Here is a 256771-nt window from a genome sequence, read left to right on the forward strand (position 1 = left end):
TCTGATGAGGAGAGCTACATGTCAGCTAGGGACCCTTTCTGTCTCTGGAGAGCAACAGGCACTTCCATGGTGCAGTTCATTTCTTCAGATGGACACTTCATCCTCAGGAGGAGATGAATCACATCCTTGAAGCACCTCTGTACCTTTTCCTCTCTGGTGACCCTACAGGGAGCTTGGGATGGCATCTCTCTGGCAGAACTACTTGAATGAAACACAAATAATGGTGCCAAAAGCTCAGGAGACCAGGTGCAGCGTAAAACTTGATGCTTAGATGTCCTCAGGTGATTTCACAGCCCCTTCTGGACTTGCTTTCTCTGTTTCTGGGACTGGCACCACAGCAGAGCCATAGGTATGGTGCAGCCTGACATGGGGTTGGCATAGGTGGTCGGGGTCAGCCCACAGTCTCAATGACCTTGGAAAGTGCCTTTGGTTCCTTGCTCTATGTGAGGGGCAATCCGAGGGGATGCCCCTTGGCAGTGCTCAGTGTCAAGTCATAGGAGAAATCAGCCACAGCTACCCAGCAAGCACTTGCACCACAGCTGTGCCCAGCACAACACCCAGCACCAGCTCCTGCCTTTCAACATGAAGAGGGCTTCAATAAAAAAATGAAGAGAGACTTACCAGAGAGCCTCTGAGCATGGAGGATATGTTCATTACCATCGTTCCGATTCAAGCCTCTGACGATTTTGAATATGGTCACATTATTCATTCACTCTAAACAGAAGAAATGAGCACTCTGGCTTCTGTTTTCATATACTTAAGCTACGTTCAACAGAGAAGAAGCCTCAAGTGGTTTTTGTTGAGGGACCCAGGTAAGGTTAGTTAAACTGGCAACTGGATCTTTTTTCTTATGGAAATATGAAAGGCAGGGTTTAGAAACTGCTTATTCAGGACGCTGTTGCAACTGCAGACAATGGCAGAAGATGCTCCCTGAAGTACGCTGTTGGACGTAGGATTTTTAGAACAGTTGGTGTATTCACAGCGGGGACCTTGCACTGTTCTTCCAATAGTCTTGTCCAGTTTCACACCACAACTCTTACGGCTGTGTCAAAACAGGCAAATTTCCTCTGAAAGCTAGCAAGCAGCTAAAGGAAGCCACTGCAGATAATGCCATGGGTTTTCTATACTACAACAGAAACAACAGGAAAAAGCTCATATCTAGCCTGCATTTGAGAGGTTTTCCCACCCCCAGAAGTCCCTCCCCACAACGGACTCATTCAGAACCACTCAGGGAACTTGGTCCTGCCCCGACTGCAGCTGGAGCCTGACAAAAATAATGGAGAACTCAGGCAAAAATCCTTCCCTGAGTCATGTATCTGATTCAAGGCAAGGTCGCAGTGTGCTGGGAGAGAGCCTGGGGTGAACATGCATGGATGAGCGACAGTGCCTGATGCCCAGGCTGAGTTATGACAGTAGCGAGAAGGTGACATGAAGTGAACCGCAGCACATGCACTCCAGCCCTTTGCCATGGGCAAATGCACTCTCACAGACATAGCCCAGAGGATGTAACCACACCGGTATGGAGGGGTAAAGCTCAACTGCCAATTAAAATCTCAGTGAAGTCTCATTTAGCATCCACATTGCTCATACACATGTATGGGCAGCCTGAACTTTGCCCAGCCATGGAGCAGGCTGGAGGGAAAGACGAAAAGACACATCAGTACAGGCAGGGTGGCCACAGCATCTAAATCAAGCAGGTCACGTATGGATTGTAACACCTCAGCTCCATGCACAACCCACACAGTCTCCAAGTGTCTTCAAAGCATTGGACCAACCTGGACTTTTCCTCAGTGATGCTGGACCTCCGGCCACTCGTGCTCTCCCAGGCACAGTTCAGGGTCTGGCACCCTGCATAGCAGTTAGGGTGGAGACACTGATCCAGTTTTGGGGGTAAGTGGATTTAGTAGTACAGATACAAGCTGTGCTGTGCCTGCTGACCTCAGGGCCAGGTAACGGTCTCTGGTCTGTTTTGTTATAGAGACAGCCTCTGGGTCTAAAACGTACCTGATCATTTTTCCGTGTACGTTCTGCTAACAGGATCTAGAGTAGAGTCTCCTACTATGCATTAAATCGGGAAATTACTATCATTAAAATTCAGTTTTATAGTCGTCTGGCAGTCACCAATTTCATCTTCAAGTGCACACTGAAAGTGTGTCTACGTGACTGTCAGCCCTTTGTGGGTCTCACAGAAATACCAAGTACACCTTTAAAATGTCTAGCTGGGGTCCTACAAACAGAGTTGCCATGGCAGCACGGAGATCTGGCCCGGCAGGACATCTTTGCTTGCCTTCCCAAAGGTGACAAACCATTCCGAGCATCTAATGGATACTTCTCTCAAACAAACTGGGTTTGCCCCACTCTCTTCAAGCATCAACCTGAGACCTAGAATCACTAGTCGTGTAAGAAAAGGGGTAAGCCCGTGGTGTGAGAGGCCTGTTGGGATCAGAGACCTGTGTAAGCCTGATGTAAAATCAGAGCAAGCCCCCAGCAATGAGGACACAGCCGTGCTGCTGCCGGTGGCTGGAGCAGCTCTCAGCACAGCGATGCTGCAGTTCTCCTCTTGCCTTCTGCAGACGGCTGTCATGTTAGCAATTACTGCTATTGAAACTACCTGGGTTTATTGTCCTTCCTTACTTTCCCTCTGACAGGAGAAATTACTGCACTTGGAAAGTAAACAGCTTTTGTTGCAGTTCTCCTGAACAGCAGTGCTGCTCTAAAACGTTTAGAAAAAACACACACAATGCAGGAAAATAAACAAAACTGAACACCAGTTGTTAGTATTTTCATCATGCCGTTCGGGTGCCTAATGTTTGACTGGAATTACAAAGACAGCTGGGAGCGTCTGCCCTCCAGGACCTCTGGCCTCAGTTCTTCAAAGACTTCAGGACGTGCTTTCATCTGCACAGAGCAGTTGTGCAGAGGGGCTGTTTGATGTGCATAAAGGTTTGTGCCTAAGTATTTGTCGGGCTGGAGCCTGACCTGACGAGCACAGAAAATTGGAGAAAACTAGTAAGAGTAGCAGAGGAGTTCAGTTTTGATTGGACAAAATCGAAGCTGAGGCCCTCAGCAACATCAAAAGCCATTTATGACCAGTAACTTCTGTTCCTATGAGAGAGGAATGCAGGAGCTCTTCTTAAATGCTCAGAGTAATTGAGTCCTGTCAAGACCTGATGATCCAGAGGGATGCAAAAATCCCCAGCTCCATCAAGTTGCTCACACTATATGTGTCCAGCTGTGCAATGATGAATACAGGGAAGGAACAAGGGAATCCCTCCTGATTTATGCCCTGAAGCTTGACCCATAATTTAAAAACTCTGGGAATCCTACATCTTTATATTCAACCTCACCCAGAGCTTTATTTTGAGCCAGATGGCTCCAGGGCTGAGCGCAGAAGCCTCCTGTTGACCTACAGCATTTCTGTCTGCAGAGTATCCAGTCTGGATTTGAGGAATCCTCTTGCCCTGTGTAAACAAGTCCAACGCATATCCCCAGCCTGCCTAAATCTGAAGTTCAACCACTTGACTCTCTTGCTTCTTCTCAATACTGACATACTGACTCCTCTCTGAATGTATCCTAGGTATTTATTTATAGGTCATAAGGAATTCTCCCATTCATCTTCTCTTTCACAGGCTACAAGAGTTGTTGCACCTTCTTCCATATTTTCTTTCTCATTTTCTCGTGGTGAGTGTTACTCCATCAGCCTTTTTATCTTCTTTTTGTGCTTCAGCTCACACCCTACCTCTGACGGAGTGAGCTCCCACCAGGATGAGCCAGGAGCAACCCTGCGCTGGGTGAGGAGCTCCCTCTGGGCCAGGCTCCCCCACCCTCTGATTCCCATGAGCAACTCTTTGCTCTCAGTGGGGACTGTGCATGTCAACTGCACAATAAAATGGGAGGCCATGTAAGCTGCAGCTGTTTTCCAAGTGCCATGTTTTTTCCTTTAAGAAATTCCCTCTTTCCTTAAAAAGGAGGGGTAAGGAACAGAAAGGTGTCTGGGTCATATTTTCTTTGTTCTTGGTCTTTTCCCCCTCCTTTTAATTGGGACACATCAGTAATTTTGAAGCCCTCAGTGAAATGGTCCTGTTAACAGCTTGTGTGCTTGCATCAGGGAAACTCACTGCCAATGACGAGGACAACCATCACTTAAGGAGTCAAAGTGACACGGCATTTACTGGAAAAACAACAACATAACAAAAAGCTCCTACAGGTCTTCTACAGACCCAACCACCGCCCCCAGCCAAGGCTAGCTGCCTTCCAGCAGCCCAAAGCAGAAGGGCGCTGTGGGACGGCCTGACTGCCTCTGTCCCCCACAGGCTGGCCAGGGCCAGAGGCAGCACTTGCCAAGGAGCCGGTCACTGCTTCCCAGATCAGGATTTTTCAGAATTACTCTGTTACTGTTTTTCTGGTAAACCAGTTGTCTTTGAAATTGAGGGAGGAAAGAAACAGTCAGGGTTTTTTTCTCTTATCTCTGGTTGTTGGGGGGTTTTTTTGGTGTGCCGGGAAATGACTGAAATGCAGAGTTAGTAAAAGCAAAAGAGGGAGAGGCGATAAACCAACCCAGCACAGGTTCTTGTGCATCCAGCAGCAGCAAGGGAGGCTTTGCAGCAGTGGCTCTTCCCTGGCTGTGGCCACTTGGAGATCAGACTTTGACTCATCTGCCATTACCACTGTCTCCTGGTTTTGTCCAGGCTCTCGCAGGCAGATGCCTTGGCGAGACTGGCAGGACACTCTAAAAGCCCATGTTCCTGAGGCTGCCTGTTTTGTTTGGTTAAAGTGTGGGTGGCAGCACTGTGAACCATTGCTCTCCTTCACAGGGGAGCAGGAGGGGAGTTTGGGCTGAATTTAGTATTAGGGGGAAGAGGGTATGTTTCACAGTCACCCTTTGTGTCCTGACAAGATCTTACACGTTGCAGAAATTGTTATTTCTGCAGAAGGTGGGATGTCTGATGGGAGACAAGAGAGAGTCGTTGCCCGATAATGGGGCAGCAAGTCCAGCAGCAAGTCCAGCAGCTCCAACATTTTTCACCACTTGGGTTATTATACCATTTTGGAAATGCCAAACAGAGCACTATGGAACAGACTAAATTCTGATAATCAAGAAAAAAACCTCAGCAAACATGAAAGTGGCTTTGTTGTGATATTCTTGGATGGCTACAGCTCTGAGAGGCAACCACTGACGGTTTCTATTTATAGCAACAACAGCTCCAGTGTCACCTAATGGGGACTGAGAATTTGGGTCATGATAAGGGGGAGCTCTTGCAAAAAGAGCAAAAAGAGCTTTTCTAGACATGACTCTGCTCCGTGCGGTGCCATGCATTGAGCATCAGCAGGTAGGAGAGGAAAAGGCAGCACTGGCGCACCCGGGTAAACACTGCCTTTCCCACCCTGAAGCATCAGGACTCAGTAGTCAAAACTCCCAGAGGGACATTTCCTCCGTTGCACGATGAGGCCTGGTCATGCATCACACAGGCAGAATTAACATGGCTCAGCCAGGAAAGTTTGCAGTAGGATTTGCAGGCAGACCGCTGCTTGCCTAGCCTAATGAAGAAGGACAGGACGGCTGACACGGACAGCACGCTCCTGCACTCCCTGTGGTGGAAGAAACCTTTTTTTGAACACTTTGTTCCTAGGGGAAAGCTATTTAGCTACTGCCTAAGCAACTGTCGGTTCACACTATCAAGCATGGAGGGCGAAAATGTGCATTTTACAAGGGTAATGGGTGGGAGCGTGCCAGCTCAGAGACTGTTACCACTGGGTGATGGGTTGCCCTTTCTCTGCTGGTCTCCAGCCAGCCTATAGCTGTGCTATATGCACCTCACGTTAGGAAAATGCATAGAGCTGCAGTGCCAGAGGAGAGACAAGGCAGGCCTGGGACGGGCAGGAGGCAGTGGGGTGGCGATACGGAGGGTGCCCGTGATGCAAACCAGGGCTTCGGGCAGCTGCCAGCAGGAAGCCGGCAACCGAGGCAATTTATAGAAGAGGAGTACACGCTGCCCTTGATTTAGCAGCTTACTTTGTACTGTCAGATGGAAGCAGAGAATTATTATGATATTTGCCCCAGAGACATTTTCAGAAGCTGAGTAAGTAGAGAAAAGGTGTAAGCTCCAAATTTGTTGAGAGACAAGAAATGTTAAAAATGAATGGATGATTTTCAGAGTGGAAATAGGTTAGTAAAACAGGCCGTTCATCTGACCAGTGTCAATCTGGGAAAAGCTGTAGACAACTATGTGCTAATTTGGCTAAGAATAGAAATACATAGAATTTAAATGCAGCTGTAACGTGCCACTGAAGCTACAGTGGTGCCTCTACTGTGGCCATCACTGTGGTTACAAAAGAAAAAAAAAGTTTTGAGTCTTAGGAGATATTTTGTAGTATACATATAATACCTATCCGCTTTTTCTGCCTTTTCTCCTTCAGCCCTTACACTTATATCAGATCTTATAAATACTGAAGAGCCCCATAAATACAACCTCTTTTATCTAGTATATATTCAAACTTGGCAGTGCAGATAAAGATCATGCTTTGGCTTTATCAGATCTGTACAGCCAGCGGCATTACCCCCTCCTGCGCCAGGCAGAGCAAACGGGGCTCTCCTCCACGCGTGCTGCCCAGGCACTGCCCAGCATAGTCCCAGGAAAACCCAGACCCCCAGATTTCTCTCAGACCTGAGGTGGCTCCAGTGTTTGCTCCTGGTAATCCCTGCAGGCGTTTTGGAGAGGGCCCCCAAATGCCACCTGCACCCTTCTGTCATCCCCATCCCCAAGGGCCGGACGGGAAAGGTGTCTGTATGTCAGGAATTGGACCAAACAGCAAAATGTCGCAGGAAAATACACTGTAAAAAAGCCAAATTGCTACTTTTAGCCTTTCATTTTAAAAACTGGCCAAAATTCACTCTGTGACAGTGCCGGGCCAAGGGGTAACCTGTCTTCAAAATTAAGGGGCAGCAGCTAGGTTAGATGCCCCGACCCACCTTTTCATCCGAGGTACCAGGACAACAGGTGTCTGCCACGAAAACACAACAAAACTCCACGATTTGCCTGGAAAAGCTACAGGTTTTGGCCGCAGGGCTGTGACTCCTTGGAGCATCACCCAAGTCCCCGTAATTCTTCCCCAGCAGAAGGAGCAGTCCCTCATTGGCGTGCAGGGGAAGAAAAGCAGCGTCCTCTGGAACATGGATCAACACTGCCAAATTAACATGCTCAACAAACATGCCACAAACCTCAAAACTCACAAAGTTGTTTTGAAAAGCACATGATTTAAAAAAAATGAACATTTTCTTATTATTTTTCTGTTTACTCAGTCTCTAGACTGCTGGTCCCTGAGGTCAGCTCTGCAGCCAAAAGGCTACAAATTTTTTCCAAAAATGACAGCCAAGCTTGCCAAGGAATTGTTTAGTCACACAGATTGAGACTTTCAGAAAAAAATACCAAAGATCACAAGACTCCTGATAATTTTCTGGACTTGGCATCACACATGATTTGTCATGTAAGCCTGCAGAGAAAGATGGTTTCAAAATCCTTAGAAATGCTCTCTGGTTTTATGGAAACTGCTGAAGAACTGAGTACTGGATTTCCCTTTTTAACTTTTTCTTTCTCAATTTTTTTTTGTGTGTGTGTGGATTAGTGTGGAACCTGAAGTACTTAAAGTATTTATATACTTAGCATTTCAGAATTTGACTATGTCAGGGAGCATTCAGAAAGAGGCAGTTTTCTGTCTAGCCAGCCAGATTCAGCTGGGAAACTTTGACTCCTGTCTTCAGTATACTCCCTAGTTCAGATTCTCAAATAACTTGAGAGTGGAGTAAATACTAAATTGGCTTCTCTTATTATGCAACTGGACAGATAGAAAATGGAAATAAACACATAGTACAGGAAAAATGAGTTTGTAAAACAGGTAAAAAGAGTTTTCTCAAATTTTCTCATTTTTAATCCCACACACAGTTCTGTTAACCTGCTTAAAGAAATAATAAAACTACATAGCTTACCACCAGTGGGTTAACAGTTGCCTTAATAAGAAATGGGAGGCAGCAAAAATTTGTATTATTTTGCATTTTGTCTGTTTGCGCTGTCAGTGAGATAGTGGAGAGGAGTAGCTAGAAATCAGACTTAAATAATCTCTTCTCCGAAGTCTGGGCATGTACGAATATATGGTACCAGGCATTAAAAGTGATCCAACATAGGCATTTTTAAAGCTGTGGAGTTTATGCGTCTGCCATCACAAGGCCTTTCACGCTGGTGAGTGCTGCAAAGGAGGCAAAAGGCACAAACAGCCCAATGCCCTTATGTGCCCTGACATCTAAATCTGGAACTGGTGCCGCAGCCTGTAACTTCAATAAAATCATGATCACACGAGGTCTCTCCCCTCCTGCCTCCCCCCAGTTTAATAAATAAACTTTTTGCAGCATTTGCTAAGCTACAGACAAATATGCTTTTCAGAAACATGACTGTGAAAGCTGCAGTTCCTCTTCCACTCACCAGTACGTGTGTAAGGACACTTGATTAATTTGCCTAGCCTTAGCAATAAAATGGAATTCTGATTTTATCATCATACTCTAGCTTGCCAATCTCTTTCACTAGAAGAAATGAAAAGCTCCACAATACCTGTCCTCCCAACAGCACATGCCACTTCCTCAAGGTTAAATAGCTTACAATTGCCCTGCTGTCTTTGCTACTTGCATGTAATTATATTTTCTGTGTAAGTCTGTGTGTCGCTCATCTCACAGCAATTCATAAGGACATACTCTGGTGGCATACTCTTGTGCCAGCCTTTGGAAATAGTCTGTTTTCTGTGAGATTAAGTTCTTCCCTCCTAATTAAAAGAATTGCTCAAATTTGGCAAAATTAATTGAATATACTATTAGCTAATTTATTTTTAGTTAGACCTAAGGGAAAATCCAATTTTAGACTATGAAGTTCTACAGCACGTCTCCATCTTCTCCCTTCCCCTCAAGAAACTATTTCTGAAGAGCCAAATCCTCCCAACATTTCCTGCCTCCAATACACCGCTACCACTGCAGGCTGACTGGAAAACTGCAGACGACCAGTCTACAAACGAAGCTGATCACGAGGACCTGAAGTCTGGGTGGAGGCAACTCTGGTCAACCACAGCTCCCTCCACTAGCTTGTATTTTGTAGAAATCCAGGCAGTACCCCCTTACTGTAGCTGCAGTATCTGCCCCCACTGATGCCCATATGTGTATTTAAAACAATTGCCTGATGGTTTAATTGAATACTTGCTTAGGAGAAATGTCTTTGAGGGTAAACATTTCCTTGGAGACTGGAGGATATTACATTTCTCCAGACTGATGCTTGGTAGCGATCCACCTAAATGGCTTTTAGACGCCCTGGTATTTCTCAGTTGAAGCTCTCCTGATGGTGCACTGACAGTTTCCCCAGTCGGAGCTTTTGTCTATGAAGAAAGTGAGCAGTATTGAAGCGCTACCTGCAAGGCTCTGCTGGGAGAGCAGTAATGAGCACTGCGCATGGACTGCGTACATGCATTCCGAAACTGCCCCAGAAATGAACCCTGCTAAAAGGTTAAAGACCAAAACAGCTCCATTTTACCAGCCAGCAGCTGACAAACAGGGGCATGATTCTCCCCTTGTACAGAAGATGAAGGTGAAATAGAGTTCTGTAACAGCACTCACCTGAGAGGCACCTGGCCCCCAGGGCCAGAGCAGTACGTGCACACTGACTTTAGTACCACCCTGGCAGGAGCACACTCCTTCCCAAACGCAGGACGTTTTATACAGCAGCAGCCAAAAGGGCAATGCTTCCCTCCTGAACGTGAGTGATTTCAGACATTCAGGCATATGGAGACCTGAGTCACGGGGATGTGGAGATAAGGAATAAACTTCAACTTGAGAGGCTCCTTCTCCCACCTGAATTTACCTTGGATTATCAGCAATGCAGCTGCTTCTGCTGTTCGTCCTCTTGTTGGATTCAGTGCATGCAGAGGGAAGGAAGGAGGTTTCAGTGTCACGGTTTTCATGCACAGCTGAAAACTAGCTGTTAGCAGTAAAAGATGCATTTCAAAAGGAAGCTAACTGTACCAGAGATAAAAGATTGCCGTGTGTATACATATACAGAGCACTACTATGGATGTGTTGCACAGTATATCTAACCTGTTAGTAGCTATCATTCAGGTGAACAAAGAGGAGAAAATAAAAAAAAAGAAAAAAAGAAAAAAGAAGGAAAAGAAGAAATGAGGATGCTATCGCAAATGTACACAATAATTACACCGGCTGGTTGCTGGGTCCCCCTCTACAGCCTCAAGGCCAAATTCACTGCCTATCCAGAGGCACAAAGTGCCAATGGCTATCAGGAGGGTTGCCCTTCTGCTATGTGAAGTTTCTCTGTCCAGATTAAAAATCTTGTGTTCAATAGCCTGTGTGAAAACTGGATGCTGCTGCTCTTATTTGGCCATCCTCAGCACCTGGCTTTCAGACCATGTTTGCATTTCCCTTGCTGTAGGGCAAACCAGACCCTCCTGTTACCCTCAGCATAAAAGCAAGGGACCTCAGGGCTGTCCAAACCCCCCTGGGGTCAGTGAGAGCAACCTAGGTCCCCCAAAGGTGGCACCAGCAGCCCCTTCCACCTGCAACCGGTCCCTCTGCACACTGAGGCTGTGCAGAGGGAAGCCAGAGCCCGGCCCCAGGATGTCACCATCTACCCTTGACATCCTTACAAGGAGACTGCTTAGAGAAGCGCTTGAAAATGTTCCTTCAAGAGGCCAGACTCATCTCTGAGAGGCAGCATTGGTGCTGGGTGTCCATCACCTGGGCGGGGGTACCTGTGGTGCCAGCAGCTGGATGCCCAGGCAGGGAGAGGGCTGGGGGACTGTGCTTCAGTGGAACTGATCCCCCAAAGCACTGCAGGGCAAGGTTTGCAGCATGGGCCGTTGCAGGCACGGCCTTTGCAAACCAGCTCCCCACAGCTGGGTCTCCGGCATGCAGATGAGTATGGCAGGTCACTGCCCCGAAGCCTGAGCACAAAATTCCTCAAAGACTTAGTGATGCCCTCAGCAATGCTGCACAGCTCTTAAGTGTCTGGTAATTGGGGAGAGATGGTGTGCAGCTAAACGCTCCACTGATGTCTGTGGGGCAGCAGTGATCCACGGGAGTTGCTGCTGAACCATTCCTCTGTCCCTGCCGTGGGGTGTTATCTGTGTGTCCTCAGTGACAACAGGCTCCTGCCTGCTGGTGCTTGGCTCCTCCACCAGGAAGGCTCAGAGCTGTAATTTGTCAGACCAGATGCAGCTGTCTGTAGGTCTTCATTTGCAAACAAGGCAGATGTCTGCTCCAAATGCACATCTAGGATATCCACCCTCCCTTTGTTCTCGGTGGAAAATAAGTACTTTTTGGGTGCGATTCATCTCCTTAGAAAGCAGGGGTCTAAGCAGGCCAGATGTCTCGCGTGCAAGAAGCACCTAGTTCGGTCCCTCAGCTGGAAGAGGAGCATGGGGTGCCCAGGGCAGCAGCAGGCACCAGCAGTGTGCAGTCCCACGCAAGCAGTGTAGGCGTTCCCCAGTACCCCTCCCAGCTCCCAGGGACACCCACCTTGGAACCACATGGAGACCCACTTTGAGGGCGGTGCGACTTTCCCTCCTGTGAGCAGCCTCATGAAGGCCAGATCAGAACAGCCATTTGAAATGTCATGGTTTTGAGTGTGCAAATCCTATGCTGCTCTCTGGCTTTTTCCCAAATGCGGGGATATTTGGGCTGTGGTCCTAGTGGAGTGCTAGAAGTTAAACACACCCAAAGCAGTAGCACCTAATCCAGAGACAAAGTCTAACAATGGGATAATTTATTTTCTTGGGTTTATACCTCCTTAGTCACAAATTTGCTTTTTGCTGCTGTTTCTTATCCTGTTGTAGAATTTTAGTCCAACAGTGACCATCAAGATCTTAGACAGCAATGGGAAAAATTAGTCAACTGGCCACTTGCCACTTCATTAAAATTGCTGATAACCCTTTGTTACAGAGAATTACAGATTTTCCTAGAAGACTGAGATCATATTCTGCAAGGGTGACATCCAAGGCTTCACCTGTTTTGTAGCATAAGAAAAAGCCAGAGGAAAAGTTTAATTGTTCCATTAGAGACCAGCAAATCTTGTCTAACAGCTTCTCATTGATTTCTGGTAAGTGAAAATGTCTACCAAACTGTCCACCAAATACAGTTACATGCCCTTTTATTTTGAGACTATCAGTCACCCATTTTAACTCTTACTGATAGATGGCTGATTAGATATATTAGCATAAAGATTTTTTTCCAACCCATACACAACATTATTTCATGTCAGTCAACTCTATAGGCTTCTTAACCTATACTCTCCAAGAAAGACTAGAGAACAGAAAGTAGAGGCTCTGCACAGATACTGCCACTTACACAACTTAAATTTCATTAAATAGAAGGTGGGAAAATGCATTTGCTTAGATTACTTATGCAAAGTACTAGGAGCAGGGAAATATGTAGCTGAATGCGATCAAGACTTGATGTAAAGATGAGCCTGACAGTCTAGAGTCCTTCCTCTTTAGCTGGTTGTAGGACAGGCTCTCTCCACATCAGGGAGGTTGAAGAAGTGAGGTATTTCAAGTGTTAGAGAAAGTTTAGCTTGCTAGTAGTGAAGCAGAGGGCCAGTAGGCATAGTGGTATCATTGGTCTCTGTGTTTATGTTTTCTGATTACTGCGGTACAAGCTTCACTCAACTCCTGCCCAGCTCCTCTCCCAGGCTCATAATGCTCAACAGTAAGCAGGCTTTCTATTTTATTACACTTTTCAGGGTGAACAACTCGATCTAAAAAACAAGCACAGAGAATCCTGATTGTAGAAACAAAATGTGTATTTTTATGATAAACTCAGTGGGTATAGTAATTACATGCATCACCTCTTTATGCATCTCTCTCTCCTGGCAGTTCTTCATCAAATACGATGTCTGCCTGGGTGAGATGCTGTCTCTTCTCTACTGCAAAGGGATGCATCTCTCACCATCTGAGTTCTCGTTTTCCCTGCATGCCCAGAAGATCTCGCATGGCATGGAGAATAGCCAGACATCTGTGCTATGTGCAGGGTAGCAAGTGTCCTCTGCTTTCTCCCGTAAGAACGATAAGGCTTTCTCTGGATGTGCTCAGAAAGAACAAACCTCTTGCTCCTCTATCAGATGTTCTCCCTTATGGAAAATGCAAGCCCCAGGAAATAGTTACGGCTCTAAATCATTCCAGACAGGGCCTGGCCACAGCCAGATTTTCAAAGCCCTGTTAAAAATAGGTTTTCACTCCCCAATTTCATTTTCTATCCAATTTTCTTTCAGTACTGCACCACACCCACACTATTTCTCCTTAAACTGAAATGCTTCCCACCACTGCTTCCTTTCAACACCCCTCACAAGGCTTGTCATTTACTGTACATCTGCATTTTGCAAGCCACAGCCAGCAACCAAAAGGACTGAGCCCTTCGTGTTTTGCTTAGCACTGGAGGGGAAAAAAGCAACGTGTCAAAAGGAGGCCCCAGCAGCTGACAAGCCACCCAAAAATGGGTGCCAGGCTGAAGGAGGGGTGTGGGAATACTCTAGTGGGTCTGTAGTACTTAAGCACAGAAGAGGCTGGGGCAGCCTGACACACGAAGGCTATTTAGGGCTCAGAGCCTTTCTTGAGGTAAACGTTCCTCTGCAATCACCAAACAGAGAGGACAGCTTCCATAGTCAAGTCAGTATTGCAATGAGTGAAGATGATGAGTTGGGCTTCGGTGGGTCTTATAAAAGCCTCAAGTTCATCTCTACTCGGTACTTTCATAAGGTATCAAAGTACCGTGTGAAAATGTATACAGCAGAGTTTGTGGATGATAGAAAATTGAGGAGTGATTTAGAGGAGAGACTGAAAATGCAGCATGAGCTAGATAAATTGCAGAAATAGAGTACAACCAAACCGAGCTTTAACAAGACAAATGTGAAATGCTTCCTATCTAAGGGAAACATCAGATGAATAAACACAGAAAGTAGAGACGTTGCTTGCACAGCCCAGCCCAGCCTAGAAGGAGAGCAGATCCTGGGCTGTACAGGAGGCACTGGCACAAGGGCAAGGGCATCCCAAGCAGAAGCATTGCTCGCGCGTAAAACAAGAGGGGGCTTTTCCTGAGCTCGACTGCCACAGGTGGGTCTTGGTGTGAACACAGCATTCATCTGGGGGCATCCTTCTGTCAGAACTGACAAGAAAAATGTTGGAGGAAGTTCAAAGAGAAAAATGAAAAAAAGACAAAAAGTTTAAAAAATCTGACAATTGAAGAAGGTAAAACTGAGCATGTTCAAGCAGCGTTAGGAAAATGTCCAAAGAGGTCAGTGGGGTGTAGAAGAGTATTCCTACAATTGCACAGACCACTGCCCTATCCACTTATCGAGGACAAAATAACAAACAGGGGACAAGAAGAGAAAACAAGGATAAAATTGTATGTATTTTTAAGAAAATTTGCAGAATTGCCATCATTGGTGGAGGTGGATGGGACATGCTGTGCAGTGCGGGCAGGTCTGCGCTCCCGGCTGAAGCTAGCGCAGGCAGACTGCAGCCGCGCCAGTTACATACAGCAGTGCAGCCCTGCCGGCTCCTGCAGCCGCGGGGTGCCGGTGCCCTGGCTGGGGCTAGCTGGGCACTCGAAGGCCCCTTTCCCTTCTATCCACAGGAGCTTTGCCCCATCGCCTCTCCAATAATGCTTCCGACATATCATTCACTGTAATTATTTTAACAAGGATTTTCAACTCAGCTGTCCTCAGTGGGATTTGCTTACTTGTAACTACAGACACTTTAAAATGTTACTCATCTTGCTTACAGAGGCTTTAATTCTTCCTTGGTTTATATCACGGGTATTATGCTGAAAATAATATGAATTCTCTTTGAGTGGAGATTGAAAGCAACACATCAGCCAGCACAGAGAGATGCAGAGGGACCTTCCCACGAGGTGCCACCTTCAGTGGGCCCCCTCTGCCCCGCATCAGGGCTGAACGCTGTCTCTTGCAGAAACAGCAGGCTGCTGTTTGGAAATGCCAAGGAGAAATTTGTAACCCTTTCTCCTAACTTCAGGGCTTAATTTTTTTACCAAATGTTGTAATGGGGATTTTATGAAAGTGGTTTTTTAATTATTCAGGGGGAAGGTTATGCTATGCGGTAGCCTCCTCCCACAGCTCCCTTCTGCAGAGGTTGGGGAGCGGGAAGCCCCTCAGAGCCCCTCAGTGCTCTGCAGCTCCCTGAAGCTTCTGGGCTTGCGTGACAAAAGCAGACGGCTTCATTCATTGGAAAGCAAGAGGTCTGCGAGGAAACAACTGATGGGCTCAGTGAGCAAGGACACAGGAGGACTAGATTGTACATGGCTTCGGCTGCCAAATTTTATATTTGCGTCTGTGTAGCGAGGGTCATGCTGCTGTTATCTTTCATCAGGCCCTTTGCTATTTAGTTTTTACATTTAGACAGCACCTTCCATATTAGAAGCCGCATGTGCGTGCATGCATGTGTAGGTCGTCTCACTTGGAGGCAGAGGATACTGCGGCGAGGTGTGACAGATGCCTGTACGTGCACATTGTAAATGTCTGGCTATACCAATGCACAAAAGCCCCTTCACCTGTACAGCGATAATGAGAGGACTGCACACACAGTGTAGCGGCAGGAGGTGTCCCAGAATCCCAATAGATTCACTCCAACATCTGTACAATAATAGATTTTTCTTTTCCTTTTTAAAAAAAAATTTGTTCGGTTTGAAAAGAAGAAAACAAGCAAAACCACAGGGCACTGTAAACTGTGCAGAAGGGCAATGATCTGAAGTTGTAGAAATCATTGCAGCACTGTGTTAGGATGCTGGGAATTCAAAATGTTCAACAATAAAAAGAGAGCTTGCATTCAAAGGTGACATTCAAAGCAATTCGAATGGCATAATAAAGCACTATGTAATTAGGTACACAGTTCGTATCAAAGGTCCTCTTATTAAAGAGCCGCTGAGTGTGCCATGCAAAAGGCTTTAAAATAGACATTTCTAGTTAAACAAGGTCTCGTTTCTAACCTATCTTCCTTTTCAACTTGTTCCTGCAGCCAGGGAGGTCATATCATAAGGCTAAATTTATGACGACATAACTGTTTCCATGGTAGCAAACTATTGTCATAAACACTGAGCTTTATGATTTCACAGCTGGATTAAGAAAAAAAGAGAAGCAGGCTGGAGAGGGAGGAAGTTTTTTATTCCAATGAGAGTTAGGGGAATACAGAAGATCGCAGGCAAAGAAAATTGCTTTTTGCGTAAATGTTCTTTTTTAAGTTTACCCCAGTGTGAAAGTCCCTTTTAAGGGATATAATTTGGGTAACGATCCCTCTCCTATTTAAATGCTCATAAGGCTAATGAGCAAGCTTGTCTATTTTTGGAACACTTGAGCAGTAAGGCTGGATGTTTTGCAGCAGGAAGCCAACTCTATTGAAATGTGTTTTCTTTGCATTCCTGCAAGTTCCTGACCCCTTCCTCCGTGAATTTCTGTAACTTCACCAGATAGAAAGCAATTTACAGGTGAGGCTAGCTTATTTATAACAGTGCATAGACCCTACCAGTCACCATTCACCTCCTCATTACTTGGATTATGGTTTCTCTTTATCAATTATGTTGAAACATCTGTGACTACTGAATGGAAATACCTGACAAGACGGACAGACTGAAATACAATCGTGTTTTTAGGAAGAGTTGTTTTCCTGACATCGTCATTTATGTCCTTAAACTAAATTAGTATTGGTAATTATCAACAGCCCTTGAATATGAAAATGCAGTCAGGGAAATTTGATTGTGGGAGGTCAGAGGTGCCCTGTGCTGCCGTATCACCGGAAGATGTGGTATACCATCACACCTTGGATGATGGGACTCACTCTGTCAGGGGCAAATCCTGGGCTGGCTTAGTGGGCATGAAAGCCCAAGGGCTACATGCCCATCGCTGTGGCCCCAGCCCTCTATCCCAGCCCTTCTATGGCTAAAAGAGAGGCCTGGAGAGGTCCCTGCTGCCCATCACTTGCCACTGGCAAGCTCCTCTCCAAGCACCATCCAGTTCTGCTTGCAGGGGAGATAAGGATGGGGTGGCTGTAGGTCTTCTGGGTGATCCAGGGAGAGGGGTAAAGATCCGGCTCTCTGGGAGCCCTCAGTGGTCCATGGAGGGAGACCTCAGGGCCACCTCTCTGATCTCCCCAAGTCACCCTACCCCTCTGCTCCGGCAGGTAACTAGCCTGTGTGAGAGCCCTCCCTTCAGGCAGCTACAGTGGGACAGGACAACCTCCATCCTCGCTGACTGGGAAGGTGGTGTCAAGAAGAAGCGTCACACGATGAAACGCACAATATTGCTACAGGAATACAAGTGGTGAAATGTCCTGTGTTGGCGTCCATCAAAGACAGAGCTCAGAGGTAGAGAAGGATTATTACTGTGTCTCCTAGTGATTCCCCTGGAATTTCTACAGCAGAAACAAATTAAACGTAACTCATCTTACAAGTAATTAGCACATTTCATTTCAAGAAATCCCAGCTGACGTTACCTACTAGGCACTAGATTAGTATGTCCTGCACTAAAATGTGCCTGAGATTTAGCTTTCTAACAAAGATTTATTCATGTGCAGGTAATCTACCTTGTCAAAACACAAAATAGCAGTGCAGGCAGTGCTACAGGCTGCAAAATTTCTCCCTGAGCCACACCAAAATGAAAATGCTTTAGAGCACAAGGGCTGGGCAGCCACAGATCCTACACTCTGCTGTTGCTCTCCGATCGACTACCTAAGTCTCAAGGGAGCATTTTTTATTTTCTTTGAAAGAAGTCCAAAATAAACTGAAAGGTCACTTTGTACGGCTACTTCCTTCCCAGGAGATGGAAAATGGCCTTGCTCTGTAAGCTGGAAATGCCAGGCCTGGATACTAAGAGATGTACACTAGAGGTCACTGCCATAATAAAGGAAAGAGCTAGCTAGCAGGTAAGGCAGGGTTTATTCTCCACCTTGTTATAAGGTGACTCATAATGAAAAGCAACAGCTAACTGAATTATACTGTACTTCATCAAATATAAAGAATCACTGAATAAGGACTATTCAGCTATAGATGAAAACTGAGAGATCTTCAAATGTTTGGCAAAAGGGATAAAGACAGAGGTGAGGGACCCTTTATTTTGAAACACCAGTTCACTTTCATCAGTTTCAATTGGTTTATTTAGAACTGGAAAATTATGTCAGCCTGTGGGATTTCTGTCACACTGGTCCTCTTGCCTTTTTTTTTTTGTTTTTTTTTTTTCTTTTTTCCATTTTTTTCTCTGCAGTGGATACTACTGGGTTGGCTCGTCTTGACCAAAAGCCTAATGCTACCTTCAGCTCCCACATCCAAGTCCTGCTAAACAGTGCCAGTAATAAATGGACACAGGGCACTTGAATACAAATCAGAGATGCAAACCAGTAAGCAATTAGTTGAGGATTACAGGTGGGATGCTGATGAAATATCTGCCTGTAGAGAGATTGTCACTGCTAACCATGTGCCAGTCAATTTATCCTGAGGCTTCCTAAGTCTCCAAGCACGCTTGCCTTTTTGTATCTGTTTCTGTATACTCTTAATTAGTGTCTGGGACTGTTTATTTAACGAGGCATCCAACACTCTGGCATGCTAACTTCTCTCTCTCGCATGTTGTTGCCGAGCAGACATGATCAGCCTGAATTTTCAGTCTGTCTTTTCTAAGCTTGTGTCATAATGTTATGATGCTATTTAAATGTCTTCTTCCCAACTCTGGTAAATTATTAATTTCATTCAGGATTGAGCCATGTAACCTGTCCAGAGCCTGCTTGCTGATGATTCATGACATGTTTCCTGTTTTGTTTCCTCTATAGGAACCATGGTTCCTGATGATTTTGCACATCTTCATGTGGCACATCCTGTCCAGGGAATTTCTTATCGGGGTGGTCAACAATACATTTTGTCAGCTGTTTCTCCTTATTCAGTCTTAGTTCCAGTATTTCACGTCCCTCTAGCGTTATTTTATCCCATTCATTTCATTTGCACAGTTTTGTTCTTTTCTTGTGTCAAATGGCACATCAACGAGGAACATGACAAGGGAAGGTATTTTCATGGTGGGCAGCCATGATACCAGATCAGCTCATCTCACAGTCCCGGCCCATCTCCATGGTAACTTCTTGTATATTCTCTCATGTTTCATCTTGGTCAGATGTCACACGCAAAGAGATGAACCTATCGCCACTACAGAAACTATCTAAGGTCTAATCAGTTTCTGCACAGATCACCCCAACCCTCTACAGCTTTCTGCCAAAACATTCTCCATGACACCCAGCTTTATATATTTCTTTCTTAGCTAACATCTTTCTTATCCCTAAGTAGTCTTCCTTTTTTGCCTCTTTTCCACAGCTTGGGATAGCCAAAGAATGTCTCTTCATCTCCAGTGGTAACACTGTTCAAATATCTGCACATTATTTTTTTCCTTCTGACATTTGATTTGTTTTTAGGCCTTTTAGGCTTTACATCTGCACCTGAAACTTACGGTCAGCTTTTTAAAGGTACTTCATATTACAGTTTCAGGTCCAGTTCATCTTTTGCCTGAGTCTGTTATTTCTCCTATGCCTTTTCCAGCATAATTGTTTCCCAGGTTTCCTACCGCTACATGAGTATCCATTTCCAATTTGTATACCCCAGAAACTATAGAGCTGGACTGTTTCCAACATTAATCTCATTGCTATGAACCTCCCCTTGTCCAAGAAAAAATAATTTGAAAAAAATTATCACTTTTTATTTCAGTCTAATAATTTTCATTTAAAGTAGGATTTTCTATATAAAGCATACAGTGTGCTAGGGCAAATTTGGGGAAGAAGCAATCTGGAACCATGAGTAATGGGAGTGTTTTCTGTGTAGTATAACATTGCTTTCTGCCAAAATGTCTCTGGTCATGCCCATTACCTTCCTGACACTTCTTTGTAATTGAAAATAACCTTGCTGTGATATTGTTGAAATGCAGAGAGGCTAGAAAGAAAAGCAGAAGACCAATTTTTTTCCAGACTTTGCACAGAGTAAACAAACTGTAATGTGCTGGTCATTTGGAGGAATTCCTGTCATAGCATAGTTCCCCCAGTATTGCACAATAATTGCAAAGGTTTTCTAGCAAATACATAAATGCTTCCTGCCCTGCCTTGTATCTTCTGTGAAAGGAGGTCCCCACAGCAACCCCATCAGCAGCCCAGCGTTGCCCTCTCCGATGTTCCCTCAAACACCCCTCTGCCGCACTGCCTACCCCACGCCTCACGACGGTGAGCCAGCTGGTCTGCTCGGGCCAGCATGCTGCATCCTCCCCTCCTTGTCATCGACTCTCGGGCACCCTGCTGGGACCTAATCCTGCAGCATCTCTCTAGGCCTCCCTGCAATACAAATAAGTAATAAGCAAGGGGGTTGCCTCAGAGCTGCTGGCCAGGCGGTGCTTCTAGGTCAACGGTTTCCTCTCTTGGAGCCGTGAACTTGGAAGCACTCGTGCCAGTGATGCTGCCACTTGAGACCACAGAAGAAGAAGGTCATGAGGAGAAAAGTTTGAAAATCAGTGCTTCAGACTGTAATTTTTTCTCAAAAGAGACTTTCTTTCAAATGTCTTTATAAATTACTGCTCACACTGACCTTTCCAATGTGTCAAGAAATAGTGGAGACAGCATTAAGGCTGGCTGTATTTTGATGCTGTTACATGCAATAAATCCAGAAGCTGACTCCATTTCTAATCTGGGCTGCCATACGTGCTCCAAATCTACACACGCTCTTCGTTCTTCCTCCTGGGATCTAAACTTGTGTGCACACGTTTTGTTCAGCTTATGCCCCTACTCCTGTTCTTTATTTGAAGGCACTTGAGACCCTGAGACCTGAAGCAAATTTTGCACACGAGCATCATCATACCGTTCTCTGGAAAGCTTTTTCGTAACGTGCACGTGGCACCTGGGGAGGGCAAAGCATTTGTCAGAAGACCATAATAGGAATGTTTCTCAAGTTTAATCATAAAACAAAAGCAGACTAAGTAGTGTGGTACCTTCATTCATTTTTCTAATTCATACAAATTCATCCTGTAAAGGAATGGTTTGGAAGACTCTGGTAAGCCTAGAAGCCAGATAGATACATTTCAACTCCACATTTTATATAATACTTTTGTTGGGGACCTATCTCCCATTTGCATTTACAGAAATTTTAAGCTTGTGTATAAAGAGAAGAATAAATGAGTCATAACATGAGTTGTTTCATCACAAATTTACCTGGATTGCATGAAGATACGTGGGTACAAATACGAGCAATAATTTTAATGTCAGATTAAAAAGTTTCTGAAACAGGAGTGGAGGAAGGACAACCCCCTAGTTAGCTTTAAGATGGAGCTGGGATGAGATTTGTGGCACAGCTTGCTGCAAGCACAGGGACCTGACCTTAGCGACCCGCAAGGTCCTTTCCGGGCCGGGATTTCCACATCTGCTTTATCCAAGTTCCCCAGCAGATAAGTCTGATCACGCTGCACTTCTCCCCAAGCGAGGTCATGCCCTCACACGGTATTTATATGGATGAAGGTTTTCATTGTTTTCAAGTGATGTCAAGGAGTAGGATCACAACTGTACACATGAAATTTCATCATGTCACTTGGCTGAACGTTCCTTGGGGCTGGGATGGAGGTGTACGATGAATTTTTGGATGCTAGATGAATCATTATTAACATTTAGCATGATGTACTGCTGAGTTGTGGAGATTTGTGTGCAGGACTGCATTGTTTGAATGGTTTTGGCTTTGTTTTTTTCCCGGGGAGACTTTTGAGAATGTTAAAGGCCTGGCACCAGCCTCCTTATAACCCTCTCCTTGTTGTTTTCCAAGGATGATTTTGAAAAGTTCTTGGAGACTAATACCAGACTACACAGACAGACCCAGAAACCACAGAGCTAATTTTCAGTCATTTGGGACATTCTCAGGCTTTTGGGACAGGAAGCTCTAAAGCACTTTTGCATCCCCCATAATCTAAGGCTCTTTAGGGGACCGATCTGTCTCCATGCTATAAAAATAGCCAAGAGGTTCATGTGGCCCCAGAGTGCTGCCCCTTTGAGCAATACGTGCTGGCCACCATCCTAACAAGACATCTTCACTGGAAACAGCAAGCATGGCTAGCGTGGAGCCCTTGGAAAGATCTGAGATGACTAGAGAGGTCCTTTGAGCAGTAAATTTTCTCAGAGGGAATTTTACAAACCATTTTGAAATCTCTTTATATTCTCTGACTGGTAGTTAGCACAGGCTTAGGCTGTGGAGGCTCCCGAGCCTCTGAGACTGCAAAGGGAAGGTTCCCCCACCATTAGCGAAGGATCGGAGTTATGCAGGCTGCCATTCAGCCAAGCCATGCAGATGCCCCATGTTACAAAGGAAACAGCATGCATCCTCATAAAGACTTTAGTTTGGCTCCCACCTGCTACTCCTCCTTTCCCATCCCATTTTTCCTTGACTGAAATAGAAGTGTATTGATTGTAAGCATATTGCTGTCCTTTGCGTGTGGAAAAACATGTCAAAAAAATAGCAAGCTATCTGCAACGGGTAATATTAACAAAGCCTCTCTGCCTCCGAAGATCACGGAGAATTTTGTTAATTTATTTGCAAGATGTTTTGACTGGAATAAGGATCCTGTAATTAGCTTCTACTTCTGCATTGCCCATGCCTTTATGTGCTCTTAGTAGAAAACAAAGGAAAACATAAATACGCAAAGGTACTCAATTTCAAAGACGACATGTAAGGGACTCTTCTGCTCACAGGTGATGTGATGCAAACAGAGGTGGTTTTTTTTTTCTAAGGCTTTTGGTGCCCAGATCACTTTCCACAGACATGGGGCATTTCATAAACGGCAACTCCGTGGCCACAGGGATGTAGGATTTATGGAAACAGCACAAGGCGACCCGTGCCATCTTATCCCCCATGCCCGTGTAACACAGCATGCATGAAACAGAACCATCAACTCCTTCTCAGTGGATGACTATTCTTGACCTACCACCATGCCACACAGGCAGGACGTTGCCTCACCCCCCGGCCGTGGCCAGACACCCATGCTGCAGAGGAGCTCCACTGTGCCCCAGCTTGCTTCAGAAGACCCTTAGTACCATGGTATACATGTGCCTCCCCCACTGCTATGCTGCCTGCTTTCATGGGCTCTGTCACGGCACTGCAACACCGTGACACCACTGGCACCAATAATTGGAGTTAATCTTTAAAAAAGTTGGGGAGGGGAAGACTTGATAAACAAATCTTTATTATAAAGCACTTAAGATTGTAAATGCATTTCGCAGAAGTCCAGCTGACACTAAAGCCTGGTGTCACGCATCAGATATAAAAAGTCACCTCTTGTAGGAAAAGAAGGGCTCTGATAATTATTAGAGTATGACCAAGAAGTTTGCAGTGGCAAGGGCAGGGGGAGCACACCCCCCACCTCAAGCCTGGGAATAAGCATGACACAAGCAAAGGAAATGACATTACATGGCCGGAGTGAGCCCTCTGCCCTGCCAGGCAGTATGGACAGGGAAGAAGAGCCCGATGGCACAGTCCCGGGACTCCCTGCTGGCAGCAGGCTGCATGCATTGGCAGGGGATGTGTTCCCTGCCCACAAGTATATATTACAAGTATTAGGGGCAACAAGGGAGTACCAAGTGCCCTAGTAAGTGCAGAGGAAAAAGAAAAGCAAAATTTAATGGGTCACCCAAGTTTCCCAACAGGATGGTAGCAGCTAACCCAATATCTCCAAAGCCTGTGTGTAATCTAACAATATCAATGTTCTCTCTATAGGTGATTTATATACAGCTGGATGACTGGTTAATCAAGTCATTTGAGAGATACGCAGGGTAGAAGGTATGACATGTTGGTCACTAATCTGAAATACTTGTACTTTAGCTGAGCTGTTGAGGGCAAAGTCTTGAGAAGTTTGTTAATGATGAAAACCATTACCCATCACCATTGACCCCTGTGTGAATCTGCATTTGTGTGAAGTCTGAATCAAGACAATTTTTTGTATCAGAAGAAATAAATTTATTTACTACTGCTTTCACACAGCACAGTGCAAGAAATGTTACGTACAGACTTTAAATGGTGTGGTGGATTGACCCTGGCTGGACACCAGATGCCCACCAAGCCACCCTTTCACTCCCCCTCCACAGCTGGACAGGGGAGAGAAAATATAACAAAAGGCTCGTGGGTCAAGATAAGGACAATTACTGTCACGGGCAAAACAGACTCAACTTGGGGAAATTAGTTTAATTTATTACCAATCAAATCAGAGTAAGGTAATGAGAAAATAAATCTTAAAACACCTTCCCCCCACCCCTCCCTTCTTCCTGGGCTTAACTTTACTCCCGATTTCTCTACCTCCTTCCCTACAGTGGCGCAGGGGGACAGGGAATGGGGGTTGCAGTCAGTTCCTCACACGTTGTCTCTGCCACTCCTTCCTCCTCAGGGGAGGACTCCTCATACTCTTCCCCTGCTCCAGCGTGGGGTCCCTCACTCAGCAGACAGTCCTCCATGAACTTCTCCAACATGGGTCCTTCCCACAGGCTGCAGTTCTTCACGAATTGCTCCAGCGTGGGTCCCTTCCACGGGATGCAGTTGTTCAGGAACACACTGCTTCAGCGTGGGTCCCCCACAAGGTCACAAGTCCTGCCAGAAAACCTGCTCCAGCCTGAGTTCCTCTCTCTCTGTGGGTCCACAGGTCCTGCCAGGAGCCTGCTAGAGTGTGGGCTTCCCACAGGGTCACAGCCTCCTTCGGGCATCCAGCTGCTCCAGCATGGAGTCCTCCATGGGTTGCAGGTGGATATCTGCTCCACCGTGGACCTCCATGGGCTGCAAGGGGACAGCCTGCCTCACCATGGTCTTCACCACGGGCTGCAGGGGAATCTCTGCTCCGGCATACGGAGCACCTCCTCCCCCTCCTTCTTCACTGACCTTGGTGTCTGCAGGGTTGTTCCTCTCACATATTCTCACTCCTCTCTTTGGCTGCAGTTGGGCAGGGTTTTTTTTCCCCTTCTTAAATATGTTATCCCAGAGGCGCTACCACGGTCACTGATGGGCTCGGCCTTGGCCAGCAGCGGGTCTGTCTTGGAGACGGCTGGCATTGGCTCTATTGGACACAGGGGAAGCTTCTAGCAGCTTCTCACAGAAGCCACCCCTGTAGCCCCCCTGCTACCAAAACTTTGCCACACAAACCCAATACAAATGGGAAGAACTGTAGAGAAATGAACTCAATGGAAGGAGATAATGAGGCTGATCCTTACAGCATCTGAAGGAGATAAACAGTCTGCAATCTCAAATCAAACTCATTTTCTAAAATGTTTTGGGTAAAAAGGCAAAGAAATACACCACAAAGCACAGGTCTCTCATGGCAAGTCCAGAGAAGCAGAGAGCTTGAGCTACTTTATTCAGTTGTTTCTAAGAAAAACACCTCTGCACAAAACCTTTTCCTCAGCAGCTGCAGACTGAGTATTACTGTACCCATTGCTGCTATTCAGATTGGACAAGGAGTTACCAGATGACCATTTTCCAGTTTGGTTTGAAAGATGTCATCTCAAAAGAATATTCTTTGTCCTAACAAGCAGCTGTGCAAGAAAAACTCCAGAAAAATGTCTATGCCAAAATAGAGGAACAGAGGGGAGTCAGATCATCAGCGCTGGCAAAATTAGAAAGAAGCACAAGGAAAACTATTAATACTACCCTCAAGAAATAAGAAGTGTAACATAAAACTGGGGCACAAAAAACAGCACAAGTACAGATGCAGCATAGGGACATCTATGGCAGAAGGAGGCATCAGACACAATCCAGATAAAACAAAGTACTTAAAAACATCATTTCCCTTTCCACAAAGTATTGGAAAAACATAATAAGGTTGGTCATCTATACAGATTATAACAAGCTAATCAGAAATAACAGTGGCTCAGGAGAGAAGAGAAAGGAATGAGGACTGGCTCTAGGGTGGACACTGGGGCAAGAGATTGCAATACGTAAAGGACACTATCACTTTCAAAGAAAAGCTGAAATATTGCCATGCAACCATATTCCCAGAAGAGGTTGCTCAAGTGGCAACTGGAGCACCAATATTATTAGAAAGCACTTGAGTTGGACAAGGATCAAAAGAGGCAAAACCATGCTCAGACAGGGTCAAAAAAAAACCCCAAACATTTGCCACTGCTGCAGGTTATCAGTGTGTTTGGCTGAAGCACACTACACACCTAGCATGAATGTTGCATATTGCTAATCTGTGTGCAATCAAAATCAAAGTGAAGATTTTAAAGGTGCAAGTGCAGGATTGTAAAGATCAATTTGAAAATGCAGCGTATACCCAGACAAGAAATTTCTATAGCAAATATTATTTTGAAGTGGACAAAGTGCAAAAGAGGAATATAACCTGAAGAACTTGATGCAATTGATACTAACATGTCCACCAGTGGTTACAGTATTTGCTCAGAAAATGCTTGTATTTCTTTCATCTTTCCCCATTTAGTTTTAGCCCAAAAAAAGTAGCCCTTAGCTAACCAGGAGCATCTATTCTGAAACTACAAGTAGTGTACCATTTACTACCAGTTAAGGAACGTGGCCTTTAGGAAATCAAATATAGCAATAAGAGAAACAAATTAATCTTTTTAAAGATGCAGGAAAGTCAGGATACCCTACTTTTGCTCTGAGAATCTTTAAGTAAAAATAGACTCTGAAGAGTAGTAATAATATTATAAAAGAAAAATTAGAGCACCAGAGAAAATGAGCCCAGAGATTTCCAAAAAAGACTCATCAAACACAGACAAGTGTGCTTCCATGCCAGAACCTCCCTGGTCTCACAGTCATGCACAAACAGAGGAAATAGCAGTAATAGTTGTGCACAGACAGACCTGCTATGAATTGAAGATGATTCATGATGTCCCATAAAGAGCCTAACAGCAACAGGCATGGGATCTGCTTGAACTCAGCAAGAAGCACCTACCTTCTGACACAGAGTACCTACTAAGTCAATGCAAATGAGCAGCATGGGACTTATCATCCCAAGACCATACTTTATTCTATTGAGTATCATACTTACGACGAACTTCTTTTGGACAACAGACTGCAATGTGAGTCTGAGGAATTCTGAAGGCTAGAGACTTATTTTTTAATTTTTGATATAGTTTTGGCTCAAAAGGAACAGTAACAAGACGGATCAAAGGATACCCCCAGAGCTGTGCAGGTTGGGTGCCCATGGAGAATACCCACCCACAAACAAAACTGTAGGGCCTGGGGATTGTTCTTAGTAGAGAAGGGTGACACTGAAGGCACTGCCTGACATGCTGCCATTGAGGGAGGAGACCACTAAATGTTCTTCTAACAGGCCTCACATCCTTGGAGAAAACCAGACGCAGAGCTAGAGCCAAGAAGCACAGCCAGCAGGAGATACTACTTGCAAAGACAACAGTACTACTTTGACCAAACACAAAAAAAGATTCAAGCTCAGAGGCTAAAAGGGTCATCTGACGCAATGCTCTTCCTTGACAAGAATGTCAGTGATTGCATTCCCAACCTTCTGCTATGTAAAGGAAGGAAGAACTCACATGATTTAAAAAAAGGATTTGTTCTCCTTTCAGAAGCGCACAAACTTACCGCCTCATGGCTGCTCTGCACGTCTGTGTGCTGGGCTGTAGAGAGCAAAGTGACTTAGGAAACCACATTCATAAAATTTTATTTAATTTACCCTACCCAGTGTGGAAGAGGGACCTAGCCAGTTCCTCACTGCTTATGCAATCTTCCCCACTGAACACTACCTCACAGGTCATACACCTCCTTTCCAAACATAATATTTCCTGATAATAAAACTTAGGAAAACATATTGAAAGGTCAAAATAACAGTAACAAGTTATAAAACTCTTATACTTATTCAAGGTCTCTATTTCCAATAATCTTTCTTTAATTTTCCACTTTCAATATTTGCATAAACTTTTGCAAACTTTATTAGGCTGACATTTTGAGATTGGGTGGAGTGTTAACGTGTTAATCCTTGCATGCATTTAAACACCCAAATGAGACTGTGTAACTAAAATATTTTATGCCTCTAGGGCTCGGTCTCTCCACTTTCTTATGAGCAGTTTCCCATAACCTAATCCTGAGTGCCCTAGCAGAAGCTCACTTTATGGTCGAGCTGTTCCATCAGCATCAGTACGTATTTAGCCTCAGCACAGGGAGGTTAAGCTGAGGGCTGGTCCAGATGATGGAGAGCTGAGTGGAGCAAGCTGTCTCTCCCTCCCAACATGAAGGCTTCCTTCTGATGGAAACCAGATCACGAAGAGCAAAAAGGGAATTACCAGTGTCCAGGCATTGTCTTGGCTGGGTTGGGAAGCTCTCCCATGTCCCACCGTCAAACACAATTTAAAATACCTTCTCATGGACCAGCTTCTAGGATTTAATCCACAGACACTCACAGAAGCTGTATCAAAGGAAATTTCCAATGCATTATTCTGAAAAACGTGCCTTTAAGCAATTTACACAAAAGCATACGAGAGGCTGAGGTAGATCTAGAAACGGAATGTGGGTCTTCTAAAGACAGGCATATAAACCACCAGACTTCAATTTTTCAGCATCACTCACTCTTCTGGGACTCACAGCATGGGCACATAGTTGAGTCTGAATCCAGAAGCAGTGGCTTTAGGAGTTGCTGCCGATCTGCTGGGATACTACACCTGCTGCATGCAATGTTCACAGGGCACATTCACTTCTCAGGCTGTTTATCATCTGTTTCCACACCGTTTATCACCACCCCTCCGTCCCTGGCTACCACCTGCCACTGCAATGCAAGCGGAGTGGGATGTACACAGGCACACGTCTTCCAGCGCTCAGCCCCCTGGATTAGCTCCCGCCATCCCCTGCAGCAGTTCAGGCTTCATCGCTGGACGCTGTATCAAGACAGGTCAGGATGGCCCCAGAGGTCTCTGCCTTGACCCAGCTGTGGGGCCAATTGCTCCCAACACAGGGGTGATAGCACAGGGCTCGGGTGAGAGTGTAGGAAGGAAATGGAAGTAAAATCTTATATTTCCATATGGTTTTGCTATGCAAACATTTGGGGCAAGGGGGCAGGTTAAGCCCTCAGACTTGCCCAAAGGCAGAGTAAAACTGTCTTAGGTTAATCCGCCCTTGCTGAAGCTTAATACAGCAATGTTACCTTGTGGTGGGGAAGGCTATGAGCAGCACATCAACAGCTCAGCTGACAGGCAGGTATAAAATTAATTTGCCCTAACATGATTACGTGCTGTCTGTTTCTTCACTCTCGAACAATGAGCTACTTATTTCTTATGGTATCACGTGAAATTATGGTGTTTTAATTGAAACCTAAAAGCTCTGAGTCCTTGATGGATCCTGAGGCTTCTATGACAACAAAATCAGTTAATGAATCAGATACGAGTGAAAAATTTCAAATACGAAAGCTTCTGCTACAATTTGTCAGCTCGTATCTGGCTCTCTTACCCCAGTTAAAACTCTCCTTAACTCCTGCGAGGAATGCGAAGCCCTACAGCATTTTTGCTGCAGTCTCCAAATTTGTGCGGCTACTGTAAATCAAAAGCGCTGGTGGATAAGAAGTAAGAACTCTTCATTTGCCCAGCACTAAAGCAGCTGATGTACATGGCTACACCTGAGCTACAAGTGGAGTTGTACAGATGGTTTGGATGTGGCTCCTGCATCTTCGATAAAATAATTAATACTTTCAATTACGCACATTCAGGAAGCAAGCTAAGTAACTTCAGCATTCTTCTTTTGAATACAGGCTTAACCACAATGATGTTACTACAGGAAACTTTCGCACCTTTGCAAATGGAACGTTACTTTTATCTACACAAATAAAGCGAGTCATAGTTTCCCTTGCGCATCCGCTACGCTTTATCTGCTCTCCATAGCACTTCGATACACGAAACGCAACACCTTATTTTCGTCAAAGAGAAGCAAGCAAGTCTGGGTTTAGGCATTATTGCGGGCATCCGTGTTGCACCACGGCGCTGGAGGAAAATGGCCGGGCCAAGGCCAGAGGAGGAGGACTGGCTGGGGCAGTGGGGAGGCCGGCAGGCACCAGGGGGAGCTCCCAGCACGGCAGCCCGCCTCACCCGCACCGGCAGCACCCCCAGCTACCCCGCAACTGCCCAGCTCTCAGAAACTTTCCCCCCCCCGTCATATGAGCACGTACAGGATCCTGTCATCCGTCTTTAGAAAGAAGGGAGCCAGGTCGGGAGGAGATGGAGCCTAACAGACAGCTCCCCAGCGCCGCCGCAGGGTCTGCGGCCTGCGCCTCGCCTCAGCCGCTACACGAGCGGCGCGGTTGCGGTCAACGAGCTGCACGTTTCAGGCTTGATGAATGGAAGAACTGGTGCTCTGGAGACTACCTGAATCATATTGTCCACGTTCAGCTGTAATCTGTGTAATTTCTTTATCACAGGGCATAATGCATTAAAGCTCGTGCTGCTGCAAGGAGCACTACTCTGTGGGCTGCATTCTGGTTTTCCTCTGCTGTCGGGAAACAGTGCTGGCCGGGCTGTCCCTCCTTGTGCAGCTGATGCAGTCCGCGGGCATTCACGTCTTGGCTACCTTTCTTCTTTCCCTTTGGTGCAGCAGGGCTCAAGGGTGCTGAGAGATGATAACTCCTGCTTGGTTACTCACCCTTGTGCCCTGAAAGCATGGTCCAGCCTGGAAAAAAGCACAGGGAGCATTTGGAAAATGCTTCTCTCCTCTGCAGCCCCACAGAGTGTTTGACGCCTCCTCGCCTTGCCTTTCCTTTAGGGGATTTTGGTTCCTCCTCCAGAATGTTGCTCCAGAAGGAGAAGGACCACGCAGACGGGGAGCTGTGTTGTGTGACATACCCGGCTCGGCTGCTGCTACCTGCTTTGGCTATGGAGGCAAGAAGTGTCTCTACATCTAAACTGAACATTAAGCTGCCACTCCTGAGCATATTGCCAGAAAATGCTGGGTCTAGCTGTTAGCCTCACCAGGCCCAGAATAGCTGTGCTCTGTGTGTGCCCCAGATCTTCACCGCCCGTGTGGATATTCCTTTTTAATTCTGTCACAGCCCTCGCTTGTGCTGCCCAACTTACAGCGAATTTCTTAGTCACTTCCTTATCTACCAGACATAATGTGACACTGGTCGCTGTGCCTTTCCGCGTAACGGGGTCCTGTTTTCGACTCTCCGGCTACACCTCCACCAGTAAACTAAGCAATGCTGTGTCATGGCTCCTCTCCCGGGGTTTTTCCATGCTGTCAAACTGTCAGTGGGGTTAAGTAGCACGATTCAGACCCATGTCCCACAGTACTCTCCCAGACGGTGCCCAGAACCGGTCTAGGGTTATCACTGGGCAGGGGCCATCCCTAACAGACAGAGCGGGTGCAGTTACCCTGATCTGGAGGGTGAAACAGCCTCAGGGACAAAAAACAGATCCTAGCCCTTTTTATGGATGGGGTTAAGGACTAGAGAGCCAAACTTCTCCTTTCTCTGTAGAGTTATTGCCTTCTGACCTTCAGTGAATATTCGTCTCAGGGTGGGCTTCACCTCACCAGCCTTTGGCTGTTTAAGTCTAAACTGCAATCATTCATTAGTCTCCCTCCTTAGTAAAGGGACAGAAACAGGAACCTCTAATGGGCAACCTAAAATAGATGGGGTGAGTCACCAACAGGAGACATCTGTTACTATCCACTAATTAAAGATGGAGCCAAGAGGACTAACTCGGACAACTATGTTCACCCAGCTAAACTTGGGTGACATGAATCTTGCTTTATGTGTTTTTGTCCCTAATTAACTTACTGAGTCCTAGGACAAGGCAGTGCAATATGCATGCCGTCAGTCAAACCAGTACACTACTGATGCAAATGAGCTAAAGCAGAGTTTCCTATGCATTTTCTGAATGATTATTTGTGCAGAATTAATGTTCTGAAAATTTGCTTTCCAGAGGGATATATGTCATGCCATACAATCTGCGATGTGCTGGATTCTGGATTCACATCATAAATGGATTTCAGATGTATTTTTGGCCAACATGTTTGTTCCCTGAGTTATACCACATGGCTGAAGAAGAATATACACTTCTGTCCAGTTCATCGGATCCCACAGCTCAAGCAGAAATGGATCAGTAGTAGTGACTCTATCCAGCACATATAAGAATAAGGTAGCAGCAACATCACTTTATACCCACTGGTGGTGGCATTTGTGACAGCATGGAATAAATGAGAAGCTGGAAAGTGGCTCTGCCTGAGTCCTGTTCCTTTCCGCTGTTCGACATCTTCCATTGTTGCAGCAGGGATGAGGAAGGAGGGTCAGAAGAATGCATATTTCCTTCTCCACAGGCCATAAAATATTGGTATGTCAAGTCTCTTTGCAGTAGCCAATAAAAACTCATTTTCCTCTTGCCTCCATGTGCTCATGAGTGTGTGAATAAATATAAGCTGACATGGGATTTGCATGTGTGCAATAGCGTGAGGTACCATTTTACTTTGCACTGCCAAGCTTTTGGCATGACCGCATGTCTCATGAGGAAAGGAACGGTTCGCAAGCCATGCAAGTCTTCCTAAAACGCACATCATAAAACCTGTGGTGTGCTCCAAGTCGCTGTGCACGCTGTTTGTTCCACTTACTCCCTTCCAGCGTTAGTCTTCGCCTTTGAAATTCCTCTGATTTTCCCCCTCTCATTGAAGCACATTAGTTACTATGGAAACTGATCTGTGGGTACCGAACTTAGTGACGTCCACAAGGAAGGGATGCTTCCCGCGAACCTAAATATCAACTGGATGGTTATACATCAATGCTGCATATGGCTTAGATTTTGTAAAAACCCAGAGGAAGCCACTGAGGGAGAAGAGGTAGCAGCTGAGGTTATGATGAAAGAAACCCCGAATCCAGCCACTGGTATGTTCTGCAGTCCCATGACCACCCCAGTGACAGCCCTGTGACTCACAGGGAGAGAAACCAGAGCCGGGCTGTGCTGAACCACAGGACTGTGGATCCCTCCCAGGAGCAGCTCCGTACCAAGAGAATCGCACAAGGTTACTACAGCTTTCACGGTGAGCTTTAACGATGCTTACCAGAAAACTGTTAGCAAAAGTTAAAACTAAGTAAAGGAAAAAAATACCACATAGAGCACACCAAAAATGACCATGAATTAGCTATTTCACAGAGGGCCTTTCTCATAAGACAGAAATTCATCTGTTGCAGAAAATCCTTTATGAAGATGCACTTGGCTGGGTGGTACTTTGCTGTGTCACTATGAGGAGGAAAACCTCTTAGAGGGATCGAGTCCACCTGAAAACAACCATGACAAAGGTAGCCCTGCTCTTGATTAGGCAGCACCCAGCAGAGGAGTAAGACCAGATAGCAGCAGGAACCAGCTCCTTTGCTGGTGTCAGCCTGCACAGTTCCCTGCAGTTACTGGAAGTCACCAGTCCCACCTGGCCACGTGGGGATGCATCTCAGTCTCATTGCTCATTAAATGTTGTTTTCCATTCTCATTAAATAAACTTACTAAGTACCAGGTCCCTCGGCGTGGGCAGGAGGCTCAGCAGAGGGGTATGGGGCAGACAACCCCTCTCTGCCCAGGGCAGAGGGGGACCTGCAGGGCAGGAGGGAGGGAGGGAGGTGGCATCACAGGCAGCAGGGCAGAAAGCAGGGACAGGGGACCAGACGTAGCACAGTCTCAGCCTAGATTTTTGGATTCCCAGCCCTTGTTTTTGATAAAAGTGTGAATCTCTTTCTGGAATAGAGGCACACGTGCTGAGTTGGGGCGTCATGGTGCAACCAAAGGCACATGTTTTGGAGCAGCAGCTGTTCACGTAGGGTTTTTTTCCAGCTGTGTTTCCAGGAGAGTGGGAAACGTCTCCAAGCATCACAGAAGAGAGCTTTGCATCATGTAGCAGACCTCACGAAAAGAGGCAGGGATGCACCAGGGGAGGCAGGCAGGCAAACAGGGACAGAGCCGCTGGCAGGATGGGAGCCCAGGGTTCAACCACGCAGCGGTGCCTGACAAGCAAAAACCAGAAGCGTGTGTTTGATGAGATGCGGGCGGCATTTTTCATCATTGCAAAGCCTGTGTCCAGAAACCCATCCTGTTCCTGACCTAGCACCGCAGTGTTAAAAGAGTCTCTCCCAGTGTGTACCAGCACAAGTCACTGCCAGGGCAAATGCTGCCAAATGAGTTTCCTATTGGAGAGGGCTAAAATCCTCAGACTCAAAGGGCTGTTTGACTTGTTTTGGGTTGGGTTGAGTTGGGGTTTTTCTTTAATACCAAAGGCCTGTGGTGTTTTGGTTCACCTACAAACCAGGCCAGCTGGCTACCTTAGGGTACCAACAATCCCACTTCTTTACCTGGATGCATAAGAAGAGGATGGGGGGGTGCAGGCTCCCTCCTTGCCCTTTGCCAGCTCACGCCACAGCCCTGAGTGGGGACCACTCAGGCTGCCCTTCCTTCCTTTGAGTAGCCCAAGCAGAAAAAGGCTGTAGAAGATTCAGAGACCAATGGCTTAGAATGACATCTGATCCAATTGCAAGCTCCTCTTTAAAGTTTTGATTTTTTTGAAAAAAAGTTCAGTCCTGTTTGGAGGTTGGTCCCGTTGCACCAGTAGCAGACCTAATATGGGCAGTAAGGTAAAGATGTACAGATTGTATTTTTTACGACAGTAAGTGGGACTATCCTCAAAGACAACTGAGTAATTTAACACCTTGCACTGTGCTGTCACATTTTCATTTAGCAACTACGTGAAAAGTCATCATGTCCCATTTTTAGATGGCCACCTCCCTGTTCACACCGATCTTTATAACAAGCATGCAAATGCCCATCTATATTTAAAGTGGGCTCTTCGTGGAACCCTAGAAATTTCAGCGAGACAGAGATTGGAGCCTGAATATGGGCAAGCACATAAAGTCCCAACTTTTGCACAGTTTGCCTAAGCTTTCAGGACCCGCTCTCCGTCGCGAGGCTCCCCCTCGGCACTGTCCCCGTCTTCCCCTTCCCTGCTCTCTCAGAGGATTAGTGGTACACAGGCTACCCTGGAGAGTGGGTGGTTTTAATACACTCCCCTTTCATTACCCAGTGCGTCCATTGTAGGGATTTTCCAGGGTGCTTTTTTAGATCCACCTGTTGTTTGTTCAGCCAGCCCCACAGAAACATATAAACCTGTTTTACTTGAAAAGGGAAAGCAGGCTAACCTATCTACGCAATTAGATTGAGCTGTCTGTCTGCTCTCAGCCAAGAAAAAGATGCCAGCTGGGTTGAAGGAACAATTTACCTGACTGACATCTGAAGAGGAACAGAGTGAATCCTCTAAATGAAACTTTCTTTGCAGCCACAGGGCAAAAATTCTATCCTGTTCCCACGGTTTTGGCTGTTCCCCTCTGAGTTTGTATAAGGAATGGTGTCTCCGATCTGTTCTTACTTGAAACAAATTGGCTGGCCTATCCCTAACCAAAACCAGTGTTTAAAATGTGGCAGAGGAGCAGCTGTCCAAAAATTAACAACAAGCTGATGACCCAGACGTGGAACATAACTGCCAAAAACTCAAGCTCAAAAATACATGTATTCAAAATGAACATTACATAAATATTGCTAGATACCAATAAGGAAGCTACAGAAATAGACTGGAAAATTGTACTGATGGTTTTGTAGGAATATTATGTGCTACATACACTTAAAAAAAAAAAAAAAAAAAAAAAGAGAAGTGAAGTGAAGTAATAGCAAAAATTGAACTTGATGGGAAATCAACTGGCTGGAATCCATGCTGGTCAGAAAGAGAATGGTCACATGTTATAATGAGTTGTGCAGAGCAATAATTGAGTGAAGAAATGGAAAGAAAATTGAATGGCAACATCTCCCTATCTTTCCTAATAAGTAGGTGTCTCAAAATTTAGTGACACTTTTGAAATGGTAAAAAGTAGCTTCAGAGCAATCAGCAGAAGAGGTGACCCCCCAGAGCTGCAGAGTCCCAGACGGAGTGGAAAAAACAATGCCGAATCTGATGGCTAACATATTCTGTCCCTATACAAGGGACGCCACAGGAAAAGGCAGTGGAAAGTCCAGAGCCAAGACTTGCAATAAGGTCAAAAATGAAAGCCAAGACAGAAAAAAGATGAACAGAAGGGCAGCACCATCCTCTGATCATCTGCGTCAACCAGCAAGACCTCTCCCGTATTTGCATTCGTTTTTGCATACTGATGTGAGCTCTAGACTTGGAGCCGAGGGACTGAATTTTTATTAGACGCAGGCTGTCAAGGCTTAGAGGATGGTAGCGTAGCAAGGTTTGAACAACTCTGGTCTAGTTAAGCAGGACTGCCACTGCTCTCTATAAATACACTGGGTGGGGGTAAGCGTCAGGGGGAGAGGAGAGCTATTTCAGCTAAGAGAGATTTCACAAGAAGAACAAATGGCTGTAAAGCAGCCGGGGACATGTGCAGGCAAAGCCTCGGCCTCGGCCTGCAGAGGGGACATCCCCGGGCATGGGCTGGCTTCACTCCGGTCTGCTGGGAGCAGCAGGCAGGCTGGCACGTGCTGCCATGCAGAGGATGGGCGTGAGGAATGATTCGAAGCCCATGGGCTTTGATGAGGTGTTTTTGGGAGGCTGTGCGCTCCCAGGAGGATGAGGACTGAGGGCAGCATCCATGAGGGATGGCTGCACATTCAGTAAAGCTTTCCCAAAGACCTTGACTGAAAAACCCAGATTTCAAACTAGGGGATGGATTGTGTCCATGAGGAAGCTGCCAGCAGCACTGACTTTGAAATAAATAACAAAAATAAAATAAGTACTAAAAAATACTCAGGGAAGTACTACAGCATACTTCTTCCCTTCTGGTGTTCAGAAACACTCAGTACACAGCTGGACAAACTTTTTCCACTTGAACAGTGTATTATCCAACTTGAATATTCTCTGAAAGGCTCTGGGGCATTGCTCTGGGGTGCAGGGGGACGAAGGAAAGCTCCACCGTGAAGGATGGCAAAGAAGGTTATAAACTGGGCATATGACAGGGGAGGAGATCCTAATGCATCGGTAGCCCAGGGCTCTGCCACCAGCCCTGGAGGAGGCAGGATGGGGCCGACATGCTGCCCTGATGGGGGCCCATGCACCCCCTCTGCTCCACTGGCTTGTCCCCGGCGCACAGGGGGTGCTGGGCACGGGCACAGCCAGCCCGTCACGCTCCCAGCCCCGCTGCTGGACCACAGCAGGAGGGCGAAGGGGCAGCCACGGACCCGCAGCCCTCATGCGGGGCAGTCACCCACCGAGCATCTGTCTGCGGCACAAGTTTTCCTCTCGCCAGGAAAGTACTTTTAGCAATTAGCCAGACTGTTACCATTACATTTAAAAGACTACTGTCAGCTTACAGATGGCTCTTTTCTTTTTTTCCTTTTTTTTTTCCCAGAACTTGAAGTAAATAGAAATGTTTTGAAAGGTTGGGGGTGGGGGGGGTCTATTCCAGTAAAAACAGCTGGGTTTAGGCAAATAAATATTATGTTACTGTGTAATAGCCACAGCACAAGCAAAGCAGCACTAGGAACCTAACAGCAAAATTACCCAAATTAAAAACTGTGTTTCAGTCCCTAAGCTGAGAAACAAGCGCAGAATGTAAAGGGAGATTTTTTAAACTCATCTCAAATGTAATAATTTCAGGTATTGCTGGTAGCGCTAGTAAAAAAGTATGTGTTTAAAGTATAAATTTTCAATACTGAAAGCAAGAACATAGATTCCAGGGTATAAAATTTTCCAAAAATGAAACTCTTCCTTTCCAAAACTGAAAGATTACAGAAGAAATCTGATAAAGATCAGACTTCTGGGGTTTGCACAGGCCTAGTTTGAAGTATGCGTACAGAGGAGGAAAGCGATTCTTCTGAAAGAAATAGTGATCTCTAAATTGAATCCTTTTGTTGGTTTCCACCCAAATTCACTTCATTCTTAGTTATCAAGATCACATCAGAAAGCTGGCCTTCGGCTTGCAATCATGGCTTAGCAGCAGTATCATTGCATGGTGTAAAATAAAGCTTTCACCAGACCTATACCATCTTCCATTGCAATTACAGAGGTTCACAATAAATTAATATAAAGGGTTAATCTTATTCTGACTGCAGGATTCTAGCACTGTAGGATTTGGGAACCCCCTCAGAGGGGTGATTTGAAGACTTTCAGTGCTGGAGTCGTTTGAACAAGCAAAGAAATGTTCAATGTTGTGGATTTGTCTACATCTAGTATCCATCTGCCTTCCTGACAAGCCCATCAATGGCATCATTCATAAAATATGTAGTTTTATTATACCTGTCTGCAAATTGGCTCATCTAAACAGTCCATTTCAGCTGTTAGTTTGCAGCATGGTACACAGCAAAATACTCTTCTTCAGCTACGTAAACTAGAGCAAACCCTGAGTTTATCAGCCTCCCCGACCAACTTCCTACATCCCATATCAAAGCCCTTCAGTTCTCTGGTGATGCTTTCAAATAAACTTAAGAGTCTTTCCTAAACATGGGATTTATACAACCGGTCACACTGGGATCTCATTTGTAGGAGAAAACATGCTGTATGAGGGATGGCAAAGAGGGAAGGACTAAACAGCTTGCCAACTGGGGGTATGAGATGATACGACTCAGACGATGCTGCTGGGCTAGAGGAAAGCTTGATAAGTACCAGCCCAGCTCACCCAGGACAACCCATCTGTGTGAGCCAGGCATACCATACAGCTGGCTGGGAGGAGAGTTTTGCTGCAACTCACAGCAGAAACCAGCTGTTCCCCTAAAATATTGGTGATTACAAGAATCCCTTCTCAACATGCTGTCTTTTGGAGCTCTGTCTACCAGAGTTTTGTGGAAAAGCCTCAGGGCCACCGAGCGTTTTTCCTTCTCATCTGCAGCAGGTTCCTTGCTGCAGTTCATGCAGAATCAGCCTTGGCCAGGGTGATCTGAAAAGCTCATCTAAGCTGTCGGCTTCCCATGCTTCCTAACCTGCCGCTCTCCCCTCACCCCTCAGGACAGTGATGTTTATTATCACAGCCGATTTTGATGGCGGTGCAGGGATTTGTTTTCTTTCCTTTTAGTCAGCGTGTTGCAGGGGGTCCTGCTGGGAGCAACAAACATCCTCATCCATTCGCAGGGATCAAAACCCACCCTGACGTGATATTTTGGGAGTGGAAACAATCAGCTTCAAAGGAAGACTGACCAGAAAAACAGTTTCCGAGCAGTGCTGCTGATTCCGAAGCTGTAGAGAGCAGTTTAGCAGCGTTAATATGATCCCAAGAAAACAGCTTAATAAGCCACCCAAAGGGAAAAGAAGCCCCCACAGCCCTCGCATGTGCCTCACGGTGCAGAGCTTGGCATTGATATGCCTCCTGCCTCCATGTCTGAACCAATTCAGGCTCATCAACAATCCTGAGGGGATTTTTAGATCTGCAACCAGCACACCTTCAAGGACCACCTTGCCTCCACCAGCCGTGGGGCAGAGCCACCGTGCATGCACCATGGGGCTGTGTCACACGTGAGCTCCTCATCCCCCTGTAGCTGCCTTGCCCGTGCAGCCAGGGGTGCGCTGGGCTGTCACGTCCACCCATGTTGAGAAACAAAACACTGCCGTGGCACGGACATGGGCCCACTGCTGCACCCGCCTGGCACAGCCCAGGGTTGGTGCCACCCGGCATGCTCCCAGGGGAGCACAGGTGCCAGGGAGCATGTCCCCAGCATAGTTTGGGGGATAGTTTGTCCCCAAACATAGTTTGGCTACCTTATTTTGGACAGGATGGGAATTTACCCACATAAGTGTGAACTGCCCCCTGCAACCTGGCCCCAACGTCATGAACGCTGCCTTGTTTTCCTCGTTTGTAAGTATATCCAAACAGCATTTTTGAGGTCAATTTTTGCCTTCTAGTCATTTCTTCAAAACTTGTACAAAGAGGTATGGAGTTACAGCAGTAAATAATTTTAGAAGTATATTATTTTATCATAATTTTAAGATTCTTTTGTCACTCTTATAGGAGAATGGCAGCCCTTTAATTGAATAGGAGGGAGGTATTCACATCCCTGAACATGGAGTATTGGACCTCTCCCTGTGGCAGCTCCTGCCACGTGGTCTAAAATTCCTGTTTTCCTTTCCCCAAGCTTGCAGAAAACGAAAGCACTTGTTTAGGGGGGAGCCTGTCTAGAATGACGCTGTTTTGAAAAGCAGTCCCATGGAGAAGAGCGAGGAAGAAAACACAGCTTAGGTAGGAGAGGTGGAAGGCTAAAAGGTAGAGTCTAATCTTTCACAAGAGAGTATGAATATGAAAAGATGTAGATAGCCCTAGAAGAAACTTAGAAGCTTCTTTCAGCTTCATCACAGGAGGCCTCCTTCTAGCTCATCTCCTGCCCTTCTGCCCATGAGCAACCAGCAGTCCAAGTATAAATCTCAGGTGTGGCTGCATGGGGAATACACTGCCCATTTTTTATCACCACCAAGTCTGCATTTGTTGTATGCAAACCTAGAGAGGGAGTAAAAGGCAGGGGAAGTCACACCTGCACCCGTGTGTGACAGAGTGGAATGGCAAGATGAGCAACTCAAGGGAGAGACGTGACTCCACTGAGGTCACCAGGGCTCCTGGCTGCTCCTGTCGGCTCTGGCTTCGAACCTGGGAGCACCATGGACGATCTGGGCATATGTAAAAATAGGGTGTGGAAGTGACCTTATCTTGTTAGCTGCTTTCCTGTTTTACATTTGCTGCCGGGCTGCTTTAAACCACAACCCAGGGGCTGGGTAGGATTAGCGCAGAGCTGTTATGCCAACTCACTCCTGCCTCCCTGACAGGGGAATCCCCTGTAGCACCCAAGTGCTGCCAAGGCATCATCACGGGGCTTAGCACAGAGCTCATGTTGATGCCGTCTCACTGTAGACTGTACTGTGTTGTTATTCTTGCGCTTTTCTGCCTAAGTCACAACTGCAATGACTTTCCACCCCCAGGTTAAGTCACCACCGAATCCGAACCAGGATTTCCATGACGTCGTGCACACCTATTTCTGGCCATATTTTGCTTTGTTTGCCTTAGTTAGTCCAGGCAAGAGATGTGAAACTGACCAGTGAGTAAATCTGCCCTAACACTTGCTATCAGCTGGCAGAGGCCCAGGCAAACTCCGGGCGTGGAGGGAACGTGCCCAGATGCGTCACTGCCAAACTGCCCGATGCTGGAGAAATATCCCTTGACGTACCGGGTTTTTTTAACTTCTCTCCACAGATCAAAAGCCCTGTAGCCAAACTAATGTTGTTTGCCTCAAAACCGTTTCCGTCAGAGGAAAAGAAGAGAGTACCTGCTTGGGGACGTCTGCTGTACACAGCCACTTCAGGCAGAACAAAGGGAACTGCAAATAGAGGAGCCTGCATGCTGAGAGGGGCAGCTGGAGTAACAAGCCACGTCTTTCCCAAGCCATTTTTGCCTTTCTCTCCTTTCAGCAGGCTGCCTTGGTCTCAACTGTCCATGCAACCCTGCAGAGAGGAGAGAGGAAAGCTGGGGTTTTACACCATTTGGTACTAACCCTGGGAGGGATCCCCGGCCACCTCCCTCTCTCATCATCAACTAAAGAGCCTTATCAGATTTACGCTGAATTTTTATGGGCTCTCGCTGCCAGTGCCACAACTACAGTGATCTTTTCTGTTTAAGGGTGCCGCAGGATTCACACAAGGCTGCTAAAGCCTGGCTGCCCACACAGTTAGCGGGGAAAAGCAACCAAAGACCACCAAAGACCACCCCAAGAAGGCCATGGGCAACGTGAAACATGAGCTGGTGGAAAACAGCAGGACAGGGACCGGTAGCATTGAGTAGTTCTGCTTTTCTTGGGTGTGATCCAGCTACAGCATGGGCCTGGGTTGATTCCCCTGAGGAAGGAGGGATCTCCCTGAGGAGGGGTTTCTAAAAGAAGCTCGGTTTCTGCAGCCAGTTACTACACAAAACTTGGCAACTTTAGCACAAAGCCTTTTGAAGGCTTTTTTTTCCCCTCCTCTCTGCTCCTGCCACCACATGCACATCATGCCCGGGACCCCAGAGAGGAATCAGGGCAGGAAAACAGTTTGACTAGGAAATCTTTCCAATGTCAACATCCTCCATCCTGGGGCCTTGCTTTCCGGGAAAAGATGGACTTTGTGTACACAGGTTTGTGTGGACTGGGCTTAAAGGCAAAGAGCCCTCTTGTGAGTTAAAAACAAAAAGTTAAAAGGTATTCTACAGACTAAACAGATAGGGCTCCCTAAGTACTCTAGTGATGTATTTAGCAACATTTAGCAACATATTTATTTAGACTGAGCAAAGCCTTGGGCATTTCAATGCGCAGGAAAGCCCTGGGGCCATGGGATCCCGCACCAGACTGCATCTCCATCAACACTGTGGACTGCTGCTCCAGTCCTCAGAGAAAGCTGTGGTAAGTGATCTAGGGCCACACAAGCTATTCAGACTCCCAAGACCTAGGCTAGGGTACCTATGGCTACACAGATCTCTAAGGCTTTTATGTCCTCACCCTTAATTTCTACTGGAGCAGCAGAAAGCTGCCTTAATCAGCTGCCATGACTTCTCCATGTAGCCAGTCCAGCTAGGGCAGATAAGAAACTGAAGCAATGCCTTAAGGCTGAAAGTCAAACTGGTAGTGGCTGGTCCCGAAGAGCAACCAAGCAGGATCTGCTGAACTGCACCACTTAGTTGAACCAGTGGTTAGGAATTGCCACAGCATCACTGTCTCTCTACCGTGCCCTGTCCCTCCTCAGTCCCAAGGCTGATGAAGGGTAACCCCTGAAGCAAAGTTACCCAAACTATGCTTCCCTTAGGGACACATATCCCCGCCCAAAAGAAAATCCATAAAACAGGGACATTCACGACTGCCATGTTAAAATATTGCCATTTCACTAGAAATATTATTAATTCTGAAAGGCAGGAAGGCGTGAGCATTTTGAGAGTGCGCAACACCAAGAAGCAGGTTACTTCACAAGGCGGAGATGTGTATTATTTTGAAGGAACCTCTGTCCATGACTAAAAATAAACCTATGCCGTTTCCCTATTTGAACTTCCTGTAGATCTTCAAAGAATACAGAGACCCAACCAACTCATTCTTTTGAAGGAAACATTTGAGATCATTAGCAACTTGCCTGCTGGGAGGTTCTCAGATCCAGATGTCTTTGTGGTAAATTTGCACAGAGCATTTGGTATCCTATTTATGCCCTCATTTACAAACCATGTGCAACTCGTAAAGTCAGCACTGCACTAAGAGAGACATGACTGGTGGTAGCTCTGCTTACAAAAGACAGGGATTGGATTAAAATGAGGTTTCATTGTTAAGTGAAAAGTTAACTTCCAGACACAGTTCTTAATTTAAAACATCTGAAAAATTAACATTCTCATTTGGGCATTTTTCCAGGTCAGATGGTAGCGCCTGGATGTTCTCTGGACAAACTACCTCACCCACAGTAAGTGGCTAAATGTTTGGCTCGCTTCTCTAATGTATGTAAGTGAAGAATGATGTTGTTTTTATTAATCACCCCAGAATTAGTTCAGTATCCCACATCATAGGTTTTTGTTCCACTGCTGCTTCTGGCTTGCTAAAACCAGAGCACTTGTGTCACACTCTCTGACACTCCCCACACACTTTGGCAGTTTCAGACTTGGATGACTCCAGTTGCTTTCGTTTTGGATAATTTCTTGAATCCCTTCATCACTTGTCAAATCTACATCTTAAATAGGCTATCGGTCTGGGATTTTTTTTCTAAGACAAGTTAAAATCTCTTAACTTCTTTATATTCCGTGAATCCAAACAGATTGAAAACACAGAGGGACTACCTGCACAGTGCTTCCTGCAGTGGGTCCCCACTCCTTTGGTTTGGTTTCCAGGCTTTCCTTATTACATCTTCAAATAGCACCTCTGTTCATGGTTATTGTAAGCTCGAGCAGTCCTTCGAAGGAAGTGACTTGCACCTCAGCTCGGTGGAAACTTGGACTTACAAGACTGATGAAGTTTACATGGGCTCCAATGGACTCCAGTAAGACATGCAGAAGAATTGTCACTAAAACATATAAAATAATCTTACTATTCTATTTGGTGCTGATAATGCCTCTGCTGGAGAATATCAACCAGTTTTGGGCACCAAACTTCAAAAAAGATGTAGAGTAATTGGGCAGAAACAAAACTGTGAGGGTGTAGGAAACATGACCTACTAGGAAAGGTTGAAGTTGGTAAGTCTAGCAAAAAAAAAAAACTAAGGAGAGACATTAAGAGCCTTTAAGGACAAGAGAGATGAAAAAAAAGGGAGAAAATAAATTATTCATATGTTCTTTGGAGACAGGATAAGAGTAATGCATTTTGATTGCACCAGGAGAGACTGAGGGTTGGTGCTAGAGACAGCTTCCTCTAGTGATAAGGACAGTAAACAGTGGAAAAGTTTGCCTAGGGAGGTTGTGGAATATCCATCACTCTTGGTTTCTAAGAGCAAATATGGCAGATGTGAGTTGGGAATCATTCTGGTATAGCTGGACCTGCCTTTGGGCAAGGACTGTGGACAAGTTTATTCCTCAAGGCACCTTCCAGAGCTATTTATTTAATACTTGGTAATAGCATTCCTCATAGATAGAGAGAAGTAAATATTGAATACTACAAACAAAACTATCTCAAGAAAAGAAGAGTGGAAAAAAAGGCCTTGGACATTGTCAAGTTTGGGGGAGCTAAAAGTGTGCTTTAGCCTTCAAAGAGTTGTCTGCTCTGCTTTCATTTTGTATAAAGTTAATATAAATGATCGCTTTGTAGGCAGCATTAAGAAGCCTGTTGACTTCGGAGAGGTCGCTTAAGGGGCATAAGTTGAGTGAGTGCTGGAGTCGTTTCAGATACCTCATTGAGTTTCTCGTACCTGTCCCGGTCATGTGCATCATGAGAGGAAGTGCACATATTGCCTAGTTGAGTAAAGGGTTGTGCTATAAAATGGTCAGAATCTTTTTTGAAGAGATTCAAAGCTTAACATAAAAGTTAAAAACAAAACAAAACAAAACAAAAACCAGGCACACAAAAATCCCAGCTCCAGTAAGCTGAACGAAAGTTTAAGTACCACATACAGAAAGGAAGAGAGAATTAAGCTGGACATAAATGTTCATGCTAAAAATATTACAGATGTGATCACAGTTCAGGTCATGGAGTCTTAATTTATCATGTCTCATGCTATGCACAGGGATTTCAGAGTATCTGGGTGGGGGAAGAAGTTGCTGGGATATCCCCCTTCCCATGGAAGAAACAAGAAGAGTGTCTGTCTTGCAAGGCCAACAGGACCATCTTTCAGAATTCCAGTTAACTCCCTTTACTTCTTAAATCATCCAGCATTTTTCTATAAGCCTCCTAAATCTTCTTCACTCTTATTTCAGTAAAATCCAATACCACATCCACCATTTTAAGGTGCCTTCCCCAGTAGCAACTCATTAACAGATTTTCCAAGTTCTGACTTCAGTGGCACAAAGGACTTAATGAACTGTTGAGGTTCAAAGCAGAATACCGATGAGGGGAGAACTGAGGTCTAAAACAGCAAAAGCATAAGATGACATCTTTCTAAGGGCTTCACAGCCTTTATTTCTGTGAATATTCTCATCTGCGCTAGTATAAACTGGGAGCAACTCCACTAAATATAGCAAGTGCACGTCAGTGTAGCCCCACTGTGACGTCATGATCGGTCCTGAAAGCGTTCTCATCAATTGTCACTTAGATGCTACCTTTTTTGAAAGCCTTTAGCAATAAGTGAGAAGAAAACAACTTAAATAAAGGCACTCCACAGTTCTACTCACTGCAAAATGACACTTTCTAAAAAGAGAATACCTATCTCTTTTCATTTATTAAGTGGATACAAATGCATACATCAAAGTCAAAATACTTAGAACAATAAAGCATTTCCAAGATGAATTTTGCTGGTTTGGGGATACTATATGAAAAGTGGCTGAGTAGATGAAAAAATGGCATTTGGGACATTATGGGTACACTGGAGATAAAGTAGCAAAGACTTGCTTAAAATGACATGCAGGCTGTTTTAACAGTCAAGATTTTCAAGCCATGGGAAGTGGACTTGTAATAGCAACTAATGCTTCCTTTTCCAACATACTCAAATCTGTCACAAATAGCAAAGTCCATTCAGAAACAAACAAAAAGTCTTGGAGAAATCCACCTGTATTTTGGTACTAGTGTAAGCCTTAAACTCAGGTCTGATTATTTGGAATGGTTTGTGCTTCTTTAAATAACTTTAGATTAGGAAACTTATCTTTTCATCAGGCTTTGTGGACCACTTAAGTCTCTCATAAACCACATGAACTTAGTAATATTTTTTTTCCAACTGGAAAGCTGGACAGGCCTGAGTTTCCAACAAGTGTAGTTTTAAGTTCTTAGTTTTTTTTTTCTTGAATCAGAAAACTAGGTTTTGAGTCCATTCAGTACAAAGCAAAAGCGTAATCATCAAACATATCTAATCCACAGCCTAAATCTGCCGAGTTTGCATAACAAAAAAAGGGGGGAGGGAAGGGGGAAAAAAAATAAAAAGAAAGAGAATGGCTTCATAGCTAAATGACAGCAGTAGCTGAAGATGAATGAAGAAAAGTGAATGCTTTGTGAATGAAGTGTGGAATAATTTATGGGGCTTGAATGCCTTTGAATGCTTTTACCATTGATATATGAATACTTTTGATCGAGGAAAACACCCTTGGTGAAGAATAAAGAAATGACTAGATTTCAGTACTCCAAAACTGCATATGAAAAATCCATGCTGCATAACAATAAAAATCACAGATTCTTATAAATGAGTACAATTAGTCATAGTTATATAAATGTAAGTATACATTCAGTTTGCATGTACATATTAAAGGGAAATATGTTAAAAGAGAAAACTGATTTTCAGAATAAGGCATGACATACTGAGCAAAATTACAGCACAAATAGGGAATTTCCTTCACAGGAGAAAACCTGAATGCCATTGCAATAGAGGACCCTGGAGCTGCCAGCACGGACTGTATTGGAGTGAGGGCTCACCACAGAGCATATTTCTCCTTCTCGGTCACCAGCGAGGGTGATAACACCAACGTCCCATTCTCTAGCAGCAGCTCCACTTATGCAGAAGTGCAGATGGCTGGTTCCATATACGCTAACTATTGGAGTCAAACACAGTAATTTACTTTTTTTTTTTTCGCTTCATTTGGCCCAGTGAAGCAATTCCAACAGCCTGCTGCACAGTTCAGGTGGCCAGGCCAGCTCACTCATGTTTTTAACACTGAACAGAGGCTGTTTAGGTGAATGAAAAGAGGTATCTATAATGCAAGAGACTTCTTGTTCCCCTACTTCTTTTATTAGTTATCTGTCAGGTATCCTGGAGTCTGCTGAATTTATAGAATCATAGAATGCTTTGGGTTGGAAGGGACCTTTAAAGGTCATCTAGTCCATCCCCCCTGCAATGAGCAGGGACATCTACAACTAGATCAGGTTGCTCAGAGCCCCGTCCAGCCTGGCCTTAAATGTTCCCAGGGATGGGGCATCTGCCACCTCTCTGGGCAACCTGTTCCAGTGTTTCACCACCCTCATTGCAAAAAATTTCTTCCTTATACCCTGTCTGAATCTACCATCTTTTAGTTTAAAACCATTACCCCTTGTCCTATCGCAACAGGCCCTGATAAAAAAGTTTGTCCCCATCTTTCTTATAAGCTCCCTTGTTTGGGGGCTATTTAGGCCTAACTTGGACCTAAGCCTCATATTACTGTTCTAGGACATGGGCTGGTCAAGCTCCTCACAGCTACTTCCACCACTCACTTTATTCTTATGTGAATTTTTAAATATAAAAGGTGAATGTTGCAGTTACTAGATATGTGATACATCCTCCGATGGTATTTATTGGGCATTTTTTAGCATCTCGCCTGGCTTTTGACTGACCAAACACTCTTGAGAACTATTTCTAGCATTTCATTTGTACCTTCATACAGCTACTATTCGAAAAAAAAAAAAAATACCCTTGTTACAACATGTTCACTTCCTTCCTTGCAACTTTGAAACTGCTCCATAATTGTCTTGGCACAGATTATATCACTGTCAATAACTGATCCTTAGGTTGGAGATCTATTATAACTCAAAAGCTGGAAAATGAAAACATTAGATATGCAACGTAGTACTAGCTACTGCATTTGCTGACTGCAGTTCCAAGACAACTTTGCTCTTTGGTGTACAAGTTGGTGTAACTGCTAGGAAAGCTAGCTGGGTTTGTAATTCTGCAAAGGCCGCTCTGCACGTGCAGTGTGAGTATATCTGGAGTAAGCCCAGCGAGCACGCTGGAGGCAGGGCTACCGCAGGAATAGCAGCTGGCTCTGGAGGCATGACAGGAGCTGGTGGAGGAACAGTAGGTACCTCCTGTGCTCCTTCCCCACACAGGAAGAAAGGCTTCAGGTTTGAGCCCACTGTGAAATGGCAGCAAAGAGGGAGGGAGCTGTTCTTTCAAATTGGGATATATATAGCATGAATAAGCAAGACGCTATTGAAATGCTGTTTTTCTAGGTCTGTCCAGGCATGGCATCTCCTGCAGACACCCTTTCATCTCAGGCCACAAGCTCATAATCCTTTCCAGTCAGTAAAAGGCAAGAGGGACCTTTCATGCTTTCTGTAAGGAGGCAGGAGAAGGAGCAGCTCTGCCTCTCCTTATTGCCCAGGGTGTGAGACACAGCAGGGTCAGACGTGCTGCTTATTCTCAGATCTTTACAATGAGCAGCCTAGCAGACCTCCACGAAGAACTGCCTCCATCTAGCAAGGTTATCCCAGCACATACATGTTACCACAGCTGCTGACTTCCAAACTGATATAAGGAGAACAGAAGTTAAATTCTATTAAGGGTATGGACAAAATAACAGTTATAGGCAAGTTTTAGTTTTTACCTAGGCCAGGCCTCCAATCTTAGTCTCTGCCTTTCTTTTCCACGACAGTCTTGCATTTAGCAGCTCTAGTTGCTTTTACAGGTAGATCTACTCCAAAGAGCATAGCATTAACATGTCTGAACCTGCCAGATGCCAAAAGTCTTGCTCCAAATTGCTGGTGCATGGCACAAGGCATACAAAGCACCTAGCAGAAATCTTCGTCTGTGTTCCCAAAGCAGCACAGCTTCACCAAAGTAGAAAATTTGTTCAAACAAAGCAGCACGATGATATGGCTTTCCCGTTCCAGAAGAGCTCGTGTGATGCTAACTGGGGGAGCTCTGCAGCCTGCTGCACTGCACAGTGTCAAGTGGCAATGCCCTTCGTTTCCTAGTGTCATTAACACTGATTAGATCTTGAGTCTCTGCACTTAAAAAAGATGCAGGACACGACACAAGTACTGTGCCAGTAACTGCTCCCAAGAATAGCCCAGATCAGAGCAAGGGGAAGAAGCCGTAGATTGCTGGTTTTCTAGGCATTTGGGGATTGCTTATAGAGTGTTTCCCAGCTCTAGTTTTTTCAGTGATAGCATTTAGCAATGCGCATTTTGCAGAGAAAACCATCCACAGAGATTCAGGAGAAGACTGTAAGTGAGTAAAGTGCATACCACACGTGGTGTGATATAAAATACTGGTTTTACCTAACCGGTCCTCTTTCTTAACATCCATAAGACATGTTCATAGTGAAGTCCCTTGTTTTTTTTCACTCTGCCGAACCTAAGGATTCCCTTTGTCCTACAGGAATCGCCTCATTGGGCAATTAACATGGCTTTTTGCTTTTTTGTAAGGCTGGGAATCTGGCCCATTTCACTCCAAGCATCAGTGAGGTGTTGAAACACAAACCTCTGAAAATTAGATTGCTTTGTCAAAAAATCAGCTTTCACTTAAAATATTTCAAAACCAAGAGGTGTCAAAGTAAATTCTGCACGCCTCAAAGCAGAACAAAGTAACAGGCCCCAAAGAGAAAGGGGAGACTCCTGGCTTGAGATTTAAATTTTCCTTAAATTTAAATAACAAAAGTATTTTTCAAAGTATGACTCTCTTGGGCACTGTCATGTTATGTCGCCAAATAATTCATTAAAGAATGTTAGCTCCACTGCTGCTGTTTGAAGTGTCAGAGGTTTCTTTGCCTGAAACGGCCTGTTATTCCTAAAGATGGAGGGAAGAAGAGGGTTCTCTTTGTATTTTGCTTTCAGAGCACAATGGATTAAAAACAAAAAAATCCTTAATAATGAGATAACGGTGAGGGAACTCATTCTAAAGGATTGTAGAGCTCCGTAATACTATGTCGCCATCCATAGTAGGGCAAGGCTCTGCTCCCTCCCTGTGCACAAATTGCTTGATTGCACTCACTGCCACAGTTTGTTTCCTAATATTCAGCATGACATTTCCTGTTTCTAGCCTTGGGCTGAAATGGGTTTGATCCAGCCTGCCCTGAAATTAATGGAAAGACTGCTGTTTACTTCAGTGTCCCCTTTTTCCTCTTGCTGCAGCCCGTTGGCTGCTCCAATAATTTCTCTCACTTTCATTTTGGCTGGCCTTCAAGTCCTTCGAAAACATCATGCCTCTTGTTCTATACACAAGCACAGACAGAAAGAGGGAGAGACAAGATAATAAGCTGTTCGGCTCCAATCTTTTTGCCATGAGTGCTGGCCAAGGGGCACAGAGCAGTTCATGTGGCAGTGGTGCAGGGAACGAAGCGGGCCCCCCTTTTCAGGCAGCCCTCGGCAGGCGCTCCAGCCTTCCCCAGCTACTCTCACTCCACTGCAGTTGCCAGTACCAGCGTAGCCAAGAGCTACACTGCAGCTCTCTGCATTTACCAAACACTACGAGTCGAGTTTTCGAGGTCCCTAGATGCGATCCCACACCCAGTCCTGGTATAATGCCCCCTACTTGGGTGATTTTCCCTGTAACATTTCATTTTGTCCCAAAAAATGAGAAAGAGTGTGAATACTGCTCCTTGTTTACATTATAGTACTTATCCTACTATCTACAGAGATAATATCTCTTTGGGTGACCAGCTTGCTCGGCTGCCAACCCCCTGGGTTTGTGAGGTATTGTAAAAAGTCAGATGTACACTTTCCAGGTGCTCGATACTGAAATACGTAGCAGGTTTTTCTCCCACTGACAGTCAACAGTCTTGCATTTCTGGTGCTCTGGTGTTCAGTCGTTATGGGCTGATACTTTTTTGTCTGGCTTTATCAGTTTAACATAAGTTCTCAGAGGACTGTAGCTTGCCCACAGTGGCAGGCTTTGGCCCATAGGTGTTTCCCTTTTGTCCTATTTCTTGCTCTTACTACCACTGCTGTTTGCCAGAGCTAAGTACCAAAGGTATATATTCATCTTGACAGCAAGCATTTTTACAACTGTTGTTAACACTTTCTGCAGGGAATGCTTCTCCATTAGGAGTGGTTTGACGTATGTTTTCTTTTTAGCAGCTTTCTTTAATAGGGCTGCAGCAATTTCAAGCAGCGATTAAGCTTTGTCATTGTAACATGATAGTGACGTAGAACTCCTCTTTCAAGGTAAATCAGCTGAACAGAGTGGTCCAAGTCAGGGCCATTATCTGAAAGCACAAGGCTGAGGGTACCAGGCCTGCTGAAATGATTCCTGCTGTAGTCAGTGCAGTGTCTGACAGTCGTCTGCCTCCCAGCAGCCTGAAAGACAGACCACAATGTGTGCGCAGACAGGGAGGGATGAGCAGCCAAGGCAATTTCAGGGCCTCAGTTAGGTCAGCTCTGTTAGGCAGTAGTGGAAAGCGTCTGCGGTGTGGATAGGAGGGGATGAGCAAGCTTTAACTTTTGTCTGATGTACCTGTAAATATCTGTGTCTACACCGTTGAATAAGGGAGGGCCAGGGACTGATCCTTGGACCCAGTTTCCAAGTGGAACAGACTAGATCATGTCCACCCATCTGCGGGGTAGTCATCTACACAGAAGACTGTCCTGAAGAAAGCCGAGTTTGAGTCATCCAAGAGAAGCCAGGAGTGACAACTAAACAGTGCGGACAACGTGCTACCAATGCTCAAGTTCATTCCCACACTCTCCCTTATTTAGAGCACAGACAAACCAAATGTTATGTACATTTCGTCAGCTTTGGGTTGGTTTTGCACATTCCCATATGAACCCCAACTGTTTACCAGGTCTTTGATATCCCTGGTCATGCCTGCCAAACAGTGACATCTCCAGGTTTCTGGAGACACACTTCAGTTTCAGAAGGCACTCTGAGGAAGCTTCTGTGATCTGAGCGCTGCGAGCCAACTGCCTTTAACTGTGATGCTATCTCGTATGCTCAGACTGCCTCGATAATTCAAGTACTCTGTGCATGTGGGTGGGAGTTCTCCTTTGGCATGTGCCCAGCTCTACAAAATGATAGATATGAGCACTTGTTTCATATGGTTTGTTCTCAGATTCCTTTCAGATGCTTCCTTGACAATGGTAAATAATTGGCTTGATTGCTTTCTGTGCCTTTCTGTATCTGTTTTTCCAGCAATTTGAGGATCTCATATTTTGGTTCATTTGCTGTACTTTCATGGCCAGGAAATGAAGTCAGCTATGTATATCTAATTCACTCCTTTTGTTGTGTACCTCAAAACTGTAGCATGGCAGTTTCAGCATCATGGAGAGTCACTAGCAATAACTCCTTTAAAATGCTCTCTAGTGATTTAGTGTCATTTTCTACTTCAGTTGCTTTACATCCTGAAACTTAATAATGAAACGATTCACAGTGAACATGATTGCTAGACATTTCTTCTTGGTTTGGGTGTCTCTTGGTTCAGTGGTGATAATGAACTCAGTCCAAAAGCTACCAGCTGTCTTTGCTGTAGGAACTGGTACTCCAAACTACAACTCACTAACATCACATCGTGTGGTTGCCTTTTCAGTCATATTGCCATATTTTGGGACAGGATAAATGATCACCTGTTCCCTGGTGGTATGTAATGGTTATATGTGGTAACCATGTCTATGCTATCTTTTTTCCTTTTTTCAGAAGTCAGCAGCTGTCTGATGGTGGGAAAACAGTAGAAATAATGTCAGCTAGTTTAAAAACCTAGTATTAAAGCCCTTTAATAATTATCTTTAGATGCAACTGTGTTGCTTTTACCTTTTTGGCACACAGTCCATGGGAGATCAGCAAATGCCTGTGAATGACATGGCAGAAAAGTGCATTTTACTGTGTTTTCAGTCAAATTTTAATCCACTTCCTGAACTCTCTCAAAACAGGTTGTGGCCACGATCAGCAGTAGCTGCCGCCATGCAGTTTCCTTGTTGGTGCAACAGAAGGTTGTGAGATACGTGCTGCTCCCCATAGATCCAACTAATCCCACTCCTATTGTTGACAGGCATTACTCACGTCTTCTGCAGATGGGATCCTAAATGCCATTCCCAACTTTCTGCATCTAGATGAGGTCCATGATCTTGCAGAGGAGCCATTTGACTTGCCTGAGTGCTCTTGCCATTACCACTGTTTGCCATGAAGCACTGGGAATCATTCTGCTTCTCCAAAGTTGACAATCCTCCTCCAGAAAGGTATTTAGTCATGATCTCCAGTTGTCTGCAAGTGTGCAGCTTGTCTGGCTATGGTGCTTGCCTAGCTTTTCCTCATCCAGTCATAGCACGGGGAAAGTGGAAGCACTCTCATGGAAGTGCTTCAAGGACACCCAAAAGGCACTTTTGGGTAAAGGTACTTTAATTACCAGCCAACTCTTCTAAGCTCTCAAACGAAGGAAGCACTGAAGTGAAGCAAAGCATAGGCATCTGAAAAGAAAGAGCATCCTGTTGGGTAGGAAAAGTGTGCAAGAGAAGGGTGCAGCAGAACACTCACGCACAGAGAGTCATCATGATCCATGTAACGCAAGATGCTTATCCTGCCCGAGTTGGTACAGTCATCCACGTGGTGACACCCATGACAGCCCTGTTGACCACGCCCTAAAGGGACTCAGAATAATGATGGCAGCTTGAATTTTATACCATCCTACCACCATTACAGTACTCTAGCTGGGTCTGGTTGGCAGAGTTCATTTCTCAAACAATGCTGTGGAAGTCTTTATCGCTTCACATATTTACTACCGCCCTAATGCTTGTTTTGCATTTGATTTCCTGAGGGGTTTTTTGTTTATATCGCGGGGTTTGATTTGGGGCAGGGTTTTTTGATGCCATCTTGTATTTGCATCATGAGGTTGTCTGAGGTTTACAGCTGCATTTCTTTTTCCACACCTTTGCACTGCGTTAATATTATGTGCCTGCAAAATCTCACTCTTAGTCTCACTTCCTGCCTCCTCGACAATGTTATTTTATATTTTTTCTTTTATCAGTACATTTGATCTCAATGACTTCTCTTTCAATGATTATTGTATTCAAAGCCTTTATGCAGGGCACCCTTTATTACCCCTCAGATTATTCATGCTTCCCTTTTAATTTTGGCTACTTTCTTACCTCTATGCATTTTGGTTTTGCATTCATATGGGTACACTGTCACGTTTTCTCTCTTCTACTTAGTGGATTAACAATTCTAGGTCTGGTCCATTTTAAATCTTGCATTTACATAGGAAACTGCACCTTACCCTTACATACAGCTCCAGTTTTTGGAGACTTGTTGAGGAATCTTCTTTTAAGTCATTAAAATTCTTATATTCAAGTCCTTTGAGATTTGATAGTCACATGAATCTTGAACAGTTCAGCCAGATGATCATCTGTTCCAGTCTTTTGCTTGCATGCACTGAGCAGATACTCTTTTTGGGTGGAAACAGTCTTAGAGAGTTTTTAGATCTTCACTTGGGTGCTCACCATCTTAGTCCTGATGCATCTGTTCAGCCCACAGCTGTGTGTCTGTCACAGAGAGCAGTGTGGCTGCATTTATTTTGTTTCTCCTTCTGCCTGGCTTCACTACATCCTATATCTGTCTTCCACTGAAAGCGAGGGAATGTCCAAATGATGTGCATGGTCTGTCTGCATACAGGCAGCTATGGTACGGTGCCATGATTATTGTTTTTTCTTTAGTTGAAGGATCCAGAATTCATCCTTAATGATGGATGCAATTACAGTTCCCAAGGAAAACAGGCTCCCAGTTAGAAATTAAGCCGATGAAGGCACATGTTCACTTTGACATTGTTAACAAAATAGGCAATTCAAAATACTACAAGAGGTGAGAACAGGGCAAAACGAGGGCGGTGGCACTCAAACCTGCAGCTCCACAACAGCAGCCCATGGTGCTGCCAACGTGACGACAGCCAAGGTGATGGCTGCTTCGTGGGAGATTCGCACTGAATCACATCCGTTTGCAGGTGCCAGCAGACACAGCGTGGGCAAAGAGGACAATGAGCACACTGCTGGCTTGCATGTGTTTTCCTTGGAGATAACAGCAGCAGCAGAGGCTCCGATTAATAAGCTGAAAGCAAATGCTAATCTTATTAATCCTTGCTTGGAATCCAGTCCACAAGTCAGAATGTTGTTAGAAATAGGGTTAGTATCAGTAAAGGAGTACTTCAAGGCCCTAGGTATGTGACGGGGATGAATGCATGGGGCACTAGAGTGAAGACAGCCTCTATGAGCATGAGTAGAAAGGGGCAGATTTGGGAAAGAAGGTGAGTAAGAAGATCTATCAGAAATTGGAACCCAGCCCCAAACTGTAGGACCACCCACCAGCACTCCACTGTCAGCAGATAGCTGGAAACTCGCGGGTAAGGTGTGCACTTTGTACCTTCCTAATCACTGTCCCAGACAGACGATGACAGCCCACTGCTTCTGGGTGGTAACTCTGCAGCCTCCAGGAGGAGGAGGGCAGGCAGCCAGATGACTCTCCCAACCCTCTAATAAGCTCATTAGCATATGTCTTTGCTAACGATACATATGGAATGAGACTACTCCCATATGACAGATCTCTGGGTTATTTTACCATTAAAAAAAAAAAAAAACAACAAACCCTGGGAAATCACATCCAGAAATAGATTAAAAGAACATGAGAAGTGGAAGGTCAAGCGTTCAACAGTTGGGTAGCGCCAGAACTGGGACGGTTTACATAACCTTGCTGAGCTTCCCTGAGTGGATGCAGTAGTTAGTCACAGGATCATGGGTCTTCTTTTCCAGAGAATCCTGACTCATTTGGTGATGTAATGGCCAAAAGAATTGATGAGAAAAATAGAAATATTGCTCTCCTCACATTCAGGAGGTGGCACTCTGCGGAAATCCAGCCCCACAATGGAAAGAGAATTATTAATTTTCTTCATGAGCTTCTGCAGTACAGCCTGCCCAGAATATCTTTAATTATTTACAAATAGCAATTAATCTTCACGCTGCAGAAGTAAGAAGACATTGTTATCCCCATTTTATATGTTGGGAAGCACTAAAATCAAAGTTTTCCCGTGGGTAATCTGAAGTATCCTTATAGAGTAAGTTATTCCTTAGCACCCGCTTACATTTTAGACCTGAAGACTGCTTTGTTAGTTCTGTTACACAGTGTAACATTAGGGATACAAACAGTGACAGGCAACAAATAGTTTACTTCTATTTTTTTGGCATTTAGGGATAATTCTTTGGAAAGTGTATGCTTCTGGGAATCACAAAGCCCTATGTAGCCCTGTTTTTTTGGAAGACGGAGTGTACGTCTGCAATTTATTAATGCATCTGCTACAGGGTTGGTCTCTATAAGTAAATTAAGAAAGTGATATTTAAGAATAAACTCAAGCTTTTTGCTCCAGGTTTATTCCACCATAGGAAGCCAGCTTTCCCAGCATTCCTCTGATGCTCACCAGAGGGCTAGTGCTGACAGCAGAAGGAGGACATTGATGCATCTTTAAGTGTATTAACGGTTCTTCATCTCTACAAAATTATGTAATGTCATATACACACTGCCTCGTGTATCTTCGAAAAGATACTGTCCCCAAAAAAGAATTAATATATTCCTTGGCTGGATTATAGATGCACTGCTGTTTCCAGTGTCCTTCTTCTGCAGGCTCCTCACTGTCATTTGAAAAATATTTTTACTGTACGTCAATACATTTTACCGACTTTCACAGAGAGTTTAAAATGTTTATTTGAGTAAGTAAAATAAGAGTAAGAAATTTTTTTTCTGACTTTAGTAAGATGCAACTTTTAATAATTCTGGAAGTTATGAAAAGATGGATTTAATATTTTTATGTTATTTCTGGATTTCCTCAGGTAGCCCCATGTGTGTTTTTTTTCCCCATGTCCACGTGTATCCACAGAGAGTGCAAACACATCCGGAACTTGTAAACACCGACACTTAACTTTTAGAAAACGCATGATCCCATTTGGAGATGTTATTCTTACAGTTTAGCACCTGCGTTGCTGCTTTGTGAAAACCTCTGTGCAGTGTCTGAGGAAACACCTCTTCCAATTTGTGTTTTAGGGACATTGGAAGACAAGAAGAAAAACAGGCTGGTATGAACGTAAACACTGGAGATTAGGCCCTCTACAGCAATAAGGAAGGGCTCTTCTGTTTATTCTTTAAAGACATAATTGTGATCGAGTTTCCTCTGTCTACCTGCTCCCACAAACGGTGTCTCTATTATACAAAATGCAAAGCGCTCTTCTCCTATCCCTGCCAATACCCTTCCTTCAGCTTCTGCGTATTAGCGTGATTAGTGCTGACGAGCAGGATGAAGTGCTCAGCTCAAACCCTTCCCGCCTGCTTCCAGGCTGCTGTTCCCACCTCGAAAACGGTCTCCCCAGGGAGGCAGACCTGCCACCTCAGCATCCCCTGGCAGCAATCACCAGTGAGTCAGCAGGACCCATTTAGCACTCCCCAGCCGAAGCATCTCCTGAAAACACAGTGGGATGTTTCAGGCAAATACTGTCAGACTCTTAAAATACTGTAGGCAAGTTCAGATCCTTTTTTTCCCCACTACTCTGTAATTATTATTATAATATGCTATACATGACAGGCTATAGCTGGTAAAATACACACAGCCAAAACCAAAACGAATAGAAGCGTCACCAAGTTAGCAATGCAGAAAGGGAGGAAGCGTAAGAGAGGGTATAAAAGGGTGAAGCCGATTAGTGACCTGTTAGTCTGTGATTAGTGTGCTGGTTTGAGTGAAGAATCTGTACATGACATTTGGTTATCCTTCTGAAAGGTAGTCTCAATCAAAGAGTTTGTGATAAAAAAAGGCACTGTAAAGCTTACCACTTTTGGGATCGTTTAAAATACAAGTTTCTTAGGTTCTCACTTTTACAAATTACGACTCGGAAGAATCCAGCAAGTAATGCTGATGGGTTTTTCTGAGAGGCAGCCTAGCTTTACCAGCAGTGGTTTGAAACAACCAAGAAAACTGATGTCCTGCCCTGTTCTACAAAAGAGCTGCCTCTACATCTCCTTGCTATTACAAACTTCAGCATGTTTTGCTTCTCAAAATATTACCTTTCAGTACAAACTGTGGCTATTATTTATTCAGCATACACTCACGAGATCGGTCACTGATTTCTTGCCTGCTGAGAAGTCCGACAGGCACTCATGTGTCATTTTGTGACTGTTGCACTGCATGCCCAGATGCTAAACTATTAATACAAATAAAACCTAATCAGGCTTCGTAATTTTCGTATTGCTCAACTGCAAAAATGGCATGGCTTTTTGCAACTCTATAGGAAGACAGGAGCAGGGAATAGGAAGGAAAGGGAAAAATCTTCACACTACATCATTTAGCACATGTGACTGACTGCAGAATTGAAGTTTGACAGTATTTTTCATGTTTTCCATGAAAACAGCTGATGCTGTTTCGGTGGACATTATTTCAAGATTTTAATGATAAGTGTGTTAAGGTGAGGTTGGAGAAAGAAGGAGAAAGTAGTTTGGCATGGCCACATAGATGAAGGTGGGAGAAAACAGCGTTATGGACTTAAGGCTAAAATAGAAAAGTCGAGGGAGTAAGAGGAGAATGTAAAGAGCTGCTCCTGTATTATCTAGGGAAATTTAATTATTTCTTCTGTTTAGCTGGGAGGATGCCTGTCAGATTTTCTGGGTGATTCCTGAAGGCAGATATCAATACGGTCAGACCACGGTGGTGAGTGCCAAAGATCAAGACTTGTGCAAGGAGGAGATGCTGTGGGCATCCACGGGCACAACTCCCACAGAGGCAACACTCCAGCACGTCTAACCTCTCCCACGGTGGCCGCAGGAACTCACAGCAGCTCTGCTGGTCTTCATGATCCTAAAGAAAGTACAGCTCCCCTAAAGGGGAAACCCAAGGCTTCTTCCTATGCTTCCCATGCACTTGGTTTCTGACTCCACACCTCGCTCCCCTTCAGCTGTACTAGCTCAGAGCGTCAGACTTGCTACGGCATGCTGCCAAGCCAGTTTATCTGCCCAGGCTTAGAGCGGCTTTGTGGCTGATGTGTGTGATATTGTTTTGGTCTGCTTTCATTGATTAGTTGGTTATTTTCTGGTTTGGCTCAAAAAAGAGTGGCGGGTTGTTTTTTGTTTGGTTGTTTTTTTTTCCTTTGTGCCATTCTGGTTTCAATTCATGGCAAGAGCATTCAAAGTTTTGGACAAGGATTCTTTATTCCCAGTTTCTTGATTATAAAATTAAGTGCTTTTATTTCCCATAGCTTTTGCAGGAAGAACATCTGGTTCTTTGATTAATTTCCAAGACGCCTAAGATCCCCAAGAATATAAACCTCTATTGACTTGTGGGAAGGTAAGATTATGCATAAGCCCATAAAAAAGGCAAACTTTTTGCACCGTTTGCAGTGCTGATATAGTCTCCAAGCTGGAAGTCTGTAACTCTGCTCTGGCTCCAGACTGCGCTGGGCCAGCTGAGGCTGCTCTCGGGCCAGCAGCTCTGTTCTGCCTGAGCCAGTGCCTGCCGCTGGCCCAATGGCTGCAGCCTGAGCTCCTCAAAGTCCATAGGATCAAGATCCCATCCAGTGTTTCTGGAAAGGCAGAACCAGATCTCTCCACTGAGCTGCTGTTATCACCCGACAGGATGAAAAGCAAAAATTGGTTTTTCAATTGATCTATACATTTCTACTCTTGTGTTGTTTGTACCTTCTATATGGTAAAATATTTTTTTTTAAATCAATCTGCATGAAAAGACCAGGAGAGAAACTAAAAATGAGCTACCTAGGAGCCTGAAAATTTTGTTTGTTTTTACATCTATAATCAGGTTTTAAATAAGAAGTGACACGAGTGACATTTTCTTTTGCAATTCCCATTCTCTCCAAATTCTTTATATGAATTAGTGGAGCAAACTCTGTTGGGTCCTGAAATGTAATGATCAAGAGTCACCTACACACAACCTACACGGTCACCTAGACAGAGAAATGAAACACTTTTTTCTTGTAAACACATGGCTGTAGACATTCTGATGGGAAACAAGGTTACATTTGAACCTGTGAAGCTGTAATTTCATCAGGAAATCAAATCATCAGGATGAAATGATTCTCTGGTTAAATACCGGCAGCCAAAAATGAAATCCGGGGAGGAGAAGGGAGAGAGAAATGTAAACCTTATTTATTGAAAACTTGTCTTATAGTTCTCTTTGGTTTTCGTCAACATGTTTTATTAAGTTTCTCTCCCTCTGCATCTGTATTTTACATCCGTCTCCTGTTCTTGTTGGAGCCTAAACTGCAATTTCTTCAGTGCTAAGGCAGAAGAGCTTTCCAAGCCTAGGAGACGAGTGACAGCAAGATGCACCAATCTGTCAACACAGGAGCACAGGTCACAGGCAGGGTTGTGTTGGAGCAGGGACCTGAAGCTGGAGCATGTGGTGCTTTCAGTGGGCGTCAGAGGTGGACGCGAACACCTTGAGAAACGCCAGGAGGAGTTACGGCGTTCCTGAGGACCTGAAGGGAACAAAGCGTACAGAGACCTTTCCCGATCACCTGCCTGTGGAGCAAGGTGCGCCGTGACTGGGGGACAGCAAAGCCCGCGCGTCTTTGGGCACGGTGCAAGGCCGAGGCCCCAGCAAAGGCGCCCAGCTGTGCTGCGGGGATGGAAGGTGGCCATGCTGGGGCTGGCACTCCTCCCAACACGGCCGGCTGAAATACTCTGCGATTAAATGCAAAAAGTGGAATAAAACCATAACTCTGGAAAACCTCCGCGGATTTCATTACCGCCGTTGCCTTATAACCCAGTATTGCCAATTTCAAGAATTAGGGGGGAAAAAAATCATAATAATAAAACAAGACGCTGGCTTTTACAAAGAGGCGTAATCTGCTTAAGGTTGTTCTCCCATTCATCGGGGATGTTGAGACGTTCAGCTCCCGCCTCCCCGAGGCGCCCCGCCGGAGCGCACGCAGCGGGGCCCGGGGCGCGGAGCAACGGGAACCGCGCCGGCGGTGGCGGCTGCCGGCCGCGACCCCCGCCAGGGGCCGGCCACCCCTCCCTCCTTCTCCCTACACTTCGCCCCCGGCTCCTCTCCCCGGCCAGCCCGGGGCGGCCTCCGGCACGGCCCCGCCGGGCACCCGCGGGCCGCCCGAAACGGCTGCCGCTACCCGGGGGCGGCGGCCGGGCGCTGCCCTCCCCGCGGCCGCGGCCACCGGGCGCTGAAGGGGCCGCCTCGCCCGCCCCGCCCCCCCCGCCGCCCGCCAATCAGAGCGGCGGCGGCTGCCAGCCGCGCCTCGCCATAGGCCGGCGGCGCTGCCAGTCTGGGGCCGCCCCCGCGGCGGGGCGCGGCGGGCGGGGGGGAGGTGGCTGCCGGCTCCGTGCGGGCGGGCGGGCGAACGAGCGGGGCCGGGCGGCGGCGGCGGCGGCGGCGCTGCTGCGGTTGCGCCATCTGTCAGGAGCCCCGGTGGGAGGGGAGCGCCCGAGCCGCGCTCGCCCGGGCGGAGCGGAGCGAAGGCGAGGCAGCAGCAGCAGCAGCAGCAGCAGCAGCAGCGCGGGGAGCCCGTGCGAGCTCATCCCTGCCCAGGCTTCGGCTCCCCCGCCGCACGAAGCCGCCGCCTCCGCGCCCGGCCGGGGCTCGGCGCAGCGCGTCTGCCCGCGGGGAGAGGCAGCGGCGCCCGGAGCAGCGCCCCTCGCTGCGGGCGGGCGGGGGCAGCGGGCGGAGGAGCGGAGCGAGGAGGATGTGAGAGCGGCGGCGCCGCCCCGGCCCCGCGCTGAGCCGAGCCGCGCCGAGCCGCGCCGCGCCGCCTCAGGTAACGGAGGGGCCGCAGCCCGCCGCGCCGCCGCCGCCCGGGGGAGCGGGGGCGGGGGGGGACGGGCGGACGGATGGATGCTGCGGCGCGTTTGTCTCCTTTGTGCGCCCGAGCGGTGAGGGGGTGCGGGGGCTGCCGGGGAGGGGAGGCGGCCGCGCCGCTGCGGGTGTCTCCCACGCACCCCCGCCGGCAGCCGCCGGCCGCGGCCCGGGGCGCGGGGAGGGCCGGGGGCAGCGCCGGTGCCCGGCGGTGCGGGGCCGGGGGTCGCCCCTGGCCGCGTCCCCCCCGCCCCGCGGCAGCCGGCCGGGGCGAGGGGAGGGGGCGCAGCACAGGGCTGTATTTGTTGCCGCCGAACTGCGAAAAAGGGGAGGAGGGAAATAAATAAAAAGAGCTTCTCTCCCTCTGAAATAAATCGTATAGGTTTTGCGCGTCTGTAACAAAGGCCTCTTTCAGGGAAGAAAGAAGGGACGCACAAAATGCCCAAGGGTGGTAGGATGTGAAAAGAGGCTTGTTTCTTGTCTTTCCCCTAGAGCCTCTCTGTTCCTCCCCAGATGAGGCCGCTGATCCGGTGCCAGTTCCTTTCCAGCCACATTTCAGATTAGCGAGATACCAAACGCCACACCATGGGTGCCAGCGTTTTGCTGCGTCTGCAGAGCTACGGTGTACGTGTCGCCCGACCTCCTTAATAACGCTCAGTTTGGTTTCTGCTTCCTCGGGAACTCGCCTTGTTTCTTCTCCGTGTGGATTTTGCGTGTGCGTGAGTGCTAGGAGAGGGCCGGGGAGGGAAGGGGGTCACTTTGTGAAAACAAGACCATGATGTCTTGGTCTGTTCAGCAGTGACAGGGAGGGCAGGGCTGAGTCGGTCAGTGCTGGAGGAGAAGGTTTAGGCTGAGTGGAAAGCAACCCTCTGCAGTTGTCCATCAATCATTCTGATACGCTCTGATTCTTAAAATGCTAAATAACAAGTGGGAACGGACCGAGCTTTAGAAATGCATGCACAGTACTGGGAACGCCTTTGAGACCTTGTCATTTTCCTCCTTGTATACAACCTCCTTAACTCCCACATCCTTCCTTCCACCATCCCTGCAGCTGTAACACTTTCCAGTATCTCCTCCCCACACACCCATCTTTTTTTTTTTTTTTTTTTTGATATCTTTTTAACTAGCTTAGAACAATTGCAGGTGAAGATCTGTTTGTTTATGTGCTGGTGGAGGAAGTGTTTTCATTAGGGTTGACTCGTCTGATCTCCCATGAGGAGGAACAGTAAGCTAAAGGGACACTGTCAACTTGAAATCCGGAGAATGTGCATGATGAATGGAGAGCTGTGTCCAATATTACACCCACCGTCGAGCTCCCTGCTGGAGATCTGTGGTTTTTATAAGCCTGTCTTCTGACTGTGTGGGTTTGTCATGCAGTGAAGGAGTAAAAACACACTTCAAACAAAGTTCTGTTAAGTGAACAAAGGAGGCCAGAAGAAAAATACCAGAGTGGGAAGGGTAGGGAAGGCAGCATCTCCAACTTCTCAGTCACATCCATTGAAGCCACTGCTTGATCCAGTGGGAAACTGGAGGGCAGAGAAGTTCATTGTTCAAATTAAATGTTTACTTAGTATCCATAAAGTGGAAAGGTTGTTACTTTCCCCGCAGTGGTACAAGAGTTTTCAGCACCTTGATGTATATGCTCAGAAAACTGGTAGCGCTTGATGGATGTCAGTAGATCTGTTACTTTTCACAATTTTTAAAGAACAACTTTGAGAAGGGAATCTTGGAAAAATAACAATGGGTTCCTTCCTGAGGCTTTTTTTTACCCCACGAAGCTGTGATTTTGATGAAAAAGAGAAAGGAAGATGACCTAATTAATGCCTTCAACGTTTGTATTTCATTGGTAGTAAGCTGCAGATTTCTCTTAGTTTGTTGAAATGTTCAGATGTTTCTTAGAAGTGCCTGTAAGACTGCTTCTTCTCCACCTCTAACAAATTACTGCCTCATTTGCGTGGCTCCTCTTTGGCAAAAATAAGTATTTCCAATATGAGGTTGTCTAATGGTAGGCCACTGGCTGTGGTGTTTTGTGGTTTATGCTTCAGGCATGTTGTTTCAGAAATATCGTGTTGCCTGCTGGTGGAAGATGTAGTGGCGTGATATACCAGTTAAGGATAAAACCCTGAACAGGCTTCTCTAGAAATTGTTTTGATGTTGAATAAATACATGTCTTCAGTGAAGGATAAACAACTTTGGCGTGTGGGCATGGCAGTTGATGTAAGGCAGAAGTGATGAAGGTGCTACAGAGAAATTGCTTATTAATCATTTTCATTTTAAGTATCTTTAAAAGTTAGGGCCCACTGACAAATTTCTATTTCATTTGAGTAAGATAAAGCATTGCTGACGAGCTAGATATTTTTGAGGTACTGTACTAGATTTCACAATAACTTTATACGAAATGCCTGAATAGTGTCATCTGAAATGCATGGGTGCAGCCTGACACGGAGAGGACCTCTGTGGCCACTGGCCCTATGGCTTAGCCCAATTAACCCAAATATACTAATCCGGACATGGTATGGTCTGCACTGGATTTACGGCGTAATAAAATTGTGGCTAGACTAGTGAAAACTGTCCGGTGCCTTTGCAATGATTTAACACTGTAATATGATACATCTACAGTATCATATATTTAGTTGTGTTAAAGAAGGCTTGGAGTTGTTGCCCACCTTATGTCCGATTACTTTTATTTAACCAGCACCTTCACTTTGCTGTCTTGCTGCATTATAGTGTTTTTACTTCAGGGAGAGAAAGAGTTGCACGCATGTGTTTTCCCTTCCTCCTTCTCCTCTCTGGGACCCACATTAATATTTGATTCAAACTTGTTTTGTAAAGTTCTGCTTAAGTCAGATTGGGCACTACTTTGAATGTTTAATAACGATGTTTGTTTGTGTCACGGACAGCGCTTTGTAATTTGCTTTATGGGCAGGTCTGCTGCTGGCAGTGTGTGTTGTCAAAGTGACCTTCCTTGGAGAGGGAGAAAACCAGTAACTCCTGGCCCTTTCCCACCCTGCAGCTCCCACAGAAGTGTCTTCACAAGTGATTTTGACCCATTACTCCAAAAACAGGACTCGAACTGACAAATTTAATTCACCCGAGCAGTCTCATTGAAATCTAGCAATTAAGGACTCCTTTGCTGACAAAAGGCCTACAGATCTGTATCGTGCAAGTCAGCAATTTACTTAGGGCGAAACCCACAAAAGGGTTTGCATGCTTCAGCGTGGAGCATCCTGAGGCCTCGCTACCGGGGCGGTTGCAACCCCTGCGGATCTCGCACCCCTGAGCGAGGGATGTGCCTGCTTGCTGCACCGTGCTGAACACATTGGGCACCTCGGAGCCGCACTCCCCACTGCCGATGTGCCTGGGGAAATGCTGCCTGGGCCACCCAGTACAAACTGCCTCAGAAAGAGGTGAAACTCCAGTGGTGCATCTGCCTGCCTGATGGGATGTCTTACCTGGCATCACAGTGGCTTGCTCTTATCGTCTAAAAACCCCAAGCTGCTCTCAATAAGATAGTAATTTAAAAAAGAAACAGCAACTTACATTTTGTATTTCAATAGGTGACAAACTCACAGGTGTAGAAGAATTGGGATTTTTGCATCCTCTCACGCGTTTTGCCCTTAGTGCCTGACTTTCTTCTAGACTGCAAAATGACGAATCCAGATGAAAGGTGAAAGGTTTAAGCTGTTTCGGTACATCCGAGACGCGTCCGATGCTCCTTAAGGAGTGCGTGGGCCTCCTTAGCGTGGTGCTGTGGGGCAGTCTCGCTTCTTAACGTGCCCAAGCACTGGTTTGGTTTCAGGCAGGTAATCCGCCTCTCGGTTTGAGAGTGGTCAAGTTAAACCTGTTGGCGGGGGATGTCCTTGAGCCCTGAAACTAGAAACAGGCTTGACCTTATGGGAATCTGCAGCCAAGGAGAAGCGCCCTGTTCTCCTTACCACTGGCTGCAGGAAAACAATGACATTTTGTAAAGGATTTTCAGAACTTTCCTTCACTTGGAACGGGAACAAAACTGAACAATATCAGCACTTTTTCTGGGGGAAGTGAAAAATAAAATTACTTCAAGTCAATCAAAACATGTCGCTTCATCTTACTTCTGACTGTTTTGAATGGTAACTTGCTATGAAAGCAAGGATTTCAACTCAAAATATTGGCACCTGTTTGGAACAAAATGGAACCTTTGACATTTTGACTTTTTACTGAAGTATAACATCAGCAACAGTTTTATGGAGCTTTTAGATATGGCTAGAACTAAATTTTCTTGCAGAAAATGACTGTTGGATTTTTCCTGACTAGCTCTACTCCTTGTATACCATGAATTTGAATGAACGTTTTTCATCTGAAGAAGCCATCAAAAAGCTAGCCTGGCAATATCAACTGATTTGAATTAGATGGCCTGAGTGAAATCGTTTTTTCAGCAGGCGAGAGGACAGCAAATGAATTTTAAACTTGCTGTCCTTCCCAAAATGCAGCTCCTTTTTTGTATCAAAGGCATCCCAACTTCAATGGATCTGTAGATCTTGTTTGTGACAAGGTGACATGGGGAGAGGTTATCCCATGTTTTCCAGCTCAGCTCCTCCTGACTCAGGGAAGTCTTGCGCCTCTGAAAGTTGTTTGTTCCACACTATAATTTTCTAGAGTATCTGTGAGTAATAAGTCCTACTTGATTAAGCCGGTAACCTGCATTCTTAGAGCAAGTTAGCTGATGTTCTTCACATTGAGACATGGTTTAATATGATGAACTATACAAGGCATCTGCAATGTGAGAATGTTTTGATAGGAACAGAAAAAGTCGCCCCTCTACGCTTATTTATTTTATCTTATTTTGGTGGGTTTTTTAGGAGGCAGCAATGACTGGATGCCTTTTATAGCCTAGGGAAGTTCTTTGTCCCATCCTGCTTTAGGTACCCTGTGGCTACAACCAGAAAGGAGGGATGTTGAGAAGCAGCTGTCGAGTGATGCGCTCAGTGCTTTGAAGTACGAAGCAGCCCAGCCAGAGCTCCTCAAAGGAGCCAGAGCTACTTTTAATAGTATCAGATCCTGTACTGTGAGAGCAATTACTGGTCTGTCCCCAAAACGCGTGGCCCCATGGTTGGTGGCACTATCAGCAGCCATCCCTGAATGAAGGCTCTACCTCTCATAGTACACTTTGCTCACAGCTCTTGGGGTGGCCTGGGGAGGAGCTTCCTCACCTCCTCGATGCTGCCTTGCAACAGCTCTGGGAGCTCTAAAAGACAGATAAACATCTAAAACCCTGGCTGTGTAAGGGCTGTAACAATTTATTTTAACCTGAAATGGAGACCTTACATGTCAGGCAAAATGTACCATCAGTACTGAAGCTTCCAGAAATGCTTGAAAAATGTTGTTTTATTCACCACTTAAACTTGCAAATAACTCTTGTTTTAGCAATTTTTTGGAGGAGGAAGGAAGAAACCTCAAATGATTGGCTTGACTTGGATGAAATATCTTCTCTGTTGAAATTGTCCTTTTCCTCTTGGCTCCAGTTTTCCCATGTTAACAGATTTGACTGAAACAGTTTTGGAGCCTTTTTGGTATAGTCCAGGATGAAAATATTATTGCCAGATAATTTTTATCTTGTCAGGCCTCAGTTTTCTGTATGAAGCTATACAGACAAGTTAAACAGGATATGAGAATGAAGATTAATATTCAGGTTTTTTTTAAGAAAAACGTTTCTGTTCCATGAGAGTTCTCTAATCACCATATCTGGTGGTTCCTAGCATCCTTTTTCTTTAGAATTTCTATTATTTTACTTGTGGGTTTTTTTAAACAAATGAACTTTAACATTCGTCTGAAGGCTTTTTATTGTATTAATAAAGACCTTCCAACCTCCCTTGTTTTAGCATAACCTGTGTGTGAAAGAGCACTTTGTGTAACGTTGATCTTTGACTTGCAGCTGTACCACTTACAAAAGAGGCAGCTCTGAAGGTTTTCCTGGCATGGCTTTGGAATATCATGCAGTTCCTATCTTGGCTTCTGATATCAGTGTACAGATAATTGTTGATTTTTTTTTTTTCTTTTACAAATATGTTGTTTTCCCTTTTGTGCCTGACCTTTAAACTGGAGAATTGCTCTGAAGTTGATGCTCTTGCCCAAAATAATTGGGAAGACTTGTTGCTGGTTAGTTCAGAAGTTGTCCAAGCCAGAAGCCATGACAGCGTGCTGCGTCGCAGCATCGTGCTGGGAGATGAAAGTGCTGGGCACCTAGCTGGGGCTGAGATTAGCAGCGACGTTGGTGAATGACCTCACGTCAACTCTGGGCCATCGGTGAGGCATGCAGTAGGAGTGCTCGTGGACTTTTTCTCTCTCTTTTTAGCCGCACAGACTTCACGACTATGTTAATGAGGACTGTAGCTATCTCTATATCAACCAACATCCTGTGACTCTGGGGGCCGTATCAACTGTCCAAAAAAAAAAATACAGCTGAAGCTTGTCTGTTACTTTCTAACTTCTGGACTTGTATCAGTTCTCCACAGAAGTACTTTTACTTCTTCTGGGACAACTTAATCCCATACCCGGTCGTTTCTTAGGACTTAGCATAAGACCAGCTGATACCCCTGTTTGGAAGATGGCGATGGTTGCGTCCTACAGCCAGCTGCTTTTACCCCGGGGGGGGAGGAGAGCAGGTGTAAGAGAAAGCAGCTCTCAGACCATTAAAAGAAAGAATATTTGTTTGTTCTTGGGACTGGGTTTTTCTTTGTGGGCAGCCTCTCACTAGGAAGCAATGATATATTTTTTGCAGGGAAAAAAAAAGCATCTCTAAGACTCGGAATGAAAACCTCTATTGTCTGACTAGGCAATTAGACTGTTTCTTGTTTTAAACTATATGTAAATGCTTAGTGTTTATTTTTAGTGGTGAGGTTAATGGCGGGGGGTTTTTTTTATGGTGAAGTTAATGACCTCTTGCATGTTTTTAGACCTCTCTGTGGACAGGTCCTCTTGCACACTGTCGCTGTATGCTAATAATGTTTGAAAACGGGCAGGTCTGAATAATAAGATTTCAGAGGCAAACCCACATCCAGTAAGATTTTTGTCTGAAGACCAGCAAAAATGCCGGTTCTGTTGCCTATCTGCTTTCCTGGGAAGCAACTGAAAACTCCTAAATTTCCTTCTGGGATTTGGCTGTGAGATAGCCAATAGATTGTGAAATTTCTAGTCGTTATCACTCCAGGCAGCATTTGAATTGGTGATTTCAGCAAGAGACATTCTAGGTCCCATTTCCAAATTAATTGATGTTTTGCTGGTTTCACTCTTCAAGAAGGAATAAAACTATTGAAAGCTAATCCTTTGAATAGCACAGTATCTGAGGTCATTCATAATTTTCATTTAAAGCCTTTAGCCGAATATGCAGGCCTTCTGTTCCAAATATTAAGTTCTCCAGGTGTCTTTGAATGGTCAGCAATCTTACATTCGTAAGACCTCATACTTTGAACTGGTAAGGAGGAATAGCAACTGTATTTTTATTTTATTTTTATTGTTTAATCTCTTATATTTTGTTCAGAAAGACTAAGGCAAACCACTTTTAAAAGAAAAAAAAAATTCAAACAAACACACGTGTTTAATGCAGCCCATTTTTTTAGATGTTATCACTGTTGAAAAATGGTGTAGGCCCATCAGCCGACAGTTGGCATGAGGTCAGTGTACAGCTTGCAAGCTGAAGAGCCAGATTTAACTCTCAGCGTAACAGGCTGTATGCTCTCAAAAAAACACACATAGTGTTGGCTTCACTTTCTTTTGACCACCTCTCTAGGAGTTCCCCTTTTGTACGAAATGTAATGAACCCAAAAGTTAGGCTGAGAAGAGAGCTGCTAAACGCTGTGACCTTGTGGAAGAAACATCCCTTACATCTGAAGGTCAAAAATGACCTTGTGTGCATTGGGGGAGGTAGAGGACGAGCACTGACTGTCTTTCTTGCTTAGGGCAGCATTACTGACATGCTTAAAAACTGCAGAACTCCTTGTCCTAATGCCCAAGTGGGGCTGCCAAAAAGGAACAAATAGGGCTGCGGACAAAGGGCACAGGGAAGACTGTCTCCCTCTTCCTCCTCCTTGGTCACTGCAGGCAGGACAGGGAGAGTATCAGTTCGCACTGCTTGATGACTTGACAGTCAGAACAATTTGCTGCCAGTCCTGTAAAAGGTTAAAAAACTTCTTTCATTTATAGTCTTTCTTTTAAATTGTGGGCTTCCTCTGGCATCAGTGTGATTCAGTGACTTCTTTAAGGGTGAGGTGACCTTGTCCCTGCTCTTGTTACATTTTCTGCAAGTCTTAATTTGAACTGTTGTAAGACTACGTTATTTGGGGTTTTTTTTGTTTCCTCCCCATGCAAAAGAGTTAGTTCTGCACTATGAAGCTGACTGTATAGCTGTAGTTCTTAAACGAGTCAGCCAAATTTTGCTTTTGTGGTCAACTCCTCCACAATTTGCCACATAAGTTTGTGTCTTACAAAAGATAGTTGTCACCCTTTTAAAGCTAATGTAGCACAGCAGGACTGTGCTGAGAATAATCTGGACCTGAATGTGGACGATGGGTCAAAAAAGCATTGCTTTGGGTTTACTTCCTTGGGTAGAGCAGGCCTCAGACTCGAGATGATACATCTGCACGGCACTATGCCGAGGTGGATGGGAGAGCTCATGTGTGAGAGTCGGGATAGCCCCAGCAGCCTAGGAGGAGCATCGTGCCAACGTGCCTGCACCGCTTCCAGGACCACCATGATGGGTTCATAGTAGTTGTGAATGTATCTGTGTAGCAATGTGTGGTGCTGTAGAGGCTGTGCTTTACTTTTTGACACAAAAAAGAAGAAACAGGAGAGCACTGACCTGAAAGAGTAGACTAACTAGATGAATGTTCATTTTCACAGTACCAAAGACTACTCAAACTAGATTTTTTAAAAAATTGCTACGAAACTTAAAATAAATCTTTTTTTTTTTTTACATTATCTGCCCCGCTGAATGTGATTATGTTCCTCAGGAGCTCCATCTATAACAGCTGCCCACAAGCTTTAAAATGACATAGTGCTGCAATTGCATGCAGTGTTTAATTTTCAATCTTCTTTTTTTAAAGAAGGATGCAATCGCCATTCAAATTATGTCACCATGAGAGTGGGAGAGTACTTCTTGATGAGTGAGATCTTTTCAAATTAAACTAGTTTAGAGGGCTTGCTGTCTCAAATTGAATTTTGAAGTGTTAATACATTTCTGTGGATCTCTTAGTGCCACTGGACCATTGTTAACACTCTCTTCCAAAAGTGAAATATCACAGATCTTAAGAGAATGCAGGTATGAACAACTCTGCAAGGGAAATAAGATCTGTGTTTTCCAATAATGCAGTCACCCCAAACTGCGATAAAGAATTTCTTCCGTAATCAGCAATATGTTGCCACTGTGAGGTATAATGTCTGAGAAAATATCTCGAAAATGGCGGTCAAACTGCATCATGTAGATTTACTTCATGATTGTTGGTATGGGAACTTGCTAAACCTGTGTATATCATAACAAGTATGTAGCTTTGGACTCTTTCATATCATGCTTTAAACCTAGTGGGGAAAAAAAAAAAAAACCCAACTAGTTTTGTTTGAAGGAATGATCACCTACAATTTTTTTGTTTGTTTTTTGGTTTTTTTTTCCTTCCCCCAATCATATTATAAAAAATTATTTTCTGTAACTGAGCTCTCTCTAGAGCTAACAGACTTCTCTTATAAAAGTACTTTTAAATAGTTCTTCTATTAAACTACTTTTTAATAGTCCTTCTAATTTCTCCGAGATGAGCTCTTCTTCCTTTTAAAATTTAACCAGAAGAATCTAGGTTTGAAGGGACCTCTGGAAATCATTTCCCTGCACAGAACAGGGCTAACCTCAAATCCGAGTCTAACTTCAAAGCCGAGGCCTCATCCAGTCAGGTTTTGAGTATCTCCCAGGACAGATTGAACAAACCCAGCTCTCGAGACCTCTCCTTCATACATCAAGTGCTGGAGCATCTTGGTGGCCATCCACTGGACTCACTCCAGTATGTCAATCTTTCTTTTCCCAGGACTCCCAAAACCAGACCGAGTACTCCAGATGTGGTCTCACAAATGCTGCATAGAAAGAAATAATTACTTCCCTCCACCTGCCAGCTAATTAGATTGCTTACTTGGTGCCAGATCTTCAGTTGCTGTCAGTTGTCTTCACTTCCCTCAAGCTGGAGTGGTGGAAATTCTCCCTTGCAGGGGAGTAGTTGTAGGCTTCTCTGTCACTTCAAAAAGAGCTGGACAGAGATGGCCCTCTGCTTCAATTACATGAAGCAGATGACCAAACCAGTGTTTACATACACAAAACTGCAAAGGTTTCCATTTCCCTGTAGCGAATTTTTGCACCAGACTTTCACGCTGCATACAGCAATATAACCTGAAGCAATAAGATTGTATCACAGGGATTATTTTGGTAAAACAGTGAAGAAAATGCATAGTAAACAGCATATGCAAAGAGATGCATTGTCTTTACTTTCCTGGCAGTACTTTAGCTATTAGCTAAGTTACCCACTTTAAAGTTAATGTTTGGTAGCAAATATGAGGATTGAAATAACAGGCATGCCACCCAGATGAGCCTCACGGGAGCTGTGGGACAATAACACGTGCTTAAGGTTTTATACCCAGGAGGTGTTTTTTCTCCACTAGATGTCTGAGACTCTGTCATTGAGAGTTGTGCTGCTATTATAGGTGACTGAAGTACACGTGACTAGCTATAGTCTGTGCTTTTTAAAGGTTTAATCTTCCTACACTATTTGATTTTTATTTTTTCATATATTTCTTTTCAAACACACACAAAATTAAAATTTTATTATTAATGGTTTAAGTACTTAAATTAATATTTGCCTGAAAAAAAAACAGAACAGTTAGAATAAAAGAGAAACGCACAAGCACCACCAAACGTGTGATCGTGGGACTTGTCCTGCAGTTGCTGCTGCTTCGAAGAGTGTGTGGCTCACATCACCTAGCTCAGGCGTCCTCACACCCCACTGTGGGAGAGCAGCTGAAGGCGTAAATCTTCTACATGCATATGCCTGCTTTAATGTGTAAGATACTAGTATTTAGCTTAGGAAATTCCGGCTCCTGAAAAGCTGTGGCAAGGTAAGTGTCTGGAGTGTTGAGTGGGTACTGTCTGCTGCTCGGCCAGCTGGTGGTGAGGGAGGTGGCTGGGCTGAGGGGTTGCTGTGCCTTGGGGACCTCCTGGGTATCTTGGTACAACCAAAGAAGAAAGAAGCCTTAAAAGCCCAGTGGGTGTAAAAGGAAGCATCGGTAGAGAGGTTTGAGGTGGTGAAGATGGGCAAGGGAGGGGAATTGTTAGGCTTCCCCCCCCCTGCCCCCCCCACCCCCTTCAGTATTTGTCCCCACCAGGGAACTTCTTCAAAGTCTCCCTTCCAACTCTGGCTGTTGCCTCCACTGTTTTCCTCCTGTGATGTTTCTTTGGGTGTTCATTCTGACTCTGTGGCACTGGCTGTGGCCGCCAGAGGCTCTTTTAGAGGTCCCTCTTTCAGCTGTTTTGTTCCCATAACCCTGCTTACAGAAATCCTGTCTTCATGTTTGCTTACCTCAGTCTCCTCCGTTGCTCACCTTCCTTGCCTTGCCCACAAATCCTCTCATCTTCCAATGCAAACGAGCTGTTTATCCTTGAGCTAATGGGTGTTCACAATGCTCCGATCATAATGCTGCGGAACTGCTTATATTCACGGCGATTAAAAAATAAAAAGCTGGATTATTTTTTGCCCTACCCCAGAGACTTAGTTGTATATTTTCACTCCCTACAGTTGTCACTGTAGGTTGAGTTGACTGGGGCTCAGAGGTGAGTAAGAAGCCTCTCCTGGTACGGAAACGAACCTTGGGTTACACAGCTCGTTTGGGTTAACCAGGCAACGCTGCATAGCAGAAGGATAGTGTGTAAGAGCTATGCCAAAGTGGAGGCTTACTACTAAACTGTTCCCTGTGTTATGTGGAGAAATGTGGAGTTTTGCCTATTGACAGTGATAAATGCACCCCCCGGACCCCTTGGGGACACAGACCTTCCCCAGGTACTACTGGCAGTGCTGGAGAACAGCTCTTGCCATGGCTGCTCAGGTGAGGTTGACCATCTCAGGAGGGTGTGTGCTTTTATTTATTTGCTTTTATTTTAGTCAGAAACTAGAATCACTTGGTGCCATATATAAGCTCTCATGGGGGAGATGGTGAAAGTTTAAAGCATTTTGAATTTTTGTTCTGGTTTTGATCTAAGTTGTGTGAAAAGCTCACCAGCTTTCTGGTGTTTGGTGGCAGCTTGAGTAAAATAGTTTCAGTGGGAAGATGAGGGGGATGTATATCAGCTCATACTTAATATTTGTTTAAACAGGTTATGCAAGATAACTTAGGTTATTGTTAGCAAACTAGAGAAGTCACAAAAGGTGTCCTTCTCCAAAGAGTGTAAAGTATATTATTTTGGTAGAAACTCTGGGAGATAAGGCAACAGCATTGAGCGCAGGAGATTTGATACCTACTCCAGACAATGCCAGCACCTTCAGTCTGCTGCATCCTGTCCCTGATCACATATTTGAGTAGAATTTGGATGGTGGCAGGACTGGAAGCAAGTGTTACCAACCCCCAGTGTTTAAATATTGCAGTGGTTTTGGAGGAGAGGAAGAATGGGCTGGAGTTTGGAGCTGGAGATATTACATTGGTTCACTGGGCCACCGAGGTCCAACCTAGTCTGGTGGGAGCTGCCACTGAAGATCTCAAAGGTTGCTGTCTTTTTCTTATGGAGTAAATGTGTGGGTGCTTGTTAACACCTTCTAATTAAATCTAAGATATCTAAATCATGTTGGAGATCAGTTCCACCGGTGTGACTCAAGTATTTTTAATATATGTATTTTGATTGCCCTGTCTGGAAGACTAGTTAGTAGAGTTGATTTGTGGCTAATATATGCTGTTTTGAAATTGCTGGTACATAGATGGGTGTAATAGAGGCTGATCCTAAAAATGTTCTCAGTTGTCTTCTTCTGTTAATGCTGGCAGATGTTTCCAAGCAATACACTGACTTCTTTGTATATCGTTTTAATTCTCTCTGGAAAAAAAAAAAAAAAAAAAAAAAAGAAGCAAAGGCCTCTATAAAAGGAGTGGTAAGAGCTGGGGCATTGCTCAGTATGAGGCACTTGAGGCCATCCCAGTGTGCAGTTTAGGAGGAATAAGTAATTTAAAACCACTTTCTTTCCTCTGTTTTGCAATAGTTAAAGCCCACCAACTCCTCCCCCACCCAAATATCATACTCTCCTGAAAATGCAGATGCGTTCCAGGATAGCTGACCTTCAAGCACACCCGCTGCCTGTATGCAATATGTGTGTGAACCAAAAACATCAGAAATGGACCTTTTATGTTATAGATGTGAGTCAGATTTTTTTTTTTTTCCCATCCTCTCATGACTTTATTCTCTGACAAGCTTGTGGTGGCTTACTGCTTGAAAAGCGGCTCGTTAGTTTTTGACCCTAAGCACATCACATATTGACTGCTGTTTTAAGGTGGCTCTTTAATTCCTCTCGTTCTTTGTTGTAGGAATTTCCAAGTGTCAATCTTGTCAAGAATTACTTTTTAGCAACTTAAAACCAATTATCACATTTGCTAAAGAGGCAAAGCAAGGGATACAATGTATTAAAACAAAATAAAAAAAAGGGGGGTAGGGAGGGTCTCAAATAACTTAATTTACAAAATGAAGGTTTAGAGATTACCTTTGCTGGTGCACTTAAATCTGAGCATGTGCCACATGCTTGGGCTAGAGGTACAGTGCGTGTTATTGCCTGTATATGTAGGTAACTGGTTTTGAACAGTTTTTTCTTGGGGTTTTGGGGCTGGTTTCTTGGGGAGTGGGAGAACATGTTAAATAAGGAATCTGACCCCATTTTGACTCAAGGGGAGAGAGACCTGGATGATGATTTTTACTAGTTAGCAGTGGCTGAGCCCTGAAAAAAACAGCATAAACCTTCTTGGCAGTAGTTCTTGATTTTTTTTTTTTTTCTCTTTACCTGATGTTCACAAGAACTGCTAACCTAATTTTGGTATTCCTATGAGAACTCATTTATGATGAGTTGCCAGAAATTCCAAAATAAATTTTAAGTTCCTTGTTGGCACTTGTGGGTTGGGTTTCTTTGATTCGTTTTTTTAATACCATTTCATTTTTTCCCATGTACAAATTTGCTTTCTTTAGGAAGAATATTTATCAAACAAACTAAGCCTAATAATATGAAGTAGAATAAATACTTCAGGTCTACATAATGAATACTTGAAGATTTGTGCTACTTTACGGCTTCCTGAAACTGTACTTGCAGTCTCCTCTCCCTCTTGCTGTAGTGTGAGACCAAACAATAGTTCACTGTATATTGCAAAATTTTAAAAGTATTAAAGAGTATAGTGTGTTTTTTAATACAGAAAAGAGATAAATGTTAATGGATTTGTGTATATTCTGAATTTCCTGTAGGCATAAGTTCATTCACTTGTCCCTCAAACTTGGATCCTTTTGATCTCTAGGAGTAAATTTGAAGATGGCCATGAATGATCTTCATGACCGATTTTTTTCAGGCGAGGCAGGTATGCAGATAAGACACTATGCTTTTAACCCTCCTGGAAGGACAGTGAGACTCGGTGCTTATGGATGTCAGACAACTGAGTGCTGCCAAACTGAGTCAGCATGCATGTTTTGCTCGGCTAGCCGTAGCTCTTCTCTCATCTCTGTAGGGCATCAGGAGACAGGGAAGAACAGGGTAGGTGAAAGGGAAGGCTCAAGGATCCAAGCATCTAGAAAGCAAGGGGGGGAACAGGAGGACGCATCGGTAGGAAACAAAGCTTCGTTGGCCCAGTGATTACAACTTGGTATTTAAATTCAGTGACCCTTATTTCTAAAAAGTTCAAAATTGTAGCCGCTTGATACCTGAAGTAACAATTTTTTTTAAATGCAGAATCTTTGTCAGTAGACTTGTTTATCAACTTACATAGAGCAAAAGTAACCCAAGCCTCTTGAACTCACAATGGTCAATAGAGGATTTTAAAACCTGATAGCCAGTTTGCCTTCTAGGCATACCCAGCAATCTCCCAGACTTGCTCTACCAGCCAGTCACGGCATTTTAGTGACACGACTTGACTGCATCTGTGTCTGACTAATGTTCCTCCTGAAGTCGGTCAGAAAAATGGTTGACTTGTGTGTAACCAGAAATAATGCTTTACTATATTTAAATTCATGTGGGTAATACGCAGAATATGTAAAACTAATTTTCAATCTTTTCATCCTAGGAATAGGGATTTTTAACACCCTGAAAGTGAAATTTCATGTGTATCTCTTTCGTTCTCCATTCCAGGAACTGTCTGCCTGGTCCCTTTAAGGTCTTGCTGATCTGATTTCAGTGACAATTATGGGAACTACTTGGTATAAGAGAAATTTGGGGCTGAAAAGAGAAGAAAGGGGAGCAGACAAAACTTTTCATTCTGTTTCTAGGCTGAGATCTCTATCTCTGCTTTTGCATCTAGCAGTTTTGACTAGGGCCAGCCCTTTCCTCTTGAGAGTGTTGGGCTCTGAGCCTTTGTATTTGTTCTGTGTTTTCAACAGCAGCAAAGGTACCAGTCAACGTGCTGCTTTTTTCTGCGCTGCTTCTGCTTTGACTGGACTTCTTCAAGACAAATACATCCTCTAGAGAGAAAGAAGGAGGAGTGGGGGGAGAGGAAGAAACCTATTGCCGCAATTTTGGGGGGGTGAGAAACTTGGTGGTTTTTGGGAGTTCCTGTTAAACATCAGATGATTTGTCAGTTTTGTTAACCATCTCTTACTCTCTTCATTTTTTGTGGGTAAGCATCCTGCATTAGTTCTCATTGAGTAGGGCTGGACAAATTGTGCCACCTGGGCTTAATTTGGTATTTTCTTTTATTAAACTGATACAGTGAAAGGGATTTATCTGCCCGTATGAGGGCTTTAATGGATATATTCAAGATTTGACAATGCTTTTTTTTTTTCTTTATGTGTTACTAGTGTGGGGCTTGTCCTTCTGCCAGAGGCTGCTGCCCTTGTAGGCATGATGAAGTAGCGCTCTTCTGCACAGAGCTCTGAGTCGGACCCTTATAGTTACACTGAGGCATGATTTGTTTTGGTTTTACCCTCCTGCTAAAGTACAGAAACCTGTGAGAGAGTGGAAGGGATGTGCCTGCCCATCGCAGGCTGCGTATGCCTGGGCAGCTTGCTCAAACTGGGGTGTTGGCCCTGCTCTTGGTGAAAAGGGTAAAGGCGGGGGGTGGTGTCTGTCTGTCTGTCCACACTGCTGTTACTAGAGTACCTGGGCTGATATTTTAGTGCAAAGACATCCTGACAGCTGTAAGCTGGCTGAGCTGCAGGCATTTATGGTGTGGACATCTGCCCTCACCACAGAGATGATGGCACCCTAAACTCCAGTAGGTTTAGCTGTGGCTACTCACATCCAGCACAACCCCTTCTTTTCTTCCCAGTCACCTTCACCTAAACTGCTACACAGAAGTGTCTAGAAGGAAAATACCGTGTACATAGTAATTTGTTTTCATTATCTTCCTTGTGTTATATATTTGTGTGGGCTGCTAATACATGTCCAGAACAGATCATTTCACAGCTACTTCAGGGAGTTAGGAGCTTGCAGTTGCAATAGCTCTGCTGCTTTTTGAGAGAGACTTGCTACGCTCCTTATAAAGGAGAGTGTAGTGTTTGGAGATGTGTCACTCCTAAAGTGTTGCCAATACTTCTATACTACTAACCTACTGCTTCTGTAAGGGAAGTTGTTTTTCCTAAGTACTGGTATGGCAAAGAATAGTCTTTTATTGCCAGCTCAGTTACAAACACGTGCCCAGAGGTTTTTGGCTGGTGTCAGAGCGTGTACATCAGCAATGTTCAGTAATGGCTGCTAAGTGGGAGGAGTGCCTGCCCATAATCTCTACCAAGTATCTCACTTAGCTTTTTGCAGTGTCTGTATCCAGTACTGCCATAACATGTATGTATTCAAATCAGCGTTGACTCAGGCTAGGTCTTAAACCACAAAGCACACAGGCATGTTGAAATAAGGGCGGGCGCATGCAAGGCGAGGTGTTATGAATCTTGCTTTTCTGAGAACAGCTTCAGAGTGTGGCACAAAGTTGTGCATTGTAGAAACTTAGGACAGGGAAGGATCTTAAATTGTTCCTGCCCTAACGGTACGAGTTAGCACACAGTGAACACAGGTCATTACTGAATCCCAGAGGGTTCAAGGGAAGAGCATCTCCAACATGCCCAGCTGCTCTCTTCTACACTTCAGTTGTTGGAGAGTTTCTAATGTCCAGCTGACATCAGTGTTCGTACAGGGCATCTGTATTAATTATCTTCAGTGTACGTGGAGAAACAGAAGACTGGAAGGGTACAGGTCCTGAAAGCCTCTCTGTTATTCCTGCCTGCATTACTTATGCTAGTAAAATACACTGTCACTTTGTGCAAAATTCGCCTCTTTGTGAAAGCCTTCTCCATCTTTCAAGGCTGCTCATGTACTCCCTTCCCATTCTTTCTTCTTTTTAATCAACTTGACTGATTCCTCTAGCCTTTCTGCATAGGCCACGGCAGGGAAAAGACTTTCAAGCAGGTTGAGGAAGAAGTCATGGATTCCAGTCTGGTTTGTCTGATCTGGAGGTAATTGAACTGAGGATTTGAGGGCTTGGATTCCGTCTTTCTGCTTGGGTTCCTTCCTTCAGCAACAACCCATGAAATACATCGATAAGTGAAGTGTTGTGTACTCCCCTGCCCTTCCCCTCAATTCTGGTTAGTGCAAAGGTAGAAGCAGCATGAAGTTTCCAGTTTCTCCCTGAGCTTAAAAAGGAGAGATGGTGCATCAGCCTGCTGATTAATCACAGGCACTCATGTGATGAAAATTTCTCAGGGGATGGGAAAGGTTAGTTTGCTTTTAACAATCTTAAAATAGCCTCGTTTCAAAGAACGTTTCCATGATTTTTTTTTCCTTAAGTCAAGGATGCGCAAGTGCTTGCAGCGTTAGTGTGTGTGCGTTACAGTTTGGGTTTTAATTGCATGATGTGATCCTGGGCTTTCCAGTTGAGAAGATCCCTGCTTCCTTCAGTGCACCCAGGAGCACACTGAGACAGGAACAGGAGAGGTTGGCTCCTGCCGAAATACAGCTTCATCTGTCGCAGGAGCTGGGAGGTGCCACGTGAAAGAGGTAGGGAAGTTTGCAGGAAGGAAAAGGCAAGGATCTGCTAGGCATCTGGGAAAGAAAATCCACTTAAGCACACACTGTTATGAAAAGTGACTTATTTTGCTGTGTAACCATGCTAATAGACTGTGGGGTGACCGGAGAAGCGTCGAGTATGTGCAACTGCAAAGGAAGTCAATGGGCTCATTGCTGTGAGTGTACTGAATAGTCAGGCCTCAGTTGTCTCAAACTGGGCACCTAAATAAAGAACACTTTTGAATTTATCTTCCCTTTGTCATAAAGTGTCAATAATACTCCTGGTGTCTTAGGATGCTATAAAAAATGCATGCTTTGTGAGGGAAAACTCAGGCGCTGAGCAGTGCAGGGACCCATGAGTGAACTGGTTGTGTTTTCAGAGCAGGCTGGGAAGAGTATTCTGTGAAACGACCGTGAATGTCAAAACAAAAAAAAAAAAGAAAGTATTAAATGACCGCATTGAATAAGCCCCAGCCATTTTAGGCACTGAAGGAGACTGTGCTCTTATGGAAAACTTTCTGTGTGATCATGTAATTAAGAACTACATCACAGAGAAGTCACAGGCAGGTTGGGGAAGAGCAGGCAAACACAAGTGGCACAACCAGTAACAGCTCTGGAAAGTCTAGTGTTTGCGTGCATAACTTCATAACCTTAATATCTTTGTCACGCAAATGTGTGTAATTGATCTTTGAATACGAATCTGCAGTGAGATGACAGGGAGCAAAAGCTGAGGAGCGAAGCTTTATATTGTTCAGGTATGAAGCAGCACTCAATAACTGGAGAGGTCTCGCTACTAACTGGTGTTGCAAGTCAGCACATGTGAACCACGCTAATTCGCTGTTGCCTGCAGTGCTTGTGGCAAAGATGACAAACCAGCCTTTGTGCGAGCGAGAAACCAGAAAGACACAATGCCGAATGGAAATTTGGTGCTGTTGGGACTGTGGGCGTTTGCAGGCTCCTCATCTCCCTGTGCCTGCGGGTGGGAAGGTGTTGTACGCGTGGGGAGGGGAAATGGTCTGAGCCGCAGGTCGGCTTTCTGAGGCACCCGAGTGGGGTTAGAGACAGTGCAGTTTACGCTGTGAGGAAGCCTGGCACCCTGGAGGGTCTTACGACTCAGACTTCTCTTTTTCTAACTGTCTGGCTCATACCATGTGGGTTTGGGTGACCAAAGTGGCTTTTTTTTCTTTTTTTAAACACTAATAGTTAGGACTCTGGCCTGTACCATGCTAAGAGCTCTTCAGTTACAGAATGTGAAGCAGCTCTGTAATGGATATATATTATATCTTACTGTCCTTTACAGGTAACACAAAGCAGAGTCAGAACATAAACAAGCCATCCCGTGTCTGTCAGCACTGTTACTCTGTTTTATTTTAAACCTAATTATACTTGAAAGGTGTAGGGGAAATGGAGAATTTGACTTTTGGCACTTATCAGCACAATCTTAATTAACTATCACCACCCCTTTTCATGCATTTCTGTGAAGAGCTCCGGTCTTATGATCTCACTTCCCTCATCTCATTTGAGAGTTAATACTCTCAGGTTAATTTCTCTTAACTTTATAGCCGAGTCTATCTTCTGTTTAAAAATAAGTGATAAAACACTTCTCAAAACTGTTTGGAGGCCCGCCCTGCATGTCAAAGCACAAACTCATCAAGTCGTCGCCGTCCTTTTCTGACTCTCAGCAAGAGACTTCAGGGGAACATATAAGTCTCTGGACTGCTTGCAATGGGGGTAATAGGATATTATGAAATGCACTTGTGCTGGTAAGCGAGATTATAGGATGCACAGAAGACATGCAAGGAAGAAACCACATACGACATTTACTTGATAAATAAGGTGTTTGTAGACGAATCCTTTGTTAACTGTCAACTGAAGCTTTTTCCTTGTTTGTACAAAGAAGTATAAGGCATAAGGGCAGTCATTGAACAGCTGGCAATGTGGCAGTCAGAAAAGTTTTATAAATAGGAATAAAAAGGAAAAGTTATGTTCTTTGTCTTTTTTTTTAAATTCTGTTTTTCAGAGTTATAATGATTTTTTTTTTAAATTAAACATGACAGACCTGATAAATTATCAGATAAAGTTCTGCAAAGTTGTTTTTTTTTACTGTAAGCAAGAGTAATTTTTTTCCTGTTGTTGTTGTTGTTACTACCACCTTGTTTTTTAAGAGGAAAGGGGAGAGGATTGTTAGAGGAGGTTAGGGGAGAGGAGATCTTGCTTGGTGACTGACTTTATTTGAAGTAAAAATATTTTTAAAGCCACAAAATAGCATTTGATTCATATAATCTCTGGTCTGCTTGTATAAGCTGCTTATGAATTATAATAAAAAAGCAAAAAAAAAAAATCCCGAAAAGCTCTTGGTCAGAAGTATTTGGACACTTGCTGAAACACTTTAAGGAGTCTAAAGAAAAGAAAAAACCCCAACGATTTCCTGTGCCCGTTAGCATTATTGTATTAATAAAAGCTGCTTCAGTGCCCATACTGCGTGTCCCCAACATGATGTTGATGACATTTTGAAAGAGGTGGGTAAACATTTATACTGTGCCCTGAGAAAAGGTTACGTGAAAGCCTTTTGATGGAACTTGGATTTGCAATTTTGTTTTTGCTTCTTTAAACACAAAAAAACCCAGATCAGATGTGTCTGTGAGAGGTTTTCTTCTTTGGGCTTAATGGAACAAAGTAAACCAGGTCATAAGTGCTGTATGTATGTATGTCAAATAGGTTTTGTGTCATTTCTTCGAGGCTTACATATATGTATATTTATTTAAGAATATATTCATGTTCTTTAACATACAAATAGTAAGAGGGTCTGCAAAATGTGATACTGCTCGTGGTTGTAACTTTAAGAAAAATTCATTTGTATTTCAGGACACAGGTGGCTAGAGCATACACTTAACTTACTGAATTGGAAGGGACACATCCTGTGACTGGTTTCCTGCGGTCTCCAGAGGACAGTGGTCTTTTCCATTGTCATTTTGTCTGTCGGTGTAAAATAGAGATTATCTGCCGTCTGCCATTTCCTTTCCTCCCTCCCTCCCTCCCTGTTTTTTTCTGGGGAGAGGGGGAAATAAATTCTCCCTCTGGCTTGTGCAGATGTTAGCGCTGCAGGGAGCTTCTCTCGCTCCAGCTGCAGGAAGCATTTCCCAAATGGACCATATGGTCCTTTGGTCTTATTCTGTCTTTTTGGCTTGTTTTTATTTAAGATAGTTAGCGTGCTGGTTTTGCGCTGGTTCACTGCAGTAGTGTGTGTTTGTGGAGATGTACTCGTTTTGTGATTCATTGTGGAGGCACTCGTCTGTTAAAACAGCATGTGAAGGAAAAATTATTCAATAACAAAATGTATGAAATATACAGCTCTGGTCCACTTGCCTCAGAGTCCAGGGAAGAAGCTTTTAAGCAAGATTACAATAGTACATATTGTACTATTGTGTGACCAAAGCATCCGTGCCACAAAAACACTGTGAAAAGATGATACCTGTCCACGGTATTGAGGGTTTCACTTCTTTAGTAACTGAAATTTCCTGCCATTTTGATTTATTAAGACCACTTTCATTCTACCTGTGGAGCTCGATGCAGCCCGGACTTCAACCTTGTTTGTCTCGGTACAATGAAAATCTTGCTTGCCAAGCTCCGCTGAAGTCTACAAGAAGGAAATGCCACATCTGTATGATTTCCAAACACCACGAAGAATCAGAAGGATTAATGAAAGGGATTTCAATTTATCTGTGTATGTTTCTGCTTTCCCTCTCTCCAACCAATCCACTGGCCTGTGATACCAATGTACGGTTTCCACTCCCAAAAATCACTTCCACCCAGGCTAATTAGAGTGTCCAGCCGTGGCTCTGTTGAAGAGGTCAGGGAGCAAACTGGCGTGAAAACCACGTTGATTTACTTTGTGTTCAGGGAAAAAAGTCGTGTCAGCAGAACTGTCAGGGGAGATGTTGCTTGTGCTGTTCAATCTTTGAAGAAAAAGTCTGCTATTTGTCCATAAAGTGAGGGATCTTAGCACCAGCCACAAGCCCTGAAATAACTAGTACTTGCAGGTTTTTGTTCCACTTTATCTTTTCTGTGCTTACTTGCAAGCAATTTGCATTTTAGTAGTATATCTCCTGATCTTTAGAGCTCACGGAAAGCTGAAGTAGTAAAGGGAAGGCTTCATACTGGATAATGAAGTGGACAGTAAAGGATTGTGAACCCTCCCGTGAACCTGCTGAAGTCAGAAAATCAGCAGTAAGGAAGAAGGTGCTGTTTCTTGCAAACAAAATAACATTTAAGTGGATTGGTATTGTAGGCTTTGCAAGGAGCAAAGAAATGAAGATTCACTGACAAAGACTTACTAGAAATGGTATGTTTGCAATAGTTCCTTTTCTGTGCTGCATTCCTCCCGTCCTCAGTGGAGGGTGTTTATTTGTTTGGAAAGAAAACCTGTTTCTCTACTTGGGGTGAACTGGCCCTGTCTGGGAGAGCATAGCTGCCGCCAGCCCTTTCTTCACTGGAAGGTATAGCTCTGGGGAAGTGCTGTTCTTCTAAGGTGAAGAAGAAAGAATAGCGGTGTCCAGGTGGGCTTGCTTTTTTTTTTTTTTTTTTTCTTTCCCCCCAGTGTGTGTTACAGGGAGCTGGGGGGAGCAGAGCTGCCTGGAAGTGCTCTCAAGCAGGGTGTGCAGGCGACAGATCGCAGGCGAGCCTCAGAGTTTGAGCAGGCGTCTGTCGGAGCGTGGGTGAGGTGAGGAAGAGAATATGGGTGGATTTTTTTAATAAAAGTTGAGAAAAGGTTCTAGAGAGGAGGTGGTGGAGACAGAAAATACAGCCAGGACAGGAAAGAGTCTGCAGAAGCAGAAATGTTGAAACTAAAGCAAAAAGCATACCCTTGAAACAAGCATAAAACCCACAGTACTGTGTAATACGGATGAAAGTGGATTGAAGCCAAGAAGTCAAAGAAGTTTTTAACAAAACCACTGGAGATGCCGTAAGTTCATTGACCAGAAATCTGTTTGGTTGTGTTATAATTAAATGCAGTAATGCGCATTTTGGTATTTCAGAACGTGCCTGCTTGGGATGTGGCAGTGCAGAACTTTTTTGTTTAACCTGGGTTGTCCTTAAAGAGTGGGATAAGGGTTTTTGCATTGTCCCAGTCAGAGCATGAGGCTGGTGAGAGAGAGGTGAAGATTCTGAGATACGAAAAGGCTGAAGCAAGCTGAGGACACAACAGCTCAGAACAAGAGGCACGGAGGTGGTTGCAGGCAGAAGGAGGATACAAGCCCTTGGAGAGGAATTGAACGGGGGAGAGGGAAGCAAGAGGAAGGTTAATGTCTCTTTCGAGTTGTAAATCTGTTTGGCAACTTATTCCTACATGTACCTTTGCTTTATCAAGCACATACATTTGCAGTGTGAATACTTGCAAGTACATTGACAAATATGCTTGAAAAGATGAGAATTTTTATCTGGGAGATGCAAATTGAATGTGGTACAGAGAGCAAAGGTTGCTGTACAAGGCATTTTTCTGAGGTCTACCTGGAAGAGTAAAATTTGAAGAGAGACAGAGAGAAAGATGCTTTGGTGAGGTGTGAGGGAAGAGATTTGGGCAGTGAAGAAGTATCTGAGTTCAGGCCCAGAAGTCAGATGAGACTCGCTCAAGCTGTTGTAGTGGTTTTTCAAGACAAGTTATTGGAGAGAGATAATGACAGGCAGGTGGAGTGCTGCCTGCTGGAGAGGGATGGGGATTCTCTGCATGGGGAGCAGGAGACAGCCTCCTTTCTCCTGCAGGTCTCCAGGAAAGGGAGGAGGACCTGGACTTATTGGGGCTGTGGCTTATTGGGGCAGAGAATCTGATTAAGCTAGTAGGAGACACACTTTAAGACTCAGTTCACAAACCAATGCATGAGCTGTTTTGGAAGGATCAGACCCCATTGTAGAAGGCAGAGTCATCTCTCACAGCCATCTGAAGTGGAGAGGAGGCTTTGGCTTCCAAGGAAATTTTGCCAGCCCCAGTGATGGTGGAGCTGTAGTGCGAGTCTCAGGTTTCCAGTAGCCTGTGACAGGGACGAAGTTACGTCAAGGTGAAGAGCAAGTTACACTTGGCCGAACCAGAACTGTGGGCCAAGTGCCGTGGCGATTTACATAGGAGTTACTCAGGATAAGAAAAGATGGCAGCCTCTCTGCCTGCTGGTCCGTATGTACCATCTTAGTAAAATGCACACATGATAAAATGTCAAAACACCTCAGCGTATTTTTAACTAGCTTGGCGTGGGAGATGTACAGGCTTAGGGCTCTCGTGTTTGTTCTCAATTGCTTCTTTTTTTTTTTTTTTTTTTTTCCTTTCTTGGATTAACATCTGGAGGGAGCAGTTTTTGCATTTTGGGTTTTTTTTAGGAAGACTGCAGCAGAAGGGAGGGGGCAGTGAACAGTGGCAGGGTATGGGAGACAACTGGAAATGGATTTAGCCATACAAACACCCATCTGCCCATCTCCGTTCAGAAAGCAAGGATAATAGCAATAAGAGACACTTTTCATTTCTCTGCGTCTTTATCTGAAGATAAACTTTAGAATTCAAAGTGCCAACTAAAGGAGTTGCATAAAGGGCAGCTGTTGCTGTACCCTGGAGCGTGGTGTGCAGCACAAAAGGAAAGTCTTTAGCAAACCTGGAAATCACAGTGAAGAAATAGGACAAATGTTCAAAAATGCTTTTAATTAACTTGCATTATCAGTAACTGCATTGAGTTGGTTTCTCATTTAAATTTTCAATCTAGAGCTCCTTCTGACTGGAGTATTTCATCATTACTGCTGCAATTTAGCCTTTGCAATTGGAACGCTTCAAAAATGATGGGCTTTCCTATCTAAGAAAAAGCTGCACCAAGTTCTGGCTTTTAAAACTTAAAACTCATTCTGATACAAATGAGAAAAGTGTAGCTTTGCTATGAATCTTACTTGTTTGAGAAAGTTGGGAGGTTTCCATATTTATTTAGATAGTGATGTTTTAAAATTTGCATACAGTTCTTTGAAATTCCACCTTTTGTTGCTGCAAATGTCATTTTTAGTTCTAAATGAAAAATGATAAATACTTTTCCAGGAGTCTGAAGCTCAAGGATTAATGTGGTTGAACTAGTTAAATGTTAAATCTATTCAAAGTAAAACTACCTAGAGACTGCAAATGTTCTTGCATGCAAGTAAATCCTTTTTATATTGAGTCTGGTTTGCTAAAGACGCAACTGCTCTGCCAGCTTGTTCTGTACAGATAAGTTATGTATGTTGTAGGCACTCTATCTCAGGGTGCTATATTTGCTGTCCCCATTAATGCTAAGCTGAGATCGCAATTTAATTCTGCTTTGTATTAAAATGTGAATCAGCCTTTTCGAATGGAAGGGAAGATGCTGTAGAACACAGTTTATTTTATACATAGACTTCAAATCCTTTGTGGGTAGAAACAAAAGTTTCTCAAGAAAATTACATGGACTGTAATAGAAGCTTAAATATTTCTGTCATCTCCTTCAAGTAAATATCTGTTCAGACTTCATCTGATAAGAGTGCTCGATAGGCTTTAGTTGAATTTGGTTGCATCTGTTAGATGGGAGTATTGTGCATCCCAACACCACCTTTTGTACTGGTAAGTGCTGCTGGAAAGCGCATATTAAGTGACTGAGAATTCTTCATTCTGTCCCTTGATTTAGCAGACTGGCCATCCATTCCCTCATGGCTAATTTTAAATGGAAAGGTTTTGCAAAGCAGCTGTCAGGATGATGTTTTTATTTCACCTGACTTATATAAACCTGTGGATAAAACACTGAGGAAAAGCCGCCTCGGGATTCCAAGTTCAAGTACTCACAACTTGGGGAGTGAAAAGCTTTTATGCTGGGACAAGTTTCAATGCGCTGTGTTCTCTGAATAAAAGGTTCCTTTTCTTTTTTGCCCAGCTACATTCTTGGAAGTGGACGGGTTGTTTTGGCTGCAGTTCCTCAGAAAACTCAGCCTGAACTCGGTGCATGCAACTTCAGCACAAAAGGCCTACAGAGTGGCAAAGATTTCCTAAGTAATGAAGAGCAACACGTTAGGAAGGTACAGGTACCCCCAAGTGTAAATTGCTCCTTTTTTTCTTTAAGACTTAGGATTTTAAATTTGTATGTCAGAATTCAGCTTGGGCCATTTCTTCCTTTTCCACTGGTACTATCACGTAGCCTTTTTTTTTTTTTTTTTCTCCTCCATATCAAGCAAAAGCCGGAGTTGCTATACCTGAGTCATACCTGTGGCACAACAAATCCAGTAGCTAGCCTCTGATTTAACCAGATCGTGGTGCTTTGGGAAAGGTTTTTAATACCACAGGAGACAGGGAGGAGGCAATGAATCTTCTCTTACCTCCTTTGTAATTGGACTGTAATAAAATCATACACGCGATGTTTAATAGCCCTTCTCCCACCGTTACCAACAATACAGCAAAGCTAGGTGCTGGTCTGTGTATAACAGAGTACAGAGAAATGGGCTTATGTTCCTGGCCCACTGATTTCTCATGATGGTGCCTTCAGCAGGCTAACTGCTTATAGGAAAACTTATTCCTTCTACTGTGGCTTAATTTCCATAATGCTGCTTCTTCCAGAGTTTGAGCCCCTTAAGGGACTGCAATATCCAGAGATGAGGCAAGTCATGTCCCGCCTTCACTTCACTGGCAACTGACCTGCCTAGATGGTTCTGCAGCTGTCAGATGTTGTCAAGCGCCATCTCTTCACATGGACTTTTCTAAAGGGGATGCTAATCTGGGTCTCAGTGTTTCTTCAGGCTTGCCATGGTCCTGAAGTAATTTTTCCAAAGAAAACACAGGGAATATATGCAGTTAATAAAGTCTCTTGATTGCAAAGATGGAACTGAACATGTAAATGTAGTGTTAGTTTTTCAGAGCGGGGACTTGAGGGTGATCTAAAGGCTTAAGAGAAGAGGATATACACACACATATGTGAAATCAGAAAAAGAGAATTCATGTAATTTGAGGCCGTTTCTAATTGCTTCTGCCATGTGATATTGAAAAGAAGAGAACGACTTCTCCCACTCCTGGTTGCAAGATCACTAAACTGCAGCCCAGTCATCTATAAATGGAAACTTCTGCAATATTCTTTGTTCTCCTGACTAGTTCTGAGTACTATGAAAGCTGTACAATTACTGTGATTGAATCAAACGGAAACCCATGCAAGAAGCAAGCAGGGTGTTTCCAAAAATGATCCTGGTCGGGGTATAATAAGATTTAAATCTGTGCTGTTATATATAAAATCTGTGGCCAAAAACTTGGTAAAAACTTCAAAAACCTTGTTTCTGCTTCAAAGAGAAGATTTATTTAGCTTTCAAGTAATCACAAGGCAAACATGGCTGTGGTCTGTAATTTTTATGGATGTAGTTAAAAAGTATTTTTGGAGGTTTGAGAGCTGTTGATAAAATGACAAACTACTTGTGCTTCGTGAGCATTTCCCTTACTCTGGAAACTGTAAATGCTCTAGATGGTAGCAGTGATGTTGTGCGTTTCACCCATAAATAATACATGTTTATGTTAATACATTTAATCATTAGTATGGTATCTGTGCAGGAATTATTCCATCTCCAGCCTAACATTACCCTTGTTGCTCTCTGTTTGTGATTACTTAAGTGCTTAAGAAGTAACTTTCTGCTTTGGGGGAGAAGACTGGAGCAGGGTGATGACCGTCATCTGTCATACCCCTGTCAGCTCCTTTACGGGACATACAGGCACTTGCTGTAAGAAGTGGTTTTGTCTTGTAAGCGTGCCATGGGGGGAAGGAGACTGTTTGTGGGTTTCCCTTTCAGTGTTGTGTTGTCTGAAGTGCCATTGCCCCGCTGCAGCTCGCTGGGACCCGGATAGCAAGAAGCATGCAGAGGTGTTGGAGCTCACCTCTTTGAGGAGCTCTAGTGTAGCTTGGGGGAGAAGCAACCTCTGCCTTATCAGGTGCATAAGTTATTAACAGAGTTCAGAAAGACACTGCAAGAGCGTGATGTGTGATGCTTGATTTCCATGCCTAAATGTTCCCGTGATTATGTCCCCCCACCCTTCTGGGTGTCTCAGGCTGAGGGCACTTCCTAACCACCTGCTGCGATGGCTGGGGGGGTTAAAGCAGCGATGTCCAGGGAGGGTGAGACCTCCATCAGAGCCCTCTTTGGCTCCTGCACACAGACTGCAGGTGGTTTTAGACTTCCAGGAAGCCAAGGCAGCTCCTCCTACAGTGAAGTAATCTGCCTTCCCTTCCTTTTTTATTTGGTTGGGTTTGCTGCTGCTGGTTTTTTCTTTGGTGGCGTTTTCCTTGGTATAACTGGGGAAGCTTCTGAACTGCCACTAATAACGGACAGCTAAAACAGTGGTTGTAAACTTAATCCTGTGAAATATAAAACTACTTTCAGCAAAACCACAGCTGTCGTTTTAATTTTAATCAGATGTTATCCCTACCGCAATTTTTAAAAAGAATAGGATGACTTTAAATTCTGGGAGGGTGTTGAAACGTAGCAAATTTGTAACAAAATGGATAAACTTTGGCCACCTTGATTTCTTGGAATAAAAGACCCCCAGGGTTATTCCATCAAATTAGCTTTGTAGCTAAGATAAATGTACAACATGGAAAAAGATATACCTTTTAACAGACCTGAATGTGTATGTGTTGGTTTGCAACAGACTCATGTTGCTTCTGTCACATTTTTCTTTCATCCGTACTTCCTTTGTTGTATCTTGCCTTTAATTATTTTTGAAATCCCAAGAAGCAGCTGTATCTGTGCTGCATCTCATAGGACAGAGGCACAGTGATGTCTTGGAGCTCTCTGAAGTGCTGCAGAATAAGCTCTAAGAAGTAGAAATGAGAGAGTATAGGCTTCAGCTGAAATGCCTTTCATCAGGATATTCAGTGCTGCAGCTATCACGTAAATGGCAAAATCAGGTCAAAATTGCCAGACTTCCACTTTCTGAAAGAAAATTTTGTGTAAACCTGCTGCTTCAAACTTTTGAAACAGAAGACTTTATAAACAACTACTGTTTATAATCCAGAAAACAGTATTACAATAATTATGTTGCCTCAGACAGCTTATTTCAGAATTTTTCTTCACTCATTTTTGTAGTATTTGTGGTGCCTGAATAAAGTCTGTGTTCTGACACTTCAGCTTCTAATTGTTAGGGAGATTCTAACGATGTGCTTGCTAATGCACTCCTTCGAGCTGTCTGGCTCCTGCCTTGGGCTACCTCTTTGATTTTTTACCCTGTTAAAATTAGGTGAGTGGCTATGGCTTGGCTCAGCTGGTGCTGAGGCATATGGTCAGAGCCGCAGAAGAGGCTCCTTCCTCCTCCTCTTCCTCTGCAGAGGGTGTGATGAGCTGGAAGGAGGGGAGAGCGTGCGGTCCTCGGACGTGACAGCCCTGGGTAAAGCTGAGGCGGCCACATTAAAACAGATGGGTGAATAAGCCCCTGCTGCCTCTCTTCTGTCGGTCTGTGGTCTTAAACATTGTAACTCTTGGGAAGCCAACTGGGCAGAAGAGACAAAATCTGTGGCTAAATGATATAGTGAACTGGGGATTGGTATCTCAGTGTGGAGGGGAAGCTCATCCCCCCCCGCGCAAGGTGCAAACTGCCGGTGGAGCTGGCGGCAGCAGCAGGGTGGATTCGGAGTTTAAACTTGGTAGTTGTGAAGGGAAACGCTAGTGCAACGCTGATGACTAATTTGTAAAATGAGACAAGAGATGCGGCTGTCTAGCGTGGTGCCTGACGTTGGAGAAAGCGCTCCCCCTCCCCACCCCCTAATTTTCTTGTAAGGCTTTATTCGTCATCCTGGTCTCATCAGTCTGTAATTTTTGAGATTCCTCAGGACTCTCAAGTCCTGGGAAACAAAATGAAGGGCTTAATTCCAGCAAGTGTTTGCCTCTTCAACGGAATTGGCTCCTTTTATCTAGTGGTTCACATTAGGACATTGGGCAGCGAGACAGAGAGCTCAGCTTCCAGTCTTCCTCCCAGTCAGCATCTCTGTGTCAGCATCGGCTTCTTCCTCCCCTCCTCCTGTGAATTTATTCAGACCAAATTTGTGTGGCTTTGATAGAAGGGAAACGGTGTTTTCCACCAAACTCAAGTATTTGCTGAAGGTCTCTGCTTCCACTACATATGTCACTGGCAGCAGTAAGAAAGCTGGAATCATCTTGGCTACTGAAGCAATTCAGTAATTTATTGTGTGTGTTTCAGTAGCACTAATCAGAGCTAGATTTGGCCAAATTAAATTTAAATTCAGTTCACTTCTTCACCAGTCAGTGGAAGCATGGGAATGTACTCTGGGGGCTTGATGAGGTTTCATTGTGTGAGCCAGGAAGATCTGTCTTAATTGCATCTGACCTCTAGTAGTTTGTTGTTTTGGGTTGCTTTTCCAGTCTTCACTCTATGCCTGCGAATGCAACCTTGATCTTCTGCAACCTAAGCTGAGCCTTGCAGGCTGCACACATATGAAATGCCACAACTTCAGAGGCATTTCCTTTGCCAAAATGACTGCTAGATTGCCCCATTTTTGTGTGACATAAGCATCTGTAAGTTTTTCAAGTACAAAAACTGTTGCGTATAGCAGTTTCTTAGTGGATGGATTTGATTTGTTTCTTTTTGGGGGAGAACTGCACTGGAGATTATCTTTATGTTGTTGATGTGTAAGTTTTAATTTAGCAATATGTTTATTAATGCTTCCAGCTGGTTTTCTATTTTATTCTAGAAATTAGCACTTCAGGTGTTTAATTAAAGCCTCTGGGACTTTTTTTTCATTTTGGTTTCTCTTCTTAGTTTAAAATCTTTTGAATGAGTCTAAACCCTTATTTTTAACCTTTAAAGTACTTCTAAATGATTGGTTTGTGAATATGAGTTCTAATGAGTTGATATAACTTTATTTTTAAATTTGACCAGTAAGATGAAGAGCAATTCAAAATTTTCTGTTAAGCATGCATGAAGCTTTTGATTATTGCTTTCTTTCTGTGTATTCTAATGAGTGCGGTTTCATCCTTTTGGTTACTTCCAACTGGGAAATTAATTTCTAAGATATTGCCATCAGGGCATGTGTGCAAGAAAAAAACTGCTTGCAAAAGTTTTTTTTAAATGTGATTTCAGCATGATCTTTATTTAGTATTGCCCCCATTAAATGAGTACTGGGACCACTATCCGTTTAAGAGAAAACAGGTCAGTATGGGGCAAGTTGGGGTGCATGCTTGCAGCTCGTGGGTTTCTGAGCAGCAACTGCTGTATAAATGCTCAGCCCTTTGCCTTGGGTAACTCCGTACTCTCCTGCAACTATAACACAGGATAAAAGCATGCACCTTCTAGTGTAAGTTCACAAGCTACCACAAGTTATTACGTAGCATTTGGGACCGTAAAGTGGTACTTCTGGTCCAAGGTTCATGAAATTTGGGCTGCACGGATCATGTTTCCATCTACAAAGAAGTCTGTGTTAAACATTTTCCTTGTAGTCGCATTAGTGCAATCCACATTTTAGGACAGAGGGTTGGTTTGAAGGAGGCCATGTTCTTCCCTCATAGTAAACAATGTTTCCTGATTAATCTGGGTAAGAACTGTAGTTGTATTTGCATGCATGTTCAGTTCAATTCCAAATGACCATGACATTTGAAACTCCTAGGTAAACTTGTGTCTATCATCACTTACAATATGTGGATTCAGGATCTAATCACTCACTCCTCTTGAGCCGCCATTGTTTGTTGGTCTCTGGCCATGCTGGATGTGTAACTTTAAGACTGAGCCTACTTTAATATAGCCCAAAAGTAACTAGATACTTGGGTTTGTTTAGTTTTCACTGTTTTGCAATGGCAGTACTCTAAAATCAAAACCCAATTTTATTTCTTTTTTTTTATTGCCTTTCTGAATATAAATAGATAGCACAAGTTTCATTCCTTGGTAATGTGTCAAGCTGACATTTATCTTGGTGAAAACATAGTGGAGTCTCAGCTTTGTTGTGGTAAGGAAGCCAAAAACTTAACACAACTTAGCTCTGGAGTGACGAGAGGAAGGATGGAAATGAGAATGAGAATTAAACCTTTTCCTTTTTTTATTTCCCCAGAATATTCCGATGCCCTGTTAGGTGATTGATAATGAAAAATAATTTTGCTACCATATTTTAAAATGATTTTTCAGTTTAATAATTTGGCCAAAATATATGCTTGTTGGGTAACAGAACTTAGATGATGCTTGTACATATGATGAACTTATGCTTGTCTGAACATAACACAGGAGCTGGAAATCAAAGCAGCACCATTAACAACTTCCCCATATCCAGTTCAGAACCAGTGATACTCCACTCCCATGTGGAGCTTCCTTCACAGCACTGAGGGGGGCTATAAACCCTCCCGTGACAATGTAAGATTTGGTTCAGGTGGTTACATGTTGCAGGGTGATAAACTGCCAGCCTCAGCTATAAGCTGAGCCTAGATTCTTTGCCATCCTATTTTAAGTCTTTCTAACAACAAAAATCTGGAGATTGATGGGGAGCTTACTGAAGTTAATGGAAAAGACCTTAATTTGACATCAGTGGGACTCGAACCAGGCATTGATGGTGCAATTTCTTTGGTAAAAAGGCTCTTCTGTTGTATTCTTTCAGGGTACTTCTGTAAAAGCAGTGCACCTACAGCTGCGTGTAACCATTTTCAATCCCTTTACATGTGCTCTTTATCATGAATAGTTAACAGCTCCTTGTGTTTGCTGCGTGCATGGCTACATGTGCAGTGCTATCGTTGGCTGCTGAAGAGCAGATTTTGAACGAAGCCTTTGGGTGTGTACCGAGAGCTCGGCTGCAGATGGGAAGTGCCTTTCCTGTGGAATTTAGATTAAAATTGCCATATGTAATGTATCATTCTGCAGTTTGAAAATCTAGATTAGGTTGTAATTGATAAAACAGATATTGAAATTTTAAATATATAATCTTGCTGGATTATATCTATCTTGCCCAAGCTCGGTGCTGTCTGTTTATATTAAAGAAACTTGATGAAATTTTTACAGGAAAAAATTAAGCGGTGTTTTGACCATTAGGTGCAAGCCTAGGGTTGAAATATTACTGCATATTATTTCCTGTAAGTTCTCTGTTCATGTATGGGTGTGTAATGCTTTTTTTTTTTTTTTGAAGTGCGGATGTATCGTTGGATATCTCATTAATCATGCTTAAAATGAATAGGTTTTTAAAATATACATATCATATCATGTGTTTTTGTGTTTAATTAAACATGTATCTAATCCTACAGCTGTTAATCTGCCAAACTCCCATTGGAACTTATAGCCATCTGATCAAGTAAAGGAGGGCTGGATAAAATCTCATATAAGGTCTTGAGGAAGTGCATGTCTAAGAGAAATCTTTAGTCCTAATTTTAAATAGTATTCTAGTACTGTGTAGGCTTTTGGTTATTTAGAGGTTAAAGTGTTTCCTCCCATTTTGACGGTGAATTGCTGTATCTGTTTAATTTTCCTTGGATCATTTCCTGTCCACAAAAGACTCTATCTTAATTCTCAGCCTTTCTAGTAAACACTCAATAGATAGGAAGTTATAGCTTCATAATAGGCCACATCCATGTGGAAATCTGTAAACATCCTTTTACATCCCTTTTTTGTGAGATTTATTCATTAGCCATTCCTGCTACACTGCTTGCTTTGTGTGACAGCTCAGCTAGGCAGTGCTTGTAAGATAGGAACCTTCTGACTCTGTCGGCGCACGAAACTAAAGCTATACAGAGGTGTATCAGTTTGAATGTTAAGGCATTGTATGTAGCCTAAAAAGTAAACAGAATAACCTGATTGGCATTTTTTTATGGGCAAAGGAAGAGCTTTGCACAAACACAAAAATAACCTACTGCCCTGGAAATATTTTTTCCCTCGTTATCACTTTGGAAAATGTTAGTATCAAAAGTGGGATAAGTTGATGACCATAGATCGAATACCTCTAGTGGGCAACTTGAAACACAGTAAATTTTGTGCTGAGCTGGTAGTCCTGTCCTTAAGGTGATCAGAATATTTTCCTAGTTTAGAGCTTGTTCTTTGCACATTGAAGAATATCAGTCTTAACCGATTCGGTCTCCAACTCATGAAGGTTCTTGCCGCAGTAAGAATCCTGTCGCTCTCCACGTCACAAGTTCCAGGAACCTCAACAGAGCACTGAGTACCTCTGGGTCTGGGACCCCATGGCTGACTGGCCTGCTGGCCTACTGAACCTGGCATGCCTGGTCCCGGTCCAGAGGGAAAACACAGCACCATGAAGTAGCTGGAGGTCTCGTGTTTCCCTTCAGGCACAGCTTCTCTTCAGTTTTGCCCCATTGTACATCCCAGTGAGGAATACAGGAAATAAAATTCTGTCAAGAGCATCTGCTCAGTTGAACATATCTCTTCATTGCTTACGGATCAAGACGAATAGAAATTACCTCAGTCCAGATGAGCTTTTTCTGTGCCTTTTAGCATAATTTCTCGTCCTTAGTTGGTTCAAAAGTTGAGATTTATTTCCAAGGAATATGTGCGTGTGTGCGCGCGTACATAATATATTAATGATTTCATCATCTGCTTTCTCATAGTCACTGACTTCATTATAATGGCTCCTAGGAGAGATGCACAAAAGATTCTGCCTGAAGTTGTTTGAATTAAGACTTTAAGGTCTGAGAACCGGGTGGGTCTTTGTTTCTAACTCCAGATACCTTGCTGTTGATGTTTGTGTTTTTAATTCCTTTTCTAGCTAATTTGGAAAAGTGATGGTGAGGCTATTTTACTAAGAAACCTCCAAATCCTGTCAGTTTGGGGGGTGAAAGGTGTCTATTTCCTTTCCCCCATGACCTCTAATCTCACTTAAGAGCCCATAAATAAGTGACAACCTCAGAGATGGCTGATGTAACTTCTCTGGAGCCCAACAGCATCTTGAGGCAATCATGTCCCTCAGCTCAGGGAATGCAACGATTGCTTCTTCATCTCTCCTTTCTCATGCTAGCCAAAGAGCAAAGGACTGTGCTGCCTTCATCCCGACTGAATTGAGATTGTGAATTCAGCATGTCTGAGGCCTGAGGAGAACTACTTCCCTTCATCTGCTGAACTCATCTGATTTTTTTTTTTTTAGGTATTATTTTTATTATCTGAGTAGTCCCTAGAAAAACTGACAAGGACATCATCTCAGGTCAGGCCTTATTGTGCTGCTGCAATGCAAATCAAAGAAGATGACTTCTTCAGCCTATATGCCATAGAAACTAGCTTTCTTTGGAGAGCTCTCTTGAATCTCAGATCTGTCTGCTTTTCTGTTCTTCCCTCCTGTTTCACTTTCATGCTTGTACCCTGTACAAAATACCTGTATTTCTGCATGTCTGCTCTGTATATTTGGATGTTTGGGGAAAAAGCAAGTATCACTTTCCCAAAACCTTTTGGACAGCTGGTATAAGGAAGGAAATGGCCTGATTCATGTATTTGAATTACTGACACAGTCTTCAAGTACCTCAGATTGACAAGTCAGGAAAGTCTTTGCAATGAAAACTGTTTCAATGAAAGCAATACTTCAGAGAGCTAATTCTTTCAAATTGATAAACCACACAGAATCATAGCTATATAATCCTTTCTGATGGATCTAATGCTATTGATGAGTTAGGAGCTTGGTCTTTTAAAAGCAAATTCTGACTGTCCTTTCCCTAAAGTTTGCTGTAATGCAGAGTGTTTGTGCAAATGTTGTTTGTGTTTACCCAGAATTAGCATTTTTCTCATGTTTTGTGCTTTCCATGATCCGAAAGAAGTACAGCTGGTTGGTTTTTTTTTCCCCGATAGTGTGCCATTTTTATTCCTGCATGAATTAGCAGCCAAAGAAGATTCTGCAAGTCTCCTGTTTCCTAGCCTCATTTGGAGCTAGGAAAAAGGAAGCAAATCTAAAGCTAGCCCAACTTCACCACTGTTCTTTGCTCTGATATTGACAGTCCTAGACATCCTGATATATTCTTTCCTTAAAACACCCAATCATGAATGCCCTTTTCCATTTACTTGGATGCTATTAAGTATAATAAAAATCTCATAAAGACTCAGAGAGATCAGTATCCCATAATCAGAATACGTTTAAAAAAAAAAAAAGCATCAAAAACTTTATTTATGAGAAGATTCCTTGTGTATTTTCCACCTTGAAAATAAATGATTCTACAGCTTGTATTACATGAGTCTATTAATAATCTAGCCAACTTCTGATGAACATGTAGTTGATTAGTATCCTGTGGTACTTCCTTAGCAAAAGCTGGACACAGAGCTGTTACAGTAACCAAGGTCTTGTCCCTACCTGAAAATAATGCTGTGTCATTGCATGGTTTAGTACAAGTGGTAGCGAACATGGTTTTGCATGTGCCTGTATTAACTGCTAAGTTGAAGCTGCCATCAGTACGTTCAGTCCTCTGAAGTCCAGCGGATGTGTTGAAATAGTACTATTCTGGGTAATACCTACTCATGCTTAAAGATGCCCCTTCCTGTGTGGTAGCGTGCCCTGTAACTCTTCTGTGCTCAAGTGGGAGACTTTGGTCTACGAGGTGTCACTCTGTCACCCCTACCAAACACTAAACTGTCTCCTTCCCACACAGTATCGCTTGTGCAGAGTTGACTCTCTGCTATCTGTTGGCATAACTGTAGCACTATTTCAGACGTAAGCATGTGACTTTCCAGTTGCAGATGACTTATTTCCTGTAGAAAATCCTAAAGCTGATTTGTGTTGCAATGTCCACTGTGCAAACTATGAACAAATGTTCCAAAGGAACCACTTGTATTCACTTTGGAGAAAATGAGAAGTGCGTCAGAAGTCATTTCTGTAGAGCTGCCAACCTCTGCACAGCTCTACTACTGACTGTTGAGCAAGTCACGGTAACTACATGTAATGATGGACTTGTAGGGCGTAGAAGTGAAGAGGAAGCACTGGAATAAAAGCTCTGATCTCATGGCACACGGTCAATATCTGAATTAATCATATATCTCTATCTTACTTCTTCTGGAATGACTGCAGAGCAAGAGATGATGGAGCTGGGAGCAGCAACTCCTAACTAGAAAAAAAACTGAAGAAGAGAATGAGGTGACTGTTTATAGTCAGAGCTGTGTGAAGACAAATCTGCAGATAGGAGTTAATACTGCCTACCGATTTTTAAACTGTAAAAGGAAACTGGTGGATAAATGGTAAAGATTATCTGTTTCTGTGAAACAGTTCTCACTGGTAAGTGTGAAGGGAGTTAGCTGCCACTAACCTCCTGCATAGGAGCTTACAATTGATGGTGCAATAACAGTAGCTATCTTGATAATCGTGTGGCCTTGAGGAAAAAGAGGTAATTGCTTCATGTCTTTGGTTTTCCTTCTGTGCAGTGGTGCCTTTTGCGGTGCTGCTCAAGAATCTGCTGCTCAGGCGCGAAGGAAGAGGGCCGTTTGACGTGCAGTGCCTTGGCAGCACAGATCACTGTCCCATGCTTGAGATACACATTGCAAGGCAAGCCAACTTGGGCATTGGTAGGGACACATTCAGTGTGTGACTAATCTGAGAGCAAATTAGGTCCTTACTCTCTCTGTACAAATGTGTGTCTCGTGGGACATTCAGATGGGCTTTTAAGATTTTGTTCTTCTCCAACTGTCTCTCCCTGTACCAGGCTTCCTAAGAAATAAGGATGCTTATGATTTTAATCTCTAACTGTTTATGAGGCACCCAAAGGTGGTGCTGTCACAAGTGCATCTTGGGGCTATGTGAGAAAACTGCCTGGAAAAATCCAGCCTCATCCAAATGCCAAGTTGTATGCCTGGCATAACTAATAACTTTTTTAAAAATGAACATAATAATTTTCATTTAGAAGTCTACTTATTTTAGTGTTTTAGAGCTGTTTTGTATAATGTTCAACTCCTTATTTGCATAGACCTCAAAGTGCTTCATAGACTGGGTATGCTTTGCTAGCACGGAATAGAGTCATTTCATACCAACTTTTAAAATGGGATTTTATTAGGAGTAGGAGATATTAATAACTTTTCCATTTGAGGCTCTGAGGAAGCATTAGATCAGCAATTTTAAATTGTGCAAGTGCTGTTTCCCCAGGATATATACAGCGAATAGTTTTGGGTTTGGTTTTTTTTGTTGTTGTTTTAATTCTGCCATGTAGCCTTATAGGCAGACTGAAGCCTTGAGTTTTATTATCTCATGTGGCTGAGGAAAAGGAAAAGCACGTGTGAAATCCCAAATTATTTGCCCTTTTCCAATATTGGTCTTGAGAGCTGGGCAAACGTGTGGACTATGAGATTCCTTGGATACTTAATGGAGTATTTTCCTTTTTGGGACACCGTTTTCTGTTAGGAACAATGAGATGCTCAGGTGCTTTCAGCGGAATCTTGGTGTCAATAGAAATCTCCCATGAAACAGCACTCCAGGAAAGCTTTTGAAACTGGAAGGTCTTTTCTTTCATGAGCTATCTGGCCCAACTTACTAAATTACAGGTAAGAGAGCATTGTGTTGCTAAAGTTGTTAGTGTCCATGGTCAGCCCCCTCTTCCTCTGCTGTCCTACAAACACACAGCTGGGGGAGCTGGCAGTGGGCATCTCGGATACCACATAGCATCTGGGAGGAATGGATTGAACAGTTTGTTCCTCGCCTTTTTCTCCTAAAGAAATGTTGGTCCCTAGCAGTTTGTCAAGGTATCTACACTTGCAAGGAAGGAAACTTCATTTGTTTCTTTCTCAGTGAAAGGTAATTGATAACTGCTGTTCCTCTGTCTTGGGCACCATGCTTGCTCAGGTAATCATTAGCGCCTAAATTCCCCACCTCAAAACAGGTGGGGTTGTTTAGTGAGTTGCCATCCCCACTGGTTGCAGAAGCCTATTCAAGTACTATGTGACTTTGTTTTGTATGCTCTGTTGAACATGGTGAGGCCTGAGGATGTTATTTTTGGGTGCATTAAGGGACCTTTAGAGTGACCACAGAAACAAATAGCATATGAACCCACTGACCTTGCTGCTACGAAGTGATCTTCCTCTCCCAAGCACACATGACTAATCACAGCTACTAAGAGCTGCAAGGAGGTAAGCTCAAAGGGAAAGAGAAAGTGGACTGACACAGATGTTTGACAAGCTGAGTTGCATGGTCACCCATGTCAATCAGGTTACAAATAGTGAAAGCTTCTGTGTTTTACATGCATGCGTAGATCTAATGGCTGCTTGCAATTGTGTTTAGCTGCCTGGATAGGTGTTTCTAATGCAGATTACGTTCAGAAATACAAATGCCAAATATTTAAAATCCTTCTTTTTCAGTCACTTGTGCATAATACAGACTTTCTCATTTTCTATTTAAATAAGAAGCATAATCTAGTTATTTTGCACCATTCTCTTTCATGGAAGTAAGAACATAAAGTTGAAAGAACATGTGATTACTCAAAATGTTGTTGGCTTCCCTGTTGAAGTTGTAGGGCTAAAGCCAAAGAGGTGCATAAGGACTTAAACTTACATTGATAGGATTTAAAAGCCAGATTCCTAAATACCTTTTTTGGATTTGTCCTTAAATCTTTTAACAACAGTCACCGTGTTCCTCTTCACAGTTTGTCACAGCTGAGCATCTCTATGCTTTCACACAGAAAGTGAAGTTCTCCCTACTCGTGGTCCAGAAGCCTGGGGGATGGAAGAGGAGGTGAGGCCAGGGTCTGTGTCCCCTCAAAGCCTCGCGCAGTTGCCTGCCTCTGCAGAAGAGTAAGGCAAGAGCCATTGCTAGCACTGGTCACTAGTGTTTGCAACAGGGACTTGCAGCTGACACAGCCTGCATCAGCATTCACCCCTCCAGAGGCATGTAGTCCAGAGGGATGTGCCAGCTGCTCCCTCCTCAGGAACCACTTACTCCTCTGAAGAAGCGAGTAGCAGTTTCATAGCTGTAAGTTCATCTCCGAGCAATTGCTTGTCAAAGCACTCGAACCAACCTATGGGGGCTCTGCCTTCCCGTATTGCCTGACCAGAGTCTGGCTGTTTCTTGCTGGGTGAGGTTCTGCCTTGTGACCATTCAGGGCATGGGCATGTGCACACAGATGTCCTAAGATAGCACTGCTAGAGTCTTAAGTTATGAGGTGTGCAGCACTGGAGGGACTCTGTCCCACCACATCTCCCAGAGAAGAGACTCGCTTCGGTATTTCCAGAACCCACGCACATTTTTGACCTACTGGTTTTCACACCTGCTGCCACTGGTGCCTCCCTGCCCTGGTCCTCACCGTTGTGCAGATTTCTGCTGAACCACTTGTAGTGCAGATACTACCGGTGGCAAGCTGCTTGTGTCACTGTGCGAGGGAGGAGCGTTGGTGGGGATTTTTGTGTGGAGATACTTCCCCCCCACACCCACCCCCCACCTTCTTCACTGTCCTGGAAGTTCCCTCCAGTAAGTGGACAGTGTCACCTGGCATTGACTTACACTGAAATTGCATTTCCTTCACTTTCTGTTGAAGACTTTCTTCTGCTGCTAGTACGTTTTTACCCCATACCTCTTTCTCCACAGTTTAACATTTCTTACACAGGGATGACCTTTTGATCCACTATCAACCTGCCTTACAGTGCGTGCCCTTTTTTGTTCCTCTCCCAGTGCTTGGGTCTTTGTGAATGATGTTTCTACTGAAATGTTGGAAGAGGAAGGGGATGACCAAGAAAATCCTCTTTATTAATGTTTTGTTTTGTTTTTTTTTAAATTGCATTCCCTTCAATATCTAAAATGTTCAGACTCACAAGGGAACCATTTAATTTCATAATAATATTGGTATCTGTGAGAAAAATCAATTAATCAATAAAAATCTAGACAAAGATGATGCTTTGCATGCTTTTTCTTCGCACCCTCCAGCAAACTGAGTCTCTCCCCTCTGAAGACCACAGGGAGAGCTGTCAGGCAGGCAGAAGAGGCTAAGGCTGGGCTACCTGTCAGCAGTCCCTGCTGAGAGCCCCTGGGCCTGCCCCAGGGCTGTGCATGGCACTGCAGGTCCTGCTGTCACCTCCGACATCAGCCATGCTCTGAGCAAGGCTGCTAATGGGTGAGGGGTATTCCCCAGCTGGGCATGGACCTGCTACAGGCGCTCTCTGGCTTCAGAGCTGGAGAGCAGCATCCCTGGCAGAAAGGCAATCAAGGGGGTCATCTGGAGAAGCACCCGAGTATGCTCTTCTAGTATATGCTGGGGTTTGCTTTTGTTCAGGATTTTGGGCTCATTTTCTTTCACTTTCAGGAGTTTGCTTGCCTTGGGATTCAGACCACTATGGTAGCATTAAGGTGAAATGAAAGGTTGCAGTTCATGTCTGAGGTTTTCAAACTAAAAGGTTAAATGGTTTATTTGTCCCTTTTACCTTTCCAAAGGCCTGCAATGTATTTTCACTAAGGTGTTGTGTTTTATGTTAGAAGAGAATACTTGTGATTTTCTGAATGCAGCTTTTGTGGTGGATTCTGCTACTCCCTGAAAAATAACCTCTTCCATTTTACTGACAGTAGGAAGCAGCTGTAGGTGCTTTGTGTTTTTTCCCTGTCTGTGGGAGCCTGCTGCTATAGAAATGAGTGGGAATTTTCCCATTGATGTTGGCAGGAAGGACGATCAGACAAATGCAAAGCTTCCGTGCTAGAAGTTCTTAGTGGTGTTGGTCCTTTTGATGTAAAGCATCTGGCTTTGCCCCTGTGAAGATCCTACTCCATAAAATCCCTGGCAACAAGAATGGTGAGTTCTGGATGCAGAATGATGATAAAAAGCACATTTCTCCTCTGTGGCACAAACTTTGAAATTGCTGGCACAGAGATGATCATTAGAAACTCGAAAAGACAGAGGGTGTAAAAACCTGCAAGAGGGGAAAACCACACATAGCTGATGACTATTTGCATCATGTGAACACTTCATGGCATGAAGTGGGCTTAGCAGAAGCAAAAAATATCAGGAGCACTGAAGGTTTGGCTGAAAGGGGGTATAGCACTCTGAATTCCAGAGATTTAGTACCTGTAATTTAACTTGCTCAACTCGCGCGAGCCTAAAGTACAGAATTATAGCTTTTTAATGCAACGTGAAAGATCAGTTTTCAGGTTTAAAAAAAAAAGAAGTATAAAAGCTATCTTTTTTTTTTTCTTGTTAGTGTTCATTTCATGTCAGTTTATTTTGTTCCTGTGGATGTGTTTAATAAAAATTCTACATCTGCTAGCAGAAAAAATAGAACTTGTCAAAGTTCATCTGTGAAGGCACTTTATTGTGGCTTACTGAATGTAAAGGGCTAGTAGATAAATTCAGTCATTCAGAGTCTAAAGAGGCTAATATTTCAGTTTGCCCAGAAAGCTTACTCTTTTAAGTCCGAAGCTGCAAGAAAGGTTATTTGCTGTGTTTTGTATATACAAGTAAGTACAGGAGACCTGATAGGACTGTCTATGCAAGATGTGTCAGCTGGAGCATTGCTGCATTCATCTTCAGTGCCAAGCAACTCCAATTACTCTTTGGTCAAACAAACTTTTTATTCATTGAGGTGCAGTTGTTTGCCAGAGCTATTTGCAGTCATGTGGCAGAAGGGGCACAATTAATACAATGTAAAAATGAATATTTTTTTTTAATGGTTTTGCTATGGAGATGTAATGGAGCCCTGCTGGCAGTGATCTGAGGAGCAGTGCAGGGCCAGGGTGAGGATTTGCCAGATCATAGCAGAGCACTTGAAATTCTCCAACCGGCAGGAAGGAAAAAGTGTGCATGAGAGAGCCCGTGGGAACTGTATTTTGGTTCAGCAGCGTCCGTTAACATTGTCAAACTGCCTGTCTCAAACTGTTAAGACTGATAAACTGCCAGTAATTATCATTTAGAAAATTAGCAGCTGCCAAGACCATCATGCACATCACATGTGTTGGTTGGACTGGTTTGAAATTACTTTGCTTTAAAAAAAAAAAGAAAGAAAAAGAATTCCTGAGCCTGCATCTGCTCCAAGAATAGCATTGAGTTTTGACACATGACAGTTGGTGCTGGCAATAGTTATTTTTGTTGTTCAGAGTAGGCTTGGGGGATGCTTTCTTGGAGTGCGTCACTACTGCTGTTTACCTTGTGGGTAACAGGGCTACTGAGACCTCTGAATATTTGCAGCAAATCTAAATAAATAACTGAAGCTAGTGGGATCTCCCTTTCCTTTCCTTCCTTGCCTATGACACTGGACAGAGAGAGAATTAAAAATACTGGTTGCCAGAAGGAAAACGTTCTTATTTTGCAGTTGATTTCCAGCCACTGTAAAGAAACAGATTCAGAGTGGAAGGGCTGAGCAAGGCAGGGCAAGAGCTTAGAAGCAGCTTTGGCTGCACACCACCATCGCTTCTTCTCCTCCCAGCCCTCCCAAACAGCCCATATGCGGAAACCTCAGCTTGAGGCAGAGCAAATGTTATCCATGTCCTCCTGAAGGAATCCGAATGCAGCTGTGACCAAGAGTTAGGGATGATATGGACACAACCGTATCACACAAACATTGCTGGGAAAGGAGATGGGGGTGGTGAAAAGGCCATGTAGAAGCTTGCATGATGCTTCTCATACAGAGGTTTGTGATTTGGTCAGTCATCAATGAATAAGGTGGTGCAAAGTCTCTGAGTCAATGATCTGGGAGTCCGAAGGACTCCAGGTTTGAGTTGTCAGATGGCCCAAGAAAATATTGCTTACATTTTAGCTTACATTTTAGTGTGTGTACCTTTCTACTTATATTGAGTACAAGGGTGTAAAAACTTTGGGTGGTCTCTGCTTTTCCCTCTGGGCTGCGTTTCAAGACAGGTCTTCTGGGGCGATATAGCCAACCTCCAAAGTTCCTGCTCACGCTTGCTCTCTTGCGCGGCTCACCCACCACTGTTTCAGAATTTAAAATAAGACATTTTGGAGTGAGTGACTGATTTTAAACCCCAGTCTCTCCAGAACCCAGCGGCCAGTGCAATGTAACCAACAGGCACATCAGTTGAACTGAGGTAGTGAGGAATTGCAGCAGAACAGCCTTGTGCACCTAAGGGATGGGAACAGCTCAGGGTTTTTCTTCATCAGCATTCCCAATTTGTATTGGATCTACACCTTTACAATAAGTGATGTGATATATCAGCTTAATCTAACTCTTTGTGGAATACAGAAGGAGAAATTACTCTTTTCAAATAATATTTCATGAATTGTGAAGCAAGATGCTTGCTTATGACTTGGAGAGTACCAGATATGTCATGACAAGAAAAGGAAAATATATTGCATTTCATTATTTCATTCTTGTGAACACTTTACTGTGGCTAATTCTGTTAATCTAAAATTATAAACAAACTTACCCTGATATAATCTAATTTTCATTATAGACACCAAATGCTATTATGTTGGGCAACAAATTGGCTTAAGATAATTTTGTCTTTATAAAATATGTAATCAACAGATTTATAGTTTAATAAAGTCTCATGATATATGTATACCCTATAGCTTTTAGAGCGTTATTTTCGGTTCAGGGTTCCCATTAGTCTAATTTAGGTTTATTGGTACAATCATTAGATTTAAGATATGCCTTTTGGTTTTTTTTAACCAACAGAGTGTTAGTGTGAGATACTGGAAGGAAGCAGCATGAGGGAACCAATTATGAGGGATTTTATTGCAAAGCTGTTGATGGATGAGATTTAGGGGCAAGGGTATGCAGTTAGATCCTGTGTTTTGTCTAGAGTTTGGAAGGGGCAGGGGACAGTGAGAATATCTAGGGACCCAACTGGAAAAAGCGAGGTTATTTTAGCCTGAAATAAAGCTTTTGCCAAAATGTAAAAACTTTCTGTAGACAAAAAAAAAATTTTTTTCCTTTCTTTTTTTCCCCACTAGTCAGGTCTAAGCCGTAGCCTCTGAGCAGTGTGGTACAGGTTTTTTGCCAAGTAGCTCTGGTCTTGAGACTTAAAAGCCCAGCAGCAGAACTCACCCAGATATGGATACAGAGAATTAATTGCATCTTGTTTGTGGAAATACTTAAGCAAAAGAAAAAAGGGAGACCTAAGTGGAAATCTTTCTTATGTGGCTTGTCTGTTTGCATGTGCATGTTTTAGTTTCTGATTTATTTGTTTATCTACTTTTTTGTACTTTTAAACAGCAAATCTGCTCTGTTTTGCCTTTTTTTTCCAAAACAGCTTTTTGTTTTATTAAGAAAAGTCACATGCCTGCAGTTTGCTCAGCTTCTTGTCTGAGCAAGCTTGTAGAAATGATTTATTAAGCTTGGATGGTAAGCAGACTGTGGATCTGGGTCATTTGTAACAAGTAGGTGAGATTTTGTGTGGCAATTTTGTGGACCGCTCAAAACCCTGATGAGGTGTGTGTACAGGGGTGTGGGTTTCTAGCTGGCTGGCTGTGTGTGATCAGGATTAAAGTACATATACTTTTATTTCAGAGAGCGTACAAAACGTGAGGGTATGTGAACATGCTCTGGTTTGGGATCTTCTGAAGGGCTGACTGGGGAGACACCAGGATCTCTCCCTCCTGGTTTGTCCCTGGGCTGTTTCAAGGAACTGTAGCCTTCCTTAGGTATACTCGGTTTAATGTTGGCTAACGGCCTGTAATTGAACGTGTGTGGCTTGAGGAGCCTGGGAAGAGCAGTCCATCTTGGTTATGTGTGTCTGTCGGCAGGACGGGCACAGCTCAGAGCTGCGAGCGAGGGGCTGTGGCACAGGCAGCTCTTTCACCGCGGCCGTCCAGCCAAGGGGGCTGGAGAAGAGTGGTGTGACCGCGCAGGGGCTCAATCCATAAGTGACCCTTTGTGCCGACAGCACAGGGAGACCTTATCTCCAGGATAACTGGAGGTGGCAGGATGTATGTCGGGGAGCAGCTTCCCTTTCCCCGTACCCCCCTTCGCCCATCCTTTTACAGTAAAGAGAGCGTTTCTCTACTTAAAAAGCTGCGTTTCACGAGGACAGGAACCAAGAGACAGTTCATTTCTATGGAGAGTTGCTATAAATAGCTTGCTCTGTTAACATAAATTCTTTCACTAAGTGAATCCTACAAACAGGGTTTTGTTCCAAGCCTACAAAATGCTTTGTATGCCCTTGTCATTATGTACGTGCTTGTTCGGATGCCAGCACTACACCCCTTGAAATGAGAGGTAAGCCTGACCCTTGCAGGGTGGCACTGCTCCGTGGATGGAAGGAGGTAGTCAGCCTTTGTAAACAACCTGTTACAGCTTTAATTTTTTACATCATTGACAGCAAAAGGACTGCTGGGCATTTTCAAGGCAAGTAGGGCAGAATTTGCTGAAGTCCACGCTCACCGGTGTTTAAAATTTCAACTAGGCTGCAATGTTTTCTACCACCCTGCTCTCTACTAATGCTTTCAGTCAGTCTGGGTCAGAAGCTGCAGCTACTGCAAGCCTTGAAAGCTTCACAGGGCTTTTAGGAAGGTTGTAATTGCTCCGCTGTGAATCCTAGAGCGAGAAACAGTTTGCCCAGGAGGAAAAAGTCTCCTGTTACTGCTAGAGCAGTGGAAATTCTATGGACATAAATGGTCCCAGCTGTATGATACACATCTGTCGCTCTGCAGAACTGCAGCTTTTTATTTTCTTCCTCTTACATAGTCCCGATACTGGAAGTCCTCTCCTTGGGAGAAGATTATCTGCTTCTGTTTAAACCTGTTCCTGCACTTGACTATCTGATGCTCAGTCCATGTCGCTTCCCCCTCTTTGCATGAAATGGCAGCCAGTGAGGTGTTGAAATTTTAACAGAGCTGAAAGATGTGACCCAGAGGTGACTGTCTGGAACAGGGAAGTGATTTGGAGTTCAGGCAGTTGATAAAACACACGTGTTTATGAGGAAGCATGCTCTCTCCTACTTTCTGTCTTTTTTTTGAATGCATCTGTCTGCTTGTGGAGCCTGTACTGCTTTCACTCCCCGCACGCATGTATGACAAGGTCAAATACAATTCCCTTTCTTGATGTCCTTTTGTGCATGAGGTGCTTCAAAGTACTTCCTATAGCTGTATGTCTGTACGGGGGGTTAAAAGTGGAGTAAGCAGTGGATGGGCACATCTGTAACGTGGGGAGAGGAAGCCAACCAAATAAACTGGTGGCTGTCCACAGTGAATACTGTGGTGTATGGGGAGATGGGCATGTTGATGTGGCAGGTACTGTTTCTGCGTAGGCTGTCCAGCCGCAGTGCCTGTGGCTTTGTGGGACTGTCGCCCCAAATTCTTTTGACACTTTGCCATTAGATGTAAGATTATACGTGTGAGAAATTGACTTGATGTTTTTGGCATGTATAGTTTGGTTTTAAAATGTGACTACTGATATAAGGGTTCCCTTAGCTGTTGCTGAGGACGTTTGCTGTTGAAATCTTCACAACTGGCCCTTGCAGCAGCTCCCAGGTTGTGCAAATGGTTTTTGGAGGGGAAATTAATTAGCTTGTTTACATACTCAAAAAGAAAAAAAAGTCTTGCTGCTTTGTGGCTTTCAGGGGTGCATCCCTCTTTTTTTGCATAGGTTTGTTATGGATATGTGCTTCCAGGGATTGTATCGTCAGCCTGTATCATTCATACATTTCACAGAGTTCATAATCGAATGCGTTCGCGGCTGCAAGTGGCACACGTGCTGCTCTGAATGCTCCTTCTCAGTTGTCTCCTGCTTCTGGTAACCCACATTCTGCAGCTGGGGGCTGCGCTCTGGGCGCCGCATGAATGGTGTGTCTTGTGTTTCAGCGAGTCGGAGTGAACTTGATTCTAGGTCAAAATCAAATGTGACATTTCCTAAATGCGTGAGTCCAAAGTAGTTACAGCACTAAAAAGCGGAGCCTGTGAGTGCTTTCTGTGTGTTATTTCTCAGCGATTTACAGTCTGTTCTACTGGGGGCGAGGGGGAGGTTGAACGTGCTTTTATAATCCTGATTATACCTGCAAAACTGAGAGTAGCGAGAAAATAAACCAGTGCCACCTTATCATTTAGGGATGCAAAAGACTTACAGTACCGAAAATCCACCTTTCTTGTTCCAGGGTGAGGGCATCCAGGTTACGGCCAGTGGCCTAGATAAGACCTGCTAGCACAGCTCCTCAAATCTGCAGCCTGCTCCGCTCTTCTTCCCCAAGGTCCTCGCAGGCACAGCGAGAGCAGGCAGTGACCCAGATGCGCTGCTCTGAAAGTGTCATTTGTTTCCAGCACTCAGCGTGCTGGCGGATTTGACACATGGCTACACACGCATCCATCACTGGACCAAAATACGCATCCCTGGTATTGTAAGGGGTGTTGTATCAGCTAAGCGACTGCCGACAGGGCCAGTAGCTGCTCGCATGTTCCGTGAGGCGTGTGGCAGTGTGGGTGCGTGGGATGCCTGCCCTCCGAACGTGGAAGGATTTGTTGAGCTGCATGATGCGGTAGCTGGCTACAATGATACCTTTTAATTTTTTTTTTTTTTTTTTGACTGCTTAGACTTTCCAAGGGGTTAACAAGCAAGCATTTTGCTACTCCGTGCCTTGTTACCTGTCATACTATGAAAAAGAAATAAGGGGAAAGGCCTTTTTCCACTTCTGTTTTTGGCAGGGAGCGCAGGGCTGTGTTCTTTCTCTTCTTCTGACTACAACTTTATTTCAGATTCCTTTGCCTACAGACAGAACTATTATATTTATAGATGTAAATATGTATTTATATGCAAATATATATAAAAATCATCACAGAGTCATAGATATGTAGATATAGATGATTCTTAGGACTAGAACATAAAACTAGTCCTCTCTCCCCTTGTCCAAGCTATAACCTCAATTAGTCTTTCTTCACTTTTTTTGTGGATACAAAGCCATCGAGTCTCACTCAGCATGGCTAAACAGATATCCATTGATACATCCCTTCCTCCCTCCACCTGCAGCTCTCCCCATTATCTCCTGCCTCTGTTGCCATGGACAACACTAGTGTCCCTCAGTCAGGCCAAAATCTGTCCGTCTCCCAGTTCCCTCTGTCCTTACTCTGAGATCAGCAGATTCGTCCTGCGTACTGTCTTTTAAGAAATGCCCTGTGCTATCCAGACCGCACAGCTGAAATTCACACCTAAGCGCTCATTTGATGTCTTGAATGAATGCAACATCCTTTTCTCTGACCTCTTCAGATTATAATTCTGTCTGTCCAGAATGTCCTTGCAAAAGGAATTTTTTCAGCTTCCTCATTTTTTCACAGTGTAACCTGCCCTATGCATTTCTTTACTGGCTCCCTCTTTATTCAGCACAAGGTGCCCGTCTTCATCACTGAAGCCTCTCGCTCCCTCTCTACTTTCTATCTGTCAGCCAGTTCCAAGAGGGCTCCTCCAGCCACCCGCGATGCCAGTCTCTCCAGTGCACATGGGTTGCTTTCTAACAAGAAGTTATGGGTTTTCTGCTGACCTAACCCACCCTGTCAATGTTGGCAGGACTTTCTTCTTGTCCTTTAGGATTCTCCTTTAAAACATTCTTTCTTTCTTTCTTTCTTTCTTTCTTTTTTTTTTTTTTTTTTCCCTGGGATGCAGGTGATGCAGAGTCCCTGCCTCAGGCAGTTCACCACCCATCTTTTGCTTTCCGAGTGCAGCACTTCTCTTGTACAAATAGTAAGCCCTCGTTGGAGGAATTTTAGACCTTACTGAGATTAAGGCCTTAACCAGCATCTCCTGTCATTGCAGGCTTTTAAAAATAGGCTCAACATGCATGGTAATAGCAGCGTTGTAACCATGGCAATACAAGGAAGGCAGGGTTTGCAGGCAGGGATCTCTTTATTAGACCAACTGGTGTGGCAGAGGACTGGACCAGGGTGATGCAGGGATGAGATTTCAGGCTAAGGAAGGGACTTAGAGCCCCAAAGCATATCTGTTTTCACCAAACTGGGTCAGGTGGCCTAATAAAAAGAATAACATAAGTGCAGTTGATCCTGCCTTGAGCGGGGAAGCAGCCTAGATGGTCATTCAAGGTCCCTTTGAATCCTCTGGCTCAGTTTTAATAGGGAGAGCTGACTTCTTCTCTGCATGCTGTGCGCTCAAGCATATACTGATCTTCTGCTGATACCAACAGAAGGTCTGGATATCAAGAAACCAGAATATCCTCATTAAGGATCTGCTCGGAGGATGCGAGAGTAATGTATTGCTCTTTGAGCGGAGGCTGACTTTGTGCAGCAATGAAACACGAATATTAAACAGGAAGCTGATGACACTTCTGAAACATGCCTGAGACAGTAATCCAGATGCTGTTTGGGGATATGGTATAGCCCTTAAGCCTTACATCTATGCTACTTTTTTTTCTGTACTGCATCTGCATAGTTGGGGGCAGGGAGGGGGGTCATAGCAAGAGAAAACCCAGATTTTTTTAGCCTAGTTTCCTGAGGAAGTGGGGTTAGGCTGTTAATGCAGTGTGTCTGCGCACCAGTCCTCCTCTTTATAACTTTGCAGACTGTCTCCATCCAGGGAGGGGGCTTCAGGGGCAGCATCGGGCCTCCCAGTCCTTTCTCCAATGCATTAGCTGCTGTGAGGAGACAGGCTGGGTGCGGGGCAGCAGGGGCAGGGTTCCGTGGGCACCCCTGGAGCAGCCGGCCGGCGGCTGCAGCAAGGCTTGCCCAGCAAATGTGGCTGGGTACCCGGCGCCTTGCGGCATGGGGGAGCCAGGAGCGCTGGGATGCAGCCCGGGAGGGACTCATGTTGTGAATTCAGCATCACAAGCCCAAACGAGCTGGAAATCCAGTTTCATTAGTTCCACCGCTCAGGCATTTGCTTAATCTTGAAAAACAAAAGACAAAAAAGTAGGAGGGGGCTTATACTGAATAGTAATGATATTTTAAATCCATAGAATATTTCAGCAAAATAAACGCATTTGTGTGGCTTTTGTATGGCAAAGAGGTTTATATTAATGTAGCGCAATCCTAGAATTACGTGAACCTTGTGTTTATTCTGGTTCACACTGGGACACTCGCCTTCTAAGGGGAGACCTGATGTATTTAAGGGCAGCGTGAAAGAATAAAGACTTGATCCTGTGCTCAAGGCCGAAGCATTATGTCACTGCAAAACCTTTTCATTTGTACTTCTAGTGTGTTGTCCTGACAATTTCATTTCCTGTTTTTCGTTATAGGAGAGTCTTTTTTGGAAGCCACTAGAGAGCAGGGGTTTTTTGGAAAATAAACTGTCAAAATACAGTGACTTTTTGGGTCGTTCTTTTTTTTTTTTTTTTTTCCTTTCTGGGACGTAGAACTCATCAACGTGAAATCTCATCATTAAAATAAGTAAATAAATAATCGATGAAGTAGCATGATAGACAGCCCTCTTTTTCTCACTTTTCCTCACCCTCAGCCCATCGGTGATTTTTCCTAGATTTTGTAATGATGCTTCTCAGATTTAAAGCTCTTATTCCCTTCCGCTTTGTGTTGTATGACAACCAAGGACCTTATTTATTTGCTTTACTTGTCTCACTAGAAAAAAAAAATAAACCAGAATGTCATGTTTTCTGTTCTTCCATTTCCAGTACTCTCGTTTATTTTGAAACTTCCAGAAAGAGATAAAAACAGCTTAGGAAAAATGCTCTCCAGAGCAATCCTTTAAAGAGCAACAAACAAACATTGCAGATTGGTCCTAAAGGCTGTGCTTCCTTTCTGGGGAGGGAGGGAGGTGGGGAGAGAGGATGTTTTCTTCTTAGCTTTGCTCTAATCATCCGATCTGGGATTTGATAAGCTCCACAAGTCTGAAACTGCTGCCTCCTCCCGCCTTCCCCCTTCCTGCCTCTCAGAAGATTAAAGTGAACATGGCAAAAAGGAAACAGTTTATTTTCAGCTCGTTGTAGTTAATAATTAGTTTACAGTGCAGCATTTTCATTGTTTGTGTTTTAATCGTGTTGCTATATTCTTTTCTTACACTGTTTACTTTTTGCTTCACGGCCTTTCTTTGATACAGAAATAGGTTTACAAATAGCTCACTCTTGCAAAATTTCAGCCTCTTTTCAATGTTTTTATATTTCACATCAGGAAATGTGACCACATGTAGTGGCATAGCTTCTGCAAAGATACGCCTTGCCTCCCCCCCCTCAGCCCCCCCAGCTCGTGGGGCGCAACCGCAGACCGTGCCACACTTTCATTTCACTCTCCGACAATTTTGGAATTACAGTAGTTAGGAAAACCAAGTGTACAAAATATGGCGTGATTAATCCATTAAAGTGTTAAATGTGCAAGATATAAATATTATTTGACATACTCAAAATCAGCTAAATCTATGAATTGACTTAACTACCAGACGATCTTAGTAATACACTGTTCTCTTTTCACCCCCAATTTGTCCTAAGAATATACGGTATCTGCTGAATTCTTTAAAAGTTGGCCTGGAAGTAAATTGGCCATGACTTGAGACTGTTTCTTCCCATGTGTGTATTTTTTATGATTTCTTGCACAATGGAATGGCTGACATTATGGGTACTACAGTATTGCAACATTAGCATATAAATTCTATACATACTGTATATGTATGTGTTCATTTTCATTGTACATCATGGATATAACATCCTTAATTAAAGCCCTGGACACTGATTAAAGCACAAAAATGTTTATTGCATAAGTAAGATTCTCTCTTAGGGGGGAGGGGAAAAACTGTTTATAAACCCAATTGTTTATAAGAACAATTGCTTATAAAACCAAATTTTTGTATATAAAAACCTATATTTACATTGCAATGTAATTGCACTCCTAAGTGGCCTTTGCTGCTTCTGCAGAGGGCTTATAAATATGCTGTTTAGACAGTTTCTGCTAAAGGTACTTTAGGGTCGATCCTGTATCTTCAGAAGAAAAACATTTTCTTCTTTGAGATAAACTGCAAAATCAATTACTAAAACAAAAGCTTCTAAAACCTTACATTATGCTTGCTTTTTTTTCCTTACTATCTTTTTTAACTTTCATAATGATGAGTGCTTATTTCTGGCTGTAGAAGCAGTTCACTGATGCCACTGGGATATTAGGTAGGTAAAGATATGCAGGCTGAGGGTGCGGGAGAGGGACGCAGCACTGGCTCCAGCCACCGCATCCCTGCCTCGCTGGCTGCCCGTGCCCTCCCTCAGCTCCAGGGGTGCCCAGCAGCGTTCCTAAGAGCCAGCTCAGAGGGTTGGAGAGTGCAAGCTATTTTTAGGACTATGGGCTCCATTCATTTATTTTTAAAAAAAATTGTTTTTTGCATAGTACTTCTCATTTTTCTGCAAAGAGAAATGTGAACACTCTTCCCGCAATTACTGAAGTCATTTTTCTACTGTTTTGAGAACTAAATTATGTTGCTGCAATCACATGCTCCTCATATATGAGTAACATTCTCAGTCTAAGTGCATGCTCGGTATTGAGCTTGCTAATGGCTTCCCCTATTGATTGCTCAGCTCGCGTGATTGCCGACGGCCGCCTGACGCAGGGGCAGGCAGTTCCAGCGGGGTGGCTGAGGTATGCAGTACACATGCTGGCTTTTGGCTTACAAAGGGATGCACGCTTGCTTCTCTCCCAGGCAAAGGATGCCACAGACTGTGGGATCTTATCAGAGCGATTTCAAAAGGCGGGATTTAGGAATGAGCCGTGAGTGCCGTTGCATTTACCTTTCTCTCGCTGGTACCCTCATGGTGTTGTGCTCCACTTGCTCACCATAACCGCTAGCTGTCCCACTGTGTATTTCTTCACGCTTTGGCATCCTCTGATTCATTGCATCTGCGTCTGGTACCTCACTGTATGCATCCACACGCTCTACCTGTACTGGCACTCTCCACACTGGAGTGCTTGGTTAGATGGTGCCTTGATGTTTTCAGATCCCAGCGTCTTTTATGCTTTCAGCTCTCTGCTGTTACTATGCAAGTTGATGCCTGCAAAACCAGCTGTGAATGTAAGGAAGATTTAGTTTAGTTTATCCTGCTTGAAAGTTGAGAGAGGAGAAAGGTACTAGTATCGCCGACATTGAGCTGGCCGTATTGACAGGCTTAAACTGCCTGGGGGAGTGAAGCGTCCAAGGGAGAAGGAGAGCAAGCGGCGTGCTTCAGCAGGGCTGGAAGCCACAGGACACACAGGACACGGGGGCCAGCTGACAGCAGCACGTCTGCTAAAGATACGTCAATAGATCCGATGTGTGAGATTAAAGTGGCACAGAAACGCAGCAGTTTGGCTTATGATCTTTAACACAGTTTGTGGTTTTTTTTTCTCTTCATAGCTCCATTTATAAAAGTAGAAAAAGTTCAAGCAAAGCCTTTCTATTTTCCTCATGTTTTTCTCCTGTGTTTCCTGTTTCTTAGGACTTGTTGCCACTGCAACAGTGATTTGCATCTGAGTTCCTCCTGCTCCAAATGGAAAGGGCAGCAGTTTGAAAGATGTGTTTTTAGACAGCCGCAAGTTTGATAGTGCAGACAAACATTTTTTTTTGTTTTGAAACTACTAATCTCCTTTGGGACTTCTTTAAGAGAGGGACCTAGTTATCCTTATTTACATCCTGCAACTGCGTGAAGCTTTCAAGTAACTGTTTTAGAAATCCAGTGAGTTTCACATGAAAAAATGCAGGGTGCTTGCCCACTGTCCTTTTCCAAGTTTAGGCACTGTTGCGTGGGAGGAGGAACCACCAGAATGGTAGTGTTTAGTCTTACTAGAGTCTTCTAATGGTGTCACTGGGTATTTTTTTTTTTTCCTCTGCTGGTGTCCAGGGTTGTGTCTGTCCTCGTTGCAAGAGTTGCTCCCTCTTTCTGCCGCTCAGCTCTCGCCCCGCTGTTGATGACTGGGCTTTTTCATATCATGCGCCTGCTATCTGGGACCCTTACTTAGCAAGGGGTAGTTTCAGAATAACAGGGAGGCTTCTGTCCCTGTCTAAGAGCAAGCCTATAAGCTTCCCTTAAACTTTAAACGTTTCATTGTTAGAAAGCTTTCAGATGTTCACAGGATAAAGGGTCTTTATATGTAATCTGGCATTGCACAGTAAAAGATTGCTTTATGTAAGTTAAGATGTGCAGTTCCTTTATAAACTGGCCATGCAGGAGATATTGTTTTTCTTCTTGTGTTCAACGTTGCTTTTAGAGGTTGGGGTTTTTTTATCTTTTTTTTGGTTTTTAATAGGATTAGAAATCTTAAGGTGGTGGGAATAGTGGAAAATGCTGCACCCTAGGCAAAACGGAACATGCACGCCTGTGTACATTTGTTCAAACACCGGTGTCAGCAGCCTTCAAGGTAACAGAGTTGTCAACCTATCTAAAAAGGGTGACTCAAGACTCTGTTACTGTAGGGCCAAAGTAACCTACTATTGAGAAATACTTTCTGGACTAATTCATGGCCCAAAATCTGTGTAATACGGTGTGTTGTAAAATAAGCACGAATGATATTAGAACATATGAAAAAGGAAGGCTATTGCTCAGCAGACTAACCAACGCTTTCTCTACAAAGTGGATCCAGCTCATTTACAAGTTACACATCCTAACCCAGATATGTTCATTTGTAAACTGTTCTCTGACCTGAAAACCACCTTCTTCCCAATTTTTGCCAAGTAAAATAGCAGCCCAAGAACCAGGGATGCCCACTTCTACGTGAGGTTTGAAAAACAGCAGCAGAAGCATGTTACTAATAGAAAACTGACAGATGGTTATCATTATTTAGATTTTCTTCTGTGTTTGAGTATCATAAACTGAATTGCATCTACTAGCATTTGAAAAGTATTTAAGACCACTTATGATTTCAGCCAGTGACTTCCTCCAGCTGGATGAAGCTTGCATGAACTGCAACAACTGCAACACGTACCAGACCAGAATCCTCCGTGTAACTATTTTTATGCCTTAAATCATGTTTTTATCTGTTTCAAATGGTGGGTAAATTGTCACCGAACAATTTTTGCTTTAATGAAAAATAAGGGGGTTTTGTTTATTCTCGTCTAGGGTTGTTCAGAGTGGACTTGATCCAAAGATCCTTGAAGTTGGTGGATGTTAATGGATTTGGGAGCACAGGCTTGAAAAAATAGTAGTTACTATGTCTCCTGACAGCGATTTTTCTTTTGCCTGTGGTAATAAACTTAATTCTGATCTCAGTATGAACTGACAAAAACATATCTGGAAGCTGATAAGAATAAGCAGGGGTTGTCTCATGAAGCAGGCAATGTCACGAAATTGAACATGCAAATGACATGTCGTTATGCTACTCACCACATTCTGTTTCATGAAATACTTTTTTCTTTACAAAAAGAAAGTAAGTTTTACACAAGGCTACATAAAGACACTAATGGTGTATGTGCAACACTGGGGCGCATATGTTTTTTGGTAAAAAAATTCCAATTTGCTGAAGCTGGTGCTGCTTACAGGAAAAGTCTGTTCCTGGCAGATAATAAGCCTGATTATCTCCCAAGAGTGTTGTGTTTTTCTTTAAAGTTTCAAATCAAGTCTTTTTGAGCTTCAGAACAACTTTTCACGTCTGCCGATGTGCTAAGTATTTTACTGTGCCTTACTGTTTAGGAGGAGATGCTTGGACAGCTTTCATTTGGACACCGCTTCCATATTGGCAGTGATGTGTGTGTCACAGTTTGGGGTGACCCTGTCGTAAATGTTTTGGCCTGGGATGGGTAGCAAGTTGCAGCTACTTACGGGAAGCTGATGGTGCTTAATTCTGATACTATTCAGTTGATCTAAACTGCACTCTAAAACATCCTCATTCTGTATTTGATTTTAAATAGAAAGCAGAAGGGGAGTTCAATGTAATTTTTTTCAGAAAAGGTTTTCATTCTTAACACTTTTCCTTTGCCTGCAACTTCTCCTCTGCCTTCCCCACTCTTCCCCTGGCTGGGGTAACAAATAAACTTTTACTATACGCCATTCAGTTGGTGCCAGCAGCCTGTTGGATATTAGGGTATGCCTCTGTACACTTATAACCTAGTCTTCATAACAGAAGCATATCAAAACCTTTTACGGTAAATGCCTTCTCTTAAAGAACTATTTCTGAAAATAGACTTATCCGAAAGAAGTGCACCTTTCACTGAATAGTCAGATGGCTACCTCCAGGTTTTCATTTTTCCCAAGCACAGAAACTTGGGAAAGCAAGCTCTCTTCCATTAGTAATTCTGGTCAGACAAACCTTTTGTCACCTCTTCTATTTATTATACTAATTGCAAAAGAAGCCAAAATTGGTGTGCCTCGAAGCCTATATTAATTTATTTTGCACTTCTATGCTGTGTTCTCCAAAGTCAGCAAAGATTTTCTGAAAAGTGCTGGTCAGAATTTGGAGATAAGTAACACTCTCCAAAGCCTTCAAGAAAAAGGAATATTCTTCCTACATGCTTAGGTAGAATGAAAATCATTAAGGCTAAAACCAAGTTCGGTACAGACCCCAGACTGAATACAAAGGAAGAGTGAATAATCTTTGGTTTTCTCTGCAAGCCACGTTCAACCCTGACGCCCAATTATGCAGAAAAAAATATCCCCTTCCCTTCTCCCTCCCTGCCCCACTCTACCCCCAAGTACCTCATCTCCTTTGTAGCCAGAGAGATGGGGGACATTTTGCATCATTTTCTAAAATCAAGCAAAAAGCATCCGCTGGAAAAGTTTCAAGTTTTCTACTTGCCATCCTCAAAGTTCAAAAGATCTTGCAAGGCTAGAGACATGGTAAATTGTGTCTCTGCCTCAGATTTAACTAGACACTCCTTTACCTAGCCCTCTTGCTAGTTTTTGTCGTACATGGTCTCAGCAGAGGGCTTGGACTAGACTGCTTTAGCGTGTTTTAAGGCAGCTGCCTGCAATCCAGTACCGTAACAGTGAAGTTTTACTGTTGGTTGAAACTAGCACTGCAGCCAAATAAGTAGACCTGCCATTCCCCAAATCCTACACCTGCCTGTCCATCCTTTCCTCCCTTTTTCCCTAGTGCCAGCCCAGGCTTTATTTTTTGCAATTACTTTGCGAACTGGGCTAAAGAGTTCACCCAGTTCATTTTAATCCCGGTTGCTCCCCCAGCCCCGTTTGCTGCATAGGCATTTGTGCTGGGGCGAGGGAGGGAGCACTGCTGGGGCCGCATCCAGAAGCTCCGCACCAGTGCTGGAGGGGGGCTCAGCCCCTTTTGGCAGCGGTGCTGGCCCCTGTCTTTCAAGTATTCATGGGACTGGCAGTCTGGAGTGTACAGAGTTTCTCTTATTTGTCACTTCTCTGGGGAAATTATTAAATCAGTCTCTTGGTGTAGAAGAAAATAATGAGCTAATCCGGAGTCGAGGTGCTAGTGGATTGTTTCAGACCTGGCTCGTCTCTTAAGCTCCTAACTTTTCTGCATGCAGATGTTATCCAATTAGTTCAGAGGCAGAAGCAGAGTTTCTAGACTTGATTTTTTCTTTCCAGGCCAAATGCCTGGAAGCTAGGGAGGGAAATGGATGGCACTGGAATAATAAGCACCTTCCCTGAGTTTGAGCAAAGCAGTTAAGACCCATGTTTTTTTCAGTGTTTTCACAAATTCTGCCAAGCTGTACAAAAGGTATTAGGGGAGGAGGGGGTGTTGGGTCTTTTTCTTTATTCCTTGATATGGACAGGTTTTTTTCTCAAACGCTAAACAAAGCAAGCAAGCAGAGAAGACAATGCTTTGGTTTGTAGTTTTGTGATTAAAAATGTCTGTTCCTAAAATCTTTCACAACAACCTCTTCTGATTTGTAATGATTCTTTTTTTTTCCTTCTCTCCCTGCCCTGAACTCTCCACCCAAACTGAAGTCTCAACCTTATGAGATCAGAGGTCTGCTTGCTAATCGGGATTTAGGGCAGTGTAATTCAGTTGTCATGTTTTAAGGAAGATTTATTTGGTTGTTCCTTAATAGAAATGTTATTTTCTTAGCTACTTTTCATGTAACGATGACCAGTAAAAGTAATTTGACCTAAGAAGCCATTCCCCCTTCCTTTCCTGTGGGTGCCTACAGCATCCTTCAGGAGAGGTGCCGGTGCAAAGATCTGCTGTTTCTGCAGCTGAGGCAGATTTCCACGATCAATAATGCAGGGCTCCAAGTCATCTGTGTATAGCTGTACAGTTACTCATCCAGCAGTAATTTCACAGATGCCTCTTTCGTGGAAAATTCAGCCATGTACTTGGGGGGGAATGGGAGTTTAAAGCAGTTCAAATTCAGTCTGGCTTCGCTGGTGTGGACACCTGGGCACTGAAACGTGTGTCCTTCTCCGTTTGCTGTACAGTTACCGCTCCCAACCCTGAACACCAGCAGAATCATAGCTCCTCTGTCTTCTAGGAGTTTACAAACTAAACGTTTTAACATCATTGTTAGTCTGTGCTCCGTGAGTTGCTCTTTCAAAGATTTCGCCTCAAGGGAAAATAAGGAGTAGCTGTCATCTGAAATTTACTCAGGGTTGGCAAAATGATGGCATTTGTCACTTCTGCTCTCCATCTTCTTCAAACTGTCCCTAGTGTGTGTCGAACTGGATATTGCATTGAGTTACTTCTTCTCCCTCTTTGTTCTTCTAGAGAACGCCGAGTGATTAATATAGTCTAAAAATGTAGTGTGGCACAACCCCCTTTTTTTTCTTTGTTTAGTTTTCAAACAAGGAGGCTGTTGAGAGCCTTACATGCATCATATTTCAAAAACAGTTTGTTAAAGCAAAATCACTAAGAGATACCGGGTTGACCAATTTTTCCAGGGCTGTATCTAAAATAATTGGCACACTTGCTGTATGCTGCTGCGCGTTTCATGTTGTTGACCTCGTCTCCCTGAAGTCTGAATAGCTGTCGTGTCAGTGACAGTGATGCGTCTGAGCAGTCTGAGGGAGTCCTGCAATTATTTTAATATTTTGCATAATACCGGTGGAATTTAATAATTAGTTGTGAAGGTTCAAATCCAATTACCTCCTTCCCTAAAACAGGAAAAATGGTGGAAGTTTGGTGATAAATACTAGCACAGTGAGAAAGAAGCGTAACGTCATTTGTGGTGTTCCAGTCACTAATTTTTTCTTTCCCTTTCTCTCTTATTTTACAGGGCATGTTTTCGAGCCATTTTTGAGGAAATGTGGTGAATGTAAACTTGCTCTGTTTGGGGGGGAAATTCTGGTAAGTGGCACTGTCTTGATCAATTTTGGTTTTCAATGAGAATTTCAGAAAGATTGTTTTAGCTTTTTTCAGTTTTAATTTTTTTAGCTGATGGGAAATTCACAGACATAGTTGATTATATCTGGTTTTCTTCCTCTGGTATGGAGACTTGCAGTATGAGAAGCATTGACAGAAAACAGCATGCTGGGCCTCAAGGTGAGGAATGTAGTTTCATTTGCTCCAGTGGCATCTGCTTATTGTGTTTGTAGCTGTTATATTCTGCTGAAAAGTGGTTGAGCTAAAACCTAGAGTAGAAGAAACACAAAGGCCTAATTTAAAAACAAGGGGAACAAAAAAGCATGCTAGTGGTATAAAAAATCAGGAGCAAAAATAAAGTAGAGGGAGCACATACCTCCCAAAGTGGTGGGGGTGTCCAGTCACTCTGAAATCTTTCCATCCATTCCCAGAACATCTGACCGGCATACTTGCCACATGGAGCTAGGATGATTTGCTTATGCCTGAGAGATAAGGAGGTAGTTAATACTCCTGTGTGCTATACCAGTTTTCCTATTCCTCCTTTCTATCCCACGTGACAAGCCTTGATGCTTCTCTGGCTGTTCTGTATGCAACACTTCCAGAGGCACCAGCTTCCTACTTCTGGTCCTACAGGCACTATGGGAATATGGCATGTCATGGGCGATGTGTCTGTGCAGCTGAGCTGTGCTGCTGTGAGGAGAAGGAGGCAGAGAAGAACGGGAGGTAATTAGTGACATGCCCCAACTGGAGGGAAGTAATCCTGAGAAAACTCTTCCAACCTGCAAAAAAGCAGCAGATCTGGAGCACTTTGTAGGCTCATCTTGCTTTTCCCTCTAGGAGACTGTCAGTATATACAGTTCTGGCTGATGCCAATCGATCACCGTCACCCTTGGGGAAAAAATGCCAGGAGAAGATTGTGTCCCTTCTTTCCGTTGGCCAAGCAGGGTATTGGACTGGTATTTTTTCTTCAGCCAGCATGTGCAGATTGCAGATGGAAACTGGCTTATTCTCCACTGGCAGAAGACTTCAGAGTTGGATAGCCTGCAGGGTAGAAAACTGAAAATCAAAGACTGGCTCTGTGAGAACACTTGTTCTGTTCTGCCATTAAAAAAAAACAGATGTTGTTACATCATACAGAAAGATCTGGATTAGCTAGCAGATGTTTAAATGTAGGTCGTTTAGCCTTCTGCAGAATGTATAGTCTTAAAGATAAGAAAAGATAAGATAACCAAGATCAGAATTTTATAAAGAAGTTGGCCAAACGCACGAAAAGTCCTGTACAGCAGGTACCTAGGTAAATTCTGCTGTAGCTCGTTCTTTTAAGCAATTTTTTCTCTACAGTTTGGCTTTCCTTACAATTGGGCATGTTGTAAGCTTGCACCTATATCCATATACTGGGAAATACAAACAACAATTATTTAACTAGAATTTAGTTGTAAGGCCAAAGATGAGCTACAGACCAGCAGCATGAGCTCATTAGTCCATGAGATTTTGTGCTGACTTCTGTTACTGCAAAAGAGGATAGGATCTATATCTAGTTTTCTTTTTGGTGGTAGTAACAATAGTTTGATCCTAAAGGTTGTCCGGTGTCCTTGCAGACTGGCTGATCTCTGTGTGGGGTGTGAAAAAGCTATGGTGCTCACAGGTCAAGGAGTAGAGTCATAATTCAGAAATAGTGATGCCGTGTAACACAAAGGAAAAAAAGTTTATCTGCAGGCCTGGTCATCCAATTGTTGTGCTTTAATTTCCCTTCAAAGATGCATCAGATAGAGACCAGCCTAGTCTCCATGGCTGGCCTTAATAAAAGAGCATAGTTCAAGAGCAGCAAAAGGAAAGGGTCAGTGTTTCTTAGAATCACAGAATAATTTTGGTTGGAAGAAATTGCCAGATGTCATCTTATCCAAACCCGCACTTGAAACAAGTTCTATTAGGTCAGGTTGCTCAGGGCCTTGATTTTCAAAATTGAACTAGATGCCAAGGCTGGAAACTCTACAGCCTCTCTGGGCACCTGCTCCCATGTCTGACCATCCTCAGAGTGAAAAAGTGCTTCCTTGTTGCTTCTTGTTGTTGCTGCTCACTGACAATCAATGCGGACTTTGCATCTTCTCTGCCTGTGAGACAGGAGTCTTGGAGAAGACTCCAAAATCAGGAAAGATATTTCTTGTGGCTCCAAGTAAATGTGGTATCACACAGATGCAGTAAACTTGTTAAGGGGGGGTGGGGGGGGAACCACAATCTGGTTCACAGAGGTTCTACTTGGGCAATGTTTCTCAACCTATAGTTCGTGTTCAGACTTGGAGAGCATGGCTGCTTGACTTGGTTGAGTCTCAAAACTTGGGAGAAGGTTAGCTGACAAACTGACGCTCCTGAAAACTACCTATTTTCCTGATTTGCTTAGAGATATAAGCCAATGAAAAGAGACACTTCTCACTGCTGGAATGTGAACATCCTGGAATTTCTTCAAGCCCGTCTGGAGCTGGGTTTGTACCACTTCATGCTCCAGGACTTTGCCCTAGAATTTAATATTGTTTTCCTGCAGCCATTACAATACGTAAACAGACTCTGCACACTTTGCTTGTTTTCACAGCTGTTCCTTCCCCCCTTCCCACTTCAAACTGCAAAATCTTATTTTGAGGTAGAATAATCAGGAACCTTGAGTTTCTCATCTGTAAGGATCTCTGAAATATCTGACCCCACTGTAGGTTTGCTTATGGCATTCCAAATTCCCAGAGAGTTTAGAAATAATTACAAAACATATATGACAAGGAAACAGTTTTGCCCAGTCTCTGTCCCTAACCCACTGAATCCAAGAAGGACTGGACATCAAGAGAACGTTTTGAATTTATCTTGACGTAGCAGCTGAGCTCAGAGGCTCAGCGGTTATTTATTCATCTTGTATCAAAGTCCTAGAAAAGGTCATGCAGCCTCCAGATCAAAAATTCCTAGTGGTTTTAGGAGCTGATTAGAGAAATATACTTGAATGCTGGGAGGGAAATCTTGGCTCAATTTAAAACTCCCTCAGCTAAGCTGATGATATCTTTCTGAGCAGAGTGAGAAGAGACCTCTTTTGAGGAGATTTCTGTAAAGCGGCTTTGTGGATGTCAGAGCAGATACTTGCGTGGCACTACAGGTTTGACCTGTCTTGCGTTGAGCACAGCGTTCGGCAGCCAGTCATGGAATGGCCATCCCTCCACATCAAATACGTACATGACTGCAAGGAGTCCCAAGAAGCATGGCTGATGTAGGATAGAAAACCTTGGGGTGAACTGCGGCTTATTTTTTTCTCTAGTCAGACTGCTCTTTGCCAGCCCAGAATCCCCTTGAAACTCTTGCCTTTCACAAGAGCTTTTGATGTTTCCAAGCATGACTTATGCTGTAGTATGGTGTTCTGTCCCTGTCTATCTAGACCCTGTAGTTGGTTACAGCCATCAAGATCAGAGGAGGATCAAGCTGTGAAGTGAATAGAGGGGCTGCTGTATTGAAAACCTGACCCGCATCTTCCTGCACCAGGTGTGCTGCTGTGTGCTCATCCTTTTCCTATAGATTTCCTCTTCCCAGGAAAGCTGTGAATGCTTCAAACACAGGCTTTGAAGCTGAATGTATACCTTGAGGCCTGGAAGTCCACTGCTCTTTTCACTCTGAATTTAGGCAGGGGTACCTCCCCAAGTTCGGGGCTTTTTGTTGTTTCAGCTGAAATCTGAGATGCTGTGCTCCTATCTGCACACTTCTCTGTGGATTAGAAACAACTGCACATCTTAAACAATGGTTTCAGTTATTCCTAGTTGCTCAGCTATATCGTGGAAAATTTGGATTTCAGCTGCTAAGACACTTGTCTGGTGTTTTGGTTTAGTTTTTGTTCTCATTAAGGACAGTCGCATTTCTTCTATCTTTATTTTAAACAAATAAAAATTTAGGAGGCAGTGCCTGCTTTGATTTTTAGAAATTATATAAAAACAGATTTTCAGTATCTTTATGCATATTAAATTTGCCTTTAGAAAGACTGTGATGCTCTGTGCATTCCTGGGTGTCCAATTTGTATGATACAATTATTTACATCCTTGATGTCTACCAAAAATTTCTCTTGTTGATTCTTCTTCTTATGTCAGGTTTCTGACATAAAGTATTATAGAGCAACTACACATGATCTGCAAAAAGCGTGGAATATGCGCTCTCACTGCTAAAATTATCCGCTGTAACTTTTGCTTTATTACCTGTATTCTGCCATGCCCACAAGAGGCTTTCCCAGAATCATTAGCTGCTCTCTGTAATTACGGCTGACCTGATGCATTTTGGTCCTATTTCTAGTAGCTTTTCATTTTCCAGAGTCATTAATTTGGGCAGTGATGCACCTCATCGTGTGCTTCTGTTGCGTATCTTCATTATCTCTTCCTATGGGCTGAAGATCATCATGCGTCCTTAGGAAGGAAAGTGTGCAGAAATGCTTGAGCATTTTAAAATATCTTGGGTTTACCAAGATTTGCTATGCTATGCTCATAATTCCTTCAATTTTAGTCTGTTTTTTTTTCTTCCAGTCTAGTCTGTGCGAAAGATGTGCATGTTGGTGCTGCTGGGTGTTGTAAACGTTAAATCTGGTCCATAAGATTTCTAAGGAATGGGGCTCATTCCCTGCCCAGAACTGCATGTCTCCAGTCCAAACCAGGTTGGATTTAGTCTGCTCTCTTAAGAGACGTGAAGCATTGTTATATTTGTGTTCAATTTATTAAATCGGATAACCTACACAGGGAGGTTATGTTCCAGTCTCCTGCAGAAGAGATCTTTGTGTCTCAGTCTGTCATTTTCCCAAGTGTTTTCCTACATCTCACTGGTAATCCCTTTAGTTTAGATTTTATTTTCCCTTTTTTTTTTCTCCCCTGAAGTTGAGGTGATCCAATTGTTGGAATTGCTCAGCAAAAGAGAGCTGGCCTGTGGGCCATCCATCTGGATGTCCCTCTTGCTGTATCCACCGGAGAAGAAATAGGGAAGGACGGTTAAGACAGGAGATGAAGCAGAGCACTACATGAAGCTGTACCTCCCAGCTTTCTTAGCTGGCTCAATGGCAGAGATATTTGCAGTGGATCATGATGTTACAGCAGCTTGAAGATCCATGATAGGATTTTGCAAGTGGTAAATTGGTTGTTTTTTTTAAATCTAGGTAACAAGCCCTCCAAGTGCTCTGTTGAAAGAAAACCGTTAAATTTGAAAATTCAGACGTTGCTTTAGGGAGTGTTACATCAACTTTGCTCTTTTCTATATGTGCATCAGGGTATTTTTATCACTGTGCAGCTGATACAAAAACTCCTGTTCCTTCACACTGGCATGTTCTCATACCTTCTGTTCCCCTTCCTTCCCTCTAGAGGACTGAATAAAAACTTGTATGTGATACACTGCAGGGGCCACTACCATCCAACCCATTATGAGTTCAGATTTAGATACAGAACAGCCTTGCACCTCATTTCTCACCCAGCTCTGATTATTTAATATTAAAGCGTAAGTGCAGCTTGGAGCAGGCAGGTCCCACCCAGCTGGCAGCGGGATCCTGGGACATTATAGGTGGGATCTCCGGGGAATTTAGTTGCTAGGAAGCATCACCTCCTTAGTGAGCTCATGCGAATGGAGATTTACTTTTTCAGAGGTTAGTAATTTAGTCATGTTTGGGAGTTTTCTGCAGAGATCAAAATACAAAGATTTTGCCTTGACACCTTGCAAGTTTATGGTCCAAATCACAAAACCTCTGGAGCTGTTCAAGGAGTGACAAGAAGCTTTTAACATGAACAAATCACTCGTTTCCCATGCTTTGTTTCAGAATTAGCTTGAAAAAGTTTGGCTGAAGTCATGCCAAAAATCCAAAACAGCAACAAAGCAAGGAAAAAAAAATCTCCCAGCAAACATCCAGCATGGAGAATATTGCCAAACTTGGAACTGTTTGTGCCAAGTTTATAATCAGGCAGCCACAGGGTCTTAGTAGGTAATGCTCTCAACCCACAGCTAATGAGCCCTGCAGCGCAGGGAGTGGGGAACACCGCAGAGAGGGGCAGGGCTCTTACCTGGTGCCGGGTTTGCACAATGCGCTGTGTGTAAGACACGAATCATACCTGAGATTAAAAGGAATAGAGAGCATGATTTCTGGGCATCAGATAAGGCTGTTTCTGTGGATAAGACTCCTACTAAATGAATACGTGTTGTAGTGATAAATACAGCTATAGGTAGAGTTTAAGGTGTGTGGACGGATGTAGATTTCCTGACCTGAGCGTGCTGTATTTTGTAGTACAGCCATGGTGCTGCTTTACTTCTAGAGAGTTTCTTTGACTAAATACAGTGGGAAGGGGGCGGGTAATGTAATTCTCTCGACATTAATTCTGCCTCATCAATACTTCATGGATTTAATAGATTTTAGAGCTACAATCATTTGGGAGATTATTTTATCAGCCGAGCACAGCAGAGGTTGCTGAAACTAAATGGAGGACAGAATGATGTATGTGTGTGATATAGGATGCTGCAGTATCAAGAAGATTTAATTATTATGGGATTTGTTTAGGAGATTTCTCTGTGCCTTTTGCGAAACTTTATGTTGGGCACTAAATACTTTGCATATAGACAAATTATCTCTTCAATAAGAGTTTGGTATGGATCTCTAGGCACAAGCGTGTTTCCACCTCATAGCATAAGCACACTGCTCTAGTTCTTCATCTCTCATTATGTCTCCCTCTCGCTTAAATGCTCATCTGGCACGAACATAATGAAACTGCGTATAAAGGAGCATGAAGAAGAGGAGAGATCTCATTGCAGATTACCAAAGCTGAATATTTTTGGACATTGAGTTATTTATATTAATCAGTTTGCTAAGCTCAAAGATAAAAGAAAGCCTGGGAAGCAATCCAGAGAAACCAAGAAGAGAAACTAAAGAAGATAGTGTGAAGATCATGCATTAGTGCATGTTTTGAGAATGCCTGCAGTGCTGCGTCACAACACCCATTTCAAAATAAAAATGAAGATGGGTGGATCTTGAAGGCCAGTGCTCAGTGGGTGGGGGAGATTCCTCCATCACCTGAGGTGGAAAGGTCTGTCCGGGAGCACTCCGCATCATCCTGCAGCAGCCCTGCTAGCAACAGTGAGCAGCGTTCATGGGCTCCAAGGGGTCCCACACAGCCTCCGCTGGTCTGGGAGAGCCAGCTCTTCCCAAGACAAATTATCAGGGAAATCACTGATGGCGATTTTTAGAAAATATCCAGTGATCTTAAATTCATGAGAAGTTGATGTTCATGCTGTAGGTATCACCCTGAAAACCTCAGTGCTAACAGAGGTTTAGACAGCTTTATAATAAATAGTGTTTTGTCCTTGTGACCTTTATACCTATTCTCCACCCACCTATAGGAGTATATCTAATATAGCAAGTCATATTGCTCCTATTGTTTTTAGGGAAGAGGAAATAATAAAAGATTCAACTGTGTAAATGTCATTCCTGCCCAGCCCATTTAGTATTACAAGACAGGGAGAAGCCTGCTTTGAAATTTTCCCTCTTGCAAAAGCTTGAAAAGCCTTGAAGAGTGTGTGTATCCTTGATCACGGCGAGCAACAGCAGCAGTGAGAAATATGCAATCTACTAGCTCAGTCTGCTAGGGTTTTGAATGCTGTGCTAAGTGCTGAGAATCCTGCCTTTCTAGTCTTACAAGGTGGTATCTAATCCTGTAACAACCTTTCAGACCATATTGATTTACTGACATAAGTTTTGCTTTTTTTTATCAAACTGCATTTCTTACCTTGTATTTTCTTTTGTGCAAAAATCATGATAATTGAAGCAAGTGACTTGCCCTGGTTTCAGCTGGGATAGAGTTAATTTTCTTCCTAGTAGCTGGTATAGTGCTGTGTTTTGGATTTAGGATGACAATAATGTTTTAGTTGTTGCTAAGTAGAGCTTACTCAAAGTCAAGGACTTTTCAGCTTCCCATGCTCTGCCCGGTGCACAAGAAGCTGGGAGGGAGCACAGCCAGGACAGCTGACCCAAACTGGCCAAGGGGCTATGCCATACCGCACGGCATCATGCCCAGTACGTAACCTGGGGGGAGCTGGCTGGGGGGCAGCTATCACTGCTCGGGGACGGGCTGGGCATCGGTCAGCGGGTGGTGAGCAATTTTATAGTGTATCACTTGCTGTGATGGATTCTGAGTCTAGTTAGCTGTTACTGGACTGAATCATCAGTTTAGGAAAGTCCTCATTTTGCTGTGGTATTTGTTGTTGTGTATGACACTTAGGAGTTGTTGTCCATTTCTCCCCCTCTGCTAATTCTGCAATTTTAGGGCATTAATCTCTCTCTGCATGCCACTTACTATCAAACATAATCCCCTTTTCCCCCCCATTTCTTTCCATTTATATCCTTTGGTGAGAAATATTTAGGCAACTACTTGTCTTTATTCTTGTAAGGCAGAGACTGATGAAAGATCCATTACATGAAATTCTGCTCTATCTATAGAGCAGGATATCTCCAAATACATCTGTAGACATATAGAAAACATAGAGACTGACAGCTGATAGATGCTGTAGACTTCTCATTATTTTCTACCATGGTGATTATGGCAAATGTGTCAAAACACAGAGAAAAAGATTTGTGTATGAGTGAAGTGGCGTATTTTTTGGCTGGGAAGACTATGCAACATCCACAGTCTTATTTTTAAGATATCCTCTATGACCATTGTGGTATCTGCTATATGCCTTTGCAGGAGCCCAAGGTCATTCCATTTGCTTTTTTAAATGTTTTGCTCTTGAGTTTTGCCCTCTAACTGACTGTAATTACACAGGGAGGCTTAGTTTGAGTCTAACCACCAGCTTTCCTATATGTCATTAGATGTCGTTGGGGGATTAGAATGCACAGTTGTAAATGACAGTATATATCTTCATTTTCTTTTTTGGATTAGACTGGTTATAAACCAAGAGTTTCAGATGAGGGGGAGAGAGCACTATTCAAAGCTGACAAAGCAGAAGAAAAGCTTGTGTTGAATCAAGGGGCTGCTTGCAGCAGCCTTTTGCTCACCCCGAGGAAGGAAGAGCATGCCGAAGACGCAAGCTGCATTGCTAGCGTAAAGCAGAATTCTTGCATGTTGATACTAAAGTATTCATCATTTCTGTGTTAGTGCAGCATGTGCCTTCCACGTGTGTGTCATCCTCTGCATGTGGTGTAGATGTTATCCAGAAACAGTTATTTGGAGAAACTTGTCTGGTCATGCGTGTGGAATATGCCATTGACTATTATCAACAATAGCGAATCTTGCACGTAACTGTGGCTCCTGTCTTGCTCTGAGCAGTTTCACGTGGCTCATGCTCAGTAAAAGATGTAGCACCCTTTGTCTAATCTCTCTTGCAGCAGCGTGCAAAAGGGCTGTGTGTAGCCTAGTACACAGAAAGCAGCCCACCTTGAAGACATTTTAGAAGGTGGATGTTGGGCAGAGCTCTGAGAAAGGAGCTGTCTCCAGGCAGAGAGACCAAAGCACTCAAGCTGCTTGCTGTGCACAGCTGGGGGTCTTGGGAAGAGCTCACACTCAGATCGATTTTTGTTACTTTGCTTTTCCCATCCAGTTTAAGTCCCTAAACTTGCATCTGCTTTTACCCATGCTTTTATGCATGTGTGATTTGGGTGAATGTATGTGAGACCTGAGTTTTAAATTTTGTGGGAAACACAGATTTGTTACTCCAGTGTTGCAAGACCCCTTTTACAGCACCTTTAAGTTTCCAGAAATCAAAAGAAAATTATGTTTTTCCTTTAAGGCATATATTTGAGACATCATCGAAAGTCACATGTATTGCAGGGGACTTCTAATTGCTGTATTAAATATTTCTGTTGCTTACCATCAAAAGTTTCTATTGCTGTATTAAATATTTCCCTGGTTGTACTTCTCATTAAAGAAAAAAAAAAACTAAGCCATGACTTTTAACTACCTCTTCTTCTCTAAGAAAACTCTTCCTCAGTACTATTAGAGACCAGTACCATTCCAGGCCACCATCCTGCTGCAGCAGGAGCTGTAAGAGTGCTGCTGTGTAGAGAATTTGTATGCCAAATTATTGCTGCTTCTTCACTTCCATTGTAACCAGCAATTCTCATGGTATTTTTTTCCCAGAATATAACCCTGTTAGAATCTGCCTGTGGATATAGCCAATGTTTTGCTATCTTCTTTTTTTTTTTTTTGGATCTTTTACATCTGGGCTAAATTCCAAGAGCTTTAAGGTGTATCTCTAGGCTCTTCTGGGTTGGAGATGCTTTTACTTGTCACCCAGACAAGAACATTCCTTATTTAAAGCAAGAAAATTGGGGGGAGGGGAATAAAAAGATATATATATATATTTATATATGCTTATAAAATATATATATGTGTGTATACATATACACACACACATCTTTTCAGTTCCATGGTGGAGGAGGAAGACACCCTAGGCACAGCTGGCAATTAGTTATATAGTTTCTTCAGGTTGATGACCAGCTCTGGTAGAAATCTGTTCTTTGACAGACAGTTCTCTAATGATATTGGACACGGAGAGCAGCAAATTTAATATGCTCTGCAAGTCAGAGTTGGTTGAAGCACCAGAAAACTGTGAAAGTCTGAGAGAAATCCCCTCGGAGCTTGCTTTGTCTGCTCACAACTTGCCCTTTCTTGTATTTAACCAGTTTGAATCCAGGTCACCCGTCCTAGGCTCATCTATGTCAGTGGAGTGTGAAGGGAGCTTTTTTTTTTTTCTCCTTTCTTCCCCCCCCTCCTTTTTTAAACCCAGAACACATGAGCAAAATAGCAGGCGGTATGCAAGTTGAAATCATGGCAGTCCACGCAATGTGTCAAAGTAGCTGTTGGTAACGGTGTTGGCAGAAATCTGTTCTTGGTCAGTGTGGCAAGACATAAACTAGCAAGGGACTCACCAAAGGTACTTCTATGGTTATTTGGCAGGTAATGCTCTACGTTCACTGTATTAACGAGCTTGACTGTAGCTTAACATGTCCAGCAGTCTCCAATTATCCATCATCCTTCTGATGTTGTGTACTGTTTTCCTGCAAGGGTCTGGAAACATCTAAGCGATCCCAATCCATTTGTTAAATGTTTCGTTAGATGTTGCTCATCTTATGATTAAACAAAAGCTTGAAAAATAGGATTCTTCAATGGAGTCCAGTTAAATCTTTTGCAAAGGCTGTTAAAGTGGCAGATACACCTTGCAACTAGCAGCGACTGACGGTGCAGATTATTTAAATCTGTATGACATCATCAGTGGATAATTTACAAACCCCATTTATTATGTAAATATATTCAGTAACCAGTAGAAGGCTTATGTATGTGAGAAATCATACTTTTGTGCTCTGTAAGTCATCTCACCTGCATTATGTTTGTTCTGGGTGGAAAACAGTGTCTGACTGTGACTTGGAGCCTCTCCAGGGAGCTCATCCTCAAATTGCCACCACTGTGATTTACAGGAACAGCCTCGTGAAGCTTCTTGAACCTTTTGGAGCTTCCTGATTATTTGTGGTCTTTCCAGGTCTAATGTAATTTTAGCTACTTCTTAGCAATTAGATTAGGCACAGACAATTTCCTTGTAAAATTGCCTGAGCAGGTCCTTTGGTAAACGGTAATAACCTTGTTGTGGCTCAGCGGGGTTTGGCAGAATAATTAAACTGGACTGTAGCGCCACAAATAGGTACGCAGTTAAACTCCACAGATCTGCTCAGGTGCTTGGTTAAGTTTCTATACACATAGGCTCTGCTGTGGCCATACATGTCTTCTATTTATGGTTTCTGCTGCAGTCTATGCATTGTTCGCTCTGGAAAATCATGATTTTAATTGATTGATAAAGCACTTGTATCTCTTATCCCACGAATGTGCCAACATCAGATGGATTCACTTGATTTGTGCCATGTCTTTCTTAGGTATTTATTTTAAAGCTATTTTAGTCCCTGAACATTCAGAGGTTTTAAGACAGGGAAGAGAGCACAGTTAAAGATTTCGCACAAATCAGGCGTCACCTTTGTGAGGATCTTTCCAAATAAGCCTGAGAATTGCACAAAACTGACAATTACTTTTTCATGCAGGGACGATACACGATATTGATTTTGTGCTGCATGACACATCCTGCTAGGTCTTTGTGCAGAGCAAACCGCGCTAACTTCCTGCCCCTTCCCCTGACAACCTCGTCGCTTTCTGACCGCCAGTGTCTGGTGCCCCTGCAGCTATCCCCATAAACACAAATGCACCTTTCAACATCATTTCTCTAGCATTTTTCTCTTCACTTTGGAGAGCGCAGAGAAAGCAGAGCGTCCCTGTCCACACACAGACATACCCTTACATTTCCAACCAACAGTCTGATTGCTGCAAAATACCCATGGGTAATTAGTACTGTGTATGTTGCTAATCGATTTAAAATTAAATGCCACTGGCACTGGCAAAAGGTCATATTAGGTTTTGTTATGGCTTTGAGAAAACTCCTGTTTTAGTGAAGGCTGTCTCTGAGAATGGATATTGTTTCTTTGTGCACTGCCCGCAACAAAAGAGGAGCCGGGGTGCAGTTTTCACAAAGGGTGCTGTGAATTTTATTATCATGTTTTCATATAGATCATGGGGTTTCTATGTTGATTTTAAGAAGCAGTCTGTCAATGTAAGGAGGCGGGTGTATCTTCTTAAGCACAGCAAAAGGGGCTGGTGTGCTAGTGGTCTTGTGGGTGAGAGAGGAACCTCATCTCCAGCTTCCTAGTCCACCATCCTCATCATTAGACGATTCTGCCTCCTAGGCAGACAGGTTACTTCATATTTTCATTCATTAATGATTTATCAGACAGCTCCTCCCCTAAAGGCTCATCTCCTCTGTTATATTCACAGCCCACATGCAACCAGCAACGTGCAGCTGCCAGCTGGCACGCTGGCGTTAAGAGTGCAAGCTGCTAGCCCTTTCCACATCTCCTGCTGCCCTCCCCCCCCCTCCCTGCCCAGCTGCTCGGCTCACCTGCCCACTCCTCGGTGTCTTAGATTGCACCAAAGCCATCAAATCTCCATGTGTCCCGTTCTCCTATCCCATCTCTCTAATAGGTTTGCTTAATGTGCTTTTACTAATTATATTTTTAAAAAAAAAAAAAGAGAGATGAGGTGACCCCACTTGTAATGCATCAGCACTTGTGGTTTTGTTATGGAAATAGTGACCTCTTTCAAAGCACAGCACATTTTGGTGTGAAGCTATGCTCGGTGGTGACTTACATTTTATTTCCAGGTAGAATTAGTAGAGAAGAAGGAGCACTGGGGAGAAAATGAGCCAGCTTTGTCTATGAGCAGGAAGGTGTGGGTTGGCTTCAATTCCAGGTTTCGCTATCAGGTGCTTGGCACAACAGCTCTTTTGAAATCCTTCTCCAGTTGTCTGTGTGAGAGAGTGATTTTTATCACACCTCTAAAGATTAACTCTATTCTTGTTCTCTGTTCTGCTCCCAGAAATCAGGCATGCTCTGAGGTCTGGGAAAGGGAGTCCAAATGAAATCTCATGATGAAAGGGGAAAAATCCAGAACTGTTTACCACTCTCCAACTTGTCCACTGCAGGCGGGTTGTGACTGAGTACAAGGGCTATAGGACAGGAGGAGAAAAGTATAAGCTAGGAGAAAACGAATAAATGAAACTCCCTTGAGTCATTTATACATGAAAGTATAACTCGAGTGCTTAATCTACTCTTGGCAAGTGGTGACTGATAACTAATTTTCTCTTTTCCCTCTCCCACATCCTCCCAGCGTCTTCAGAAAGGGCATGTGACAGGAATAACAAATCTCACTATTTTAGCAGGCTACAATGGAAATTATGGATTAAAAGTGCTATGGATGCCTCAGCAGAGAGAAACTGGCTGTTCCTAGGATGCCTAAAAGAAATTTTCACTCGCGTTTTTTTTGAGAACTTCCTTAATTATTCAGGCCCCTCCACGTACCCCTTTGGCACAACACTTTTAAGTAAACCAGTGTTAAAGACATCAGGCTCCGATCAAGCAGCCTTGGTGCTCCTACCACATGAGGACAGCCAGAGCCTGACGCTGAGTGAGCTAAGGCTTTGGGCGAAGTCTGGATCTAAATCCAAACTGGATTATCTTTACTCTAAGTCTCCAAGCTGGAACTTTGCACTGCTGTTTTAAGAAGAGAGCTAGAAGAAGAAGGGGAGTTCAGGCTGACACACATAATGGTGTTGCTGTTCTGTTGTATGCCGCAAGACTAATCAATTTGGATGCCTTTGGCCTTGGAGGGGAGAGAGGTGGGTGAGAACAGTAGGACCTTGTGTGCTTGGGACAGCCAGGTGTCTGGAAAACCAGCATCAGCTCTGAGGGAGTAGAAACTCTTGCTGCTCCTCCATGGCCTCCCTATTGCAGCCAGAGCAGGCTTCAGGGCTCCCACGGGGCTGAGTGGGAGGCCATGGCAGGGCTGTGCTCACACAGGCCAAGAAAAGAGGTCATTGTACGGTGACTCAAGTCAGAACAGGGGGAAAACCAAGAAGAAACAAGAAGTAACTTATTTCAAGGATTAGTTTGTGAGCAGAACAGGGACTTGGGTCGTGAGTCTTGCAGGTCCCCAGACCAAGGACACAGCCCATCAGTTGCTGCAAGACTGCTGCATCCCAGAACCATGGATGATGATGGCAGCTGAGCTGGAGACAGCCTTTCCATGCATTGGCAGGTGTTTCAAAACTTCTTCCAGCTCTCTTGGTAAAACCTGTCCTCTGGCATGTGACCATCAGCAGAACTAAGGGCTTGTTTGCCATGGGAGGTTGCCATCAGTAAAGCCAAATGTAAATTTACACCACCTGACTGCCTCATAACAGCTCCCTGTATATGGAGTACGTTACCTCGTGCATAGTGTGCCTTAAACGTGCAAGAAGTTGCTGTGGCATAAAGAGTGTGCACTGAATTTCCATCTAGTGCTAACTGCCTGTGGTAAACCATTGTTTACCAAGCAGTTGTTTGGTTTTTCTTGCATCCCATCTGTTAGCTTTACCACTTGGATTAGAGCACAGGTTCTAAAAAAGCAGGAATTTGAACCACGTTGTTTCCCTGCAAAACATGTACCGTGCTTTTGTTACATTACTGAATTGCTGCATTTGTCTCTAGTTTCTAAAAGGAGGGAGAGAAGGACGTTAGGAAGTGCAGCAGGTCTACATATGACCTGGAAGAATCACAGATCTCTGGGGTTAGAAAGGGCCTCTGGAGATCGCCTAGGCCAACCCCCTGCCCAAACAATGGTCAACTTAAAGTTGGTATCTCAGAGTCATGTCCAGTTGGGTTTTGAGTATCTCCAGCAATGGAGACTCCACAGCCTCTCTGGGCAGCCTTTGCTGGTGTTCAACACCCTCAGAGTAAAAAAAGGGTTTTTTTCTTACGTTTAAATGACATCTCCTGTATTTTAATTTGTGCCTGTTGCCTGTCACTGGGTACCCCTCAGAGGTCTTGCCTCATTTTCTTTGCTGCCTCCCATGAGGTATTTATACACATTAATAAGATTCTCCTGAGCCCTCTCTTCTCCAGGCTGAAGAGTCCCAGCTCTCTCAGCCTTTCCTCATAGGAGAGGTGCTCCAAACCCTTAACCATCTTTGTGACCCTTTGCTGGATCCACTTGAATAAGTCCATGTCTATTCTGTACTGGGGAGCCCCAAATTTTCAGGGATCCCCAAATTGAATCCAGCACTCCAGACGTGTCTTACCAGTGCTGAGTAAAGGGGAAGGATCATCTTCTTCAACCTGCTAGAAGTGCTGTTTCTAATGCAGGCCAGGATGCTGATGGCCGCCTTTGCCATAAGGGAGCATTGCTGGCTTATGTTCAACTTAGTGTCCACTGGGACACCCAGTTTTTCTCCTGCAGAGCTGCTTTATAGCTGGTCAGACACTCAGCAGGTACCTCCCAGCACGGGGTTATTCCTCCCCAAGCACAGGACTTTGCATTTGCCTTCGGTGAACTTCATGAGGTTCGTGTTGGCTCATTTCTCCAGCCTGTCAAGGCACATGTGAATGGCAGCAGAACGATCTGGGGTATCAACCACTCCTCCCAAACCTTCTGAGGATGCACTCTCTGCCATCATGTAAATCATTAATGAAGACGTTAAAAAGTATTGGCCCCAGTATTGACTTCTGGGGTACACCACTAATGCCCCATTCAGCAGTAGGCCCACATTTTCCATAGTCGTCTTTTCACTGCTGATATACCTGTGGAAACCCTTCTTGCTGCTTTTGACAGCCCTCACTGGATTCAACTCCAGGTGGACTGTGGCTTTCCTAACCCTATCTGACCCTGCTTCCATCTCTTGTACACTTCCATTTCATGTTTGAGTTTAGTCAGGAGCTCCTTGTTCACCCATGTGGACCTCCTGCTGCCTGTGCTTGACTCCCTGCATATTTAGATGGAGCGTTCTGGAGCTTGCAGGAGGTGATCCTTAAAAATCAGCCAGCTTTCCTGGACCCCTTTTTGCTCCAGGGCTGTATCCCACAGGATTCTCTAAGAGGCCAAAGTCTGCTCTTTGGGGATGTTGTGACCGGGCTTTTTGGAAAGCCCATGCTGCCCCTGACCTGCACATGGCCTGATTCTTGTTTGTAAGTGTAAGGTCCAGCACAGCATTTCCCATTGTCGGCTCAGTCACCTCTGTTAGGAAGTTACCATCAATGCACTTCAGGAACCTCCTGGATTGATTGAACCCTGCTAATTCAGGTTGGCATTTTCAGCCTTTTCTCGTCTTTAACGTATCCGTGGCTGCTGTTTCTTTGTGCAAACTATTTGGTCATTTTACATCATTAAACTTTTGAACCCCGTCCTGAAATTATGTCATGTGGAAAGCGGTTCGCAAAAGAAGGCTAAGTGAGGCTGGTACCAAAATGAAACATGTAACCCACCTAAAGTGTTGGGTTTTATTTCCTCCCCTTTTCTCACGCTTAAATGTAAAATAAGCATTATACTGTAGGAACCAGGCAAAGGCTAATTTGCCTCATTTGAATGTGAAAAGGAGCCCACATCCTTCCTGTGCCCTGCAAAGAATGCAGAAAGACTTTACAGAGAAAACAGATGTACTAATATGTATCACTTGTTGGGGGCAGGGGGAATCCAGGGTGCTGCCATTAAAGCAATGCTGAACTTGCAAGAAAACAAAAGCATCAGCATAGAAAATATAATGCTGGGAAGCTGACAAAGTTGCGACTGTTTTCTTCTGCTTACGTTTATGCTCCTGGCATCTGAAAAACTGCTCTGAAAAAAATATATACAAAAGAAAACATGTAGCCTCATTTTTCACACTCAAGAAAATCTTCACTGAACATGGTTAAGTGCCCAAATGCAAACAAAAAGCAGAAGCTCCAGCCCAGCCTTAGGGAAATCTTCTGCATTTCAGAGTCAATATTGCCTTGCCAGAAGAGCACACTACTGCCATCATAAACAAAACAAACATAACTTTTTAAAGCATCCCTTGATTTTATTTATATTTTTAATTTCCCTACCTCTCTAACACATAAATATGAAAGACTTAGTCCTGTCATCTTACCAAAAATGCAGGATATAGTGGGGAGGGTTTTAATGGTTTAATGGTTTTTAATGGTTCTCTGTCTTCCATACGAGAACAGCATGGAAGATAGAGAACAAATGAACCCTGGATGTTATTTCTACAGCTACAACTCAGAGTACTGTCCTTTCCTAACCCGTCTGTTTATCCCTTCCCAAGAACTTCAGCAATGAGCAGTCAGCTTGCAAAGCCGCTGGCGCTCAAAACTCCTCAAATTCAGCAACTTGCCTGATGCAGATTTGGCCCTGTAGTGGTATAGAGTCTGTTGCCAGCTTTTAGCTTGCAGACAGGAGGCAGTTGCATGTGGCCATTTATAATTTATTATATCCATGTATTGTCTGTCACAGTAATAAATAGGATAAGTGTAAGAGAAAGTTTCCTTTTAAAAAGCTACCTCAGACTTCCTAAATTAAAAACTGGCTTTGCAAAAGCAGAGAAGTGAAGCATAACCATCAGGTTTTTTTGTTCGGCAGTGGTAGCTGGGTAACGTCCATGGATGGGTGCAGCGCTTCATGAAGGCGTTGTGCTCTTTCCCTAAATGCAGCACAATGGCCACTTTCTTACAGCCTGCAATACTGAAGTTCAGGACCACAACAAAGACCCTTCAAAATTGATGCTTCCTGCTTGATGTACTGTTTGCATCTTCAGGAAGTGTTCTTAATTCACAGGAGTTTTAAAGGCGTTGACACAAAAATTACCAGCCATGGCTAAGACAGGCTCAATAGCCTCGAAAAGAGAAATTTTAAGCCCGCTTGCCTAAATCACTTGCATGAATTTGAATGCAGTACAACAGCTTGAGGTGTTTGAATTGCAGTTTAGCTGCAGGCTTGTTTTGTAGGGTCAGGGTAAATAAAATCTTGGCCTTGAAACCAATATCTGTGTTTTGGAACAAACATCTCAATGCAGCACACTGCAGAAGGAAGGAAGCAGAATAGAAATTAGATCACTTTCCTTTCCTGCATTATTTCTTGTAAGTGTAGTCTTCTTACATATGGAATACACATTTCCTGTTGTAAAAATATTGTAACAGCCTGCAGTAGCCAAACAACTGATAACCTACTGTCGCTGAAAACTGGAGTCGTATTAGACGAGCATGTTTAGAAGGAAGTGTTCAGAGCCTGCAGATGATCAGATCTCTCATGCTCTGAAAAGATAGTGAGTGTGAACGACATAGTAACTGCTGTGATTGTCATAACAACTGTAGCTTTGCAGTATGGAAGAAATAATAAACTTTGACTCTTCATACAAGCAGCAGTTTAGAGATATGGGTGCATTTGGTTCTTGCTTTTTGTTTTGTACCATGTATGCATTTAGACAAAATCATGTGGGTATCTTAACCTCTCTTTTTCATTGCCTTAATCCTAGAGTGCAGGTGCTTTATTTATCTCTGTCTACAGTAATACAGGTTTGCAACCCTATTCCACAAGTTGTCTTACAGCACCATTAATTCCCAGCTGCGCTAAGTGCACTGTCGCTGTACTGTCATAGCAGCCACAGAGGTGGGAATCCAATTTAATAACAGAATTATCAATCATAGAATCGTTTGGGTTGGAGGGACCTTTAAAGATCATCTAGTCCAACACCCCTGCCCTGGAAAGGGACATCTTCCTCTAGACCAGGTTACTCAAAGCCTCGTCCAACCTGACATTAAACATTTACAATGATGGGGCATTCACAACTTCTTTGGGCAACCTGTTCTCATCACAAAAAAATTCTTCCTATTTCCAATCCAAATCCACCCTCTTTCAGTTTAAAACTGTTGCCCTTTGTCCTATCATTACAGGCCCTGGTAAAAAGTCTCTCTCCCATCTGTCTTATAAGCCTCCTTCAAGTATTGAAAAGCCGCAATAAGGTCTCTCTGGAGCCTTCTCTTCTCCAAGCTGAACAACCCCAACTCTCTCAGCCTGTCCTCATAGGAGAGGTGTTCTAGCCCTCTGACCATTTTATGGCCATCCTCTGGACCTGCTCTAGCAGGTGCAAGATCTTGTACTGGGGACCCTAGAACTGGATGTAGTACACCAGTTGGGGTCTCATGAGAACGGAGTAGAGGAGAAGAATTGCCTCCCTCGACCTGCTGGCCACACTTCTTTTGATGCAGCCCAGGATACAGTTGGCTTTCTGAGCTGTGAGGACACGTTGCCGGCTCATGTCCAGCTTTTCATCCACCAATACCCCCAAGTCCTTCTCCTCAGGGCTTCTCTCAATCCCTTCATCATAGAATCATAGAATGTCCTGAGTTGGAAGGGACCCACAAGGATCATCGAGTCCAACTCCTGCCTCAGCATAGGACAACCCCAAAATTCACACCATGTGTCTGAGGGTGTTGTCCAAATGCTTCTTGAATATTGTCAGGCTTGGCGCCGTGACTACCATCCTGGGGAGCCTGTTCAAGTCCTCCACCACCCTCTGGGTGAAGAACCTTTTCCTAATATCCAACCTAAACCTCCCCTGGCATATCTTCCAGCTGTTCCCTTGGGTTCTATCATTGATTGCCAGGAAGAAGAGATCAGCGCTTCCCCCTCCTCTTCCCCTTGTGAGGAAGCTGTAGACCATGATGAGGTCTCCCCTCAGTCTCCTCCTCTGCAGGCTGAATAGACCAAGTGACTTCAGCTGCTCCTCATACGGCTTCCCGTCTAAACCCTTCGCCATCTTCGTGGCTCTCCTCTAGACACTCTCTAGTAGCTTTGTATCCTTTTTGTACTGTGGTGCCCAAAACTGCACACAGCACTCAAGATGAGGCTGCACCAGTGCAGAGTAGAGCGGGACAATCACCTCCCTCAACTGGCTAGTGATACAGTGCTTGATGCACCCCAGGACACGGTTGGCCCTCTTGGCTGCCAGGGCACACTGTTGGCTGATGTTCAACTTGCTGTCCACCAGAACCCCCAGATCCCTCTCCACAGGGCTGTTCTCCAGCCTCTCTTTCCCCAGTCTGTATGTACATCCAGGGTTGCCCTGTCCCAGGTGCAAAATCTGGCACTTGCCCTTGTTAAAATTCATATGGTTGGTGATTGCCCAGTTCTCTAATTTGTCCAGGTCTCTCTTCAGGGCCTCTCTGCCCTCAAGAGTGTCAACAGCTCCTCCTAATTTTGTGTCATCGGCAAACTTAGATAGTAATCCTTCAAGTCCTGCATCCAAGTCATTTAGGAAGACATTAAAGAGCACTGGCCCTAAGATGGATCCCTGTGGAACCCCGCTAGTGACTGGTTGCCAGCTCGATGTAACCCCATCTAACTATAACCCTTTGAGCCCAACCCATCAGCCAATTGCTCACCCATTGCATTATGTGTTTATCCAGCTGTATGCTGGACATTTTGTCCAGGAGGATACTGTGAGAGACAGTATCGAAAGCTTTACTGAAATCCAAAAAGATTACATCCCCCCAGTCTGTAAAGATACTGATGATTGCCCTGTCCCAAGTGCAGGACCTTGCACTTGGCCTTGTTGAACTTCATAAGGTTCACAGAGGCCCACTTCTCAAGCCTGTCAAAGTCCCTCTGGATGGCATTCCTTCCCTCAAGTGTATCAGCTGCACCACTCAGCGTGGTGTCATCCGCAAACTTGCTGAGGGTGCATTCAATCCCACTGCCTATGCCATTAATAAAGATATTAAACAGAAGCAGTCCCAATACGGACCCCTGAGGGACACCATTTGTTACTCATCTCCATTTGGACATTGAGCCATTGACTGCAACTCTTTGGATATGGCCATCCAGCCATTTCCTTATCCATCGAATAGTCCATCCATCAAATCCATTATCTCTCCAATTTAGAGACAAGGATGTTGCATGGGACCAAGTCAAAGACCTTACAGGAGTCAAGATAGATAGTAAACTTTTATTTTGGTTAAAGGCTTCTTCTCATTCCTAGTATTAGAAAAATGATTCAACCATACTTTTGCATCTTGACAAATGCTTTAAACAATAAAACACGACACCATGAGAAATTCAAGGAATTCCTTAGGACATTCAGTCGTATTTTTGATCAGCCTTTGTCCTCTGACTCTCTAGAGCAGCGATTCCAAAGTTTTCCTTCTGGATGGTTACACAAGGAGCAGGACACCACATGCTCCAGGGACTAAAATGTTTGATAATTCCTGATGATTGGTGGTCTTACAACACTTATTCCCTGAACATTACAACATTTAAGCAGATCCCAACGTAGCTGAAAAGGTTCTGCACTCTTCTCTCAGAGACCATGCTTCTTATGGTCATTCAAAAGGTTAATTTTTTATCTGTCTGTCCATTGTGGTCAGACAGCAGATGCAGACTTTTATTGTGGTAGCGTGACCCATGCAAGTAGCTGCAGAAAAGGGAAGTGAGAATCCATTTCTTCACAAGACTTTCTCTTCTTGGCACACAGAAAGGGGAAGCCTTGAGGATCTCATCTGAGTTTTGTGTGATACCATTACAGACAGTCTGTCTGCAAGGATGGATGGGGAGCTGGAGGAATGGGAGAAAAGGAAAATTGTGAGTAGCAGAGGTGGAAGTCTTTCTTAGGAGAGGAGGTAAGAGAGGGAGGAGGGAATCAGCTTGGGATCTGTTTCTTTGTTCTGTTTTCATTGTATAAAGTTGAGGGACAAGCCACATTCAACCCTGGTATTTTCCCTTATGAGTTCTGAAAAACTGTACCATTGATGTGTGTTTTTTTTCTCTTTTCCTTTTATACAGAAATTATTTCAGGAGCAACAGCGACCAGGTAGTGAAGAAAATCTTTAGCTTAATCTTTTATTCTCAAGATAGTCATCATGGCTTCCTTGATCTGGTTTCCTACCATAATTCATCTTTCCCATGGAAAAAATATCCCCAGCTTCTATTCTTGCTGTCCCTGTTCAGAAAAATCAGCGTTGCCTCAATGTTCTCTGACATCAAACTATGCAGCCTTGAAGTTGGTAGAGCTTGGGCATTTAAATGAGTGGCAAGGCAGGAAGGTTTCATCCTGACAGTCATATTGAAAGCAGGTCTGTGAAGTCCCCTAGATTTTAGAAGAATGGGAGAAAGGGAAGAAGAGTAGTTTGCTTTAAGGTGAGGGAACTATGTTAGGAACTCTTTTGAAGGTACTATGGCCATAAAGGCCTGAATTACGCTGTTCCTGGGGTTTTAGATTAATATCCTCTACAGAACAGATGTTTCGTGCGTGTTATGTGCAAAGAGCCAATTATATATACAAGTCATGTAAATTTAAGCTGTAAATGAAATGCTGTGTATACATCCAAATGATACTTTTGAAACGTTTGTCTTGGTTCTCCCTTTCTTAGACAGCATGTATTAGTTTTGCTGCCGAGAGGTGGGCATGTGTTTGGCTCGGTTTTGGGCTGTGCTTTGTTTTTTCTTATTGTTTTCTTCAGGGAGGAAAGGAGATTGGGTAAAACTCTTTTCTGGTCTCTGTTGACATCAGCACATTCGATCTGCCTGCGTTCAAAAGAATTATGTCAAACCAATTGCCTGCATTTGTTTCTTAGTGTGTTCTCCAGCAGCACTGTCGCCTGAGGGTCAAACATTAAACTGGAATTGGGGCAGAAACTGCAGCCAGCCTCAGGTCAATGATGCCTGTTGAGATTTGTGAAAGTGACACTTCTGGAGTTCATTCCATTAACTTCCATAGCATTTCTATGTATGGTCTGGGTGATTTACAAAGGCAGATGGGATGGTTAGTCTGACATTCTCCCATTTAATTCTTTCTCTGTGTGTCTGGAGTAAAAGGACAAGCCTCGCATCTGACTTACTTCTTAATATTTCAAAAAGATTTTTTAAATCCATGTATTAAAGCTGTTTGCTTCAATGTAGTTTCTATCATTTATGTTTAGGAAGAATACCACAGTAACTTCAACCGTAAAAATAAATTTGTGGAGTCCAGTCTATGCGATCTTCGTAATGGTACATCTTTTGACATAAGCAAGCCTTTACAAGGCTTAAAAACACAGTTGCACATGCGCTTAGCAGAACACCCTAATGCTGTAGGATGTATCTGGGGTTGTGCCAGAGGAAAAGGGAGGAAAACGCATCCAGGAGGGCAGAAAGTATTAAGATGCAAAAATGCACAATTCGAACTGTACTTCAGCAAGCTTTGGTTCACCTTTTATTAGTATCTCTGAAACCTCGCTCTTGATCAGCTTTCCCAAAACTTTTGCTCTTTTCGTGACTAAAGAATTGCCAATCACAGTTTTGAGTCTTGAGATCTGTTGATAGGAATACCAGGTATACCAGAGGCCAGGTGGTGGGGTGTGTGTGAATGCATGTGCGCATATATATATATATATATATATATATACACACCACACTTGGGCAGGCCTTTTTCCTCCCTAAAATTTTCACAAGCTTTCTTGCTTTAGTTCACCTTGCAGAAGTTTTGTACTACAATAGTTTACTTTCGATGGAATGTTTCTTTTATGTTTGTAACATAGCACTGAGATTTCACTATGCTATGTATGCTGTGTTTGACCAGACATCACTTACTGAAAGTGACTGAAAGTTTGAAAAACATGGGTTTTTCCCACCTGTTGAACAGAAAAAATATCTGTAGAACCATAATTAAATATAATTAAATGTTTGTATGAAATGATGCCTTCTAAATCTCTGGAGTGGCGTATGTGAACCAATGCTGAGTTCAAGTAATTGAGATTATTTTATCTGTTTTATTTGCAGAATTTACACTGCAGCATTCAGTCATAAGTGGGTTTATTCCAGAAGCTTAAAATGAGCTGATGCCAGCAACTGGCACAAATCAAACACTCCCCAGCCTTCCCCACTCCTGCACATTGACAGAATTAATACTTTCTGGCCAAAGGCCCAGGTTAAGACAGACAGCACGGACAAAAGCTTCCACTGCATCCTTAAAAAAACACCAAACCTAAATATTGGCAAGCTGTGGGATGAAGCAAATTCAGTAGCCAGGGCCCCCCACTGAGCACGTGGTCCTTAGGAGCCCACCTACCGGACCCCATCCTTGGGACACAGAACCAAAAGCTTTCTTGGCAGCACCCAGTTCCCTTGGCAGGGTGAAAGGGAAGAAGACATGTGGATATCCCAAGTGAACTGGGAGGTGCCTGCAGGAGCAGTGCTCACGTCCACTCACCCTGCTTAAAGGCACTAACTTGTTTTCCTGAAGAAGGTAGCTAGTCCATCAGTTCATCCCGAAAGGTTGAAGTTGGGAGAGGAAATATCTGTGAGGTATGGGGGACTCCTTCCCTCAGCCTAATTCTCTGAGGTCACCTTCTGTGGCTGGGGGAACCTGGGATGGGATCCCAGGCAGATCCCTGGGATGAGATCCTAGTAGCAGGCAGCAGATGAAGTGAACTGCTGAAGCAAAGAGTCACAGGTACTCTCTCAGTGGCAGAGCTGTAACAACCCCCATCAGTTTCCTAAAAGTTGTTTCCTTGGCATCTCAGTGTGAGGAGCTTTGCACAGTGAGGTTTTGTGTGGAGCCTGGTGCTGGGAATTCAGAGATGGCTGCCTGCAGATCCTGCAGAAGACAGACAGTTGGGTGTCATCCGTACTTAGATGGCACCTCAGCCCCAAAAGGCTGGGGTTTCCCCTGGAAATATTTTGAAGGCCATGAGTAGGAAGGTTGCCAGGATTACTACCCTGAGAGGGGAGAGAATGTTTCTTAATGGAAACACAAAACACTGTCGGATGCAGTGACCACTCACCTGACCTCCAGCTTGATGCAGGCAGTAGATCTCACCTGCAGGAGCTCCTGCTTCATGCCTAATAACCCAAGCTGCATGGGTGTGCATCCTTTTTAAATCAAGCACAGTTATTTTCACAGCTTTGCAGAGATGGACAGTACATTACAACCTATGGTGTAAAGGGTTAATTACTGGTTAATTGCCCATAACAGATCATTGCTGAAAAAGCAAAACAAAATTGCCTGTTCACAGCCTGGATTGGATTAGTTTTCAGTTCCAATGTGTTTTCCACCTTTGCTAGATTAGAGCCCGCTGTTACCAAATTTATTCCCCGTATGAATACTCCTATACTGCGAACAAAATAACAAAATTCTCTTTAAGCTTTTTGTTTATAACAAAGCCTTCTGCTACCCAGTGTTTTCAGTTCTTTAATCTCTCTCCCCTGAACACTCTTCCAATTTTTCCAACACTTTATTTGAAAAATGGAGCAGCAGAACCTGATACATTATTCACAGAGCAGAGGAACGAGAGCCAAATACAGCGTCACTGTAACCTACCTACTCATCTTTTGATTTTCATTTGTTTGTACAGCTGAGGCTCGCGTTAGCCCTTTTGGCCACAGCCTTGTGTGGGGAATTCATGTCGAGCTGATTGCCTCCCAGGACCCCCGGTCTCATATTCAGTCTCTGCTTCGGAGGATAGAGTCCTCTCTCTCCCTCTCATCCTGTAAGTATGGCCTGTATTCTTTATTCTACTAAGGCATTTGGCCATATTAACACCTAAACTGTTTTCTCCCATCTTTCCACAGACCCCAGTTGCGCTGTGTCAGGCTTGTCCTTTCGTTGTTTGTTTTTTACTGTCCCCAGTCCCATATCTAACCATAATGACTTAACTTTAATCCAGGTAACTGATAAGGCTATTAAATAGTAAAGGGATGATCACCAATACCTGTGGAAACCCAATAAGAACCCATCTGTTTGCTAATAGTGTCCCATTTACAGCTACGCTTTGGCTTCATTCATTTATCAACTTTTTAATACATTTAATATGATTGTGGACTCAGAAGTGACTTCAGTATAAAATACATTTGAGATTTTTGCCTGACCTCATACAGTGCTCTCCATCTATGGAGTCCTGCTCTCCATGTACAGATCAAGATACTCCATACAACCTGCAAAGCATTCAGTTTCTTTATAAAGATGTTCTACAGAACAAGTCGAATGACTTAGACTTGTAATACTGTCAACAACGCTGCCTTCATCAAGCAAACTTGTAATTTTTGCAAGAAATGACATCAGATTAGTTCAACAGGATCTGTTTTCCTTAAAGCCAAGTTGATTGACTTTAATTATAGAGCTTTTTTTTTTTTAATATGTTATTAATTGAGTGCTATGTTGGTTGTTCTATCCTATGCGAAATACTGGAAACTCAGCCAACTGGCCTGTAATTACTTTTTACCCTTCTCAAACAGTGGCCCAACATGAGTCTTCCTCCTGCCCCTGGTCCTTCCCCAGTGGCCCAGACCTGCTTTAGATGCAGCAGTAGCAGCTCCAAGGCTAGCTCTCTAAAACCTTCCAAGACAAGTTTATTTCTAGCAACTAACCTGAAACACCTAGAATCATGTATCTGCTGCTTAACGTCCCCTCTCCAGGGGCTGCTCTGGTGGGAAGTCATTTCGTCACCATCATAAACAGATCATCCGGCCTTTTACGTGTGGGCTAATCAGAAATATTTATTGAATAACTTCTGCCGCTGTCGTATTGTTATGAACAAATCTACTACTTTTATTGTTCAGAATTTATCTTTCATAATCTGCTTAGAAAAATAAAAAATTATATATCTGATTCTATCTGCCTTAATTTTTCCTAGTATCTTCTTGCTTCCTCTAGATAATCTTTATTTTACATTTTTAATCATTATTATCTTTTCCCCTTTTCCCCTTCATGTGTTGGTTTTGTATATAACATTTTATAAGTTTTTTTCACTTCCCTGGTAAACCCAGCTGTTTGGTTTTTTCGTTGTGTGTTATTTTTATCTAGCCCAGTCTTGTTTTCACGGCTGTAACATTGTAGGCATTTAGGAAATGTCTTAAACCGCTTGCAGATGTCATCAACTTTCTGTAGGTTCTGTCTTCAGCCTGATTTGACTCCCATTCACTATAGTTTTGTGAAATTGCCTCTCAGAAAGCATGCAGTGTGATTTCAGTTTATGTATATATGAAGAGCATATGTTCATATACTGCATAAAATTTTACTAGTCTGGATTTGATCGCAGACGACGTTAGTTATTTGCACAGAAAGGGTCGTTCCTTTTCAGTCTAAACAACCGGTAACCTTCTGATTTGTGATCATTTCCTCCTTACTGAGACTGAGTCTAGAGTAGGGATTCTGTGGCTCCTCTGCTAAACCGCATATGACTCACAGGCAGTTGAGGTGTAGCTACATCATACGACCAGTGCTAAGTTGTGCTTGTGCTGGCTCCTGCCTGCTGCTGGCCCTGGCTGGGCAGGGAGCAAGTCAACAGGTCCTGCTGCGCCTGGCGTGCTGGGGTGACCGCTGTGGGGTTTAGTTGTGTGCGGTGGAGTTTAGCTTCATCCCACAAGGTCTTCACATTGTGGTCATCGTGCTGTGAACTGCTCCTGAATTCTCCATTCCCTTTGATGCTGCAGGGCCTATGCTGTAAATGACTCATTTAGCTAATCGGCAAGAGCTTTAGTTCACAGGGTTAGGAAGGCTGATCTTTCCTTTAAATTAGGAGTTAGTAACTTGTCATTCATAGCATTTTGGAAAGTACAGTCATGTTTTAGTGCTAGTGACATACGGTCTCTGGCATAAATTGTTTGGATTGAATGTCCCTGAGATAACACAAGGGTGTTTTTATACTTGTTGTACATAGCTGTTGAAGAAGCCAGTCATCCTGCACTCTACAGTGATTCCAAAGGTCTGTAACAGATACCAACTAATAGCCCACCTTGGGTGTATCTTGATTCATAAATATCCAAGATTACTTACTTCCAAGTTGTCAGTCACTCAGACAGATATCATTTGTGACATATAGGGCCTATTTCCCTCTTCCATTTGGACTTCTTAAATTGGTTATCACTATTTCTTTTAATATTCTAATAATCTAAATCTAGCTATTAGTTTTCAGGAGTATTATTTTGCGCTGCCACTCTGCAGGTAGAGGGTTTATCCAGTTTTTCAGATGCTTGTAATCAGCATATAGGCAACTGAAAAAGGTCATCAAAACCTCTGCTTTGGTTAATGTTGTGCTTGATATGTTTTTGTGCTGAATGCGCTTTCGGTTGCTTATTTAATCAGACTTGCCTAGCCAGCCTGGATTACAGAGCATGCCTTCGCTCCCTATCAAGAGGTCACTTTCTCTTTACAACACAATCCACAAATCTAGAGTCTGTCCCCTGTGCAGTCTTGAGTTTTTTCTCTTTCAGTGCTAGGAAACAGGGAGGAAGCCCAGGCAGGATCTCCAGATCTCCTGAATTGTCAACAGTTGTGTAGTCCATGAGGTGTATTACAAAACAGTCACCTCCAGTGAAACCCTGCCTGTCTTCTCCAGATTATCACCCAGTCCTGCACTTCCCTTTTGTGTCTTAAATGCAAAGAAACAGAGAAACTTCTGTTGTCTGCCTCTTCCTCACACACTGCTCTTTTCATCCTGCTGATGAGGATGGCTGGAACCATCCTCTGGGGCACTTTGGGTCAGTGCTTTTCAACTGCTTATGCTCAGAGAACGAGTCAAACCAGGGAGGACGTGCAGGCAGTGCGAGGGGGAGCTCAAGCACCACCGGCGAAATGCTGGCACAGTGTCCAGTGCATGTGTATTTGCTTGGTCATGCGTGTGCTATGAGCTTGTGGACCACCTGATGATTTATGGACCCCAGTGCTCCCTGGATCGCAGGTCAAGGAACACCACTGTAGATAATCCTGCATGCTAGGTTGAGCAGATGTCCACTTGGGCAAACAGCCACACTCTGTTCAGTGTGACTAACAGGATCTTCAGGTGTGTTTTTAGAGCTCTGCAAATCTATCTCCATTCACAGGCCAGATTTAAAGTACAGTTTCTTCTCCTAGGCATATAAACCTTGAGAAAGAATGAAAGAGGGAGCAAGAGAAATAAAGAAATCACACTTTCTCTGGCTCGAGGGGAGGGACTATTAAAAAGTGTTTGCGTCTGCTGTTTTTGTCACTCACTGAGTAGCAGAAAATTGAACTGAAAGAGACTCACCCATTCTCCTGACCAGAGGCAGTTCCATGCCTGGCAGATACTCGTCTAGCCTTCACATCACAGTAGGCAATCTGTTCCAGGTTGTTTTGCTGTCCTTGCCAATAGAAAGAATTTTCTTCCCTGACACCTAATTTAAATATCCACAGCTTCCATTTAGTCCATTATCTCAATGTGACTTTCTGATTAGGCCATGAAGGATTAAAGTAGGACCTCCTATAGCTGCACTGAGGAGATGATTGCAAGAGCTCTAGGCTAAAGGACCAGGTTCTGGACCCGTAGCTTAGAGTCACCACACATCAGCATCCCTTACAGATCATTCCCTGAGCAGTATCTGTAATGACCTCAGGTTCATGATGAAATCAAATTCTCTCTTCTACTTCCCCTCAGATGTGGACATGGTTTAGTGGTGGACTTGGCAGTGATAGGTTAATGGTTGGACTCAATGATCTTAAGGGTCTTTTCCAACCTTTATGATTCTATGAAACTTAAAAATTGATCTACCATATGCTTAGTGATATTTAGGTATTTTGATCAATGTGGAAGGGCCCTCTAGCTGTTTGCTGCCTTCCTTTGGAAAATGCTCACTAACCTAGCAGAATCTATTTTTCATGGCCCTTAGCTGGCATCTGATCCCTTTTTAAGCTCCATCCTCTCTGGCTAATAGAAGGGACCTTCCTGCATGATTTTCCCCACCATCACCGCTTTTTTAAACTCTAACTCCTGCCTTTTGAAGCACATGTATTTCTTGTTGGCTCATTCTCCTCTGGGCTGTGATGTTCTGCTTCAAGCACTGCAACCACCTAAGAGACAGGGCAGGCTGTGGGATTAATCACCAAAAATGAAAACTCAACAGTCCTACAACCATATACATGGATGCAAAGACAAAGAGGACAATACATCGAGGACAGAAGGCATCTGTCCAGCATTGTTGTTTTGTGCTCCTCTGTTGCTGCTGCTGGTATCTTGAATGCTGGTATCTTTTCAAAAGACAGAGGGAGAGGGAGACAGAAAGAAAGACAGAGAGAGACAGAGAGGAGCAGGCCTTTTGGGATGTAGGTCCATGTGTATCAGTTTCAGTACTACCTCCTAGAGTTCCCTGAGGTAGCAGTGGGGTACCTCATTGGGCTTTGTGGTACTGCAGGGTCCACTCTGAGCTGAGCAGTATTGATCCACCTTTGGAGGCAGAGGGACTTTGCTGTGGGTCACTGGTCCTCAGCAGAAGCCAGGGAAGGGGACAGTAGCTTCTCTTTTTCCTCCCATTCTTGTGGATTCTGCCTCAATTCCCCTCCTATTACTCATCTCCTGGTCTACCGATTGCCCCATCCAGGTTTGTGTAGGTTATCTCTGTTTCTAGGGGCTTTTCCCAGCCTTTTGGCACCAAGGACTGTGTGTGGTTAAAAGGAAGGAGAGACAGACCATAGACTTCCTAGAAGACATCTCTGGTGGCACAGATGAAGCCTGCAGCAGCACAGGATTGTAGAATATGTGGAGCTGCAGTTTGTAGGGTACTTGGCAAAACAGAGTTGAGAGTCACTGGTCTTAGTGGCCTTGTGGCTGGACAGCAGAGGGCTGTACGCATCAATGCTGCCACTCTTCTGTAAGAGAGAATGCAAGTTAAGACTTGTCTCCTTCCATGTCCCATTGTCCAGGGTGGTTTTCACTACCATCTCAGCCTCCCACTCTCTTGTTTTCCAGATTTAAAAATCTATGCTAAAAATGGACTAGATGGTAATATGTCATCTTTGTAATCCTGACAAATTAATCTCCAGGTAGTATCTCAGTTCTTGCCTGTCTGGTTAACATGGCTTAACCTGTGTGCCTCTGAAGTTATTTTCTGGACCAAAACCATCACTTACATATTACTCACTGTGGTGGGTTGACCCCAGCCAGCAGCTAAGCCCCCCACCCAGTCATTCGCTCACTGCCCTCCCAGCAGGATGAGGGAAAGAATCGGAAGGGCAAAAGCAAAAGAACTCATGGGTTGAGATAAAACCAGTTTAATAAGTGAAGGAAATGAAAAGAAAACAAGTGATGCAAAGGCACTCACTCACCATCTCCCAGCAGCAGACTGATGCTCAGCCAGTCTCCAAGCAATGGCTACTTTAAAAAAACTCAACTTTTATTGCTGAGCACAACATCATATGGTGTGGAATATCGCTTTGGTCCATTGGGGTCAGCTGTCCTGGCTGTGTCCCCTCCCAACCTCTTGCCCACCCCCAGCCTACTCACTGTGGGGGCAGAGTGAGAAACAAAGAAAGTCTTGATGCTGTGCAAGCACTGCTCAGCAATAGCTAAAACATGGGGGTGTTATCAACACTGCTTTGGTCACAAAGCTAAAGCACAGCAGGGTTTGGGCTGCTATGAAGAAACTTAACCCTATCCAGACCCAGTATACTTACCTAAGCTGTCGTACAGAAGTAAGCTGTCATACATTGAAACCACAGTGGCAACAGCTGGGTCTGAGAAAACTGATCTCACTAATAGCACTGTGTATGTGTAGGCAGGCTTTTCGTGTCTTCCCGTTACTGATGTAGTCAGTACCTTCAGCACTCTGGTTGCTTACTGGCCTTTGTCACCCTGTGGTTGCCACCTTGTCTGGGGTCTCTCACTGTAAGCATCTTTGCTGTTGCAGCTGAAGCCAGCTGCAGTGATGGTGAGAAGACTGGGGATTTCTTTGTGACCTGGCTACAGGCAAATTTTTGCTCCTGTTTAGGAAGGAAAGTATTCTTTTCCCCGATGTAACTGGACAAATAAGGAATTTAAATAACACTTCTAAAATATTAGCAGTAGCAAGTTAGGTGAAACAAGAGCCCCTTCAGGAGGGAACAGCATCTGGAATGGTCTCAAAGGAAATCATCTCCTGATTTGAGACTCCGCTTTCTCCCATTTCCTTGCTGTCACACCTTCCGAGTTGTTCAGTCACAAAACAGAAATCAGATGAGGCAGAGAAGAGGTTAGTTTCGTTTGTGCATGGGCAAAGGGGGGTGGGGAGGGACCAATGGGGTTTTTTGAGAGAAAATCTTTCTCTGTGCCTCTTACATATTCCAAAGAAGCAAACAGGCAGAGCTTCTATACCGCTCCCTTTCCCTTTCCCCCCTTCCTTCCCTGCCCATCCCGATTCAGATTTTGCATTGTGCTCTGTGCCACTCCTGTACTGTGGATCAGATGAACATCCATTAATCCCGGGTAGATTCTAAAAATAAGAATTGAAAGAAAAAAAATCAGAACAGTGTGAATCAACCTGCATTCATTTTTCTGTTCTCTTAATGGGGGAAAAGAAAGAGGAAATCAGCGGAGACACTGTTTCACTACTTCTCTTTCCAAGATAAAATGATTGTGGCATTTGCAGTAGTTGTTCTCTTGATACAGGTTTTCTAATTTATATACTTAAAAGGCACTTTAAAATTTAGGCACATTAGCTCAAAATGCTTATGCAGACCATCCTCCCACTTCTCTCTGCTAGTGAATAGAGCTACCACAAGCGGCCTGATGAAGGAGGAACGTAGCTTGAATTCACGCTATTGAATTTACATGGTGTTCTTCTGTGTTACTCAGAACCAAGGATAGACCCATCCTTTGGGGGGTTTAACTGTAGAGTAAGCAGGGTGTTTACTGTGTGTAGCTGCTGCCTTTAGCTGTTAATTTCAAAGCTTCCTTTAATTCATTTTAAGCACGAAAAAAAAAGAAAGAAATCCTAAGTGCAGTTTTGAGTCTGGCTTGCTCTTCGGTTTATGAATGTAAAACCTGCAGGCCTTCCTTCTCAAGTTAGCTATATGTAAGCTTCTTTCTTTTGGATTACAAGTGAAGTTTGAATGTTGGTGGGAAAAGAAAAAAACACAGAAGAACCTCTCCTCAGAACCGGTCTTCCTGTGCTGCATTTTTTTAGGGCATCTTTTTTTTAAAGTAATAAAAGCCCTGAGACAGTACAAAGAGTAATTCAGTTACTGTTACTTTAAGAGATTGCAGGGTGAGACTCAGCTTTAATTGCTTCTTATGTTTTGTTCTGTTTTTTTTTTTTTTCTGAAAAGGATGTATCACAGAGAGTGGAAAAGAATTCACTGTTTTTTGAAAAAGATGAGGCCATGACATTCACAGACTCAGCTGGCAAAGAAGCTGCAGAAAACCAAAAGGGCGACGTGTCCTTTTGTGGGCAGTTTGGAGCGTTTGTCTCCTCTTCTTGCATCAGTTGCATTGGGGAGCTTTTGATTACAGTTGCTTGTACAGCTGCACTGTGCTAATGCATCTTCTTGTGGCCTTGCCAGGTGACCTCCCCACCAGCGAGCTATCAGCCAGTCCCACCACAACTGTCCCTCAAAAAAGCACCACACATGGACATGGTTATTGTCCCTCCTGCACAGCTGGAACACTGACTTCCTTTTTCCTCTTTAGCTTGTAATAAATAGATTGTATAGATATATAGATAATAAATAGATTGTCTAGATTGTAATAAATATCTTGCTGGAGAGGGACCATACCCCACCAGCAGGATGATGGATCTGTTTGTCGAGACATTCATCGCTCTTTCTTCCTGGCATTCAGTGGCCACCCGCCCTGCCCCATGGACAGCTGTGCTCACAACCTCTGGCAGAAACCACGGGTCTGGTTGTAGTTCAATGAAATCCTTCAACACACACCGTCCCTTTGCCGCTCCAGGCCTCTGAGGCTGGCTGAAATTAAACAGGCAAGAAGAAGCCCAAATCTTTATCTTTCATAACTGTCTCTTAGTTCAGGTCCCAAAGGGGAAAAAGAGGGGAAGCAAGCACAGTGCTATACTTTGCAGACATGTGTTACGACTTAGACATTGTAGTGTCAGGACGCTGTTGTTTCCCGGGCCGTGTCCCCAGTCACTCAGTAAACGGGAAGGAACAGCGGGGCAGAATATGGCAGTTCAAAGCTCCTTGCAGGCTCTGCTCTTCTCATGGCAGCAGGAGCGGCTCATTTTCCTGAATCCCTTCTGACACCATTGTAGAAGACTTCCAAAGCAACTTTATGCCGACAAGAAACAATAGTAAGAGCACTCCAGCACTGTCAAAGGCATTTGCTTTGAGCCAAAGCAGTATGGCAGCAGGAGTTCATGTAAGATTGCTCTTCCTAATCCTCTGGCCATGGATATCCATTGACACAGGGCATTGGCGTGACTTTTGACTGTTGCAGACAAACAAGCAATTAAACTGCTGAGATTTTTCTGCTCAGCCCACTAAAGCAGAGTATGGGGGTGAAGCATTAAAGGACTCTCTTCAAAAATCAAATGAATGCAGCCCAGGCATTTTTCAGTGCTGTTTTTCTCATGAAAACGCTGTTTCAATGCAGTCATTGATCCTGATACATCCTGATCCTTGACTTGAAGTTTTGCCCTGGTGTTTCTGGCCTTTTGTTCAGGAATACCACATTGTGTATGTGAGATTTTTTGCATATCTTTAATAGTCACAGGACGTCCAGCGGTGGTACTGCGTCTTCTCTGATTTACGTTTTTTAATGCAATATGACAGGTGTGGTGCACATGTAGGTTTGCAGGCATTCTACGCAAATCCCCAGTCTTCAGCCTCCTTTAAGCATGAACCAGATCTATCACACTGCAGTAAATTCTATTGTTTCTAGATTGGGCCATTAGTATAAAAATTGTATGTATATATATAGTAACCCGCAACCCACAAGCCTGAGAAATAATGAATAACACCCAACAGTTCTAATTATTTTAAAGTATTTTTTGTATCTTTCTGACCTGCTTTATGATTCCTAAAAATTGTGGAATCACTGGTCAAGCTGGAATGAAGGCAGTCCTCTAAAAGGTCCCAGAGTTAATAGATAAAAACAAAAATAATGCAACAAGTGTTGCTATTTTACTCCATCTGTTTAATTTGCATTGGCTTGAAACTGACACAGAATGAATTCTGGAAATCCAAAATGCTCCCATCAGTATAGATGTGAGTCAAAGAGAGGTCAGCAAGCAGACAGTGTGAGAATTACTGACCTACATAGGACTAGTTTTAAGTGCCTGCTTGTTGCCCAACTTGGAATGCCTTCCTAATAACTTGTAATAGTCAAAGTGGGTGAGCAAGACTTTTCTGAAAATTGGGGGTTTTAATGTGTCTCAGGCTTGTGTTTCAAAATATGTGCTCCATCAGTTTCTCTCTAGGGAGCTAGTAATGGTGGCATGGAAAGTAAGACATTTCAAATTCAGGGTAAATTTCTGTGTTGATTATTCCCCCTATCCAGCCTGCAGGAGGCATTCCACAGAAAACTGAAGTCTCTCTTAAAAATTTTTGTAGTTCTTATTCTTGGAAAGCCTTTTCTGTCCTTCTTGCATCTTCACGGTAACCCAGAATGTGGCATTTTGAATATTAAATCCTACTGTAGCTCATGAAATTTAGTTTATTTGATGTCACAGACTGATACTTCTGTGGTGCTTTCAGCAAAACATAAAACATGAAGAAGATATCCCTTAGAGAATATATTTTTCACAGCCATGCTGGATGCAGCCCTTGATTTGATTAACAAGCATGTTCACCACAGAGACTGAATAAAAGCCAAGGATTTTGTTCTTCTGATTCCCGTGTTTCTTAACTCAGCTTTCCTGCTGGTGCTTTCCAGACAAGATTTGTAGATTTGGTCAGAAAAAGACAGTTGACAGTTACCAGTCATCCAGCCTTTCCCTTTCATGTCTTTAACTGGAGGAAGTTCTCCTAAAAATATACCGTCAAATTTAATTCCAAAGAAAACCATGGAGAGGAAGGAGAATGCAGCCTGCTGGGTCTCAACCCACTCCCCGTCTCTTTGGTAGGTTGGAACCCTCTCCTATGGTGGTCTCTTTTCCCAGGCAAGGGGTTGGAGGACAAAGGCCATGGCATGGATAGGAGGGTGCAGAATAGATTGGTGTCTCCCTGCATCTCCCTGTACCCCTCCCTCAAACTTTTTAAGGATCCACTTTTTTCTACAATACTCAAAAAAGCAGTTTCTGAAGAGATACTCTCATTCAGAGTTTCAGCCGCGAGTTGCAAAATCTTACAGAAAAAATTCCGGTGCTCTGAAGGAGTGAATTTACACCAGACTTCCTCCCATCCATCTTTTCCTGATGCTTTACAACTGCAGAAGCTAGACTAAGCAAAGGCTTATCAATACTTTTTGCTTTTCAAATATCACATGTTGGAACTTTTCCCTTTAAAATAGAAGTATGAAAAATGGACTTTTCCTAGTACTACTGGACTTTTCCTAGGTTTCGATTAGCTAACAGAGAACTGATTTTGTTTCTGTTAATGGAGCGGATGTCTGGCTTTGGCGGGTATTTCAGTCTTGGCTTCCATTTTGTATCGAGAACTAACAACCCACTAGAAAAACTGAAGGAGGGTGATTTACGATAATAATAACAGTGTTAATAACATCTTCTTAGCCTTCATCTGTTTCCTAACTGAAAGTAATTAAGGTGCTATAGTTATAAAAATAATTAATAATGATATAATTAATTTTATATCTTTGTCAAATAATGTTTGCACCATGTGGGAGGAAACTACTATTCTGGTTAGGGTGATGTTGGATTGCTTGCAATATAAATGTTGGAGTCCAAGAAATATAACAAGGACAAGAAAGGAGACAAATAACATAATGGTTATTTTCATTTGTCTCTAAGGAAGTCTCAAAAACCATGTAAATGTTTTATGTTTTCATGAAAACACATGTTTTATATTGCCCATAAAAACATAACTTTAAAATAAACAAATTCAACTTGCTTGCATTAGAAAAGTTTGTTTTAATTAGGCTAGTTACATACCTTTTAACAATACCAGTGTCAAATTAGGAGAACGCTGCATGACCCATAACTCACACATCTGAGAAATGCTGCCTTTCCTAATGGAAACGGAATAAAATCTTGTTCCTTTACCGTAAGTTGCGCAGCATGTTGGATGAACAACGTTGCCTGCTCGTCTCTAGAGAATTTGGTGTAAAACAGCTCCAGATTTTGTTTGGTGATCTCAGAGCTGGCTGGGTAACTCCAGCCTTCCACAGCTCCAAATGCTGACGTGCAGGGAGATGAGACTTTCGGATATTAAAAGCCTGTTCTGTGATGCTGAAGGAGATTAGTTTTTGGAATCCATTCATTGACACAAAGGCCGATGCCGAATGGAGTTTATATTTATTGTCTACGAAACCCCTGAGTTAGCTGAAATCACTTTAAGCATGTACATGCATACATGTATTCTCTCACATTTAGCCAACTCCCCGTGATGTTGGTTTCTTTGAGCCAGGAACAGACAACTTTCAGGGACTTGGCTTGAAAAGATGCGAGCATGTAACACCCTCTGTCACATTTTACAAGAGGCTACAATCAAGCAGTCTTTATACTCAGATTGTCTAGACACTGTGACAAAGCGGGAAAGGGCAAGTGAAAGAAAAAGCCCTTTTGTCAGTCTTTCACTTTGCATCAAATTCTCCTTCCCTGTGCGCCACCACTGCCAGCAAAAAGATAAAGGGAGCAAAACCCAAACAAAAATCAGGAAACTGATAATTCACTGGTTTTCTATTCATATCATTCCTACTAAAAAGAAAACCCCAAACCGTTATTTTTCTGAAACTACCAGGACATATGTATACCGTCTCCTGGTTCGTTCAGTTCTTTCAGAATTAATATTTTGAACAATTTTGGTTTTGCAGCTGATTTGTAGTTTTAACTTTTTCTTCATCAAGGCGTAAATGAAGTGTGTAGGGCTGTCTTGTCAGCACTTGTAAATTGGTATGTGAAATCTTCCCAGATTTCAGTGGAGACTTTTTTCCCTGCTCAGCTGAACATTTGTGAATGAGCAACAAGAAAACCCCTTTCCCCCCACCGCTCTCCCAGAGTTCATATCTCCCATGTCTTTTTTTCTTTCATTCTTTCATTTTCTTTTCTACTTTTTCCCGTGAAAACACATGGGAAAAAATAAGAGGAGAAACGGAGCTGGGAGGGGAAAGGGAGGAGGCAATAGAGTTTCACAGGAAGGTAAGGTTGCAAGCCAACAAAAAGGCTGCTGAGATTCTTCTTTAAATAGTAAAGCCTGGATATCACTTAGCTGTTTCGAAGTGAATAAGTGTATGTTCCAGCATGAGTCCCAGACTCATCCTCCCACCCAAAGCCTCCCTGGGCTCTGCCCATGCTGGTAGCAGTGAGATGAGCAGTCACCCCATGGGGCCTTGCCCTCCCCTGTGGCCCTGCTTCACTCCCTGGCATAGTGCATGGGGCTCCTTGGCTCTGAGAGGAGCCGGGAAAACCTCACCTCCGAGTGACATCTCCAAGCAAAGGGTCTCCAGAGCCAGACTGTCCTGCTGTTGAAACGAGTAAAAGCAGCAGAGATAGGTGTGCAAGCAGATTTTCACAGCTGATACGAAGCTGGCCAGGGCACCTTTGCACCCGTCGCAGTCGCTGTGGCCTCACCTGGAGTCACTGCTGGTCTCGGGGATGGACAACCTTGAGCCCCGGCACGGTACCCTGCACCTCCAGCACCAGCCCAGCTACCAGGGTGAGCAGAGGCTGGAGGCCAGCACGGCTGCCGCAGCAGTAGCACCAGCAGTGCAACCTCCAGGCTGCAAACCCCTTTCCCTCGCCCTGTTGTTGCTGTAGTTTCTTGAGGGATCCCAGCTCATGCTGCCTGTTGCAGCAAGTGCAGAGTCAAGAGTCCTTGTTTCTGTTCGTGTGAAGAGACTTAAATGTTTTGGTGAGGGAACTCTGCTGAGTGAATGTGGCATCTTGAAGGAAAATGAGAAATGCAAAAAGGGAGCCTTTAAGTTAAGCTAAGAGCAAGAGACTGTAGACCTGTGCTAACTAAAGGCAATACAGCTCAGGGAAATACATTAAAATGGTGCTTGTTTTTCTGAACAGGCTTGTAGAATAACTGGAAGTATCTTCAAATTGTAGAAAATACCCTTCAACAGAAGGGTTTTTTTAATTAGGCAGGTTAGATTTATTAAGCAGGTATCCAGATTGTGGACTGTCACAGACGAGCAGGGAGCTACCGCATAATTTTTCAAGCATTAGCAGTGGAGGAATATGCTTTTTCTGAATCCCATGAGTTTGTCAAAACCAATTTCCTGTGTTGATGTTGGGGTAAGGCATACAAAATAGCCAGCCTGGCAGCTACAGAAAAATGAGGATATTTGAAAAAGGATAGGCTTTTTATTTACCCCAAGTGATGGATATTGGCTGAAATGTGACAAGAAATATGAAAAAAAACCAAAAAAACCTTCTTCGCTATATTTTTTTATGTTCTATGTATTTTCTCCCTGCCTATTTGTTTATTCTGAACAAAGCATGTCCAGTAATTCTCATTTTTTCAAAGATTTTTCTGTTGTCACTGCTCTTCTTGCAGCCCCAGTGTTTAGACTATGTTGTTTGTGTGCCAGGTTATGTGTAGGAGTCACTGTACTGGTTCAGATCAAGGATGCATCCAGACGAGTATCTGATTCCCTAGATTCATCACACGCAGCTTCAGAAACTCGGGTTTTTTGTCTAGATTCAGCTCGAGTCAATAGGAAGGAGTTTGGTAACACCAGCACATGGGTTATAAGATGTTAGAGCTGACAGATGAAAAGCAATACCGGGTAACAGAACTAACCCTGGAGGGCTGCTTCTAAGATGTGGCCAATCACCCTCTGTCTCCCTCCACCTAGAGATAGGCAGGTACCTAAAATTAAGAGAGATTAACCCAGGCCCTGGTAGTGCCCCATGAGGGTGCTAAAGAAGAGGTCACAAGAATTAAAAACTTAGCACAACCTTTTCCAAGCCATACCCTCTTGATTTCCTCCTGTCCGGGATCCGGACTTGGAGACGCTCTGCATTTGACGTGTTAATTCCTCCGTGACTTTCTCCCTCCTACTTTCCTGTGCTAACTATCAGCGCATTGAGTCTGCTTTTCTGCTTGTCACGCAGAGCTCCAGCAATGGAAAAAGGTCGTATTGCCTTTAGGTGAAGTCAGCTCTTATGTAGTTGGCAAGGTCAAACATGAACCATGAGCTGAGTGCCTTGCTCTGTGTTTCGGGGGCAGACTTGAACACCTCCAGCTGCACTTTTTGGCTGAGTCCTTTGCCTGCCAGTCGTGCTCTCCTGGCGAAGGGTGAGCGAGAGGGGTTTCATCCTCTTGCTACCTCTGTGCAAGCCATTGCCTGGCAGGGCTGGGCAGAGAGCTGCCACTGCCCTAAGAGCAGGCACATCTCCTTCCCCAGGCCTTGATGGGAAACGACTGCGAGGAAGACCTCTTATGAGCTTTTCCCAACGTGTTGCTGTTTATATTCGTATCACTGTGGGTTTTTTTCAAAGTACTTAACTTCTGAGGGGTGAACTTAATTTGATCCTCATCATATCTAGGTTTAGGGGAGATCTGGTGAGCATCAACATACAAACACCTGTCCTTGCCTTCCTCTCCTAGGATTTTAGATAATGGGCTGTGTGCAATGTAAGGATAAAGAAGCAACAAAACTGACTGACGAGAGGGATGGCAGTTTAACTCAAAGCTCAGGCTACCGCTATGGGACAGATCCCACTCCGCAGCACTATCCTAGCTTTGGTGTGACTTCAATCCCAAACTACAACAACTTCCATGCCACAGGAGGCCAAGGACTGACTGTGTTTGGTGGAGTCAATTCCTCCTCTCATACAGGGACGCTGCGTACAAGAGGAGGAACAGGTGAGTTTCTTCTTTTGATGCCCTTAGTGAGTATCAATCACATAATTACAGCAGAGTCACAACTGTCTCAGCATGCTGCTTTTGGGAAGAGTTATTTCATGAAATAGTGCAAAGAATTGAAGTAGGGGCGGAGCGGGGTCTTCAGCCCTACCTTTGCTAACTTGCAGGTGCTTGTTCACTTGGGGGGTGAGAAATTATGTATACACACACAATTTGGCTGACTGACTGCTTCATCCCTCTACCAGGGATCGGAAAGTGTGGTCTGAGCCACCTCAAGTAGTTAACAGGAAATACTTGGCATGGCTATGGCTAAACTCTCTCTTCAAACCCCCTTTGCCCGCTTGGGATCCTACACTGTTTGTGGGTATCAAACCAAGAGTACTGATGACTGTACAGAGTGAAGGAGGTGACGTGCCCGCTGGCTGCATAAAAGCAAAGGGATTGGAAGGGTTGTCCAAAAAGTAGGAGGCTTCAGTGTATTTTGCTGCTCAGCAAGCGGGACTAGCTTACATTTGGCTTAGCCACCTCATCTCTTGAGGCTCCTTTCCTTCCTGTTTTTTGTGATGGAGTGTAACTCACCTATCTTCTTCTTTAGGTGTAACTCTTTTTGTGGCGCTTTATGACTATGAAGCAAGAACAGAAGATGACTTGAGTTTTCACAAAGGAGAAAAATTTCAAATACTTAACAGCTCGTAAGTTTTAGGCTTGGGAATACGCTTTTTAATATTTTTAAACTTACAATGTTGAAAATTATATTTGTCTGCTTATATTATTAGTAAAATCTAATGTCGGGTATTCAAGATATGTAGGGTTTTTACTCTATGCTTACTTGTCTTTGCATTTAGTGCACTTCTGCAAAGTGCTTTATTATTGAAAAGAAAAACTTCAACCACATGCAGCTTTACTTCAAAAATCAGCATTAGATTGTGTGATTCACTGCTTACATTTCACAGTAAACTCACATTCAGAACTGAGAGTACCAGCTCTGTACTTTACCAGTAGTCACAGAAGTTCTGCAAAGCACGTACTAACACTCTTTGCAATCTGCTGCAAGTATCTCTATACAGAAACAAGCTAAAAACTGATTCACAAAAGAGATGTTACCCAGACTTGCGTACCACGTTTAAAAGCATTGTTTTTTCCTTTTAAAGGTAGGTGATACAGTCAGAACATGCTAGGAAGTTGTGTTAAGTGAGAATGCACCATTATACAGTTGCATTTGGCTTGAAAACCACACTTTCATCCTGGAAATCATCAGCTTAAAATTAATCTTATTAACTGCCCATAGAAAAAAATCCCTTAGCAATTTAAAAAATAACATCTAAAACTTACTGTGCTACTGACCTATATCTGAACATGTTGTAATTCTTGGCTAAGAATACAAAGTTGAAGGCTCTGTGTTATGTTCAGTATTGCTATCATGTGGAGGTAAAAATGGGTTAACAACCAAGTATGTCACTTTCTAGAGGCTTTGTGATATTGCTCGCATCTTTTTTTCTTACACTATGTGACAGTGAGGCAAATTCATCCCTGGTGCAACTCGTTAATTTTAATAGAACAACTCCAGGGTTGGAGTTGGCTCAATGTGCATTAAAGTTTAAAAAAAAAAAATCAGGTAATTCTGTGGAATATTTCATGAAGCTATGAAGCTGAAGAGCTTTGATGTAGATGAAAGCACAGAAACTTCAGTTACGACTTGTAGAGGGAGCAGCAGTTTAAAAACCTCTCTACTTCTAAATTAGCACTTGGGAAAAAAACCTTTTTTAACCTATCATCCATTTTTGTTCACATTGCCTGCTGCTTTCCTAACCTTGCACAAACTATGCCGTAACTTGAAACAAGAAGAAATTTTATGCATTATAAATTCCTTACACATGCCAGTTGATGAAATCAGGGGCTGCTCACCAGGACTTGCAGAGCAATCATACTTGGAGTTGGTGGGACAGAGAGGTTCCCCCACGTGTGGGTGGTTGCAGTGAATGCATTTTGATGCAGGTAACTACTGCCTGGAGGAAGGTTTTCTAAGAGAAAAAAACCCAAGCATCGACTGATTTTCTTGTAGGATTATAGAAGCTCAGTTCCCATCATAGTCACCTCTGTCTGCTTATAAACAGGGACCTAACCACACTCCTGGAGTACTGACAGCCAGGCTGGGAACCTCCAGAAAGCAGCTTTTCCGTGAGAATGCTTCCTCTCTTCACTTATATCAGAAATGATATGAAAGAAGCCCATTTTTTTAAGAGTCTGCCAATGCTGCTTGCAACCAGAAAGCATATATGTGCACAAAGCTAGTTTGTCCGGAATTTTTGGAGGGGTCTGGATTTTTTTTTTTTTTTAGCTCTCAACAAATGAAATTTGATTTGTGCTTTGGATTAAAAGTTCAGGACAGCAATACCTGAAACGGCATACAGAGGGTATCCCTGTGATTTGAAATCAGAAATGATACTACGGGCAGTCTGGGGGAAAGAGGTACCTGCAGGGGTGGTTCAGAGCAGAGCCTGACTTCGGGGCTCAGAAACACTCGGCCATCCCCTGCATCCCTACTGCCACTGCCGCACGCCCTGGCTAGCCCCATTGACTAGCCGCCTCCTACCTCAGTTGGGTGTCTAAAATTAAGAGCTGTGAAAAAGGTCTGCATTCCTCCTGCTTTCTGGCAGTGCTTTCAGAGATTTAAGCTTCTCTGTCAAAGCAGAGAGGGTTGTTCCTGATGTTGGTATCATCCATGGGACTGCTTTTTTCCTCCTTAGATATGATAAAATACCTCCATCTAGTGGACTCTCTGTACAGTAAGGAGAAGAAATGTAATAGTACAATTTATCAACCACAGTATGGCATAATCTCTCAGAAATATTCTACAGCAACATATGGGGGAAGGGTTAGCACTTCAGCTGATAAAATTAGGGATGTAAACAGATAGGGCCATTTGCCTGACATACTAATGCACACAAGGTGTGTTAAAATAGTGTCAGCTGCCAGCCTCTAGAAAAGATACTTGTTCTTCACTGTTTTGAACTGTAGAATTGGAAACGTCTCCTTTTTGACTAATCACAGCTGTTTTCTAGTTGTTTTCCGTAGAGTTCATACTCCTTCAAACTCTTAAAGAAAGTGGAGTTGAAAATTTAAAGTAAGAGCTCACCTTGACACAACCTTTCCTGCCAGTAATAGCTTAGACAACGTGTTTTCTGTAACTGCTTGCTACAGAAGAGGCTGAATTCTCTGGCCACGTTTGATAACAGTGTTTTATTTAGTGAACAAGTCTCTGTTTTACAGAGAGGGGAACTGAGAAAGAGTTTTTAAGCAGTCCAGAAATAGAAAAGAGAATGCTTATTAGTAGTGGTAGGAGTTAAACATCGGTGAATCTGGTGCTGAGTGTGAAATACAAATTGCTAAATCCCAAATCATTGCATCCTATAAAAAGCTGAGAAATAAACTTCTCTTAAAGCTGGACATTCTACAGCAACGCGCGTTGTCTGAAGAGCAGTACCATGTACACATGCATGTACGACAAAAATTGATGCTAAGCTTGTGGAACGCTGCCATAAGATGGTCCTGCATGGACCTCTTCATATTTAAATGTTGTAGAAGAATGGGATTTTGTAAGTATTTGAAAATGCAGCTAAAAGTCCTTTGCTACTTCAGATACCTTCTCTAGATGACCAAGAGAGGGAATCTAAACAATGAAGCGTGATCCTTAAGGGCTATCTAAAACTCCATGTTGATAGATGGCTTTTTGATGCCTTTGGGTTTCAGATTAATTATCCCCATAGAAGTTTAAAATTAGCAGTGGATGTGAGTGTTCAGTTTGGCAGTTTTTCTATGAGGTCTCTCAAGGGTCTGTATTAGAATAATTGCTATGGAGACAGTTTTCAATATTCTCGTCCAAATCCAGCCCTCACCAAACCTGATTTCACTGGGTTGTTATGCCTGTTTATGCCATTATGCTACGTTTGGAAGGCTACATTACTAATCACCACTGAAATAATAATGGGTGTAAAGAAATACATATATTATTTGGGTTTAGATGCAAACAGCGCTCTCAGAAGCACACCAGTGATCAAGAGATGAGTTGCTGTGGATTCTTACACCGTGCAGCTGCGGGTGCTGTTAGCAAAGTCAGATCATTGTCTTTACAGCTGTGTCTCGCTCTCACTTCTCCTCCTCATCTCTGTTTCTGCAGGGAAGGAGACTGGTGGGAGGCCCGGTCCTTGACTACAGGCGAAACTGGTTACATTCCCAGTAATTATGTGGCTCCAGTCGATTCCATCCAAGCAGAGGAGTATGTTTTCTTTTCATTGTAAAGACCCATTAGTGCTGTATTTGAAGGAGGTTCAAGGAGTTGGTTTTGATTGATTGCAGCGATTTTTCAAATGACTTCTTACATTATTTTTATTTCAGTTCTTAACTGCACTGATAAATAATTAGGTTATTAGTAACAAAAGAAGCACAAGCTCAGTGCTTTTTCAATGTCAAAACAAAGGAAGAAAACCTAAAGGAACATAGGTCTGCTTCCTTTATTCAAGTGTCAACTAATTTCAAGCTTTAAGCGAAAAGTGCCCTTGCTTTTCCTGAACCAACTTGTAAAAAATACTTTGAGTCAATTAGTGTGCAAACTGTCTATTAAAGAGGGCACATTGTATCAACAAATACCTACCAATAGGTAGGATGCCTACAACACATACAGCAGGCGGCATAATGAGGACATATCTATGCAGAAAATGGAGTGCTGTGTGTATCCATATTATTTCCAGTATAAAAGATATACTGGAGAGGCTTATAGAGCTAAGCAGGTACTATTGTAGTCTGTACTTCAGGTTGTACTTGGTTGATTGTGAAACCAAAAAAACAAAGAAAAAAAATTGCTGCAGGAAGGAAAAAGGTGCCAAAACGCTGAAAGCCTTATACAACCACAGTAAAGTGGTTGCATCTGGTCCTTCTACTGAGGTTTTATAGCTGTGCTGCAACAAAAATATTGAATACTACCACATCACTATGTAAGTCAAATATGTAGTTTATAGCAACACCTATAAAAATACTGCTCTTTGGCAGCAACACATTTTTCTGCCCTTTTCCTTGTCTATTCCTTCCTCCCACCAAGTCCTGCTCTGTTTGTCAAAGTCTGGCCTTTGTCATAAGACACCGAACAAGCATTCTCAGCATCTACTGATTATAGGCTTAATGCAAAGTGCTACTGCACAGCATATACAACATCTACTACACAGTTTGCCACATTAGCTTCCCACCACAGTAAAAGAGACACAGTGTGACAAAAATGATTGAATATACTTAAGTAACCATAGTTTCCACAAATAATCCTCCATGTCTGAGCTCTGTGACACTACCTAGTAATCCTATGTAGCAACTGTCTTACTATTTCTGATGTTTCCCTAAGGTGGTACTTTGGCAAACTTGGCCGAAAAGATGCTGAGAGGCAGCTGTTGTCATTTGGAAACCCCAGAGGTACCTTCCTGATCCGGGAAAGCGAAACTACCAAAGGTAGGCTGGCCAAAGCTGTTCTGACTACAAATGAGAAGATGTATGAGAAAAATTGTGCTAAGTTTGTGAAATATTGTTTTCAGTGGTATGAAGGTAGAGATAAGTGTCATCTTGCATATATGTGTGCTAGGGAATTAGATGTCTGGACATCCCAGATCTTAGAGTGAGTGTTCAAAGCAGAGAACGGCCCGAGTGCAACCCATGCCATGCTCAACCCATGGTATCTGCAGTGCGAGTCATGCACAGGCAGTGTGCTCTGCTCTGCTGTGGCACTCTGAACATCACGCTGTCTCTCTCAACACGTGTGTTGAGGATACTACTATTGCAATGGAGTTGGGTGGAGAGTGGCCCCTCGGAACAGCAGCTATGGGGCTACGGGAGGCAGACCTCCTGGTGTCCATATTCAGGTCCAGGCACAGCTTACTGTGAACAGATGCTGGGAATCTCCAGTCTAGTTTGGTGAAAATTGCTGCTTGCTTCTGAACAAGCAGAATATTTGAACCTTCTTGCCTGGAAGAGGTAAGATAAGGTTTTGGGGGGGGAGGGAGGTACTGGTTATTTTGGGAAGATTAGGGGATTTTTTGGCCTTTCCCCTTTGAAATGCTGGATCCCGGGGTGGGGCGGGGGGAAGATACAGCAGTTTTGAATTCATAGATTAACAGTGAAAAGACTTGAAAAGATTTCTAATTAATATATTCATAAAGCATTCAACTCTCTCCATTCTGTTGAAGTCAAGTGGAAGGATGTATTCTCCTCCTTCCCTCTAAAAATATTGGATGAGTTCCAGTTTTCTTGGTGGGTGCCACCTTTGCTTTTACATTTTGTTCATGAGGCCTGTCAGCATCTTCTTCAAAGCTTCACATGTGTGAAAAGATCTCTGTAAGTCATACAACCATTGAGGAGAAAACCTGCAACTAAGTGAAAACAAACCTGGCCATTTCTCAATTAACCAGCAATCCAAAACAATAGCTGTGGGAAGCATAAGTCACTAGAATTAATTCCATGTAAGTTCTGAAGTCTAATGATGGTTCATGTAATTAAAGCACTGACTTGTCAGTGCTTTGATCAGAGCGCACGCTGTCAGCTAGAGTTAGCATGCAAAGTGGTTGGCGTCATGGCTGGTAAAGGGGCTTAAAGAAGAGAAGCACTACTTCCCACTCCTCTCTACCTGACCTATCTCCAGATACTGCATTCTGTCATCTAAAAGTGTAAGTTTTATATTTTTGACTCCTGCAGTCACTGGATTCTTCCTTCGCTGCCTGTAACTCTGAAGACTGTTTCTGATGCAAAATCTGAATAGATATGCTGTTGTTTCAGCCAGCTAATTTCCTATCTTGTCACCCCACAGCTCCACCATACCTTATGTAGCAGTGAGGCATTCTCACCAGGAGTAAGACAGGCTCTAACTTGCTCTTTTTCTGCAAATAGCCTCCACCTGTTCGTTTTCACCAACAGTTGTTGTGATGTGTGCGAGGAGCAGGACTTCATTCCACTCTGTGCAAAGTTTAAAACCACTCATATAGGCATTCATGGATCCTAAAAACAAACACAACACTGTTTCTCTAAACCACATTATCAGTTTAGTCTGTTTTGACCATTTTTTATACAGTGATAGGGGATATGTTTTGCAGGGCTGTTTACTTAGCTAAGTCAGGGCTTTTTTCTAGAGCTTCTTGTGAGACACAAAAGCATTTGGGAAACGGAGTAATCCGTCGTGGATGGACTTATAGCAGCAAGCTTAATTTCTCTGCATTTGAACTTAAGGCTTTCTACATCTTCAGGCTAAGTTTGCATCAAAGCCATTGGAAAAAAACAAACATGAATGGGTTTTGTCAAAAATGCCTGTTACCCTTCTCATCCTTGTGGTGTTTCAGTATGTTGTTAGAAGAAAACAGAGGGAACTTGTTGTTCATGAGAGAGAAAAAAGTCATCTGGGAGGGCTCGAATGGTGCATTCTCCCATAAGTCTTCTCAAAATGCCTTACTCCAGCTCATCATCTTGGGCTTGAGGCAGGAATTGTTTTGTGACCTAGAATTGTCCCTTCTGCTTTAAATAAGAACAATAATAAAATGGATCAGGATCATGTTAAAAGTATCATCATGGTTGACTTCAGCATGAATTTAACCTCCCTTGATCATGGTTGCCTTCTCTTCTTACTTCCAAAATAAATCATAGAGAGCTGGCTTTTCATTTTTTCAATGCCTGACTACCCAGGTACTACATCAGCTCTTGTCTGTATAATCCTTCACCTGGTTTCAATCTCCACCCTCCAAGGCTGTCTGGTTTTAGGTTTGTTTTTTTTTAAAAAAATTCATTAGTATGATATATTGTAATGTCGTATTTCTATCCAAATTTTTATTATGTATATCTCTTATATTTGAATTTATCATCAGATAATAGCGAATAGTATAAATAACCAACAGCCTAAATAAATGAATAATGAAATCCATCTTGGTTCTTGTTTTTGTCCAGATTTGAACTAAAGCTCCAGTCCTGCAACTTGATCTGAGGTCAGCGGGGGTCCACAGAGGGCCACCCACACAGCTCTGATTGCAGACCTGGAGCCACAGATTGTTTACATTTTCCTAAAGAATCTAAAATAGTGACCAGATAGGCAGGGAGCGTGACTAAAGAAAATACAGCTGCTGCCAGTGGATCAAAACTCACAAATGCGGAGGTGGAGAACACTGCCTAGAAAATTTTGAAAGCAGGCTGACAGTGCACAACCCAGAGCGGTGGTACAAAGCACGCACAAGATGTGCTTGCAAATCCCCAAAAAGCTTTGAACTCCTAGATGAGAGAGATGTACTTACTCAGTGGGAGAACCTCCTCAGAAAAATATCCTAAACAAACAGTATTTTTCTACACTTAGAAATAAAAACCCTGTCACTCCTCTCAGGGTGTCTCCCGTTCGCATGAACCAGAATCATCTGTGTAAGTGCTGTCTCTTTTCCTCCTATTTAGAGGGCAAACAACAGGGAATTTGAGAAGTCCTTGGAGTCAGGGTGGAGACGTTTTGTTCACTGCAGCTCCCTCGGTGGTGAGCCACCCGCCAGCGCAACCTCTTGCAGGTTAACGCGGTCAGGAAACTTCTTCCTGGGGAGACATCCAGGAAAGACATCTTACACCAGGAATCTCAACCACCTAACTGTGGGGGGGTTCTTTAAACCATTTCACTTAGCTGGAGGTGTTGTGGAGGGTGTGAACCTGCCAGGTGTGTTGAAAAGTACTCTGACTTGGTATAAGCAGCAGTCAGTGCTGTTTGCTATCAGACCTGTAGGAAATGATTCCACCTTTCACGTTGTCCAAAATTGCCTGCTGGTGGTTTTCCTTTCCTGCGCTTAGCTGGCATGGTTACCAGTGAAAGCAGCCCAGGCTCCAGAAGGAGGACCTTCCTGAGCAGCTGCCAGTTACCTCCAGTTTTTTTCCTTTAAATGTCTGAATTACCTTTGAGTAAACACAATGTTCATCTGAGCCGTGAGTGAAGACTTGTCGTCTCCACTGCCTCTGAAATGGACGTGCTTTTGCTCAGAAACTGCATTATGCTGTAAAATGTGGCTTTGCTTTTGACACTGTAGAGGACAAACATGTGGGTGTTACTGTATGTAGAATAGGACTGTGCTTCAAATTAAGACACCTGAATGTGCAAGTCCCCATATAGGTGGCCACACTCCCTTTACAGTCAGCGGGAAGCTGGGGTTCAGTTCAGCTGCCCAAGACCGCAGACACCTAGTGCTCAAACCTGTATTATGCCATTGATGTCTACAGTGCCATAACACTCATGGAAACTAGGCTGGGATTCAGCTGCCCTAGCTTATGTGTGGGCATCTAAATCAAGCCCATGGCCCACCTGCAGACAGCCACCACTACACCTAAAACTAAATCCAGCTCCTCAGCTGAGGTTCCTTTACCTGGCCATGAGCATCCAGAGCCATTTGAAATGCCTGCAGGGCATCCACAGGTCAGACAAATGTGACAGCCTGTGGGAAAACTGCCAAGCAGGATGTCCTGGGGCATCGCACATGGCACTTAACTCCTGTGTTTGGGCATCTGAATCCCACCAGTAAGCTCTAAAGCTCCAGCAGGGGTTTGGAAAGTGAAACATGCAGTTCTGGCAGATCTCCTGGTGCACAGTCTTGGTGTACTACCACCTTCCAAAGACTGTGACGTACAAAGTATGCTAATTTAGTTGTTCAATGTTTATACAGAAGTTTGGGATCCATCTGGGTAACAACACTACACATATATAAAGTCATTGTCTCCAGCGCTTCCTATGAAAATCTTGATATTTACTGTCCACTGGCATTTACCTAAAGTATAGTATTTGCAGTGTAACCTGACACTTAGAAAAGGAAAAGTCAATTTAGCAGCCTGAAGCAGTAAAAGTTAAAATGTGAGTTTTCATTTACACAGAAGTCCTGATTTCTTTCTAGAAAAGTGTGAAAGGGACATGGTGTGAACATTGTAAGATTTCTGTGATACTTCATTATGTTAGATTCACTTGCTCTTTTTCAAGGTACAGTAAGTATTTTTTGGAAGAAACTTCTCTTTCACTTTATAACAACTGACCAGCAAACCAAAATCTTTCTGTCTAAAAGCTACTCACAATTTTTTATTTCACCTTTGCTTGGAACAGGTGCCTATTCCCTGTCTATTCGAGACTGGGATGATATGAAAGGAGATCATGTCAAACATTATAAGATTCGTAAACTTGACAATGGTGGATATTATATCACAACTCGGGCACAATTTGAAACTCTTCAGCAGCTGGTTCAGCATTATTCAGGTAATTTTTCAGATAATACACGGCACTCTGAAGTATTTTAAAACAAAAGTGTTTGCTGCTGAGCTGATGTATGTGTAAGACGCCCTAAAGAGTCACTTGAGCTATGTCTCTTGCTTGTTGTAACGCATCTTCCATTATCCCTTTCCCATTACAGTTATAAATGGCTTTGAGTGCTGTTCACAGTGTACAGCGGCAGAGCTTTTAAAAGCTAGCACTCCACTGAGGTAAAGGTTTTGCCTGCTCTCCCTCTTCTAAGCAAACAGAATTACTGAATTTGACTTGCACATCTCAACGCATGAATTCCCTGTGCATAAGAGAGTGCAAATATGTACCATTTTGCAGCACACTATTGCTAATAAAGCAAATAGTGAACTGCATTGTGGAATTCAGTCGCCTAAAGCAATGACCAAAATGTTTGCATATATTACCTGACTCAAATTCTCCCACTGGATTTTTGTTCAATGTGCAAAGTATTAACATTTAAATTATAATCGGTCTAATAAATATAGCAAGGTGGGTGTTTCTTTGTTTCTTTATGCACACTATTTGTGTCCACCCACCAAGCTTTCCACCAAGCTTTTTTTTTCATCCTGTGATTAAAATGTGGCATGCACTATTCAACCCAAAAGTGCATCCTGCTGTCACTGGCTATTGGTGTACAACGGATAGAACTTTAAAGCCCCCCGAACCTCGGCATAGCACAACCAGTTCTTATGTAGAAGGCTGCCGTGCTTCTCAACTTCATCATTTTTTAAGCAGAAATTTCTATTTTAAATTATTTTGCTTTTTATTGTTTCCTTACTTTAGCTTTTCATAATATTAACAGATGACCCCAAATGCTCACTGCTCAAAAACTCTTCATAATTTTTACTTGGGAAATCAACTTCTCTGTGGGGTGTTTCTTCTGTATTCTTTGTATTCTGTCTGCTGTATTCTTATGCTATTCATACTAGACATCTGGCTGTCTTCTCCGCCCAATTTCTGATGGGTGTATGCTGCCTGGCAGAATTTCTAGTTGTTTCTGGTGACTCTACATTAAACTAAGCTAAATAATGTATAAAAACTCACATCTAAGGAAGATAATTTTCAACCCCACTATACCAGCCAGTATATGTCAACTTTTAGTTTTCTGTGGTCAAATTATTTGAGTAGTGTATTTTCCATGCACAGATGCAGAAACAAATAGATCTGGAAACAGCCATTTCTGTGCAACACAGAGGCAAAATCAGTAGGATCCAGGTAGGGTAGCTCAGGAGGGCATGGTACAGACCCACACTCCAGAGGCTTCACTTGCGGTCTCCCAGACCCAGGTGAACACAGGAGCCCTCATTCCATGCCAGCCCCAGCTGACTCAAAACTTAAAGGCTGCCTCTAACCGCCTGCTCTGCACTCTGGATTGTAGGAGGTCGATTAGCACAACACCTTGTGAGTGCCTAGATTTATTTCTAGGGAGAGTTCAAAGATGCCCAAATGGCTCTGTAAAGATCAGCATGGTTCCTAAAGAACCACTGCTGAGACCGTAGGTCAGTGCCTTCACAGCAGGACAGGTACGCTCTGCAGCCCCACCCTTCAGCCTTCATCCCATAGCTGTCCAGGCTGGAGGACCCCTCCTGCCCAGGCAGCTGGAAACCAGGCTACCCAGGCAGACAGTGTGCAGTTTGCTCTCATGTAAGCTGTCCTGGGTCAGGAGTTGGAAGTACAAAGTGTACCTCTGTGCAGACTTCGTACTTCCAACTCCTGACCCAGGACAGCTTACATGAGAAGGTAACACAGGTATCCCTGCACTGTGCTCCTATTGCACGGCCAAGTACCCTTATTACCCAGACTTCCCTCTTATCCCAGCCCCTTCTTACCTGGATAATAAAGTTAACTGCAGTGTCTGGACTTTCACAGATGGGATTTACAAATGAAAAATATTGAGATCCCCAGGGTGTCCTGACGTCAGACTAAAGTCCAGTAATGGCACATCTGAAGTTGAAGCACCATTCACTCAGTCCCTAACAGCTGGCCTGTCAAGCATAAGCTCTTGTGCGTGCAGGCTAGGCTTAACTGGAGCACCAGCATGCCAAGCTTTTTTTTTTTCAATTAAAGAAAACAAGGAGGTCTTAAAATCCTCCAGTTTCTTTCTGCAGCTGTCCAAACTCATAAGGAAGCTTTCCAGATACTATCCATATATTGAGTAGTCCCTATCCTAATGTTCCCATTGGAATTATCTTGGAATAAGACATGCCAGCTGGTCAGCTAATCTTCCCTGTTTTGAGGTCTTTGTTGTCTTGCTATAGGAGACACAACGAGGTCCATGTCAGGGTGTCTGTAGGGACTTCCCCACCATCCCACAACATTTGAGCTGAGGAGGTAGAGCTTGGTGTTGCAAGGAGCTTCAGTGCTTGCCCACCTCGTGATGCTGACACAAACCGTTCACCTGCCCAGAAAGAAATCTTGCACAGGAGAACAAAGATTATGTTTGAGTCTGAAATACAATTGCAGTTCCCCACCTTGTTCTGCTCTGCTGCACCTGTTTTAAGACACAAGTCGCTGTGCAAGCTTTATATTGTAGTCTGCTTTGTGCAGCATAGTATACTACACAACAATATGTGTGTTTGTATATTTAAATATATATCATTGTTTTTACTCTTGGTGAAATATCTTGTGACTTTTGTCACAGTTCAGTCTTCTGTGAAGCTTTGCAAGAGATAAGTATAATGAATCTGCCCCAAACGATGTAGGACTGGCTGCATACGCTACCAAAGGTTTGCTCTAGAAAGAATGGCAGAAAAAGTCTTTTAATGGACAGCTACAAAAACACCTTTTCACAGAGTAGAACATAGAAAATACCTTTTCCCAGGATACCTGGGGAAAAAATAGCAAAGTCTGCCAAATTTTCATTGCCGTGATTTTCAGAAAAAGTGAATCTTCTGTGTGTTTCTTTTACTCAGTACAGAAACAACCCAGTTTGCGACTTACAGATGATTTTTAAAAAGTTATACTGTACTATAATATACCAGTTACTCGTGAAGTTACCTTAATGCAGCACTGTGGGAGAAGGGAAATCCTGAGTCCACAAGAGAAACCACTGGCTGTCACCTTCCATTTCAGGCTGTGGAAGCAGAGACTAAAATATTTCCTGTTCTGTCTCAAATGAATATGTTTCAGTGTTCAGTTTCTAGTCTTCCAGGACGCTTTGTGGTATGCAACTAACAGCTGTTGTGAGTAGCATTGTTTTTATGCTTACTGTTTTTGTTTCATGTCACACTTTTTTTTCTTTCCTCTCCTTTGCTGTTGGCTTCACTTCTGGCTCCATCAGAGAGAGCTGCAGGTCTTTGCTGCCGCTTAGTAGTCCCCTGTCATAAAGGAATGCCAAGGCTTACTGATCTGTCTGTCAAAACCAAAGATGTCTGGGAAATTCCACGAGAATCCCTACAGTTGATCAAGAGACTGGGAAATGGGCAGTTTGGGGAAGTATGGATGGGTATGGAGCAAAATAATTATTCTAAAATAGCTCTCTGTGTGGGGATTACAAGATGGAAGGTGAAAATGGAAGGTGAAAAGTACAAGAAAAAAAAAGAGCAAAGCTCAGACTGTTAGGAAAAATGTCTTTGGAATCATGTCTGACTTTGAAACTCTTTCATCTTCAACTTTCAGTGTAATTGATGGCAAAAGAAAACTGAAATTCTGTGTTTCCTTGGAAGGTCTCAATTTTGACAAATTACCACTGTCTTAATAATAAATCAAGGCTCACATAGTAATCTATTAATTATACCAAGGAGCCTTTTTCTGCAAGCTAACAAAAAAGTCCTTACCTTCAGTATCCAAAAATCAGTGTTTGCAAATGAACTTTAATGCAGCACTGAAAGACAAGTCACCTTCCATCTTTCTCAGTGCATGCATAATTTTGGATTATAAGTGTGTTTTTTTTATTAATTTCCTCTCCTATAGAGAAAGCTGATGGTTTGTGTTTTAACTTAACTGTGATTGCTACGAATAATACCCCACAAACTGTTGGATTGGCTAAAGATGCATGGGAAGTTGCACGTGATTCATTATTTCTGGAACAGAAGCTTGGTCAGGGGTGTTTCGCTGAAGTGTGGCGTGGTAAGGCAGAGAATATATTTTGCTTTGGATGGATCTTTTAAGGCCCTCTTGGCAGAAATAAACATTTGAAGTAGAGATCTTAAAGCTAAAAGGTCAGAATAATATGAAATGCTAGTCTATATTGCCTAAAACATTCAGACGTAAATACAGTAATCCACGGTGAAAACTCCCTTTCACTTGCACACACTGGTATGAAAGGTGAGGGCACTAAACTTCGTTAATTGCATTGGGTTTATTTGGGTGACTACACAATTGCTAGGTATTAAAATAGGAATGATGCTAAACTTGTAAGGCAGAATGGCTAACCAGAAATTAATCTGGTAAGTAGACATTTTTCTTTCCTCGTGTGTTTTAGCACTGATGGGGTCAGACCCTGAAAAAGCTTCCATCCGCTCTCCCAGTTTAAAAATAATGGCAAGTATCAACAAGCTAATATTGTCAATATCTAGCTTTCCATGCACCCACTTCTTTGTCTGTTTTGAAATTTGTATCTGCAGCAGAACCCCGTAACTCAATATAGAGACCAGGGACAACAGAGGCAAGACTTACCCAGCCCAGCTGAACCCCCACATTGAAGTCCAGAAATATTGACCTTTTCCAAATCCGCTGACATATTGTTTTCTGCACACTTGCCAGCTTTACTTACTGCTTCCCTCTCTATGGGTCTCATTCTTTTAATGACTATGAAACAATAGCAATTTAAAATATACATAAATCTTAGTATGGCCATAGCATTGAAACAATATAGTGGCCGTTTAATGAGAGGTGGGCTCAATTTTTGCGCCAAATTGCATTCTGTGTAGCCTCTTTAAAACGACCAATTCAAATAATGAATTGCTATATGTTGTTTCTCCAGAAAAATTTGGTGGAGCAGTTTGGCCACTCTTTTTGTTGCACTGACACAAAAGTATGTACAACCAAAATAAGCAGCGGGCTCTCCTGGGTTCTTGGAGCTGTTTTCTGTTGCAAGACTACAGCAAGGAGCGTGGCAGCAAGTCTGAAATTTATAGAAGTTATAGACTAGAAATATAGAAATTTATGGAATTTCACAGAAGTACAGTTGACCTGTTGCAAAGAAAGCTACCTATGTTTCCTATTATTAGCATCCCCAGATAACTGCAATTTCACCTTCTTGTTCTCCATCTTGAATACATGCAAGAGTTTCAAGTTGGTGTTAATACTTAGTGGTCAGCTTTGTGTGCCGTAGATCTTAAACTGATACAATAAGCTAAAGGAGCAAATGCAATTTAAAAAAAAAAAATCAGCTATGAGAAATAAAGTGCCAAGTACCAGTACCAAATATCTGTCAGAAATTCAAAAATTATTGTTACAATTATGACATTATGTTTCTTAAAGTAATGTAGAGTAAAAATATGTTAACAGCCCTGAAGCATTACCAAATTGGAGTAGATTAACACAGTAAAAAATAATAAAAAATGCATTAAGTAGTAACTAACTACATATGGGAGGAATTCAGAGGGAAGTCTATGCTAATTTTCTATTAGAGAGAAACATACCAAACCACCACAAGAAATTTAACAATTTAAACTGAAATCTGGGCTGAGAGGATAAGTTAATGTTTTTGTTTGATTTTCTTTTTTTAACTGGAGAAATTCATAAAGGTATTTAAAAATAGAACTGCTGAAAACACTTCATGGTAATAGAATGAGTCCTGAGATTTTTATTAAGGCAATGCAAACAGATAATACACAGTTAATCCTGTTAACACACCAGGTAAAATCCTAGTTTATTAATGCCAGTGACAGAAACCCTGGTGCCCATGAAACTAGGGTTTCATTCCACGTTCATATAATTTGCAGTACCTCTGTGAAGTGGCTGTGACTGATGGCGCTCTGCGGTCTGGAGCCTCAGTGGCTCCAGATAAAACACACTCCCTTTCACCCATCAGAAAAGATTTTGACCACCCTGCTTGAAATTAGGAGGTGAAACTGCATCCTTCCCAGCTTACACGGGAGTGCCACTAAAGCAATGTCCTGGTTTCCTTCGCTTAGTTTCATTCAGTCCTTCAGATCAGAGCAAGTCTGGGCAAGGGACAACCAGAAGGCACTAGGAAAGTGGTATTTCTGCCAATTTTAATTTTGCTTCCTTTCCCTTCCCCAGTCCCCCATCCCCCCAAAAAACTGTTAACATAGGTAGGTGGTTTGGTTTTTTTTCTTTCCAGTCCTCCTTCTCTCCCTTGCCAATACCCAAGTGAAGCCCCACCTCTTGTGGGATGCCCTGAGTCAGCCTTCCCCGGCTCTGTCCAGGTCCTTGTGCAGGCTTTCAGGTGTTACAGAAGGCTTGGTAGATGATGGCTGAAAAATGATGAAACTTGTCCTACTTCAGTGCTGACCGCAAGTAAAGAACAAAGTGAAGTGGACAGGAACCACCTCGTTTTCAATCAGCAACTGCTGGGCTTCTGGGGATGAGGAGGGGAAGGAGAAAGACGCATTTCGGTTTGGAAACACGCCCATGTTTCTAAAATTAAATCAGTTCAGAATTTGCTTCTTCTGAATTTTTCTTAGAATCTGTTTTTTCCTCCGACTCAGAACAAAACCAAAATGTTAAAATGTCTTGCAAATGGAAAGTTCTGGGTTTAACCAGTTTTGTTATCCAAATCTGTGACTGGAGCTGTGTTGTTGTCTGTAGCAATTACTTGTTAGCAAGGGAATACATGAAGATGGGTTTCAGCAGTCACGCATCTCTTACCCAGAGAAGGTTTCTGTGGACATCAGTGGAAGCATTGTCTGAGTAGGACAATGGCGATTGTGCCCCAGTGCCAATGGGAGTATTATTTTTCAGTATAATAGAAAAAGACTAAAATATAAGGGAGCCGTGGGAGGAATATAATGATAAGGCAACATGGGAAACCACACTTTAAAAAAAAAAAAAAAAATTAAGTATCCTTGCTAGTTTATTCCTTGGTTACATTAGGCACCGGGCAGAAAGAGGAGCAGAAGATGTTTAATCTAACTAAGTATCTGTGCTTGTAGGTACGTGGAATGGAAATACTAAAGTGGCTATCAAGACTCTGAAGCCTGGCACTATGTCTCCAGAATCCTTCTTAGAGGAAGCCCAAATCATGAAGAAGCTAAAACATGACAAATTGGTCCAACTTTATGCTGTGGTATCTGAAGAACCTATCTATATTGTCACGGAGTACATGAGCAAAGGTGAAGCCAGAGCTGCTGCCCTTGATAACAGTATTTTTTCTTTGTTGATGCTCCTTGGGGATACAGAGAGAGGTGCAGTGTGATGCATGAACAGCATGTGAGGAAAGAGAGGGAACAGGAAGCTAAATTCACCTCTGGCTTTAGAAGAATTATGAATTCAGCTCTGAACTGGACCCAAAACCTGAAATCCACTTGATGTACAAAGAAAATTTGCACTAGGTGGGGGAGGGAGAAGTTGGTGCAGCCTAAGTGCTTCTGACTGCATCACATCTAAACTTCCCTGACAAGTGGAGATTTGCATTTTCTGGGTTTGAATGATATTACACGCTGCTTCCCAAGATCCTAGCTTTTCCTGGTGCCAGAGAGTTCATTTGGCATCTTATTTCAGTGTTTACTTGTCAGCCTAAGATTCTGTTCCTTCTTTTAGCAGTCCTGAGTTCTGTCACACGCACCTCACTCTCAGATCACGGCTTAATTTTCAGTCCAGCCCGTCTATCATTTTAATACGTTATTTGCACATATGATTCTTTCCCTCCTCTTTCCCCTTCCCCTTCTCCCTTCTCTTTTTCTTTAAGCTACTTAACTGGTAACCATGTAGTAAAATGAGAAAAGGAAAACTTTTCACTCTGTCAGATCTCCAGCAGGGGTGCTGAGAGCAGAGCAAAAAATCTGCTTGTTTTGGAAAAGCAAATGAACCAAATAGGAAACATAAGTTCTCACAGGGAAGTTTCATTGTACATTGGAGGATACACTCTGAAATTTTAAGTGCATTTTTTCAGTCTATTTGGAGTTGATTTTTATTTTCCTGGCAGGTGCCTGCCCACCTCCCTCCTCAGAGGCATCCAAGCCCTGACTAACTCACACTTTAATCATATGTCTCAGTGACAAGCATGTGCTTTTTTCCCTTTAAAAAAAAAGACCTCAAAATCCTTCTGAAGTACGTGGTTTATTTTGGCTTACTTTACTAGTTTTTACTGTAACATTTTACATCTTTGGATCTGAGCTTGAGGCTGACGATTTATCAAGGGAGAAACGCCTAATCATCTGTCTTTTCCCCTTATTTATTAAACCAATTCACTGACCTTATTTAAAGGAGACTGCCACATTTCTCTGAATACAAGATTGGGAAGGGAGCTGTAGCATCCTAGGCTTTTTTTAAAAGCTACAGGGAACCTCCTTGCTTTCCCTTGCACAGGGAAGTTATGTCCTTATTGCTTTTGCTGAAATTGCTTTCATTTGATCTCCGCTTTGTCTTCTCTAGTTTTGCATAGTAGTCTTCTAAAATTAATGGTTCGTGCTACATTTAGTTATGGGTTACCTAGAGAAGGAGCACTACTAATTTCTAGGGAAAATTAGCCTTTGTTAATGCTAGCCCCTTTGGGCTTACGAGGCTCCAGGCTGACCTTTCTTTTGGAGGAGGTTGAGCTGGGATCTGACTTTTTCCATAGCTTGTGTGGCCTGGAACTGAGCTGGTGCTTTGCAGCTAGCTGAGGCCTTTAGAGAGCAGCAGGTATGTAGTTTCAAAGAGCACTGGAAAAGTTAAGAAAGATCAGCTTTCTCAGTAATGGTCAGGAAAATGTTGTTTCTTTTCCCTGCAACTCTCTTTGGACTAGTGACATATTCTTCTGCAAGCCAACCTTAAAGAAGAGTGAAACAAGTATAACAGGAGAATTCTAAGATATTGTGGGTTTTTTTGAAACTGCCCACTTGAACGCAAAACATCGCTGTCTTTAATATTGCATATCTTGCTGCACCTCCATCCTGATGAATAGCCATTGTTTCCCTAACATCTCTCTATTTTGTCACCTTTTGCAGGGAGTTTGCTAGATTTCTTAAAAGATGGAGAAGGAAGAGCTTTGAAGTTACCGAATCTGGTGGACATGGCAGCCCAGGTCTGTCTTCAGAGTATTGAGCCTTAGGTGTATATGTTTTATAGCCTGTATATGTCTGAGTTGATTTTAAAATGCACCGATTGTGTTTCATGCTTCTCGCAGGTGGCTGCAGGGATGGCGTACATCGAGCGAATGAATTACATACACAGAGATCTGCGGTCTGCAAACATTCTGGTGGGGAATGGCCTAATATGCAAGATTGCCGACTTTGGATTGGCAAGACTGATTGAAGACAACGAATATACAGCCAGACAAGGTAGATACGGTGGCAGGCATAGCACTGAGTGTCATTCTTGTGACAGGAGAAGAGTGGAACATGGCTTTAAAAAGCGCTCTCTCATGTGCTTCGGGGCAGCTTTCAGTAAATCCTGAACTCACATTAACTCCTAGACCAGAACTTCACTTCTGAATGCATGTCCTAAAGAGAACGTCTTATTTAGTTTAAAAACTGACCAAAATGCAACAAAGATGATGAGTGAGAGCACAGGTGGGTGAAGTGACAGTAATGACAAGATCCTCATGGTGCCATAACAAAGAGGATACTTTACTGACCAGCCTTGAAAGCCTGAATGGGGTAATCCAGAAAAGCCCACGTAAGCTATTTCTTTCATAGTGTGCCTTTTAGTATTTACTAACCGCTGTCAACATTGCTGAGCTATTCTTATTTTCTTTATTTCAGACAGGTCAAAGAATTGTGTCTCTATGCAATGGAGCTGTCTCTCTGAGCGCTATGTTTTCTTTGGGAACTTAAAAAGTTACTTTAATAGGAAAGCCATTTTTCAGTGCCACACAGAGTGCTGGGCACAGCCGACCACTGATACACTATAAAAATGTATCAAAGACTATTGTAGCTTTTTTTAAAAAGCATGTGTGTGTTCAGACTGAGCCATGACACAGGCTCTTTGTAGTTAGTCATTCTTTACCAGTCATGCTTAGTTGTCAGATGTTGGTCCAAGTTTGCAGAGCTACAGTTTTGTTCTCTTTCTGTTGGCAGTACATTGGTAGTGCTTGCTCAATACATGCCAGTAAATACCACTCCGTCCATTTCAGTGCCAAAGCCAAGGAGCGTCCCGTTAAACCCTGTTGTATGTCATCAGAAAGCACAGGTCGGTTTAAGTACTTCATAACCCGCATTTGCCCCTTTCTGTAGTGAGTTTTTTCTCTTGACCAGAAGTCCCTGTTTCAGCACGGATTTTGCCATTAATTCTTAGGAAAGAGCTAACCTCTTTCTGTAACTTTCAAGTGTTGACAGAAGGAGCCAGAGAGTTTCCAACATGCCTTGTCTTGGCCTGGGAGCAGCAGCTCTCATGCCATTCGCACCCCTCTGAAGTGCTGTCAGCAGTACCTAGTCGCAGGGATGTGGACCAGAGGCTGTGTCCACCCTAAAAGTTGCCTGCTTCACATTCGGACAGCGAGGCCTGATTATTCTCGGGGGGGCCTTGAAGAACCCATGGTAGGTACTAATGCAGAGAGTTAACCACTATTGATTTCAGCCTGAGGGTGGGAATTGCTCCTTGCTAGAAAAAAGAGCCTCGTGTCATTCTCTCTGGAGTAACAAGAGTGTCTGCAGGCTCTGGTAGACAGAAAGCTGCGTGCTTGCCCTTCCCCTGGGTAAAACGAGAAGAGTGTTCCCTGAACAAGGCAGCCAGATCCAGTCTGCAAAATGGTTTTGAAACAGAGTCCTATATTATCTCTGTTTCTGTCTGGTTTACTGCCATGTCTTTTGTTCCCTTTGGAAACGACCCAACGTATAGTTTGACATGACTAATTATTTGTTTTAATAGATAAGTATGTGACCTGCTTCTGGCCAGATCTCTTCAAGCTCCTGATCCCTGGGAAATCCTCTGTTGACCTGTTTGCTGCCTGGTTTAAATCTCTCAGAGGCTCTTGCCCTCTTCACATATTAGAAAGCTATGGAAACCTGCCTGACTGATGTTGAGGAGAAGCTTAGATTTTTTAAGACAATAAAAATGATTGGATTCTGGGTGGGAAAACTTCAAGCTGAGAAAAGCATAATGCTGGGACTGGCAGGGAGAGGGAGCATAGCCGTGAGTACCTCCTGCCCTTCTTCCATGGCAGAAATCACTTGTATTGTGGAAAAAGTGGCTGGGAAGGAACTAGTTTGGCTTTTAACATGCATCACTGATGATCAGGAGATCTGAATCGCCTTTGCCTGGCTTCATCTCATGGTGCGAGTATGGAGAAGTCACCTATCCTTCCCATGCTTCAGGGCAATGGGCAATACTGCCTTCCCCTGACCTCAGGGTCAGGCTTAAGTCCTTCAGAGCTACAGAATTCCTTAAAAGAGAGACCCAAAGAGCTGTAATCGCAGGAATTCTGTAGAAAGGTTTTCCTACTTTCGCTAATGTTTTTTTGACCCTTTCTTAAGTGGTAGCTTGTTTTAGGGAGGGGTGCATTTTTGACCAAGCAGCACACTCAATTTACATTTCATCATAATTAACCTGGCTTCCAAGCCAGTTGGGCAGCCAGGGTGAGCCTAGAACCTTTAATTTATAGAGGAAGAAACAGGGTTTCTAATGGGCCGCGGAATTTTTCTTCAAGTGGGATTCAGTCCCAGTTTGTTTAGTTAAACTTCAGATTTGAGCATTGCTTGGTGGAGACCACAGTATCAGAAGGAAATGGTTGCCTCTGCTTGTTTCCCATGACCTATTACTTCAGCCTCCAAGGGGATGCATCTGGGGACTGCTCTGTTTATCTAGCTGACTACTGCTTCAGTGGGAATTTTGACACAAGAGGAGAGCCGGGCCAGCGGAGGGGAAGGGGATGGGGAGCGCTCCAGACTGGCAGCTCCTGTGGGAGAAAGGAAATGTTTTGCCTTATGAAATCTGAAGATTAAAGCCTTTGGTCACTCCTTTGGACTCTCCTCAGCAGTCATCTTTCTCTTGGCTTAAGTGTGTTAGTACAGTGCTCGCTGTCGGCATGGGGCAGAGGTGGTTTTCTCCAGCCTTGCTTGATCTCCTGTTCCCTTCCCCCACTGTCACTTTTGTCTCCGATTAAATATTTTGAAAGGAAACAGATGGGGATGCTTTGAGCCCCAGCGGGCTAGAGTGCAGGATTCCTGAACCTGTGTGGGTATTACTCAGCCTGGTGGTAACGTTTTACTGACCAGTTTATTTTCTTTTTGATTTGAACAAAGGAGGCCTGACTGCTCCTGATTTATGAGAGGTAAATAAAAAGCGGTTCGTTGTCTGTACTGCCATTTCTCAGCAATCGTCAGGAAGGAAAGAGATGGTCACGCCACTAATGATTTAAAGTGTGTGACTAGCAGCTATACACTGCCATTAAATAATACAAAAAAAAGTTCTTGGCTTGTAACGAGCATTTGGCTCCTCTTGCTTTTAGAGGAAGTGAGTAATCAAAGGGGAAAAACATGCCTATTAAAGTGACGCCCATTTTAAAGGCTACACTGGTGGACTGTATTGCAGCCTGCACCGTCAGGGCTTGCTTCTTTTGGCTGTTGCTGTTGCAACATCTTCCCACACACACAGTGTCAGGCATTCAGTCTTGTTTCCTTCCATCGGTGATGATGCTTGTGTCAGTCCTGTAAGGCAAGCCTTAAAACCTCTGGTATCCTACAGGACAGAGAGAAACTTCCCATCACCTCCAACACAGGATTTCCCGTGCAGTTCTGCTACCCTTACACTGATCTGGGTCGCAGCTATGTGGAGTTTTGGCCAAGCACATGGCATTTTTGTGGAGAGTGCCGAGTGCTCCACAGAGTTGCTGGGGAAGAGTTGTTACTATTCTAAGCAGTAGCAGCTGATACAAATTTAAAATTGCCTTAATGAAAAAAGAGCACAGTTATTTTCCAGGCCTTGTTTCTACTGCATACACTGGCAGCACTTACAGCAATGCCGCTCCAAACACATATGAAACAATAAGGATCTTTCTGATGCCTTCCAGACAAGTCAGAGCTATTTTGGGAGCTCTAGTACATGTTTGTAAATTCTCAGATCGTTTTTGCCTCCTTAACACTTAGAAATATCTCCTTCCTGCACTGCTTAAAAACAAGTGATGCTTCTTATTTTGATTTCCTAGAAATGAGCGGGGATTTTTTTCTCCTTCCAGGCTCTCCCCAGTCCTTTTGTAGAGACTTGGCTCCCAGCTCACCAGCTAATCAGATCTCTCTTGTTCGCGACTGACTGTACTGCGGGTTGTAACGTCCAGGGCTTTGTTCTTGCTCTTTGCCTGCCATTCCCCAGGCGAGCCGTGGAGCGGATAGGAGGAAGGACTCTTGCTTCTCAACAGTCAGCCCCCGGGGTCCCGGAGGGGGATCACTCATAACACTCCTACAGAGATGCCATCTGCTCTGCAAGAAGGAGCGTGGCCAGGTCAAGAGGAAGGGCGAGGGTAAGGGGGGCATGCAGGCAGAGGGTGAGAGGGGTGTTCAGACCCCCAGTTCCACCCCTTGTTCCCCGCTTCCTTGGGAGGGGTCAGCCTGCAGAGCCTGCTTCTGATCGCTGATGTTTTGCCAGGCTTGTAATTTCATGTTCGTTCTCACAGCACAAAAAACGTAGTTGCGCAGTCCCTCCCACACAGCACTCATCATCGCCTACCAGGGCTGACTCGTTTCCTGTAACGTGCTTGCTTCAGCACTTCGTTTTTACCTTTTGTGGCTTTCCCTTTCCAGCCCCAGGAGCAATTCGCTGCTGCACTATGTTCTCTGGTCGCTAACCCGAGAGTTCCCATGGTTTTTGGGTCTTAGAGCTCAGGGTGCTGCATTGGGTTTGGTTTTAAGATACAAGAGGTAGCAGCTTTGTAGCATTTCTGGAAACAGGATCATTATCAAGCTGGCAGTGGCTCTGGGGCATGAATTTCAGAGGTTTCTGCTTCGTCAAGATTTAGATCTGAAAAAACAAAGCTCTGAGGGATTTTCACTCGCTTCAGAAGAAACCATGCTGAGAGTTGTACGTCAAGGTCACTCAATCATCCCAGCCCCCTCCGCTCCTTCTCATCACGCGACCTGCTTATAGCTGACAAAGAATTAAAGCAGGGCCACGGATTGATTTTTCCAAAGGAAATCCTCCTGGGAGATAACCTGTGTGAATGCCTGGGCAGGGCCGGGCAGAGGTCCCAAGAACAGGGCTGAGCCTCACAAAAATCCTCAGAGGTAGGAGGCAGGGCCAGCTGCCCTAACAGTAAATTGTACGAGCAGCTTTGGCTTGATGTGGTTGTGAGCAGTGCAGAAACCCAAAAAAGGCTCTCCCCAGGCTGAAATGTTTCAAAAAACGGACAAAGATAAAAGCTGCAGATTAGTACCTCGCTTTGGGGCAAAGACAGGCTATCCTGACCTAATGAATACAGTGTGCGGTTGGTTTGTACGCGTGGAGTTACTGACCTGCTAGTTTGTAATAAAACGGGTTCCAGCAAAAAAAAGATAAATCCCCCCCCACTGATGTAAAGTCTGCCTTCAAAGTAGGAGATAGGCTGCCTTGTCAGCTGGGGTAATTTGGCTTATCCGATTTATTAACATGCTTGTCAGTAATAAGCATTTTATCTGATGATCTGATGCTGTAATTTGTTTGCAGCACAAAGTCAGCTTGTTTAATAAGCTGATGAGGCCTGGGCAGAGGGAGGGGGTGGGTTTTTTAATCAGCATGTTGGGAAGAGAGTAAACTGTGTGTCGGTCAGGAGCCATGCCCAGCATCTGGCCTGTGCGAACACTTCAAATAGCAGTAGCAATCGGGAGGCTTTGGAGCGGTGCTCACCACGTTTGGGGATTTTTGTGTTTTCACAGAAGTGCATCGCCTGTGTCTCCAGTGCCAGACATTAGATGGGAGCAGCACTTTGGGGGGACCCCTGTTAGACACACACACACCCCTACACACACCCATTCACACAAGCTGTGTGTGATCTCTTTATGTTATGGCAGTGCATGTGTTGTACCTGCAGCTGTGCAGGTGGCTAGGCTGGTACGTCCTCACTGGTCTCTGCTCTCCCCTTACTGATGGCTCTGCCATGCTGGGTTGCAGGCTCTCTTGGACCATCTAGCCTCCAGCATGCGTCGCAGGGCCAGAAAACCATGAGGCAAGGCTCTGCTAGCGACCTCTCTGCCAACCTTGTCTTTCCCTCCTCCCCGTCTATCACTTCAAACCAAAGTTCAGGAAATACTGCACAAAATGCAGAACATGCAATTTTTGTATTAGTTGTTTTAGACAGAGAATCACCCACTGCAGAAACGTAGAAACATAACGAGTAGCTATCCTGTCATCGGAAAATCCACAGCACAAACCACCTGTCTTCTCCAGCAGTGCTCATCACAGTCCAATGGGGTTTGTACTGCTCTAGCTCTCAGGAAAAGGGATGTGCTGGGATTGTCCCCCCTTCTCACCTACTTACCTTGCTTCTCATCTTCCCATGGTCCCTTGACACACCACATACTCACCTCCCAGTGCCACACCAGCAGTAGATGAGGAAGGCAAAAATACCAGGGGAGTTGGCCACAAAGGAGTCTGAAGAGATTTCTTTCCTCCAAAGATGAGTTGTAGGTGGTTGCTACCTTTGGATCTGAGTATGAAGCACAAGGGAATTAGACCAGGTTTGGCTCAGCTTCTCGGAAAAACACAGCTGATTAAAGAAAAAAAATTTGTTGAGTAAAATGTATGCAACATGCAAACAAGCAAACCCTCATGCTTGGCTATCCCACACACCACCAGCCAACGTCCAAGCCTTCAGGCTGCTGGCCAGTCTGGAGCTATTCGTTCAGCTGGCATAGTGTGTGTGTACTATCATCTCAGCTGCACGTATGAGAGAGCAGAGGGACATTAGCCCTCATATTCACAGCATGCCTGCATAAGCCCATCTAAAGCCATGCACTGTAGGCCTAGGGAACCCGACCACCAGATAGATGCAGCTTGCAGTTTTTCCGGGGATCAGCAAGGGGTGTATAGCCCCAGGATCTGCTGCTGATTGGGGAAGCTGGTGGCAACCCCACATGGCTGCTGGTGCTGCTGAAGCAGGGCCAGCTTCCAGGACAGAGGCTCAAGTGATGGCAGGCTGCTGCTACAGAGATCTCGGACATCACAGCCGAGGCAGTTTTTAAGCGAAGATGAAGTTCTGTAAATTTTGAGTCCTGTAAACTAAGACTGGTCCCATGAAGAAGTGTAAGTTAGGGAGATTGAGACCAAAGCCGAGCACCCAAATTTTAGCTCCTGCGTGCATGTCAACTAGTGAAAATACAGAAAAGGCAGACTTTTTTGAAAGTGAATAGACATCCAAAAATCCTCCGGCACCTTTGCAAATCTAACCACTGATGTGTTGATGTTTAACTAGACTTAAATTCCTGACTTCAGGCATTAGGGATTTGAAACTTTGTCTCGCGTCTTTTAATTTAGCAGGACTTCTTTGAGCAACTGCGATTTTCCCTGGAAAAACATTTGTTTCTGAGTAATATTCTCTCTTAGGATCACTTACATGTAGAGCAGGAAAAATTTTAGCGCACCTGATGTTTTACTAAGTAAGGAGATGAGAATTACCGTGTTTACTTTGTACTCTGAGTCAAGTCAGATTGCGGCGTACAGCAGAAGACACGGGGCATCGAGCGCTGGATGTGATGGCAGAACAGCGCTGGCAGGGAACTGTAAACAGTGCCGTAACTTCACTCCCTGAGAGTGATTTGTCCACGTTGTTACACTCTCCACACTCCTCCTAAAAGCTAAGAGAATTTTTATGAGAGGGTGGTGAGAAGTCAAAGTCAGTCTGTTTCCAAATTCAAGAGTGTTTGTCACTAGGGATCAGCAATAAGCAATGCAACTCTTTTGCCTATATGTTAATACAAGGCACCAGGGAAACGTCTGCATATTTTTTCGTTCATGCTACAAGTTAATTATTACCACAAGACTTTTCTTTAAAGTCATACTGAAAATATTTTCCCTAAGAAAACAGTAAATGATTGGAAAAGCAAATAAATCAGTGTTTAAAGGCTTGTTATCTTACCATCCTTACCACAACTGGCTCCTGCAAGCTCTGATGATGGATGAGCGCATTAGAACTGCACGTATTTAAGGCACTACAGACTTTTCAGTGCCAGGAGCTTAAAGTACACTGTCAAGTTGTAAATCACAGGCCAAAGTTGTGCCTTGACATCATTGCACTCCAAGCAACTCAAATAGCAGTATTATTTTTAAGTCCTTGCATGTTTCTAATGAAATATTAGGTTTGTTTTTAATTTACGTTTTTACCATGTTTGTTTATTTTGCATTTTGCTCAGCTTGAGCAAGGAAACTGTGAGGTACATTTCCAATAAATCTCACTTCTAGTCATACGTGCTGTGTTCGACTTGCAAATATCACAGGGAAATGTTAATTTAAAACATTTTGGGAGAAAGAATTTCTATTCTATTGGGCTTATTGGTTTTTAAAACTTTTTTTTCTTTTATAAGATGTCAAACCTAAATTAAAATGTCTTAGCCTTCCCTTGGGATGTGGGACAAACACACCACTTCCCTGCTAAGCCTTTCTTTCTGCCCTACGTGTCCCTCCCACCTGTCCTCTCTGTCCGTACTCCATGGAGCTGTTTGCTAACACTTGCCTGCAGCTCTGTCCACCTGCATGTGTTGCAGAACACAACAGTCACCCGTGAACTGGTACTTTGATTCTGTCTCTATTCTGATTAAGACTCATTTATTCTTCCATTAGGTGCAAAGTTTCCCATTAAATGGACTGCGCCAGAAGCAGCATTGTATGGACGGTTCACAATAAAGTCGGATGTGTGGTCTTTTGGGATCCTACTGACAGAGCTGGTAACAAAAGGGAGAGTGCCATACCCAGGTAAGAAAACAGTCTGAGCCCTGCTTCACCTGGGGAAAGGAATGGGAATGAGCCATATGCTTAAATTGGAATGTTTGTTTATTTTCACTGGGCTCAAAGGAGGATGGTTATCATGCGTAAGTTCTGTGTATGCTTGAAAACAGTCCTGACTCTGAAAGCTGCTTTGTGATGGTCATGATAAAAATGACAAGAGGACAGAAAATCCAACATATTCATTTCTAATTTTTTAATTGTTCTCAATTCAATTAATATACTTTCTAGACAAATAAAGAAAGCACTATACTGTGGAGCAAATACTTCTCCATAGCATGACATTCACTTTAAGATACCAACAGTTAAAATCCCAGAGTGGCATTACTCTGTTTATTCTGTCAGTCTGGTTCCCTGCAAGGTTTGATCACTGTCTGAATGTCTGGTATTACCCAATCTCTTTTTTATAAACTCCCAGATTTCAATCCTTGTTTTTGAGATGGATGGAAAGGAAAGAAAATAATTCTGTCATGTGCAGGCCGGAGCTTATGGCAGGGTCACAGCGGGGCCAGATTCTCTGCATGGGGGAACTGGGGGCCCCATGGATCTTTTTTGAACCCCTGCCAAGTATCTGATGGATTAAGATTTGTAGGAGGGGTGACTGGATCTGCCTATGCAGAAAGAGCTTTTCATTCTGTTGCCCCCCTGAAGATTGTAGGCATTCAGGTGAAGAGGAAAGGGGTGAGGTGAAAGCAGTGCATTACATGGAAAAGAATTTAATCCCTTCATTTTCTTATCAGCACACATACTAACAACAGGGCATCTAGCTGTATCTTTATTCTTTTTATAAAAAAAAATCTCTAAATACTCACCAGTATGGCTTTGTGCATTGCAGCTGATTTAATGGAAAGTGCCCTAAAGCAGTTTCAATTTTCCAGTCTGTGCTGTGATCAGGCAGTCAGATCTATACATCAGATTGCACAGGAGAAGCATCAAGGTGGAGTTCAGTTTATCCTATGGTATCTCACGCCACTTCAGAAGGCTGAACTCAGCAAAACTAAACTCCCAAAGTTTTACCAGGAATTTCAACTTTGCTAGCGCCTAGCAGCCAGTAACTGATATTTGGGAAGAGAATATGGGGACTGGAAGGCTTCTCATGATCAGCAGTGAATTTTGGCGTGATTAACAGGGAGCAGCTTAGCAAAGCTGTGACTGTGACAACAGAATGAGGTAGCAGAAAGCGAGATGACGTGTTTCTGTGGGGTGGATGAGTCCCTCTGCCCAGCACTTCCCCATGCAGTTAAAGAAAAGCGGGTGTTGCCACCACCCGGAGTGGCTGTGTCAGTAGCCGGCACAAAGGTCTTCTTGCCATGAGGATTACTGGCAGTGGCATGGGAGAGCCGTGATTTCCACGGGTTTATTGAGGGTTAAATGCAGACATGGCAAGGTGTGCCAAGGTCGAAGACAGAAAGAAGATGAGTAAGACTTCGCTGATACGGTGTTGCTCCCAGAGCGTGGGCAATGCTCCTCGCTGGGCTGCAAGAAGAGGAAATTCCTAGTCACTACCAGCAGAGTGGGTGCACAGGGGCTCTCACCGACAGGGCAGAGTTAAGGTGATTTTTTTTCCTGAGCTTCATGTTGGTGGGGCAGAGATGCTTAGTGACTAGCCTTCTCTCTTATCACATGCATGAGCACAGACACATGCACACACACAGGAAAAATACTATTCTGGGCAAAAGTGACCATCTACGCCCTGTGTTAACTCACAAGTTTGTAACTGAACACAGTGCTGGCCATAGCAGCAGAGGATGTCTGCACTTCCCAAGTGTTCCTTTCCCTCCCTGAAGGAGAAAGAGGCCACTGGATGTGTGTTTAAGTGCTTGCAATATATAACTTCTTGTAGGACCCACGACAGAAATCTCAGGCATGGTCTGTGTCCTGAAAATGTGGACAGTTTTATTATGTGGCAGTTTGAGCACATCAAAGACAACTAGCGCGTCCTCCCCCTTCATCCCTCACTACATAAAGCCCTCACACGCTGAAAGTCCTTCCTGCTCACTCTCCCCCACCCGCGCTAGGAAGACATCAAGTAGCTGGAAGCAACTTTTTGTGTGTTTACCTATCACAGAGTCAGCGATTTTCTGGATGGTCATGTACTGCCTTGGTTACACACTGCCCGAGCTCTGCGCCAAGGCCCTTCCTCCCCACTGGGACTCCAGCCCTGCTCAGCCAGGCGGTCTTAACCATTCTGATGGTCACCATCACTCCCCTCTCTGTCAGTTTTACCTAAGGGCAGCCTCTATTTTAAATTTGAATTTCCAAAGTCTTTAGAGATTTCAATTCGGTGTCATTACCCGGACCCTAACTGGGAAAGCTTTTATAGGCTGGAGGGGAACTGGGGCCTTCTCAGAAGGGTCTGTCTCTGCATGTGGGTTGAAAAGAGGGCTCAGACTTCCCAAGGTGACAAAGACTTCCTGAGGTCCTCAGAAAAGACTATTTTCCCCTGACCTAGGATCATCCATCTCCTCCTTCATGCTGGGAAGAGGAAGGACCTCCTGGAGGGATAAAGCCTCATGAATTCAGGTCCCTGTCTGGGGCAGGGAGTAGGGTTCATCAAATGCACCCACAGGGCTTTTCCTGCCATCGTGGCATGGCTTGCACAAGGAGGAAAAGATGTGAGTTCAGCCACCCTGAGAGGCAAGACTCAGCCCTCCTCACCCAAGTAGACAACCTGTAGGTGAGAGAATGCAGTTTGTAGGCACTGCCAGCCATTTTGGCACCCAAGGCATGTGGATTTGCAAGCTCTGGAAAGGGTCAGCCTTGAAACAAAGAGGGTCATGGAGCTGTCACTCTGCTGTAATACCCAGTTTCTGAAATAGTTGTGGGCATGTTGTCCTGGTGTTCCTCCTTACAGCTTGTAGCAGGCCGGGGGGAGCAGAGAGAGGCCCTCAGACAAAAGGATTGCTCTCTTGCTTGACAAGATCTTAGTGCCTGGAAAGGTTATTTTTAGCACACGCCCCAGTCCTGTGGTGGTAACCATGCCCACAGAGCACTGTACCTCATGCTGTGGAGAACCAAGCATTGCTTTAAGGTTGTGTAGAAGGAGGGAGAAGCACAACGAGGAGGACAGAAGAAGGCAGGCAATATATAGGAGGGGAACAGACTGTGTGGAACAGGACTTGGCATTCATTGTCCCCCAGATTTCAACCAGTTCCTGTCCTGATGCCCCATTTTGGAAGAGAGGCTGCAGCAGTGGCGGGACATGTGAGCAGTAAAGATTTTGCTGGCAGAGATGAAGATCGGGCTAGAGTTCATAACCAAGCCTTGCCCCAGATCCTATAGTTCCCACAAGCAAGACTGACTTTTTGACAGGTGTCCTCATCTTCATCCTTCAACCAAGACTGTTTCTCTGTCAATGGACGTAATGGATTGCTATGATAGCTAATTTATTAGTGCTTTTCCTAGCCTTCCATAATGCTTTCCCATTCTTTTAACAAGGCAGCTGATTGAAATAAGGAATTGTCACATTCTTTCTGGTCATTGAGGTTCTATTTCCCCTATTACAATGGGGAAATAAAAACTAGATATGGGCAGAAGAGGAGCCAAGTTTAAAAATAGTCTGCTTAGTCGACCTTTTTCAATGTCTGTTTCTTTCCCCTTTCACAAATTCCCCTTGAATCTTAGTTTTGTTTTTTTTAATGGAGTTTAAGAGGCTGCATTTCTGGAGCAGTAGTCAGAGAATTTGGGTTTTTTTAACATGTTAAAAAAAAATCTCAGCTGCACCAAACAAGCACCTCTGAACTTGCCCTTTCTGCTTTCTGCTGCACTTGTCATATCAAGAGCATTTACATTTTATGTCTACTGTGACAGCCACCACCACGCTGCTATCCATGTTGCTGCCTCCAGCCAGGCAGCTCTTTAAGTTTGGGCTCCAAGCAGGTCTGCAGTCCCTGGGGAGCTGTGCTCAGCCTCCTCATCCATGGGGGAAGCTGGGCCACAAGTGCCAGAGAGTGAGCGCATGGTCCGCTGCCCAAGGCTGGGGCCGAGTACACATCAGTGAGCTGGCATATGTGTGTGTCATCGTGGATGGTAGATAAGGAGAGAGATGCGTACTCAGCACATAGCACAGATAAGCTCAGGTCGGTTTCTTTGTAAGCTGGAAAGCTCCACTCACAAATGCTGTAGCTCAAAGTTGCATCTCTTATACCAAGCAAAGAATTACTTATTTTAAAAACAAAAACAAAAAAAAAAACAAACAAAAAAAAACCCGACAGATCTTGATAGCCTAGCTTTGTGGGTGTTTTGAGGATGTGGAGCTGTTGGGGGTTTTCAGGCCTTAATTTCTAAATGAAGTGGCATGACTTCCAGATTTTTAAAACTAGTTACTACTTTTGCACAGAAATAACTAGGTTCATATTGTACTCAGTAAGAACAGCATTATGCTTCAAATGTTGTCTTCCTTTAGGAGCAGCTTTTCAGTCCCCTTCAGTGCTCTTATCATGCCTGTGTATGGAATAATCTCCCTGCCTAAGTCCCATATCCCATCCCTGGGCCCTCACCTCTGGCTTTTCTTTGAGGCTGTCTATGGAAGTTAGAAATTCTGCTTCTAGATCAAACTGAACAAAACCCAAAAATCAACCTGTCTCCATTGTACCTCTCTCTTGAGAGCATGCTCTGAGTGCCAATGTGATCCAGCCTCTCTGGAGGACTACACAGTTTTACCTTCTCAACTGTACTAGAGAAGGGCCAATATGTCCACGTCTGAGGAACCTTTGAACATTAGCAGAGGCACAGCTCTGGGTTCTTGGAGAATCTGAAATATGGCACGTCTGGGGATGGACAGCAGCTGAGCTCTTGTTTTAAGAGTCCTACTTCAAGCATTTGTGTCTGTATTAGTTTGATCATTGGTCTGAAAGCATGCAGTGGGCCTTGAAGGAGCACAATTCTCAGTCCAACAGAAGAAAGCAAGAATAAAGTGACTTAAAACCACCACTGTCCTCGCTGGACTTCACGTTGCCGAAAGTAATCTATATAGCTTACTAGCTTTGGATGTGGGGATGCTGCCTAGTTACAGTAATGTTTCCTGTCTTCTGGAAGAGCAGCGTTGCCCAGATCTGTGCTATTTGCACATCTGCTCTGCTCCATCTAATCAAGCTCCTCAGAACACTCCAAAGCACTTTCCAGTGTTTTCTCTAGCCACAACTGGAAACTTTACTTTATACTCTTTTATGTCACAGTAACTCTTACTACTGTAGCTTTTCTAGGAAAAGTCAAGCGTTTCTGTCCCCAGTCCATATGGGCAGTAGATTTTTATTGTACTGAGCATTAAAGTAGTTGTATCCTGTGGCATCCTAAGATCATTGGAGGTTTCACTAATAAAGCTGGATGGTGGGAGGTTATTTCAATTTTGGTTTTCTCAGGGAATAAAAAGCTAATGGAAAAGTCATCTTTTGGAAATTGGATGTTTCCTTCTTGGTCCAAATGGTAATTCTAGAAACATCATGAGGACAGACTGATTTTTCAAGCAGGTGAAATAGCTGTAGTCTACAGAAGATATTGCTGAGTATTTTATTCCACAGATTTAAGGATTTTAGGATAAACTTTTAAGGGGTCTAGAACTGTACTGCAAGCAGAATTTCATTTATTATTTACTAAAAGAGTTGAAACTCCTGTGTATTCATTAGGAGAGAGGAGTTGTGCAGACTGCTCAAATATTCTCTCTGTGGTGTTAGAAATGCAGACACAACAGGCTCCTGCTATCAAAAGAGAAACACTAGAACTTGTACAATAAGATAAGCGAATGTAGATAACAGGTTTGTAAACATAAATAGGCCTTTTAAGAGCTAAAAAGTATACCTGAAACACTGCTGTTTTTATAAGTCTGACTAATAATCCAATCAATTTTGAAAAAAAAGGTATTTGAAAGTCCTTTTTTAAATTAGCAGCACATGTCAAAACCAACTTAATTTCTTTGGCAGATCCTAGGTGCTGCAGCCCTTGCTGGATGTATGAATTCCAGTAAGGAACATGAGGATTATTTGGTTTAGTTTCATATCTGGATTTTACTGGGAGGGAGGGGAAAGGAGAAAGGAAAAGAAGGGTGTTTTTCTGCATTATACCATGATGAGAAAACCTGGCTTGACTGACTTTCCAGGGACAAAAAATGACTGTGATTTCAGGCAGCAATGTCTCTTTTACGTTCTTTTTTCTGTCTTTTTTTAAAAAAAGGGGAAGTGAAGAGCTGTTTAGGTTTTTCTTCCCCCCTCTCTCCTCAGAGTTTTTCTTCCAGCATAGAGTTCCTTATCAAGTTTCAGAGTGCACTTTGCAGCACTGAGTAATGCCCTGGATAAAAATACCAAACATCTGATATCTTAGAATAACAAATCAGTTGGGAAGGAGCTTTTCTGCTGCTGTTGCTTCCACCCATGTTGTACTTAAAGGGGTACTGACAAAATAAAAACAAAGAACGCAGTTTGTTTGTGGTTTAGGTATATACAATAGATGAGTTACTGGTAATACTTATTTTCATAGCCTTTAATATGTAAGGGAAGCAAAGCACAGCAGAAGTTCTTACCCCAAAATATGACGCAATTCAGCTGATTCAAAGGCAAAGATATGAAAAAAGGGTGCAGATTTTTATTCAAAACACAAATTAGAAAAACTAATAATGAGAACACAATGCGAGCAAAATGCTCCTTTTTTTCTTGTAGCATCTTGAAAACAGCAAGACCAGAAGGTTTGGGTTGATGCTGCCTTTGGGTTGGTGATGACTAACAGACCACTAGCATTGTTTTGTAATTTAATAAAAAAGTAAAATATGTTTGAAAATGTTCTTGTTGGATAATGAGGAACACCCAAATATTTGTTCAGTGTGTGGCAAGCTATTCTGGTTTGTTGTGAGCCTGTGTGACCTAACAGTTTGGAGTCAATAATGCAGGAGAACCTCAACTCTGTGCAAAAACTGATGTCCGCAGAGGACTGTTATTACTCTGCTTTCATCGTTCTGTGGAGTCCTAACCACAGACCACTTTAGGTGCCATACAAAGTGCTTGCTCCTACTCATAAACATCTAACACCAAAAATATGGTGGGTGGATGCAGTTGATAACTCAAACACAAGAAACCAGTGCTAAAGTGCTGGTCTGCAGGTTAGGAAATACTGTAAATCAGTGATCTAACCTTTCCTTTTCCAATTATCACTGCTAAAGGGAACGGTAAGGAGAGGTTTGTAGGAGGATGAGGCAGTTTTCTGGGGAGGTTCCTGCATGCACAACAGGCAGCATAAGAAACAGCACATCAGTGCTTGTTTGAAAATGGAAGGTGCTGCAGTAAGCTAACCAGAACTGTGAACTGACCAGGACATGGCCAAATGAGAGCCTAAATGCCGGCGGGGCAGCCTGCGAGAGGCTTTGAAAGTGAAGACAAGCAGCTGATATTTTACATAGTAGGCAACAAGGAGCAAGTGGCAAGATCATGCAAGGGGTGATTCCAGTAACAGGCTAGGAGTGATCCTTGCAGAGGCACTGCAAATGGATAGCAGCAGGAGAAAATTACCCTGTCAAGATAAGAGGAAAAGGTGTTTTGTAATCCTAACATGAGATGAGAATCTAGATGTGGATGGTCAGGAAAGGCTATATTTTGCAGACGCTTCTTTCAAAACATCTTTAAGAATTAAACACAGCCAGGACGCGAGGACACAGAATAAAGATGAAATCCAAGGATACAGCTAAGTTACCAGCCTAAATGCTATGCAGTGTAAGGATATTATTCCCACTAGACAAGTTGTAGAGTAGACAAATGAATCTGTATTGTGGAAGGTGGTTGAATTATTTCTCACAAGTAAGTTTACCAAAAATACAAGGTAGAGACGATCCCCTGGGTCCTGAAAGTGGGACAAAAAAATTCTTCAAAAGGACAGCCTGGAAGAACAGAGTGGTGGAGACCCAGGGAAGCCAAGGGAGGATAAGCTAACAGAAAGAGCAACATCAAGGTGCTGGTTTCTAGACTTGGTCATGGAGGAACTTAAATGTCCCTACTAGTTCTCCCGCATAGCTGCTTGGCAGGACCCACTAAGCCAGGGAAGTGAAGCCTGCAGATATTTTTCAGCAGAGGACTGGAGTAGGGCTTGCCAACGGGCAAGCCACAAAGCTTGCAGTCCGTGTGCACACTTTCTCTGAAATACTTATGCATGCCTGTGGTGCCAATCTTACCTTTGCTATTGTTAAAAAGCCAAAGGAATTACTGGAAGAGATATTTAAACTAAAGTTGAGGTTGACTGCAGTTCATGTATGGTGAAAAGCACTTCAACAGAGGAATCAAGAGTTGAAGGGGTGGCATAGAAAAGACAAGGTAGCAAAGGGCCTGGGTTGCCTCTTAGAGACAAGCATGACGGTCATATAACTTTTTACGTTTTTTGAGAGAGCGCTATGGTTCTGCAGTGGAGCTGTTTTGCTTGGCATTTGTCTTGTCTTCTGAGCAACTTTGTTCTCTTCTGGGTTGGGACGGAATAGTGGAATATGGTAGAAACAATACTAACCAGCACAGATGGAGGGAGTGCAGATCAGCAGCAGCAGTAAGCTTCTGAACTGACGCTGAAGGTAATGCTGCTGGACATCCCTGGTAGCCCAAAGTAGCAGAGTTTGTTCTGAAGTCTCTGCAGCATGACCTCACGGGGCACTTCAAGAAAGGCCCATGCTCAGTGTCAGTGTTTCAAAAATTCATCTTAATTTCTAGAATTTTGAATAGTATTTGTTGTAATGCATATTTTCCTTAACCACTTCACATAATATATTTCCCGGCTACTGTTGTTGGAGAGGGAAAGTGCCAAATCCTGCCTATTGTGAATAAGCCAAGAAGGTAACCATGGGAGCAGCGCTTTACTCATCACTGGATCCTAAAACCCTCTACTAAGAAAGAAAATAATCCAGGTTACCTTGCAGTACATGAAGAGCTGAAACAGGGCATCAGGGTGGTTTTGTTTCACTTGTTTGAGCCAAAAGAAATTAGTATGATCAAGAAAACCATATGTATTGTAGATGTAGTTATACTCAGGTTAATTTTGCTGTAATTTAAGTGTGGATTTGTCTGCCCTTTACAGGCATGAATAACCGTGAAGTCTTGGAGCAAGTAGAACGTGGTTATCGGATGCCATGTCCTCAGGACTGTCCCATCTCCTTGCACGAGCTTATGATCCACTGCTGGAAAAAAGACCCAGAGGAGCGTCCAACTTTCGAATATTTGCAGGGTTTCCTTGAAGACTACTTCACTGCAACAGAACCCCAGTACCAGCCTGGCGACAACCTGTAAATCCCTGGTCTCCAGACAGTGTCATGAATTGCCAGGTGTTTCTCAGCCCTGCCCCGCCTGTCCTTCGGCTTCCAACTCTGTGATCGGCTTCTCCAGAGTGCAGCATCTTCCAGCACCGCCGTGCGCAGGAGGGGCTGAAGCTGGGAACTTCCGCAGCCCTTTCCTACAACCACTTGTCCTAATAATCTGAATGTCCTGGATGAAAAGGAGAAAAACACTTGTTTTTTTCTTAATCAAAGACTCCAAAACTGCATTGTATTGATGTTATGTAAACTGCAAAACCTCTGTTCATTGTAAATAGTAACTCAGTGCCAATAACTGATCCTAGTGCTTTCCTTTTTTTAAAACGCAAAACCTATGTGATTTTAACTAGTCTTCTCCTGATTCAACTAAAAGTATTATTTTCCAGAAGTGGCCTCTTTGTCTAAAACATTTTTTTTCATGTTTTAACAAATAAAAAAAAAAATCAGGACAGGTGTTTGGTTTTTTGCTTTTTTATATATAAATATATATAATATATATACATACCTGTACATACAGTATATGGGTGCTATTGCAGAGGAAACTCATTTGGAATGGAATGAATCCTGCTGCAGCAGCACCCAGAAAGTGATAATTTTACTGCAGACATGAAAACACTGGCAGGATTCTCGAAGCCAGTGATCTAATTTTTGGCTTTTGCCAAGCATGATTTTTTTAAATTGGATTGCACTTTTTGTTTATGATTATGTACCTGTAGATGGTTGTAACTTTGCTCTTTCAGGAATCATGTGCTGTATTTACAGTAATGTTTCCAATGTTTGACAAGTGTGTGATGATTTGTTCTTGAAATTAAAACAAACGTATTTAAAGCAAGAAAACTACACCATCACCGTTTGAACTGGAAAATTGAAACTGCAAGGACTTCTTGTATCAAAACATGTATACTGAAATGTTTTGAAAAAATTTATTAAACAGTGTAACCACATTCAGATGGTCTTAAAATCACAGCATTTTAGCCATGTCCACCTGCTAAACTGTTGGTCATGCAACTAGGATTTTTCTGTTTGATGTGTAACATTTTTCCATTGTAAAATAAGTGTGTTAAATGTCCTGTACTGCTAATGAAATTACTTTCTCTATGTCTGCAAGTTCTCCAGTGGAATTACTATGCACTTCTTTACATTTCATGGGGGATGCACAGAACAAAGTATTACCTTTTCAGTTGTCTGTACCAGCCTTGAATTACTTACGTTTAACCAAAAAAAAAAAAAAATTCCTTTCTATTTCTATTGAGTTTTTAATACTGAGTTGCAAATTTTAAAGTCTTAATTACATTTTGTTATGGTTTCTTTGCAAGTTTACATTTTAAAACTGTTTAACTTTCTTAATTTAGTAATTAAAAAAAAAAAAAAGAGCATTTTACATTTGGATAGTTGTTCTTTTGTTTAAACTGTGGAGATAATGGTGGAGATGAGATAAAAACTTTCCAAGAAGGGGTGTCATGCCATTTGGGACACCAGATTTCATAGGAGCATCCAGACCAGTTACCTATGGGACGTCATTTTCCAAATTATGAAGCCAATATGTTTTTAAACAGCTGGAGTTCAACTGTAAGGAAGATGGTTGAATGCATAGCTAGTCTTTCATTTCTCTGTTCTACAAGCAGTTTATTCTTTAATAGTTCTGTTGCATTTAACGTGAATACTTTTACATTTACAAGTGTTGCAGGAAAAGATTTTCTATGCCTTGTATTGCTGTTATTGCTTTAAAATATTGCAGCCAAGTAAGGCTTCCTGACAGTTGAAACTTTTTTTTTAATTATTTAATACTTAGATTGTGAATTCATATTCTGAATATTCACACATTTTCTAAAGAGAACCTTTTTCTGTTCCTGAAAACTAACCCAATAATGAATTGAGATTCAGAGAACAAATTATCATCGTTGTTTTAATATTTTCTATACAAAACAGTGACTGAAAATCCTCTTGCAAAGGAAGGTTCCACACCTAGCCTTTCCTGAAGTGTGAATTTATATGGCAATGTTGCTTGTTACCAGATTTCCATGATAAACCGGTTAACGTTTTACATGTAGAGTCTATAAGTAATGTTATGTACATGATATATTCAGTGTTGCTGTACCTGTAGCTGTGGAGTACTGAAGAGGCCATAATTCTTGTTGGACTTTTAGCTTCCTCTTAGTACTTACAAAGCAAGTCGTGGTCCTCTTTTTCCCACAGCTACCCCCCTGCCTTAAAACGTCATCCACTGAACTGAGGACTCTGTAGTAACTCAGCGGGCTGGTGAAGCCAAAATGTCACATACTCAGCCCCGTGCTCGGTGGCAAAGCATGGCCGTTCTGCCAAGTTCCTTAGCAGCCTTTGCTATGCCACAAACTTAAGCGCAGTTTCCACCTGTAATGCGGGATGAGCCTAAAACATTAGTTTCACCTATGTTTCTCGTTGGAAGTAAGACTCGGATGGGGCGTTGTTGGGGTTTTATGGCCTTTACTTCTGATTCTTGGGTTTGTTGTTTCTTGTATCGCATTCGGTCTACGAGTACCATGTTGGTCTCTGCCGCATCTCTGCCTGCAGCTGGCTTGTGTGCAGACTGGTGCCGCTGTTGAGTGGCAAATCCAGACCATTTCTCATCGGTAGCTCTTCTGCTTCTTTTTCTTAATGTTGGGAGTTTTGTTGTTTGGGTTTTTTAATCTCTCAAATAAAAACATTAGCAAAAATTTAAACAAGGTTGTTAGCATTTTTGCTATAAATCAATAAAACCTTTTTCTTAAGCACTGTGTGTACACCACAAATGGCTGTGTGGTGACTGTAAAAGTTGAATTATCATCAGATTAAAAATCTCCGCTTCCCTCCAATATTTTTTTAAACATAAGGCTAAATAAATCCCATCCAGATAAAAACAATTGGCCAAACGTTCCCCCCACCAGCACACCTGATGCCCAGCCGATCCTTGGTGTGGCGGTGAAGTTCCAGAAAAGGCGACCTGCCAGCAGCTGAAAGGACTCCATGGGATGACCCCGGCATCTCTAGGCCAAGCTTAATCCAATACCAGTCCCAGGAAAAATGACAGGCAAAAATGCAACACTGCCGCGAAAGGGACAGTTAGTACAATTAATGCCTGTTAACACGTTTCTGTGAGAAGAAAATGAAGTGAGACTTGGTGGGTCTTCGAAAACATCCAAAGCTTGTCAAAGGCACTAACATGATATTCTCTGGCTTCTGCAAACAGTGTTCAGCTTAGTTCTATCTGACGTTCTGGTTTTGATTTAATTACCGCTGTGGAAAAGCAAAGTAAATACAAAACAGAAAAGTGATTAACTGCTAAAATTACAAGAATAATCATAAATGGAAAATCTGTCTCCAGCACGAGTGTTTCTCCTGAAGCCTCGAGACTGGAAAGGACTACCTGCAGGCCGAGGAGACAGATTGCTAAATGTATTTGACCTTGTCACAGAACTTCAAGGTGAGTGAGAAGTTGCTCAAATGTATTTTAATATGCGCCATCCTTTTCTCAAATGCTGCAATAAAGACTGTAGTACACTAATGAACGCTACCACATTGTACCCGGGGGGTTTAAGGGCCTCACATGAGGCTGAGCCGAAGCATGCAAGAGCTATTAGGAGATATACAGTAGCTCCTCTTCTAATGTGTAGACAATATTCATTCATCAAAGAAAGCTTTTCCTGTCTAATGGGAAATTACCACCAGCAGTGCAGACAAAAGGATATTTATTTTCTCCAATTGTGTCAGTTTGAGGGTCTGTCTGTCTTTCAGGAATAATTGAAATCTGTTTGTAGCTCAGAAATCTTATTGTGTTCTGCAGTCTTGGTAAGCAGTGATTATAATTTCCTGTGACTCACACACAGGGAAATTTTATCACTGGAGGGGCTCCTGTCAATTGGGCCAGCATTCCCTGCCACCGTAACTGAAGAAAGGGGCACTTCAGTTTCGGGTTTTCCTGCACAGACCAAACCAGAACCTGTGTCCTTCCAGCAGAAAAGGGAAAGAGGCCCCTTGCCAGGATGCCGCTAGCACAGGGTGCCAGGCTCTCCTTCCCAGCGGTCCTGAAGTTGTCAGGAGAACTTCTGACAGCTAAAACCAGGTTACTGAGATTCATTTTGAATGTTAGAGGGGAAATGCTAGCTTCACTACTCTAGAGAGATACTCTCTGTTGACTTTTAATACAACCAGTGTTCTTGTGTGTGTGTATATATATACACATCTCAAAATGCAATTTGCACACAAAAACATCTATACCTACACAAACATCAATCCATCCCTTTGTATTCCTCCCCTGCAGCTGAATGCTTAACGAAAACGTAAGACCAGGCCATAAGTAGATTAGAGGACAGAATGGTGTTAACAACAAAAGATGTCCTCTTTTTTTTTTTTTTCCCTTTTTTTTATTTTTTCCTGGCTCCCACTACTTGATCAGCTATAATCCCTATTCCCAGGCCAGGAGAGGGGTGGTAGCAGCAAGTGCTGCTGCTGCAGCCCAGTGATGCTGTGGGTCTCTGGCTACTGCAAAGAGCAACGTGCAGCTGACTTCAAAGTCGGGGAGGGAAGACATTTCTCTCGCTTGGCTGCAGTTTGGGGCCTGCATTTGAGTATGCAGGAGGGCAGAAAGGGGAGAAGGGTGCCCTCCCAGGAAAACCAGCTCATTAGCTGGTAGGCTGTGCATCATGTTGGGTAGAGGGAGACCCAAAGCACCAGCTGCGCTCGCGGCGCCTGTGTTTCGCTGTGGCCAGGGATTTAGGTGATCAGATTAGAGCAGGCTGGTGAGCTTCAGCTACAGTTTCTGTTACCAAGTGTAAATACTTGCCCTGTTATGGGTGGGAGTAAATAGTATATATTCAAGATGAGCAAAAAAATCACAGCCTGGTGTGCCTGTGACTGAAAGGCAAGTATTGCATCTGCCTGAGCAGGCCAGATGGGAGTTTGATTCTTCTGCTCATTGTTGGGAATAACTCGGCATTAGGATCTGTGAATAGCTAAAAGGGCAAAGAGCAAAGAAATGAGATTATCTCCTCCTACGGCCGGGCTAGAGCTTGCCGAGAGCTCCAGCTTTCTTTTTTGTGCTTTGGCATTTGTTGCCGAGCCCCCGCACCCAGAGTCTTGTGAAGTTTGTTCAGCTACTTATTGTCACAGCTTCACACAAAATCCCTGAGCCATGTAATGGGCGATTTTCATCTGGAAAAAGAAAAAAGAAAAAAGGACGCAGGGAAGTTTTCTGACCGTGTTGTAGCTTTACTCGCTGACCCCAGGGCTCACCCTCATGCCGGAGGCCTGCCCAAAAGCCCTGGCATCCCCTACACTTTATTCACCGCCGCAGTTCAGGCTTTGGGCTGCCTTCCAAAGCTGCTGGATTTCCCCAGCTAGCAGTTGCTGCTTGTACAGGAAGGGTCCCTGGTGTTGGGAAAGGGGTGCGGTGGTCCCAGCACACCCCTCCTGGCACTGCGCAGGGCCGGGGCTGTCCCTGCTGCTGGGCCAGGCTCCCGGAGGGGAGCGGCAATGCAGAAGGGGCCTGTGGCTTCCCCGGAGCCCCTTTGCCTCCCGGAGCCGCCGTGCTCCTGGCCTTCGGCAGAAGCTTGGGCATGACTGTGTGTAGCTGCAAACGGGTCTTGGGGTGACTTGGCGGGGGCTGTGTGGACACAGCCCACAGTCCCCAGCCCTGGTGACGACGGAGAAGCAGATGCTAACTCTTGCTCTCCTAAAAAAAGCAGTGGCAAAGAGCCAAATCAGGAACCACTTTGCATCTTAAAGACAGAGGACTAGGTACGTTTGATCATATGAGAGCTCAAGTGTTCCCTCAAATTCCCATGCCTCCCAAAAGCAGCGTGGCCACCATCTGAGCTTTGTATATGACCTCATATACATCCAGCGTATAAAACGCATACTGCAGACTGAACATTTGCATATGTTACCCATCTTTTGTTCCACCTGGGTGGCCTTCTCCCCTTCCCCCTACCTCTCGTCCCATTACTCGCCCACGCAGCTCCCCTCACGTTATTCTAGACATGTCACTTCTGAAGGACTATGCATCCCGGTCCTGCGGAGAAAGCGGGCTCTGTTAATTGTCAAATGTTGAGTGGGTAACGATCAATGGATGACTAATTGGAAGCAAGGGGGAATAAAATAGGTATTACTTAGCTTCTGCTCTTAATTAAGAGAATGCATAATGCTGTGGGGAAAGTCTTAACAAATGGCAGGAGGGTTTTTGTCATTATGCAAGGTTTAATTAGAAGCATTGCACAAGCTAAAATCCAGGTACTGTTTTCTTTCCTTTCAGGTGACTCTCCAGCATGTGACTGAAAAATGCCAAAGCAAGAACCTTAAAAAAAAAAAAGTGGAAAATATTTTTGTAGGCACATGCCTCACAATCTAAACAGCAAGACCTGGAAGAAAGCCCCAGTTTCCCTCGCAGTGCAAAAGCAGCGAACAGCAAGTCAAATGCAGAGAACCAAAGCCAGAGTGTCGTGTGTGTTATGCTGAGGCAGATGGGATTAAATGCTCATTGCAATGTCTCCAGGTTAATTCACAGCACCAATTGTAAAAGTGGAGCAATGTGACAGTGCTTTATTTGAACAGTTAATCATTTGGAAGCAAAAACATTCATAATTTCGTTCTCTGAATATATAGATGTGGTAGGAAATACAAGAAGTGGCACTCGGTATTGACGTTATCTTCCTAATCAAAAAAAGAAATATTACAACTCCTGAAAGACTAGGAACCGCTTTTTATAAAAAAGCTCCGTGTTAGTTGCCTTGCCAATGAAAACACTCATCCTGCACTTGAATATTAATCTGTATGCCCTATGACAGGCCCAATATGACGCACCACATTCTGCTTGTAAATAATGTACAGATGAGATACTAACTTTAAAGAGTTCAGAGTTTGATCCAGTTTTCAGTGAAGTCAGTAGAAAGGCTTCAGAAATATAAAACAGGCCTTCAGAAAGCAATTAGGATGGCTTCAGTTTTGGGGACGGGGGAGGCTTTTGAAATGATGAAATAAATTGGGACATCTATTCTCTAAGTTTCCTAATCCAAAACTGAGTTAATTGATAGCAGTTTCTACAACTTTATGGGAGGGTACTTAGGTTTGGGCTGGACCTCATCTTTGCTTTGAAACCCACTCAGCAGACAGTGCTGTTCACACAGTTATCAGAGAGCATCTTTCAAGCATTTTTTTTTTTCTCTTTCTCAGGCTGCCAAGAAAGTACGTAAAGCTCAAGTGAGAGGAACTGCTCCAAGTACCTGCTGGTTTCTGGGGTTTGGCCAGTTAAAGAGGGGACAGAGACTGGTCCTTTGGCCACAGCTGCAGACACCATTAGGTCCATAGGTGTGATTGCTGGACCTGGAAGTGCTCACACAAGGGCCAGATTTCACAGCGTACTCCCCAGGCATCGTGTCCTTAGGAGCCAGGCCGCTTCTGCACTCCTTTCTTTGCGCCACAAATTCCACTTCAAATGAAGATATGTGCGAGTGGTCAGGATGGAAATGACCCCAGGAGACTGAATGCTGACTGAGATAGCATTAATTCTCAGGGGGATTTCTAGGTGGCCACGTAAAATATATGTGGAGCTACTGGAAAGAGCCCAGTGAAGGGCCACAGAGATGATAAAAGGGCTGGAGCATCTGATGTATGAGGAAAGGCTGAGAGAGCTGGGACTGTTCAGCCTGGAGAAGAGAAGACTCAGGGGGATCTTATCAATGTATATAAATACCTGGAGGGAGGGTGCAAGGAGGACGGAGCCAGGCTCTTCTCTGTGGTGGCCAGTGCCAGGACCAGAGGCAATGGGCACAAACTGAAACACAGGAGGCTCCCTCTGAACATCAGGAAACACTTTTTTACTGTGAGGGTCACCAAGCACTGGCACAGGTTGCCCAAAGAGCTTGTGGAGTGTCCATCCTTGGAGATATTCAAAACCCAGCTGGTCATGGTCCTGTGTAACCATCTCTAGGTGTCCCTGCTTGAGCAGGGGGGGTGGACCAGATGACCTCCAGAGGTCCCTTCCAGCCTCAACCGTTCTGTGGTTGTGCGTGTGATTCTGTGTGAAAATGAACAGCCTGAGGCTTTGTGACTTCTCTGTCCAGCCACGTCCCAGGTGCTTCAAATACCCCACCAGACAGGGACCCTGGCCAAGCTCTGCTGGGGCAGACTGGTGTGGGTCACAGCCAAAACCACCCTCCTCTGGCCAGCTGGCAGCTGTCTTCAGGGGAGGCAGGTGGCCACTGTTCTTTGCTGGGTGTTGCACCCCAGTGTCCAGGGTATGACCAGTGGAGACCAGAAGACCGTCCATAACCATTGTCGGCAAGGGAGGCAGCTCCACTGCATGAAGGGAGAGGTGTTTGATGGCTGCACAGCAGAGGCCTTTAAAAACAAACCCCACAAACACGGGTACTGATGCAATGTCCCCGTGGGAGACACTGCCCGACAAGTCCTTGTAGCCAGCCATTTGTGCCTGCACTCCCTGGAGAGCTGGTCAACACACTACAAACGTGTAAGCCCCAGGAAGGTCAGGCACTGAATTTGGCTCCTGTGTGGCTTTGGGCCCCTCACCTCCCTTCCCCACGGTGGCACACGGGCTGCAGCAGGGCCATCACTGCTCCCAGGTGGGAGGCCAGCAGGGAGGCTGGCGAGCGGGTCAGCTGCCAGAGCTGGGTTTGGCACAAATCAGGGCTCACGCAGCCCTGCTGAAAATGCCAGCTGTTGGGGTGTTCACGGTGCAAAACAGCTGTGCAGCAGAGCCACCACGCTTGAGTCCAAACCAGAGGGATTAAACCTTGAGCTGACTCAACTGGCTGCGGTTAGAATGCAGCCTGCTGGCCACAAGCCTTGACCGCCCGTTGTGTCTGGGTCTGGCTGGGACCGCTGGCAGAGCAGGGGTTGCCTGGGCAGTCTAGGGGCAGCGAAGAACAACTCTGGGACATCCCAAAAGGGAGGCTTGATATCCTGCTGGTCTGCGCCTTGACAGAGGAGGGAAGGAAGGAGGGAAGGAGAGGGTCAGGGCCATCAGCAGGACGGCAGGGCTGACGTGGGGTTTCTTCCAGGAGGGAGGTAAGCCCAGGCTGCGGGCTGTCACTGCACTGCCACTAAATATGATACAATCATATTTAGTGCTCGGCTTGGGGGCACGCACTGCTCCCAGCCACTTGAATTTTCCCTCCGGAAATGTGGGCAGTCGTTCCATGACAAGAGAAAATAACTGCTTGGGCCACGGCTTTCCCTTGCAACTGCAAAGAGGGGCTGACGGGGCAGCAGGCCCATCCCGGGGGAGGAACGCCGGGCAGGCGGCTCCCTCCTCCGGCCCCATGCCAGGGGGAGGGCGCAGGAAGAAGTGGTGGCATTGCCCGAGCGAGGGCCTCGGGGGGTGGTTTAGAGATCCCTGCGTGCACAGGCTGGCCGATCAAGCGTTAAGGCAGCATGTGGCGGATGCCTGGAGGATGAAGAGCTGTGCACAAGTTGCAGCCAAGTCAGACTCCTCCTAGGGTTCCACTAAGAAAATGTAGGCTAAAGATCAGAAAGAGCTTCTTGGCAGGGAGATGTGCAGAGCGGGGGGTCAGGAAAGCGGCGTAGGCTGGGACGCACAGCCGCGTCCGGCGGGCACACCGGGGACCGCTGCTGTGGAGCCTGGCACTGCGCCGATGAAGCGGTCGGCGTGGCTCACGGGGGCTCCTCAAACCCCACCGTGCCGTCAGCACCGTCATTACTCAGCTTTCAGGAGCTGTGCAAATACGTAAGGGTTTCAGCTCATAGGAAGAGCGAGTTTCTGCTCCTTGGGGGTGTAGAGAGAAACTTGGAAGTGTCTAGAAGTCTAATCTAAAAAAAACTAGAAGAGAAATCCTTTTTTTTGTTCTTTATATAGTTCTTACACCCATCATGTGATTGTCTTCAGTAGTCTGAATCACAGTCGGTTTAATGTTTGGCATTGACAGTAAGCGACCGAGGACTAAAAGAAAGGATGACTTTCCCAGCGAGGCACACCATTTAGGAATCACACTGGGTTTCCCCTACAGTTATTTATCTGCGGGGCTCACGCTGAGGCAGCCTGGCTTCCTACGAGAGAGGCAGCGAGCCGCACGCAGGCATTGCGAGAGAGTTTTAAGCTTCAAAGTGTCACTCCCCCACGGAGGCTCTCCCACTGCCGCCGCCGCCACGTCGTGCCGTGCCGTGCCGTGCCGTGCCGTGCCTGCTTCTTCCACTTCCTGCTGCAGAGCCAGTTCTGCTGCTTACCTGGGAGAGGCAGGGAGGGTGTCGTAAAAGGAAGGGGAAAAAAAAAAAGCCCGGCCGGCCTGAGGAAGGAGACCCAGGCACGCCAAGAGAGCGACGGGGTGCGCAGGAGGCAGGCCAGCCCGCTCGCTTTCCTCGGTCACCTCAGCGCGAACCTCCCTCGCCCGCAAGGTAAGACGAGATGTAGAGATGCTGCCTTTCTCGGTACCTGTTTGCAATTAGCTGTTGACCCACTTCTGGCTCTCGGTGGGTTTTTTTCCCCTCAAATTGTTGTCTCACTCCCTTTCCCCCCCTCCTCTCATGTAATGATAGCCTGAGTTTCACAGATGGTTACAACATGTTTCAGCCATTTCACTGCAGTTTTGCTGTTGGTTTTTTTTTTTTTTTAAATCAGGAAGGGTTTGGGGTAAACACTGGAAACGGACACGCCTGGTGTTGAAATGTTGTCCTGCCTATTTACGTAGCTGCCTGGCAATGCCTGGCAGCCAGGCCTGATCCCATTCCCGCCCTGCACGGCTGTGCAAGTTCAAGGTGCCTTGTTGGCCGATGGCCCTCTCCCTCTCCTCTCCTCCCCTCCCCTCCCCTCCCCTCCCCTCCCCTCCCCTCCCCTCCCCTCCCCCTGCAGCATTGCTCAAGGCTGCGTAGGACAGGTCCATGGACCTGGCAAGGGAGAGGTGGCTGGAAACCGTGAAGAAAACAGGATCATAGACCTCATTTGCACCATTCTCCATGACGTTGGTATGGAAACAGTGGGAGCAAGCTGGTAGTATTTCTTTTTAATTAGAATAAAATCAGCCGTATAAAACCCACTCCCATTTCACAGTAACTGATTGTTCCAGGACACAGGTTTCGTAGGGCTAGCATTAGCTGGGCAATGAGAACAGCAGATCTGGGCTTACTGGTCCTCAACCGCTGCTGGCAAACGCCAGACCAGGAATTCCCAGTTCCTGCAAGCCCTGGGCGGGTTCAGGTCCTGGCCTGGCCTTGTCTGTGCCATCTCGGGTGGGCAGCAATGCCCCGCCACCATGGGACGGGGCTGTGAGCCCTGCAGCAGGTGATGATGAAGACGGGGGTATGAGGGGCACAGGCAGCAGGACCAGTGCTCCGGCGAGCACTCACCAATGCCGCCGGCTGCTGGCGAGCGTCTGCCGGTTGTGCTGCTGCCTGTGATGCCGTCAGCCTCTGAGGTCGGGCTTGCTCTTGCTGAGCACCAGCAATGTCTTGAAGTGTGCTGTATTTTTTTTTTTTATGGGGTTGGGTTTTCTTTTTGTCTTTCTAAGGCAGGAAACACGGCATGTGCAATTATGGTGTTCGTGTCTGTCAGTGCCCTCCACCCCCAGCAGTGGCTTTTGAAGTTTGGCAGAGGGTACACGTCTGAAAGATATATACATTTCTGCACATTTCATGAAAGCAAGTGAGCGAGGTTGTTCTCACGCCAGTTGAGGGAGACGCGTCAGGTCCCCCAGGCTTGCCTGCACCCTCCCAGCGCCCACGCGCCCCGCAGCCCTCGTGCTGCCGAGCAGGGAGAGCGGTTATGGACAAGGGATACGACAGCCCCACAAAATGCTGGAGGTTTTCCCTTATTAGGAACTGGAGGCTCCAACGTAAGGCACGAAGCTATAGGAAAGCAGGCTGGGGAGATTTACGCCTCTCGGGGTGGTCCCCCTGTCCAACCCCACTCAGCTAGCTCCAATTTTGTGCCAGGATTTTCAGATGTACCGGGGCCGTGGGATATCCCAGTTTGGGGACTATTCAGTGCCTATAGGAGTTTTATCAGCATCGGAAATGGGTGGGAAGTAATCTCTGGAAAACAAACACATTTTTAAGGATACCGAAGATCATTGCAGACATTTTCATATTTCACAAATATTAGAAAACTGGCAGGGAATGCTGCCTACATGTGAGCTGCCTGTTTGGGTGCCGCTTGAGGCTGTCGCACTTCTAGTTTCTTCCTACTTATTGCTTAGCATTCCTATTAAATGCATATCGAAGTCTGCACTAAAGAGGCAAAAAATATCAGGTCTACGCTAGCCTTTGCACCATGGATTGCCCAGTGAAGCAACATTAGTGCTGCAAAAGGGAATGTGATGTTTGCCATGCAGGAAGGGCTAGAAGTATGTTCTCCTGTTCTTCTGGCGTATGTAGACTTTCATGCCGTGGCTGCAGAAAATACGTAAAAGCAACCATATAGTCAGTGTGGAAGAGGAATGTTGTTTTCATATTCTTTTTCTACTTTTTCCAGAAGTTGTAAAAATAAACATTACCTGTCCCAGAGGGCTTAAAATCTGGACTAGAAACGTGACACATCATTGCCTTAGTCTTCGCTGTGGAGGGTACCCAAGGGAGGGTAAGCGTCCATGATGACAGCAGATGAAATTCATCATGGTGAAGTGTGAAACTCTGGAGCTTGGATTTCCTTGGCTGTGTTTATTTAGGTTATAGACCCAAAACAGGTCCCACATCTGCACTTGCTCTTCCTAAAAGGATTTGCCTCTGGGTTTTTTTTGAGGAAAGTTGGGTCTAGTGTTTCTGTAGAGAAAGCTGCACTTAAGGCAAGTGTACTTACACGCTTAGGCTTATCTGACCCCATGGCAACAGCATTTGTTGTAGTCTCAACCTGCGCATCCTCACAGCAGCTTGCAAATTCTGCGTCCGCTTACTCCCATCTTGCAGATGGATATCAGCAGCACCAGGGAGCTTAAAGGATTCAGCCAAAGTACACAGGAATTATTTGGAAATCAAGAAATTCCTGTCCATCGCCACCCTTTGTGATCTTAGCTTTGCCTTAATCTATACCCACGCCATTTCAGAAATGCCATGGCTGGTGAATAAAAACCCCTTCCCTTATGTGTTGTGTACCAAGGAAGGTGAGGTTTCTTTCTCATTCTAGTATTTTATTTTTTAACAATGTAGACAAATATAACTTTGATCAAAAGAGCAAAGATATTTTCCCCCTCTCCGGAAGTGACGGGGAGCGCAGCTATGCTCTCGTTGCGGAGTCTGTCTTCTGTTTCTTCATGACAGAAGTTTTCTAATCAAAAGCAGATAGATGGGTGTGTTTTGGGACAGTGCATCCTGACAAGTCTTCTTGCTGGGAAACAGATGAAATACCTGATAGATTTTGCAATCATCCGCAAGAAAACCACACGGATGAGCCCGAGCCCAACACCCCTCCCCTCCCTGGCCAGACCATTGCATCTGTCGGACATTTTTTAGGGGAGTTGGGTGCTTGCTTCAAACTTGGGTGCTCAGGCCCATCTCCACCGATCTGCAGAAGAATTTGTTCCCATTCATTTATGCTCTCCCTGCAGCTTCCCAGGGGCGGCCATCGCCAGCAGCGGCCGGCCGTGAGCAGGAGGTCTGGGCGGCCTCCCTCCCGGCTCCCTGGCAGGAGCAGTGGAAGAACCTCTCCAGGTGTGGGAAGCCTCACAAGAGAGCTGGGGTGGGGTTTCTTCCCAGGAGCTTGGGTCACTGAGCACCCACCCAGGAAGGTTATTTGCTGAATTAATGCATGTTACAGAACCGGGTGCATGAGCAGAGGAAGGAAGAGAAGGAGAAAGGTTGGTTTAAGGGTTCCCTTGACATTTTTGAAAGCAGTCCAGGCCTGGCTACTCTGTCCCTTTAGGAAGGGCCTCTTCGCTTTATTACAAGCAGGAATATATGCAACGGCTCCAGCTGGTTATCAGTAATCTCCTGCATAGTCGTAGGTGCAAGGGGGATATTAAATTCTCAAAGCTTTCTGGCAATATTGTGATCCGACTTGAAGCTGCAGTGTCGTTGGAAATGAGATTGGGCACGATCTCACTGGGCTCTCCAGCGGTTTCCGTGCCAGAACAGGGATCAGGCTACAGGTTTCTGAGGGTATTTCAATATGCTGAAGCATTCCTTTACCCATATTCTTCAACACGGGAGACCTAAGTGAGTGATTTTTCTGTCCTATACATAACTATACTCGCAGGATAAGCTAACTAGAAAAGTCAAAGGAAACCTAATGAAACTCTGCAGCACAAAGCAATATAAAATACCAGGATAATGGGCTCAATGTTGGGTCTTTTTCCAAAAGCCGAGGATCTTCAGCAGAGCAGAAACAAACTCCTGAAGCCCTGCTGTTGGAGGAGGAGGTTTCTGAATCATCTGTAACATTTCCAGCAGCGTGGGGATTTCTCTCGGGAATTCCCATCCACATACCATTGCCGGCATTGCTCAAAAAGTGTTCAGCATGTCCTGGGGTTAATTTATCCTCAGGGCCATCTCTACAGACAGAGCTCTGCTGTTGTAACAGCTTCTCTCTCCAACCAGAGCTACTGAGGGAGGAGGAGGATGAAGTCACTTTTCCTCCTTTTTAACGATGTGTCTGTTTTAATAGCAAAGCCCTCGGCCCCTCGGTGCCTCCCACCTCGGCCCTGCGGGAGCCGGGGCTGTGCGTGGGTATCAAAGCTCAGCTTTCGCTGCTCAGCTACCCTGCAGCAGGGCCTAAGCGAAATCATATTTAAAAAAACTAGAAACTTTTGCAGGTAAAAACACAAGTGATGGAGCCAGGTCTCTCTTCTGTCTGACAAAATGATTTTTACTCAGATATTTGGAGTAATTTTCGTAATGTTTAGCTCATGTTACACAGGAAGGAAATAAGGCTGTCATTTAAATATTAAGTTGATTGGAGAGATAAAGAGGTGTTTATCATTTCAGAGGGCTAAACTAATAGGAAAGACATTTTTAAACTATTTTGAAGTAAGCCATTTGAAGAGTTTGGCAGCTGATCATTTACAATACAGTTCAATAAAATCTTAATATCCCTCCTCCAAAAGGCAGAGTAAATACACTAAATAACAAACGTCAAGAAAACAAGTCTCAATTTTTTCTGCCCGTGTTGTGCCTTTCATTAGGGTCACACAGTCTGTGCATGATCTGTTTCACAGATAGACAGATGTTAGCAATGGAACTAAAAAAAAAAAGACCAAAACTTTGGAGGTTGTAGCCTCCGAAGGAATTTAGTTACTTTTAAATCCCATTTGACACCCGATCCAAAACCTACTGACGTCAATAGAGAGATTCCCATTTACTTCACTGAGCTCTGGACCGATTTCTTGGTTTCTCCACAGAAATCTGTTCTTCTTGTCACGGTGCTAAACTAAAGGCTGTTGAATATAGAGGATCTGAATTCAAAGTGTTTTCTAGCGTTTTGATCTGACTGCTTCAGAGGCCATCAAAGCAGCGTCTTAGTGTATGAGGCATTGCAAATTTGTTTCTGAAAAGCCGTGTTTGGGTGTTTGCTAAGGATTATATCTAATGGGAGGGATGCTCAGACAACGCATGTGGCTAAAGAGGTGCAGCTGTACGCTGGTACCCCACAGCTGAGCTTGCGCTTTGTGAACACCAGTGTGAATTTTGCACAAGGAACCAGTTCACTGGAGATGCTCAGTGGAGGGAATAAGAGTTTGCAATATGATTTGTGCTGCTCAAGTGCACCTCATTCAGCTTGCGAGCCAACGGACAGAGATATCCACAAGTCGAAGCATGGCCACTTCGAGGCCAGATGATCCAGGGGTCAGGTTTACAAAGCTGTTGAAAGGAGCAAAAGGCAGATGCCTTGCAGGGAGTTTGACACCTAACCTTCGCAGGCGCTTCTCTAAGTCTGGCAGGGGACCACTCAGCAGGTTTACACCCTGATTCGTGTAAATCTGACTTTGCACTGCACTGTCCTGGTGAGTCACCACCTCGGGGCGGTCGTCATTTAAACTGCCATCTGACCAAAGGTCCCAGGTAAAGGACGTTTTGCCACTGCCGCATAGGACAGCGCTGCACAAGTCCCTGTCACGGTCCTGTGCTGATTATGAGAGCTCGAGGTTTTTCCCTTTCCCATCACATCGGTTATGACTGTCAGAGAACCATGACTCAGCGAGCAGGTCCGGGGTTAGTGACGTGGCGTAGAGGAAAAGGGACGCAAACCGCAGGGAGAGATGTGTGATGGTGGTGAGCTGTCATGATTTCAAGCCTGGGTGCTTGTATGGGAAGGAGCTGGTTTGGCACCAGACCCAGCGCTCTCACGCAGGGGGCTGCAGCTGTCGGAGCAGCAGCGTGTTCGCTGTGTTGGTGCAACTAATAGCAGCTCTGAGGACTTGCCTACATGGGAAAATTTACCAGCACAATTATCCCACTGTAATTATCCCAGGATAACTCTCCCTGTGGACATGCTGATTATAACATAGGTTATGTATGGATATATGGTAAATCTTCTGCATCAATGGGTTTTAAGTTACACAGAGGAGGAATATTTACATTGCAGCCCAGCAGCAAAGCACAGTTTTTATCCTACTTCCCAGCAAATGTTACACCCAGAGTTTTCTATGCCAGCGGTACTTTCAGGGGGAAATACATGTCATTTGATCTGATCAGCATGAATGTAAAGCCTCACTCTTGCCCTATAGCCTGGGGCACATCATTTGCTTTACAGAATTGCTGTAGGAGCCAGGGTAAAGGTTGGGACACTGCCTTATACCTCTCTGTGATCCTGTTGAACTGTTTTTAATACTGTGGCCATTTGGATATGTTCTTCATTTGACCTTTCTGTTCAAGCTACTGTGACCGAAGTTGGGAGAAATCCTTGAATCACTAAAAGCTCCTCAAACGTGTTGTCATTTTGACTTTCTTTATCAGGCTTTCAAGCCAGATTCTGTTGCCAAATGTTGTCATTCCCATTGCTGGAGTGCTTAGTCCATTCTTCTCTGATAATTCTCCTACTTGGGATTTTAGCTTCTCCAATGTGATGGAAGGAAAAGGGCTGGGGAAATGATGAGCACCAGCCTTGTTTCTCTATACCCTACGGTAACAGAGACAACTTGCTGGGAGCAAGTTAATATGCACCCCTGTATAAGAGGATGAAGATGGCTGCGCTTCCTGAAGCCCACTCAGCATTCACCCATCACTGCTGCTGTCGTTCGAGTGAAGGTGGAACAGAGGCGTCCATCATCAGGGATCACTTGGCTGGATCAAATTTACTGACAGCACCCCCAAAAGGAAGTGATAATTTTGATGTTTGGGCCCAGGCCAATTCCAAAGGAAGGGAAGAAAAATCCAAACAGTAACTAAAACATCTCTAAATTATCTTTTAATTTTCAATAATTTGAAATAACAACAGCCATGTGATAATAGGCTGGATGAAGTGGTTTGATAAAATAAGCAGCAAAATTGGAAACAAGCTTCGGAGTTGAAATTACTTGGCTAGGTGTGTGGTGAAGTTTAGATCCGAGGCATCATTGTAAAGGTATTATTAGAAGGTCCGGAGTAAAATAATTGCAAGTGATTGTGTTCCCTGAAATACGCCTGAGCCAAACCTCCAGACCTAAGCAGCCTGCTCTTTTGTCAGATGCAGAAATTACCTCTGAGAGATAGTTCATGTGCTTTTCCCCCCTCCAGTCTCAGCAGGAATCAGTAAGTTCCAGAAATTCCATTAAAGTGTCTGTTTTGCACAATGCGATTTGCAGAACTCTAACCAGTATTTCTTTTCCAGTCTCTGAGATAGAGTTATTTTAGGATTATTGCCTGTGTGAAACTGTACCATGTTCACAAGAGTCCTTTCTCTTGTTTTCCAGTTTGCTGGAAAATCCTGGCCTTGCAGCAAGGCAGCTGACTCTTGTTTCCAGTACGACTACAAAACTTGGAAATGGCCTCTGTGTCAGGTTAGTCCAAATTATAGTCCAAATTATAACTCTGTGCTAGCCACACTCCAGCTAACCCTCTACTTTCTTGCTTTGCCAAAATTCAGCCAGAACTTTCTTGCTGTTTTCTGTCTGTCTTTTTAGAAAAAACATAAAAATATAAAGAATACATATTACTCTTCAGTATTCCAGCTCACAGTCATTGAGTGGTGACTGACGACAGGCGTTTGTCTGTATGGTTGTCCATCTACAGTGTTTCTTCCCCCACTTTTTCAGGCACTTTTGTGGGTCGAAGCATACCAGTTGAAGTGGATGAATCCATGCCGTGGTCCCCATTTCCTGACCACGTCTTGGAAAGGGCTTTGCAGCCTTCTGGAGAGGATACAGAGGATGAGGAGTCCCAGAGACCATGTGTCACTCGAACGCCTCAGCCTGTGGCCGGTCCATCATGCCTCTGCAGAGCACCAGCATGTCATCAGCCAGCACCATCTGCAGAGCCGGACAGCAGCTTGTGGTCAAAATATACTGATCCTGATGGAGATGGACGCTACTGCTCCCCCAGTGAATCAATAGCTGGAGTAGTTCCCTCCAAGATGCATCTTGTAGCTATGGACAAACCAGGCACGCAGCCAAGATCACAGCTTTCAGCTGACACCGGGCACAACTCCAGTAAATCAGAGCAGAGCTTGTCTGACACTCCCAAGGACTCGCTGGAGGAGAGCAGCCGAGGGAGTTCACGGTCACAGCAACCTTCAGGAAACAGACCCCCAGCAGAGCTGGGGACCGTGGACACGGGGTACAACTCCCAGGCACGAGACGTCATGGGCATCAGGCACCTGGAGCCCCCCTTGCCACTGGTGTCCGTGCTGAACCCCCAGGACCTCCCAGGACCACTGATATCCAGAGAGTTTTTTGGGCCTGGGCATCAGCAGTGCCCTATGTGCCAGCACTTGCCCCATCCCAACGCCTCCTCGCAAGCCCACGGCTGCTTTGGGCACCACTGCCTGGCAGAGCAGCACCCTGAGGGCCCATGTGAGTAGCACTGCTCACCCCATGGGAGGTTTTCTGAGTGTATCACAGCCATCATTCACCGAGGTGGTGTTTTCCTGCTGTACTAATGGCAATGCACGGCATGCAATTATTAACCTTTTTAACTATCTATTTGCAGTCCATTTTATATTTCCAGGTTTTTGGGTTACACGGCCGGGCTCTCTGATGCAGAACCTCTGAGCCAGATAAAAAGTTAAAGAGCTCGCAGTTACTCATCGAATGAAGGCTAATGATTTTGCCTAGAAACTAGCCTTTGTCGGTCACGCTGAGCATACACAGCCTTCTCCCTGCTGTTATTTCATATTCTAGTCATTTCCTTCCTCCTTGCATCAGTCATTCAGCAGCCTCCTATACCGACTTAATTCCTGTTGTTTTCATAGATTTCCTTGCTCCCACTTGGATCCCCAAAGTTGAGAATTTCCTGCCAGAATCAGGATGGGAGTTTACCCTTGATCTCTGTAAATAGTGTCTCCCAGCATTATGACCAAACTCACCCATGTGTTTTATTTCTATGTGAAAAGAGCATGACATCCATCATCCTCATTTTTTTCTGTTGTCAGCTGAAATGAAAGCTCATTACTTAAAATGGAGCCCTCTCAGCTGCTGGTGATTGTATCACTGAACGCTAATGTGACTCCGTCAATATGGGTGTTTTGGCTTTTGGAGACTACGATGCAGTTTACAGCCTGCTATTAATTAGTATTCCTTTTCAGTCTCTGAGATTTTTATCTGTTATGAAGTGAGCTTTGAACATTCAACAGCAATATCATTGTTTCAATATAATTTATATTACATTAGACTCATGAGACCCCGACCCGTTTTGGGCTGGCTTTGTAATAAAAAGCTGTAGGCCTGTTCTGATAACCCTTTTTTTTTTTTTAACCTTCTGTTGACTCCACAGCATTTATATTACATCTGTTTAAGGAGTTTTGTCATTCCAGCAATGTACAATAATTAGGTATAGGAAAGAGAGAGGGTATCAGAGCCTCAGTTTTCACCACTGATCTTGGGACTTCGTAAAGGGGAAGGGGCTACAGATGGACTTTGATCAATGTCTACAGCTGAACATTTGCAAAACGTCCTCTGGTTTTCTTTTCATACCTTCTCCTTTCAGTTCAGTTTTAAGCAGACAAAGAGCTGGTTGCACAACACCCCTCACTATTTACTTCCATCTACCTCCTCCACATGCGGGCATGGTGAGAAGTAGGACATTTACTGAATGAGGCCTTTTTGTTTTAAAGCAGGAACTCTGAAAGGCTTTCTTTAGAAAAATCACTACCGTTTCAACCATATCCAGAGGGCAAAAAGAATAAAATAAACTCAGATGGCTGGAGCAGATTTGGTCAGGACCAAGAAGCTGGCAACTGTACTCCTGTTCCTCACATGCCCGGTACAGTGTAAATCACCTCCTGACAGCTCCTTGCGTTTCAGATAATTGTTGGGCAGTGGCAACCCACAACAAAGCTCTGCAGCTTGTGTGTTGCAACACGCCTCTCCCGGGGAACAGCAATAGCCTGGATTGTGCCCGTAGGCTCTAAGCTGGCTCCGGACACCTGCTATTTGAGATACAACAGCAAAACTGCTTCTGAAGTCAAAGAAATCCTCGCAGCAATGCTATGTGCCCGGGGACTGTTATTTCAGATATTTATATATGAGAGCTGTTGGTGTGTACGGACACGTGCGCTTGCTTGGCCATGCTGTGCTTCTGAATGGCAGTGCTTGCATCCATTAAAATACTGTAGCATCAGACAGATCCGAGGGAAGCTGGTGAAACATTGGCCTAAAAACCCGTAAACCAGACTGAATCTCCTAGAGCCCTGCCACGTTCCCTAGAGCTGGGCATGAGGAACCCATGAGCAGATCGTATTTACTTTCAGTTTTGTTCTCGCAGCCTCTTTCACCCTGTCCTGTTGCAAACAGTTAAGAGGGGGAGCAGGAAAATCTCCTAAAATAATCTCAACAAATACGATGTTGCCGACTCACAATTTCATCAGGAATTTCTTTGCAATTGTCAGGTCGGTTGTTTTTTTTTTAAATACTGGCTCCTGGAATTAGACTATTTCATCAACGCTTTGTTTTCTTTCTTTTTTTTTCCCCTCCCTCTTTTAAAAAAATGTTAGTCCTCCTGGCTGCTAGGAAAAGGAAAGTGTGACCCCAAAATAGCTAAAAGGATTTAAAAAAACAAGGGGGGGGGGAGGGGGGGGAGGAAGAGTGTTTGAGTACTGCAGCTTTCAGAGCCAGCTCATAACACCGTAATCACGCGGCGCTAATAAGCCCTGCCAGGCTGGACTTTGATCTGCGCACAGCAGCTTGAAAGTGCGCAGAGCTGTTGCCTAATGAAAACTGCAAGCAGAAAGACTGGGGAAAAAAAAAGTTTTCCCCATTTGGGAAACAAACAGCTTACTTTGCTTTCTCTTTCAGTTTATGCCAACAGTTCCACTGTACGTTAGTTATTAAAGAGCATTACGTGTGTGCGGCCAACAACAGTAAGATTTTTCAGAATTACATGAGCAAAATTGTCACTTTGGGCTTCCCTTGCAGCCTCCTGGATGGCAACAGGAGCAGCAGCAAGGCCTTAAAAGGTCACTTAGGCAGAAAATTCATACAGGGTGAAGTAACAAACCAAGAGATTATTTTTTTCTCTTTTCATTTACAATAATCACAGTCTGTTTAGCCTTAGTGTTGCAAACTGATTTGTTCCAGGATTTTGCATCTGCTTTCATGAGAACGTTGGGATGATTCATTTTCGCAAGTTATTGCCAAAAAGAAATTAAAAAAAAAATGACAAAAAACACTGAGGCATGGTAAGCACAGGGACAAAGCAGCCCTGAATGTTTAACTGTCGGTTGTCCCAACAGCCCAGCCCAGGGTGGGGATCTGAACCATGTCGCGTGTGAATGGGAAAAACGAAACTTCAGACTGTGAAACGTTCCTTAATCTGGCTTCTTTCAGACCGAGATACCTGCAAACGCCTCCAAACTGCTCAGTTTCCCTAGACATGAAGGAGGACGTGCCTGGAAAGGAACAAGCATTAACTGAGGCAAAAAAGTATTGGCTGAAATGATAGTTGCTGCCTTTATTTTCTCACCCTCCCAGATGGCAGAGCTCCTTACCAACATTTCGCACATACATCGCAACTGCTTCCTCCTGTTCCTGGACCTTGCATGAGAGTTGTCCGCCCAGCCCAGCAAGTCATCCCAAATTACTCAAACCTTCGTGCTCCCAAAGGCACTGGAGACCGACCACCCCAGAGGACATGCTCCTCCCCTGGTCCTCCTCGATTCCCGTAAGTATGCCTCGGTGGGGTGGTTGTGCGCAGTGGAAACTCCTCTGATCTGATTTTGTGGGCTTTCAACCAATAATTCTGAAGCCTTGTAACGTTAGCGTGCCTGGGCTGCGGGGGTACATGCGAGGTGCTGGGTAGTTTTCTTTATTTGCTATTTTACACCCAGCGGGGGCCTGACCTTACCCTAGAGAACTTCAAATCCGGATACCTGATATGTTGTTACAGCGCACCCTGAGATGCATGCATTAAGGAAGATAAATGCCTGAAGGTTAAAGGGACGAGGGGCTGAAAAATATCTCAGTTGAAACCTTAGAGCTCTCCTGCTTGAGAGCAAAGGTCAATTCGGTGGCTCACTGCGGTCTTCAGCTTTGCGCTGTACTGGCCTGGGACACCTCAATCATTGGCTTCCAGTGATTTCCTTCTTATCTCTTCTGTAGTGCAGCGAAAAAGGGAGAAAATCTCGGCCGTCGCTGATATATGTCTACACTGCAGATTGCAGCCTTTTCTATGATTTTTCATGTAGTAATAAAGCACCACATGCCTAGTACTTTTCATACAGGGCTTTTTCACTGGTTTTCAAATATTTGTTTACCGGGCCTTATCTCTCCCTCCTTATAAGTATGTCATTAACAGATGGGAAATACTATCCATGCAGGGTTTTCTCCAGACCCAGTTACCTGAAGACAAATTGAAGCTTCAGGTATTGAGGACGCCTGAAATCAGACAATTTTTATTTAAGTGCCACCATACTTTTAGAGGTGCTAAACTTACAGACATCTGTGTTTGAAAATGTCCACTTACGTGACATGGTCTTGGCAGAAAACTGGGAGAACAGGCGGGACAAAAGAGGGCAAGCGACTGAAATGCTGCACTGCTCTGGCCTGTGAAAAGTTGGGGGCTGTGACAGAAAAGTGTCAGGAAGATAAGGCAGTACCTGCAGCAGAGAGAATTGCACTGAAGAGTTTGTCTAAAAGTGTAAAATTACTGAGGAATAGCGGGTATCCTTTGCAGTAGTAAAATTTTAAAAAGGACCCCTAATTTTTGTCGCATTTGTTAGAGAAGGTGAAGTTTTGGGAAGATCTGTAAATTAGCTACAGACGAGTTTTTTGTGGCTGTTGATGAGGGATGTGTTGCTTTTCTTGGTATTTTCTTCTGCTAAAAGAAATCCAGAATACACGAGGTCTGTCCTGTGGCTGGTGTTTGCATGCTGATTCCAGGAATGGCAGTTATATGTTGGTAATATTTGCCTATAGAGTATTTTGTAACAGAAAACATCTGTACCGAAATGAATAAACCAAATCTTAATGTGACAACAGAAAACATGCTGTGACCAGCCTGTCATCATTCATTTAAGGAAGGCAAAGAAAAAAAAGAGAGTGGGCTTGATTGACTAAACATCACTGCTCTGTGGGGAAAAGCTCTCAGAGAAACCTAGCGCTCATCCAACAGATTCAGCCCAGCTGATTCAAAGCATGCCTTAGGTAAAAATCTGTATAGGTTCCCCTTCCTATTGACTTAAACCGTAAAACCAAAGTGTAGTACGACAAGAACTGCTAAGCTTCCTAAAATCATCCCTTTCTCTCTGTTTGTTACAGTGGAGAAGACGTTAGGCAAGGTTTTTGCAGGTCTGCAGTGCCGATACCTAACGTGAGAAATCCTCATTGGTCTCCTGTTGCTGGTCCAGAAATTAACTTTGTTCCCTTCAGCAAAACTTTGAGTCTTGTCCAAAACTGGAGATCCTCCAAGCTGTGACAGAGCTGGAGCTGGAGTGCCCTGTACCCCCGTTTTTCCCAGTCCCCACCTTGCGCTGCGCCTCCTGTGCTGGACGGGACATCCTGAGAGCACCTGAGGTGCCGTGAAGCACCCTTTAGATACTGGGAAGAGGTTACCCAAGTGCCACCTTGCTCCCGTATGGGCGTAACAACATCCACAGCACGGCATTATTTCTCGCTCGGAAACAGCCTTTGCTTCTGCTAATTGCAAACAGAACAGCTTACAGTTACGAGGTGCATTTACTTCCTGTGGCTAATGTTGCTTCTGCAATAACCTGCGTCTTGTGGTAGGCTGTCACCAAGGTGTCCATTCAAAAGATGCTGTAATAACTAAGTACAAATGCTGAGCCAAGCATTTCTACAAGAACTTTTCCTAGCTAATATGCAGATAAAGTTCTTAGTGTGTTATTAGAAGAAAAAAAAATCTTCATTTTGCCTGAAAAGAAATATTTTTTAAATCCTCACTTGCTTTTCTTCGTAGAAACCAGCTATACAACCAGCTACCTAACGGTCAGCTTCCCCCCAAGGCCTGCGGCCCAGATGAAGCATGCTGTTGTCCTTCTGACAATTTTCCATCTCCAGCTGCCGTCCCGAGACCTCTCAGTAACCCTGCAGCCAAGGGAACGCTGAGAACCAGCAATTTGCCGGAGGAGTTGCGTAAGTGGTTAGCAAATTTGTTCTGTGCAAGATTTTACAGCACAGCCTGACAGCTTTAGGTGGGAAAGCTCCGGGGGACAGAAGGCAGAGGGAACAACATTAAGACACAAAGACAACAAGAAAAGAAAATACTGAGTGTCATCACATCTGTAGGGTGTGAGCATTCGTGTTTGGTGGGATGGAATTATCCTCTTGAATCCTGAAAACATAATTGTCATTAATTGCTTGTTATTTTGTTTACAAAAAACAAATACCGTTTAGATTGTTTTCATGACTTCTTGCTAAACAGGATGTCCCTTTGAGGCAGGAGGCACTGAAGCTTACAGTAAAAGACTAATAACAAACAAATCCCTAAGGATAAAGTGTTTCTGGCTGTCCCAAACCAGACAAAAATGTCGAGTCTCAACCTCAGTTTCTCCCTGACCTGGTGAGTGGAGAGGACTTTGGGCCAGGAGCCCAGGGTGAGGGCTGAGGGTGGCACAGGCGCTGGCTGAGGTGCTTCCGCTGCTGCCAGCCCCTGAAACGCTTTCACCCTTCAACTCTTACGGGAAAGTCACGTTTCAGAAAACTGGCTTCCTTCTTAATGCCGTGCTGGCTAGCAGGTGGGATATACCATTGCTAAGAACCCTCCACCTGAGGTTTTGATTTTTCCTTTGTTCTTCATTTTGTGCATCACCTTTCAAATCCAGAGCGTTGCATCTCTCTGGCCTGTAGGAGTGAGTTATGACACCGGACACCACTCTTGGATAAACCCTAGTTTATCGGTTAGTGTGTCCTAGGTACAGGAATTGCTGGATAAAATTGTGTCATTTGTGATACGCGCACAGCTGGATTAGATTAGCCAGCTGGTTTACGCCAAACTGCAAATCCATGATTCTTTAATTAGTAAGAAAACTCCTTCCATGATGGCAAGGGCAGCTGGAGACATTGCTGTCATCAGCCATCTATCCTGCCTGCACAGGGGGTTAATGCTGTTGTAAGGTGAGGCAGCACAGCATGCGTAAGGTCTCCTCCGGCTCTCAGTCAGATCAACGAGGTCTGGCGTAAAGCTGTGCTGGTTGCAGCCGGTGCAGGTGGCACGAGCCCTGGGTGAGGGCCCAACCTCACGTACGCCAAAGGGCTGGGGAAGAAGCAGCTCTGGCAGCAGGGCAGGGCGAGTGGCAGAGTGATGTTACCCTCTCCAGCTTCCCCAGGGGCGCTTGCCAGCGGCAAGGCAGTAGGAGCTTAAATCTAGACCAAGGTTTCTGGATGGAAGGGTTGAGTTCAACACCAAGCCACTGCGCTATCCCGCATCCATTTTGTAAATAATCCGAAGAGATGCAGGTGGGAAGAACCTGCAACGTGGTGGAAGAAGGAGGGCTGTGAAAGTTTCACCCTCCAAATGGCGTATTTTAATGCATCACATGTTCATACAGACTCTCTCTCCTAGGCAAGGTCTTTATAACCTATTCAGTGGACACAGCGGTGGAGGTTATGAAATTTGTGAACTTCCTGGTTGTAAATGGATTTCAAACTGCCGTAAGTATTCCTTCCGGAGAAAATGACTTTCAACCAGGGGAGAAAAGAGACATTTTTTAAAAAAGCAGAGACGATACACCGTCCATTTAAATGTTTTTCTGTGTATCATCGCATTTTGTAGGTTCAAGAAGATACAAATAGAATGAACTAGCCTTGGCTTTGAAAGTTGTAACTTAAATGATTTGCCTTTTCGTTTGCTCATATTTTAACTGAATTTTATGCTTTAAAATGTGTTTTAATAATGACCCTGGAAAATTCCATTTAGTGACACCAGATACCAGATGGGGAATAGCATGAGGTTTTGTGAGCTATTCCGTTAACATTGTCTCATATTTGATCTGTAATATCAATATTAAAAAAGGTCAATTTTCTTGTTCATCCCATCCCAGCTTTTTTTCTGCGATGCTATTACATTTTTCGTTCTTCAGATGTGAATACCTTTCTGCTAAAAATGATCTAAAATCAGTGTATTTCACACAGCTTAATGAAATGGCCCATCTCATGGTTTCATTTGCTTTGTTACACTTTTAAAAGAGATTCTAAAATCACTGGCCTGAAAAAATCTGTGTCCTACTGTCTAATCCCATAAGCCATCCAGATTTTCACTTAACTTCTTGTGAGTTTGCTTTATCATAACGGCCCTCTCTAAGGGAACCATCCACAGAGCCTCTAGGATTCGGTGTTCATCAAAATCTTGATTCATATTTTCTTATTTCAAGTGCATATGCTATCTGACCCCTCAACCTTCACTCTGGCTTCAATTCAGGAAAGCATTTAAGCAAGTGGCTATCATTAAACGGAATGAAACTCAGTGGGGGGCTTTGCACACACTTATTTATTTTCATGAATCAAAAGATTTTTTTCCAGAGACTGCAATTATACTTGTCTCCAGCAGTTCTGTACTATGACCAGTTCATAAGAAAGCTTTGGGCACCATAGAGGTACAGAGTAGAAGGCTCATTAATAGCACCTTTGCTAGACAGGCAATTCTTGGGGCGTGCTGCAGAATAATATATATAGCAAAATGGCCCCAAAGCAGGGAGACAAATATGTTCTCCACTTTCAAAAAGGGCAAAAGAAAGACTTGAGAGCAGAACAAGACTCTTCTGTCAAAAACCTGGAGAAGTTAATACTTCATTGATAACAGTCATTGATTGCCAGTTTCTGGGCTTACTGAGAATGCAGGGAAGTGAGGAGCGTTGGTCGCATTCAGGCCTATGAAGTCCTCCACCTCTCTGCTGTTGCTGAAGTCTGGGTTACTGCATCCCGTATCAGTGACCTGTCTGACTTCCCACCCCAAACTCTGAAAATTTAGTTCAATGCGAAGCTAAAACTTGACACTCAGTATATACTCTTGCAGCCAGAAAATAGTGGACATTTGCAGCTATACAGATAGAGAAAGTGGGCAGCCATCCACCTTCTTGAGGTGGTTAGAGGCAAAAAAGCCAGTTAGCGAATGTTGAATATCTAACATTTAGATAGACGTCAGTGGTTGATTCTTGTTCCGATGAGCAAAAATGCCTGGGAGTTGGGAGCTGGCAGGGCAGGGCGGCTGGTCGAATGGCCGGCTGGTCGAATGGCCAGCTGAGCAGGAGCCCAGTGGTGTGCCTGCAGCAGCCCCCCTCCACCTGCCTCGGTGCCCATCCAGCTCAACTCTGGACGGCAGGGAAAGGGGAGAAGTTGTGCGTGCACACGTGTAATGTTTCTTTCCTAAGGGAATTAAGCATGCCTGTTAGAAACTAAGGAAAAGAGCAGGCTCCTTCTCAGAGCCACCAAATGGGGAGGACAGGTGAAAGGATGCTCACCACAGACTTTTATTCTCTTGCAGATTGATATATTTGAGGACACGGTACGAGGTATTGACATCATTAAGTGGATGGAGCGCTACCTAGGTGATGTATGTAAAGGCAATTTAACCTTGTTCACAGCAGAGGTGACCTGAGGAAAATGGTCAAATTATTCTAATAGCAACAGGAGCAGAATCAAAATGCAAGACCCTGCTATCATCTTCCCTGCCCCTACAGAAATGGCAGAGGCCTTGCAGCAAGAGCATAGGCAGATCTCACTCACTTCTGCATCTTATGGCCCCAAAGCTCTTTCTTTAAGAAATGAAGTGCTAATCCTGGCATTCCTGCCAAATTCCAATGCTGGCTGTTATGCTCAGACTGAAGCTGCCATTGGACAAGTTGTTCCTCCATTTCATTTTTAAATAGTGGGGTTTAGCTATGCTTGGTTAAAATGATAGCTGTATTTCATCCCAGGCTGCATAGTAGTGGCTAATGTTCATCTTGCTTCTCACCTGTAGGTTTTGTGTTCCTATCTAAAACACTGAAGGGTTCTTCTGGATAAACTGTCCTATATGTAAACTGGAAATTGGTATTCTGTTAGTCGAATGATAGATTTGCTCTCATCACTTTGTATATATCTGAGCAGTAAAACAGAGATTCATACTGCTGCCAGTGCAGTCCCCCGCAGCAACAACTTCCTCTGAAGTTCAGCTGAGCAGTGAGTGCACATCTCCTTTAGGATCAAGCCAAGTGGTCCCTTTATACCGGCACAGCTGGACACGAACTAGCAATTCTGTCACTCGACATGTGCCATTGTGGGGTGGCTTCCTTTGATTTATGCCTTGCTGGGGAGCCCCTGGGCCTCTGGCTCACCCTGGGCAGATCTCCATGGCTCAGGAACAGGATGACAAACTGGTGGGTTCTCCCCTACCTGAGCAAGGAAGCTCAACCATCTCAGATAGCACTACACAGGTTTCCTAAAGGTGGCCAGCAGGACAACTTATCTCACATGCACTACCATGCAGACATGGTACTACTGCATGCAGAGCCAGCTTGGGGCCTCTGCTGTGGCGATGCAGTCATGCCTTTTGGGGCTTTCATCAGGACAAATTAGGCTTGGGCTCACCGTGCGTGATGGAGGTACTGAAACTAGAAGCCAGGGTGAATTTGCTTTTGGCAAGAACGTCATTATCACTTAAAATACAAACTGGCAGATCTCCCCTGGGACTCTTGCAGAGTCAGTAGGAGAGACCAGTATGTGCAGCGGGCAATTCCCCCTCTCCACATGAGGATCCTTTTCTGACTGCCTGCCCCAGAAATGTCTGTTTTCGTCCATTGACTGTAGAGGCAGTTTCTGACTTCAAAACCTTTACACGTGTGAAGAAGAAGGGACTGCTTGGACACAAGCAGGGGGATGTGCGCAGCCGGGCATGTCTCTGCAAACCCTCAACATCTGTTAATGCTTACATGCATGTCAGGCACAAGCAAACGTAATTCTGGAGTATGTTAAGCCAGTGTACGGGATAATGGCTCCTTACTGTATTTGACCCCGTGGTGGGGCAAATTCCCTTGATATTGCACAGAAGGAAAGAGTTAATTAGGTGCCAGGCTGACTATGAGCCACAGACTTGGAAGCCTTACACGGCCTGATGTGGCGGGGATAAAAGACAGGCCCTAGGTAAGCACAAGTAAGGAGGCTTCACATCTGCTGAGCCTCTTCGCTGGCCCACCATTAAGGAGGAGAGACGTTTCCCAGATATGAAGGATGGTCCCCCTGTGGAAATCTGAGCTCAGTGGGGGCCTGGGATTAAGCAGGTCACAGGCAGGATCTGGGCTCTCCCAGCATGGCGAGGAGCGTTGCCTTCAGGCCACTGCGGCAAGGTGGGGCAGAGCGGCTGGGTACCCCTAAACCTGCCCAGGCTGTCCGCAACAGCCCACCTCTCTGTACACCTTGCCGCTAAGGAGCTCAGCAAGGAAAGCTGCTGTTTCCGTTGCCAAGAGTGCTAGATGTAGCCTCCGCAGACAACTGCCTTTAGTGGCTTTCTGTATAAAAAGCCATAGATGGTTAAATAGATGCACTTTTACATAAGCTGTTGCAAAACACTTGAAGATAAAACTTTCCTGTGTATGTACATAGACACGCTACACTGATAAAAAGTAGCTTTTTATTACAGGGATTCCAACTGTAAACTGGTAGCTGCTGCTAATATATCTCTTGACATTTAGATTTTCTATACTATGAGATCTCGAGAAATAATGAGGAGAACGAGTGTATGAGTTCTCCTGTATTTCCTGCCAGAATGAATGAGATCCTCTCGTGTTTGCCAAGAACATAAAGATCACTTAAAACACAAACTGGCAGATTTCCGATCTGCCTCTACCAAACACGCTGCGTTTCCCAATTTCATAAAAGTGCTTTTCTCCCTAACAGAAGACGGTGATGATAATCATAGCAATCAGTCCAAAATACAAACAGGATGTGGAAGGGGCTGAATCCCAGCTGGACAGGGATGAACACGGCTTACATACTAAATACATCCACAGGATGGTAAGCAAGGACATGCATTTGCTGTTTTACAAAGACTCTGTCTCTTCTTCTCAAAAGGCAAATCTGTCTCCAAATGGCAGGTTCTTTGCTTTGTTTTCCCTAATCCCCATAGTTAAACACCCCCCTTTGGAATTCATTAATCCTCCCTCTCATCAGCTCCGTATGCTCATTAACATCTGCTAAGAGGTTCAAGGAAGAAAAATCCTATTAAACATGCTCATCTTTTTCCTCCATATTCTTTATTGTTCTATGTTTTTTTCCCTCCCTCACCTTCTTGAGCCCTTGTTGCCCTGTCGTATAGCCCTGAGCACAATCTTATCTAACACTGCCTGACCTTCCTCCCTGTAAACCAGCCCCTATTGCTTCGGCCATCCTGTAACTGAGGTCTTTTTTCAGGCGGCAGTAAAGCTGGCTGAAAGGTGGAATTGCAAAGCAAAGGGCAGAGCTGCAAAGGGGTGGGTGCAGGGTGGCAGGGGACCAGTGGGGGTCACAGACGCCCATCTCTGCAGTCTGTTACAGGGCAGATATTTCGCCCAGAAGAGCCCACAGAGCCGTGAAACCCATCCTTTCTCCCTCAGTTTGCAGCTTGCTGTCTTTCTCACCCTATAGCCCGTGTGATTCCCCAATTTGATCCTGCAGTCAAAATTCTCAGAAGCTGCCACCAACAGATGAGCTCTGAGCAGTGGTTTGCTGTCCTTACCACCCCCGGGATGCCTGTGTCCAGGGACCCAGGGGACAGGCTGGGTCCCAGCTCAGACATGGAGCTGGGACACGGGGAACCGGCTGGGTCCTAGCTTGGACATGGTGCTGGCCTCCAGCTGAAATCTTTCACCCTGTTGGAGACTGGACAGGGGCCTTAGTCAAGTCAAGCTTTGTCAGTTCTAGATGGATTTCATGGGATTGCAACTGCAGCTAAACCCACAATTATTTCACAGCACAGAACTAAATGCTCAAGAAACGTTGACAGATCTTTCCTGTATCCTTTCTGTAATAATGAAGAATCAGATTAAGTGGCCAAACAAAACGATACCGAGTCCACCAGCAACAGACCAAATCACTTAACAGAAGAGCAGTTTAAGTAAGCAACAAATGTTTTTACGCTTAGGATTCGGATGCATGTGGAGAAAAATTAACGTGTCTTTACAGTAAGTCTGGCAATTTGTTCTATTCTAGATGCAGATCGAGTTTATACAACAAGGAAGTATGAACTTCAGATTCATCCCTGTGCTTTTCCCAAATGCCAAAAAGGTAACATACAAACATGCGTATGTACTTGTCGCACGATTAAGCACATAGTATTTTGATCACAATGCACCAGATGAAATCATAAAACCCAAACCCTCGACTTCTTGATTCTTAATATCCCACTAGTAATATTCCAAAGCTACGTTTTACATGAAGAGTTTATAGTTTTATGTACATACAAATAAAAAACATTGCATCCACAATATAAATCAGTGCATAAATGTATTTCTGATGATGAATGTGTAACTAAAACTTAAATTGTCTTGAGCATTGAAAGAATTCAAATGGAGAAAGACAATCTATCCGGCAAGCATGCTTTTTATATTAAACCTTTTATAATTTTATCCAGATGTAATGCCGATGAGTGAGATGGGAAAGATTTATGACTGATGTGAAGTGAGGATCTGGAAGAGGGTGGGTTGAGAATATAAAAATAAAGACGATAATAAATATTAAAGTACTAGGCCATTGCTTGAACTTTGATGGGCCCATCAAAGGCAAACTATAAGGTTTTTTAGGACTTGCAATTTCATCTGCCCTCCTTATTGGTTTTGAAGATTCATTTGAGAATAAGAAATAAGTAATGCAACAGATTCCCATACCTTTCTTCCTCACTCTGAGAGAATCTCGTGAATTTTTACAAGGCCGGAAAAGTTAAACGGCTTCACTTATAGTTGAGAAATTGCATTGTTCCTCAAACTTAGAATGGATATATTGGATTCACATTCGCTTTTTGTCACTAAATGCCATGTGCACTGTTGGGTAGCTGTCATATTACACCTAGGTATAGCTGCATTTTGGAAAAATACGGAAAGATTCTTTATATTTATTTGGGTGCCCAAATTTTGGAACATAAGATTTAAACAATGGTACCAATGATTGCAGGGCCATAAAGTCCCACAGCACTTGTGGATTTGAGTGTAATCAAGTTCTTTATTTAGGCACTGACTTAATATAAGCTCAGAAATTTGAAAACGTGTCCCTGGGTTTATAAAATATGTGAGGTCCTTTGGAATGAACAGTACCTCTGGTAGTTCGTGTCATTCAGCTCCCTTCCTGAATGATCTCGGTCTGGTACTTGCCTTACGTGCGAAAAGCTGGGAGACAGCACTGGTGGGGACTGGGCAAACCAAAGGCAGTGAACCGGTCAGCATTTTCAGTCAGTCTTTGCAGCTTGATCTGGGGGGAAAGGGCAGGGCTGCTCCTGACTTTGGAGGCTCCTTGAGCGCCTGCCACCCAACCAGACCATACAGCCTGCAGCCACTTGGCCCCTCAAGGGTTGCAGAGAGAAGTGGCCCAGCAGGCGCTAAAGCCGCCTTTGCACCTTGAGGCAGACACAAGAACAATAAACTTTGGTTAATTTTGGCTGAATGAAGAGACTATTTAGCATATAGCAGCGGGGCTCTCAGACAGTGATCTATAAGGAATTTCCAGGGTTGGTTTATTCAGCTGCTCTTACCAAAGCATCAGGCTCCAGGCAGCCTTCCTGCCCTTCCTCTGGAGTCCACATCTCCCTTCAGCACTTTGCGAGGTGTCTTTCTCATCTACATTATGCAGATCAGCATTTTCTACTGCCTCTTTCTTCACACATTTCTTTGGTACATCATCTACCTTCATCTAACTAGTTAATCATAATAAAACTGAGGACATCATGGGTGGAAGGAGCGCGCTAGAGCCTGAACAAGTTGCAGTAATGAAGTCTGTGGGCAGTCAGAGGAGGTGAGGTACCTGAAAAACGCCACGTATATGTACAATTGGATGATGTTGGCCGGCAAACTACTTTCATGTTGTCTTTTTTATACTGTCCTTTACATGTTCAAGTACTACTGCAGCTGGCAGTGGAAAAGAGCAGGGGAGCAAGGTTTGGAAGGTTTCATTTGGGGATATGGCTGTTAGATGAGTTAGTTAATCTCATACGAAGCACCCCATAAAGCACTGCTGGTATGTGAAAGTTAGGCGACCTCCAATGGGAAAGGATCTATGTGATCCAAAGAGTCTTCATTAGGAAATTAAATAATGAGGGGAAAAAACACAACATGCAGGTGTGTTAAGGTGGAGGTGTGTGTAAGGTTAAGGTGGAACTGGCATTTCCAGCTTCCCATCGTACACCGCTAAAGGAAACCTGGGTCGTCCTGGTTCAAGGCTTGCATGGAGCCAGTCCACAGAAATGTGTCCTCCTGATCTGGTCACCCAATGACCGAAGCATTAAGCCATGATTGCCTCACACTGGCGGCTCCCTCTGGCAGAGCAGGGGCAGCCAGAGGGGTGAGGTGAGCAGGGTTGGTGCCGGGGCAGCCGGGAGAGCTCAAACCATGCTCCACCGACACGGCCCCGAAGGCACAGCCCTGCCCTCTGCACTAATACGCTCTGCTCTCTTCCTACCAGTTTGCTCCTCAAAGTTATCAAATACTCTCTCTGTGGCATAGAGAGAATTTCCTCTCAGCTTACAGATAGACAGCCGAATAAAAAAATTTAAAAGGGCAGTAACCATTTTCCCATTACTCCCACCCACAACGACAGCCAGTGTCGCATGGCAAGGAAAAGCCCCCTTCTCACTTTCTCTGCTCTCCTTCTGGATCAAAATAGCAGCTATAGTTACCCCTACACACCTTTCTCAAGTTAAAATTATTGCCAGAGTTGATTAGTGTGCAGGTGCTTTTTGCACCGAGTTCATTATGGAGGATATTAAATTAAATTGGCCACAGGAGCTGTTCTGGAAGAAAGGCGCAGAGCCTGTCTCTGGATGTATAGTGCCTCTCTCATTGTATCCCCACTTGCTGGTTTCTTACCTGCTATACATTTCTCACACTAATTTCCATCTTTTCAAGCTTAACTAATGATTTCCCATGTGGACCTATATCAAATGCTTTGCTGAAGCCCAGACCGACTAGGCCTACTGCATTTCCTTCCTCCAAAAAATGTAGTCTCTTATCAAAGACAGAGAGAGGGCTCATTTGGTAAACCCATGCTGTATTTTATTGCATTTTGTTCTACGGCTCTTCACAAGATTTAGTAAAGAAACAAATTTTAGGTAATAAGGGTGTGCACGTGCATGTAAACATAGTTATCTTTCTTTCTCCCAGTAACATTTGAGTCTCTTGGCCAATTTCACACAGCTTTGTCAAAGGAGTAAAGTTCACAAAGATTAAAACCCCTTCCTATGCAAAAACAGACTTGCAGGTGGAGGCAAGAAATCTTACTCATGCTCCTCCCAAAGCGAGTGCTGCGGGATCTTACCCTTGTTGGGATGTCCATCTGGAAGAGCAACATTTTAAAACCTCCATTTTGGGGAGACCATTCACCAAAGCCTATGCCTTCTTGGCCACTGGAGAAAGCAGGAGGCCAGGCTTGATAGATACCTCTGCCACTCACCAAGCCCCTTGTTCAGAAGCCTATGTGAGGTCGGACGAATGGGTCTGTAGGTGCCTGGGTCACTTACCTCCTTCTTATACGTAAATCCTGTAGATCTAACAAAGTGGTCGCACCAGTTAACGCAAATTGCTCCCTAAGCAGTGGAAATGACGATGCCTGGTTCCTACAGCCATACAGCCCCAGGAAAAGACAGCCAATTTGAGAAGCATGAGGCTTGGGAATGAAAGATTTGGACTGCAGCGAGGTTGTTTGCTGGCAGGCAGGACATGCGCTGCTCGTGCCAGGGCATCCCCTGGCGAGACGCCAGAGGCGTGGTGCACTCCAGCAGCTTTTTTGCTCTGTCCTCTTGGAGCTAGCTCCGCTGGCTTGACAGGGACTGTGCTGTTCCTAAGGGGGCACCTTGGGAAAATACCACCCTGCTAAATAAGAGGCCCAGGAACCTCTTATTTACCTGCTGTCTCACTTTGGCTGTGTTCTGGTGTCTCCAACACCACCTCTCCAAAAAGAAATCTCCCTCTCCACAGTGGACATGAGCTGGTTTTGGTCAAGGATCAGTCTTTGGCCCTCTTTTAATTAGTGGTATGAATATAGCCTTTCACCCCTACACATGCAGGCTGTCCATACGGAAACCTCCCAAGGCTGTGGAGACATGGGAACATGAGGTCTGAGCAGGCTCCTTTCCATCACCCCGCTGTCACGGTCCAGGGCCATGGCGGTCCCATCTTCATTATGTTAATGGGCATTAGCCAGCCCTTCTGAAAGGCTGCATCTTTCCCAGATTGCGGGGAGTGGTGGAGGTTTGACCCTGCTAATCTGGAGATGCATTAGCCTCTCCTCGAACTCAGCAACGGCCTCAGCCTCCTGCTTAGGAGGTGGCCAGAAACACCACGCTTGGTGAAGGAAGGTGCAAGGGGAGGGAGGAGAAGGCTACGGGGATGAGAACTGCTCCCCTGTGGTCCTGCTCTTTCCTTATCGATTCTCCTCTCAAGTCTGAACATGTCTGGATCCTTCAGCAGCTACTAAGGTGGCAGCCTTTCCCTGGTAGGGGCACTGAAATGTCTCCCTCCTCTTCTCAATGTTTATTTTCACAAGCCTTTAGATGCCTGTCACCAAGATCAGAATCCCTTTGGAACGTGGTGAAATTAGCCAACATGATGGCAGAAAAGAAAGAGAGACAGGCAAGCTGTGAGATCACACCAAGTTCATTTATTTAGGAACCCAAATACAATTCTGAAGCCAAATTAAAATTTCTTGTTGTTACGGGAAGTGCCTAGAACAGACAAAATGAAATCTTGCTTGGCAGGCTCTGATGGAATCTGCAAGGCTCTGGTACAGATTCAAGGAGGATTTATGGGATTTTGGTTTTTTTTCCTTGTTTTTCAGGAACACGTACCTACCTGGCTGCAGAACACTCACATTTATAACTGGCCAAAGAATAAGAAGAACATCCTTTTGCGGTTACTGCGGGAGGAGGAATACGTTGCTCCTCCAATAGGACCTTTACCAACACTCCAGGTTGTGCCGTTATGAACATTATTACTTAAAGTGCATGACAAGCAGTTGTTAAAGGGTTGTTCTTGGCAGGGAGCCAGCACTCTTCCAGATGGCTCTTTCTGATGACAGAAGACACTCTTTCTGCTAAAGGAATTGGTTGTCTTGGGTAACTCAGGCTCGGCTTGTTCTCTACCATGTTAAACATCTATTTCTGAAGCTGATGGGGCAGAACTCTTTTCTCTAGATTTTCAAATAAGCTGCAAATGGAAAAAATGCCCAGTTTTATTTTAACATCTGTTTTTAACATATTCCTTTATTAGTCAATATAGCAAATAAATACCAGAAATAATGCTGCAATAAGTGTAAAATAAAAATTACATCCTCCTTTTTGCTCAGGGTTTCTTTAAAGATATTCCTGTCTTGTATAGCATTATCGAACGGTTAATTTGTATATACACTATTAAATATATTTGCCTTTTGTAAGGCAACCTTATATATTGCGTCAGCTTTTATTATTGCTGGGAACAACGGAGGAATGGTAACTGTTGGGTAACGCAAGTTTTCCTTAGCCTGTCTTGCATAAAGACACTGGCTTCAATTAGAGGACTCTCAGATCTGAAATCTCTGGAGTTCCATTTCCTTACAGCTCGGCCCCTAACACCTTCAGCGTGTTGCAGCAATGGGCCACAAAAGGAGAGCTAAACGCATGACTACGTGTGTGCTGTCAGTACCAGGGAACACTACAGTATTTGTTATAGCAGGCCTTCAGCTTCGTTACTGCTCTTCAGCCCTTACTTAAAACAGAGCACGGCAAAGGACGACTGGCATTTGGAAAGCCAGCGATTGTTAAGAGAAATAACACTGACTCCTACAACTTGTATGCAGTATGGAACAATAAAATACTCAAAGATGTTGGAGAGCCACGGGGTGTTGGCAACCAGGAAGGCTCAACAACATCACATCTGCTAAAATTTGAACTTTTTTTTTACAGAGCACAGAAGTACGACTTTGGTGAGGGTTCTTTTTTTACAACTGCCTTAACCTTACTGAGGTAACAGTGGACTCTGTTAGCTTAAAACTCCGCAGCCCTTATTCTTTGGAGTAGTTGTACAAGAATGCCCTGCTCTGACGCAGAGCACTTCATGCACGCTCAACGCAGGCTCTTTCCAAGATCCTCCTCAGCTTTATTATTTGTTACAGAATAACCCAAACACAGCTTTATAAAAAAGTACATGTGTTTGGTAGTCCGAAAAGTAAATTAGCCCAGAAGTTGGTACTCCCGTTACATTACCCAAATTATTTAATTAGCTTTCCACGAAGGTGGTGCCAGTGTGGTGTGTTCATACAGGACGTGCCTTGTGGTGTTCACGAGAAACAACTGAAGAACCACATTGCAGAGCTGCTCAGATTTTCCTTTAGCAGGCTTCTGCATAAAGAGTTGCAGCCATTTAAGAGAACTGGGAGAAGGGTGTATCCAGTGTTGTCAACTCTTATAATTTTGATTGTGATATTTGCTGTGCTTCTTACAACTCCAGTTTCTAAAGGAAAGCTCAACAACTGAAATAGGTTAATACCTGCCATGCCGGCAGCTTCCTCACAAGGCACAATAAAATTGTGGCAGGTAGTGGTGCTTCTTGTTACTTACTTGTGTGTGGGGAGGAGAGGTCCATTTTCCATGTGATAAAATGAAAAACTAAGCTTCCAATTAAGAAAATATCTTCTAGTATATGGTGACAAGCCTAAAACCGTGACAGAAATCCTTCTTAAAAGGTCAACAAAGCAAAGACAAAAGGAGTGGGATGTGGGTACCTAAACATCAACATTTAGGGTCACTTGGAGTGCCCTACAGTATGGGGCTCAGCCTCCAGGCTGAGCAAGTCTCCTGAAATGCTATGGCATATCTGCCAACTCAATATGGCCACCTCTGGTATTTAAGATATCTGAAGTGTTTCAACACGGTGAACTAGTCTGCCTCAAATGGCTTCTGCACCCTCAGACAATTTCTACCACATTTAATAGGGAGAAGCTCAAAGGTACTACGTGCCTACGAGTTGCATGGAAATAATTACCTTAGCAAAGAGCTAGCCCCAAACCTGCACGCTGCGGAGGGAGAGGCAGCGGGGCTTCGGGCCTGCGGAGGTCTCTTCCCAGAGGTGGGCGGCTGGCCAGCCAGCGCTCACAGGAGTCCCAGCTGGCCACCCTGCCCCTGGACAGGGCTGCCAGGGGGCTGGGAGGGCTTTCGGGGTGCCCAGCCTGGGTAAGGCTGGAGGAGAGAAATCTGTGGGGAATGAGGCTGTGTCAGTTTTGCTGCTTGCAAAGCAGCATATTAGGGAGAGCAGTTAAGCATTCAAAATGATTAGCGAGGCTGGGTAGTAAATTCCTTTCATCATTTTGGCTGTCATCCTAAAATATGTGCTCTAGATTTACCACAGATTTGCTTGGTTTGGGCCAGGGAATTTCATTAAGTAACTCCTGCATCATGTGATACACAAGGTTGCATTAAATGGTCCAGTGATCATTTCTATTCTTCTGTTTCAATGATCCTTTTCTGAAAAACAATGCTAGCAGAGTGAAGAGGAAAAACGAAGCATTGGTGTTTAGGAAGTACAAAGAGCCCAATCTATTTAACTGCTGGGGCATTTTTTTTTTTTTTTAATTGAATAGCAATTCCCAGGATTCATTGATCTTTACATTACTTTGAGCATCCTACAAGGACAGAAACCATGATGGGGGAGAGTGTGAGTAATGAGCTAGCAGCCTAGTGAATCATTTCCCCTAAAGCTTTTTATTTGTAGAGAGACAGATGGTGGGAGCTGTGAAGAGGGAGAGGGAGGAGAAAAGCTGGTTTTTGCAAACAACAAAAGTAGGGATAGAGGACAGTGAAAAAAAGAAATAATCAGCAGGTAAGGGAGAAGAAGAGGCTGAGAATACACCAGCTGTTTCAAAACCAACACATTAATGTTAAAATGGATTAGAGTTAAGGGAAAATATAGGAAGGAAATTACAGAAAACAAGAGCTTTGTGGCCGAGAGGGGAAAAATTTACCAAGAGCAGCCCTAAAAACACATTTGTAGGTGAACTCTTGAGTCAGTTATTAACTTTATGTGTAAATAATGGGGAAGTAGCTGAAAGTATGCAAGTCTCCCTCCCGCAGGCTGGCAGGTACCCACGGAGGCAAAAGGCGTCGCTTGAATGGCGACGGTAGCACTGGGGGTTTCTCTCCCAGCACCGGTACATTTTCAAGGGGTGCGTGGGAGAGGAAATACACTGTCTCTAATGTGGAAAATAAGAAGCAAAGCAAGAGAGTTACATACTTAACGCTGGGATGAGTGCAGCATTAAGATAGAGACAGATCATTGAGAAACAGCCTGCTTTGCGGGCTTGCCAAAGCTCAGATGAGATTAATGCATGTAAAGATTTTTTTACGCAAGTCACCTATGTGACAAAAATATGGTTGTAAAGTTTTTATCCCACGTTTAAGCTAGATCGGCCTCTCCAGTGAGGGAAGCGTACAGTGGTTCTAGTACAAAGTTAATCCAATAAAGCCTTGCACGCAAGACGTGAAATGCTGCCCTAAGAGCTCATTTTCTCCTGGTAGGCTCTTAACTGCCATCATTTGGTGCCATTTAAGAAAATAAAGCAGCAGACGTCCCTGCAGCCTCTCTGGGACCAGCAGCAAGGCAGATAACGAAGCTGGCTCATTAGAGCAGCCCCACTGAAGGGCACCTTGCTAGGAGCATGCCCCTCCCTTGTCTCCAGCCAGCGACTGGGCTGCAGGTGCTGGAGACCCAGGCGTCTTCATAACGGCATCAGTCCAGGCAGCAAACTTTGGTGGCGTGGTCAGGGGAGCTCCACAATGAGATGTACTGATGGAGGAAAAGGAGCTATTGCCACTTTTTATCATGCCTCTGGGTTGTCCGATTGGAGGTGCTGGTAAAGCTGAGGGTGATACCTGCTCTTAAAAGGTAATGGAGGGGGAGAAAGGGGAGCTACGTGGCCTCACAGTGCAAAAGGTCTACCGTGGCAATGAAGGAAAACACGTCTCGGAGTTTCCTTGCCCTCAGCGTGCAGAACAGGTGCAGCTTATCTTCCAAAGCAAACATCTCTCTTGTTACGCTTTGGCTTTAATTTAACAAGTTCCCCCATGCCCACACCTGCGGGAGTCTGCTGCTGTTTAACCTGTGTTTGGGAAACAGATCCTGCCTGGAAGGTCATGGCTTTCAGCAGTCTCCCCCTCCACCACCCTTGTTTATATCACGATGTTGCTGCAGGAAAGCATTCCCATAATACTGCATTTGCAGTACCGATGGGCTGGTGCTGCTCTTTTTCCCCGGTCCCTGACACGGGTCTTCTGAAGTTCAAGGCTGGCATGCAGCACGTCAGTATCGTTAGAAATCTCCACTGTGTCATTTCTGCTTGAGCTGTGCCAATAGCTGCTCACGTGGGTCCCCGCAGCCAGCACCAACCGCACTGGCACACGAACATCTCACAAAAGCCACTTGCAAAGCCCTCTCTGAGACGCTAGGCCTTCAGACACACACCTCTCCCGCTTTTTCTAATGCTATTATAATTACTGGAGGAAGAACAATGTCTATATTTGTGCAATATTTGTATTAAAACAGTTATTGCTAACAGTGAGAGGTGCTTTCTGGTCTGCAGGAGAAGCATATCTGGAGCGAGCAGAGGCATCCATCGCGCGCCTGCTCTGAGCCACGGCTGCAGACGGGTGCTGGATGCTGCTGCCCGTGCAGGCAAAGCCAAACCAGGCCCTGAGACGCCGGCCCGCAGAAGGAGGCAGTGCAGTAGCAGCCTCTCCAATGCAAATTAAGCCGGGAGTAAGCTGGGAGAGCTCAGCCCCGCTCCAGCCTTCACAGGCTTGGAGCCCTGCGTCAGCCTGATCACGGAGCCGTGCACAGACCACCAGCCATGGGTCCCTGTCTGCAGCCAGGATCTCTTGCAAACAAAGAAAAAAACATCTAAAACTAAGTTTCCCAGCCTGACCAGATCTGCCAGCTAGGCTACATTTCAAGGGCTCGCTGGTGTAGATGGGAGCAGACAAATATAAATGCACGTATCCTCCATCGTGGCTCTAGGCACTGCACACCATTGTGCAGATCCGTGCAAACTGGAAGAAACACCACCAAGAGCAAAGGGAGGTTTTTTTTTTAAACACTTGTTCTTCATTGAAAGGTATCAGGGACTTCTCCAGTTTCCAGAGGGGGAGAGAGCAAGTGTCTGCCTGCCTACCTAACCCTTGGGTCAGGCGAGCTTCGCAGCACCTTCTGCAGCCGCTGAGCCCTCAGGACTAATGGGCAAATCCAGGGAATCTCAGGCAAAACATGGATGCACCCAGTGGCTGTAAATCCCTGCAGGACTGGCTGTTGTGGAAGGAGGAAAGGGGTGGCCCAAATCCTGCCAGGGAGCAGGTGACTTCCCAACACGTAGTTTGCAGGTTGGGCAGATGAAGGCCTCCCTGTTGTATCGTACCAGTCTTCTAATGGGGGGGAGGAAATGCATGCTGTGGGAAAGCCCCAGAAACACAAAAGTGTGGGTTTTTTCTGGGGCTGCAGAAAAAGGTACTGTAATGACAGACACGGGACAAAAAATAATGATTAAAATAGTTAATAATTAAAACTGATTTAAAAAAATCATGACCAGCACCACCTGCAGTGAGCTCATTCTGACTGTACTTCATTCTTTGGATTTTCCACTTTTTTTTCTGAAGGAGTGTATTCTGGAAATACTATCTTGGAGGCTTTCTTCAAAGCTACCTTCCTTTACTCGGGCTGACAGTCCTTACAACATGTCCGTTCTGTTTTTCATCAGCTACCTCCAGTTAAAATCTGCTAAATGTGATGCTTTGTGACTGTTCAGCACTGGAATGCTCTCATGTGCTGGCCTCCGGATTTCCAGCAAGCAGCAGGTGCTGCAGTCCACTGTTAAAAAGCCTGCAGTCTTCAAAGTAAGCAATTTAGTGAGAAAGACTTCTAAACAGATAACACTACTGCGTATTGAGTTGAGTGGCCCAGGAGCAGTGAGTGCATTAGAGAGTCTTTCATCCCTAGGCTGGGAGAGAGAATTGAGCCCGGCCTGGCACTGACCAAACGCAGTCAGGTTAGTACCTGGTAGCATCACTTCAGTTCTCAGTGGGCGTTGCGTGCGTCTCACTCGCATGTGTGAATGCACGCAGCCAGATGCACACGACACCCATCATAGTCTTCCTCCCAGATCTTGCCTCTGAGCAGGTCACGCAGAGACACTGAGATCCAGCCTCAGCATCAATACGGGCACTAGTCATTCCTGAATGCCAAATTAACAGCATGCAGCAGACAACCGACCATTTCTCTTTACAGCAAACTAAAGGTATCCCTACCAAAAATGATTCCAGATGCTCGGTACTGGCTTTCCCCATGTACAGGGTAATGAGTCAGGCACTGAAAAATTATTTGGAAAACAGAAGTTTTACTCTCCACTTTACTATTGCATTGCTGCAGACAGTAGAAAGTTATCAACTCGCCCTGCTCCAATCTCCTCACCTAAGAAGCTGAGACGATAGTAAACTGGCCACTTAGGTAAAGTTATTGGAGACTTACTGATTAAAGTACTACATGCATACAAATAATACTTATTTTTATGGGTCCGTTCTCCTCCCAGCCTTAGAGAGAGACACTTTTTTCTTGAACGACCGGCTGTGTAGCAGCTGATACAGTAGAAAGCCAGCAGTAAGACTGTCCCAAAAGAGAGGTGAAAGGGGGTTCTTTAAGTAGGCACAATAGAAACCAAGACGACAGACAGGGAGTATGATAAAGTAATGAGACAGAGGAAGGGAACTATACTGTAATCAAATTGAAGGAAGCAGCAAAACTAACCAGCTAGCATAGATTCATCTTTTTTGGCTACACGCTTTATTTTAAAAGAGGTAAAATAATTTAGCATTTACTATTTTTAAAATGAAGAGGATAAAGACAGCAAAACAGTATTTTCCTCCAGGCTTCTGTGTCCTGTTTTAACTTATTAGTTGGAAACCGACCTACTAAAGCAGCACAGTCCCTCCCCGGGACACAGCCATACCAATGCCAATTTGGTATATCAGTACATCAGCAGTCAAGAGACTGATGGCTGCATCAAGACAAGACAGCCAGGTACAAAGTACATGGAAAACAAAGACAAAGCATCATCATGTAACTTTTCCTGTAACACAACAAATGAAAACTGCACATCTCAAACCCTCACATCCGTTGATTGATGCAGTCCAGACTCCTGGCTCACTCCAGGCTGGAGTTAATTACTCAGGAGTTAATTCCCAGGAGTAATTAACAGGTTGAATTTTAAAGCTCTGAGCTGGACGGACTTCAGCATTGGAGAGACAGGTTTCATCGTTCCCTCAAAGCGGTGCCCGGACAATAGCATGAATTTTGTGACCTGTTTCACTGGAGCTACGCTAGGGAAAAAGCATCATCCCCATCAAACCAGCCTGGGGGTTTTTTTTGTTTCTGTTTCCCACATTTCTCAGTCCTGCACACTTCCCTGTTTTTGATGTCTTACAGAGCAGCTTGTCTTGAACTGCCTGATGCTCCTTGTCCCAATGGCAGTTTCCAGTACAAAGAAAAGTTCACCTGGAGACCCACATCAGGCTCAGCCTGTGCGTCCCTACACAAAATCAACATTTGCTCTGGTGTGACCCTGTACTGCCTTGCCAGCCAAAACCAGGACTGAGGTGAAAGAAGAGGTGTAGCCGGACAGCGCTATCGTATGGAGACAGGGTGGTGCTCGGGAAAATTATCCAGGGCATTTCTACATTAAGTTTGGTCCATCTGTGGTGGCACCCAGACTGGTCTTTAGCAGACAGCAAGAAGGCAAGCCTTTACAAGATACTGTCTGTGAAACAGCATCAGTGAGAAAATCCAGTGAGTGCCAGAAAATCTGGTGTCACATTGCTTGTGACAGAGCTCAGTAAAATGAATGCCTTCAAGGAGGCAGGGCAGCCCATGGCCTACCTGCTCCCTACGACCAGAACAGTTCCTAGGTACATCACAGGGAAATGCATTTTATCCTACCAGATGAACAGTGTACAAACACAGGCTCCAAACAGCATGTCTGTGAGCTCCTGGCTTGTCAGACAAGTCTCAGTATCTCAAACCCTAGCACACACTGGGATTTAGCAGACTCTCAAGGCATTTTGCATCAGTCCAGATACCAGCTCTGCTACTATTATGCAGTATATGTGCTATTGCCGAGCTAAAAGCACGGTTTCAGTTCTGATTTCTGTTTTTTTCTCACGTGCTTCCATTAGCTAACCTCTAATCAAAAGAAGCAAATAATTTCTCATGTGTCGTCTGTATTTTACAACATTAGAGCCAGCTACGTAGATAGCTGCTCTGTGCATAACGCTGAAAACCAGAAGGCTATTCTTAGGAAGAGCGTACAGTCTGACTCTATCTGGGATTTGAGTGGCTAACTAAAATCCTTTGCAAATTATCTGTCGCTTCTTTGTAAGCCCTGCTTCCTTTCTTTACGTCTGAATTTGGACTGGGGATAATGAACTTCCTGTATCATAGACTGGGATACAAGGAAACTCATTGTACACTCACCAAGGAAGAGTATATCAGTAAGTAGCTTATAAGGCAGCTCTGAAGGGTCTTGTTAGAATGACTTATTCTCCGAGTTTCAGTGGTTTGATTAAGTGGATCATGTGATAAACACTTATAATGAACTTCTTCAGATGCTGCCAGGGGAAACCCAGCAGATAAAATGCTGAGTCCCACGGCACTGCTCTCTGCATAACAAACTGATTACAAAGATGGAAAAATCATGCAATTCACTGGCTTCTTCTACTCAGGACAGCACAACAGTGTTATACAATTTTCTCTCTGCTGCCCCAAATTAAAATATCCTTGCTACTAAATCCAGTTCAAACTAGTGCAATTTTCCTCCTACAATTCACCAGGCAGATTACAGCTAAATGTAACCACTTGCGAGTGAGTCTAGTCATCCTTCTGAGTGACTTCTTTCTTATTAAAGAAAACAAAATAATACAAACACACAAAAAAAAAAGCCAACCAAACAAAAACTGAGCATAAACTCACAATTAACATATGCTACTTTGATTTGTTTAAAAAATATAAATCTAAGTCAACCTGAATCACCACAGGCTAAACCTCATTTCATTGGCAAGTGAGAGAGGTGAAACAGCAGGCCATGCTCAAGAGCACCCCTTGCAGTTTTGGCCAATACCTGTAGGACCAATGACCAGGGTAAGGTACCAGCATCTGCTATGCTCTCTCCTCACCCCCACTTAGTGCCTTATTGTTTCTCCTCAGCAGCACAGCTGCTCTTCTTTATCCTGCTCTCCCAAGTTGTCTCCACGTAACAAGCTACTGTGTCTCTGCAAAAGGCATCCTGGCTCAGGGATGAAGCATGGGAAGTACTTGTTCCTACCCTGTCAGTCAGCATAAATTACGGCGCTGCTTGTCCAAGGCCAGTGCTATATCCCTGACTCAGGTGTCAGCTGCAGCACGTGTGATGGATGGGGTGCCTTTAAGAAAGTCTTCTTCAGGTCCTGGGACTGAGATGAGGGAAAGACCCCAATAGCCTCTGCTCCCTGACAGCAATACCCATGTGCTCCTGTTACCATGGGCAATAGCTGTCTGCAGCAGGACATGCATGTTGGTCTGGTCCCATACCTGATTAAAGCATCTGTAAAGGCTCTGCTACACAGAAAAGGGCTAGGAGCCCTGCTGGCACTTTGAGGTGTCAGAGTAGAGGAGGCAACATTTTCAGCTGGGTATGGTACTGCTGTCAGTGAGCATGTGGAGAGATATGCAAGTGCTGGGCTCTAAGTAAGGTAACTGGTTTTACTTGTGACCCTTAATTCAGCAAAGGGGTGGTGAGGGCATGAATGATGCCCTTCCTTTAAGCTACTTCCTGACTGGGTTTCCCCCAGTCCAGATCCCAGACTTTACAAAGTGGTAGCTGAGATGGCAGAAGCTGCAAAGCCAGCCCTCGGTAACGCCTGTCCTCAGGCTACCTCACTCCATCCCACTGAGTCATCAGCTCTTTAGGGTCACTGGGTGAATCACCTTAAAGGGAATTGTTTTGGGAGTTCAGGTGTCAGAAGGAACAAGAGGATAAAGCATGGTAAACAGCACATCACCTCAGCAGTTCTGTCCTGCACATCACCAGTAGGTCTGACATCTGTCAATGAGACACAGTGGAACCAAAACGGCAGTGCTAATTCCTCCACCACACCTACAGCCCTTGCATTTCCCTCCTGCTCGGCAGCCAGTACGCACAAGGCAAGAGTGCCCAGCATGGCACAGGAGAAGTGCAATTCCTTGTGCATCGTCACTAGAAAGCCTGTATGGCCACAAGGCTGCTTTTGCACAGCACTTCGGAGAACGATCTTGATTATGGCTGGCATCTCACTGTGCTCCCCACTCTGTCTGCTTCTAACGCACACGAGCAGCCCCACATTGCCTGTCTGTTGTACTGGGCAGTGTGTTAAACCACCTCACTGACTACCAACATATTAAACCACTAGACATGCACAGAGATGCAGACAACCTTGCAAGTGAGATCCTATGCTTGCAGTTTGCACGGACACTAGAGCTGGCCCACAGGCAAGCCTAGGAGCATCCTTGAAGTACAATACCGACATATTAACATGCTACGTGGGATGACAGACTCATCACACCTCGCGCAGCTGTTATAAAGAGACTTAGGGGTGAAGCATTTGCCAGATGAAGAACACATACATGAATACAAAACTGACTTGTCAAATGAATCAGAGCATCAGAGAGGTGGGGGGGATGCCCCAGCTTGATCCATCAGAATACTTATCCATCAGCTCTGCTTTGAGGAATGGTCCAGCGGTTATGGCATCTCACAAAAGTCCTAGGGGATGGTAAAAACTGTTTGTGTTTTTTTCAAGCAGTCAAGTAAATACAACTGCAGTTTAAAATGTACGTCAAGCTTTGTATATCAGCTTTCCTATGCACCATTACTAGCCACTAAGTTTCCCCAGGTCATGTTATTTTTCAATTAATGGGATTGCACAGGTGTAATCAAAGGGATAATATGATACCAATCAGCTCTCAGCAGTTGTGATGGCATGTGAGAAAGAGGGCCTTATCTTGATTTATTTTACAGCCAAAGGGAATTCATGCATCTAATAGCGAGAAAAAAAGTATCGTTAAAACATACTTTCTATGCAATCAATAAGAATCAATAACAATAACAATACTACTATTAGACTCAGTCATCAGAGAACAATGGAATTTTAATTCTGTAAACCAAGTGAAAATTTGCTCTTTAAATTATTTTGTTTCCGCTTGACAAGGAAGACTCCTGGAAATGCTGGCTCATTGTCCTTAATCACATTTTGGTATATTGAACTGAATATACTCCCCCAAAGCGTTCCCTTCAATTCTACTTGCAAGTTTGGTATTTCAGATTAGGTATGGATGTTGGACATGAAAGGATTTTTCTCTCCCACTTCACACTTAAAACAATTCAGGTAAAAATAATTTCATTCTAGGAAGCAACCAAAAAGGAAAAAAGCCAGCATGGTTTTTATGTTAAATCTGTGTGTCCCAAGCTTTGGGTGCCTGGTTTTAAGAAACTGAACCCCTTGAATTCCCCAAGAACTAAAGGAGACTTTTGAAAATGTGAGGCTTACTGAAGCTAGGTATTCCAAATAGAAAATCAGGCTATGGTACTTCATTTTTCACTCATCTAGCACCACATAATCCTATTACAAAGGTATATTGTGAGACTTTAATATTTGAATATTTAGCAGCCAAAGAGCATCAGTGAGAGTTAAGTAACATTTCTTTTTGACTTACTAATCTTTACCATGTCGCTTCCTTCTATATGACAAAACAGATAAAGGTGTTTGTGGTTTAAACCACGGCCACTAACCTACCCATGATCTAGTCTGAAACTTTGAATTAGATCAATTTGGAGTACTGTTCAGTAGCTGCTTTTTTACTAGTCTCATACTTGTATGTATTAAATATCGTCCACAGATTTCCTGTATAGGCCTGTCCCCAGGGACTGAAAACCTGGTGTACACAACTCATAAATAAAGCTAGTGAGACATGAGCAAGAAAAGGCATAGCATACTTCTGGGAATCACTCCAGGAAAATAAATATGCAAGATGGCATATCACCCTACACAAAGCTGGCAAAGGTAAAATAACATTTGGGTTTGATCATTACGGAAAATAAAATAATTCTGTGTTCATATGTACATGCTGGTGTTCCACTGAAACAAAAGGGCAAAGGTAAGACCGGAGTTTGACTCACAAGAAAACAAACCTGCTGGTAACAGTTGTAGCTTATTTAACTAAACTAGGGGATCAAGTCTGAATTTGATCCCTGGCTTTCAGAAGGCCCGTGAACTCTCTAGAAATGACCACCATCATTTATTTCCTATCTCTGTGGTTCATGACTCTTTCTATGGCATACACTTGCTTTTAAGAGCCTATCTAAATTCTAGGTATACCTTTCCCTCAACAGGCACAATGCACGAGTCTATACAGAAGTAGTATTAAAACACAGTGAAGAACAAAAGAGGAACAATTGTCTTGCTTTCCTATCATGGGTTTGGATGAACACGCCATCCCATTTCCATCTGTGCTTTACTCTTTTTTTTTTTTTCCTTGAGAGTAGGATATTACATTTATTGGCATGGACTCTTTCCTCAGAGCTTATTCTTTTGCTCCCCTTCTGCTCTGCTCTCATTTTCCCAGTCTTTTCTACTCTTTCGTATAGTCTCCTGAATCCTTATTTTCCTATCAGGCTTTGCACTATCTAGTCCCCAGTTTTGTTTACTGTTGTTATTCATGAGACATTGAAAAGCTCAAGCCACCGTCTATAAGGTATGACAACAATAGGATTGCACAGAAATGCTCACTATTTAAGGGACGACTTGGCAGAAAAGACATCCTGCAACTATGCAGATTGTAGACAGATGTCTACCTGTGTTTTGCTTGGCTGTAATTTGCAACTGTACAGAATTCTTCGAGAGCAAATGTGATGTGTTCTTGCCAATTTTTATTTCATTGTGGATTGGTCTATATTTTTGCTTTTAGGGATGAAGGCTTACTGTCGTCTCATAACTGTTTGCCTGGTGATGTTTGTTGGTAATTTTGCTTGGGTTCTTAAATATTGTCCATGACAATAGAATTGCACACTTCCTGTGCAGATCTAGCTTTAAAACAAGCTATTTATTGATGTCACATTTCATTAGAAAGTTTTAAAATTTGGAGTTTAAGAATAATATCTTAAAAGTAGTAACTTACACTATTCCAAATGTGTTTTGTTCAGGTACTCTTACTGTTGCTCTGTGTGTGTGTTTTAAAATTGTTTTATCCTTTGTATGATTGAACATGCTTATGCTATCAGATATCGCTACTTTCACTGCACAAAGAACCTGTAGAAAAGCTTTTCATGCCTCTGATCGAATGAAAAGTTACTTATGAGTAACTTAGGAGTTCGATGAGAGGCACATATACATATCTGCTGGAGTTGCACATTTGCTTACGGGACTGTGAGGCCTGATATACCTATATAGCACATGTAAGCCTTGAGGACCCTTGAGATTTTAATTTGGACAATAGCACATTTGGTGCACCTTATGTGCATGAGAATCCCAAGGGTGCAGGAGTATAACGAAAAGAGAACGGGGGCTGTGTGGGACATGCACACATCTACCACTGATCAATTACTGATAGGTAACTAATTTTCTGTTCTCCTCCTAGCAGTTATCTGTATGCCATATATGTCCATATTTCCACCACAGTGTACTCCATAGCAATCATTAGTTTCTTCCAGGGCAGACTCAGATTCTTGGGAAGTTGCAGTTGGAACAACGCTTTATGTTGTATCCCATCAAGAGTTAATATACTCTATGTAACATCTGTTGAATTGGGAAGACAGAGCTTCAGGTCGATGCTCTGTAGATGTCTAAGATAAATAATATTATTGGTGAAATTGCCAGCACAGATGCTGCTCTGACAGAGTATGATCTAGCGGTTTACCTGGAATTGTTGTAACAATCTTAAAACAGACCTGCAGTCTGGAATATAACTACGTAGGAAAAGTCAAGTGAATATCTTAAAATATTTCACTTGTTGTAGTTAACAGGGTACCTGTGATGTAACACTCCACCAAGTGTGGAGAGATGACTCTGTCTCCAGGAACATGTGGTTTGAGGGAAGAGTACAGAAAAATGAATTTTCTAGTTTAGATGGAGCTCTGTAACCATCATTGGCAGAAACTGGAGGATGCCATTAAGTGCTCTGTATCCATTTAGAGGACAGGGATCAGCTGTACTTCTCCCTCACTCTTGTCACTGAAGTGATGGCCCCCAGGAGGTCATCCTAGCTGACAAAAGTCATCAAGGGCATAAATTTTTTGTCAAGGATAGGGACTCCTGGGAGCTGATGGGTCCAGACACAGGTTCCAGTCTGAGGTGGGAGAACTAGCATATTTACCTTGTTTGGACCCTTCAAGAACCACAATTCAGTGAGGTGGGAGAAACCACTGCTGCAAGTTCAACTTCTTTCAACCTGTCAGGACTGGCCACTGCTCTAAAGCCAGAAGATAGTTTGAAACGTCATGTAGCAATTCCTCAAATGTACTCAAGGTATTTCATAGCTCTAGGAGGAAAATCTCATTTCCTTCACCAATTAAATTTGCCTCAAAGAGGTCTTCATACCATTGATCAAGACTGAGTGAAAAGCAGCACTTCCTATTCTTAACAGCCATTCAGCATGCACGCTAAGAGAGGGAACAACTTTAAGTACAGATATCAAACCATTCCTTTGTTTGGTGGCTTCAAATGCAGGAAGTCCATAAGTTCTGCAGATACTTTATTCAGGATACCTGGAAACCAGCACTCTTTTGGCAAATGGAGATTAAAAAGGTTAATTTTGCTGAGTCTTACTTGATTTTGCCAAGTAATCTGGGAATTAGAAGGACTGACAGGTAAATGTAAGAGGGAACAGCTATCCCTGGCACATGGAAATCATTGTCTTGTTGACTTGTGCTGTGAAGATGTCCATTCAGGACAACTCTATTTTGAGAAGATGCCTTCAAATGTTTTTGATTTCCTGTCTGTGTTTTGAAGAGGAGTGTCTGCTGAAATCTTTTACCCAGCTGTTCTGCAGGCTAAGCACAACACAAAAAAGAAGATTTTATGCAAGTGCCATAACTTAATTTCTTCCTGGCACAGAGAGTAATGCCCCATTCTCAAACTATTGACATGAAGCCATATAAGATGATCGCTGACAATCATGATAGCTTTTCTGGTTTAGATATTTGTCCACCAGAAACTGGTTTAAGGGTCTGACTTAACTGTAAAGAGGCCATCCAAAAACTATCAGATGACAATATCTTTCTGTCATGACTTGTGTGGTGTCAAGATCTAACCTACATCCTGTAAGCTACCCACTTCCTACAGGAAATTCATCTTCGTACTACCATATAACAGAATAGGAACCACCTATTCTGCACTGAAATATTTGTCTGCTTTCTAGTGTTTCAGTCTAGCAAGTACAATTCTCCTGAATTGATGGTATTTTTAGAGTAAAATGAGAGGTACGGGTTCAGTGGTTTGAGGAAGTCAAAGAAAAGTTCAGTGTTTGATTCAAAACCAAATTTCCTTGTGACTGTGCAAATTGATGGCTTTCTGTAGCTCCCTGTCTCTAACAAGAAAAAAAAAAATTGAGGGATGAATTGATTTGTATTTGTGAAATATTCAGCTAATCCTCCCACTTGACTTCTAAAAAACCGAGTGATACATTTTGGGTTTGTTTTTTAATCCTCAGTATTTGGAAGCTCCGTCTCTGAAGGTAAATGAGACCACCACAGCTACGTCTACGCTGTAATGGAACAAAAAGTCTTGGACCAGAAGTAAGCATGGTATAATCTGTACCCCCTCTCCCCAAGCCCTATCCACTCCAGATACAGTATCATAGAATCATAGAATCATTAAGGTTGGAAAAGACCCTTAAGATCATCGAGTCCAACTGTTAACCTAGCACTGCCAAGTCCACCACTAAACCATGTCCTCGAGCACCACGTCTACCCGTCTTTTAAATACCTCCAGGGACGGGGACTCAGCCACTTTGCTGGGCAGCCTGTTCCAGTGCCTGACTACTCTTTCAGTGAAGAAGTTTTTCCTAATATCCAACATAAACCTCCCCTGGCACAGCTTGAGGCTGTTTCCTCTTGTCCTATCGCTTGTTACTTGGAAGAGCAATAGTTACTTATGTATGTTACTTGTTACTTGTGGTAGCAAGGGCCACCAGCAGACTGCTTGTGAGCACGAGCATGCTAGTGTACTAACCCACCAAACTCACTCAGGTACCCAGATGCCAACATGCTCTAAAGAAAAGGTGATATGCCCATATCTGAGGTCAGTCCTGTACGCTTGCAGTATAAAATGTGGGTAAGTGTGATTTTCAGCAAGGTTTCAGGTCTGCTTTCACTGGAGTACAGATCAAGGTCTTAAGTGATTATGCAAATGCAGCAATTATGTAAATCTAGAAGACTTATGACAATTGGAATTAAGGCTGAGAATGTTAATGTGGATCTTGCTATCTTGCATTTGGTGACAGAAGTTTTATTTTTCTGAACAATGTAACACATGAAAACCTCAATTCCAACACAAATCTTTACTAACAAATCAGGTTGATGGGTGGTAGGATAAAGGTTAAGCATAATTTGTTATTTACAGTTTTCAAAGTCGTATACAAATCCCGATGTTCTGAGTGCTAAACTCTTATGCCCCATACATATGTTGTTTGTTTTATTAGACTACACGTGAATGAAAAGAACAGCTGTGACCTCCCCTTGTACTTTGAAAGGGCTCTGACAAAAAACAAACAAATCCTCTTTAAGAAAAAACTCTGAATTTGAATTCATTCATTCTACATGTGTAAGGACCCACAGAATTATTCCACGTTTTCATTACATTCAAAATTAATAGTGAAAAGGCAGCTAACGTAGAATTGCACACCCGTTCATATTCAGTTTTGGCATTGTCTCTTAACATGTCAGTTATACTGCACGGTTCACCACCACTGTTTTCTAATCTAGAACCAGACTCATTGTAAACAGATATGACATTCATGTAAGCCTCTACCTGGGCTGAAACTGTGAGTTCAAGTAATGCCATCTCCATCTCCTCTTTGTACAACCTTCAGTTACCTAAAATATGTTATTAAAATGATTTTTCTCTTTCCATATATAATTTCAACAATTCTTTGTTGGATTGGGTGTGATTTTTTAAAGTGTAATCATTAAGCTGATCCAAGTATTTCGCTTATTTTAATAAATTCACTAAAATTACTGTTTCTGCACTGCAGGCTTATGTTGCTTTTATCACACCAAATGATTTGTTCCAAATAGCTAACAGTACACAAAAACTGGGTATGCGTAGCCCACAGTTAAACTAATGCAAAGCCCTATATAATCTTACAAAGATTTAGCTTAAGTTGGTAAATGAAATAATTAATCAGTGTAAGTTTTGAACCTGACCAAAACATAGTGATACACATATTTCACTGTTCAGCACTCACAGCAATTATCGATCACCATCCCTCCTCTATGCCTCCTGGACTGCATGCACTACTTTCTTCCCCAGAAAATACAGATCTTCAAATACAAGCACAAGTAATGAGAATACAACAAAACCAAAACAAACCAAAAGGCCTCTGAACTCAGCTGGAGATGGAGGCTGCTGCCTCCCCATCAATAAGACTGCCTTTCTACGAGGCAGCTGCTCGCAGCTTCTGCTAAGCTGCGCACTCAGTATGGGACATGGAAGAGAGGAGATAGAGGTGCTGGGATAGGAGTCTGGAACCAGGGAATATTTAGTTCACATTATGGTGGGGAGGGAGATAAGGAAGGCAAATGCAACCAAACAATTGATTTGTGACTCACTGACACCGTATATTTTATTTGCCTTGTTCTTGGCCTGTGCAAGTTTGATGATCTCTGCCTTTTGGTCTTCTTCCACGTACTCCCACTGCTGTCTAAGCTTCCCCGTGTGTCAAACGACCCCAACGCTTCTCCTCCACTGACTGTCTTCCAATTTGACTGAGCTACTCCTGTGATTAACAGGCAAGAGGTACATGAACAGTGTGCATTTTCAGTAACAAATTCTGCAACTCATTGAAAACTAAAAATTAATAAAAATATTTTTAACATTTAGGTAGTAGAAGAGATTTATTTGGTGTCTACTAATTTTGTTAGTTTTCATATGTAATAATATTTAAAGAAATTGAAATTATATGACGAATTACCGAAGTCTGTTACAGACATTTTTAAGACTGGAGTAACAAAATTTGTTCATGCTTGCTGTATCACTGCCTGAAGAGATACAGGCACAGGCAAAGCAAGCAAGCAGAACATAGCTGTAGCTGGCTGTGCTCACGTAATCCAAATATTTAATAGCCAAATATTCCTAACAATAAATAAGCAATAATAATCTATTCTGTATCAAAGGATATATTTGAACTCCCTGGGCAAGTTTTGGCTTACGCTTATGAGGCATGTGGTAGTTGAAAGGAAATACACAAATAGAAGATAAACATTTTCTGAATTATTTTACCAACAAAGGGGAGGGGAGGGGGCAGGAATGACCTTCACTGTTCTGTACTTTGTTCCTGAAACAAGCAGAGTAACTTCGCTTGAAGCACACGCTGTGAACTGCACCGTCCGTGACAAGGAACCAGGCCTGGCCAGATACCCAAATCAGCTCAGTGTGCCCACTTGGAGTCACGTAGTATCAGCGGGCACATCAGCTTAACACTCAAAGGAGTGATAAGAATGTATGTATCCAGCCGTGAGGAAAGTACAATAAATCTCTCTGTGTTATTTTCCCCCATGTTCTTCAAACACAGTTACATAAACCCAACCCACATTTGCCTCTTACCATGTGGCAAATATAATCCTCTCCCTTAAAAAAAAAAAAAATCTGAATCTGAAATAACGTTAAACAATTTGCAGAAATGATTAATAGTTCTGCTGACTGGTAAAAATCTGGTTAGAGCACCTAGAGTATGATGGCTTTTTAGGAGCAGGATAAAGTTTATTTGATTCTCTGTAACTGAGTGTCCTCAGTTGAACCTACCAGCCCTTTGCTGTGCGAGGATTATAACTCACGCTGCAGTTGGATCAGCCTCCATTTCTATTTTTAGTGCAGATCTTGCTCCTTATTTAGTCCTGATTGCATAGCCAGAACTGCATTCTCAGCAGCTCAGTGAAAAGCCTGCCTGTTCCATTTTATAACTTTTCCAGACAAAAAGATGGGAAGCCTGTAGCTTTCCAAACAGTTTTATTTTAGGAGCTTGCAATACGATACGGTCCAAAACCCAAGGGCCACATGAATCCCTGCTGAAATACTACTGACTTTCCTGGAGTCT

The 256771-nt window shown here is 43.9% G+C and overlaps 2 protein-coding genes across 10 annotated transcripts; both read left to right on the top strand.

Moving 5' to 3' along the window:
- The first annotated feature begins 61613 nt into the window (after positions 1-61613).
- On the top strand, positions 61614-202123 carry FYN (FYN proto-oncogene, Src family tyrosine kinase). 5 transcript variants are annotated; one of them, XM_087774425.1, is made up of 15 exons: positions 61614-62010; positions 122100-122170; positions 147921-148055; positions 162962-163219; positions 163815-163911; positions 167397-167495; positions 168609-168712; positions 173349-173498; positions 176803-176967; positions 177435-177590; positions 180584-180763; positions 182579-182655; positions 182758-182911; positions 191313-191444; positions 200511-202123. In XM_087774425.1, the coding sequence occupies exons 4-15, from the start codon at positions 162973-162975 to the stop codon at positions 200717-200719; spliced, it is 1770 nt and encodes a 589-aa protein (XP_087630551.1). In that variant the 5' UTR covers positions 61614-62010; positions 122100-122170; positions 147921-148055; positions 162962-162972; the 3' UTR covers positions 200720-202123. The 5 variants fall into 5 exon arrangements, with proteins under 5 accessions (XP_087630551.1, XP_087630546.1, XP_087630550.1 ...); XM_087774420.1 differs by lacking the exon at positions 177435-177590; XM_087774424.1 differs by lacking the exon at positions 176803-176967.
- Positions 202124-210983: 8860 nt separating this feature from the next.
- TRAF3IP2 (TRAF3 interacting protein 2) lies at positions 210984-237724 on the top strand. 5 transcript variants are annotated; one of them, XR_015708792.1, is made up of 11 exons: positions 210984-211122; positions 218541-218627; positions 218883-219638; positions 222753-222942; positions 225196-225371; positions 226801-226889; positions 228718-228786; positions 231108-231224; positions 232160-232302; positions 232398-232472; positions 237225-237277. XR_015708792.1 is itself a non-coding variant. In XM_009463342.2 (10 exons), exons 2-10 carry the CDS (start codon positions 218612-218614, stop codon positions 237369-237371), a joined length of 1635 nt encoding a protein of 544 aa, XP_009461617.1. In that variant the 5' UTR covers positions 210984-211122; positions 218541-218611; the 3' UTR covers positions 237372-237724. The 5 variants fall into 5 exon arrangements, 2 of the variants coding, with proteins under 2 accessions (XP_009461617.1, XP_087632851.1); XR_015708793.1 differs by having other exon boundaries at positions 228718-228781; XM_009463342.2 differs by lacking the exon at positions 232160-232302 and having other exon boundaries at positions 237225-237724.
- Positions 237725-256771: the final 19047 nt, after the last annotated feature.

This window comes from Nipponia nippon, unplaced genomic scaffold (assembly GCF_047370975.1).
Source record: "Nipponia nippon isolate SJK-2023a ecotype South Korea unplaced genomic scaffold, ASM4737097v1 scaffold_4, whole genome shotgun sequence".
Lineage (NCBI taxonomy): Eukaryota > Metazoa > Chordata > Aves > Pelecaniformes > Threskiornithidae > Nipponia > Nipponia nippon.

Excerpts from the sequence above, each read along its gene's own strand:
- FYN (XM_087774425.1), top strand. The coding sequence starts at position 162,973 with ATGGGCTGTGTGCAATGTAAGGATAAAGAAGCAACAAAACTGACTGAC. Across the intron at positions 163,220-163,814 it reads GCGTACAAGAGGAGGAACAG|GTGTAACTCTTTTTGTGGCG; the intron begins GTGAGTTTCTTC and ends CTTCTTCTTTAG. Across the intron at positions 182,912-191,312 it reads CGAATATACAGCCAGACAAG|GTGCAAAGTTTCCCATTAAA; the intron begins GTAGATACGGTG and ends TTCTTCCATTAG.
- TRAF3IP2 (XM_009463342.2), top strand. Across the intron at positions 219,639-222,752 it reads GCAGCACCCTGAGGGCCCAT|ATGGCAGAGCTCCTTACCAA; the intron begins GTGAGTAGCACT and ends TCACCCTCCCAG. Across the intron at positions 222,943-225,195 it reads CCTGGTCCTCCTCGATTCCC|AAACCAGCTATACAACCAGC; the intron begins GTAAGTATGCCT and ends TTTTCTTCGTAG.